General features: G+C 40.6%; 15 protein-coding genes, 2 long non-coding RNA genes and 12 other non-coding genes across 49 annotated transcripts in view; 11 read left to right on the top strand and 18 right to left on the bottom strand.

The window, feature by feature from the left end:
- The window catches only part of dpydb (dihydropyrimidine dehydrogenase b), a 16356-nt gene extending 15649 nt beyond the window's left edge, over window positions 1-707 (bottom strand). The window contains exon 1 of one of the 2 annotated variants that reach the window (XM_039816792.1): window positions 350-707. In XM_039816792.1, the coding sequence (XP_039672726.1) occupies window positions 350-379 (30 nt within the window). In that variant the 5' untranslated portion in view covers window positions 380-707. The remainder of the gene's footprint in view (window positions 1-349) is intronic. The other variant, XM_039816791.1, reaches the window with a different exon arrangement.
- A 1733-nt stretch (window positions 708-2440) lies between these two features.
- LOC120569003 lies at window positions 2441-10914 on the bottom strand. 2 transcript variants are annotated; one of them, XR_005640818.1, is made up of 4 exons: window positions 10778-10914; window positions 10400-10479; window positions 3144-3197; window positions 2441-2559 (listed from the first exon to the last, which is right to left on the bottom strand). It is a non-coding gene; the product is annotated as an uncharacterized LOC120569003 (long non-coding RNA). The 2 variants fall into 2 exon arrangements; XR_005640819.1 differs by lacking the exon at window positions 10778-10914 and adding an exon at window positions 10569-10673.
- A 1264-nt stretch (window positions 10915-12178) lies between these two features.
- On the bottom strand, window positions 12179-20316 carry odr4 (odr-4 GPCR localization factor homolog). 4 transcript variants are annotated; one of them, XM_039816786.1, is made up of 14 exons: window positions 20184-20316; window positions 19716-19819; window positions 19266-19382; window positions 18720-18812; window positions 17404-17510; window positions 17286-17322; window positions 16380-16523; window positions 16136-16231; window positions 15316-15363; window positions 14870-14989; window positions 14660-14774; window positions 13140-13343; window positions 12956-13009; window positions 12179-12297 (listed from the first exon to the last, which is right to left on the bottom strand). In XM_039816786.1, exons 2-14 carry the CDS (start codon window positions 19812-19814, stop codon window positions 12227-12229), a joined length of 1305 nt encoding a protein of 434 aa, XP_039672720.1. In that variant the 5' UTR covers window positions 19815-19819; window positions 20184-20316; the 3' UTR covers window positions 12179-12226. The 4 variants fall into 4 exon arrangements, with proteins under 4 accessions (XP_039672720.1, XP_039672721.1, XP_039672724.1 ...); XM_039816787.1 differs by having other exon boundaries at window positions 20144-20295; XM_039816790.1 differs by having other exon boundaries at window positions 20237-20283.
- Window positions 20317-20881: 565 nt separating this feature from the next.
- LOC120569001 (nucleoprotein TPR-like) lies at window positions 20882-52110 on the top strand. 3 transcript variants are annotated; one of them, XM_039816783.1, is made up of 55 exons: window positions 20882-21156; window positions 22001-22105; window positions 22356-22420; window positions 22871-22961; window positions 23666-23769; window positions 24298-24462; window positions 25439-25531; window positions 26031-26111; window positions 26238-26325; window positions 27306-27443; window positions 27831-27925; window positions 28214-28411; window positions 28556-28663; window positions 28829-29052; window positions 29812-29975; window positions 30077-30201; window positions 30337-30485; window positions 30590-30752; window positions 31975-32109; window positions 32505-32645; window positions 33606-33807; window positions 33936-34132; window positions 34285-34425; window positions 35002-35118; window positions 35325-35528; window positions 36353-36531; window positions 36697-36844; window positions 37075-37212; window positions 37571-37702; window positions 38018-38148; window positions 38665-38875; window positions 38981-39130; window positions 39467-39538; window positions 39767-39850; window positions 40075-40287; window positions 40798-40836; window positions 41406-41600; window positions 41822-41933; window positions 42069-42262; window positions 42919-42989; window positions 43269-43468; window positions 43920-44114; window positions 44506-44612; window positions 45183-45257; window positions 46301-46537; window positions 46628-46832; window positions 46925-47130; window positions 47500-47571; window positions 48632-48723; window positions 49351-49463; window positions 49580-49678; window positions 49942-50083; window positions 50350-50447; window positions 51329-51439; window positions 51708-52110. In XM_039816783.1, exons 1-55 carry the CDS (start codon window positions 21006-21008, stop codon window positions 51758-51760), a joined length of 7518 nt encoding a protein of 2505 aa, XP_039672717.1. In that variant the 5' UTR covers window positions 20882-21005; the 3' UTR covers window positions 51761-52110. The 3 variants fall into 3 exon arrangements, with proteins under 3 accessions (XP_039672717.1, XP_039672719.1, XP_039672718.1); XM_039816785.1 differs by having other exon boundaries at window positions 21006-21156; window positions 49972-50083; XM_039816784.1 differs by having other exon boundaries at window positions 21006-21156; window positions 49957-50083.
- A 606-nt stretch (window positions 52111-52716) lies between these two features.
- prg4a (proteoglycan 4a) lies at window positions 52717-59432 on the bottom strand. Its single transcript, XM_039816141.1, has 13 exons — window positions 59351-59432; window positions 58710-58826; window positions 57530-57643; window positions 57305-57364; window positions 56716-56778; window positions 55983-56204; window positions 55666-55767; window positions 55273-55359; window positions 54621-54760; window positions 54038-54197; window positions 53614-53697; window positions 53148-53273; window positions 52717-52926 (listed from the first exon to the last, which is right to left on the bottom strand). The coding sequence occupies exons 1-13, from the start codon at window positions 59430-59432 to the stop codon at window positions 52736-52738; spliced, it is 1548 nt and encodes a 515-aa protein (XP_039672075.1). The 3' UTR covers window positions 52717-52735.
- Window positions 59433-63537: 4105 nt separating this feature from the next.
- dusp12 (dual specificity phosphatase 12) lies at window positions 63538-70205 on the top strand. Its single transcript, XM_039816782.1, has 8 exons — window positions 63538-63755; window positions 65368-65632; window positions 66625-66738; window positions 67394-67512; window positions 67798-67885; window positions 68158-68249; window positions 69222-69301; window positions 69906-70205. The coding sequence occupies exons 2-8, from the start codon at window positions 65370-65372 to the stop codon at window positions 70041-70043; spliced, it is 894 nt and encodes a 297-aa protein (XP_039672716.1). The 5' UTR covers window positions 63538-63755; window positions 65368-65369; the 3' UTR covers window positions 70044-70205.
- An 8819-nt stretch (window positions 70206-79024) lies between these two features.
- Window positions 79025-81403, bottom strand: LOC120568741. Of its 2 annotated transcripts, XR_005640770.1 has the most exons (4): window positions 81119-81403; window positions 80584-80757; window positions 79757-79791; window positions 79025-79645 (listed from the first exon to the last, which is right to left on the bottom strand). It is a non-coding gene; the product is annotated as an uncharacterized LOC120568741 (long non-coding RNA). The 2 variants fall into 2 exon arrangements; XR_005640769.1 differs by lacking the exon at window positions 79025-79645 and having other exon boundaries at window positions 79676-79791.
- An 11757-nt stretch (window positions 81404-93160) lies between these two features.
- On the bottom strand, window positions 93161-103771 carry LOC120567618 (olfactomedin-like protein 2B). The gene is made up of 9 exons (XM_039814531.1): window positions 103042-103771; window positions 101764-102021; window positions 101457-101564; window positions 100512-100670; window positions 100157-100373; window positions 97720-98190; window positions 97446-97622; window positions 96988-97184; window positions 93161-94835 (listed from the first exon to the last, which is right to left on the bottom strand). Exons 1-9 carry the CDS (start codon window positions 103330-103332, stop codon window positions 94446-94448), a joined length of 2268 nt encoding a protein of 755 aa, XP_039670465.1. The 5' UTR covers window positions 103333-103771; the 3' UTR covers window positions 93161-94445.
- A 3654-nt stretch (window positions 103772-107425) lies between these two features.
- Window positions 107426-123063, top strand: LOC120568870 (protein Niban 1-like). 2 transcript variants are annotated; one of them, XM_039816611.1, is made up of 14 exons: window positions 107426-107622; window positions 111136-111266; window positions 111473-111610; window positions 111709-111826; window positions 112273-112434; window positions 115841-115956; window positions 116130-116234; window positions 117480-117642; window positions 117869-118050; window positions 118290-118436; window positions 118598-118708; window positions 119460-119567; window positions 119696-119807; window positions 120861-123063. In XM_039816611.1, exons 1-14 carry the CDS (start codon window positions 107568-107570, stop codon window positions 122240-122242), a joined length of 3030 nt encoding a protein of 1009 aa, XP_039672545.1. In that variant the 5' UTR covers window positions 107426-107567; the 3' UTR covers window positions 122243-123063. The 2 variants fall into 2 exon arrangements, with proteins under 2 accessions (XP_039672545.1, XP_039672544.1); XM_039816610.1 differs by having other exon boundaries at window positions 111709-111829.
- A 5344-nt stretch (window positions 123064-128407) lies between these two features.
- Window positions 128408-178132, bottom strand: LOC120568389 (kinesin-associated protein 3-like). Of its 4 annotated transcripts, none has more exons than XM_039815901.1 (21): window positions 177949-178131; window positions 176714-176783; window positions 143106-143237; window positions 141910-142067; window positions 140762-140823; window positions 140249-140390; window positions 139956-140055; window positions 139716-139840; window positions 139496-139594; window positions 138866-139044; window positions 138315-138477; window positions 136884-136984; window positions 136669-136777; window positions 136312-136424; window positions 135944-136109; window positions 134847-134972; window positions 134347-134445; window positions 133628-133713; window positions 132840-133002; window positions 130351-130435; window positions 128408-129254 (listed from the first exon to the last, which is right to left on the bottom strand). In XM_039815901.1, exons 2-21 carry the CDS (start codon window positions 176755-176757, stop codon window positions 129152-129154), a joined length of 2355 nt encoding a protein of 784 aa, XP_039671835.1. In that variant the 5' UTR covers window positions 176758-176783; window positions 177949-178131; the 3' UTR covers window positions 128408-129151. The 4 variants fall into 4 exon arrangements, with proteins under 4 accessions (XP_039671835.1, XP_039671834.1, XP_039671836.1 ...); XM_039815900.1 differs by having other exon boundaries at window positions 177953-178131; XM_039815902.1 differs by lacking the exons at window positions 176714-176783; window positions 177949-178131 and adding an exon at window positions 144537-144700 and having other exon boundaries at window positions 128409-129254.
- pdca (phosducin a) lies at window positions 146026-152934 on the bottom strand. Of its 3 annotated transcripts, XM_039815905.1 has the most exons (7): window positions 152787-152934; window positions 151365-151407; window positions 151088-151148; window positions 150427-150563; window positions 149867-150086; window positions 149569-149681; window positions 148669-148941 (listed from the first exon to the last, which is right to left on the bottom strand). In XM_039815905.1, the coding sequence occupies exons 3-7, from the start codon at window positions 151134-151136 to the stop codon at window positions 148729-148731; spliced, it is 732 nt and encodes a 243-aa protein (XP_039671839.1). In that variant the 5' UTR covers window positions 151137-151148; window positions 151365-151407; window positions 152787-152934; the 3' UTR covers window positions 148669-148728. The 3 variants fall into 3 exon arrangements, with proteins under 3 accessions (XP_039671840.1, XP_039671839.1, XP_039671838.1); XM_039815906.1 differs by lacking the exons at window positions 148669-148941; window positions 152787-152934 and adding an exon at window positions 146026-146563 and having other exon boundaries at window positions 151365-151391; XM_039815904.1 differs by lacking the exon at window positions 151365-151407 and having other exon boundaries at window positions 152787-152933.
- Window positions 153750-153823, top strand: trnan-guu. The gene has a single exon. It is a non-coding gene; the product is annotated as a tRNA-Asn (tRNA).
- Window positions 154817-154891, bottom strand: trnan-guu. Its single transcript has one exon. It is a non-coding gene; the product is annotated as a tRNA-Asn (tRNA).
- trnan-guu lies at window positions 156869-156942 on the top strand. Its single transcript has one exon. It is a non-coding gene; the product is annotated as a tRNA-Asn (tRNA).
- On the bottom strand, window positions 158514-158587 carry trnan-guu. The gene has a single exon. It is a non-coding gene; the product is annotated as a tRNA-Asn (tRNA).
- trnan-guu lies at window positions 166086-166159 on the bottom strand. The gene has a single exon. It is a non-coding gene; the product is annotated as a tRNA-Asn (tRNA).
- Window positions 169520-169594, bottom strand: trnan-guu. Its single transcript has one exon. It is a non-coding gene; the product is annotated as a tRNA-Asn (tRNA).
- Window positions 174495-174568, bottom strand: trnan-guu. Its single transcript has one exon. It is a non-coding gene; the product is annotated as a tRNA-Asn (tRNA).
- On the bottom strand, window positions 174828-174901 carry trnan-guu. Its single transcript has one exon. It is a non-coding gene; the product is annotated as a tRNA-Asn (tRNA).
- On the bottom strand, window positions 175106-175179 carry trnan-guu. Its single transcript has one exon. It is a non-coding gene; the product is annotated as a tRNA-Asn (tRNA).
- Window positions 175391-175463, top strand: trnak-cuu. Its single transcript has one exon. It is a non-coding gene; the product is annotated as a tRNA-Lys (tRNA).
- Window positions 176189-176261, bottom strand: trnav-aac. The gene has a single exon. It is a non-coding gene; the product is annotated as a tRNA-Val (tRNA).
- On the top strand, window positions 176368-176439 carry trnag-ucc. The gene has a single exon. It is a non-coding gene; the product is annotated as a tRNA-Gly (tRNA).
- A 946-nt stretch (window positions 178133-179078) lies between the features above and the next one.
- Window positions 179079-185802, top strand: rab36 (RAB36, member RAS oncogene family). 3 transcript variants are annotated; one of them, XM_039814727.1, is made up of 11 exons: window positions 179079-179172; window positions 179977-180060; window positions 181953-182044; window positions 182222-182296; window positions 182921-183022; window positions 183109-183173; window positions 183303-183354; window positions 184702-184783; window positions 184889-184979; window positions 185099-185212; window positions 185304-185802. In XM_039814727.1, the coding sequence occupies exons 2-11, from the start codon at window positions 179983-179985 to the stop codon at window positions 185363-185365; spliced, it is 813 nt and encodes a 270-aa protein (XP_039670661.1). In that variant the 5' UTR covers window positions 179079-179172; window positions 179977-179982; the 3' UTR covers window positions 185366-185802. The 3 variants fall into 3 exon arrangements, with proteins under 3 accessions (XP_039670661.1, XP_039670659.1, XP_039670660.1); XM_039814725.1 differs by lacking the exon at window positions 179079-179172 and adding an exon at window positions 179634-179791; XM_039814726.1 differs by lacking the exon at window positions 179079-179172 and having other exon boundaries at window positions 179634-180060.
- Window positions 185803-187218: 1416 nt separating this feature from the next.
- On the top strand, window positions 187219-218796 carry depdc5 (DEP domain containing 5, GATOR1 subcomplex subunit). Its single transcript, XM_039816140.1, has 44 exons — window positions 187219-187506; window positions 188027-188094; window positions 188184-188271; window positions 188367-188413; window positions 188945-189030; window positions 189119-189202; window positions 189293-189342; window positions 190712-190781; window positions 191563-191641; window positions 191759-191820; window positions 191907-191976; window positions 192060-192132; window positions 192628-192731; window positions 192840-192914; window positions 193492-193626; window positions 193743-193804; window positions 194324-194397; window positions 194494-194563; window positions 194680-194716; window positions 195094-195214; window positions 195341-195564; window positions 197128-197328; window positions 198307-198442; window positions 199005-199099; window positions 199632-199691; window positions 200715-200898; window positions 201899-202059; window positions 202951-203071; window positions 203398-203565; window positions 203805-204027; window positions 204701-204837; window positions 204929-204956; window positions 205024-205047; window positions 205271-205333; window positions 206070-206191; window positions 206426-206506; window positions 208553-208685; window positions 208880-208979; window positions 209141-209380; window positions 212299-212468; window positions 216660-216831; window positions 216926-216986; window positions 217988-218070; window positions 218187-218796. The coding sequence occupies exons 2-44, from the start codon at window positions 188037-188039 to the stop codon at window positions 218483-218485; spliced, it is 4731 nt and encodes a 1576-aa protein (XP_039672074.1). The 5' UTR covers window positions 187219-187506; window positions 188027-188036; the 3' UTR covers window positions 218486-218796.
- Window positions 218797-223061: 4265 nt separating this feature from the next.
- LOC120568881 (major facilitator superfamily domain-containing protein 12-like) lies at window positions 223062-235976 on the bottom strand. Its single transcript, XM_039816628.1, has 11 exons — window positions 235124-235976; window positions 234095-234214; window positions 232983-233193; window positions 232293-232422; window positions 230956-231189; window positions 229928-230020; window positions 229697-229789; window positions 227386-227556; window positions 226120-226214; window positions 225765-225895; window positions 223062-225255 (listed from the first exon to the last, which is right to left on the bottom strand). The coding sequence occupies exons 1-11, from the start codon at window positions 235269-235271 to the stop codon at window positions 225224-225226; spliced, it is 1458 nt and encodes a 485-aa protein (XP_039672562.1). The 5' UTR covers window positions 235272-235976; the 3' UTR covers window positions 223062-225223.
- A 3437-nt stretch (window positions 235977-239413) lies between these two features.
- Window positions 239414-259664, bottom strand: LOC120568415 (casein kinase I-like). Of its 2 annotated transcripts, XM_039815929.1 has the most exons (12): window positions 259533-259664; window positions 252837-253880; window positions 252475-252544; window positions 251311-251459; window positions 250978-251212; window positions 250514-250599; window positions 250300-250384; window positions 249971-250119; window positions 249348-249428; window positions 245753-245854; window positions 243826-243932; window positions 239414-240360 (listed from the first exon to the last, which is right to left on the bottom strand). In XM_039815929.1, exons 2-12 carry the CDS (start codon window positions 253098-253100, stop codon window positions 240306-240308), a joined length of 1383 nt encoding a protein of 460 aa, XP_039671863.1. In that variant the 5' UTR covers window positions 253101-253880; window positions 259533-259664; the 3' UTR covers window positions 239414-240305. The 2 variants fall into 2 exon arrangements, with proteins under 2 accessions (XP_039671863.1, XP_039671864.1); XM_039815930.1 differs by lacking the exon at window positions 259533-259664 and having other exon boundaries at window positions 249971-250116; window positions 252837-253049.
- Window positions 259665-269531: 9867 nt separating this feature from the next.
- On the top strand, window positions 269532-283701 carry mrpl37 (mitochondrial ribosomal protein L37). The gene is made up of 8 exons (XM_039816747.1): window positions 269532-270059; window positions 275389-275572; window positions 276840-276955; window positions 277541-277726; window positions 277857-278011; window positions 278342-278473; window positions 280584-280658; window positions 283338-283701. The coding sequence occupies exons 1-8, from the start codon at window positions 269669-269671 to the stop codon at window positions 283413-283415; spliced, it is 1317 nt and encodes a 438-aa protein (XP_039672681.1). The 5' UTR covers window positions 269532-269668; the 3' UTR covers window positions 283416-283701.
- Window positions 283702-284604: 903 nt separating this feature from the next.
- The window catches only part of LOC120569082 (acyl-coenzyme A thioesterase 11-like), a 27612-nt gene continuing 26807 nt past the window's right edge, over window positions 284605-285409 (top strand). For 2 of the 4 annotated variants that reach the window (XM_039816934.1, XM_039816933.1), the window contains exons 1-2: window positions 284788-284969; window positions 285379-285409. The exon at window positions 285379-285409 is cut by the window's right edge. The gene's annotated coding sequence lies outside the window, so the exon portion shown is untranslated. Of the gene's footprint in view, window positions 284621-284787; window positions 284970-285378 lie in introns of those variants that run through there. The other 2 variants (XM_039816937.1, XM_039816935.1) reach the window with 2 other exon arrangements.

Raw genomic sequence — 285409 nt, 5'->3', positions numbered from 1 at the left:
TTTTTTTTCCTACTTTCAATTGATTTATAGTGACTTTAAACTACTATGATATTTTTAAACAGATGTATACCACAGATTTATACTTAAATAATGTAATTAAATAAATGTTAACAAGAAAATGTGTAGGCCTACTTTTTCATTTGTATCCTTACATGTCTTAAAATGAGTTTGTACCATAATGTGTTAATTTATATTATCAAGATTATTGTCAGATGTTTTTTATTGTGACTTTGAGGTAGATTTCCCCTCCGCGCAAGGCTACTGGCCACCTGTAGATACACAGTATTTGAATGAACAGAGTAGCCCGAATAGAGAATCCTGTTCAAGAAACAGATACAACATAACTTACCTCAATGTCTGGAGGGTCTTTACTCAACATGATTCTGTCTGGTTTGGGAATGAAAGCTTCCGAAAGCTTTCTGAAGATCTTTTGGCTTTTGGATTAGAGGTCCGAAGCACTGTCCGGGACTGCTCCGCTCCCAAGTTCAACTGTCTGAGAGCTGACCGTCCTTATCAGGCCCACTGCTCTCACTGACCGTTACACAACAAACTGACTGTTTAAGCCCCCATATGTTGTCTTTTCTCCGACTACTCAGTCGATAAGGAAGCTTATGTCACTCTCTGTGGATCGAAGTTCAGCGCAGCACTGGACAGCGGACTTGTTTCTGGGTGTATTGCTCTTGAGCTCTGGTTAAATCAAACAGTAACTTCAGTAAACTGGCAGGTCCAAACTCCACCCTGCATTGCATAATTTTCATTTAACTCCTTCCTGCCTGTCTCAAGGACTCCAGTTTTCTCTTCCGGTTTCCATGCACACTGCTAGTAGGAAGAAATGAAATCAAGATAGGACAGTTAATAGTATAAGGTTGTTTTTTCTGCAGTCCAAACTTAGGAGAGGCACTGCAGGGACCGTGGTGGGTGGGGGTGAATATATGCTATTTGCATGGATGTTACTGTATTTTTTATATATATATATATATATATATATATATATACACACAAACACACAGAAAAATAAACACAAAAAATACCATGAGATCCAGATGGATATGTTGCAGGAATGGAGACAAATATCTCAGTGTTACCTCTCTCCATCATCTTTTTTTACTCGGTTCTTCATCCCTCTAATTGTCCCATCTCAGTTCTTCTTCCTCTCACTCTTTGCTTTCCCTCTCATCCTGATTTCTTTCTCCTGCCTCTCACTCTCCTCTTTCCGTTTTCTCCGACTCTTCCTCAGTCTTCAAGTCTGCAGCATGTTTCTGTTGTTGCTCAAGCTGGAGAGAAAGGCACCTTTGACCGTGTTGAAATGTAACTAAGTACATTTGTTCAAGTACTGTATGCTTAAGTACAGATTTAAGGTACTTGCACTTTACTTACCCTTTTCTTTTTATGCCACTTTCATACTCCACTACATTTCAGAAGGAAATACTGTACTTTTTACTCCACTACATTCATCTGACAGCTTTAGTTACTTTGCAAATTGAGATTTTTGCACACTAAATACACATAGTTTATAAAATAAAATATTTTGTTACAAAGGAAACTACCCAACAATATAGCAGCCTACAAGTCCAGCTGAAATGATGAGACCAACACAGAACTGTTTGGATCGTATCCAGTTTCTAAAATGGGAGGATTTTTCTGCATTGAGTACTTTTAATACTTTAAGTACATTTCCCTGATGATACTTACATACTTTTACTTAAAAAGTCAATGCAGGACTTTTACTTGTAACAGAGTATTTTTACAGTGTGGTATTAGTACTTTTACTTAAGTACAGAATTTTATTGTATGGGGACAGTTCCAAAAAAGATGTGACACGTTTTCCTCAGTGTTATTACAAAATGAGCATTTAGACCCAATATCCTGTTAGTGTGGCATTAGTACTTTTACTTAAGTACAGGAAATACTTCTTCCACCACTGCCCTTTGTCCCTTCTCTCTCACGTTCTACCAGCAGGCCCATCCAGCTGCACTGAAATACACTTTGTTTTATGTTGTAGGAGCTAATCAATTAATAAACATTAAGTGATATGTAGATCATGGCTAAAATATACCCATTATTACAGTCCAGATGGCTGTGTGAGTGTGCCCACCAACAGATGGATGTTAGAGATTAATTTAAATTTATTTGCTAATCAAATTATAATCATCAGACAGACACTGCAGTTTTAAGACTTAGGCCTAATATATATTCAGCCTGTTAAAGTCAACTTTTTAAAAAATACTAAAGAAGTAACAGTTACATGCAGAGTGCAGTCAAGTTTCTTGATTTGGAAATAAACCGACAAGGTGAATGACAAACACATCATAGATAGATAGATAGATAGATAGATAGATAGATAGATAGATAGATAGATAGATAGATACATACATACACACACATCCAAAATGTTAACTGCAATGCTGCAATTTCTAATTGAAATAATAGACACTTTGCGTAAATGTTATAAACAAACACTTTATTTTGGTGTGTGCATATGTGTGTATTAAACGTCACTGAGATAGAGCATTGAGGCAGCAGTGGCAAGTAGGGCGACAGCAGAAGCCATGGCAACACCTAAACAACACAGAGAAGAATTAGAATTAAATGTTCAACGCTAAACAAAAAGGCTGACTGGTCCTGACCATAGACAGTATATAAGGTCCTGACTAGATGATGTACAGTACAGTACAGCAATTATCTTCACAGTGCATGCTGGGAAGAGGGCGGTAAAAAACAACCACTTAATCTTCCTGAAACACATTTCACTAACTCCACAGTCTACGTACTGTAAAACAGTAATATGTCGTGACTACCACAAGTTAACACTGTAGTCAAGAGACCATTTTAAAGAGGTGGCAGAAGGCTGTGTCACACTTTTGCTTTTCTTAGCAGTTATAATGAGGTTTTATTTGTTTTTTATTTTTTTATTATCATTTTTAGGCCTTTATTTTCACAGGACAGATGAAGAAATGAAAGGGGAGAGAGAGGGGGAATGACATGTAGCAAATGGCCGCAGGTCGGAGTCAAACCTGCGACGCGTCGAGGGTTAGTATACCTCTATATATGTGCGCCTGCTCTAGAGCTAACCGGGCCACATAATGATGTTATGAGAATGTTTCTAAGCCTAACTGTAGGTAGTACAGTGCAACGTGTTTTACCAATATAGTTGTTTCTCTTGGGCTCCAGCGCTTCAACACTTTCCACAGCGGACACTGAAAACACACAATTCCATGAATTACAATAATACAATATCAGGTTAACCTGGGAAATCAGAGAACTCCTTTACATCGACTGGGATAACCTAGTTACAACCGACCTTTATATACAGCTGCTCAGGAAAGGCTCGGTACTTAGAGAGCACACTGATTTTATTTTCTACCAAGCCTATTTATTTATAAATTACATTTTGCTCAGCTGTTTTTTAGTTTCACTTTTAGCTTGACTTTGGATTTAATTATTTTTAGGTACGCATAGCTAAGGTGATGAAACATCTTTTCATGGCCAAAAACTAAGGTTTCCCTAGCAAAAACCTTTCTGTGCTTTATGGATTTGGGATGAAAGATATGTATAATGTATAATGCTCAGGAGTAAACAGTTTTAAAGGGGACATATCATGCTTATTTTCAGGTTGTATTTTGTTCACTTGTATTTTGTGTTTATACTAGATCATGTTTTAATGTAATGCAGGTAAAAGCCCAGTAGATACATTGTATTGATATTATTTTGCCAAAACCCTGGTTATTATTCTAGTATGCATTTAAACAATGATGTGATAAGAAAAAAAGAGAATGAAAACTGAAACTTCTATCACAATGTGCTCTAAATCAAAATATGTTTTTGTGAGTAAATCCTACTTTAAAACGTCATACGTTATTGTAAAGTCAGGTGATTTGCCCACAATTGAGATTCCAGTGCAGATCTTCCTATCAGTGTACGAATCCTACATCTTTACTGGGATTGGTTGGCCCGAAACCCACCTACCACTCTGACCTAAACCTTCAACTTAATCCATAGCCACACAAGCTTATGATTAATGGAGCAAACTTGTTAACTTGCGCACGCACGAGTGTGTGTACCTGTGACTCTCTCTCTCTCTCTCTCTCAATGAGAAATGCTGAAGTTGTAGAAAAAAAAAATGTAGGTCTATACAACAAATATATACAATATTTAAATTTTCAAAAGTGGTGAACCACAAAATAATTCTTTCTTGCGACATGTAGAAGGCATTAAGAAATTTGTGTCCGAGCCCGACAGTTAAAATCTCATTTTGTTCTCATACTAATGACACATACAATGACACACGTTTTTGTGGGGAAAGCCCGCTTTTATTAAGCAACTGTCAACTGTTGGAAATGTCAACAGCCCAATAGGTCAGCGCACGTTAAGCTGTTAAAATGTTCAAGGTTAACCTTTCCTGATTGCTTCACTTCCGACCGAGGTCAGAAAACCAGGGGAGAGTCGTTACCTCCAGGGCCGACGTTATAACAAGAAGAACGTCAGACTTATTCCACCAACTCTGCTCCGGTTGCATACAACCATGGACGTATTAAGAGAACATTACATCACGTCTGCTTCCTCTTTCTCTCTTCTGCCCACTTTTTACACACACACACACACACACACACACACACACACACACACACACACACACACACACACACACACACACACACACACACACACACACACACACACACACAACCATTTTACAACAAATGCCTTATCAGACTATGTCGGTGTGATGAGTATCTGAGCTGTGTACGTCTGTCTAACGTTCCTCTTCTAGAGAGAAATATCAGACAGTGGGTTAGAATAACACTCCTGTCTACACAATCCAGAGAATCAGCTGTAGTTAAATGTAGTTCTTTTGGGTTTTAGTATATTGTATTTACTTATATCGTATGACAGCAGGCTGTATTGGCTTTTTAACCTCTCTCAGCCCAGAGACAGTCAGGATCTGTATTTAGCAAGCCTCTCATAGTCCCTCCAAGAAATTAAGCTGACAGTTAAAGTTATATAAAATATTGAAATTCGGTCTGAGCAAGCACTCAGAACGAAAAGAGGAGTGTGTTAAACACACAGGGATGAGTCAGCGTTAAAGGTGCTGATGAAAGGATGAAATACAATCCAGGAGGGTTGTTTTGAGTAATAGATGCATGGGTTTGTCTATCACCAGACCTAAATGGCATCTGCAGATTTTTATACAGTTTTCAGCAGTGATCCAGAATGTTTTTTTATGTGTTTGTGTGTTAACATTCTGAGTTATTTATTTTTAATTTTTATTGATTTGTTTAAAATCTGTGGAAAATGTGCAGAGGTGTCGTCGGGATTTCGCAAATGCAGATTCCAACACAGCAGAATAGTTTACAATACTATGCTACAGGAATGAGACCCAGTTATCAGTCTGCAAATGGACGACGGCAGTACATTTTAAGGGACAATTATCATTAATCAGGGCTCAACATTAACTTTTTGAGGCACTTGTCCTTTGGACAAGAACATTTACGTTTCACTTGTCCATGAACAAAAGTCACTTTTCCGGGTAAAGATCTATCATTTTATAATTATTTTGTGTTTTGCTAATGCGGAATTCGAACAAACCGTTGAAAGCATCCAAACTCTATCAACATTAATAAAATTCAGTTGAAACAGTAGAAACAAACATGTCCCAACAATAGATTTCCCCTTCAACAAGAAAAAAGGATCTCCAGACTCATAATACAAAGTAATACGATTCACGCCGGTGTGCAGTGTATCACCAGAGGTAGTGGTCACTTGAATTTATACTAAAATAATTTTGTAGACATAACAATGGATTTTGCCACTAAATGTTGGGGTTTTCTTCTACAATTTCACTTTCTACCAGGCAGAGGCTGATCTACCAAGGGATCCTTAAAAAGGTGTAGCTACTTTACAGTTGATTATTACCTGATATTTAATCTGGCAAGTCGTGGAGCTGAGGTTTTTACAATAACTGACGGACAAACGAGCAGTGGAGTAGTAACGTTACGAGGAGAGCCGGCCGCTAAATGAGTCAAATTAACTTCATGCTTCATCCACACAAAGCACACTGCTATCGCCGCGAGTGACAGCTTTACTGTACGTACACACCGCCGCCGACTTGAGCTTCTAAAGATACCGGAAGTCATTCATTTTCAATGGAAGCTGGCTTCTCTCAAATCTGTTGGCGTCGCGTTTTGAGCGTCCAGAGCATCAATCCGAAAGTTCAACTTTGGTCAACTTTATGATAATGAGCTATGACGCGGTTCAGCGGCTAACGAGCGAGCTAACTGCTAACAGACACACTCGCGACCAACAAACAATACAAATTCTGTCCTTATATATGTAATTTATAAAAAGGTTTCTAGTGTCAGTGTGTTGGCCGTGCAGTGGCTGCTTGTGCTTTGTCTTCAATCGTGTGTTGAACGTGATCGAAGAACGTTGCCACGTCAGAGTGGCCAAAGCGTCAAACAGCTTCCCCGTTCTTTTTGACAAGCGTCATTGACAGGGCGGCCAGAGCTTCCTTGTCAGCTACCAAGTTGGTAGCGGTGTAAACGTTACAGTAACGTTAGCGATCCTAAGCTTCCCATCTTTGTTATTGTTATAAAAAATGTTATTTTAGATTTCAAAATCGGTAACAGACAGTAATTTGTAGTGACAGCACATAACATTAAGTAACATGGCATTTTATTTAGTTTTAACTTGTTAACTTGATATTATATCAATATCGTGATAGGAGACTAGATATCGGTCTTAGATTTTGGTTATTGTAATATTGCATAAGTGTTGTCTTTTCCTGGTTTTAAAGGCTGCATTACAGTAAAGTGATGTCATTTTCTGAACTTACCAGACTGTTGTAACCGTTCTATTATTTGCCTTTACCCTCTAAGTCATTATATCCACATTACTGATGATTATTCAAAGATCTTATTGTGTAAATATTTTGTGAAAGCACCAATAGTCAACACTACAATATCGTTGCGGTATTTGGTCAAAAATATCGTGATATTTGATTTTCTCCATATCGCCCAGCCCTAGTACATACTACTGGAAACTAGCTCTAGACACTCTGCATTGATTAATTTATTACCCATTCCATCATTTAATTTTGCGCTTAACGTCTTGCACAGTCGCAGAACGGATCGTGCACCGACAAGAGCGACTCTGGGAAACACGGCCAATGTCTTGAAGTGTCAAGGCAGAATCATATACAACCTGTGTGTTAATGGTCTGAAATAAGTGTGATCTGATAAGAGAAACTGATTGTTTCAGACAGAGGCTGATTAGAGCTCAATGTAAAATGTACAGTATAATAAAAATAAAGTTGTTTTGGAACATTGAAGCATATAAAATCTATTTTAGCAGACACCAAGAATAAATGAACAGTGGAAATGGCCATGCCATATCCTCTTTAAAGGCTTCAGATAAATGTGAAACAGACATTTTTTGACTGAAAATCATTTGACTGAAAATCACTAGAAATCTGAAACTTTTCTTGGATCAGGATATGAGGTTTCAATACAATTTAAACCTGTCTGATCTATTTCTGCTTTCATTGAGCTAACGTATGTTGGAAATTAGTGTTTATTGAACCTGCTCTCTGGACCAGGTTTCTTGTCCTCAATGTTGAACATATTTACAGTAAAAATAACCAACTGTAAATAATGTTCAATATATTGCATTACAAAATTGAACAACAGATACTATTTTATAAAATGCATCTACTATGCTCTCCTGTTACACATTTTTCAGACATGGACACTCCTGAAGCAGACGGACTCCTTCCTGTACATAAGTTTATAATATCCAGTGCGTAACCTTCGGGAGTTTCTAGGCCTATAGAGAAAGGTCATCATCATCAGATCAACATGCAAGGACAGAGAGACAAACAAAGAGAGGTTGGATGTGGGGTTTGTATGTTCAATTTGCACATGAAAGAAAAAAAAAAAAAAAAAAAAAATAAATCAGAATGGAAATGCTTGAAATATGAAAAAAAAACTTGAACTATCGCTAGAAAGTTATTACGGTGGGATTAGGTGGAAAAGTCAACATATTGATAAACGAAATACGCAACCTTTTGTAGTGGAAACACTTTTACATGCATCCCATGAGCAAGCAACACTGCACACTCAAGTTTTATGTGTAGGCCCAGTTGCTGAACCACTCTGCTTCAGCACCATCTCGGCTAAAGGGGCCCCCAGCAATATGGGAGCATCTAAGCCCCATTCTGTCTCATGTCAAGAATGCTTTTCCTGCTGTCACAGTGGTCCATTTCTTTAGCGGTGGACCTTGCACACAGTACCGCCAGAAGGGGAACTTTTACCTATTCACCTCCCTCCTCCACAAAAATGAATTCCAAGCTGGGACGTGGAATTTTTTTGAGGCCAGCCACGGGAAAGGGGCACCAGATGGGGTTGGAGGTGTTGTAAAGAGGTGTGCGGATCGCTTGGTGAGCCACGGACGCGACATCAAAAGTGCAATGGATCGGTTTGAGGCCTTGGTGCACACAGGCACCACTCTGAAACTGTTCTATGTAAGTGTAGTGTCCATTGACAGGGCAATGAAGGACATGCCACACGGCATCCCCCAAGTCCCATCCACTATGAGGATACACCAGGTGGTCACTACCTCTCCTGGGCAGATGGTGTACCGCGATGTGAGCTGCATGTGCACTGTAGACAAGATTCTACAGTGCACATGCTATAACACCAAGGCCTTCAGCTTTGCCACAACAAGCTCACCACCAACAACAGAAGAAATGTAATGGGGTCCAGAAGAGATAGAGAAGTGGTGTGTAAAAAAAATATGACGGAGACCTCTACCCAGGCATCATTACTGCCATTGATGAGGTTCAGGTACAAGTAAGATGCATGCACCGTGTAGGAGTGAACCGCTTCTTCTGGCCCACTAGAGGACATGATCTGGTACTTATTTGAGCACGTCTTTCAGTTCATTCCACCTCCTCAGCCTGTAACCAACCGTCACCATGAGATCCAAAAAGACATTTGGGCAAAGCTTGCGGAGTATAAAGATTAAAATGTGTGTGTGTCAACATAACATGTTTTTTTTTTTTTATGCATTTTTATGTAATACATTTATGGAATTCTAATTGTTCATGGTTATCATTAGTGTGTGTGTGTGTGTGTGTGTGTGTGTGTGTGTGTGTGTGTGTGTGTGTGTGTGTGTGTATATATATATATATATATATATATATATAAAAATAATGAAATTAATGTTAAATGAAATTTCAAAGAATTTTAAAGGAATTGTTAAATCATTTCTAAATTAAAGTTGTTATATTGAATTAAATTAAAATATATTTGGACTATATCAGTTATTAAATTAAAAGATGTTTCAACTATCAGTTGTTGGTCATATTTTAATAAATTAGGTTTCGTATTATATTATATTGGCTGAACATGACCATGTTAGTCTCATAACATTAACAATAAAATAATAATTTCAAATAGGAATACATTTTCCTCCATCAAGAAAATCCTGTCAAGTCAGTCCTGTCACGTCACAGTTAGTCCTGTCACACATCACATTATGATATAAAATTGACTATTCAAGAAATTATTCATGAATTAATCTCTTTAAATGTGTACACAAAGGCGGGGGTATATATCCACTATTGCATATTTGTAAAAATCTGGGATGTAAAGGAAGATTTTTTACAATCTTATGAGTAGCTAGCGGTTATTCTGTGCTTACCATCTATACAATTAACCAAGTCACTTGTATTTATTATAGGACTTACAAAACCATGCCAGATACAATCAGGGACATGTGATCAATAAGAAAATGCTATGTCTATCAAAGAAAGTCATTAGGAAACCTTTCTGACATTTAGAGATTTGTCTGTGACAGGGCCTGACATTATAGGGGGTGAAATGCTGTTAAAATGTTTTTTATTCAGGCATAAAAACATGCTGAGATGGCACGATATGTGTTTCTCATAGTTTAACATGTCCTTCATATGGCTTAATGTTCAGATAAAAAAAAAATGGCGTGGGCCCAAGCATTGCACATGTAGAAGGACGCATTATTATTATTCTTCAGGATTATCTCCAGTTCCAGAGAGGGATACTTGCACTCGACCCTGACTTCCCTGCCCAAGCGATCTTTGCATATGTCCTTTATCATCTTCAGTTCCTGTCAGCCAAAGGAAATGTTATCATAACATGTGGGAGTGTTGAGTTGATTTAAAGCCATTCCCCATATATGCTAAAAATACATTACGTATCTAGTTAGAGGCGATAGCTAATGTGGTTCATTCACAGTACGCCACATGAAAAAACAGAGCATTTAAAGCAGGTCGTTTTTGTTTGACATCAGCTAACATCAGCTAGCTAGAGCTCACAACATCGCTAGCTAGCTAATGTTACATATTTTACATATTCAACTTGCTTACGCGTGGTGCCGGGTGCTTCTTCATATGTGGCTGGCTGACATGTGAGCGTGACAGTAGCTGGGTCCTTCGGATTCTGTCACCTAACATCAAGCCAAAAATAAATAAAAAAATACTGTACATACATGTATGTTTGTGAAGGGAAATACAGATTTTGATAATGAACACCTACAAACGTTACACACTGGTGCTTTTTAATAGGCACTGGGAGCTCTGGGCATTAGCTGGCGGCACCAGTTCGCTAGGAGCTTCGGCGCGTTTTTTTTTCTATCGACAGTTAGCTAAGTTAACTAGCGGTCAAGATTAACGTAAAAATTGGCCGGAGTTCTCCTTTAAGAACACGCGGGTTTTTGTTCCTGAACAAATGTAAGCGACACTCACCTCCATCAGGTCTTTTGAATAGCAAGTTTCTTAACTAACTAGCTAGCTAGCTGCATTTTATATATATGTCAACAAATAACTTCTAATATATGTCAATGCATTTAGCACTCCCTCGCGTTTGAAAATGAATGCAACACTGTGACGACGCTGAATTTTTATATTTTTTTTCTCTTTCAATCCAACCTTTATTTAACAAATTCGAGACACCTGTTCCCGTTGCTCTGGATGGAGACCAGTGAAGGATATTAGAAGCACTTTTTTTTAAAAAAATGTTTATTTATACATACAGAACATTGCAGACACATACAACACAAAATACATAGAACAAATGACATACAACATTACATCAGATGTCCAGGGGTACAGCCACAGTCTAAGTGGACAACCTGTAGGCAGAGAAACAGAAAATGCAAAACCCCAGCTCACCCCCTCTCTAGCCTCCGCCATGCAGGTGTCCAGGTGTGTAAATAGACTGATTATTGTGAGACCAACCCCCATGACGTACTACGTTACGTAATAGGTGAAAACTATTTAAACCATAAACAAACATAATATACATGGCTCCTATAAGTACTTTTAGAAATACTTCTTCCACCACTGCCCTTTGTGCCTTCTCTCTCACGTTCTATCAGCAGGCCCATCCAGCTGCACTGAAATACACTTTGTTTTATGTTGTAGGAGCTAATCAACAATTAATAAACATTAAGTGATATGTAGATCATGGCTAAAATATACCCATTATTACAGTCCAGATGGCTGTGTGAGTGTGTACAGATAACTGTATGATACATAGTTTCTGAGACTATTTGGGTCAAGGAATTCATAAATGATGTCCATTTATTGATTTGACCTATTTTTGACCTTCAAATTCAAGATGGCCACCAATTTTTGGCTCTTTAAATGTCTTTTTTTAACACTTCTCAATGGCATAAAATATATCTTAAGTTGTCTTCTGCAGTAATTCAACAAAGCATATCTCACTCCCAATCAGTCAGCCCCACATCCAAGTGATGTGCGAACACGCTCTCTCTCTCTCTAATGTTTACCTTTCCACGGTTTCATGTCACTGGAAAATTCCTTGCTGCATTGAGACACTTTGTTTGAGGTATGTTCATATATACTCAACATTATTCACTAGTCCAAAGACAATTTTATCATTATGAATGTATGACAGCAAAGAGATAATTTTTTATGTGCAGAAGTCACGGTCACGGAACTGCTATAGATAACCCAACTAGTTAGGGATAAACTCATTTTAATTTATTTGCTAATTAAATTATAATCATCAATCAGACACCGCAGTTTTAATAAAGCTTAAAGTTGACTGGCTGAATATATCCAAAATGTTAATTGCAATACTGCAATGCTGCATTTTCTAACTGAAATAATAGACACTTTGCGTAAATGTTATAAACAAACACTTTATTTTGGTGTGTGCATATGTGTGTATTAAACGTCACTGAGATAGAGCATTGAGGCAGCAGTGGCAAGTAGGGCGACAGCAGAAGCCATGGCAACACCTAAACAACACAGAGAAGAATTAGGACAGTGCTCGCACAAACATGTACACACTCACACCATACCTCTATGGTTGTAATGTCAAGTTGTACATTCGTAACAAGGTTTAAAAGTCCAACGCTAAACAAAAAGGCTGACTGGTCCTGACCATAGACAGTATATAAGGTTCTGACTGGATGATGTACAGTACAGTACAGCAATTATCTTCACAGTGCATGCTGGGAAGAGGGCGGTAAAAAACAACCACTTAATCTTCCTGAAACATTTCACTAACTCCACAGTCTACGTACTGTAAAACAGTAATATGTCGTGACTACCACAAGTTAACACTGTAGTCAAGAGACCATTTTAAAGAGGTGGCAGAAGGCTGTGTCACACTTTTGCTTTTCTTTGCAGTTATAATGATGTCGTTTTATTTGTTTTTTTGGGGGGCATTTTTAGGCCTTTATTTTTGCAGGACAGATGAAGAAATGAAAGGGGAGAGAGAGGGGGAATGACATGTAGCAAATGACCGCAGGTCGGAGTCGAACCTGCGGCCACTGCGTCGAGGAGTATACCTCTATATATGTGCGCCTGCTCTAGAGCTAACCGGGCCACATAATGATGTTATGAGAATGTTTCTAAGCCTAACTGTAGGTAGTACAGTGCAACGTGTTTTACCAATATAGTTGTTTCTCTTGGGCTCCAGCGCTTCAACACTTTCCACAGCGGACACTGAAAACACACAATTCCATGAATTACAATAATACAATATCAGGTTAACCTGGGAAATCAGAGAAAACTGAAACTTCTATCCTACTTAAAAACATCATCATGAACCACATAATAGATACTCTTTCCCTACCTGCTGCAACATCTCTCTCTGTGATTTCAGCAGGCGTTTCCTGCCTGGTATCCAAGTCTTCCTCGGCTGCATCGATGTCCAGCATCTCCTTCAGCCGGTCAGTCACCTCGGACAGGCCCTCATCGCTGAACTGGTAGTCACACACACACACTGGCCCGCTCGCTTTTACTGGGCAGAAGATACGACGAGGGAGACAGAATTGCTCTGAAAGAAAGACAAAGAGACTCAGCTGAACAGTGAGAGGAGTGGTTGTGATGGCTTGAGACTATGTAGAAGTGGCAATGGACCTTTTTCACAGCAGACATTTTGACTTGTCATAGTAGGAAAAGCACAGCTGACATTGATAACATTAACGATGGCTCAATTCCATCAAGTGTCCCAGTAAGCTGTTTCAGTGAGTCAGCATGCACAATACCAGGGCCTCTCCTAAGTGGAATGCAGCCATCAGTAATGGGTTTGAATACACCTGTGCTTTTCCTACTATGACATGTCAACATGTCTGCTGTGAAAAAGGTCTATAACATGATAATGGCACTTACATTTTCTTCATTTACCAACAATCTCTTGAGTCAACAGCATGTTTGAGCTTCACAACTGCAGTTGGATACAGAGGGCATGGTCCATCATTTTCACTTAACTATCTTAACTTTCCCCATTAAGATGCTTGTTCATCTTTGTGCACTGTTCACCCAGCACTGTTACACCTGTTTTGAACTCTTGGTATACAGGAGTATTGTAAAGTCAAGTGATGATTTGCCCACAGTTGAGCTTCCATTGCAGATCTTCCTATCAGCAACATCCTTAATCGTAATCCTACATCTTTATCAGTCCTTCCAGAAAAATGCGGAGTTTTTTTGTGATTGTTGCGGGCAAAAATCCTTGATTATGCGGCGCGTTTTCTTAAAAAATGCGATGGAATATGCGGGATATTTATGCAATTTTATGCAATGAAATTGCAGGAACTTGCAAAAATTGCGGTTTGATGAAAAAGAGAAAAAAAAGTGATTCCCCCAACACCCTGCTTTTCGATGATGTTCACGTTGCGTAATTACGTCACTTCATAACGTTGCCATGGCAACAGGGGGAAATGGCTGCTCGTGTGAAGTAAACGCAACATTTTTTGACTTTGTTAAGATATATGTGACTTTTTTGCAACGAAAATGCGGGGATTATGATATCATGCAAGCACCACATATTTTGCGTGGAAATCTGCAATTTATGCGGCGAAAGTAAGGCGTATTTAAAAAAATGCGGCCCCCACCCCCCCGCATAAATATGCGGACTTTGGCTGATTATGCGTTGAATTATGCGATCGCATAATTGCGTTTTTCTGGAGGGACTGCTTTACTGGGATTGGTTGACCTGAAACCCACCTACCACTCTGACCTAAACCTTCAACTTAATCTATAGCCACACAAGCTTATGATTAATGGAGCAAACTTGTTAACTTACGCACGCGCGTCTGTGTGTGTGTGTGTGTGTGTGTGTGTGTGTGTGTGTGTGTGTGTGTGTGTGTGTACCTGTCTGTTGTTTTACTCTGCTGCTGCCCTTGCTCTCCTCTTCTGATGTCAGCAGCTCCTCCAGCAGCATCTGAACCCTTGTTGCCACCGTAGAAACCACGTCCCTCTTCAGCAGCTGTCCAAAATGAAGATTTCAAGACAAAATGATGGATTGTTGTTGCTTTTTTTTTGCAGTTTGATTTGACTTTGTCAACTGAATTACAGCATTACCTTCTCGGCCAGTTTGACCTTTGGTTTGTTGCTGTGTAGGTAAGCTCTGCTGTGGATCGCTCCTCTGACTGACACACTGCCTCCACACCGCTGGACCACATCTGTTAACCTCTGGTCATCCTAACACACAGGACATCACTGTCGTCTTTTATAAAACAGCTAGTACAACAGTCAACTTGATTAGTAGCTTCATTCCAGCCATGATCACTTCTTTTACCAAACCCTAATGCAGCATTAATATCATATATAATATAAAATGTGTATAAAGTATAGAATAAACAAGACAATTCATTTACAATGAGAAATGCTTAAGTTGTAGGAAAAATGTAGGTCTATACCACAAATATATACAATATTTAAATTATATAACATGTAACATGTAGTTGTTTAACCGTGTGTGTGTGTGTGTGTGTGTGTGTGTGTGTGAGTGTGTTTATGTCTCTTACCGGTGTGATGAGTATCTGAGCTGTGTACGTCTGTCTAACGTTCCTCTTCTAGAGAGAAATATCAGACAGTGGGTTAGAATAACACTCCTGTCTACACAATCCAGAGAATCAGCTGTAGTTAAATGTAGTTCTTTTGGGTTTTAGTATATTGTATTTACTTATATCGTATGACAGCAGGCTGTATTGGCTTTTTAACCTCTCTCAGCCCAGAGACAGTCAGGATCTGTATTTAGCAAGCCTCTCATAGTCCCTCCAAGAAATTTAGCTGACAGTTAAAGTTATATAAAATATTGAAATTCGGTCTGAGCAAGCACTCAGAACGAAAAGAGGAGTGTGTTAAACACACAGGGATGAGTCAGCGTTAAAGGTGCTGATGAAAGGATGAAATACAATCCAGGAGGGTTGTTTTGAGTAATAGATGCATGGGTTTGTCTATCACCAGACCCAAATGGCATCTGCAGATTTTTATACAGTTTTCAGCAGTGATCCAGAATGTTTTTTTATGTGTTTGTGTGTTAACATTCTGAGTTATTTCTTTTTTATTTTTATTGATTTGTTTAAAATCTGTGGAAACTGTGCAGAGGTGTCGTCGGGATTTCGCAAATGCAGATTCCAACACAGCAGAATAGTTTACAATACTATGCTACAGGAATGAGACCCAGTTATCAGTCTGCAAATGGACGACGGCAGTACATTTTACAGGACAATTACTGCCAAAATGACTTCCAGCAAGGGTCCAAAAATATTGTTTTGATAGCAACCTTTTTAAGGGAAATACAGATTTTATAGATTTATATAACCTTTATACAATTTATACAACCTGCCCGCCAGTGAGCTCTGTGTCCTCTGCCAGCTTTTTTCCATCGATCAGACATACTCCACTCTCCAGCTGGTGTGCCCACGCTTTTAGTTCCTCCTGAAACAGAGCTTGACCTGACAACAGTTCCACTGAAGTTCCTGAAACTTGTGTGTGTGTGTGTGTGTGTGTGTGTGTGTGTGTGTGTGTGTGTGTGTGTGTGTGTGTGTGTGTGTGTGTGTGTGTGTGTGTGTGTCACGTCTCTAACCTTGAGACTTGTATCCATGTTTTCTGTGCCGGTTCTGCTGTCTGGTAGTGGTACCAACATGTCCACATTTATACAACATGACACCATGCTCCAGGAGGAACACACACCTGACTGGTACTTCCAGTCCGCAGGCTTGGCCATGCTCTGGAACAGCCAATGACATTGATATGATTGATCACAACACAATGCCGCATGTTTAAATGTAAATATCATGTAATGTCTGAGATCATCTGACATGTATGGCTCTTCATTTAGTGAAGACAGCTTGAGTATAAGTCACAAGCTTAAAATAACCTGGATAGTTTTTCTAAAGGGGTTATGTGTTCATTAACTTCAAACATTTCAGCTTTCCTTTGCTATCATTAGATGTGTCTAATGTCAGTGACAAAACTCTTCAGCTTAAAGCTCTATTCGCACAGGACTAGTAATACCGGACCTCTAGTAATTTTTTATAATTGCCATCTGTGATCTTAATCATGTGTGAATCTGACATGTCAGTAATTTGTCAAGTACAAATTCTTCTGCAATTACCTACCATATTTCACCAAGCACAAATCTCATGTGATAATAATAGTTCAGTGGGAATCGGCATCTCTGTGATTAGAGTTCGTATTGGCTGCATCAGCGATTATAAATGAAAATTTTGACAGAACACTGACATCATATCCAGGGAATAATACAGACTTTGCTTTTCCCGTGCGAGTGCGCCACATAAAACACAGACTTTGGGGGTTTAATTTAGGCCCCCTGGTAATACAAGTCTTGTGTGAATAGGACTTTAGACAATACACATTTTAAGAAACAATGCATGCTCAAGTACTTTTTGAAGGCAATATGCAATGGATTAAGTGCAATGACGGTAGATGGAACATGTGGCTTTGTGATAAATTACAGGTGTTAACTAACCTTGGGATCTTTGACGTCAAAGGTTCTGCAGAAGGTTCTAATAAGTTGGGTTAAAGATTATCCACATACAGTATCTGGTAGTTAACTGATCCAATGAGGAGGCTGTGCAAAAGGATACTTTCTGGTTTTGGGGTTGACATGCAGTGTGACACAGTCTGTGACGTCATCGTCTGCAGGGTTCCACAGATGCTCCGAGGAGATCAGGTTCTCCACTGCAAAAACCAGCTAAACACAGACAGTACACACGATCAGAGGACTAGGACACACTCGCAGGTATATGCCAAAGCAAATGTGATGTGTAAATGTCCTTCCGGAGCTTCTTTGCCAGAGCATCACTTTACATAAAGCATTTTTTCTTATAACAGAAAGTGAATATTGGACTGCAAATGAATGCTAATGTTGCTCTGTGTCTGCTGGATGTGTAAGCAGGTAATGCTTTGCACAATAGTCTCTTCCTACCTCTCAGATAGATGTTTTTGAATTGCTGCTGGTAACTATGCACCTCATTTGAAACTCTGTATTGTGGTGTGCCCCAAGGTTCTGTCCTTGGTCCTGTTCTTTTCCGCTTAGTATGAGCTTGGGTCACTTTAAAGGTATCTCCAATCACTGCTTTGCAGGTGAAATTCAATTAAACTGTCATCTTGTTTAAGCCCCAAAAGCCACTTTTAAAAAAACTAAACTCTATAAAATAAAAATTGGAAGGCAGATTATTTCCTACAGCTTAATGCTGACAAAACAGAACTTTGTATTTCTGCCCCAGGCAGCTTTGTCCCTAAGATAATGGAAGGTATTGGTCCTTTTCCTTTTTAGTTAAATCTAACCCACAAAATCCAGGCGACACTCTGAAACAGGCACTGACTCTTGACCAATATGTTAAGTGTTTGATTAATTCCTGTTTTTTCAGCTAAGAGACATTGCTAAATTATGGTCCATTGTCTCTCAAATGGAGATTCACTCTTTTATTTCGTCCCATCTCTAATTTTGTAGCTCTCTCTTCACATATCTTAACATCCTATTCCCTGGATTGTTTAACAAGTGGCCCAAAATGCTGCTGCTTAATCTTTTGGCAAGTAGATCTATCAGTCCTCTGATCAGGGTTTGTTGTTCCTCGCTCCAGCTTTAAACTAAAGGAGGCGAGCTTTTAAGGTTGTGGTGCCAGCTATTTGGAACTCTTTCCCTTTGGACAATAGATCTGTGGACACCTTTAAAAAGCAGTTCAAGACCCATCTGTTTAGACTTTGTGTCATAGAAAAGTTCTGCTCTTAAAAAGGTGCTATATAATTAAACTTACTCACTATTCACAACAATTGTATAAGCAAGGGAAATCTTTTAACTGATTTCAATGTTTTTTTCCTGCCCCCTAGTGGCCAGACATGGATTCATGCAGCTTTAAGAGAGTGCACATCATCTACAGTGTGTTTCTATGAATCTCACCTGTCGGACTGTGGTAAGTGTGTCCTTGGAATCAGCATCAGTGATGATGAAGACTCCCAATACAGACAGGCCTCCGGGCAGCATCCGAGACACCTGTAAACAGATCAAACCAGTAGCAAATGTAACCTCTTAACAATTCACAACAGTTTAAAAGCATGCAGACACTGACAAAAACACCTTAACTTTTTCTGGCAATAGTTGTCTTGCTGCCACTTCAGCTGTTCAGCTTAGCGTTCTAACGCCAATGGACGTACCCTAAACTGTATGTTGTAAAATACATATATAGCTCCATGTATTTGATTCTAAAATTACAGTAAGTCATTACATAGAGCTAGATGGAGCTTTATATATTTTGGAACTAGGCCTACTTCAACCCAGTTAAAGTCTTATTAATTTTTTTATTCCTTATTATTAATTGACGGTATCAGCTCCCTGTATTAACAAAGCAAAAACAAAAAATGTCCCAGTGTGTTTTAAAAACCCTCCACACACTTAAATACTCAAGAGCACATGTATTAGGATAGAGCCTTGTCCCTCTTTACCTACCTGTCGAGCATGCTCAATCACCCACTCCTTGTCCGGAGAGTTTCCAGCCGCAGCAGCGGACTCCTCTTTTTGAGGCGTCCGAGTTGCTGTGACGACAAAATCCCTTTGTGTTGAGCTCTGAAATGTCATTAATATCGATTACTGTCTCATTACTCCATATACAGCAAATACTCCACATCACATCATGTCTTATGAGACACACACTCCAACACATCCAACAAAACCTTGACACTAATTGACATAGGTGATAGCTAGTTTACATCCTGAACAGAAATGTTACTACAGTCTGTGGTGTTGTCCTGTGTTACAGGTGAAGTAGCTACTTACTAGTAACATACGAACTTTTACAGCTGGACTGATGCTATACTCTGAGGCATAACACAACCAAACAACAGGACAGGATCACTGAGCAAAAGCTCAACAACAAAGAGATGTTTGTGTGTTCCTTACCTGTCCAATAAGCAGCCCTGTGATTGAACCTGCTTGTTGTTCACATAGTTTAGACAGATATCCCTCCACAGCATCTTCTACTATATAACTACGACCCATACTACCTAAGGAGAGTGTGGAAAGAGATATAGAGGGGATACCATATCAGTAGCCACTTTTTTCTTTACCAGAATTTCTGCAATGACAAAGTGCTGGAAAAGGGAAACGAGGAGGAACAAAACACAGAACAAGTAAAGACTTGACATAGCCTTGACGTTTAGCTTTATCTTCAAAAAAGCAACAAGTTATTAAACCACGTAAAACTTGAGTTTAATGTTGAGTCGCATGGTTAGGTCATGTATGCCCCTCTAACTTTAGCTAACCGATAGTCACTTACTACATTTAGCTACCGTTAGATGGTCAATGTTGCAATTAAAAAGAGTTCGTACAGCTTGAAAGTGCCTATCCAGGTGTGCTGGAGGAAAATACCTGACAGAAGCAAGACAGTGGGTAAAATATGAATCAGGAGGCAGGCTACTTGCTATTAATTTTGACAGCTGGCAGTGGTTCGTCAGCGCAGCAGAAAAACTCAATTTACCACTATGCTTTGTGCAGTGACGTATTTCCGTCGCACGTCTCTGTCGTAGAGATTTAAGGGAAGTCAAATGGTCAAGTTACACAACAAAAGACAAACAACTAACGGAACATTGTTATTTTTTCTTTGAAATAAAAGATGTTAAGTTTCAGACACTGTAACACATCACTTTGGTTTACTATGATGACGACGTTTACACTTTAAAGAACAGTTAACTTTAAAAGGCATTTAACTGAGAATAAAAGTATTGTAACGTTAGGAATAATGTATTTTGGTCTCTTATTTTAATTGTAGGCCTATATAATTGTTTATTCATCCCCTTCTACATAAACTTTTTTTATTTACACTATTTTTATTTATTTGAAGTCATATTATTGTTTCTCTGGATCAATATTTTGAGTCTGAAATGCTGTATATTTGAATGTTTTTTTCCAATAAAGTTGTGAAAAAAAGCAACAAATACAGCAATTTGAGTTCAGTCATTGCAAAACTATCATGGCAGCCTGGCTACGGTAACTTTAGCCTGTTTTCACTTAGCCGTCTGGTGTAATTGCTTTATTTTGAAAGTTTGGAGTGGATATCCTGCTTTTGAATGAGTGTGGCTTCACGCTTTCTTGGCTCTTAGTTCAGCGGGTTTGTGGACAGTGCAACTGTTTATTTTATCAGAGTTTAATGTGTATTTAAGGTTACTGGTATTTATAGGGGGATAGGTGGAGATGGCTGCCGTCCTGCTGCAGGTTCTGGAGCGGACGGAGTTAAATAAACTCCCGAAAGGCGCCCAGAACAAGCTCGAGAAGTTTGTAACGGAGCTGCAAAATGCTAACGAGGCGCTCAGGACGCAGCATGAGCGGTTCAAAGCAGACAGTGGTAGGTAACGTTAGCTACAGTAGAAAGTAGAAAGTAGTTGGTTGATTTGCATGTATAAAAAACTCTTGTCAAACTCCAGTATAACTTTAATATGAAGATATCTTCTGGTAAATTGGGTGCAAAAAAAATCAACGATGTGCGTCATCCACAATGCTTACAGCTGCCCGCTAACGTTAGCTACGATGTCACTTTAAGGCTAACGTTAACTTTGCCGGAAGGGGATTTGTGCCAACGGATCTAGACCGTGATAGTTTTTTTTGAATAAATTACTTTATGGTATGTTGAAGTAATACCGACTTTTAAAACAATTCCCCAATATTTGGTTGAGGTCTGTAATGTTCACATATTTGCTTTCAGAGGAAACATTGCATTACTATGAATTCCAGTGAAATTTGGCATGACATTTTAAGCTGAATTTACAATTATGCATTTTGTACTATTTCTTATTTAAGATAACGTGGTTTTAACTGAATCCATCCTACACTATAAATTACACCACGGTGTAACTCATTGTCAACTTGAGTGGGCTGATATGAAACATTACAATATAATAGTCATCAACGTTTAAAAACTCCAGCTTCCTGTATTTGATTTCTGAATATATATGACGTATTTCTAAATATTTATCTATATGTCCTGTGGACCACAACGAAGCCAGTTTACAAAGCTGAGTACCTACTGCTGATAACATCTGTTGCCATTTCAAACTGTAGTCTTTCAACAGACTGTAGCGGGTAGCGAAACATAGCTTAAAAGTACATATGTCTGTGTGGTGTAGGTATTATGTTGTATGATGTGCACTGAGTACTCATGTTTTCCTGTTTAATCTTCTCTGCCCCTACAGAACAGCAGTACTTTGACATTGACAAGAGACTGGCTGAAAGTCAGGAACAGATCCTGTCAGCCACCAGAGACCTGCAGACACTCAAGGAGGAAAATAAAAAACTCAGTGAGTTTTCACACGCTTACTGTTAACACACATGTTCTTTGGTTATTGAGGAAGCAGTGCTTTAAGTACACAGTTGCCACTTCTTAATAGACAACTCTCACACCAAAACTATCTAGATTGATAAATGGCATTACAGGTAAGAGGAAAAATATGTATTCTTGATTTTGGGTGAACTGTCCCTTTTTAAAGTGTGCTTCATATTTTTTTTATGGTTGTTTACATGATCGTCCGTGTCTAATTCTCTGTGCAGATGAAGAGCTGAGCACTCTGAAGGGAATAGAGGGAGAGACCTCTGAAGATAAACCAGCACAACAGGTTAGCATGCACCTCATGAATGTGTAATGTTAATGGTGTTCTGTTATTGTTTAGGTTGTAATGATACTTATGAAATACTCCACCCAAAAATGTTCATTATTTTTCTGTTGATGAAATTAGCCTTCAGTCACTTTCATGGTTTTTAAGTATGATTAGTGAAGAGTAAATTTATTTCACAAAATCCTCTGTATATTTGGCTGTTCCCGTCCTATATGTGTAAACAGACCTGAGCTGACCACAGAGATGTGGAATCATACGCGTAGCTCATAGATAATGACCATTTAAATCCAATAAAGTCTGTTTAACACTGTATTTGTTATTCACGTTATTCAAACAACCACCTAACATAACCCTAACCCTAACAACCACAATCTAAAGAATTCTACAAACTCTGGATAGTATCGTAGTTCAAATACTGTATGTAATCTGTTTTTGTGTGTGGGTCCACAGCAAACCAAAGCCAAGTATGAGATTGAGGCAGAGAAGAGAGAGCTGGCGAGGATGCTGGAGAAGAGAACACAGGAGGTGGAAAACCTCAGTGGTAAGATAACAACTTTACACACACACAGTCACACACAAACAGTCCAAAGACACAAATCTGGATACATTGTTTGTTAATGCTGCATGTTATGTTTCCATCAGCACATGTGCTTTTCTTTTTATAATCTTATAATTTTAATTTTATGTCCCAATATCACAAATATGCCTCAAAGGGCTTTACAATCTGTACAGCATACGACACCCTCTATCCTTAGACCCCCGATTCAGGCTTTAAGTCAGGGGTCACCAACCTTTTCTAAACTGAGAGCTACTTCATGGGTATTGAGTCATATGAAGGGCTAACTGTTTGATACACTCTTCTGAAATAACAAATGTGCTCAGTTTGCCTTTAGTTTTATATGATTATTAATGATTAATGATAGTTATATATGATTATTAATGATTAATGACGCTCATCTATGTGAAGACACTGATCACGTTAATGATTTCTCACAATAATTATCAACAATGACTTAACAAGGTGGGAAACAGATAATATCAATATTCAATTTTCATTTTTAGAACAGGCCTGAGGGCTACTCATGTGGTCCTTGGGGGCTACCTGGTGCCCGCGGGCACCGCGTTGGTGACCCCTGCTTTAAGTTCTTCGTGTGTGTGTGTGTGTGTGTGTGTGTGTGTGTGTGTGTGTGTGTGTGTGTGTGTGTGTGTGTGTGTGTGTGTGTGTGTGTGTGTGTGTGTGCCCAGAGGATGTGAAGCGTCTGAATGAAAAGCTGACAGAGACCAGCAAAGTGAAGATGGAGCTGCAGCTGAAACTGGATGATGTCCAATCATCTGAGGCTTCTGTACAGGTACGCACTGGATTTCATGGAAACCCTGACAGCTCAATGTTAAAACTTCTGTGGAAGTCCATTAAGCTGCAGTTTTTCCAATGACCACTAGAGGCTGGCTCCAGGAAAACTTGCTTTTAAAAGAAAACCCACACATTCTCTTACAAAATACGAAGTAAGTTATGTTTCCCACCAGAAATCACATTCTTAACAGCTAATGCTACTTCCTCCAATGTTTGTATGTATTTTGGTAAGTATACTGTTGCCTAATCCTTTGGTGTTCACTTACTAATGGGAAAACGTAACATATTTATGACTCCTGACCACCAAAATTAGTTGCATAAGCAGTCACAAAGACTCTCTGAATCTGTTTTATGTCTTTAACTAATCAATTTGTAACAAATTCTCAGCATCTTCTCAGTGTGATTTTTTATTTTTTATTTTATTTTTTATTTTTTTATTGGAACCATACATTTATAGATAAGGTGCCAAAGGCTCAGATTTGTAGTGCTTTTTTGTGATTGTCTTTCCTGGCTTTGTATGTTGTAGCACCGAGAGAAGCGAATGGAGCAGGAGAAAGAGTTACAGGAGAAGAAAATTGAGTGGTTAACTACACAACTGAAGACGAAAACTGAAGAACTGTTGAACACCAACAGAGAGAAAGGCAAAGAGATACTGGAACTACGGGGTGGTCTGAGGAACAGCAAGGAGCAGGTAACACACGAAATACACATACAAAAAAAAAATGCATGAACTGAGCAGATTGTGTAATATATATATACCAATGGTATCCCTATTGGCTGCTACCTCATATTACTAGTGACTGTTGAATTTTATACAGAGTTAACTGTGCCAGTATGTGTGCTGTTCTTCTCCATGTAAACGTAGCCTCCTGGCTGGAATGTGAGATACAGTTAGATGACAAGCTTGTATTTATTCTTTAGAGGTTTAAAATGTTTTTTTTGGTCTGTTGAGCCAGACCAGCTCCACTGCTTTATCTATCTATATTCCTAAATGTAAGGGATAAAACGTTTGCAAAAAGAAAACATGTTGGCAAGTCACAGGGACATAACCCTTTAACTCGAGGTGTGAATCTTCACTGATCTCCTGATTCGATTACGATTATCATGTCTTCAATTCGATATCACGATGCGTCAAATTCATTTTTCTATTAAAGCCATGTAGGATATTTAATTCATAGCTTTTCAAGCTTCAAAAACAAAACATTCTGCAGTGCTTTAATACTAAATAAATTGGATACATAAAACTAAAGCACTGAGCACATGGCACTTCCTGAATGTGCAAAATATATGTAAACAGAAAATGTTGTTAGGCCTACATGAAATTGTAAACCGAAATAATTGATTATGAGCCTGCCGATTATCGATGCAGCATCGTCCATGTCCACGATTCGATGCCTCGATTATTTGATTAATTTCAACACCTCTACCTTTTAACCTACCCACTAAAACCTTAACTGCCCTAAACAGAACTGTTATTTGTTACAGCCATTCTAGCAGGTGACAGGAAGCCTTGACCTACTGTACCTATTTCAACGTTTGCTACTGGTCTTTCTGCCCTGTGTTGTCAGGTTTCACCTAAATGTCTCATTTAAATTAAGGACATCATGAGGCAATGGCGTCCTATCCACAGTGCTAATGTCTTTTGAAATAACTTTTCTCTTCAACAGGTGACCAGGCTGGAAAGACAACTCACCTCTCTGAAGCAAACCAGTGAAAGTCAGAGTAAAAGAGCCGAAGACCTCAACAACAAACTGAAACAGGTAATCTAAACACAACAGTGTGGTCCTCAGCTAAGAAGTTTTAAGATTTATGTTATTTGCTCCTCATTCCGTTTGCATTCTGCGTGTCTGCATCTGTATAGGTTGGTTAAGGTCCTCACACCACAGTAAAGACCCCCAGGTCGTCAGAGCAGGGACTGTAGTCTGTCCTAGCAAAAACTGAAGTATGATCTTACAGTAGTCATAGACTTTGAAATAACCTTACTCCAAGCCTCAGAGACACTAATTTGCTGAAGATGTTTTTAATGCAGCACAACAGTGCAATAGATATTTACTTAGCATTTTTTGCTTTTAGTTTTTTTTTACTCAGTGAAACAAGAAGTAGAATATTTCACTTAATACGCACAGGAATAAAAATATTTGTCATGGAAAAAGGATTTGGTTAAAATTGTTAGCTAGCTAAGCTAACATTAAAAGACATGCAGGGGTGTATACATATGCAGTGTTATTCATTGTTTATATGGTCTGTATGTCTCTCCAGTCTAAAGATGAGCAGAGTTCCATGGAGGAGAAATACCGCAATGAGCTCAACGCTCATATCAAGTTGTCAACCCTCTACAAGGTAAGAATCACTGCAAGGCGCCTGGGATAAATATATTCTCTAAATAAAAAGGCATTAGCTCTACATTGTCCTGTCGTGCTATTCCCTGTGGATAGTCAGTATGTGATGTCTTTGTTCTCCCTGTAGGGGGCAGCGACAGACATGGATACAAAGAATCAAGAACTGAGCAGAGCATTGGAAGAGCTCAGCAAAATGGTTAAAGAAACTGGGGAAGGTATTGCAACAGTTTTTGAGTTGTCTTCCAGAAAAGTCTTGCCCACGTGCAAATTGTATGCTCGGGTAAATCCATGTGATAAATTGAATCACTGTTCTGTCCTGGGTACTCTTGTCAGCTTGACACAGAATTTCTAAATGGCATTTGTGTCGTGGAAGTTTCCTTTGCAGCAGGGGGGAAGTTTCAGAGTTTAGTAAATTGAAACAAATAAGACAGACTGAGACTAAACACCAAGTTGGGTTTTTGTATTTTATTAAAAAAGATATATTTGCAAATATAGGAGCAACATGATTTCACAAAAGGCCGCAGACCAGTGTGGAGTCAGTTTCTCAAATGAGTGAACAGAACACCAGGCTTATATACACCTTCAGAGTGACAGCACACACGCACTTGGCTTAGTATGACGCTACAATTTTGACAGGCAATCTGATACACATGAAGACAATCGGAGGAATACAAGAGACATCTTGGAGCCATTTCGCCTCCTCCTCCCTGTATGACTTTCACCCCCCAGTTACATCTTAACTGGCATGGGAAAACATGAGAGTTTTAGGGTGACCTTGTCCCTTTATCTGTTCAGACAAACAGCTCACATAATGTTCCAGACTGGACACCTCAGCAATTTAAGCAGAAACTGAGATAAACTGTCTTTCAATAATGTGAGAGAATTAAAGTAGAAATAAAACATAAAAATACAAGGAATTATGCTTAAATGTAATTTTTGCCATTACATTTGTTCACACTAATCATCTATGGAACTATTAGCGTGACAAAATGTGTCCCATCCTCACCATTGTTAGTGGTTTGGCTTACTGATAATTGTAATATTAAACCGTGTAGGTAAGAAAACACCAGACTCTGAATCAGGAAAATGCCACTTAGGGCCTTGTTTTTGTGTGTGTGTAAAGCGTTTATTTCCATCTAATAAGTATTAATGTTGCCCTGACCTGTGTGATTGATGTCACTGTCTGTCTTTGCAGCCAATAAGGCTCTAGAAAAGAAGGTGTCGGAGGGAGAAGAACTGAAGAAGCGGCTTGAGGCAGAGCTTGGAGAGAAGGTCAAGAAAATGGAGAAAGAGCTGGAAAACGCCACAATGAAGGCTGCTGGCAAACACTGCTGTAAGAGCACATTTCGTTTTGTTATATCTAACTTTCATATCGAGATGAATCTGTTTGTCGTGTGCAAAGAGCCATTTGCAGAGCATTAAGTGTGTGTGTACAAGTATGCCTGCACACACCTGAACACCTTTTATTTAAGCGTGTGGGGTTTGTGTGTTTGTTGTGTAAATACGGTTGTTTTATTACTATAATTATTATAACTAATTATATTCAATTTTTTTCCATTTCCTATAGTTTATGTATATTTTTTCTCCTATGTCTAATTAATGTGTATTTGTGTTATTCTGATGTGTGTACATTTTTCTTTTGAGCGGCTGTAGCACAGAAATTTCCCCAGTGTGGGATTAATAAAGTCTATCTTATCTTGTCTTATCTGTTCTGATCCAGGTGTGCCCTCTCTGAGTGAGGAGCAGTTGGACACCATGTGTCCATCAGCAGCTGCCATCGCTGCCATTGTCAAGCCCGGCATGAAGTTCTTTGATGTGAGTTTAATGGGACATACCAGGGCTGGATGAAATGGTTGAACTTATGCTATGCATAATAACCTATAAAGTAATCGCATTGATATTACTTGCAATGAACTATGTTCCACGGGTTTTCACTGTTAGACAACACACTTCACATATGTAAAACATCAACAAGTCATATTACCCAGCTGTGACTTTAAATCATCTGGCAGCACTCGCATCTACTTAAACATAAGACTTTAATATAATAACATCTATGTAATTTTTAGCAGTATTAATTCTTCCTCCTATGTCCTTGTGTAGCTTTATAATGCGTATGCAGAATGTCAGACACACCTTCAGCTTGAGAAGCAGGAGACCAGGAGAGTGAGCAGAGTTCTGGATGAGATTGTACAGGAGATAGAGTCCAAGGCTCCTGTCCTCAAGCGTCAGCGAGAGGAGTACGAGAGCATGCAGAGATCCATGGCCTCTCTGTGCAACAAGCTGGAACAGGCTCGAACGGTCTGGGAATCATTTCATGTGTCTTCCGTTTGTCCAAGTTTACATTCAAGTGTATTATTAAGTGCAGATTTGTTCACCTTTTTTTACTCCAGATAACATCTTCTGTTAAGTTTAATGTGTATTTTGTTTACTTTTTGTCATTAGGAGATCTACAGTTTACAGAAAGAGAAAGAAGAGGTCAAGCAGCGCTGTGATACCATGGAGAGAGACAAAATGAGGATAGAGAGACAGCTAGAGGATACATCTGCACAGGTATACACACACACACACACACACACACACACACACACACACACACACACACGGGATTGAGAAAAATATTTTATTCAGGTGATAACAATGATAAAAAGACAAAATAAAAGGAGATTTCTGCTGATTGGTGCTGATGCATTCATTATTTTTTTCTCTCTTGTCCAGGTGTGTTCTCTTCTGGTGGATCTGGAGGAAGCCAGAGGGAAGCAGGTGACCAAGGAAGACGGTAGCTCCGCCAACATTTCCAGCACCTCTGAGGTCATCAGTCCACGCCAGCTGTCCTTCCGCAGTGTGGAGGAGCTGCAGAGACAGAACCAAAGTCTGCTGAGCAGGCTGAGGCAGCTGGAGGAGGAAAAAGACAGACAGCAGAGCCAAGTGACATCAGCACGGTAATAAGTGCTAATCTATTAATGGTTTTTTTTTGCAGGTATCTCTGCTCATACAATAACTGACTCCACTAGTGGCAGATGCTTTTGCCCAAAACAACATACAAATGATGTAAAATCCAAGCCCCAGTAGATGTACTGTCTGTCCAAATTCCACCTAACTCAAGTGCCAGAAGAGTGTAGGTACATGAAGTAAGTGTTAAGTGCGTTATGGGTGGGGGGGGGACTGACAACCTCAGCCTGTCAGTCACTGAATAGGGCATAGTGAACACAGTGGTGCCTGCCTGTAACAGAGGAAGTCTAACGTTAACCCATACCGTGATAGTTTTCACCTCGCCGTTATATACGCGATATAGCCACTTTACCGGCATTGCCGTGACTCACTGTGACTTTAACAAAGTTGACGTTGTTTCGCTCCGTTGGCACCACAGCTCTGCGCGTGTGTCGGCCGTCGGAGCTCCACTCTCTATCAAGATGCAGAGACATCAGAAAAGCTCGCGCTTATGCGCTCTCGGGTACCGAAATTTGGCACCGTTTGATTTAAAGTGAATCCGTCCTCGGTATTACCGACGTGCCGATAGTTAAGGGGGCAGGCGTGTGTTGCTAAGGCGGCCCGCCTAAGCTGCAAAGTGCTGCGGGAAACCCTGGTATGGTTACTGTCAAAAATGAAAAATGAGATAATGCTTGTTATTAATGGATGACGCAGTGAAGCTATTTGAAACGTATTTTAAAAATGAGATCTGTCTCTCTGGTTCCCTTCAGTGTGTCAGAGTTGGAGGCTAGTGTGGAAAAGCTTGAGAAGGAGGTAGAGCAGCTGAAAGAGCAGGGGAACCAGCAGAAACAGCTGGCTGACTCCAACGCCAGACAGAGAGACATGTACAAGGTCTTGCTGACACAGAGCACCGGCTTCAGCCTGCCTACTCAAGGTGAAAATATTGAAAATAACACACATTGTCCCTTTATGGGGATTTTCTCTTCAACCATCTGTGCAGTGGTGTTTTATAGAAGGTGTCATGTGTGTCTGCAGGTTCGGATTCTTCATCCCACCCGGCACATGTTAGGCCTTCAGTCCCAGCTACTCGCTCTACTCCTCAGAGAGCTGCTGCTGCTGAGTCGGCACAGACTGCCCAGGCTAAAGCTGCTTTAAAACAGGTACGTACAAACATCTGCACACACTCGCACTTAAATCTGCATCTTACTCCATCTTCTGAAGTAGGATGGAAAAAAAGACCTTTAGAAATTCAGTAGCTGTTCTGACTTCATGTGTTTGTGTCTGTGCGTCCCCAGCTGAATGATGCCTTCACTCTATATAAGAAGGAGAAGGCAGAGAACGACAAGATGTCAAATGAGACAAACGACAGGCTACAGAAGCAGCTGACGGATCTTCGCTCCAGCCACGCCAAGCTGACCTCTCAGCTAGAGTTCAGCAGCAAGAGGTTTGCGAGGCTCAGCACAGCTGCTGCACCTGGCTCATATTTCAGTTGTTGGAGATTTATTTTATGCAGTGTGTGTTTGTTTTGTGTGTTTCTGTGTATGTCAGGTACGAGATGCTCCAGGACACCGTATCAGCCTACCGCAGAGAGATCTCTGCCCTGCAGGACAGGAACCAAAAAATGGCAGCAACGGCCCAACGACATGAGCACATCATTCACACAATGAGCCAGGACCTCCGACAGGCTAACGAAAAACTGGCCCTGGAAGAGGTGAAGTAGAAAAGAAGCTTAATTATCTTAAGGATAGAGGTGACGCTGGATAGATTTAAACTGCACTGTGAGACAGGATTACGCATTGATTATTCCTAGTAAATGTGCAAATACCAACAGTAATAGTATATAGGCCATTACACATGCATTAAGGCTTTGCTCTGCAAAGTTAAGAAATAAAAACAGTTGTGTGTTAATACAGTGAAGTGGTAATAAGCTTGACTCTGCGGTTGGCGTGACTTGATTGCGTCATCACTGTAAAGCTTGTTTTATGGTTCTGCGGAGGCTCCACGCAGAGCTTTCGCCGTAGCCTACGTAAGTGGCCTGATGTTTAGTTGTGTGTGTGTGTGTGTGTGTGTGTGTGTGTGTGTGTGTGTGTGTGTGTGTGTGTGTGTGTGTGTGTGTGTGTGTGTGTATGGGGTAGGGCTGCTCCCTCTTAGTCGATTAGTCGGTCGTTTTGGTCATAGTCAACTTAGATTTCTTTAATCGATTAGTCATGTTTTAGGCTTTTTTTCATGCTGAATGACTTATTTCCAAGAAATGTACGAGCACATCTCTGGTAAACACAAGAATTAAAGTGGTGCTTTTGCATGACTCTTTGCGGAGAAACTCAGATTTACAGATCTGTCGATTAAATCAACTAATCGATTAGTTGATAGAATTGAATGAGTGTTAGTCGACTAAGAATTTCTTCAATCGAGCACAGCCGCAGTGTGGTGAGTGGGTGATAGAGCGAGGGAGAAGTGAGAGAGTGACTGCGATTAGCTTCGGAGCGAGTAGCGACTCTAGAGTCACAGTGAGAGAAACAAAGTGTGGCAACACTTGTAGAATTCTCACTAGAAGTTAAACATTTCATCTTCTACATAATTACCAACTTGTTAAACACCAGGAGATGCAAACACGTTCTTGACTGAACCAAAAATAGGACATAAGAGCAGATCCCCATAAGAGCATGGCCAATCATCACTGCCCCGTGTTGTTTACATTTTTGCACTAATGGAGCCTGTAATATGTTTTGAGAATCTGTTTGGCATGTACATACCTCCTTTTAGTGAAAACCCACCACCCAAACTGATTAGATCTCCCTTGCCCTGTGAACAACCAGCCTGCAAAATATAATTCATATCCATTCATTACCGTTAAAAAAATTCTGCTCTGCTCTCTTTTCCGTCTACTTTTCCATTAATACCTAATTGGTTTATTTTCCTCTCTGTATCTGTAGGTGCGAGTGGAGAACTTGACTAAAGAGAGAGACATGTTGAGACAAGCAGAGAGTCGACTCAATCGAGAAAAGGAAGCCATGCTGGCTGAGCAACGTAACCAGAACCTGCTGCTCACCAATCTCAAGACTATACAGGTACCATATCATGCAACACTGTTTTTATTCTCAGTTGAACAATTGAAAACATCTCACTTCTTTTTCTCATTTCATGCATTAAGCCTTCCTTCATAGGAAGCAGTCCTGCTGTGATGCAATAACATTGTAGTAATACAATAAAATCTTCCTGTTTTCTGGCAGAAAGTGTCATTAAGCGGCTATTTTTCATCAAAACTAGATATTTGCTACCCAAATAAATAGTATCATGACTTGTTTTACCACAATTAAAGGTGAAATAGATTTCCTGCATCATCTTATTGCATCTACTTTGATTTACCTGCTTCTACAAGTTACCAAATATTTGGGTGAACCTTAAATTAATTTTTTTTCTCATGATTTCTCCTATTTTTGCATCCTCTCTCATAATGGCCTAGTTGACAATGGAGCGTACAGAGACGGAGACTCGCCAGCAGCTGAACAACAAGATAGAGCATCTGGAGGCAGAACTGTCTTCAATGAAGACCAGGCTGGACCAGGAAGTAGCACAGAGACATGCCCTTGGACGCACCATGGACGTATGTAGAATTATCAATCAATCAATCAATTTTTTTTTGTCACATGAAATTGTATGTGGTACAATTTCAGTGAAATGTTATCCAATCAGCTCCTTTTTAACTTGTGCATGATTCATCATGAAGCAGAATGAGGAGAAAAAGAGTCACCCGGTTTAATATACATTTAAAAGTGTCTTTGATGCTTTTACGTTGTAGAAAGTCATCTTTACAAATAGATGTTATTTTGTATGAAGGGTTTCCTTTGTACATGGAGAACCAAAATTGTACAATAGTTCAAGCAGACTTGAATAGAAAAGGTCAGAAAGAGACAAAGATCCCTCTGAGCAACAGTTGACTAAGAAGAGAATAAATCCGCAGTCATTGGTGAAAGAAACTGGAAACTTGGCATCAAATGTGTGCAGATTTAAATAGGAACCGGTTCCTGTTTCAGTGTCAAGTGCACAATAATGCAGCCTATAACAAGCTGGACTTAACAAGAGCAACATGTTGCTTTAGCAAAGCTTTTCTTCAAACCACACAATAGAAATAGAAGCTTGGTCTAGGTTTAGCAATGTTGGAATATCAGCTGAACATACTATTGACTGACAAATCGTAGTTTAAACATCTTTTATCTGACCACTGAGAAGCTTCCTGGGGGCCCAAAGAAAAGCAAACTAACTCAATATTTAGAGCTCAATTGCACCATTGTGCATGTGTACACTTTTCTGGACTGGAAAACAAATTCAACGAATCCAAGTTCCAACATGATTCTTCTCGCCTCACATCATGCAACACTGTGGGGACATCGACTAATTAGAAGTATAAATAATTTATTATTTTTATTTTGTGACTAAAACTATTTCAAATGTGAATAAAAAAAACTTCATGTCTGAATTATACGGCAATGTATACTCTTAAATAAGCGTTGTTGGACACAGCATGTAATCTTGTCTTATTACTTCTCTGTCACCTCCTCCACAGGCTCAGTTATTAGAAGCTAAAAAACAGCTGGAGACACAGAACACCTTGCAGCAGAAGACCAGGGAGTTGTTGCGCAGCTCTGAACAGCAGGTGGCAGCACTGAAAGCCCAGCTGGCTTCTGCTTCCTCTGAGGCTGTTACCACCCCCAGCAACACAGCCAACCCTGCTACCAGAGCTGGAGGCCTCAGGGCACCACTTAGAGGTAAACAGCAGCACTCTGTAATGAAGGGACAAGACCATTGTTGATGATTGAAGAGTCTGATAAGGGTCTAATACTATTACTGTCACTGAGTGTTAACAGCTCTTTTTTGTGTCTCTGTGTTCCCTCAGTACGCTCTCCAGGGCCTGCAGCCTCCCAGCAGCTCAGCCAATCGGAGCAGGAGCTTGCAGAGTTGAAAGGTCTTCTGCGTACTGCTGAGGAACAAAACAACGAACTAGCAGAGCAGCTCAAGAATGCCAATGCTACTGTAGAGCAGTACAGGGCTGTGGTACTGACTCTGGAAGACAGTCTGAAGAAAGAAAAGGAGGTATAGCTCTTTTATTTGTATTCCTGAGTAATTCAACAACGTTATCTGCTCTTGTCCCCCATCTTCAATGTCTTCTCATACATTTTACTCTCTTTACTACTCCATACCCATCTGTCCACACACATGTAAACTGACTCTCGTCCATTCTTTAGTCTCGCTCCCCTCTTGAGCTCCGGCTGAAGGAGTCCCAGGAGGTGCAGAAGCAGCTGGAGAAGAGGATTTTAGAGTTGGAGAAAATGAAGCAGCAGGAGAGAGAAGAGAGGAGAAAGGCTGTGGATGCAGTGGAAAAACAAGTAAGCCTGTGGCACACCGTTAATACAAGTGATAATAACAATGTATCAAATTAACTTAATGTGAGAGGGGTCGCTCGTAATGATTAACCTACAGAGAATTATCAATGAGTCTGCAGCTCCTCTAGACTTTACAGAGCTTTTTAGAGAGTTTCAGCTCGTTGTGAAGAAACTTTTTAATTGTTCAGGTGCTGCTGGAAATTCTGCCAGATGTCCCTTATTTCTGCCAGATGTCTGTCACCTTCCGCTTTCTTTGGGGTTTTTAAACTGCAGTGCGTTCATGAGGACTATGGTTAACTGCTCCTCAGTTCTCTGCAGGGTAAATCCAGACAGCTAGCTAGACTATCTGTCCAGTCTCAGTTTTCTGTTGCACGACTAAAACAACCTTTGAACGTACACATGTACCACCAAAACAAGTTCCTTCCCGAGGCTATTTTGCAGCGGCACTGTGACTCTGTCTAGCGCTTAGCGCCGCCCAAGACGATTGTGATTGGTTTGAAGAAATGCCAATAAACCAGAGCAGGTTTTTCTCAGATCCTGTGTATGTCTATAGTTATTTGACCCTGCTGTCTTGTCCAGATGTATGAGGTGCAGCGCAGTCTGAAGACCAGCCAGGCAGAGCAACAGGAGGCACTGGAGAGAGCTACCTCTGCTGTTACACTGGAGCAGAAGGCCATACAGGAAAGCCTGCTGCAGGTCCGTTAAAACAAACAAACACACACACACACACACACACACACAAACACACACACACACACACACACTCACTCATATGCTGGTTAATGTTCCCAGTCCCCACCAGTTAATACATGTATCTTGAATTCACCTACAGTCAGAACATTCATTTTAAAGTTGTATTTACTTGTGTAGGCTCAACGGTTTCCCATCTGTCTTCCTCTCAGACTAAGCTAGCTGGAGAAGCACAGGCTAAGTATGAGCGGGAGCTCATGCTTCATGCTGCTGATGTAGAGGCCCTGCAGGAGCTGAAGAAAAAAACCCAGCAAGATGCAGCACAGAAGAGGGAGTTGGAGGAGCAACTGAGCAAAATCTCGTCCCTCCTGCAGGAGAAGACTGCAGCTTTGAACACCGTGGAGAGACAGCTGAAGGTAGGGCGGCTAACCCAAGAGGGAGAAGAGGGAAGAAACTAGGCATTCTGTGGTCATTTTTTCACAGCTTTGAATAAGTGTTTATCAAGTATATCCAGAAAATGTCATCCTTAAACTTACAGTACAGGCCAAAAGTTTGGACACACTTTCTCATTCAATGCGTTTCCTTTTTATTTTCATGACTATTTACATTGTAGATTCTCGCTGAAGGCATCAAACTATGAATGAACACATATGGAATTATGTACTTATGTACTACAAAAAAGTGTGAAATAACTGAAAACATGTCTTATATTTTAGAATCTTCAAATAGCCACCCTTTGCTTTTTTTATTAATAAGGGAAAAACTTCCACTAATTAACCCTGAAAAAGCACACCTGTGAAGGTAAAACCATTTCAGGTGACTACCTCATGAAGCTCATTGAGAGAACACCAAGGGTTTGCAGCGCTATCAAAAAAAGCAAAGGGTGGCTACTTTGAAGAATCTAAAATATAAGAATCTAAGACACGTTTTCAGTTATTTCACATTTTTTTGGTAAGTACATAATTCCATATGTGTTCATTCATAATTTTGATGCCTTCAGTGAGAATCTACAATGTAAATAGTCATGAAAATAAAGGAAACCCATTGAATGAGAAGGTGTGTCCAAACTTTTGGCCTGTACTGTATTTCTATTAATGTAAATGTTTTGCCTGTTGCCTTTCCAAGATTCCAAAGTGTCTTAACGCCTCCTAAGAAAATACTTCTGTTGGAGAATGTTGTGTTTCTGATTGGTCATGAAAATGAGTGACTGATTGGTTATAACAGTTTTACTCTTCTTCAGGAGGATCTGTCTATTAAGAGTCGCCGCTGTGAGGAGCTGGGGAAGCAGAATGCTCTCCTGCATCAACAGATGGACGAAATGGCCACCAAGGGTCGTCTGCTGCAAAACCAGCCACAGCAGCTCGACCTGTCATTCAGTGAAGAGGGCAAAACCACTGAACAGATACTAGAAATACTCCGGTAATACAGCAACACCAAGGGTGGCTTAGTACTTTTAAGAGGGGCTTGAGGTTGTTAACATGGGGAACACTGAATTTTGTAGAAACCATTACAGTTTCCTTTTATCAACTTAATGTCTCAATGTGAACTCATTGGGATTAAGATTGGTATGTGTGTGCGTTGTAGGTTTGTGCGGAGTGAAAAGGAGATTGCTGTGGCTCGGTGTGACGCGTCTGATAGAGAAGCTCTTCGCTACAAACAGCGAGTGGAGCACCAAGACAGACAACTGAAGGAGCTAGAGGAAGCTCTGAACTCTGAGCGGGAGAAAATGCAGGTACAACATGAAGTGATGGAGTCATGTAAGACTGGTGTACCCTTAGTGGCTCTTATTGTGGCATTGCTGTCACTGTTGAGGAAAATAAAGTTGGAATCGAAAAAATCTAAAGTCAAATTGTGGATTTACAGTGTTACGCTTACAAGTTATTCATGCTAAAATAAGCAATAGTGGCACAAAAGAATACAGTTTCTTATAATCCGTGTGTCTGTTTGCCCTCCCTGGCCCAGGCTACAGCGAAGACTCTGGCCCAGCAGGAGGAACAGCTGAAGAAGATGGAAAATATCGGTGCTCTCCAAGAAACCAACAGGATGCTGAAAATGGACAGAGATAAACTGGAGCAAGAGTTGCAACAAGCTCAGGCTAAAGTAAGATACAAGTCATTGCATGTCATGTTTTGTCCTGACTCCTGTGTCTCCTTTCATTGTTCGCTGTGGCTAGTTTTAGGTTTTACTACGCTCAATGATATTTTGTGAGGGCATGTTTGAATCTCAAAACACAGTGCACTTTACCGCTCTAATAAAACCCTACTTTGAATGTAATTCTAGCATTGATGTTTGTTTTTATAGTAAAACTTCTCTCTGGAGCTGTGTTGTAAATACAAAAGACAGGTTGGACAAAAACATAAAATAGTGTCATTAGAAACTGAAGTTTCTCAGTAACCTTGCCTTGCATCTGAGAGCTATTGTCTTTTATACCCATGCTTAAAATCCCTCTCTCTATCAGGTTACAAAGCTCCAGTCAGACATCAGCCCACTACATCACTCTTTGTCTCAGCTGTCAGAGAGAAATGGCTCCCTGCAAGCCGATAAGAGGATACTGGAAGAAGACCTCAAACGCTGGAAGGCCAAAACACAGGTAGCGTGCGTGCGTGCGTGCGTGCGTGCCGCCTCGCCTCGTGCGTGCGTGCATGAACAAGAAGGGTGAAGAGTGTGTATACCTGCATTTATAGCATTTTGTCTCCCATTCCTACTGCAGATTGTTATATTTTCTTGTTTTATTGCACATTCTTATATAGTTTCCATGTGTTTTCATCATTATTTACTGATACATTCTAGGGTTTTGTCAATGAGTTGTTTTTAATACAGCTTAGTGTTCCATTTTGTCCGTTTTAACTTCAAATTTCTACAGTTAACTTATTAGTATAACTTAAACCTTACCATCTATCTGCAGCAACTGCTTAGCCAACAGAAAGATGGCGATGTTGAGGAGAGACAGAAACTCGCCACTGAGAAAGAAGCTCAGCAGAAACGCATCACACAGCTAGCTGAAGAGACAGCCAAGCTGAAGACTGAACTGGCAAGGTAACACACACACACACACACACACACACACACACACACACACACACACACACACACACACACACACACACACACCATCGATTTTGTATTAGTTAAATAGATGCCAATTTTAAACCAGCTCTGTGTCATCTTTATGTGAGCAGTGCGTTTAGATGAGCAGTGTTTGGCTTCCCTCTGTGGCGTCAGCGAACGGAGCTCGGATCTCAACAGACCTCCCCTGCTCTGCTCCTCTGAGAGCTACGTGCACTGGCGACACGGATGGAAGCTAAACACTGTTTATCTAAACACACTGTCCACACTGCCATGACACAGAGCTGGATTTAAATCAGCAAAATATCTGCTGCTGTTAATGATGGAATAATAGATAGCTTCTATTCAGGTCTCATTACTGTTACACGTGTCCTGTGTCTTGTTGCTAAAATGACCAGATCAGAACTTCTAGCAGCTATCATGCTCAGTGGCAGATTGATCAATGCATCCCTAGAAATACTGAAATTATTGTTATGTGTGCATCAGATCCAGTGCCAGCAGTAACTCCGCTCAGTCTCAGCTGCAAGCCTTCAGAGACTCCGTGGCCCGTCTGACGTCGGAGAGAGACACTCTGAAGAAAGACCTGGAAACAAAAAGCACAGACATTCTAGAGAAGAACAAGACCATCACCCAGGTCAAGAAGATTGGACGACGCTACAAGACCCAGTATGAGGAGCTCAAAGTCCAGCATGACAAGGTGGGACTGCGGTTGTGGAATCGGTTCACGTTAAAGTCTGCAGTAGACAGAACAAGTTTATTATGGGTGGACTGATGATGGCTGTGTGTTTTCTGTGTGTTCCAGCTGGTTGAGGAAACGGCTGCTAAAGCAGGAAGTGAGGCAGGTCCAAGCCAGGAGGTGCAGCAGGAGCTGACTAAAACCCAGGAGGAGCGCAATAAGGCCAGAGAGGAGCTAAACACACTGAAAGCTGAATTGCAGAAAAAACTGGAGGAGGTGAGCAGGAAGACATTTTAGGTCTTTATTAACCTAACATACAAATATAGAGCACCATGATTTTGTTTTTGGTTTACATGGAGTACACATAGTTGGACATGTTCAGTCTGTGGCTGCCCAGTTTAAGTGTTTCACTTTTCAGCCTCTGCTGCCGGGTTGCTGGACCAGCTGTCTGCACAAAGCCATTTTTAAAACTGAACACACATCATCATGATATTTCAAAAACAAGACCTATCAGTAGTCACAGAATGCATGTTGCTTTGTCTTGTCAGTACAGTAAAGACCCCTCTTACATTGATGAGATTTTTTTTTTTAAACAATGTTTCCCCCAACCAGGCCCAGAAGTCCCAGCAGGAGTTTGAGGAGCACAGGAAGGAAAACCAGCAGACCGTGGAAAAGTTGCAGGAGGTGCAAAACCAGCTGACACAGAAAATGAACCACAATAATATATACAAATGAAAATACGTTAATTGCTGTTAATTACTTTTGAGCTATTTTGGTGGTAATAACACCAATGTAGAATAGTAATGTAAGTTCGCTATACATGTAGACTAATTTAATAAGGAATATACATTAGAAAAGGCAGAAATCACAGACTCGATTGTCACCTCTTTGCACATATTTGTCCTGTCCCAGACCGAGACTCGACTGCAGCAGAATCAGAACCTGCTGACCCAGGCTCAGAAAGACCTTCAGCAAACCAAGACCCACAGCCAGCAGGTAAGAAGTACTGCCAAGAACACAGCAACACCTATCTACCTACCTACAGACATTTTTATTACTTCAGTCATTTTGTGATGACATCGCCTAAAAATATACAAACCTTTTGCTGAATTCATAGTTGACATTCTATTATATATCTATATCTATATAACCCCAGAACCAAAAGAAATTCACCTGAAAATAGACCCACAGAGCCTAACCTGCTCTTTTCTCATTTAAAGGTACAGAACCAATTAAAATCGGCTCAGTCTCAAGCGCAGGCTCGTCAGAACCAGATTCAGCAGATCCAGAGGGAGCTCCAGCAGGCTAAAGAATCCCTTCAGCAGAACCTCGCTAATCAGAAAGAGCTGCAACAGACCCAACAAAGCAGCCAACAGAGCCACAACCAGGAAGTCAGCAGCATCAAGACTGCTCTCAGCCAAGCAGAGAGCAAGGTGAGGAGGCTTCTTTCTCTTTACTCAGTAGATTTTTTTTTTTTTTTTTTTTTTTAAATACTTGCCTATATTTATAGTTATACTTACCTACTTACAATACATAATTACATTTAGATAGCATTCATAGTTATTTCTAATACAAAATACTCCAGACAGGCAGTACCCATTTTGGGGGAAAGAATCGTGCTGTAACGTATGGAGAGAAAAGACTCATAAGATCCATGAATATTCAATGTCAGTGAGGTAAATCATTAAATGATGCCAGTGACCGTTACTACTGATGGATAGCTAATGTAAACAAGCGATAAATGTGCATTTCTTCTGTGCACATTTAATAAGTGCTCGTTTAAGTCTTAATGCTTATACTGCGCACTCTGTGCGAGTAAAGACAAAAGTCATTTTCAGATTTCTTTTTTTCTCAAAAGGTTGCTGCTGTTGTATTAAAACCTGGGAATATTTTGTGCAATACTTAAACTAATAAGTAGTGGATCTGTGCTTACCTCCTGACAGGTGACTGAGCTTCAGAGCCAACTGGACAGCCTGCAGAAGGTTGGGAAAAGCTTTACAGTCAGTTTATTTAAACTAGAAGCAGCACTGCATGCACAAATGCTTACCGCCATCCTTCCTGGCTTTTCTATGAAAGTGTGAAAGCGATATCTCAGGAACCCCTGGAGGGAATTTCTTCAAATTTGTCACAAATGTCGACTTGGACTCAAAGATGACCTGATTAGATTTTGAAAGTCAAAGGTCAAGCTCACTGTGACCTCACCGAACACGTTTTTGGCTATAACTCAAGAATTCCTACGCTAACTAAGTCACACAAATGTCTAATAGGATAAAATGATGAAGTGATGACTTTTAATATCCAAAAGGTCAACTTTACTGTGACATCATTATATTCTGCAAAAATCCTTTTCTGGTCGTTATTAAACGCCATAACTCAGGAACAGAAGGGGAGACATTTGGTTGGTTGGCGGAGGCAAACAACCGCAAGGCGATAGTTCTAGTTTTTATTTTTACATCCGTCCTCTATAGTCAAATCAAATGCATCAAACTGTCTTTCTTTTTAAAAGTCTTCACTTACACAACATGTTTGCCTAATTGTTTCTCTTTGTTAGATAATTGGTGAGCGTGAAGCAGATATTAAGCGTCTGCAGGAGCAGCTTTCTGAAGCCAACCAGGCTAATGAAGCTAGCCGAGCCACACAGGCCAACCAGAGCCAGAGTTCCCCGTCCATCCAAGCCAGTGATGCTAACGTTGCTAGTGATGGTAACCAGGCCCTACAAGAGGAGCTGGCTAAGCTCAAACAAGAGGTACTTTCAAATCTGCTTTCCCAAAATAATGTTTAATCTAACTGTTGTCTGTCTTTCGTTCTGTATTGACACCCTTAACATTCTCACTAATTAACTCTGTCAACTGTGTCAAAATCCTTGGATAAGTCAATACTGTCAATGTTTTTTGCAGTTCAGTGCCTTAATAATGTCTTTCACCACTTTAAGATCAGCCGTTATAGTACTGTGTTGTTCCCCTGCAGCTGTCTGAGAGCAAGACCAGAGAGGAGCAGCTCAGACAGCAGATAGCTGAAAAAGAGGAAAAGACTAAGAAGGTCTTCATGGGGGCCAAGACCAAAATCAACCAACTAAACAGTAAGTTTCACAAGCACTTATGCACACAGATACTAAATTAAAGACATGCTGACAAAGTACAACTGAACAAAGAAGCTACTCTGTTACATTAGCTAAAGTGTAACTTGACTTTGTTACCTGCACCTTAACCTGTAGGTGCTAAAGAGAAGCTCACTCAGGAGATACAAGAAGTGAAACAGAGTAAGGAGGAACTGGAGGTGAGAATGAACGCCCTAAAGTCTCAGTATGAAGGACGGCTTCTTCGGCTGGACAGAGAGCTGAGAGAACTGAGAGAGACGCAAGCACAGTCCGACCCCAGAGAGGAACCACAGGACCAGAGTGGGGCTAAGGTACATGCATCACGCTGGCTGTGGACATGACTGACATGAAGGTCCACTCTTTGAGATCTCTTTATCTCACCAAAATAGACCAAATGTTTTTAGAAATTCTGTTTTGTTCTGTAATTATGTGTACGGTACGCCCTTTTTTTCTTCACTCTAAAAATGATGTAATTTGAATTGTACAACTAAGTATTAGGGCCACTAATAGCAGACCTGCTAATCTGGACACCTTTTGCGTAGCAGGAACTTATTTTGTCATCAAAGTATGCGTTGGTACAAGTTGTTACTTTTAGGTAAGAAGGTCTGTTTTTGTTGTTGTTGTTGTTTTTTTACACCAAAAAAGGGCCTTGGCATTAAAGACCGCCCACCCGCCAAATGCAGGTAGAATTTGTTGTGGCATGTAACACAGTGACTTTTACTAGCCACTTTGTTGAGTGAAACGCCGGAGTTGGAAGACCCTAACCGCAGCAGATTTGCTTTTTGCCCTAGAAAGCAACCTACCTTATTGAGACATAATGACTTGGCTTTTTTTTCTCCAAATATTATGACATTTTTTCTGTAAATATTACAACTTAATTCTCTACATCTAATAGCCATCTGTGTTACAATGTTTGAGTTTTTTCTGTCATCTAATTGCAATATTACCAACCTGTATCGTTACTTAGGTGGGTGATCAGACCAGATCTGCAGATCAGAGACAGATATCTTTGAAGAGTCCTGCCCAAGACAGGGGGAGGTAACTAATCAAGACATACACACATGCACAAACACCAGAAACAAAGTTAATAGTTGTAAATAGACTTTTTTTATTTACACTTGTTAAAAACTTTAATTTTTTCAGTCAGTGCATGTATTCAGAAAGTTCTAGCTTTACAGACATTGTTAAACAAATATTCAGAGCCAGATTAGAATGGATCTACTGTAAATTACAAAAGCTTAATGCTGTTTACAGTAATATAGAACAAACATTAAGTAACTGTTGGCAAAAAATAACTTTTAATGCTTTCTCCATCAGCTCCAGCCTGTCTGACCCTCCCACTGCCAACATCCGCCCCACCACAAGTACTCCATCTCCTAGCAACAAGCCAAGCCCCTCCCCTGGTAACAAGGCCACGCCCCGTGCCAGCATCCGACCAATGGTTACCCCGGCAACTGTCCCCATCCCAACACCTACTGCCACGGTCATGCCTACCACACAGACTGACAGCCAAGAGGGTGAGAGCAAGAGATGAAAAGAAATTTTAAATAAAAGTAGAATTTAGTAGTAGATAGTGTATATTTTTAATTTGCGTGTTTTGCTCTTGCCTTTGACATGTTGTTACAGAGCTGGCTTTAGCGAGGTAAAAATATGGCAGACAGCAAGGTGTGTGGTAACATTGGGTTTCAGTGGCCCCGCCCACTGAAACCCAATGTTTCGTCCTAAGGAATCCAAATTCAAACGGCGTGCTTACACACACGTTTACTGAAAGGTGGAGCAGGAAAAATAGAGGGTGGTTTTCTCAAACTTTGGGGGTCACACTGGGAACACATATTTATATTAAATAGACACGAAAAGGGGCTTCTTGCATAATATGCAATCTTTTAAAGTAGAATATAGTGTGTGTTGGGTTAGTTTTGGTTACGTTAGCTGATGTGTCACAATGTAATATAATGTTTCACTCTGCAGTGCTGATGAGTGCAGGAGCCTCTGTACACTCTACCAGCTCCAGTCTGGTGAACACGGCCACATCAATAACTCAGCCAACCAGCACTCAGGCCACCGCGTTTGTCCAGCCCACTCAGCAGCAGGCAGCCAATCAGGATGCAGGCCCCAGTGTGGAGGCGGAACGACCATCTACGTCCTCCTCTGTGGGTGGAACAGGTGAGCAGCACCTTGTCTGAAATCCCACGGGCATCCCTGCAACTTTACAGATAACCATAAAACACAGGAAAGAAACAAAAGACACTGTCGTTGGCCTGTGGCGTTTATTCCGCGCATTTAATAACCTCTCGAGTGAACACTGAAGGCTAGAGTGCTCATACCAAATTAAATGCACTTATTTAATTTTTTTACTTCTTTATACCTCCATCCACAATTTTTCCCCTGACTGGATATCAGCTGAACAATTTAATTGTGTTAACTGATATCGTTTTTGTGTGTGTGTGTGTGTGTGTGTGTGTGTGTGTGTGTGTGTGTGTGTGTGTGTGTGTGTGTGTGTGTGTGTGTGTGTGTGTGTGTGTGTGTGTGTGTGTGTGTGTGTGTGTGTGTGAAGGTTCAAAGCGAGGCAGAGAGGACGAGGAAGAGGAGAGCAGACCAGAGAGTTCACACACACCTCCAACCACAAAAAAACTACGACTTAAACCAACAATAGCACTACAGGTAAACGGAGATAGAAGTCAACCTAATGCAAAGCCTTTGGATTCTCTGTATATCCTTTCAGTGTTATACTCATACCTGCAAACTAGTCGCTTTTCGGCGAAAATCGCTGTTTTGAAGGGGAAAATGTCATCCACGTGAATCGTGTAGATCCGAAGAGTTTTTATTTTGGGGGGGGGGTGTACTAATATGGCACCGGTGCCTTAACGACCGTTCTCTACCGGACCAAATAGCAACACGGATTTCGGTGCCTTATTTAGGTGCCACTTAAATGCCTGCGCTTCTCTCTGATGCTCCGAAAACGGATGTTAGAGGGAACTGAAACATCGCCGCACAGGACGGTAGTTAACAAACACTTGACAGCAGGTAACGTTAGCCTACCGTTAGCTTTTTCAGCCCTTCTGAGTTTGCAGGTATGTATACTGCAATGTAATGCTTATAATGTGTTTCACACTGAAGACAGTTAATGTTGCTATTGGAAATTAGGTCCAAGTCCAGATTTCTAGCTTTGTGTTGTGGTCTTCTAAATGTATTAACTGTGTAGTTACAGCTGTGTAATCTGGTGTGTTTCAGATGGAAGGTGATGAGGAGATTGAAGGAGAGCTGAGGGATGAAGGAGAACGACAGGACTCACCAGATGACAGTCAGGTCGGTCACCATTGAAAGCATCTTCATTTGATGGCTAGGGTTGCATAGCATTGTTCAAAGAGACACTTATTGTATGAATTTAGTGTTTGACCAGTATGGACCCTTGATGGACCGTAGGGCTTTTCTTCTATTCATTAAGTACATTTTAAATAATATAACATTCCATGTTGTCATAAATGACTAAACAACACTAAACATCAGACTGGTCTGCCGCGTTTACGTGTTTGTGCTAAGCTAAAGGCTAACCACAGCACACCGGCTCTCCTGACTGTTTTCACAGCAAATGTCCGCTCGCTTGACAATAAACTGGACTACATGCACAATTTTCTTGATTTATTTATAGAAAAGATTTGAAATTCTTGGTTTTGTACCCACCTAGTTGTTACAATTGGTAAGTATGTATAACGTGTGTAAAACCAATAAGCCTTATTGTTTACTAGCTTGTTAAAGGTTAGTGTGTAAGATATATTTTATCAGTTTGCAATATTACATAATTACTCTGTATTATTTCTTACTTGTTATCTTGCAATCTACAACCTACAGTCAAATATTCTTGTTTACAAGCTTAACATGCACTGTATGGCTAAAAGTCTCGATGTGATAGCTGAACATGTAAATCCAAAACCATGGACCTGACCAAAAGCATGTAGACAGGAGAGTCTACTTACTTTTGTCAATATAGTGTCAAATCAAACATCTTAAGGTGATATGAAGCGTTAACAGTCTGAGTTAGGCAAATCAAGTGGATCTCTTCCAAAATGAGTCTTTTTTTATTACAAAATTGCTTACGGACATATGTACACCTGACTATTGTTTTTAAGACATACTTGAAAAATTGTGAACCTACCCTTTAAAGTATAATGAAAAGGTTGTTAGTTGTAGCCTAAGATGAGACACAAAGTAAGTTTAAAAGCTGTAAATCCTCTCCACTACCAGAGACAATACTGTATATTGTTTTTAGATTGGAATGTAATGATGATAGTTTGTAAGATCGCCTACAGTGGTTTAAAATACTTAATAATGGATTTATGTTTGGGCTGCAGGAGCTTCCAGAGGATTGTTACCCCACTTTAGCTGAAGATGACGAAGACATCGAGGAAGTGTCCCAGTCTGTCCCCTCCGATATGATGTCCTCTCAGGGCTCCGCTATTGTTCGGGACGTCATCGTGATCGACACGGACAGCGAGAGCCGTGAGAGCAAAGAGGGGGAGGAGAAGCAGGAGGACGAAGGTGAAGAGGAAGAGGAGGAGGAAGAAGACGAAGAAGAAGAAGAAGAGGGGGTGCTGTTCCGTTTATTATCGTGTCAAAAATGTTTTCAGCGTTGATTTGTTTTCTGTAGTAAGTAACCTAGCGTTCTTTATCTACCTCAGTATAAGGAAGAAGAAGAAGAGGATGATGAAGATGAGGATGATGCTGGTGACAGCGGGATAAGGGGAGGAGAGGAGAGTAACGAGGAGAGCAGGGAGGCAGAAGAGGGAGCAGGGGAGGATGAGCCATCCGAAGCCTCCAACGCTGAGGACAATGTGTGTGGAGCCTCTTCAGACTCGCAGCGTCCCTCTGAGCCGTCACACAGCAGTGAGCACCTTCCCTGGTCTCTGTAGTCTCCGACTCATCTCTTTGTTCCTCATTGTGAAACCATTTTAATGTGAGTTACTCTTTTCTTCCAGATGAAGGCAGCAGTAGCGCCACATCAGAGTCCGAGCCCCCCAGAGACCCTGTACACTTCCCCCCAACCTCCTCCCCCTCTGCACCCTCCCCCTCCTCCTCCTCCATTACACCCCGCCTGCCCCACCCACGTAGGCCCCCACACCCCCTCCCACCACGGCTCTACATCCAACCTCCAGCTCCGGAGCTGGGACCCCCACACACACAGGTACACACACAGGTACACCCACAGTTACACTCACTCGCTCATTTACTCACATCCTCAATCATTCACATACTCACTCACTGACTTAGCTTGATCAAATTAAACAAACATTTCTTCACGTTACAATTTGTTAGAGCTTTATCACACAACATACAAACAGGGTTTTGTCGAAAACTTCAAATAGTAGACTATTATCTTGCTCATCAGGAGCAAGTTGTTTGAAAGAAAAAGTGCATTTAACTTTGACATTTTAGCCATTTAGATGATATTTTTTTTTACAGGTTCAAAAAGAGTTTAGTCAAGATCACTGCTTTGAAAATGTCCTTTTCTTAAAGAATACTCTGACAGTGATGACCTGTGTTTGTTAATCAGAGACAGTCCTCTCAGCTGCGCAGACCATCAGTAGGACGCGGACCTCAACTAACCCCTGGAATAGGCAGTATGGTAAGAGATTGTGTGTGTGTGTGTGTGTGTGTGTGTGTGTGTGTGTGTGTGTGTGTGTGTGTGTGTGTGTGTGTGTGTGTGTGTGTGTGTGTGTGTGTGTGTGTGTGTGTGTGTGTGTGTGTGTGTGTGTGTGTGTGTGTACGAGTGTGTACTTGTGTGTGTGTGTGTAGTGTGTACTAGTGTGTTGAGGAGTAGGATTACATTTACTTTATATGTTGGAGTGTCAATGGTGTCAAAACAATTCCTATAGGGGTGTATAAGGGTGTTTTTAATCGTCCCTCTGAGACCACCGGCAATCTCGGCCGAGATTACTGTCTTTAAGAGGCTGCAGCAGGCTCCGTTTTGAAAGCGAGAGTGAAGTTACTGGTATCATGAAACTGATTTGGTATGAAAGTTGATAACCTAAAGATTCCATTGGTACCAACCATGTTATGCTAGCTTGTTTGGAAGGTGGCTAAATAACGCTCCAAAGTTAGGCAACATTTTGGCGAGGAACTGGCATGGCCATTTTTAAAGGGGTCCCTTGACCTCCAAGATATCTAAATAAAAATGGGTTTTATGGGTACCCACAAATCTTCCCCTTTTTATGCTAATCCCATGCAGTTTTCTCATGTATAAATGTTATTTTTCGCCTATTCTAAAATGGGGTGTGTGTGTGTGTGTGTGTGTGTGTGTGTGTGTGTGTGTGTGTGTGTGTGTGTGTGTGTGTGTGTGTGTGTGTGTGTGTGTGTGTGTGTGTGTGTGTGTGTGTGTGTGTGTGTGTGTGTGTGTGTGTGTGTGTGTGATGATGTTAGTCCCCATAGTAGCCATTTCATTGTAGTGAGAACATTTTTTGAAACTTGATCTCTGTTGCCTGTTTATTTTCTAATTTTTTTTTTTGATTTGAAATCTTGCAATATATTAAAATGTAACCCCTTTGTCATGATACGTATCGTATTGCCAGATTCTTGCCAATACACAGCCCTAATATCCAATATGTGTTATTGGTCTTAAAAGGGTCCTGCTGTGTGTACGAAGCATGTAAAGTAGATCTGCAGTGAGTGTGTTTTGTGTGTTGCAGCAACATTTCTTCGATGATGACGACCGAATGGTTCCCAGTACTCCCACTCTGGTAGTCCCACACCGCACTGATGGCTTTGCTGAAGCTATACAGTAAGATCTACACACAAAGACTGCAGTGTCAAATGCACATATATCTGTAATATTAATCGTCCATTTAATTTCTAGAATTTTAGTGAATAAGGAAAATATCGGGGGATTTTCCAAAAGTCTAGTCGAGTCCGTCATAGTCAGGTGCTGATGTAAGAAAAAAATAACTCTGTTCTGCACTGCATGTCAGACATCAGGCTGAAGTTATCTCATGGGGGAAACCCTGTGTGTTTCCCACTGCAAGAAAACACTATACATCATATTTTACAGTAAGAAGTCCTCAGAAAATCCCCCCGGTGATAGGAAGAAAGACAAAAATCAAGAATAAGCTTCTTGATTTAACCTTCTAGATGTAGAGTATTTGCACCACATGCTGTTTTTTTAAATCCACATTTTTACCCAGTTTTGTATGTTATATTAAAAAGATTTTGTTCAAACTGATAAATTATGAGCCCTAGATGTTCATCGGTTTGGATGATGATTAGAAAAGAAACTTAAACACTTTAAAGCCAACTCTAACAACAAATTTAAGCTTAGTTATGTGGAGTGTTTGGATGATCTTGGAAGAAAGCTCGATCATAACCTCAGTGGGAACTGTGACTCTCACATGTGTGTCGTTCATCTCCTCAGTTCTCCTCAGGTAGCAGGTCTGTCCACCAGGTTCAGGTTTGGGCCTCCAGAAGACCTGCTGCCTCAGACATCCGCCTCACACTCTGACCTGGGACAGCTTGCCTCTCAAGGAGGTACTACACACATACACAGTTACACCTGGACTGAGCTCAAACGTCTTACATTACGTGTTCATTTAGTTTTTTTAAACACTTAATCCTGTCTGCCTTTACTACTGTCGTGTGTGTAGGTCTGGGGATGTACGAGTCTCCTCTCTTCCTGGCTGCTCATGATGAAGACGGAGGAGGAAGGAGTGTCCCCACCACGCCTTTACAAGTGGCCGCACCAGGTGAGACACACTCTGTACATTATGAAAGTTCAACCAAGCGGCAATAGACTGTAGGCTTCATTCAGCCCTTCTCAGCTCCATCATTGCTCCCCTCTTTGCCTAATTTTGGATTAGCCAGGAGATGGGCAACCCCTGGCACTGAGAATGAAGCTCAAAGAGAGGCCGGAGCCGCCCACTTTGAGCTTCATTTTGGCTCTTTAGATACCTATATGTTTTATACAGCTCACTATAAAAGCTGCATCGTGGCTCTCTGTCTCTATTAGTGACGGTCTTCACAGAGTCTCTGCCCTCAGACAGTGGTGACAACATGGCATCCCAGTCGGTTCCCATGGTAACCACCTCCACCGGTATGGCTTCTGCTGCAGATGATGGAGATGAAGTCTTCATGGAGCAGGAAGGAGATGGGTAAGCAACTTTAAATAAGTCAAAGGGATTAAAACTGGAAAATGTCTTTCAGATAGCCAACTGGTCCTGCTGAAGCAACACGATTAGAGAAGCAGAGATATGTGACAAAGAGGTTTGAGTTCACTGGTTGGAACATTGTAGCTTGTGAAAGTAAATTTCTAATACAAGGTGTATTTTTACCTTTTTAATTGTAATCGGAATGTGCCAGACAATTATGGTGTATTGATGGAGTATTTGTGTTTGAGTACATTATTTGTGTTTCCCAGTCCTGGTATTGAATCCTCTATGGAGAGCCAGACAGACATGGAGTCAACAGGACAGCAGAGTGATGATGCATCACTGCCATCTACCAGCCAAGACCCTGGTAAAGTATTCCGTCTATGAACATAATTAAAAGCCAAATAGCATGATTTTTATTATGAACCCTAACCAACGTTTCCTGGCATGTAAACAACCTTGTTAGGCCACGTTGCCTTATTCACATTCTAACATGTTAGCTTCCACGTCAACACAACCTTTCACTTGTTTTAGTTGTCATGGACTTGATGTTTGAAATGATATAGGCCTGCAGAAAGTATACTGTGTATTGAACTAAGTTCACATCCCATACATGAATTGTAATGACTATGACAAGTTGTTGCAATAACACTGTTTTAAGGATTTAGGACAACTACATCAAATTCTATATATCAAATATTTATTTAATCTATAGGTAAAAACGTTGAAACCACAGTAAGTTGTACAGTGAGGGATGCCTGTCCTATTATAGCAAATATTTTCATATGGAGAAAGAAGTTTCAGGAGCTTTCTGATATGCTCCAACAAGCCTGCTGAATTCCTCGGCGTAGAACTACCGGCGGTCATATTTGTGTTTAGCTGAATCTCTTTGTCCTCTGTGATATGAATCAGAATACTTTATGGATCCCTTCAGGGAAATTGTTAAGTTGCAGTTGCTCACAGTCAAACTTAAGGCCAAAATAAGAGTAAGGAGAAAAAAAAAACTAGTCAATAAGTATAACAAGTGTATAAAATAACATAGCTTTTAATTTCTTGCACTTGAGCTAAGTAAAGTAAGATTAGTTTAAAAAGAGTATGTTTCTATACAATGGATTGTATAAATGTTATGACCTTTGTGAGTAGTTTGCTGTGTTCTTATGTATAGCATGACCTGATGTGATGAGCTTGTGCTCTGTCACTGAAAGTCTAATATGCAGCGTCACTGCTCATCTCTGGCTTTATTCATAGACACCAGCAGTGGTATTCATCGGCGCACAGTGAGCAGTCTGATCAGCAGCCTGTCAGGCAGAGGAACCAGAGGAGGGAGAGTCGAGTCCAGGACGTTACTCACCCGCAGAGGTAAGAAACCAAAACAGTCCTGGAGGACTGGACTTTCAGTGTGTCAGTAAAGATCTTTCAAGGCTCTTAAGACCCGCTTGACGATCACTAATATTGTACATTTACAGAATAAACTCCAGTCACTCAAAAGGGTAATGATGAAGCTGTTTATTGAAGTGCAATAAGCAGAGAGCAGCATTACATGGGAACACAAATGATGGGGATAGTATCAACAGTGATCATGTGGTTCATTAATTCTAAACTGCTTTCTCCTCACATTTGTTTTTAGGTACTTTCTCTCGTGGAAGGGGAGGAGCCATGGGCAGAGGGGGCATCGCCTAATGAAGATGTCACTAGTAGTAACTCAGTCAATTCATCCAATAAGGAAATGGAGAGACAATGCTTATTTCCAGGATTATTTTAAGACGTTCAGTATTCTCAAATCTTCTGTCCAGTCAAAATTCCATTAATCACACTATAACACAAGAGATATGACAGCTCTGTATGTGTGGGATCCTTTCTCACAGATTTGTACGGTCGCATTGTTTGTGAAATCCAGAGTTTTTAGTTTTGTGTTGTAATTTCTTTTTCACATGTATTCATGAGAGCTTTGTTCATTTTGTTTCTTTATTTTGCTTTTGTCTTTGGACTGTTAATGCGCTTCTGATAATAAAGTTGAATAATAAGTAGCAGCGATGTGTGTTTTTAATTTTTTTTTTATGGACTGATAGGGCATTGCCAATCAACGATGACTTATCACATTTAAGATGGCCGTCATAGAGATTGCATCCTCTGGTTTTAGCTTCTTAAATGTGAGGGTTTGCAGCTTTTCTTTGTTTTATATTCTTATACTTTAGGTTTTAGAATGTGGGAGATTTGGCTAATTTATTGACTAAAACGTATATTTTACAGAGATTGTTTGACTGAGTAAAAACTAATGATAATTACATCCCTAAACATAATCAAAACAGCTCATTTTGAGAATTCTTTACTGAATACATTACTACCCATCACACATCCATGGGAAATTAACATTTTCCAAAAGGTTTTTAGCGCAGTAGAAGTTCTCCCTTAAGGTCTCTTTAGCAGTTGGAATGTTTGAGGTTTTATAGATGGGTGGGGCTGTCAACATTTGTGATGGTATGTAGTTGAAAAAAAATATTTACGGGAATAAAAAATTGGGACATGAATTTAATTAAAAAAAAAAAAAGAATAGTACATTGTTACTTCTTGCTCAGTAGATATGTTTACTAAGTAGAACCTGTGCTGATACAGAAACTACCAGAGCAGGGCTTCTGTCTGCTTGTCAGGATGTTCCTAGGGACAGCGCAGCCAAACTCTGATGGAGTTGGCTGGGAGGGGAGGGTTAGCATTTTGAGCGGCCGTGTTGGCAGAGGTGGTTGCCACAGCAGCAGGGCTAAGGATGGGGAGGGGTGCAAAGGCTGCAGATGGGTCAGGTTTGGCCAGCACTGGCAGGTCACGTGAAATCTGGACCCTGAAGAAGAGCGCTGCAGAGAAGACAGAAGAGTGTAACAGCTCAGACACATTTAACCAGAGTAATCAAGCCACATACACAAGTCAGCATCTTCCAAAATGGGAAAGCCTCAGAAACGAAAGAAATTCAACATGGTAAACTACACTATACTTTTATCTCCGAGTTATACTAACAGCCTCCAATCATATTGCTTTCTAACAAGAATAAACAGAATGCAGGTAGGATGGTTCTTACGTCCAGCGAAGACGTAGTGCTCGTATGAGTCACTCCTCTGAGGGCTGGGCATGGACAGAGCAGAGGTGACTGGGGTGGGGAATCCCTTCAGAGACACTTTGATGTTGATCTCTCCACTTAGAAGAACTTATGGATGTGAGAAGTAAGAACAACAGCATTTAAAGTACATTTAAGTGCATGCTCGCTTTGATAGAATTTGATTCATATAATATAACCCAATAAACATATGGTTTTAAGAGATGATCTCAATACATATTGCAAAATAACTGTTTAGTTAATTATGGTAATACTCCATATAAGTGGTTGGTTAGTGGTGAGGACCTCACTGCTACGGTGGTGTCTTTTTTTGTGACAAATCCATGTCCCTATGCTGCAACTTTTGTTGGAATTTCCCTTTAACCAATTCCCTGGGCTTTTGAAGGAACAGTCCAACATTTTGGGGATAATATTTTGTTAGGGTACTGACCGGCCTGGTGAGCGAAACGTTTTGGTTTCTTGCTGCAGGACGGAGTGCTGCCTGGTGGGAAGGTGTACCTCTGCATGATGTCTCCTAAAGGACAAAACATGGAAAGCTACTGCTGATCATGTCTATAAAGTCAAGTAGCATTAAAAACACACTATGTATCTGCAAGCTTGTTTAGTTCATTTATATATCTACATAGAGCTCCTTATTTACCCTACACATACTGGGAGCTGACCAATATAACAAACAGCCACACTAACCCTCATGGGATTCAGCAACTTACTACTATACTAAAATAGGTAATAGGTAATAAAAAACTTGTACCTGGTAAAGGGTGCTTTAGGCAAGACAGTGAATCCCTCCCGGCTCTAGATTGGGCCTCTGTCTCTCTGTTTTATCAGTTAATATGTGTCTCTGAATTCCTCACCATTCTTAAAGAAGTAGACAGTCTCCGGTCTGTTCCTGGTGGCTGGTACTGCCAGTGCAGCACTAATGCTTCCTGTCAGACCAGGAAACTCAGAGGCCAGAGGTTTGGGGTAGCCCGGCTCCATCACCATGTTACTATCTAGACGCCAGTACTGGTCTCCCTAGTGCGGTGGACGAAGAGGGCAGATGGTGACCAAGAGGACAACTACTCACTGACTTTCTGAAGTGATCTTGTATAGCAAAGACATAGTGTTGAGTTGAGTTCATATTGCCACCTTACTGTAACACATCTTGGCTTCAACATATCTTATTCTGTATACTCAAACATAGACTTCTTTTCAATGATAGAGAATGATGTCCAATAGATTTCCCTGATAGTGGTTTTATAATAAGTGTAAGTTTAAAGCAACAGTAGACAGCAAAAAGTAACCATGTTCTGGTAGAAACCCCAAATAGTGTGAACCTGAATATGATATATTATTAATATTGGTTGTACTGGTGGTGGCAGTAGTAACACAGTAGCAGAAGTAGAAGTAAGACAGTGGTTGTAGCTGTGCTGACAGCAGCAGTAATAATATCTGTACCTTGATGATGTAGGTGTTTCCGAGGCAGTTGCAGCGTGTGAAGACAGTATCGATGGGAGAGGAGACACCCAGAGTGTCTGTGATACTCTGCGGATGACCAACTGAGCGACTGACAGGGTCCACTGACCAGAGCAGATCACCTGAAACACACACACACACACACACACACACACACACACACACACACAGATACAGCTTACACAGGACACTCTGAGACTTCACAGAATCACATTATCATAAACAGATCATACTAAGATCATACACATACAAAATATGTAAACACTATATTGACATAATTTACTTAGATATGTATTTGTTAATGGAAAATCCTCACACACTTTAATATATTGTCGCTGTCAGGTGAAATCCTTGTATGTCCAAAACCATTGTTATTCAGAAAAAGAAGCTAATTTGAGCTATTTACCTCAGACGAAATTGCCTGGTCCCTGTTTAAATATTTGTAAAACCCACAGACAGGCAGACGTAAAGGGTGACCAATAGTATTGAATTATGAAAAAACAAACTAAAATGATAAAATATGGAGATACGAGGTTTCTGCCTGACAGCGACGATATGTAGAAACAATACATTACGTTTTATCCATAAGGTCCACCGGACATGACAGTTTGCAACAACGCACACTAACACTGACCTTTAAATATCAGTATGGTCCCATTGCTGAGAGCTGTCAGTCCATTAATGGGAGAATCACTGCATAGGTTGACATCAGCAAGGAGTCCTACACACACACACACACACACACACACACACACATTTTAACAGTGTTGTTTTTTTATTTACAACTTTATAAATTATAAGAATTTTCAGTATTTGTTAATTAGTCAAACAAAAACAGAAACACGTTTCAAGAAAGGATCCTTCTGATCTATTGAAAACATTTGTTGTGATGTTGACATAAATATGTATTGTTCCATTTGTAATATTTGTATACTGTATGTACAGACAAAATAGACTGAAGTTGTACAACACACACACACACCCACACACACACACACACACATGCATACACACACACTTATCCTACCTGTCCCTGGTACCTCAGAGCCTCCTTCCACCACAGAGAGACCCAAAGCCTGGGCTACGTCCTGCAGGGTGCTGGGTCTGGAGCCTGCTGGGCCACTGAGACCTGGGAACAAAACCAAACATTTATTAGATTGTGTGGTTAAATGTAACAAATCAAATGAATACTTCTGTTTAACATTTCTAGGATACTAGAGTTATTTTTTTAAACGGTTAAACAAATTGTAATAATTTTTTTTTATAATTATTCAAAATTCATCACAATCAAATTTAACAACTGTTATAATCAAAATGAAATAACATAATCTCTGTATAATTAACCTTGACTTGGCGCAGATGGAGTGCCTCCCCCAGGGGACAGCACCAGGTGGACATTCACGTTACCATCGACAGCTCCAGGACCAGAGGGTCTGACAGGAGCACTGCTGCCCAGAGACGGAGCACTATATCTGGGCAGAGAGTAGCCAGCTGGCAAGTCTGGAACTCCACTATTAGAGGAAGGGATGGACAATGGCTGCAGACCGGCAGGGATGTCACTCACACCTACAGGAGAGAAAAAAGGAAAAGGAAGACAATGACTTTTGTTTTTTATGTGATTAGATGAAACTAAATTATCTTTTGAGAAAAAATGAAATTCTAAACCATGTCGTAGTGGATTGGTTGGTACAACAGGAGGGGCGGGGCCAGAGGAGCTGTCAGTCAGTGGTTTGTGGCCTGCACCTGGACAGTTAGGATAGGTTAGCTGTTTCCCCTGTATTTCCCAAAATGTCGAACTTTTACATTAGGTCTTAAAAAGTTAAAACTAGATTATTATTATATTGGGTAATGCAGTGCCCACCTTAGCTAAAATTATACTTTAGTGATGCAATTTCCCCAACAAAATGATTAAAAAACAATCCATATGCAGTAAGCAAGTAATCCATACTTCATTAGCATGCAGGGGTAGTAGTAAAAGCTTTTTGTATTTTTGTGTATTTAATGAATGCTGTTTGGACACAGTAAAGGTCTTTTTCTCATTTTGAATAAACAAGCTCAGCATTGGAATAACATCTACCTGTGTACCATTCCTCGCTTTCACTGTTCGACTTTCTCCAGCTCCTCTCTGATTTCTGTTTTCCTGAGGAGGAAAAAATAATAATGAACAAAAGAAACATAGCAGTGGACTGTGAGGACACACTTGATATCCAACATCAGTTTGGTATTCAAAAAAGGATCACAAGCTTAAAAATATATTGAAATTCTGAGGAGCCTTTTGTGTTGCCTCTCAGTATCTGCATTTGTGCATTTTAAAATATTTTGTTCACTTCTCTGGATTTATGGGCCCCCTCCTTTTTTCCTTGTGCCACTACTGACCCATTTGGGAAGCCAATTGCTTAACTCATTAAATACATATTTAAAAAAATCAGAAGGTTCATTCTGTCAATACAGATTCATTTTCCGTCTTCATCTCACTGATTATGAGCATTGGCAATATACATGAGCAATAATGGCCCTAATTGGCAGGTTAAAATACCTGTACGGATTTGTTTGGTTGCTTTATTTAATGGACAGTAGATCTGGTAAGTGAAAGCAAATAACAGCCAAAAAGCTACTGGCAATGAAAGGGAAGCTCTTTTAGTTAGTTTGGTATGATGGTTGCTAACCTGAAGCGGCAGCCCTCAGAGGCTGGACAGTTCTGGTGTTTGAACCTGACCCTCTGGCATCTGTGGACAGAGAGACAAGGTGGAAAACAGCACTTTTTATCTATTCAATAGCCAAGCTTCTTAAAGCTTTATTATGTCTTTAAAGTCCACTATAATTGTGTATGTGTATCTCACTCCCAGTGGGGCACTGTGTATAGTGCTGTGGTTGTGGTTGTTGGCCATTACCGCATTGTAGCTGGTAGTCTTGACAACAGGTGTTGTACTGGATGCACTGTGGATCACACTCGCACGTCCGACCACGCCTGAAGGTCTCACCACAACGCCCCTGACAGGACTGAGCTGAGAACAACAGACGGGCCAACAGAACGTCATCAACACAGCTGAGCACTTGTTTCAACCCAAGCTTTCTACTGGTCCAAACTGTCTGAAATTGAAAGCTGCATCAGTCCATTTTTTCCCACTAGGGGCAGAAGAACTCGATACAAACTGACAGACAGCTCTCTTGCCAAATGATCGCCTCATAAAGCAAACAGTTGCAGATACACAGCAACTTTAGCATTCATTTGGAGTTGGGTTTTTGCCACTTGACAAATTCCATCCAATTCTCTCTCCTTTCAAGGTTCATTATGGTCTCCACCAACAACTGAGAGGAACATCTGGAGCTTATAGTTAGAGGATCCACAATGTAGTCACTGACTTGGTCCGTCTGCCGTTTATGGCTGAGCAGATACAGAGAACAGTAGGTTTATTAGAGCTTGTTTGTTAAAACTAGCTGCCTGATTCTGCTGGAAACAGGGTAGCAGAGAGAAGTGAGCCTGAAACATACATTAAATGGGCTGTAAAACCAACACAACGAGCTAAGGGGCTGCAAAGTTAATAGAAACCAAAACAATTAGCTGAAAGAGACTAAAGAGCTCAATACAAATCTAAACAATAAGCTAAATAGGCTAAAAGTTATATAGAAGTCAAAGAAATGAGCTAAAAGAAGCTAAAGGGTTAATATAAATCAAATAATGAGCTAAAGAGGCTCCAAAGTCCAAAACAAGTTTAAAAGGGAATAGAAATCAAAACAATGAGGTAAAAGAGGCTAAAAATGAGTTCCACAGAGCTACAAAGTCAGCATGACAGTGTGACCACTTTCACATTTGAGACATTTGATTTGTTCATGATATTATAAAAATATTCAAGCAGCTCTAAGTCGAGAGCTGCAACATTTATTCACTATAAACTAAAAGTGAGACATATTATCTGCACTCATTGCCTGCATGTCTAATACCTTCTCTTTGGTCTGTTCTTCTTGTATCTTTGCTGTATCCTATTACTTTTTGATGTTACCATCTCATCATTTACACAGATGAATCAATAAAATGTGCTGTTATATATCTTAATCTGTTGAGTATCATACCAGCGATGCACGCAGCATGAAAGTCTGGGCAGCACTCATTATGTTGCTGGCAGCCGAAGTCACAGGTACACTGCTGGCCTCTGGTGAAAACCTCGCCACAGCGACCCACACAGCTGCCTGGAGAGAGACAGCATGTACTGGTGAAATTTTAGTAATACCTTTAATTTTCAATCATAAGGCATTGCAAGTATATTATATTGGAATCATAACTTTAAGAGATCCCAAAGTATTATGAACAAAATATTAAACATTAGATGTTACCATAGCATAGCTGCATTATAAGACATTTTAAGGCAAAGTAGGTGTGTTACCAGATAATATAAAAGCATAGGGATATTATAAGGTATTACATGTGCATTATAAGACATTTCAAGATATCAAAGTTGCATTAAAAGGATCAGAGTTTGATTGCAAGTCATTATACGTGCAGTGTAACACATTAGGGTATATCACAAGTTCATTAGGAGACATTATTACCAGATCCTATAAGGCATACCAGGGATATTATTACATTATTAAATAGGTTAGACATTCTAAGGTAATTACACTATAATGCATCAGAAAGGATTAAAATGGTAAATTAAAAAAACAACGTGCTATAGTGTAGATTTAGAAGAATAAATAAATGTGTCAGTCCATACCTGGTCCAGCAGCTGCAGTGTAGGTCACAGCAAGGCCAAGCAACAGAAGCCACGGTGACATTTTCATCATCATCATCATCATCTTTACCCAAGACTCTGTTGAGCTGAACAAAAAGTGTGATGTACAAAGAGAGAGACACACTGCCACAGTAATAGAGAGTGAGAGAATGAGTCTAGTGTCACCTCTCCTTGTCCTTTTATAAACCTGTCCGTCTGTTGTTCTTATGTATGGGACAAAGGCCCTGAGACAGGACACTTTTAATTAGCAGCACACACAAACACACACACACTCATACTACACCCACAGGCTAATTAAAAACTGCCGGGACGTATTTAAACTTCCTACACTGGCAATAAATAAACTCCTACACACAGTAACGCGTTTCAAAACCAGAGATGGAAAGTAACTTATTACAAATGACCCCAGTTACTTTTTACTTTGTGTTTTTGGTTGCACAAAAAACCTGTCTTCTTCTAGTATTTTGATATTTTTATTTTTTATATTCTAAGTTTTACAATATCAAATAATTTCTTGGTCTACTAGTCTTTTAAGTTACCATTTAATTAATCAAAAACATTATAGTACTTACGTACAATATTTCAGTGTTGTTTTAACCCGCTTGTGAGGTCTGTGGTTTCACCCACATGTGAAATTACTCCAACCTGCTGCCTTTGGGTCACATTTTCCCTGCCAGCCAACTTAAGGAATGAGGTGTTTGAGCCAGCCAACACTGATGTCATGTGGTTTTGACAATTATTCGGTGGAGTTTCGATTGTTTAGCTCACTCCATGGGTCATAAAAAGTGTCTACATGTGGGTGACTTTCACAAGGAGAGGATGAGGGGAAATAGAAAGGTCAATCTGGTGAGGCCTTTACTTCACTTTACTTTATTTTGATGTTGACAGACTGCTTACTATTGGCAATAACCATAAAAAATCAAGAAACCAGAGCATTTCAGACATAAAATAAGCTCTAACAATGCATAATGGAGGTGTTCATGTCTTAAATGATCCGATCATTGTTAGAGTTCAGTATGTATGCATAAAATATTATCTTGAAGCTTTCGCATGAAAAAAAAAGTGATAAAAAGTCATAGTATAATAGATCTAACAAAGTCTGAAAGAAAACGCAAACTCAACATAAAAAGGACCAGCCCGGACTGGATTTCGAACCATTGTTCACAGTATGCACTTCCTACTATCTAGTGTAGCTAGCCACCATGTCGCATAATACAGTACATTGAAAACAATCATAGCATAGTATGTAAAGAAAAAGCCATTAAAACATCATAGTAGTGGCCGGTTAACTCAGTTGCTAGAGCAGGCGCACATATAGCGGTTTATTCCGAGTCTGACCTGTTACGGTTTCCTGCATAACTTCCCCTTCTCTCGCCCCTTTCATATCTGAGCTGTCGTGACTATTAAAGGTGGAAATGCCCGCCCCCACAAAAAAAAGTCATAGTATAGTATGTTGAAAAAAGTGATAAAAAGTAATTGTATAGTAGGTCAAAGAAAGTCTTGAAGAACATGCAAACTCATGAACAGGACCAGCCCAGACTGGGTATCGAACTCAAGGAACAGTATGCACTGCCTACTAGTTGGTGTGGTTGCAAACATTGCTAATAACAATGCCACCAAAAAAAGCACATTGAAAACAGTCATAGCATAGTATGTAAAAAAAAAGCCATTTAAAAGTCATAGTATAGTATGCTGAAAAAAGTTATAAAAAAGTCACAGTATAGTATATCGAAAAAAAAGTCATGATATAGTTTGTCGAAAAAAGTCATAACAAAGTCACAGTATGTCAAAAATAGTCATAGTATAGTATGCTGAAAAAAAGTTATAAAAAAGTCATATAGTATTTAAAACAAATTATAAAAAAGTCATAGTATAGTATATCGAAAAAAGTCATAGTATAGTATGTCGAAATAAGTGATAAAAAAGTCATAGTAGAGTAGGTCAAACAAAGTCTAGAAGAACATGCAAACTCCACATAAGAAGGACCATCCTGAATGGGTATTGAACCCCAGGTCAGAGTATACATTGACTACAGACTGGTGCGGTTGCAAGCATTGCTAATCACACAGCCACCATGCCACCAAACAAAGTACATTGATAACAGTCATAGTATAGTATGTTGAAAAAACACATTAAAAAATCATAGTATAGTATGTTGAAAAAAGATTTTAAAAAAGGTCATAGTATAGTATGCTGAAAATGGTCATAGTATAATATGGCGAAAAAGTTATAAAAAAGTCATTGTATAGTATTTTGAAAAAAATTATGAAAAAGTCATAGTGAAGTATATAAAAAAAAAGTCATAGTATAATATGTCAAAGAAAGTTTTGAAGAACATGCAAACTCTACATGAACAGGACCAGCCCAGACTGGGTATCAAACCCGAGGCACAGTATGCACTGCCTACTGGCTGGTGTAGATGTAAACATTGCTAACCACACAGCCACAATGCCACCGTCAAAAGTACGTTGAAAACAGTCAAAGCATAGTATGTCGAACAAAAGCCATTAAAAAGTCATAGTATGGTATGCTGAAAAAGGTCATAGTATAGTATGTCGAAAAAAGTTATAAAAAAAGTCATAGTATAGTATGTCAAAAATAGTCATAGTATAGTATGTTGAAAAAAGTGAAAAAAAGACAGTATGTCAAAAGAAATTATAAAAGAGACAGTATATCGAAAAAAGTCATAGTATAGTATGTCAAAAATAGTCATAGTATAGTATGTTGAAAAAAGTGATAAAAAAGACAGTATGTCAAAAGAAATTATAAAAGAGACAGTATATCGAAAAAAAGTCATAGTATAGTATGTCAAAAAAGTGATACAAATGTCATAGTATAGCATGCTGAAAAAAGTCATACTATACGTATGTTGAAAAAAGTGATAAAAAAGTAATTGTATACTTGGTCGAAAAAATACAATGCAGCAGACCAACATATCAACACACCCACTCTGTTCCCATTCACACACCTGGCCTAACTGACTATATGCATCTGGCTCGGCTTGTTTCACATGCTTAATTTCTAGTCAATTATGTGTGATGGGCCGCCCTCTAATGAGCCCTCAGGCAGAGATGTGGTCACACTGAGGTATTGTGATTGGTCCCACGGTCAGATTAAAGCAGCTCATAAAACTTTATAAGCACCCCACATTGTGACCATGTACAGACTGTGGGATGAGCGCTGGCGGGCAGTTCAGAGCTCCAAACACATTCGCACATACTTACTTGGTGTTGAGAAACAGAAGGCCAGACAGACATTATGAAACATGTATTTAAAGTCCGTCTGGCAAACGAAACACAACTGAAAGAAGAATAGAGATTCATTCAACCTGAGCATGTGATTGTAAATTGTAAGTTAGTCAGGCAGTTCATTTGAGAAATGTGTCTGGTTCTCTCTGTAGCTGCGAGGGAAGCTGCCAGGTTCTTTGTAGATCTGCATTTACTTTATGTGATTTTGCTATTTTCTACATTTGACACTGGTAATGACTCCCCGCTGAGGCTGTGGGCTGCTGACCAGTGTCTGCTTGCATTACCTCATGCTCCTGGTATCTTCACTGTCACTGTCCTCACTTGTTCCTACTCATTATTTCAGCGTTAAAGCTGAAGCCAATTTCCCAGTTAAGTTTATTATCCTAGTGGGTAAAGAATGTTCTCTTCTTGTTTGTTCTCAGTGTGTGGTCACATGGACTGAATTCAGTATTCAGAGTATTCCTATCTCATTCCTTATGTTCAACAGTGATAGCTGGACCAGTTATAAAGCACTGTTTTATTGATAGGCCTAGTGTGGAAAAGTGAGGTAAAATCCTATTATTCCTGGATTCTTCGGATTAAGATGCATCTGAGTCACGCTTACTTACATCTAGCTAGATTGTACACTATGTTTTTCTCAAAAGTATGTGTATTGGCTCTTGTTTGTTTTGAGTAAACACTCTAAACATCCCTAAACATCCAGTGACACAACATTCGGTTAAAGGAAAAACTTCTAGCATAATGTTAGATACAAATAAGTAGGTGGTAGACTTAAAGGTGTAAATTCTGACCAGTCGTTTATACTGACAGTTTGAATTTTTTTTTTCTAAATAAAGTATGTGACCATAGACTGTAGGCTACATGTGACAAATCTGATAGGTTGCAGAACTTGGCGTTACATCGGAACTAAAGGGTCTTCCTGTATGTTTCCGCCCGGACAGTGTCAAAGACGAACCAAACACGCTCTGAGTGCACGTTATTCTCTTTTGTATTCAGCTCGTCTTTCTGTGGTGATGTTGTTGTTGTCGCTGGTTCTTTACTCAGTACACCACGTGTATGTTAAACGCGGCTAGCGACCCAAACAGCAGAGTTTCCCTGGAAGAGCTAAAGCTACTGAGAGGCTGAGCCCAGCTAACGAGGTGAGTTAACTTCCGCCTGTCAGAGAGATATCACGGGCAAAATGCACTCATGTCAATGTTTATTATTATTTTTTTTTTTAAATACATTTTTATTTGAGGACGAAGTCAACGCAGACTCCTTTAAAAAGTATTTGTGGCTTGCCTTTGTTATATCAGTTCTCTCGGCTTTATAGAGGATGCTTCATAGTGCATGTAGCCTAAAAAACACCTCATCATTTACACAAACAGCATGACGAACAGAAGTGAATCAGATGTGGTAGGACAAGTTGCCATAGACTTATACAGTCACCCATCCCATATTACAATTTAAAAAAACTAGTCTTTTTTTAAATAAAAATACCCATAAATAAGAAATACAAAATGAAAAGGAATACAAAAGGACTACAGGTAGAGTAGAGAATAGAGGGTAACACTTTACTTGAAGGTATCTACATAAGAGTGACATGACACTGTCATCAACGTGTCATAAACATTATAAACAAGTCATAAACGTTTATGACATAACGCTTCTTTTAGTAAGTGTCATTCGGTTTTTGTCATGACAAGTTAGGGTTAGGGTTAGGGTTAGGGTTCATGTGTCATGACAGTGTCATGTGTTCATAACAGTGTCATGTAGTCTCTTATGTAGATGCCTTACCTGGATACCTGGATGTCCTTTTACTACTCATCACTGTATTATGTATGAAAAACTTGGTCTTCCATCACCCTCAATAAGAAGACATCAGCATTGGTTGCTGTTTATTTACAAATGTATACATTGCAATTACCCTAGTTATCTTAAACAGCTTATGGTACCCTTCTCCTCTACCTATCACTTGAGACACTCTACACAACTTTTTTTTTTCCTGTCCCTGCTGTAAGTTTCTCAACAGCTAAGAAAGCCTTTAGCTTTAAAGCCCCCTCAGATTGGAATAATCTACCTGTAAATATTTGGTCCATTCTATCTCTCCACTTCTTTAAAAATGCCCTGTTCTCTTATTACAGTACCAACTGTACCTGTCCTTAATCCTCTACACCATTGTCTAATATTATGAGTAGTATCCAGTTTCATTCTTACTTTGCCACAAACTTGATTATGACTGACTGATTGTTTTTCTTCTTTTTTTTTCTTTTTTTTTTGTCTGTTTCTGTTTTGTTAACTGTTATGTCTAATTATGATTGTACTGTATATTCAATTATTGTTAAGGACCCCCTCGAAAACGAGATGGTGCATCTCAAGGGGTTACTCCTAATAAAGAAATTTCCATCACCTTCAAGTAAAGTGTAGAGTAATGCAGTATTTCATTCATAAGTGAAATCTAAAAACCACTGGAAATCTTTGCTATACTTTCAAATTGGCCTGCATTTTTACTTTTTGTATTTTCTATATGTCTTTTTATTTCCACATTTTTAAACTAAAGTATCTAACAAATGTAAAAAAATCATAAAAAACAAACCATACAAACCTTTAATTTCGATAAGAACACTTGAGGCTGGACCATCTCCTCTTTGGGTAGGAAGTTTAAGGTTCCTGATATGTGAGAAATTAGGTATCTTTTTTTAAATTGAATTACATTTTAATTCCTGCCTATGTAAGAAGACTTTAGGTTCAGCTCTGTGTCTGTCTTTGCAGTCATGCTACTGGTGGACCCTGGTCTGTACATCGGCACTGCGGCTGACCTCAATGACAGCCAGGCATTGACCGATGCAGTTGTCACTCACATCCTGTCTGTGGACTCTGTGGACCCCGCCCCCCTGGTTCCTGCAGGTGGGAACTTCCGCAGGAAGTGGATCAATGTTCTGGATGCGGTAACCTCTGACCTTCTGAGTCACATGGATGACTGCTTCCTGTTTATCCGCGAGGCTGTGGATGGAGGCAGGGCTGCACTTGTTCACTGGTAAGGAGCAGAGGTCAACCCCGTTATTATCTTTCACTTGTCACTCTATAGGGCTGCACAGAATATCGTTTTTTTATTGTCATCGTAATATCAACTGGCACAATAAACACATCGCAGAACGCTGCAACTTATTGCGATAGACACAAAACTGATTTTTTTTGTGTTAGTTGAAAGAAAATATTAGTAGAAAACTTCTCTTTAACTGTCACTTTTTTTTTTTAGTGGGGCCTTTTATGATCAATATAATGTTCAATTTGTCCATAAAAGAAAGTTGGAAATGATTTCCTTTTATTTGTTTTATATTCAACAAGCAATTTGTTGTATTGTTTAAGAATGCTGAAAGCAGCATAATGCAGGACTGAGTACATTTTAATATCCATTTATGTATCGCGAGTAATATCGTTATCGCCATATTCAACAAAATTATCGCATTTCGCATATTTTCCCTATCACTTTAGATGGTTTTCCATCCTGTGTTTTACCTAACTGATGTAGGGCTGCAACTAACGATTATTTTCACTGTCGATTAATCTGTTGATTATTTTCTCCATTAATTGTTTGGTCTATAAAATGTCCGAAAATTCTGAAAAATGCCGATCGGTGCTTCCCAAAGCCCAAAGATGAAGTCCTCAAATGTCCTGTTTTTTTTCCACAACTAGTTTTTAATATTCACATTCAAGAAACTGGAATTAAATCATTTTTACTTTTCTATTCTAAGAAATGATTCAAACGATTAATCGGTTATCAAAATAGGTGGCGATTAATTTAATAGTTGACAACTAATCGATGAATCTTTGCGGTTCTAAATTGATGTGTTGATCATTTGATTATTAGAGTTGTGACCAAGACATGTACTTAGCATGTGCAGTTACTGCAACTCATAACTTGTTATTTTCATTAACAACGAGTTTCAATATGTGTGTGTGTGTGTGTGTGTGTGTGTGTGTGTGTGTGTGTGTGTGTGTGTGTGTGTGTGTGTGTGTGTGTCTCAGCCAGGCCGGTCGGTACCGCAGTGCCACCATCATTACTGCTTATCTGATGAAGAGATACCAGCTGGGCTTCACTGAGGCTTACCACAGACTGAAGACTCTCAAACAGGATGTACAGTAAGTGTGTTTTTTTTTTTTTTTTTGTGTGTGTGTGTGTGTGTGTGTGTGTGAGACACAGGATGAAATGGCTTTGACTGCATTTTCCACACAGCAGACAAGGATCAGAGGCCACCTGATACTAGGAATTAGGAGCAGGGGTCCCATTGATCTCTAATGGACCGCTACAAGCTGTCTGAGAGCCCATCAGTGTATCCAAGGAAACACGACCCCACGCACACACATACAGAAGCACAGACACACTTGCACAAAACAAATAAGACAGACAAACTCACTTATAAATGCAAAAAATGTTACTGCTGGTATTAGGTTACACGGTCAAAATGCCCCAAGAATCAGTGATGAAAGCTTAATTACTGAGGGTGAGATATGAGAGTGTGTGTGTGTGTGTGTGCGTGTGTGTGCGTGTGTGTGCGTGTGTGTGTGTGTGTGTGTGTGTGTGTGTGTGTGTGTGTGTGTGTGTGTGTGTGTGTGTGTGTGTGTGTGTGTGTGTGCGCTTCTTGCATTTGTCTTTGGTTTACTGTCTGGCTAAAGTGACTGAAAGTCACTCTTTTTTGTAATTTGTGTGAACTGAAGAGTACGTTGTCAGAAAGGACCTTAGTAATTAGTAATTAGATGCAGGACTGATAATTGATAGCTGGTGGATGTCTTTCAGGGTCAACAGTGGTTTTGAGGAGCAGCTGAGTCTGTACGAGGCTCTGCAGTGTGAAGTGGACACCTCCAGTCCTCTGTACAAACAGTACAGACTGACCAAGATCACAGAGAAGTACCCTGGTAACCACACACACCCCCACACAAAATAGTTTAGTTTGATAAAAAAACAAAAACATGGCCATTAGTACAGATCAGTAGCCAACACACTCTTTTCTTACACAGATTCATTATTTGTGTATTGATTGAGATTGAGATTTGTGTGTGTGTGTGTGTGTGTGTGTGTGTGTGTGTGTGTGTGTGTGTGTGTGTGTGTGTGTGTGTGTGTGTGTGTGTGTGTGTGTCTGTGTGTGTGTGTGTGTGTGTGTGTGTGTGTGTGTGTGTGTGTGTGTGTGTGTGTGTGTGCAGAGTTGCAGCACGTTCCCAGGGAGCTGTTTGCTGCTGACCCTGCCCACTCCAGCTCCTCTGAAGTGTCCTATCGCTGCAGGAAGTGCAGGTGAAAGGTGGAAAAGTTTATACAGTGGCTGAAGAAGGAAAGTTTTATAATGATGCTGAGTTCATGTCCTGCGGGAAATGTCAAAGACCTCGAAGCAGCAAGCTTTATTGTCTTTTTTTTTCCTTCCTATTGCCGACAACAAGGAAACTTGAAAAGTGTGCATTTATTTCAGAATAAACTATTTTGTTGTCTCTATGGTTAAAGGAATAATTCAACATTTTAGGCAATACACATCCTGACCCCAGCTCCGTACTTCTCCTCCTCCTCTGCAGACGGACTCTGTTCCGTGGCTCCAGTATTCTCAGCCACCCAGTGGGAGAAGGAGCGCCAGCCTTTGGTCACAAGAAGTCCAGTAAACGCACCGGTAAGAACACAACCATAGCGTTCATCTCGCCCAGAGGATTTCAAACTGTGAGGCGCCCTCCAAACCATAGAGCGTGATTATACCCCAAATAGAAGTAAGGCAAAGAATAATAATAGTCCACAAATCCATAAATACAGTTTTTTTTATTGTTATAGAATAGTACTATAATATTACAAAACATTTAGTAGCTGTTCTGTAGCTTTCAGTCATATCACATGATCTTCATCAGCAGATGGAGTTTGCCTAGTTGTCATGGGAAATACAATAACATGACTCACGATGGACAGTTTAAAAATAATGATCCAAATGGATGCAGCAGAACCAGAGATGTGGGTTGCGTCGGACATTCCATACTAACAAAAAAATTGAAAAAGATCTGTATAAAAACAAGTTTCCTTTTTTTGCTTACATACAAAAAATAAAATTAAACAACAAATCAAAGCAAACCAAAACACAACAACCCCCCACAGTCAGTAATCAGAATTAAATACAAAAATACAGACACATATACAGCATCCAAATTCACCCTAACAGAGTACAAAATAGCACATGTTGCCAGGTTTAGGCCAGTCTAGTCTTAGTCAGGAATATGTGAGAAACTAGTATTCTCAAAATAGAGAAAAAATGGGCCCCATACTAACATGCTGTACGTGAATTGCATACTATTTCTGGTGAAATACTACAGTGTGCAAACACTGGACACTACGCCAGCATAAGTATCCCACAATGCAATGCAAACGGCCAGCAAGCAAGGCAGCTTTGTAACGTAAAAAATGCTTTAATTTTACATTTTTATACATAAAAGTTTGTGATTTTGTCACCTGCAACTGTTGGACTAGTGCCTTACCTTTTTCAGTAAGTTGAGCGTTATTTGGCAATCCTGCTAAAGCTGAGGGCGGCAGTTTTTTTTTTTTGACAACTGTTGCACAGGAACATATTGCAAGTAATGATATGAAATATGTTGTTATCCAGGAGACATCCAGTGTACATCTTACTTCATTGAACCAGTGCAGTGGATGGAACAAGCTTTACTTGGAGTTATGGATGGACAGGTAATGCATACACACACACAGATCAGGATATAGTGTTATTGAAAAACATACTTCCATGAATGTTCCCAGCCTCACTCATACCGATTTTAAGCAAGTTAACTTTTAAAGGTGACATATTAACAACTCAACTTTTCAGTGCTTGTGCACATACATTTGGGTATCTATTTCACATGCAGTCTCATTAGAATATACTGCCCCCCCTCCCCATCTGAGTATCTCCACCCACGGCTTGAGAACTACCTTTGCAAAGGTGCGCCATATTTTTCTCGCAGGCCAATCAGAGCAGACTGGGCTTTTGAGGAGGGGGGTTTAAAGAGACAGGCACTAAAACAGACAGGCATCTCAGGCTGAGGGTTAGCACAAGTATATTCAGACAGACAGTAGGGGGAAAATAATGTTATTTGAACTTTAAAGTATGTAATCATGTTCTAGTAGAAACCAAAAAAACAAACAAGTATGAGCTGATAAGTGAATGTTAGTCATGATCATCTTTCCATCACTGTAAAGGTCTTAAGTACACATTCTACTTAAAACACAATGATCTCTTTGTCTGCACTTATGGTACTTCTCTCCTCTCTTTTCGTGTGTGTGTGTGTGTGTGTAGCTGCTGTGTCCTAAGTGTAGCTCCAAGCTGGGCTCATTCAGCTGGTGTGGTGATCAGTGTTCGTGTGGCCGATGGGTCACTCCTGCCTTCCAGCTGCACCGCAACAGAGTGGACGAGATCCGACAACTCAACATATAAAACACACTCATACACTCATGTAAATGAATGCAGTCTCTACAGGCAGAAAAAGAGATGGCAGACAGCTCATCAACAGACAGTCAAGAAGAAATGTATGACTGATGACATTTTTTAAATGTAACACTCATCTTGCACCAGGTAATAAAGAAATGCATTACAGTACAGTGAGTGACCAGAAGACAAAAAAAGGAAAAAGATGACGGCAAGATTTGTGTGACCGTGTAATTCAAACCGGCTTGTACAGACTCTTACTCTAGTTGATAGAATTTCATATGACAAGTAAAAAAAGGCTCGCAACAAGGGCTGTTGCAAACTTCAACATTTTAGGTTTTCCAGAAATTGGTGTGGATCATTTATTTGATTATTCAGAATTTTCATTAATCAATTCCTTAAAGTGGCATTAATGAATATTTTTATAATAACGTGAAAACAATTTGACAATGTGAAAGGGGCTGCTCTTAGTGATAAGCCTACAGAGAATAATCACCTGAATCTGCAGCTCCTCTCGCCTTTACGGAGCTTTATAGCGAGTTTCAGCTCATTGTTTTTAATCTTTACTGTCTTGGTTCACTCTCACAGCTCTGTGTAGTTTTCTGGACGCACAAGGCAGCTTTTTTTCCAGAGAAAAGCTCTAAAAACCATCTATGTGAATTCTGTGTTCATTACTTGTTTCTGCTGCCCCCAAGTGGCCAAACAAAATCAGTTCTAGCAGGTTTAAAGCTTGGTGACGATCCAGTTAACTCAAGTGTAAAAAAAAAAGTGACATTTTTATACCACAGCTAATATTAGAGTACAAAGAGGATCCCCTTTACAGAATCTATTTTTTATTTTTTAAATAAAATAACAGATGACTGTTCTGTAATACACACAAATCATGTAAATAAATTATAAATAAAAACACATTCAAACATACAAGATGATACAGACATGAGTACAAAAATGTTTCCTGTACGTAATACATACAACACATTTTACACCACAGGAACAATCTCTAAAAAAATTCTACGTTGCATGTGCATATTAAGCCGAGTTATTGCACATGGAACAAAGGAGTTTTTACTCCTATTGCTCTTGAACCGGGGTGCTCTAATTAAATCAAATCTGGGACCTGAGGGGAGTTACGAACTCCGAGTGAAGGGGGTGGTCTGTGCAGTCTAATATAGAGCGGGCCTTGCGGAGTACTTGCTGGTCAAAGATAGCCATCAAGAGGGACTGTGGGAAACCTATCACCTTGCCAGCCACCTTTACAATATGGCTTAGGTGGTTTTTGTCCCTGATGTTCAGGTTACCGTACCGACCGTTCCCAGTATTTATACTGTTCAACAAACTCAACTCCAGTTCCTTTATTGAAAGTCTGAGATGGTGGGAGGGATGATTTCCTAAAATCGATGACCATATCCTTGGTTTTTGTGGCATTTAATTGGAGAATATATATATCAAAAGATAAGTCTGCTGCAATTTGTTCCTGGCATTCTTCAAATTAATCTGAGATTTTAAATGTGTCCAAGATCATTTGAGGGTGTGCAGATAATTGATGTCAAAGCAAAAATGTAAAATTTGAATGAGGATCCGTCCACGACCCTCTACTCCCTTTTTGCTTTAGAACATAATCGCTGTGAAACAATACGAAAAGATAGTTTTATTCCTCTGATTCACTGCTTTGTACTGTTCTCTCTCTGGCCACTGAAGAGGGGTCATCTTTGACCCTGTGTTAACAAACAGTGATACCTACTACATGTGCCTTTAAATGAGATCTGCTCATCATGGAGAAGGAGGCGGCACCCTCTGAAGTGCATCCTGTCAGTTGAAGTGAAAGATTACTGTTTTCAACCTTTGGAAATCATCCAAATAAATACTTTTTTAAATGTTACATCCTGTCAGCTCGGATTATTTCCTGTATAAACACTAGTGATGGTGAACTGAAGCTTTCTGAACCACTGAAGCTTTCAATCCAATTGGATCGAAAAAAAGGTTCAGTACTCCAAGCTTCAGAACTCTGAGAATATCCGGTGGTGAAGGTTAAGGATAGCATTGTGTCACAAACATGAAACAGTTATTAGATATGAATGTCTTGGAGTCGAAGATGAATACATTTTGAGTATGAATTCATATATAAATAATGACATAAATAACTAAGCCTATTTGGGACCTTGCATAAATAAATTTTTTATTGCCTTCTCCACAAAATAAAAAACAAAGTTAGGATTTTGGTTGTGAACAGACATGTTTATAAACAAATACATCAATTTGGGAGGGAAATGAATGAAGAACACATTGCACACACATTTCTGTGATTATATTGAGTACGTAGCCTAGAGAACATGAGGCCTGGACTACGAAGCAGGATTTGGCGTTAACGAGCTAACTTCAGGTTCAACCCAGGATTTTCTGTACTACGAAGGTGGATCAGTTGTTATCGGGTTCAATCGCCGTGGTAACTCATGCTGAACACCTAACCTGCTGTACACCGTAAACTGGTCGGAAGCGGAGGTTAATCGGAGATCAGAGATCAACCGGTGTTAATTTTTTTTTCCTTTCTTTTATTTTTTTTTTTTTTTAACTTAGCACCGCATACTGACCAATCAATACTTGATTGATAACGGCTTCACCGTTCTTAGAAGATCAGGCGGAGCTCGGTGCAGAGAGAGAGAGAGAGAGAGAGAGAGAGAGAGAGAGAGAGAGAGAGAGAGAGAGAGAGGGGTGCGCTCATACAAGTTAAAACATTTAGAGATCGACAACCCGTTAACATTCCCTGATTGGTATTTGTATGAAATATATATTTTAATGGGAGGGAATTAAATATCGGCTTCTTGAGCCGTGTGTCGCCAATGTGCATATCGGTTTGAATTATGTTTTTATATTTTTATTTGCTCTCACGATCGCTTCCCACTGCCAGGGTTGACACTGAAATTATGGGCTAAAGCAACGACACTTTATGGAAAGCACAAGTGTAATTATGGTCAGATATTGGTCCTGACTGATGAGGAAGTTATATTAATAAGCGTTGTGATTTAAACATCTACAGCGTCGGCTATTTTTATTTTTTATTTTTTTGCCAGCTTTCCTTCCTGTTTTAGGAAGCAGCGACTGTATTGCGTTATGCCTGTAAAACCGTGTCTGTGTTTTTCATATTTATGTAGAATTATAGTTTGCTCTTCTTATTTAAAATATGCTGCTCTGGTAGATGTTTGCGATTGGTCGTGGTGCGCAAACCTCGCCTCTTTTATGTGAACGCGCGCGCCGCTGGATTGGGAAACCCTGACTAGTTGATAACCAGCGTCGTAGTACAGGTTATGCGGGACCGTGGTTGTTAGGTTAGGTGAAGCCGGATAACTGAAAGAAATCCAGGACATGTTGATCTTGCTTCGTAGTACAGGCCTCTGGTCTCCTCAGCCAAATAGGTGAGATAGGCAGTGCAGAAGGCATACGCTATATGGGCAATCTAACTAAAGTCTACTGCCAGTGTGGTGTTTATAGAAATAGTTTGAGTCATTTGATTGGGGAAGTGCTTTGCCAGTGGCAAGAACATACTTTGGGACAGTGAAAGTGCTTGTGACAGTTAAACCGTGATGGTGCTTATGGACAATAACAGTCACGCCCGCCGATAGGGGGGGACAAACGGGTCTGTTGTCCCGGGCCCACAGTAGGGGGGGGCCCAGAACTGGGCCCTCATTAAATTATGGAAGAATTAAAAATCTTTTTTTTAAATAGGCCTATTTGTGGAAAAAAATATGTAGCATAATATTTGAATTACATAAAAGCGTTTTATTTGTTTTCTTCCTAATTGTCCTGGAAATGGTGGTCAAGAACCCCCCCACCCCCAACATAAAAATGGTTTGGCCACTGATCAAAATTTGATATTGTCACTTGATTTGAAGTTCATTATGCTCAAAATGTCCGGTCAGCACAAGTCCGGAGCTCGGAAAAGGAAAGAAAAGAGAAGAAGGAAATAGAGGCCTTAGAGATTTTCTAAACAAATATTTAAAAAAAGGTGGTGACGGTGAAGCTGGAACTGTCAACGTAGAGCAAGGTAAGAACCAGCGCAGCCAACGTTTACGAGTCATGTAACGTAACGTAACAGGCCAGCTCTAATGTTAACGTCCATTAGCTTGTATAAAAGCCTGACACAACACGTTAACTTTGACAGAAACAGTTGAGTTTGGTAGCTCCATCAGTAAGGATGAGACAGAGAGAGAGATCCAGCTGCAGTCAGGTGACAGAGAGAGTGATGCGGGAGGGGCCCGCTGCCCCGCAACGGAGGGACAGAGTCAGGCTACCCGTGAGAGAGAAGAGAGAGAGAGATAGAGAGAGTGATGCGGGGGGGCTCGCTGCCCTGTCGGAGAGTCTGAGCAGGATGGATTACACACTTAATTTCAGTGAGAGATGTGAGGAGAGGAAGAGCAAGGGAAAAGGAGAGATCTGGCCGCGAGGGGGGGGCCCATCTAAGATCTCGTCCCGGGCCCAGGCAAGACTGTCAGCTGGCCTGATAACAGTGCTCGTGGACAGGGGGATATTATTGTGGTTGGTGACAAGTGAATAGAAATGAAGTGTCATTTTTATTCAGAAATAGAACTTTTTCCACTGTTCCAGGGCTGAGCCTATTTCATTTTTCTTGCTGACCATTTCACCAGCTTTTGAAAAAACCCACTCACATGGCACAGAGGAGGCAGGTGTGCACAGAATGCACCTCTACAGTGGCATTTGGTACTTTCCACCTTCCTGAGGGGTAGGCTATTGCACAAAACCAGGATAAGTGATTAAGCCGGGATATTCAGGTTATCCTGGATGAATTTAGCTTTGACTTGGTTGCACAAAAGCAGGTTGAATTAAGCCCAGGGTTAAAAACAGCGCATAAAAACAGATACAGCAATAAAACCAACACATAAAACAAGCATATTAAAGCAATTAAAACGTGGAGTGACTAAGTAGATTTTTTTTAAATCCATACGTATTCAGTCGGTCCGCTATTGTCTGTCGGGCTTTTTTTCCGTTTGATAACAGCCGTATTTCCCTTTTTGCATATTATATGTTTCACCTCCTCGTAAATTTCCATTAGAAGCGGCTGCTCAGCGGGTGAAGCTGCACACGTCTTTTCCATTTCTGCATCAGTAAATCTGTGATCGATACCGTGGTCTATTTAAGAAATCCGTGAACGTGCACTTATCCCAACTATGTACACCTGGCTTGACATAGCTTCACCTACTTATCCTGGCTCGGCAAACGTGCAACCGATTGAGCCGCGATGAGCGGATCACACTAAGTCAAGCTGCGCTTTTTCACTTATCCTGGATTTCTTTATTCTACTTTTGTGCAATAGGCCCCTGGTCTCCGAAACATACAAAAACAAGCAAATCAAACATAGACCAGGGGCCTGTTTCACAAAAGCAGAATATATAAATCCAGGATAAGTGATAAAGCGAGGCTTGACCTAGTCTAATCTGTGCAGCCTGGCTTGGTGCGTTTCACGAAGGCCAAGCCAGGCTGAGGAGGAGCGACTAGGTTGAGCCAGGCTGAAGTAATTCAGATAGATGCGCGTCCACGGCTTTCCTCAAAAGACCGTGAGGTCGATCACAGATTTACTGATACCAAAATGGAGAATACGCATTGTTCATACTTTATACAGAGTGAGCAGCAGCTTCTTGTGGAAGTATGACGACGTGAAACACATTATTTGTTTAAAAAGAAAAGAAACACAGCCGCTGTAATGAAACAGCGAGAGAAAGCGAGGCAGACGATCACGGACCGACTGAATGCGTAATTGTAGCCTAAACATATACATTAACTGACCACGGCTCTGAATTGAAGCCGTCATAATCATTCCATTCAAGGATTAGGCTACTAATCATTTTCACAAATTAACAGTTGTACTCTTTGCCTTAAAAGTAAGCAGAAGATAATGTTACTCAGGAAATTTACAATGAAGATCAATTTTCTACAACGCTAGAATATGATGCGTAAATATCTCTTTCACTCTGTTCCTCCCTCTCTCTCATGGGCTAAAATATAAGTTTCCTAAGTCATATTAACTTCCACTGCTCGCTTTTAATGCAAAGTGTACAACTGTTCGTTTTTGCAAATGACAGTGACTCATTGAATGGTTTCAGTTAAGAGCAGTATTTCATAAATGTATATTTTTAGACTATCATTCAGTTGGTCCGCTATTATCTGCCACGCTTTTTCTCACGTTTCATTTTTTTTTTATTTTTTATAGAGGCAGAGTTTCCTTCTCTACATATTATATGCCTTGCTCCCTGTATATATGGACATAGAAAATAAAGACACTGAAGAAATTGGACTCTAAAATCTAGAAACTATGAAGATAATTAAGTGATAAATTCCATGCACACTTACATGAATGGAACAGAGTATATTAATCAGTTATTTCCCCCCAAATATAAGGTCAAAAACCATTGAGGTGTCCTCTCCCTGTTGTTACATTAATGTACTACTGCCTACATCACTAGATAGTTACTGGTCCAGTGAACTAAGACTATCATTTGGGAGGATTGTACAATTAGGATATGTTCTTAAATTGTACAATCCTCCCAAATTATATTCCCAGTTTACTGGACAACATAAATTGTGTGCTAAAAATGCCAAATACAATGCACATGGAAGTGGAACAAACATGATCCTTATTGTTAAAGAATTAAAAAAAATGTATCAACTAAAATATTTCAAGGTGCGTTGGTCAACTATAGAAATGTACAGCATTGTATGTATTGCTCTTAGTAACAGACTTCATTTAAAACACATTTGAAATGTTATCAGCCTTTTCTAATTATCTCAACAACTGCCATAATATATTCATCAAACTTCTAACAACAATATGAACAGCAGTCTTCATACAGCAATAAAACAGTAACAATGACTGTCACATGAATAATTATAAATAAAAAAATAATGGTCACAACTTGAAATAATAACAGTACTTAAAATAAACAGCAAAATGCACCTGTTGTATTTTAATCCAGGCTGATAATGACAATATGGTAAAACCACTGCTGGGTGATCAGAAAAGGCTCCAGGATTAAATAAATCCTGGCTGTTAGCCTGGTCAGGAGCAGGCTAGCTGTACAGAATAAATCTCCATGGTGATTTATGTGCCTCCGCTTTCGTGAAACCGAATCAAGGCTTAATTCATCCAGGATAACTGGGAAATCCCGTCTTAATCCCTTATCTTGGTTTTGTGAAACAGGCCCCAGTTCCTGAATAGTGACAAAAAAAACAACAACAATGCATTACAAAAATACAATATAAACATGACAATATTGACCATAGATTCATACCTGAGGATTCAGCAGGCTCTTGTGCTGCTGGGTCCAGTGGAGTGCTGCTGTCTCTTAAAAGAGGAGAACATTCTGCTGTGAGCCTTCTCACAGCATTTTGAGAATTCCCTGAATTGCAAAACCCCATTGTTTTGAATCGTGGATCCAGCAGAGTGGCCAGGGAGTGTTGACTGGCTGTCTCAGTGACTCAATCACTTAGTCACGAGCCGCGTGAGGTTGTTGTGGAGCTGCTTAGCCATCTCACCATTCACCTCCTGCTGTTTAGAATGGCATACCTCAGCATTTGCACAAGGGGAACAATTTTGGAGCTGAGAGCTCCGCCATTGCCTCTTTTAGGGGAGACAATGCTCCAAGGCATTCAGATATGCTTTGGTATTCAGCAGAGGTCAGAGCCGCCAAATCAGTGCACAGCGACACCACTGCAGCACCGATTGGTTCCCTCTGCTCATACAGCCTGGCCATCATGTCATATGCACTGTTCCAGTGCGTCTACACTTCCTGCACAAGCTCGTGATTAGGTATCCCCATCTGCTGCTGGATGCCGAGGAGCCGCTCTCTGGCGACGGTGCTCGTCCTGAAATAGGCCGCAATCCACATGCCATCAAGTTTGCGGCACCATCAGTCACAAGGCATCTCACCTTTCCCTGAATCCCCCATTCCCAAGACAGAAGTCTTTGTCGCAGCTATGTTGGCTGCCGTATGCCTCTATGGGAACTTCCCCACAGATAATAAAACAGTGGACAATTTGTCATCACCATCAATGAAATGTCAAGTGATGGCAAGATAAGCATCCATATGGATTGATGTCCACATGTCTGAGGTCAGACTCACAGCTGTAGCCTTCTGCAATTCTTTCTTGGCCTTCTGCTTTTCCTCCATAAACTTTGACTCCACCATGGCTTTCAGAGTTTGCCGTGATGGCAGAATATAGGATGGATCCGCCCCACACCCCCAACAAAAAAAAAAAACCCCCCCTGAAAAGAGGGGGGGGGGGTAAAAATGAAAAGGGCTTCATCAATCCAGAAGGGCCACCCCGGGCGGGGCCCCCCTCCCCTTCCTTTCTGGTGGGGGGGGGCCCTTTTTCGCCCCAATTACCAAGTCCTTTCTCAATCCGTCCTTTCTATTTCCTACAACACAACAAATGTATATTAATACATGATGCAGTATGACATTTAATTAATAAATGCATGCATGTAGGCCTACTGAAATGTGAACCACACTAACTGTTAAGACAGAAGTATATTGAGACACTACTGAGTTCACACTTAAAAAGGAACGGAGTCAGAAGAAAAATTCACCCCGACTGTTGGATTCAGCTTGTTCAGAGGCAGTGGCACGATCATGCTTGGCACAGAAGTGCCTCAACATGGATGAGGTATTGTTATTATAGGCCAGCTTCTACTCACAAATCAAACACTGGACCTACAAAAGAATTAACAATAAGTAGCCCAAGTGAGGTTTTCTAATGAAAGGATGTGCTTTTCTCATTTTTTGGCCATAGTCTGTGATCACTTTTAAAAAAATAAATAAAAAGATATCCCGTCCAGTGGCGGAATATGAGAACATTAGATGATACATGATAGATGCAAACACACAACAAATGTTGTGAATAGGCTACACCAAGCCTACATCCCAAATGGTAGAATAAATTAGCCCTTGGCGATGTGAATATTAAGAAGTTCATATTGCCTATAGTCAAACAATTTCATTATGAAGATATAGCTTAGGTTGTAGCTAATATAAATCTAGACTTTTCCGCATTATGGAGAGCCGCATAGCCTAATGCACACCGGCATATCCCATATAAGCAATAAGATAACATAGGCTATTGCCAACCTTTTGGGCGAAATCAAATTAAAGTGTTCCCACATCTCTGAACGACCTCTCTTTCCAACAGGTTCCATGTTGTGAAGCTCCATTCCAAAATCGGTTCATGTCTTCGATACATGCCTCGAAGCAGGGGGTTCACGGGTAACATCACTAATTAACACCCATCTTAGTTTTTGGGAGTGAAAGCAGCTTCAAATCTGGACTCTGAAGAACTGGATGGTCTGAAACTACAGATTAATCCAGAAATAGAGGATTTCTCTTCTTCTCTGGTGTTTGCAGGATTGAAATGTGTTGCATTTTGCTGCTACACATTGTAACAAAGAACGTGAGAATCTTTATTTTGGTAACCATTTTATTTTTTTGTTCCCTTTAGATTTGATAGAGTCTGATTTTCCCTAGCGCCTCCCGCAGGAAAAAGTCAGATCCTACCCACATTCTTAGCTTTTTACCAATAGTTAATTCTTTTTTGGACTAAACAGGAATCTGATGGGAGAGAACAAGACACAACACCGCTGCAGTTATTAATCTATTATCACTTTGATGATGACATGGTTGATTTTCACACATAAAAATTGAAAACACACTTCCTCAGACCTGGTCTCAGCCATCGGACTCCAGCAGGCTCCACCCTGAAAGGAGGAGTGGGGGGTCAGAGCAGCACATCCTCTTTCAACATGGAAATTACTTTCATACTGTACACACAGGTCACTTAGTATCTACAGATGGACTTATATGTCCTGCTTTAGCACTTATTATCAATTAGCTGATGTTCTTTTAAGGGGGAAGGTTCTTAGTTAGTATAAGTATGATTCATTATTATCACTTCTTATTTTTCTGCATGTCAGTGAAAGGGTCGATGTCATGCTGTGAACTGCCAGTTCTGTATTATTGAAATACAGACAAAGAAAAATGCATTTGAGCCATGTAATTTGGGTACATTCAACTTCAGAAAAACTATTAGATTAATGTGACATAATCATGTTCGACATACCAGATATACATTGGGTCAATGCAGTGTAAAAATGTCCCCCTTTTATAAAAATTACTTTCGATCAACATAATAAAGTTAAATTTGACTTACTGATGTGGAAGTTTGCCACACATGATTAAAATACATTCAACTATTGAGTTATTTTGGTTTATCAGGGTCATATGAACCAAGGTGACTGTGACCGAGAACAACTGGCTGTATGGGTTTTACTCTGGGTCACTTTAACATGTTTTCACTCAGTTTTGGATCTTAAAACTCCTGCAAAACTACTACTAAACTAATAATAAAATGTGTTCATGGAAAGTTCTTCACAGAATCTAAAAACTGACTGAACTCAACTTGTTCAAAAATAAAAACATCCCAGAGTTTATCCATTCATTAAAATAAAAATTCAAATCTTCATCACTTGATCAGGTTGATGAATCCTTACCTTAAAATTCCCTGAGTACAGTGTGGACTCTCCAGTCCCACAGACAGCAGATCCACTCCTGAATCCTGCAGGTTGTTGTTACTCAGTTCTCAACTCCCAGTCCTCTGGTCTGAGAGAACTGGACCTGAGGGCAGAGCTTCACAGCTTCTCTCTGAAAGGTTACAGCCACTCATTCTAAAGAGAAGATAATGAACCAGAAGACACATTACATTTGTGTTCAAATGGGACGGAGTAGGTACAGCGTGGCTGTCAACAAAGCTGAATAGAGTGTGGCCTATGCTACACGTTTTTTAACGTGAGCCTAATATTTTCTGAAGTGGTACGTGGTGTAAAAAGTTTGAGAAACACTGAGCTGTACCATTATAACACCGAACGTGTAGGCTAAACAGCAGCAGCAGTATAAGAGCAGAAATGATTAGCCAGCAGACAATTAGCTAGTAGGCTATCTACATCAGCCAGCCTCGCACACGTACTTAAGAGTGTTAAGAACCAAGCATTCAATACAAATATATCAGGATAAGCAGCAATTGCTTACTTAGTTAAAGTGAAGAGTTGTAACGTTAGCTAGCATCCACAGCCCCATCAGGTAAACGTCCCATTCCGGCCCGACAGGTTGCAACAAACGGCCGACAGAGAGTCACTGACTGGCGGCGGTGGCAACAAGGGGTTCCAGACATGATTCATTCCTCCATTAAATCGTCAAACTGATAATAAGTTATAGACCTTTTCCACGGCAGACATGTTGACATGTCATAGTAGGAAAAGCACAAGTGTATTCAACCCATTAATGATGGCTGCATTCCACTTAGGAGAGGCCCTGGTATTGGGCATTCTGACTCACTGAAACAGCTTACTGGGACACTTGATGGAATTGAGCCATCGTTAATGTTATCAATTTCAGCTGTGCTTTTCCTACTATGACAAAATGTCTGCTGTGGAAAAGGTCCATTAACTTGTTCATGAAATGCTGCACCTACAACAACGCCTGCGGTAGCATGACGTTAACTGGCAAAACAGGTACGGGGCACGAGTAGTTTAAATTACCTGCGTGATTCTAAAAGGTGCGTTTGATTTAAAATGCGGGGAGTACCGCACGGTGTCACCGGTTACCATGTGAGAGTTTAACAGCCAATTTACGATGTCTGCATGACTTAACTGGCTGGTGGTTTCACTTCATCTTTGAAGATGAGGGTTACAACTTATGATAATTATTTTCTTAATTAGTCTATTAGTTGTTTTTTTTAAGCTTGTAGATATGAAGAAATAGCCTGTAGGCTATATAAGTTCATGTAAAATACAAAATGTCCACAGTGTAAAGTGACATCTTCTATTTTCTTGCAGTAAATCCCCACATTTGAGAAAATTTGCTTGAAAAATGACCAACATAATCATCAACATAATTGCTAATTCATTTTCTAGTGATGATTATGAGACAATTTGGCACTTTGGGAAAACTAATTGGGAACCCTGTCATAATCAATAAAGTTTTGGTCTCTATAGCTAGTCCTAATGTCCCACTTTCATGAAAATTGTAAGGGGCTTTGTCACCTTACTTCCTGCTATGCTCCTGTCATAATTAGTGTGATCATATATCAGTGAGTCCAGACCTCAGTGCCAAGAGATGTAAGCCTTAAAGGTCCCATGGCATGAAAATGTCACTTTATGAGGTTTTTTAACATTAATATGCATTCCCCCAGCCTGCCTACGGTCCCCCAGTGGCTAGAAATGGTGATAGGTGTAAAACGAGCCCTGGGTATCCTGCTCTGCCTTTGAGAAAATGAAAGCTCAGATGGGCCGATCTGGAATCTTCTCCTTATGAGGTCATAAGGAGCAAGGTTACCTCTCCTTTCTCTGCTTTTTCTGCCTAGAGAATTTGGCCCACCCATGAGAGAGAGGCATCATGGCTTTCAAATGAGCAAAGTGGCAGTTGGTCAAGGCCACACCCCCACCCTCTACCTTGCCCTCCCCTCCCCCTGCACCCTACTCTCTCCTCCTCAATAGCTACAGACACAGAAATGGCACATCCTAAGGAAAGCTCATTGTGGGACTGGCCATAGTGGCTGTAATTCTGCACCAAGGCTGAATTTCGGGAAAGCGACTTCAGATACAGTATTAGGGGACCACTAAGGTCTATATAAAAGCATCCAAAGAGCACCATGTCATGGGACCTTTTAAAGTACAGTATGTGGATTGTTACAGTGAGTGGTATTAAGTGAGGTTGTTCCACCAACCCTGGACTGTAATTCAGCTCTCCTGTCCAACAGACGCCTGGAAAACTGGAGCACACACACTGGAAATTTGGTGCCGCGAGGAGGAGGAGTGAAAACAGTGACCACCAACAAAAAGAGAGGGTTATGTAAAAAAGGTGGGAAAAGGGTTTAAATAAGGTAAAGTGAAAACGTGTGAAAATGACAAGAAAAGAAAAAAGAGACTGTGGATGTGGTCTTACTTTTCCGTGATCTCATAAGCACTGGAATTAGGAATCAATCAAAGGGGACTTCCCACGCTGTGCATGTGAGAGACATGAGACCACAACTGAGATATATGTGCAGCAGTTATCCAGAATACTGTCATGCTAGATCCTGCAGTGCCTGCCCTTTTCCAAACAGTATCCAATGATGGCTTCTCAGATGGTTCTGTGTAACAAACCATCTGGCGCGTCAGGTTACTAGAAGGAGTCTTCGGCCATTTACAAACCCAGGAAAGAATCTTAATTGAGGGCGATATAAACGCACTGCAGCTCTAAAAGAAACAGACCCCAAACTCAAACCTATGGACCTAACAGCATCCTAAATGAGATGCGAACAAACTGTTCGATTTAGTACTCAGAGTTGGCTATTTCCCAGATATGGAGTGAAGGACTGATGAGCCCTATATTTAAAAGTGGGAAAAAGACAGACCCCCAAAATTACCATGGAATCTGTATAAATGCATGCCTGGGAAAAGAATTTCTTTTGTAGTATACTAAATTTACAAACCATAGACTTCATTATGGACCAAAATTTATTAAAGGTTCTACGTGCAACTCTTAACAAGTATTAATCATTTTATTTCCGATGTGCGATGACTTTTTCAGCTGCTTATAACAGCCTGTGGACTGATTTCTATGTAAAGGATTTGGGACAGATTTTCTGGGAAAATCCAAAGAAAGCGATGTTATGTGCGGCCCTGAGCCCATTGCCTATCTTAGAGCTGGGCAATATATTGATATTATATATTGATATCGAGATATGAGACTAGATATTGTCTTAGATTTTGGATATCGTAATATCATAATTTGGCATAAGTGTTGTCTTTTCCTGGTTTAAAAGGCTGCATTACAGTAAAGTGATGTCATTTTCTGAACTTACCAGACTGTTGTAACTGTTGTATTATTTGCCTTTACCCACTTAGTCATTATATCCACATTACTGATGATTATTTATCTAAAATCTTATTGTGTAAATATTTTGTGAAAGCAGTCAACACTACAATATCGTTGCGGTATCGATATCAAAGTATTTGGTAAAAAATATCGTGATATTTGATTTTCTCCATATCACCCAGCCCTAGCCTATCTTCAGCTCTGGCTCAGGTTCAGCCAGCATGGGAACACTTTTGGGGGGGAGTTAGCATACGCTTCTTTAAACACTATGTTCAACTGTCCATAAAAGCATCATCCTCCTTTCTCCTAGGATGATTTTGTTTAACTTTTTGGCAGGATTAAAAAAATAAATAAAAACATCCTTGCTTAAGTGCTCTAAATAAGACACAAGACATCTTTTTTAATTAAGTAATTGTGTTTGCAGCTACTGATCTGGTGAGCAGGGACATGTTGGTGGAGTCCCAGGACAGCCAGTGCTCTCACTTTAATGCTTCGGAAGGTCTGTAGTGGTGTCTGCTGATAAAGTTGACATTGAGTGATGGCAGTAATAAAAGAAAGTACAGAAATGTAGCAGAGTGTGAAAAAAAAAAAAAAAAAAAATATATTTTTTTTTTTTTTTTTGTTTTGTTTTTGTTGTTTTTAATATTTTTTTTTTTTTTTTTTTTTTTTTTTTTTTTTTTTTTTGTGTGGAAAACTTAAAGAAAAAAAAAAAAAAAAAATTTTTTTTTTTAAAGATGGCTATGAAACTATTAGTTCACATTTGTTGATGATGGTTAGTAGCATTACACACAAAGCACAGCTTTACATCTTTAAAAGAAAAGTTGCAAAATATGTGTATTAATTTTCTTTCTGAGAGTTACATGAGACGATTATTAATAAGACATTAATCCCATATCTGTGCAAATACGGAGTTAAGCCAGGAGCCGATTAGCTCTCTGTTGAGTGATTTATATTAGATCTGTCTGTTTACATTTCTTAATTTAGAAATTTACATGTGTGCAGTTCATCAAGTGGCCATTTGATGCTGGCTCCAAAAGGGAGTGAAACCCCATCCTTATGTTAAAATAACCCTTTTTTTTTTGTACCAGCCTGGTACAAAAAAAAAACAGCTCAGGTCTCTATAGCTAAGTTCACCCTTCATGACTTACTGTCATAAGGGTGTGTTGTGTGACCCATCTATCACCCCAACCTGCCTTGGTCTTTAGTACTACTCCCTACCACTGTCGCTCTCCATACTACGTCAAGCAACAAGAAATGCATAAACTCTTGTAAGAAAGTGAGCTATATATTAGAGAAGTGCACAGTGGTTTGCAGAATAATGCTTTTCATTTGATGATTGTGTAAAAACAACTGAGAAAAAAAAGGTTTAATGCTGCATTGGGCTGATATAAATCTTTTAATGTCTGATTACTTTAACCACTTTCCTGCACATTTGTGTCACAGTTAGCCTGCTTCTGCACAGTGAGCTTTAAAATAGACTTGACTTAACAATCATCGTTAGGTACACTTCTACATACTGAGCAAGTTATTGTTCTCATTTTCTTGCACAAAGATGCAAGAGAGTTTAGGAAGGAGGGGACGTGGCTGCCTTTGGAGAAAATTAGATCAGATTAATACAGCAGATGTGTCCTGCTGCAGTCTGGACTAGTTAGTAGCATTCTAAGTAAGCAGAGATTTCATGTGGATGTCTGACACTCTAGCTTTGCTTACTGCCTACACCAGACACTTTCATTAACCTGCTTCCTGTAACCTTATCCAATGAAGAGTTACGGGAACGACAGCAGGAGAGCAAAGGAGTGACACGATGAAGGATGTGAGTCACATTCAAACCCCTGACCCTGTGACTCTGCGGTTTTTGTGTCTGGCCTCATGGGAGAACCACTTTAAAAGCACTCAGGAAAGATCTGCTGCTCTGATTGAACTCACAGGAAAAGTGATTTTAACTACTTGCTGTTACGGTCATTATTCAAAAGAATGTAAAAGGTTTTTGGCAGTAAACTGTGGGAGTCTGTCAAAAGTGCAATATTTGTTGATTCATGCAAGAACTCTTTTGCAACTTTCAGAATGAGCTATTTGTGTATTTCTCATTCTTATTACATCCTCAAGCACTGGATGCAAACAAAATGATTTTCCATTGAGATTGATTTCAGTGTGACTCAACATCATCCAATTCTTCAGTTTAATATCTCTATAAGCTACCTGAGCTGCTTGTCATTTTGTGTTACGTCCATAATTTTGTATGGACCAAAACAATGACAAATTTCTGTAAGTACTACAGTTCTGTTTATCTCTACTGTCTGTCTGTGACGCTCAGAGTAACAAACCAGATGTTGAAATCTCATGTCTGGGAGACACATTAGCTCTCTCTCCTGTCTCCTTCTCCTCCTCCTCATCTCTGCTTCTCCATTTCCCTTTGCCCTCTTATTATTTTCCACCACTCTCCTCCTCTCTTTACCTCTGCTTGCTTTCTTTTCATCACTCACCTCTCCTCTGCTTTCTAATGTTTCCTCTCTACAAGCATTGGAGGTCTGGCTGGAAGCTAAAGCAAAGTCTCTGAATTTCATAACATGTGCAACCAAAATATTTAAACCTTAAAACCTTAAAACCTTTTGAACTCTTCATTTTCCACCTAAATGTTTCACTAGGAGACCATGCTTCATCCATGAAAAAACTAAAGCATCACAACCAGCAATCAGCACTTTGTTGAAGCTACATCATGCACCAGGTTTTGATAAGGAAGAAGAATGCGTGGAATAAAATAAGCCAATATCTCTAGTTCTAGTTCTGTTACCATGGTTTGGATCCTTTTCTGTTGTGAGCCTGACAGTGTTATAGGAGTGTGGTACTAAATAAGCAGAGTACTCTTTTAACTTGACTTGAAGAATTGTGAACCTGTCCTTCACATGACCATCGTATGGGATGGATGGCAGCGATGGGAGAGGATCCCATGTTAAGGACTTGTGAGTGCGCATGTCATCAAGGTTGTATTGTTAAAGAGTTTGTTGTGTGACGATTGAAATACCGTGCATTGACAATCAACACAATAACCATAAAATATGGGTTTAATTACATTAAACAATGGTCTTAGGAAGATGTGAGGCGGCCATTTTGGTTACCTTATTTACCTTATTTAAGTGCCAAGAAAGATACATTGGAGCTTTTAGAAAACTCTGAGTATAGCAGTCATAAATAAATATAAATAGGAGACTGGCCTATTTTTATGCTTGTAGAGGGGATACTCACTACTTACGTGCTGCTCTCATGCCTGGTGTAGCCAGTTTCATTGATTTCAGGGAAGCGTAGTGTTGCAGCATCCACTGCGCGAACGCTCCGCATCCTTTACCTGTTCAGTGTAACCTGCTGTTATGATATCAGTTTAGTGTTTTTTGAGTAGTTAGCTAAAAGGGCTGATGCTGACACGAGACATGAGGGTTGGGGGGGTTTTTGTGTGATGCTGATAACCCAGATTTGCAGGTGTGTAAGAGATTGATTGAGGAAATGGTTTCCACGAAGAGCCTCAAGCGGACGGCTGCTAACCAGACATTTCTAGACGGAGAACACTACTGAAGACAAAGATGCTGAAAGACTTTTTAACACAACACAGTCTTTTGCAAATACACCTTTTAAAACCTGAACAACATCAACAAGGAAGAGTGGGACTGGTCCAGCGAAGACGCCAACGGAGCCCATGGGACAGAGTGGACCCGAAGCTACAGCGTGGTCACCGAAGCAGCAGCCATCTTCAGACGCTAAACCATGCAGTGTCTGGGTGAGTCAGTTTAACACAGCACAACCCCCTCTAGAGGTAGGAAAGACATACAATTATCCAGGCATTCTCACGTTAGACGCAACACGTAGGGAAAAGGAGAGAGGGGGATTAACGTTGCAAGAGTGTGTCTTTGTTATACGAGCCCTGGTTAGCTTAGCTTTGCAACACCTGCCCATAACTTTGATATGACAGTAACGCTGCATGAACAGAATTGTATTGTTGTAGCTGTTGGGTAGTTTAATCTATAACAATGCATCATGTTGTATCTATTAATCACATTTTTTATTGGAAATATGGACACAAAATTGTGCGTAAAGCTGCTGTAGGTAGAAAGCAAAGAAAAATGCCAGAAAGTGAAGTACAGTGAGACCTCTCCCTGCAGCTGGTGTTTTCTTTGTTCCAGTCATAGTGTAGGTCAAGATTAGTTCAGAAAAAAAACTTCCACTTCCTGTCTCTCTACCCTAAGTACTGCATCATCTAGCCTGCCACAGTCAAACAAATAGCAGGATCTCCCAAAAATGTTTAACATATTCATATGTACGACCTACTTCCTCTTAATGTGCATATGGGACGTCTTCCCCCCGTGGGTTCAAGGAAAATCTGCATCCCACATGCTGTTCAGAAGGATGTGTCCTGCAGTCAATGTTGCAGGATGTCTCTGCTGTTATGAGCCAGGTTATGTAATTTACAAGATGATGATAAGAGCCTTGGATTGGTTTTGCACGCTCCAAATGGCATCATGTTTGACCACTACAGAAAATCACCCATCTGCACCAGCCCACAACTCCAAAAGTCTGCAGCGAGGCTCAAAAATCAGGACACACGTCACATTACAGGTTCTAGCTGCTCTTCACTGGTTGCATGTCAACTTTAGAAACGTTTTAGGTTTGATCATGAGGCTTAACACTTAATCAGAGCAGGGACAGTTGACCAACTGTTTAAATGAAGAAAATCATATGGATTTATCTCTGAGGAGTGCAATGATCCTGGATCAATATCTGATTCATGAATTGTCTTGTCTGTATGCAAAAGTGCAGCATAAAAGGAGCATCTTGGAGTGGTGTAACAACATTTTAAAAGGGCATTTCTGTAATAGTAGCATGAGAAAAATAATAATTAGACTGGTTCTTTTGTTTAACCTTTTAAATCAGAAACTTTTATAACTAATCAGCTCTGACGTAAATAAAGCATCCAAGCTGTTCAAATTAAAAATGAAAATAAATCAGAGGAACTTGCCCATCATCCAGTGTGCAGCAATGGAGATCCCTTCCTGCTTCCTACGCAGGAAAGGTTGATCACAGCCTACTAAAGACCTTCTGGCAAGGACCTACTGCAGGCTCTGGTAATATTCCTCTGAATCCATGAATATATATATTCAAGCATATTTTGTTAAAAGCTGCCATGTTTTCTGTAGAATTAGTTTACTTGTTATTCCATAGTTTTCTTGTCATCAACAAATCCAATGTGCAGACTGAAACAAACAATGATGTATCTACTAACATCAATGTGGGTCGAAGCCTGATAAATCTCCTTCCTCTGTAGAGCTCCATTGTTGTAGCTCCAAAAAAACTGTAAAACCACATCAATGAGTCACACTGTTTCAATGGATGACATGTTCCTTCATTACCATGAACACACAAACTGTAGTTTATTTTGACTCAACCCCACATAATGCCCGAAATACTCACTAGAGCACCAAATGTGGATTAATCCGCTGCTGAAAAAAGTCCCTGACAGATGCATTATTTGTTCCTGTATGAGTAACGTTTACTGAAATTACAGTGCCCAGTGAAATTACTGAGCGTTTGTTAACTACTTCTCAGTTTATTCCAGACTTTCCTCTCACCGCTCAATCTATTCCTTTCGGTTTCCTCTTTGCCCCCTCCTATTCCCTCCTTCTCTCCTGGGTTGACAGTGTGGAAAGTTAATAAATCTAATGTGGTTGAAAAATGGAATTTTAAAGTAGGAACGATAGACTGAGAGCAACAGACAGGGCAGGGAAGTCAGAACGTATTGAAAGATTTACACATTGTTGGTTTTGGTCTTTTCATGAGATTTGTTGACAATAAGAAGAATATATAGAACTACAATAGCCTTGTCCTTTACTGTAACACATCAGCTTGGCAGGAGAGTACATGCTTCACTTTCAGTTGCTGCGACCAACCGGGAATCCAAAACATAGTCATGTCCTATCACAGAACATCACCTTTATCATTTTTGCTTTTCATCAACTTTGATGATGCTGAACTTTACGAACATGTTTACGTAACATGTTCAGTTGATCTCTTTGTTGACCATAAAAGCCCCACAAGCTTCCTCTGGTCACTTTAAATTCTGAGTTGCATAACCTTGTTTGTACTTCATTCCTCTTCCTTTCTTCTGCCTCTGACATTTAGCCTCTAGTCTACAAGCATGTGTTGTAAATCAGACATTCTCCTTTGTCGACCTGGACAGATAGCACTGTGTTTTATGGAGTGTGTGCGTGTGTGTGTGTGTGTGTGTGTGTGTGTGTGTGTGGTCTTCATGCTTTCAGACATTTAGACCAAGTGGTTATACATAACACACACATTCAGCTTGGAGAGACTGTTTGAGTATGCAGTTGATGTGAATGGGCGCCTTTCTTCTGTATCCTGCTAGGTGGTCACTTACCACATCTACACACACACACACACACACACACACACACACACACACACACACACACACACACACACACACACACACACACACACACACACACACACAACACACCACATAAACATGAAGGTTATATAACTTTTGATGTCATCTCCAGAGGATCCAATCAGCTTTACTGGAACCTTTCGCACTAAGTCATGCATTTTGTTTTTTATGTTGTTCATATATTTTGTATATTTTAGTCTAATAATATCCTACTTCTTTGAACTGGGTTGTATTATTTGCAGCTGCTGCAAAAACACAGTGCAGGTTAGATTGTACCATTACAGTAAGATAAGGAGCCAGGAATTATTTTGCAAGTAAAATTTCCCTTGAAAGTTTGTGAACATGCCAGGTTGAGTTCTCTGGAGAGTCCATTAGCAACCACGTGTCAGACGCTGCCAGACTGGAGCAGAGGGCTTATAAACTATCTATTAACTCTCTATGTGTTCACCTGCTTTGAAAATGTGTTATTGTTATAAATGTGTTGATAATTTTAGTGCATACTCATTCTGTTTTGAGTGGATATGGGCTGATCCGATCCAGAGAGAGCTGGGCTGGGCCTAACAAACCATACTGGAATGGAAAAGTCTCTCTGTGATAAAGTCTTATCAAAAACCATGAGTACATGATTTTATAGGAACCTATATGAGACTCTCTAACATGTAGAGGGTCTCTATGTCCTGAGCATTCCCAGTCGGAGGTTCACCAGCATCTGGCTGGGGCTTGTTTTCCATCCTGGGATCCTTCCAGTGGCTCCACATGCTTCCAGGAAAACTAAATCAACCCAAGAACTAATGTCCACAGCAGGATGGACATGCACAGGACAGATTTAGGAGAAAGGAAGAAAAAAAGGGGAAAAGACTAGAGCTTGTTCACCTTAATCTTTTTGAAATATTTTATTATAAATTAACAAAACAAACAGGTAAAGCAGTTAAAATCAACCTTGTCTTGGGATTTTCTTCAACAAGCAAAGCAGTGTGGAGCATGTGCTAGTTTGAAAATGGTTTTAGATGAATGAACTTCAATGGCAGATGAAGCACCAACTGTACCAGGGTTAGAGCTTCCTTTCCTGCTCCCACCTGTAATAAAACCTTATGATAAGAACATTACTGGACAGGAGTTTAGGTTAATATGCAACACGCTAAGCACACATACCAACAAAAAAAAAAAAACATACATTATAGACTTTGACCATATAAAAAAAGGCTGCTGCTTCATTACATACTGAAAATAAAGGCATTACACTGTTAGATGCAAGACTTACAGTTTGAAATATCTGTATCTTAACTCATTATCAGAGTCAGTTTTTACACTCTGGAATTAAACATATATTAGACAGTCTTTAGTCATTAGATAGTCTGAATTTAGTCACATTGCAGTCTGCATGGAGTGCTGCTCGGGTGTGTGGGGAGTGTCCCTCTGGTGCTCTTTAGTTTGGGGATCCTATTAGTTTTAAAAGGTTGAAGGAAACTGAGGCACTCAAGAGAGTAAAGTTTAAAAGGCTTTAATATCTTCTTGGCTAAATCATTAAAATATGCGCGTTTCAGCCATTAAGGCTTTCATCAGGGCAAGTAAAAATTGGTCTCTTATAGCTCATTGGCAAATGATCACATGGTCAATATGCGAAGGTAAAAAGTCACATGATTGGTAAAGTCTGGTTTTACCTGACAATCTGTTTCTGACTTGGCACTATTACAGTAGCTTATTGAACATAGGTTATGGAAAGCTGTTGATTTTTTTGGTGGCATAAGCCTTTATGGCACATGTCGTGAATACATGATTAATGAATTAACTTAACACAACAGCAAAATGAGTTCAGAGTTCTTTCATGGCGGTCTTAAAGGGACTGTACTCGACGTTCAGCACGTTAATATAACAGTAAACAACTATTTTCTATGTAAAGATATAGTGGAGTAATGGTGACCTGAGCAGAGAATGAAGTCACACTCCCTCATATTTTATGGTTATTGTGTTGATTGTCAATGCACGGTATTTCAATCGTCACACAACAAACTCTTTAACAATACAACCTTGATGACATGCGTGTTGTAATCCGAGATTTCGTATCTGTACGTGCATGTTAGTGCACGTGGCTGTGTTATTTCATGTATTGGGGAATTGTCGTGCGGAGGCAATCCCAGCCCGCTGTTTTTTTTTCCAGTATTTCGGGTACAGCCCCTTGAAAGGGAAACTCCACACTTAACTGTTGCACTGCCATAAAGTTAGATGATTCACAAGAGACAGATTTAAAATATTGTCAAAATTGATGGAGAAGAGTCCAAGATATTTGAACTTTTAGTCCCCAAAACACTGGATACTACAAATCCCACAATGCAATCAATGACATCTTTTCACCCGACCTGTCCTAGCGGCAACCCGACCCAGCATAGAAGTTATAAACAAGCTAGTTAGTGGAGTTAAGATTTTTTCAACTAAACAAAAAGGTAAACAAATCAACACAGGCTCATACCCTGTAGTCTTAAAGCTGCAGCTGAGAACTAAGAACTCCTATAAGCACTAGGGCTGTGCTCGATTGAAGAAATTCTTAGTCGACTAACACTCATTCAATTGTATCGACTAATCGATTAGTTGATTTAATCGACAGATCTGTAAATCTGAGTTTCTCCGCAAAGAGTCATGCAAAAGCACCACTTTAATTCTTGTGTTTACCAGAGATGTGTGTTGGAAATAAGTCATTCAGCATGAAAAAAGCATAAAACATGACTAATCGACTAAAGAAATCTAAGTTGACTAAGACCAAAACGACCGATTAGTCGACTTATCGACTAAGAGGGAGCAGCCCTAATAAGCACTGAACTTATGGAAGGTCATAACAGAAATCAAAGGCTTCAGTGAGCATTGTGTTTTTCTATGTGAACTTAAAGTGTGTACAGACTGTATGGAGAACGCTCCTCCACAGTGATCATCATTTATGAAAAATAAACATGATGTGAGAAAGTTTGTTTTTTCCCAAAAACTGAATTGCTGGAACCGCATGTTCTTGAAGAATGGGATTAACAGGATAATTATTAGCATTTTTAGAACCATTAGCAGGCTGGTCTCATGAGCCATTTGTACATATAGTTATGAAAAGTAATGCACTGTAATTCGTATTTATACCATGATCTGCAGGAAGGACCTACAGCAGGCCATTTTAGTAGCCCCCACGCGTCGGATGATTCATGCCTCCTCCGTCGTCCATTAATTCCTGACAATGGACACCTTGTCAAGCATTAACTTTTACGTATTCCACATATTTTATGCACCACATTGGCTGCTGCTGTGTAAGAATGCTGTTGACCACGTAGGGAGGAGGTCAGGGTGGATGGGTGGGTCGTAAAACACAGTGCTTTGAAGCCAGGTAGCAGAGTTCGCTTCCTGGCGAAAACAAAAGACTTCCACCGAGGAAACGCCTGATCGTTCCTCCGGAGTATTTAAATCCAAACCACGATCTTTTTCCTAAACTTTTTTGGTGCCTAAACTAAATGTCGCTCACTTTTTGTATGCTAAACTCAACCGCCACGGTCCCTGAAAGGACAGTCATCTCTCAGAGCCCTGTAGCCATCGCGATATGACCAGCAGGTGGCCGCCTAATTTCGTAGGATATCATACAAATTGATGTGCATACATTTTCGTACAATATCGTACGAAACCGTTCATGAGAATGAATGCGTTGGCCACAGTGATTTCTAAATCACAATCTGAATATGCAGATGGACAGGTATACATAGTTTTTAATTCAGAGGAATCTTTGGAAAGAAATATGTGAATACATGTATTTATATTCTTTCACATAACCCTTTTTTTTGTTTTCTCTTAAATGTGAATATGTTGCTGCTTGTTACTGACTTTTGTGTGTGTGACAAAGCAGCAGCTGAGGTCAACACATTCAGTTAGACTGATCCACAGTCATTCAGATACAAAACATTGATAAAATATCTGTTCAGTTATTATCTTATTTCTTCTGTCCTCAGCTTAGTTTGGACCTCTTGCTGGAGATGCTAAATTGCTGTTCAATCTTCCAACTACTGTATGTGTGCGTTCATTGTTCTAATAAGCGAAGACGACATCATACGTCATCTGATGTCCATTGTCCCATGCGTACAGTTTCTTTACTAGTGGGCAGTAAGCCAGCTGAGAGGTGTGTGCGTGCATGTTCGTGAACGCCAGACTCGGCACAGTGTGTGTGAGCGTATGTGTGTCAAAGGCGTACGTCACATTAGCGTAGCGATCCTCCATACTGTTCACTGCATAAAGCACGCCGCAAACCAGGAAGCTGTTTCCGTAGCGACCGCGGCGAAGACCTGTGCGGAAGGTCTGTATTGGCTGCAGATCTCGGGGGCGCAGGTGGATGAGCAGGATTACTTCCTGGTGGAAACCCTCTGTGTCCAGAGCAGGGTAGAGCAGCCACAGGCCAGACTCATCAACAGCAAACTCCACCTGGAAAATAAAACATGCTGTAATTTACAGAGGACCAACTATTGAAGAGTAAATATGTAAAAGAATAGCCTTTACGGCTATAATCAGTACTTTTAGATTAACAATGGATCATGTAACTACTTGTATGTGTTAGGTAGAGATGAACCAATAAATAAAGTAATTATCCCCTGACTTTCTCAGGCATGTGATTGGCAAAGGACAACAAAGCAGGAAAATATACAGAGTGCAGAGCATGACATGGCAGAGCATTCGGTTATATTTTTTATTTAAGTTTTTTTTTTTTTTATATATCTATATAGCAATGTATGGATATGGTATACGACTTTAGAATTTAATTGCTGTAGTAAAAAAAACTTGAAAATCATCACAGATGTTCTTGAGGACCTGTTGTACAAGAATATTGGGGTTTGCTGAACCCCCAATTTTTTTTAAATCTGCCTTTTGAAGAAATGAATGGGGTATTGATATGATTTTAGCATATAATCAGTAAAAATGCTGCATTGAAGGAACAAGAAAGTAATGACAGATGTATGTATTTCAACATGGGAAATTAAGAAAGAAAACTTAGAAATGTTCCCGTTTTAAACAACCTTCACAGCCAGCCGTGTATTGAGTAGATTTCAGGGTTTATGTAGCACCTGAATGCACCATGATGTTCCTGTCAGCTCCCACACAATCGATTTTAAAGTGTAGATGTTTCTGAAGTGTAGACCGCGGCTCTAAAAACGGTGGACAGAAATACGATTCGCCCAAAAGAAAACAAGGTAAACAAGGCGCCCCTCAAAACCTGTTCATACTTTTTTCCCTCACTGCACAACTGTGTTGTTAGCTGGCGGCTAACTGCTTGTTACCGGGAAGTACAAGCACAGCACGGCAAAACACAAACATGCACGCTCTCTTCGTCTTGTAAAATAACATTACACCAAAGGCGCAACATACTGCTTCGTGGCAAGTGGTCTGTTCTGGTCTGATTATACTTGGTTCATATATATATATATATATATATGTGTGTGTGTCTGTGCGTGTGTAAGTGTGTGTGTTAGTGTGTGTGTTCCCATACATATACACTACCGGTCAAAAGTTTGGGGTCACTTTGAAATTTCCATTCAACTCCATTATAGACAGAATACCAGCTGAGATCAGTTGTATTGTTTTTTTTAATCAGGGCAGCAGTTTTCAGATTACATTATGTGCTTACATAATCATAATAAGGGTTCTCGTTGTAGAAAGAAGTGGCTGATCTTTAATGCAAAATCTACATTGCCCATTATCAGCAACCATTCATCCAATGTTCCAAAGGCTTTATTCTGTTTACTAATCTGATATCATTTTAAAAGGCTTACTGAGAAAACATCGGAGAACCCTTTTAAAATGATGTAAGCCCATAATCTAATCTGAAAACTGCTGCCCTGGTTAAAAAAAAACAATGCAACTGATCTCAGCTGGTATTCTGTCTGAGTGGAATGGAAATGTCTAAGTGACCCCAAACTTTTGACCGGTAGTGTGCGTATATATATATATATATATATATATAATATTTTTTCATTCTTCAGCATAGGCCATTTCGGTAGGCATTAAATATATGACAATAGAATGAAACATAACTGTGTTTAACTTTTTTTTTACTGCACTTTGTAGTCCAACATGGTCCAAAATAACTGTGTTAAACTTTTTTTTACTGCACTTTGTAGTCCAACATGGCGGAGGCGCAGCTCTGCTGCTGTGCACTGGTGTGTTAGCTTTCACTTCATATCAATGTAAGTTATTTGTCCAAACTGCAACTCTGTACTTAACGCACAAACATGAGATAGGCATTGATCTTCTCATCTCACTCTCTGAAACAAAACAAATGAATGCAATTCCCAGAATATTGAACAACTCCTTTGATGTTTGTTTTTTCCCCACTTTTATCTGGGTAAGGTAACAGTAAAATACAGACATATTTCAGTTATAATATGAATTGAAATGAACAGGGAACAAAACTACAGCAGTTGTTCTTCTCCTTGCTATTTTACCTTTTGAACTCTAGTGATTTGTAGTGTTTTTGTTCCCCGGACTGACCCATTATGACCCTTTAAAGTGTCCCGAGAGTGTATATTCCACGAGTAAATCATCATGCAGTGTTTCTTGTCCAGTATACCATGGGTCTTACTTCAGTTTGTGTCCTGTGAACTTGCTCCTCCAGTATAGCATCATGTAGTGTGGTCCAGGCAGCTACATATCTGTGTCTCAGGTCATATCTGATGACGTCCCTGCTGAAGGCACGGTTGTAGTAGAACGCTCCATTAAACACGACGTGGCCTGTTCCAGTGAAACTGTAGGGCAGCTTGTATGAATTACTTGCCTGACCTGAGTAGGAAGAGCACACAGAAAACATATGCAGCTGGTCACAATCCACAACATGACCCTTAGTATCTATAGAAAATATTTGTTTTATATTTTACTGGCTCTGTGCACTTAATAAGCAGTACAATGACTTTGACCTCAGGCTAAATGGCTTGGCATGGTGGGAAATACTGTATATTATGGCTTCATTACCTTCTACACACAGACACACACAGACACACACACACATACATACACACATACACAAAGAAACGACTCCTATACCTGATTTGAAGGTGTCCATGTCTCGGAACTCTAGGAGGTTGTTGCCATAGTGACCATTAGTAAGGTAGATGACGTTGCCATGGCCACGAGCATCTCTCATCCAGGCTCCGTCACTAAGGCCGTAAGAGTTCTGCTGAACCGGTTCAGAGATACTGGCTAATGTGTCCTTACACACTGCTGCAAGAAGGTGACACTGTGAGTCAAGACTCTAAAATGCAATTTTTTCATTTCATCATTTTAATGATAAAACTCCCAAAATATGTCTTATATCTACCAGGCTTTTTTGTGGTCTTTGGTTGGTCAGCGGGGTTCTCCGTCCAGCTGAGTCGACTTTTGGGTCCTGGCCGAGACTCTGCTGTGGGAGACGCATCGGTGGGTGGACTTCTATTGGTATCTGAGAGCGAGGTGGTGTCCTGATTGGCGTGCCGGGTAGGCTGTATAGTAGCTGTATTTTGTTGGGAAGTAGTTGTCAGTTTGGTTGTTGTTGATTTTGTCGTTAATTTAGTCGTTGGTTTGATGGTGGTGGGAACTGGTTTTGTTGGAGTTGTGGTTTGTTGGGTGGTAGTTGGGGGAGCTGTTGGTTGCTGGGTGGGCGCTGGCCTGCTCAGTCTCCTTGATGGGTCCTGGAAGTCTAGTTGGGTGCTACGAGTGGTTGAAGGTCCTGGACGCTTGGTGGGGAAGGTCCTGGTAGGTGGGAGCGGGTTAGAGATCAGTAAGTCCACCGATGCATTTGTAGTTAGAGTTGCTGTAAAAGAAGTAAAATGAAGAAGAAAAGACAGTTTTATGCTGAATAAAATGTCTTCGAACAGTTCTCTCTGCCTGCTGTAGTTGTCAGATTTGAACCGAACATTATTAAGGCTTTTTGGGTTACACTTTACTTTAACTTTTCTACATAAGACTGACATGACACTGTCATGAACGTGTCATAAAACATTATAAACAAGTCATAAACGTTTATGACATAACTCTTTTTTAGTAAGTGTAATTCGGTTTTGTCATGACACATGGTTAAGGTTAGGGTTAGGGTCAGGGGTCATGTGTCATGACTGTGTCATGTGAGTGTCATGTATTCATGACAGTGTCATGTCACTCTTATGTAGAAAACTTAAAGTAAAGTGTTACACTTTTTTGTTAATTTATGTATTTTGTTTTGTTTTTACAGTGAACTGTATTTTTCAGAAGATGGTATTAACCCTTGTGTTGTCTCTTTCCTTCGACCATGAACTTGTTGTCCATCCAGGTCAAAAGTGAAATTGAATTTTTGCTGCTTTTTTTAAGCATTTTTGGCTCATTTTTTATGCTTTGGACACTTTTTAAAACGTTTTTGTCACTTTTTTCAACGTTTTATTTTAAATTCATGTTCAATAAACCTAACTTAAATGATATTATACCTAAGTTTTGAGTTAAAAAGGCAGAAATTATGAAATATTTTTGACTAATAGTTAGGATAAAAGGATCACCGACTGGTTTATGTCAAAGTTTAGTCAGAATACTGTTTTAAAACCATTTAAACGTGTTTTTCAAATGTCATAAAAATTGAATAAAAGTAATCATTAATTTTACCTGCAAAGATTGTTACATGGGTTCCATACAACGTACATCCATGCATCCATGTTATATTTGGCCATTTTGGTTAAAAGAAAACCATATTTCTGATATAAAAAAGCTTCTGATATTGAAAACGGGTCAAATTTGACCTGAGGACAACACAAGGGTTAATAAATGAGATTGCCAAGTATGGAATGCCATTTTATTCAATATTAAATAAATAAATAAATATGCCTATGAAATACATTCTAAAATAAATAAATGAGGCTATAACTATATAAATAAATGTACATATAAATGAGTCTATATAGGTAAATAAATAAATACAATTTTACTTTAAAACATTTTTTCAAATGGCTACTTATATTTATTTTCAGGGGACTTTTATTTTATAGTGCCACACTTATTATTTCCCTCTCTTTTTAAACCACGGGGGCTTACCCACACGGTATCACACTGAACACAGGGAGCCGAGGAGAGACGGGTGAAGTACAGATATCGTTGTCTGTACTGTTAACAGGCTCGTGCTGAAGGATTTAGTGTTTGAAATAAGTGCTGTGCAATGGATCTAATGTATGCCAATGAGAAGAGTAGTTCATGTGGATTTTGTAGTAACTGTATTCTGAAGTTCCTCTAAATAGCCCAATTTAAATAAACCTTAAAGAAAAGGAACTTTAAAGTCTTACATTTGAGAATTGAATTTGGTGTGTATCTTCATGAAATCTGGACAGAGCCTCTGTGGGGGTTTGCTCATGTTCATAGTATATACACTCACACATTGGCACTTTTTGCACTTTTATGACTTGTGTCCTATTTTGTCTTTGTAAGAATGTTCTGTCTGTCTGTAACTTTGTGTCGTATTGCTGTTGTGTCTAGACCAGGTCTCGCTTAAGAATGAGAACCCAGTTTTTCAATGAGAATACCTGTATAAGCAAAGGTTGAATAAAAATAAAATTGAAAACCTTGACAGTCAATAAGATCAGCAATTGGCACAACACTACAGTGAAATATGATGTATCATCGATTAATGAATGTGTACATTTTTAAAAATAATCATCAGGAGCAAACTGTGTCTGGAAAAAAACATCCATCCTGACAGGTTAGGATACGAATACATAATGTGACATAAAAGCATTACAGTAATAAGGGTATGTTAGACTTACTATGTTTTCCTTTCCCTTCCTCGTCCTCCTCTTTGTAGCTCTCCTCTGCCTTGTAGAAGGTCACACCCCTGATGACCATGCTGTTCTTGTCTTTGATTGGCTGCTTTGGCTCTGTCTGGTCTTTGATTGGCTTTTGAGTTCCTGTCTTATTCCTGGTTGGTGGTTGTTGTTCCAGACCATCATGCTGTTCGTTCTTCAGCGGACCTTCAGGATTTTTCTGCGACAGAACAAGCACATTTCTGTATACTTTAGAAAGAATTTTCAGTTGTAAATATTTTGTTTTGAAAACAGATAATACGTGGGAGTCTGTCTTTGCTTCTGACATGTAACACGCAGATTTCCAGACAGGTAATACCTGTTTGTTGCCGTAGGCAGCTGCTCCACTTTTCTGTCCTGCACGCTCCAAATCATTCACTTTCTTTTTTTTCTGTTGAGCCTTCTTCTCTTTCTCTTTTGCTCTTTCCTTCACACGTTCTTTCTCTCTTGCTTTCTCAGTAAAATTACGGGCAAAAGCCTGTAGTGCACACACATGATGACAGTACATTAACAGTCCATCCTAAGCAGGATTCACCATGGCATACTCAATGGCAAACTAAAGAAAATACCAGAGTGGTGACCTTTCAAATCAGTTAGTTGTCTGTACATACATGGGTAATACCTGCTAAGAGCTAATTCAGCATCATTTTAATGATGTTAGCTGCCAAAATGTAAACAAATATAGGCTAAAAAAACGGGGTGCAGTTCTTTCGATTTTGTCATGGAAAATATGCTCTTGATAAGACACTAGTAGACACACGGCAGATATACATTTTTGTGTTTGAAAACACATATTGTAAAACACCACAGTAGTTGCCCAGGCTTCTCTAAAGTACATTGATTTACTACATAATTTCAAGAAATGTCATATTGTCATATTAATCTATGAAAGAAGCAACTTCAGCTACAAATATTTTGCTGAAACGTCATTGAGAATGTAGTTTTATTGTATGGGAATGCAATTTTTTAGTAGACAGGTCTGGCTGGCTGCAACCATACTAATTATAGCTATTAGATTTTTTTTTTTATCCTGAAAATGAAAATGAATGGTATGCAAGTGATTAAAGCTACAGTCTTTGGCTAAAGAAAGCCTGAAAACCTCTGTTCACTATGTACCACCCTGTGGCATTCTTCCTTGTGGAAAGCAGATTTTTTTCTGGGAGTTTGGAGTTACATTCGCTCCATGCAAAACATTATATATAAAACTATATATATAAAATGGATAGCAGATTAGTGTCCTGTGCATGTAGGTTTGTGTGCTCACCTTCTCCACGTTGTCCACCCTGGTCAGCAGCTTGGTGGTGACAGAGTGGAGCTTTAACAAGTCCATTCCATACAGAGAGCCCTCCAACAAGTCAATAATAGTCGCCAGCTAAACGGGCAAAATCACGGAGATGAATGACCCAGAAAGATGAAAGGAGGACAGAGAAGGCCAAAAACTTTGATTAGGCCTATGGGAATCATATTTACCTAAACATCAGACTCTTCATTATTCAAGAAAGAATTTGCCCTCAATAGCCAATAGGAAAAAAACGACAAAAGCGACATTGTGTGTGTGAGTGTGTTTCTACCTTAATGTCATCTTTGCTGGCGTCTTGTAGTTTTTTAAACCTGTACTCTCCTTCACAGGGGTTGACGGCTGAAGCCGGAGCCATGCACACACACTTCCTGCAGTCTGTTCCTTTGGTAACTGTCTCCACTGTGTAAAAATCCCGGGATGGTGATGCCAGGTCGCTGCAGTCAGAGCGTTTGATTGGTCGAACAATACAGCGACACACACAGTCAGACCCTGACGACACAGTCTTTACTTTGTCGTAATCGCCCAGCAACTGAAAGAGAGGAAGAGTTTGTTTTTTTCTTTCTAAGTATCTTTTTCAACTTACACAGGCTGCTCAGACGAAAGGACACTTTGAAGAAAAAGAAAATACACTTTAACCTTTTACTCAACTTTAAAATGAATGTATATTTAATCATTGGTATATATTAAGCAGCAATACTTGAATGAAATTTAAAAAAAAAAAGAGTTGAGCATGGGTGATGATTTGCAGCTGCAGCAGTGGTGAGCTGCCTGAGAAGAAGATGGCTTCAGGCGTTTACAAACAGGCACTTTTTGGTTTGGACCACTTACAGTATGGAGGATATTACATAACCAACCACACCATTGATGCAAACTGTTGCCGTGGAGCACACACACAGGCCTGGGTCTGCCGGGACAAGGGCGGGGGGGGGGGTGTTTTTTTTTTTTTTTTTAAAAAAAAAAAAAATTAAAATTTTTTTAAAAAAAAAACCGGTGTGTTAAAAAACCATTTTTTTTTTTTTTTTTTTAAAAAAAAAATTTTTTTTTTTTATTAAAAAAAAAAAAAAAAGTCCAAAACAACAAGTGCTTTGAATTCTCATGTGGTTTTCACATGATGAATTGGATGGAAAATGTTCCTGAGTTCACCAAGTAACCACTGAGATGTGATCTGACCATGGATCTGACACACAAGGCTGTTGGCAAATGAGATCAAACGAAGTCACGTGGAGAGAGGAAAATTAAACTGGTTTTGGGTTGAAGTTCTGGCAATTCAGTAGTTCCCACCATTACCAGGATTATAATTTTGATTTTTAGCCAGGACGGGCCACACAAAACTTCACTTTACTTCACTTCAATAACTTTTTTAAACTAATAGGCCTAAGTAAATTGGATAATGCCGAATGAAAGGATGCCTACTTTTAATAAAATACGTAAAAATCTTTCTTCTACTATGCTAGTTTTGAACGTTTGATGTGTGCAATTTGCCATTAAAACTACAAGTCTGTGTATGCAGTTTGGCGATGAAGGAAATATGGGCGCACATTACACTGACCTGGCTAATGATATTCTCTTGGTTATCCAGCTCATCTTCCAGAGGCTCAGCGGTGGGCTGCTGAGCTCTCCCCTCCGCTCCCTCAACAGGAGCGTCTCTCCCGGGGGAATGCTGCTCCCCTCCCCGCAGACTGCTCTCCACTTCGGTCCCGGAGGGAGCATCCTTGTCCGGGGTGGCCAGCTCTGCTGCTTCGGTCGACAGCATCTTCTGAAGCGAGGGGTCATCGCTTTTATCCGCCTCAAGACCCCTTACAGCACAGCATAAAATCAGCAGTGAGAATCCGCGCCACATTTCTCCACACAAGCAGCAGACAATAAAACAGGCGGCTCTCTGTGAAGAAACAGCCTCAGGTAATTATCAGGTAGTTGTTGCCAAAAAAATGGCTGAGCAGGTCCAGTCTGACAGCGCTGAAAGAACAGACGAACCACGTATCCAACAGTCCACTGGTTTCTAAGTTAAGCTTCAAAACCACGGTCCACAGGTCTTCTAACGCGTTTTACATCTCCAGCGCAATGAATGAACGTATTGGTTCAAATGTTGCCTGATATACAACTTAACAATAGACACACTTCAGTTCTTGTCGATGAAGGCTGTATTTAAAAAGGGACGAAAGGAAAATGTTCACGTATAAAATGCCAGAGACAAAGGAGCTCTATTCGGTTACATGCGACGTGTCGCCGGTGACAGAACTCCACACCGACCCGGTCCAAACCAAGACTGGCTGGGCTAGAGCCTGAGAGAGAGAGGGAGAGGGAGAGAGAGAGAGAGAGAGGGAGAGGAAGAGGGAGAGAGAGAGAGACAGAGAGAGAGAGAGACATAATGGTAAAAACCTCTTCAATCTTACTATCCAGCCATAGGACAGCCAACAATCCCTTGAAGTAAGGCAAGGCAGCTTTATAATATAGCACATTTCAGCAACAAGGCAATTCAAAGTGCTTTACATATTACATAACATAACATACATAACAGAGCAGTTAAAACATTTTTTTTTTTAAATCGTTAAAGAGAATAGTTAGAATGAGAGAATAAAAACAGCTAAAGTAGAGTAAGACAGGTATGAAATACAAGACTAAAAGTGAACATTTACTTTAAAAAATGGCAGCATCGAACAGAAAAGTCTCCAGCCTTCATGTAAAAGGACTGAGAGTTGCAGTGGGCCTGCAGTTTTCTGGGAGTTTGTTCCAGACACTGTAGCCGATGTGGTGCATCAAAACTGAACGCTGCTTTTCCATGTTTAGTTCAGACTCTGGGGACAGAAAGCAGACCTGACCCAGATGACATAGTAGACATCTAGTACAAGTTGCAAATGTAACTCATAATAACTACAAACATCTCAAAAATAACTACAAAGAAGAGTCTACACATCCTCAAAGAAAAAGAAAACAAACTAACATGAAATATCAACGGGGTGGCGGACAACAGTTTGAGGACAATAACAGATGTCCGAGCCACGTTTAAGTCCAAAGTCTGGACCCATAGTTTCTCTATAGTTCTGTCATTTTAATTTACTGACTGAAAAACTTGTGCTGCAGAACTGTGCTGTTTTCTAACAGTTTGGAGTTGCAGTGAATACAGAGAAAACCTGCAATTAACCTTTTCAACAAGCATTTTGTATTCATACTTAGACCGATATCGTGATGTATCATTATAGGATTGTCTAGCAATATATTGATTAACGCAGAATGGCTGTATTGTGATATCATCGGTAGCGTTAGCCATGTATCACGTATCGTATCGTGAGCCTGTAATCCTGTGATTCATGAACACATAATGACACAAAACAGCATAAAAACAGCCAGACAGACATTAGCAGTACGGTTACTTTTATAATCACTTTTCTAATTTGGGAACATAACTCTGATAGAATCTGTGATGTTCGAGTAACAGTGTTGCATAGAGCTAAAACATATTGTAATATGTTCCCGTGTTAACCAGCAGATGGCCCTAAAAGGGAGGTTGTGAAGAAGACATGCTTTCATTCATTCCACAAGGGTAAAATACATTGTTAAATTTTACCCTTGTGTATGACGTTGTAGTTGGTGAGATGGGAGGACTATACCCACTAATCGTCAAAATCATCATAAAACTACTACTCCAAGTTCAAAAGAGAGCATATCAATTATAGAGTGTGGTCTAGACCTACTCTATCTGTAAAGTGTCTTGAGATAACTGTTGTTATGAATTGATACTATAAATAAAATTGAATTGAATTGAGTAAATTTCATTATCACCTAGAAGAAAGTGACCCGGACACAATCCATAACAAAGCCGTCATCCACAGAGATACCGTAGAGAGATGTCCCCTCAGCCAGCTGGATCTGGGACTCAGAGCCCCCAGACACACACCCCATCAGACTAAACCAAAGTATAAGAAAACTAAAAGAAAATCACTTGACACATTGTAGAGAATCAAACAAAAACCAGAGCAAATTGCAATGCTATCTGACCCTAGACAGAGAATGCCCTGTGGCAGAATGCCTGAGCACTTTGAATGATCCCAAACTAAAGCAATCCTTGACTCTGTACATGCGCAGTGAGCACAGCCTCGCCATCGAGAGAGGCGGCCACAGGCAGACCTGGCTTCACCCACTGCACACAACATCAGCTGGAAACAGAGCTGCTTTTTTTTTCCATTACAAACACCCAAAAAGATTTACTACATAACTGATAACAAAAAAACGTACATACAGTACCTGCTGAGTGAAATACAGCAACGTGCAAACACAGCAGCAAGATTTGTGATCTGTTGCGACAAGAAAAGGACATCCAATGGAATAATACCACCATGAAAACTGTGAATCATCTTTGGATTCCTGCACTGACCGTTTGCCCTGTGCTGACCTCCGTACACAGACACACTGTACATACATATGGAAATACCTCGAAAATGTTGCAGTGTTTACACAGTTCTAACTTATTTCTATGTATATGTTTTAACTGCATTGTCCACACTTTTCTAGTTTCACCTTAAGTTATCTTTGCTTATAGGCTTAAATGTATATCAATTCAACTTTACCTTTTTTCATTCATGTGTTCGCTTACAATGTTGCAATGTTGCACAGCTCTGTTTACACTTTATTCTAGTAGATCTTTACTTATTGTATGTACATTTTTGTTTTTATTTCATACTTGCTTTGGCAATGTAAATGTCTGTTTCCCTTTTACTTTGAATTAAATTAAGATGACTGCTGTGACAAATTTCAACTCACGTTTTAACCATAACAGTACTGCCCAGCTCACTAATGCTGCATTCATGTGCTCCTCGGATGGTCCTGTTTCCTGAGTTGACTGTCTGGGAAGTCATTCTTCTGACTTCGGTGTGTTCATGAGCTTTAGTCGCAATGTGGAAACAACATGGAAGCTACAAAGAAAATGTGTTGTGTTTTATTTCTCAGAGCATTAAAACAACACGTTGATAGCAGTTTCCAGTAGGCTATTTATTTGCAGTTTGAAGCTTTATATTAGTGATTTTCTCTTGTTGACTTGTTGCTGCACCATTACATTCCCTAAAAACACTCAAATATTGTATTACCTGACTTCTTATCAGGTTCATGTTAATACATAACATTTCTAACTAATCTAGGTCACTCTACGTGGACAGAAATGGTTACAAGCTAATACCATATTACAAATGACGTGAGAAAAACATTTATATGCAAAACGTGAATTAATAAAAAGTTTTACCTTAACCAAATGTGACGGTCTTCTATGTGAACTTTACACTTTGTTGTGTACGTGGATCTGCATCTGGGGAAACCAGTATGAAGTAAGTATTTAAGTAAGGTATTTTGACAGCATGAACAGAGACATAAACACAACACACAGCAGGCTAAGTTGGAATAGCATCAGAAGCAGCTCAAAACAAACTAGGTTTAGCATTCAGCTCTGAACCTGAAACTAATGGCTCACTCAATGTCAAATAAATAAACAGCATTAGCTCCTTAATAAGATGATAACAACAATACAACAGAATTAAAACATGTTGTGGTGGGCTTTAATACATTTTGGCTAATAATATCTCTACACTGTTCAACAGGTGACTTATCACAGCATTTATCAAAAGTTCTACTGTGGATTACCCATCAATGGATACTTTTAGGGCTGAGCTGCAATGTGACAGTAAAGCCAGCTGTCCCAATTCATGCATGAATTTAACAGAAACCTATTTACACCATGGATGTATAAAGAGATTTACACCGTTACACCAACATTTACCTTCGTCCGCCAAGTTTCTATGACGTCAACTCGGCAAGTCGAGTACAGATATGTTCGCCGACTTTACGAGTTGTTCCGACTTCAGACATGAATTCCCCCAGCCTGGAACTCATTTGTCCGATTATTTCAACACCACGTGAATGCAGCGTGATTTACAGAGAACCGAGGAAATGAGCTGAGCAAAAACGTCTTGACACATCAGAGCAGCTCATTTTAGTTGACATGCATTTCGTATCCTGTGAATACTGTGTATACATATTCAGATAACTGAATTAAGCTTTTCATTTGATAAGAAGGGAAACAGATACAGTATGGGAGCATCTTCTTCTGGCTTGTTGGATGAGGCTAAAATCAGCAACATCAAAGGTAAAACTAAGAGATGCTACTACTTCTTTTTCTTCTTTTCACCAGGCATTTCTATTGTGTAGTCTGCAGTTTTGGACACTTGTTGTTTAGAATTCTTTATGGGGACTTTGATAGCCCAGTTTTCCGTAGAGAGTAAATAAAAGAGAAATAACAGAAGCAGAAGTGACCTGGGTAGGAGTGATGGTGACACTTGTAATCATAGCAGAAGTAATAGTAGCAACTGGAGCAGTAGTAGACTATAGTAGTATCCGTAGTAGTAGTAGTAGTAGTAGTAGTAGTTGTTGTTGTTGTTATATTAGCAGCAGTAGTAGGTATACTGTAGTTATTGCAAAAGTAGTAGCTGCAGTGCAGTAGTGGTTAATATGTTAATTGGTGCAGTTTAGGCTGGTTTACCCTCCACTGTCACTGTGTTTTTGCTTTAGATGTGAGGGCCAAGTTCCAACAGGAGTTTATTCCAATAAATGCTCATTTAGCTGTAGTTAGTGTAGTTAGTGGTGTTGTGTCGGACTGCATTGTACTGCAAGGTGTTTTCTACATGCACGATGGGGGCACAACATGACAATTTATGTTGGTATTTATTAGATAGCTTTCAGCAAAGAAGTAGACAGGAAACATGGGGGTGGGTGTGACATGCCACAAAGGTCCCCGGAATTAAAGTGGGGACATTGTGCTTATATTGTAGACCTACTGACATTAACCACCAGGACAGTTAGCGTCACTTCCACCCCCATTAAATGATGTCATGTTATTAGTAAGAATGCGTTTTTTTTTTCAGTCAAGTCACAAAATTATAATTTCAACTTCATATTAACGTTTGACTTGAAAACAAAAATAACGAATGATGAAGCAAAATTTGCTTTGTGAGTTGCTTCGCTCATTTCTGTACGTGCATTCCCATACATGTTATCATCACAGTCACATCCTGTCACTTATCTCCTACAATGTAATTACAGCCATTTCCAACCATTACATTGTTGGTGTGTGTGTGTGTGTGTATGTGTGTAAGATGAAAGCCTACAGACTCTAGAGTCACCCAAACAACGTATGATAATGGCCATACACTGTAAACAAATGATAAACAACAGATTATGACAGATCCACATTCAAACCCATCCAGAGCCTGCAGAGAGAAAGGAAGTACATTAATCCACTTCTTCTTACAGATCGATACATATTTGACATTTGACAAACTTGCAAAAACCACACAACTTTAAATGTGTCATTAAGCATGCATTTTAATGTCCCCAAATATATCTTTAAATATGTGTTATAATATTGCTGGTGTGAATACAGATAATGAGAGTTTTTACAATTCAGACCCACAGCTGTGTGTGTGTGTGTGTTACCTCCTCTCCTATGCTACACCACAACTGAAAACACGACATTGACAAATTATTATCATATAAAGCTGTTATATTATTTATTTATTATTTATATTATTTACCTATTTACACATCCAGCTGACATGAATAAACATTAGCATTAATTCTGATGAATAAATACGGTGGCCCTGAGAGGCCACAGGACGCAACAATAAGACAACACATGCAACTAAGCCACAGCACGCACTAATAATACAACACATGCAAATAAACCACAGCACGCACTAATAAGACAACACATGCAACTAAACCACAGCACGCACTAATAAGACAACACATGCAAATAAACCACAGCACGCACTAATAAGACAACACATGCAACTAAACCACAGCACGCACTAATAAGACAACACATGCAAATAAACCACAGCACGCACTAATAAGACAACACATGCAACTAAACCACAGCACGCACTAATAAGACAACACATGCAAATAAACCACAGCACGCAACAATAAGACAACACATGCAAATAAACCACAGCACGCACTAATAAGACAACACATGCAAATAAACCACAGCACGCACTAATAAGACAACACATGCAAATAAACCACAGCACGCACTAATAAGACAACACAAGCAAATAAACCACAGCACGCAACAATAAGACAACACATGCAACTAAACCACAGCACGCACTAATAAGACAACACATGCAAATAAACCACAGCACGCAACAATAAGACAACACATGCAAATAAACCACAGCACCTAATAAGACAACACATGCAAATAAACCACAGCGCACAACAATAAGACAACACATGCAAATAAACCACAGCACGCACTAATAAGACAACACATGCAACTAAACCACAGCACGCACTAATAAGACAACACATGCAACTAAACCACAGCACGCACTAATAAGACAACACCTGCAAATAAACCACAGCACGCGCAACTAATAAGACAACACATGCAAATAAACCACAGCACGCACTAATAAGACAACACATGCAAATAAACCACAGCACGCACTAATAAGACAACACATGCAACTAAACCACAGCACGCAACAATAAGACAAAACCTGCAACTAAACCACACGCCGCGAACAATAAGACAAAACCTGCAACTAAACCACAGCACGCACTAATAAGACAACACCTGCAAATAAACCACAGCACGCACTAATAAGACAACACATGCAAATAAACCACAGCACGCACTAATAAGACAACACATGCAACTAAACCACAACACGCACTAATAAGACAACACATGCAAATAAACCACAGCACGCACTAATAAGACAACACAAGCAACTAAACCACAGCACGCACTAATAAGACAACACATGCAACTAAACCACAACACGCACTAATAAGACAACACATGCAACTAAACCACAGCACGCACTAATAAGACAACACATGCAAATAAACCACAGCACGCACTAATAAGACAACACAAGCAACTAAACCACAGCACGCACTAATAAGACAACACATGCAAATAAACCACAGCACGCACTAATAAGACAACACCTGCAACTGTGGTTTAGTTGCATGTGTTGTCTTATTAGTGCGTGCTGTGGCCTCTCAGGGCCACCGTAAATTTAAGTCCAATATTCACTCTCCTTTTAACTCTGGTTTGGTCTCCACCAACTCCTGAGAAAATGATCCGTCTCTCTAGCTGCTAAATGCTCCACTATGTTCACTAGCCTGTAGCTAACTTTGTCTGTGGTTTAGTGCTGAGCATATCGTACAGTTTATCAAAGCAAGAATCAAGGTTGATGAGAGGGGTTAAAGTAAACCCAAACAGTAAAGTTGCGGACCATAAAATCAAAACAGAGAGCTGAAAGAGGCTAAAAATACTCTGTGGAAAGGGAACTGCAAAGTATGCTGATAATTCTTTGTGGGGTCATCAGTAAGAGTGTCCAGTTTCACGTTATGCAGTTATTAAATCCATTGTTAAAATTTAAATATTGATTTGTGCAGCTTTGATGTACACATGTCCCCCCCCTTATAACTACCACCTATGGTTACTATGTACCAATGGTTTCTTGCAATAAATGAATAAGCTGATCATTACATTTTGAGATGGAAGAAATGAAGGAGGGCAAATAAAGCTAAATACAGTATGACATTATCTGTTTAAATGTGTGTCCGTCTTTGTGTCCAGGACTTGTTGACAGTGCGTTCCAGAGCTTCAGTGTGTTTTACCGTCAGCAGTACTCTGCAGCCTACACCGGACATATACACCAGGAGGTGGAGCCTAAGAAAGAGGGGAGGGGCCTATTGCTCACACCCGGGGTAGGAGCTGCACCTGTCAATCTGTCCAACAGCACTCAACAATCATCAATCAACTAACACTGGCTAACTGTAACTTCATGTTCATGCTGGATGCAGCTGGAAAATCTGTGCTAACGTTTTAAGAAGTTAAAGTTTAATCTGTGTGTGTGTGTGTGTGTGTGTGTGTGTGTGTGTGTGTGTGTGTGTGTGTGTGTGTGTGTGTGCAGCCTCAGTATGCTCGGGAGGAAGTGCTGTACCAAGGGAGTGTAAAGTTCTCCTGCTGGGATGATCAGGGAAAGAAATGCAGAGAGAGATACGCGGTCCTAAAAGGAGTCTACAAAGTGGAGATACATGAAAACATGGAGGTGACACCGGCACTTACACACTTTTACAAACAAAAAATGACATTCAGAATATAAATGATATGTAATCAAACATTCTTGTCTGTGTTTCCACCTTGTAGACTTTCAATCGTGGATGTTCAGCGAAGTTGGTCCTCCAGCCAGCGGGGGGCAGTGTGTTCACCACAGAGGAGGAGTCCAGAGCTCACCTGGAGCAGACCTGTGCTGGAATACTCAATGGCAGTATTAACATATTCCTATATAACAATATACTTGCAGTATTTAATAATAGATTGATTTGCTGTGTTAACCACAAAGACTATAAAAAAAAATAGTGGACATAGCAGCCATGACGTGCAATGGCGCTGTGCTAAGCTAAACGCTAAAGAGGGAAAGTTGACGATTACCAGAGGGTAAACTAGCGATTGAGGCCATAAACTCATTACGAAAATGTTTACTGAGGTAATAAATCAAGTGAGAATTTCTCAGACTTCTATATTATATATATACACATTATATTTTTTTAAAGCATGTCTAAGAGTCAAGAGTTGCTGTCACCGGTTGACACAAGCCTCAGCTGCTTTCATTTTGTTGAGCATGGTCCATGCTACTCATTCATGGTTCAGAGAGTATAGAGTCAAGCCCACATCTGTAACACTATTGTCTATGTCCATGTGTGTGTTTAGGAGCGAAGGAGGATTCTTCTTCGCTGGTATCATCTCCAGATGTGCCTGCTGTATATCTGCACCAGCCTTATATGGGCCACACCTGCTTCCTGTTCCAACAGGAAGAGGAACGAGATAATTTCCTGTCTGCCCTCAAGACCTGCATAAGACACGGCAACCTTGGTAAAACATACACTCACATTTCCTCATTTTTACATTTATTACTGTACCTATGTTTGAAAGAGACAACATGAAATTACTTCAAAACAGCGGACATCCTTTGGAAGTTGCAAAATCTTTTGGAGAAGTAATAGACAAGAATGCCCCACATTGCAAGACCTAGCTGAAAATGAGGAATTACTCACATCTGGAAAAAAAACAATCCTTATAGCATCTCTGCTGCTCTAAAGGAAGCATTCAAGCATTTTCAGAACAAGGGTGATATGAGAATAATGAAAGTAATCTCATGTCTGTGTATGAAAGAGAGACTATGCAACTTTTCAAAGAAAAATTAATACAAATTCCTAAAATTTGGATTCATTAAGAATAAAATGTATCCTTGCTTAATTAAATACTCCCAGAGGTTTGACTGTTAAGTCAGCGAACAGCTGGTGAAAATAGTTAAGCATTTGGTGGCATATATCCCTCTCTCAAATTGGTGGAGACCAAAGCAGAGCGAGAAGGAGAGTGAATATTTCACTAGACTAAGCATGGTGGCCAGTCACATGACTGAATGAGTGCTTATGTTGCTTCAGGTCCGCTGGATGTGTAAACAGGCAGTGTTTGCTAACACATGAACCACTTTAAGAGGTGATAACATGTCAAATGCATGTGATGTTCAGCTTGGAGTTCAAGTGAACATAAAAACTGGTAAATGCAGCTTTAAAGAAGCTTGTAACAGTAGTTAGAGATGATGCATGCAATTTGGAGGAATACTGAGGGGTATCCTTGGAAACTAAAGTTGAAAGATTTAAGTGCAAAAAGCTGGATATCAGAGTAAGCAGCGTATTTACTGATGCTACATGGGGAGAGCAGTATTTTTTTTCTGAATAATTTAATGTGTTTAAAGAAATCATATATGTTAAAACTTGAAATAAAACATTTAAATTGCTAAATAAAATGTTGTGGGGTAGTGCTGGACAGCATTGCCCCATAATGCAAGATGGAGCTGAAAATAAGGAATTACTCACATCTGGAAGAAAAACCAAGCTAGACCCCAATAGAGGAAGCTGCAAACAACCAATAAGTCATTATTTCCTGGTAAAATGTGTTATTTGAAATTGGCTAACAATGTACAACACTACATGCTTTAAATTATATCCTGTTATATCCTGTTAAAAAAAAAAGTTCCCATACAGTATTGTTAACTGCTGTCATAACTGCCATCCAACCACTGTGGTGGTGTGAGGCTTCAATGATTCAAATTGGCTTTAACACTTTAACACATCTGTAATGTGAGATGAGATTAAAAAACATATTTAAACCTGCTGTAGCACAGTGCACTTGCTGGTTGGCTCTTTTTCATGTGTCACTCATGTGGTGGCAGTTGCCCTGGCGACAGATACAAATACTAATACTGTTGACTTCCTTTGTGTGGTTAGCAAGGATACAACGCAAAAATAACTCCTTTACTTTAAGTCATAAGGTTTCGAAAAAACCCAGCATGACATATCTGCACCGCTACCACGATATCGTCAGCAGCAACAGGAAACAACACACAGCTGGCCAGCAGTCACTGTTTGACTTTAGATACTTACAGGAGCTACAATACAAAACAGAGTTGGTCTTATTAATCCCCAAGTAATATGTTTTTACTCTTTTCTTCAAATAACAGTCTCACTTTACTCTTATTACTTTTGTGGAACTTCAATTCTTTGATTTAATAAACTGGAGATGGCTTCCTCTGGGGGTCAAAAATAACTTCAAACGAAACCAGTGTTCACTAGCCTTTCTGTTTTATTTCACCAGATAAAATTAAAAGTAATTTGGGGAACTTCGACAAAAATGTAGCTTCTCTTTTATCTATCCAAGATCAGCCAAGTTAGTTATTTGGCAATCTTTTTTTTTTTTCTTTTTTTTTTCTTTTTTTAAATGGGTCAAACTAATAAATAGCTTTCAGTGCTAAAAGTTGGATATCAGAGTTAGCAGCTTATTTACTGTTGCTACATGAGGAGTGCAGTAATTTTGCAGTACTGAACAATCAATGTGTTTATTAATAACAATCTATAAATTGCAGGAACGTGTGTCTGTGTGTGTGTGTGTGTGTGTGTGTGTGTGTGTGTTATGCGCATATCTCTCGAACCGTTAGTCTGATGGATTTCAAACCTGACAGGTGTCTTGCTACAGGCACGAGTAAGTGCAGTGCAAAGTTTGACATTGTTTGGATTAGAAATGCAAAAGATATTGTTAAATATATATCGGTAAAAGAAGCACACATTGGCTTTTGCCGCTCTAGCCGCTGGCCACTCCCCCTCTCACCCTGCATACTGACTGAGCACTGAATCGTGACTCACTCGGATCTTTCACCCGACTCTTTAAATTAGTCTATGAGTCGCTCAATGTTGCACCTTAAAACGCAAAATAAAATGTTTTAATTGTAAAGGAAATTATGTCACCATATTGGCGGATTGTGTCGGTGTGTGTGTGTGCGTGTGTGTGTGTGTGTGTGTGCGTGCGTGCATGCATGCTTGTGTGGGATTTAACCCCCACTTTTAGGGTTAATTCCGATGGAGGCAAGCATACTAATTAGGAACTGCTAGTGATGACATCTTAGTTTACAGTCAACTAAATCACAATGTTGTACTTTAAAGTGGTGTACACTTTAACCAGGAGCACATCACACGTCAGTGTCAGTGCCTCCACGTAAAATGATTGGGGAAATGATTTCATGCTGCCTGCCTCAGGTGCACTAGTGTGATTCATACAGATTAATTTATATAGATGGTTTCGATGATGAAGGGAAGTATGCTCAGCATTAGCGGAGCTTTCTGTTCCTCAAACATCAATTTAAAAAATAATGTGCAAAAAAAAGTTCTAAATGTGGAACAAGACCACAAATGACCAATAATGATCGGCTACAACAAACAAAAAACTGAACATAAGAATGTTGAAAATGAGTGATGTGAAACCTAACACCGCTAAACACAGCAACACTAGAAGTAATAACTTTACATTCTGACCAGTAGAAATCATAGCAGTGAGAGCATATACGCATGATGTGAAGAGTAGCAGTGTTGCAAACTAGCACATCCAAGACATGAGATAGAGAGCGTACTTACCTATCAGCAGCGGCAGTAGCTCAGTCTGTGGGGACTTGTACTTAAAGTAAAATAAAGTTTAACTTGTTTTTAATCATTTTTGGACAACGATGGAGCTCTATGCCACAGAGGAGCATAGACATATCAGGCTTTGATACACACACACACACACACACACACACACACACACACACACACACACACACACACACACACACACACACACACACACACACACACACACACACACACACACACAGTACTTGTTAGAGAAAAAGGATGAACATCATTTCAACCAAAGTCCTCAGAAACTAATTAAGTCCTCCCTGCAGACCCCTGGTGTGATCCATCCTATGAGAGCCAGGCGTACGTCCGAGCCCTCCGACTCTACCGACAGGACAAAGGATGCTATGAATCCTGGGAAAAGCTGCTGGGCACTGAGGAACAAGTCAGCACACACACACACACACACACACACACACACACACACACACACACACACACACACACACACACACACACACACACACACACACACACACACACACACACACACACACACACAGTCTGTTCATGGTTGTTCGTATACTTTCTTATTAAAGTGTGTGTTTGCGTTTGTAGGTGCTGGCGTCCCAGGTGATGGAGGAAGTGTTGTCATGGTTACAGAGTCAGCTGCAGTCCAGAGTGAAGGGCAAGAAGACAGAAAGGATACGACAGTGGTTGGCAGTGAGTTAAACTAACACACCAACATAACGCAGCTTGAGAGGGATGTTGTTCAGCTCAGATGGTGTGTGAGGAGAACGCTAAATGTATCCATCATCAGCCCTGGCGCTAAAAAACACTCTAATATTAACAAACTCTGTGCTTAGCTTTAGCCTCAGTTTTGTGTTTTATGCGTTAAAAATCTGCGGAAAATCTGCAGAGGTGTTTTCGGAATTGTGCAGCCACAGACCAAACTTAAATAGACAAATATTTTTCTCAGAATTTGGTGGGGACCAAACCAGAGCTGAAAGGGAATTGAATAATTCATCAGGTCGACACATGCACAACTTCAAATGAATGCTAATGTTGCTCTGTATCGGCTAGCTGTTTTAATAGCACACTGAGCAGTGTTTTTTTTAGGATTTTTTTTTTTTGCAATGGGGGCAGGTCCCCCTCCCCCAAACGGAACTGACACTTCACTGCAACACAAACAAATATATTTATTCACCTCTATTCACACACACAATGAGGCATATTTTCAGAACTGTATTTTTTGAGTTACTATATAGGCCAACTTTGATCTTGACATATAGGCTAAGCATTCTGTATCAAATAATAATAAACCCACTATTAATTACATTATCTTAATGCAGTGGAACTACTTCAGCATGTAAATTATGCACCTAAAATACAAACATTCTCCAACACGCACTCTAAATATGCAGCCCTATTTCTGATACCGTGGGGGGCAGAAATGTTGCCGTGGGGGGGCTGCCACGGTCAAATCAACATAGAGGAAACACTGCACTGTTTATATAAAACAACTGTTTTATATCTATGGTTTACGAACACATTCATTGAAAATATATCAGTGTGATGTTTACAGTAGCTGTTCTGCTGCCCCCAAGTGGCCACAAAAAGCAATAACTGCTTTCACTGCAATGCAGCTGTAACTTTTACAGTATTAAGACATTTTTTGATTTTTTACTCCAACTTCTGATTATAATCTTATCATACTGACTTCTTTTGAGAATGCTGCATCACATGTTTAGATGTTCACAATTTAGATATTAATCTCAGTACGCAATTTTTTTTATATGCAACTTTAAACACTACTATCTGTTACCCTGTATTAAATTTACTGTGAACACAAGTGTGACCAATTTTGCACACAGTTTGCAACTCAGTGTTTTATGGTTTTTTTATTATTATTATTATTATTGTTTTTATTATGTGTTTGTTTATATATGTACTGTATGTATTCTGTAGACAATGCAGGCAACCTACACTTTGGTGCTGGTACAACTCACTGCAAGCCTGGAGGCTCTGAGGGAGGAGTGTCGTCAGACAGCATCAGCCAATCAGGCACTAATCAGATCCAACCTGGACCAGATCATGTCTTCTCACTGCTTCCTGGAGGAAAAAGTCAAAGGTACTGCATGTTGATGGTTAATCCCTACAGTTCGAACACACCTAGAAATAATTAATTAATATGAATGTTTTTGCAGGGGAAACGCTGTGCTGTTAAACCAATATCTGGGGCTACAATCTGAGTTTCCTGTCTGATAGAGAGTCCTCCAGTAACTTTAGATAAAGTCACTGTTAAACATGTGTCCCTTTAGTGGATGTTTATGTGTGTGTGTGTGTGTGTGTTCCAGTGTGCCTATGTGAAGAAGCAGAGAAAGTGTGCAGTGAGTCTGTAGCACCCTACATCTCCTCCATCCTTGAAGCGCTTACAGAAAACATAAGTGCAGGGATTCATGGGATGCAACACACACTGCACACACAGATGGACTCAGCCTTCACACACACAATTGGAGGAACGGAGGAGACAAAGATGGTGAGAGAGACCTTTGTGTCGTCTTACGGAGCCATTTAATTCAAAACTCTGCCCAATCTGTAAACCACCAAACCTGATAGATGGTGTGCAGTTTGGGCAGGGTTTTGATTTAAATGGCTATTTTTGCTAACTTTTCCTCCCAAAAGCAAACTCTTTGTCAGTTTTTTTTGTATTGTATTTTGTATTGTGATTATTATTTGATTTAAGCTCATGATAGTGGTTTTGTGTGTGTTTTCCAGGCCTTGTCCACTCTGCGTTCCATCAGTCTGGATCAGTGCTACAGGCAGGTGGAGAACCTGGCAGGGCAACTTGAAGACTTAAAACAGCGGTTCGGATTGAGCAGCACTCAGAGACTGGTTCACTCTGCACACATGGAGATGGAGAAGGTATGGAGCAGTGTTGGAGGTTCAGTCATGGCCTTCAGCTGGCACAGTGCAACATTCAATACAGACGTGACATGTTCAAGGACCCTAAGCACAATAGAAAAAGCTGAAAGAGAGTTTGTGTCGCAGAGAAACAGACAGTGTTTGTCATTTGTGTCTTCCAGCTGTTGAACAGTGCTGTGTACACCTTAGAGCTGTTCCTCCAGTCATCAGCCAGACTGCAGCCTTCTCAAATTCCTGTCAAGATGGAAAGAGCCAAAGAAAGAGTCCTGAAGGTAAAATAAATGACAACATACAATATCAAATAATAAAGTTACAGTATGTGGCAAGAAATGCTTTTTACGCATAATAAATCCACTTTGTATGACCTCAACATGCCATGCACCAAAGTCAGTTTTTGATTCAATTGAATTTGGAATGTTTTTTTTGTGTATGTGAGCTTCATAATCATTTACTGCATATAGATAATTGTTAAGAATCAATGATCAGTAAATGATGTCAGGCTTAATGGCGATATGGCACACTGATTAACAAGAACATCTTAAAATGGCACTCCATATTAAAAAGGTTGCCGACCCCTGTGCTAGAGTAATGATTTTTTAATATTTGCAAAAGATAATTTCATGCGTTAACACATCATATTTCAGGTAGCAAAATAGCCTCAATTTGGGCGCCTGGGTAGCTCACCTGGTGGAGCGTGCGCCCATGTATGGAGGCTCAGTCCTCAACGCAGCAGCCGCGGGTTTGATTCCGAACTGCGGCCCTTTGCTGCATGTCGTTCCCCCTCTCTGTCCCCTTTCATGTCTAGAGCTGTCCTGTCTAATAAAGGCCTAAAAAATGCCACAAAAATAATCTTAATTGTAACAATATTCAGAGAAAATAACTGCTCCAATGACACACTCTGTAGGTGAACAAGGCTGTGCATATTTTCACAAAGCAGTCCCATACCTCTTGCTTTCTATACTACTATTGGTTGACATTTTCTTTTGTTTGTGTGTGTGTGTGTGTGTGTGTGTGTGTGAGCAGCAGCTGGACTATGACAGCAGAGTTGTCCAGAGGAGGCTCTACCAGGAAGCTCTCCTGGAGATCACTCTGCCTGCTCTCACCAGGAAGATGGACAACAAGTGGAAAAGTGTAGGTCAAATAACACACGACTGAAGTCTGTCCCACTCGGTCTCTTACACATGACGCTCTACACATTCAGACATACTCTCATTTCCGTACTTTAACTCTACAACGTATTACGTGTGTTTTCTGTCCAGGAGCTGCAGCAGTTCGAGCAGTACATTTTCTCAGACTACAGCAGTTTTATCCTGGTTCATAATATCTATGATGATGTACTGAGAAACATCCTCAGTAAGGAGATAGAGACAGGTAAACACACACTCACAGCGTACACATTTGCCGTATTATCTCTTCACTACAGTGTGTTTATGTTATTCTTTCTATATCGCGATGTTCTTTGTTTCTGTGAGGTCGTTTCATTACTGGTCAAGGAGTAACAACGTGTGAATGTTAATCCTAATCCTTAGTAGCCAGGCTGTTCACACGCAGATCAGCCAAGAAAATATTAGACGTGGAACACTTAAAGCTTTAGTGCGTAACTTTTGGATATTAATGAACGTCCGTTACGTTCAAGCCATTGCCAAATGAGTTGCTACAAAGATGATTAAGACGATCAGCTCCACACAACTCTCTCTGTGTTTCTCAGTATGGCTGTGTTCAGAAGATTGTGTCGTCCGGTGACTTTCAGTCATGTTGTCATTCATTTATGCTGTCATTACTTAGACTTCCTCATGGGGGAGGCAGAAACTACGCACTATAGCTTTAAAGGAAGAGAAACACGAGCCTGTGTGAGTCTCAGGAGCAAACAGGTTAAAGGCCCCATATTGTAAAAAGTGAGATATTGTGTCTCTTTTGATAATAGCAGGTTAGGGTTAGGCTCTATCTCCTGGATCAGGGCTGTAGCCAAGGATTTAGAAATACTGAGGTCAGCAGCGCCAAACTAATTTGTTTTCTAGCCACTAAAAAAAAAGTCGGTACAATTTTCCTTTTACCTATTTGTAATATAAACTATACAACAAATATGTTCTCTGTGAACTCCATCAATAATCTAGATGGTGTTCAATGAATTCCCTAAATTCCAGGAATATAATCCTAGCAAATCCCTTTATTTAAGTCTATATTATTTACATTAACAAACTGTGACACAATCAGGCTTAAAAAAAACGTTTTTGTGTGTAATTGTAGAATGCTAACTCCCAAAGTCATTAAAAGCCACAAATTCCCTGAAAGTACTTGACTGTGGTAGCCGCAGCCCTGTCCTGTAGCTCCATTTATTTTAACTTACTCAGAAAAAGAACATCTGCTGAATAATAATGTTTAATAATGTTAAAATGGGATATACCTGTCTTCCCCTATCCTCAGTTGTCCAGGATGTAGCCAGCAGGAAGAGTAACAGTCTGTTATTGGACACGGCAGATATGGCCATTAGTCAGTACAGCCTGCTGGGGCAGACACCACCTCGCACTGCACCAGGCAGCCCAGCCGTTGGCACTCGAGACTCCTCTTCAGCAGCAGCGCCACCCGGTGAAGGCAAAGAACCTGGTCCTGTGGTGGAGGACGGAGACAGTCCCACGGTCCCAGCTGAGGTTTCCCCTCAGAGTGACCCAGATCTTAACGCTGATGACACCAGTAGCACTCAGCGCTGTGACCAGAACACAGTGCTTCTCTCTCCTGCGATCGTTGTGACGCGAGACTTCTCTGCAACCGAGGAGGCTTCTTGCGTTGAGGAAACGCGCGAAGAAGCCCAGCTTGGAACTGACACACCATCGACGACAGAGTCAGCTGCGGCCGAATCTTCCAACTCAGCCACAGCTGACTCTGACGCAGCGGTCACACATCAAGTTGGTACACCCGATGCACTTGCTAACACAGATTCCACCAATCCCATCCCAGACTCTCCTGACCTTTCAGTGTCCACTCTGTCCTCACCACAGTCCACAGATGTTCCAGCCGAATGCGCTCAAAGTGATCAATCTGCGATGCCGGAAAGGTCCGCTACACCTGACCTCTCAAGCGCAGAAAGAGGAACCGAAGACACGACCTCCGTCCAGCATCCCGGCCCCCCATCGTCACACCCGCCTTGTACAGGAAACAAAATCAGCCTTGGGTCGCTAAGCGAGGCCATTGGTTGCAACTCCGCGGCACTTTCTGTAACGCAGACGATGGCACAGCACGGCCTTGACAGAGCGGTCTACTTGACAGGAGAAATAAAGGACAACTGGGAGATGGAGAGGGTAAAAGAGGAGAAAAATAAAGAGGCAGCGGAGGAGAAAGAGATAGATAAGATATGTGAGAGCATCAAAGACGGGAAGGAAGAGATACAGGCAAGAGAAGGGAAAGAAGAGGCGGTAGAGGAGGTGAGAGATGAAGGTGTAGCCCAATCAGAAGGTGAGCCCGTTGGCGAAGCTGGCCAATCCTCTGAATCGCCAGTAGAGAGCGCCACTGCCTTAACCACAGAGCAGAGAGCGAGCGAAGAGAGGGTGGATGGAGAGAAAGATAGTGAGCTTGAGACTGAGAAAAGTCAAGGTGAGGAGGAAGAAGAGGAGAAAGCAGATCAAGCTGAGATAGAAGGAAAGAAAGAAAAAGAGGAGGTTCTCCAAAGCCCTCAGCCAATGGGATCGCAGCCAGAGAGTACTGCTGAGCTGCCATTGGACAGTGTGGCTATTATCAGAGATCTTGTGGTTGAGATTACTGAAGTGGAGACAGTAATCATCCCCTGTTCCGACAGCAGCCATACACCCTGACAGCCACGTTACCACGACAACTGACTGCTGGATCTCCCGCCCAGATCTACTTCCCTAACAGCTACTTCAGTTTCTTATTAAATAGTGCAAAGAATAGAGGTGAAAGAAGAGGGGGAGTGAGAAAGTCCAGACAGGAGGTTACAGTATTATTTTTGTGTCACATTTATACTTTTATATTTTGAAAAATACAAAAACTTAGTTTTTATTTTTACTTTAGGACGGCTGCAACTAACCATGATTTTTGATTGTAGATTATTTCTGTCCATTTTTTTCCGATTAATCGATTTACTTGTTTGGGCTTAGAAAAGTTTCTCCCACTGACCATTACGCAAGCAATAATTTATTTAGAAAAATACGTTTCGATCTTAGACCTTCATCATCCTACTCACCTGCCCGACAAAAGAGGTGTGCAAAAAAGCTTTCCTACGTTGCACTGAGTTGTTTGGTCTATAAAATGTCAGCAAAATGGTAAAAAATGTCATTCAGTGTTTCCCAAAACCTAAGACGACATCGAATCAAATGTTTTGTTTTGTCCACAACTCAAAGATATTCAGTTTACTCTCAAAGAGTGAAGAAACTAAACAAATGTTCACATTTAAGATGCTGGAATTAGATAATCTTTCCTCCTATTTTTAAAATAAAAAATACTTTTTGATTAATTGATTATCAAAATAGTTTTCAGCGATTCATTTCAATTTTTCTTGACAAATGCTACAACTGCTTTTGACTTCTGCTGTTTACATTTGCCGTTTTATTTTCTGCACTGCACGGAAATGGATAAAACGACCCAATAAAGAACTTGTCAGCGTTATGATGTTAAAGTTGCATTCACTGATTTGTTGGCTATCTGGCCAACACTGACCTATTTAACCATTATAAAGTTGTTGGTTTGTTGTCATGGATTGGCTGTTACCAAACAGTTCCTGAACACTAACAGTGCTGTGGTAGCCTGGGAAAACCCTGACGAACTTCCGGCAAATTTGAGATTTGCTCTGCAAGTCACTCTGGCAAAGAGCCCATTCAAGCCCATTTCCAATTTTTCCAAATCGAGGCACCAATGACAACCGTCATTACACAATGACGATAGCGCAGCGACGGCGAGCAGCTTTTTGTTTACATTCAACATGACGGCCACTGAAGCGCAGCGACCCGTTGATGCAACTGAGAGTGGGTCTGGGGTCAACCAGGCTAGTGCTATGGGGGTAATGTTTTTATGAGCGGGTCCTAGTTTTGTTGATCTTGTGCTGGTGCGCACAGGCAATGCAATACAATTCTTGCTATTCCACCAATCAACAGTTAGAAGAAAGAGAAAACAAAAGCAGAAGAATGCAAGCTAGTAAACATTAAACATTGCAGATTTCAATATACATCAAATCAACTTTGTCAATGTTTTATGGGCAATATGCTTTACTTTGTAATTTATTGACATTTGAATCTTGGACTTTGTCTTATAATCATTGTCTTTAATGATGTACATTTTGGGGGGATTCTGTGGTACTTATTAGATACTATTTAGTCTCATCTGCTGCCTGTAGATTTTATTTTTTTATTATTGGTCATGTGGCTCAGTTTTGTTTTTTTAGTTGTTTTTTTTATTTTATATTCCTTAATGTCAGACATCCAATACCAGTGTCCATCCTGATAAAGTTAGTGGACTGTGAAAACACCAGCGATGATGTCCAGGACTTTTTCCTTCTATCTGTGATAAAGGCTGATAAATATACCACAATTTTGTCACTAGACCAAACCAAATTACTTTAAAGCAGCCAACAGACCTAAAAGGTAGATATGCATTTGGTGCTAAACACAAAACAGTGTTTTTACCCATTATGTCCAGGATGTAACAGAAGGATTTTAAAACAACCTGAAATGTGGGGTTTACGTTTTATTAAAGAACCTGAGGATGAAAGACATGGAGAGGGATGGAGAGTATCTATATTCCAGTACTTGCTTGTGGTTACAGGTTTGGGTTAAGTAGCAATAAAATCAATAATTATAAAAACACAATATACATAGATTAACAATAAATTACAATACAAAACAAAATATAACCAAGCATCAACATTTTACTATATGTGCAAATATGCCTATAAGTAACACATGTAGCTAATTGTCAGTGTTCTACAAATACAGTATGTGTGACCCTCCTTTTCAGTTATTGTTTAGTCAATGGCAAAATATACTTTGTAAAAGTGTATACTGCTTTGATTCCCATTTATACATTCACACTGATCTGTTGTCGAGCAGTAAGTGCCATGCTTAAGGGTACATCAACTGTTAACGTAACCAAGCTAGCTAATTTAGGGGAGAAAAAAATAAATAGATTTTACTTGTCAGTAAGTGTACTGATGAAACATGAACTCATATAAATAATGTTGACTTAAGTTGACATAACACAAACATTCACCCTCCCATAGCCCAAAGTCTTGGGAGAACCCAAAAGCATTATGAGCAATGATGTAGTGTCTTAATATTTGGAGAGTAAATGTACGAGATGACATTCATTATGTCAGAACAGGTTCTGCAGAATAACCTCACTGCTCTTCTCTAATCTGCACGCACAAATGAAAGCTGTATCCCAACTGGTTAAATGTCCAAATATGTAGTGAATATTAAATAGAGTTAGTGGATATGATTCAACATGTAGGAAGGCTAAACCTGCATACTATTAATATGTAGTATGAAGAATTTAGATGGCTTCTCGCTATTTAAACAGCCATGAGAGAACTAGATATAGAATATATATATATATATATATATATATATATATATATATATATATATATATATATATATATATATATATATATATATATATGTATTTATTTATTTTTATTTATTCAGCAAGAATGGAACACAAGTTATTCTGGCTGATTAGACCTCAGCTCAGAGCGAAGGTGGGCCAGAGCTTTGATGGGAATTGATTAGGCCACAAATGTTCATCTCCCAATAAGAATGATGAAGGTGTCATTTGTCCTGCCCTAACAGGTGCAACAAAGCTAGCAGGAGACACACAAAGTTCTCAATCAATCAGTCTATATTAGTGCTGTCAGTTAAACGCGTCATTAACGGTGTTAACGCAAACCCATTTTAACGGTGTAAATTTTTTAGCGCGAAATTAACGTTCTTTTTGGCCTAGCAAACTTTGTAGTTTTTTTCACATGCTGTTGCAACAACGAGTAACGTTAGAAAAACTACAACACCACACCGGATCTAGCTAGATCGGAAACAAAACAACCGGCACGCTGCACACATTTGTTTGGGCTTTCGAACCGGCCAAAGAGTACTAGGCTAACGTGACGTTTTGAGTGGATGGCGAAATGGAAATGGATGCCAATGAGATTCTGAATGGAAAGTTTACTTTTAAAAAGTTGCCAAATGGTTCCATTGACAAGACCAAAGTGATCTGTGTGTTTGTCGTGGTGAACTGAGCGATCATCGCAGCACATCCAGTCTGAAATACCACTTGATGGCCGAGCACACAGCTGATGCCAATTCTCCGCCCCCCTCGTCAAAGCCAGGCGACCATAGCACAAAGCAAGCCGATCCACTTTTCCATGTTGATAAGAGCATTAAAATGAGAAAAAAAATAATGGGACAAAAAGAAATCTAGGGACATTTAGAATAGATAAAAATGTGCGATTAATTGCGAGTTAACTATGACATTAATGCGATTAATCGCGATTAAATATTTTAATCGTTTGACAGCACTAGTCTATACACAGCCACACATTCCTGGGAAGAGGTCTAATCAGTCTGATTTACTGAAAGAAAAACCTGTGTGGGTGTTCAGAGCTTTTAAAGCCAGTTCATTTCAGGAAGATTTCACACACTCAGTGACCAGAAAAATAGAGACCGAGTGCTGTGTCGGACCATTTCTGGCCCTGTTGCTAGCTGCTACATGTGCTGGCAGTGACTTCCTGCAGTTAAAGCTGACATGGTGAGTGGATGTCTTCTTTTAATGGACACTGCATTCAGGTTCACCCTATTGTTGTTTAAGGGGACTGATTTGGTATAAGGGGTGTATAGTGACATACTGTATATCTAGCTGAAAGAGAGGGCCCACTTCTTCTGCAGTGACAGGGTTTCTACTTTTCCCTTCGCTGAGTAAATGTAACACTGTTATAGTTGGACATCAGTAACATATACAGCACACTGAGTCGTGGCCACAGAAATGACCAGAGCCATAAGCTGGCACAAGACATCAGCATTTTAAGCTACCACTTAGAGCAAACATTTCTTTGGCCACTTTCACACTGGGTTTGCTTTTTTGAATATTCAGCTTGAATTTGACTGTCCCCCTTTGTCCTAAGCCTGCTGCTCCGACGGGTTTTCCAATCTGTGGTCATGCTTTTCTCACCAAAGAGCAGCTGTGGACCACTGTTGCCTGGAAACAAGGTTGATGCCCGTTTTGACATGCATGGCAGAAATGGAGAATAATGGCAGAGAGAAGTAACCATGACCGAGGGGGAGCCCGACCACCTGTGTGGGCTGCAAAGAAGCGAGAAAACAAGCACCTTTTGTTTTTTTCCACTACACTAAAAATGTCATTAATGATGTCATGAAGACATCCACATGCATGTATTTCCTGCCCGTGGTAACAAAGATGGTTTAAAGGGGAGTCCCCTGATTTTTGCACATCAAACTGTTTCCAGTTGTTGAGAGGAGTACTACTGCAGATGTGAAAGATGTTGTTTAAAGAGCCCTTTGTGTCTTTAGAGTGAGTAAGGGATTTGTGTAACATCTGAATAATGCCAGAGTGATTTCATTGAGTCAGCGTAGGTTGGGCTGAAGACATGTTTGCCAGTGTTAAAGCACCCTAAGTTATAAATATCACTAACAACAATGTGCCCATTTTACAGTGAGATGGACAAGAAAGCTATGTACATTGTAGTGCAGTTAACAAAATGACTGTGTAACTTTTACTCATACTGAAACTGGTGGATGTCAAACTGTTTTTTTTTCCCCCCAGTGGATCTGAAGAGGCAACAAATGTTCATTATTACATAGGAAAACATGCAAAAACGTATCAACTAGGGCTGTCAAAATTAACGCGTTAATATTTGCGTTAATTTTTTAATATTTAACTCGTTAAAAAAAATTAACGAAATTAACGCAGCTGTGTTTGTTTACTTCATGTGGCGGCTGAGAAACGTAATACGTCTCCATAAGAGCAGGCGGCGCTACTCTAGGAGGGATTTACCTGATTAAAGTAGGCCTACGGGCCAGTCAAGAGTTTAAACATGGACCAGTAAGATCCCAAAAGAGAAAAAAGATGATGTGTTAGAATCCAGAAATGAATGAGCACGGGCTATAAACGGGACCGAGTACTAGTTCCGACATGTTGTCTCATCAGGAGAGATGCGCCACCGGTAAGCTGCAGTTTCGCTACATAGAGCTGCGGTTTAAGTTTGATTTGTCTGTTGCTCTACTGCTGTGCTGCCGATATGTACGTGCGCGATTTGTTTGCTTGATAACTGTTACGTTGGTCACGCTGATAAAACCTTATTTGCAGTCTGATGTTTAACGCTGTCGACTCGATAGTATCCGTGACTATATTCCAGTAAATGTTTGAAATTGGTGCGTCTCACTGTCACACAAGCTACTTCCTGGTTGCGGTGCTGGAAGGGAAATGTAGTCAATCGCTTTACATTGGTAATGGATTGCTGTGCACAGCGTCGCTATCTAAAACTACACTCAATGTTTTCACTTTAGGCCAACATACACCTTTGTGGTTTTGGGTTACTGGTTTCATGTGTAACATTGATAGTGATATTGATGTGCATTTCTGTGTTTAGATATATGTGCTTTGCTTAGTCATTCAGATTAAACACTATGTATATTATAATATTTATGATATTAAGTACTGCCTAGATTGTAATTTATATTATATAGATTATAATTTAAATCATTGTAATTTAAATCTTTGATTGTAATTTAAATCTTTGATTGTAATTTAAACAAAAATCTGCTCTCAAGTCGGACAGTTTCTAGCCGTTTCAGCAGCGTTCAGCAGGACTAAATAAGCCAAATTGTTGCTGCTGTTGTTCTGAAAGATATTAAACATTCTGAACTTAGCAGAACCTTTCCTTGTTTGTTTTCTCTTCATATTTGCAAAGTTAAGTGATTTAGCATTTAAATATCCATTACTACAAGCTTCTCAATTTTAAAAACGCGATTAATCGCGATTAACTACAGCAAATTGTGCGATTAATTAGTTAATTTTTTTTAATCGATTGACAGCCCTAGTATCAACATATATTAGAAATGTTAAGCCTGTTCACATTCTTTAAATTATTTGCTGACCCACTGGCAACTCACTATAAGAAGACTGTAGCCAGTGGATAAGGAAGACAACTACTTATCGGTCTAACATAATGGTGAATGAATAAAATGGGTAATGAAAGGTGACTGCATGGAACTGAAGTTTATTTAATAACTAGTTCAATCTGCAGTGGTAGCGTTTCAGTCCTCATTAGTATTTTGTATTTCAGCCTTTTTGATCAATGTCTTATGCTCTTTTAGGCCGCAGGAACTTTCCGCAGGGACCAGGAACCTTCTGAGAAACTCGTTGCGTTTAGCCCGCAGGGACCAGGGATTAAATGAAGTTCCAGGGACATTATTTTACCCCCCAAAAAAGTCCCTGACTGGAGGGTAGTGCTTTCTGAAAGTATAGGAACTTTCGAGGTGGGGTTTGCAGGGATGACCGTCCCTGGTTGGTCAAACACACACACAACGCTGCGGCTTCAACTCACCAACCGCTTCATTAATAAATCAAGGAAGTATTGATTTAGGGCAATTTTAGGATGAGGGCAGAACATTTCTCAGTGAAAATTAAATCTATCTGGACATGCAGGAGGTGGATGGGGGAATGGATCTAAGATGACAGGACGTCCTGTGTGTGTGTGTCTATGAGTACTGGTAGAAGGGTTGCTCATCAGGTCTGAAGCCATAGGCAGTAGCTGGTCGTCCAGGGGATGAGCTGGTCTGGTCAAAGACATCGTTGCCATCTCTGGAAAACAGAGAGATTACTTTCATCACGCAGGAACCCAACCAGAGACTGATCAGACAGCGGAAGAGTTTCTTTGCATTGTGGTGAAACAGCTTGAGGCCTCAGGATGGCCTGAATGAGTCTGCTAGCAGGAGAGGAGGGATAACAATGTATATGTAATTAAATACAAATAAATAAATAAATAGAAGTTAAAACTGGCCAAATTCATGTGACACTTTCTTTAGTTAAAATTACATCTTCCTCTGGTGTCTGGTTGTGTGTGTGTGTGTGTGTGTTTTGTTTTAAAATGTTTGCATTACTAGATAATCAATGTCTGCTATTTACAACTGACAGATAATCTCATTGACCATATTCTCTTCTGAATTGTTTGTTTGTGGGGGAAGAAAATGGCATAGTACTTCCTGCTGTTGTTCCTAATTGCTGGCAGTGTTGGGAAAGTTCACTTTCTACATGAACTAGTTCAAAGGTCAGTTCACAAATTTTAAAATTAACTAGTTCAGTTCATAGTTCATACTTCAACATTTTGAACTAAGTTCACAGTTCCAAAAATGAACCAGTTCATAGTTCTTTTTTTCCATATGTTGCTTCAGTTCAATGTGCCGTTTCAGGTTTGCTGCGGATGTGACTGAAGTGCGGATTTTCTTTTTGAAAGCCAGCGGGCAAAGTTTGCCCAGAAATGTACGATTTTTGCTTTTTGTTTTGATGAGTCATGCGGCGGTGCGACACTGGTGGCTGGTGTTGCCAGACTGGGTGTTTTTTCCACTACATATGAAGGCCTGTTTACGGTGCGTTTTAGCCGTGGTTTTCGCCTAGAAGGCTCTATAGAAATCTGGCACCCTATTGAACGAAGTTAAACTGAGAGAGCGTGCCGTTCACAGACACCAGAATGAACGAGTTCACGGTAACGTTCATCAGGCAGTAATACAGTACGTTCAGTTCACGTTCGCTCAAAAATATGAACGAGTTCAGGCACAACACTGATTGCTGGTACAGTTTAAGCTGGTAACACTGGACAAATTATTTGTTACTTTGATTTTTTTTCTCTCAGCCAAACCAGTTTCGACCAGCTGTATGTTTCTGGCGTTTGTTGACTCACCCTGTATGGAGCAAGTCTCCATTTTGAGGCTGTAGGTCATTGAAGAAATCTGGGCTGACTGAACCGTCTGCAGGAGTTATTCCATCTAAAAGACACATCAGGATAAAATGCACACACACAAGACATAAGCTTCTTCACGAGCTCTTTGGTGTTGCAGATCTGCAGTCTTTTCTAAATGTTACTACAGCAGCTGTAACTGTAAGTAATACAGTAGTTTTCACAACATATATATACATTTACACATCTATGTTTTATGTTTTTGTCTTTGTGAAGCACATTGGTGCAAAACGTGTTTGCTTTTTTAAGTGCTATATCCAGGGCTTGACATTAACTTTTTGTCCTTCGGACAAGTACATTTACATTTCACTTGTCCATGCACAAAAGTCACTTGTCCGGGTAAAGAGTCATCATTTTATAAAAAAAAATTGTTTTGCTAATGCAGAATTCGAACAAACCGTTGAAAGCATCCAAACACTATCAGCATTAATACAATTCAGTTGAAACAGTAGAAACAAAAGTGCCCCAACAATAGATTTCCCATTCAACAAGAAAAAAGGATCTCCAGACTCCAGAATACAAAGTAATATGTTGCACGCCGGTGTGCAGAAGTCAATATATTGAGATTCTAAGTCAGTATTTTAAAGTTTATCATTACTTTCAGATTCCCAGTCAATATTCTAAGTTACTAAGTCAATATATTGAGATACTAAGTCGAAACTTTGAGATGTTGAGTCAATTTATTAAGATTGTAAGTCAATATTTTAAATGTTCTCATTGGTTTGAGATTCTTAGTCAATATTCTGAGTTACTAAATCTGTATATAGAGATACTAAGTCAATATTTTGGGATAAGTCAATATATTGAGATACTAAGTCAATATTTTAAGATAAGTCAATATATTGAGATAGTCAATATATTGAGATTCTAAAGCAATATTTTACATTTTCTCATTACTTTGAGATTCTTAGTTTATATTCTGAGATACTAAGTCAATATTTTTACCAGACGTAGTGGTGACTTAAACTTGAACTTATACTATATCTAAAATAATTTTGTAGACATAACAATGGATTTTGCCACTTAATGTTGGTGTTAACTATTTTTTTTTTATACAATTTCACTAATTTCTACCCAGCAGAGGCTGATTTAGAGATCCTTTAAAAGCTGTAGCTACTTTACAGTTGATTATTACCTGATATTTAATCAGCATGTTATTTATTTATTTGTTTCAAAAAGGAGCACAAAAAAACGACATTATAGAACGGCAAAAACGACCACTGGATTGGAAAAGGGTATTTTACAACAGCTTTGAATGCAGCACGAGTATGGTGAGGCCAATTTCAAGTGAACGCAACATCTGTGTTTTCGACAACAGCAGCTACAACGTCATACGTTCCTCTCCAGTGAAATACAGACAGACACACTTTTACACCGTTTAGCTGTCAGCATTTTAACCGTGTTTACTCCAATGGTTTACTCTAGCTGCTAGTTATCCGTAGGTTAACGTTACTTGCTGCCAAGTGTAATGTTAACTAGCGTGACATGCGGCGATGTTTAGGTTCCCTCGTCCGTTTTCGGAGCATCAGAGAGAAGCGCTGGCATTTCAGTGGCACCGAAATTTGCGTTGCAATTCGGTCCGGTAGATAACGGTCATTAAGGCACCGGTGCCGTATTAGCATCGGGTCTCTCGTTTTCTGTCAACGATGTGGCGAGGAGGTAACGTTAAGGCGGAGTTAGCAAGCTAACATTAGCTAACTAACACCGGCAGGTTCGCCGTGCTTTCATGCTGCATCGCTTACAGAGAACGAGCTGAACAGCGGGCTAGGTCTAACGTTAGCGGCCCGCTGACCACTACCGCTGGGTCCGCTGCCCCGGATTGCGGGGGGAAAAATGTATCGTTTCAAATCGGTAACATAGACGTAATGAGTGGCACATAACGTGAACTTACATGGCATTTTATTTTGTTTGAGTTTTAACTTGTCCAGTGGGACAAGTAAATTTCTCTTCCACTTGCCCTACAAAAAATCCACTTGTCCCGGACAAGCGGACAAGCCTTAATGTCGAGCCCTGCTATATCAATAAAATAAACTTAAACTTAGTTTCCCCCATCACTCAATGAGTACTGCACTGCACTACTGTACATCATCTCAACATTATAGCTTCAATTCAGAGTCAATCCACACCGACACCAACAGCTTCAGTGTTTCTATTACATTAATTAATCAATCAATCAATTAATTAATTAATCAATCAATACATAAACAGACGCTCCTATAGAACTTTGTGCTGCTGACATGTCACGTCTGGTGTGAATTTTCAAATACATCATGCTGAAAAATTAATTTATTAAAACCAGCGCAAAGATCTGTTGGTACCATGACTTTAAATGATCGTGGTAAACTTGATAATTCAGAATACAAGATGAAATGACCAGCATGGTTATTCTACATGGATGGACCAGTGCTTGGCGTGTGTGTGTGTGTGTGTACCTGCGCTATAGAAGAGATCAGTCCTGTCGTTGTCGTTATCGTTATCGTAGAGATATGGTTCAGACTCATCAGCTTGGCGACTCTCGACCATCTCCAGCCACTGGTTGTTATGGAAACGGAACTTCTCTGACTGAATTTTCCTCCCCCACTCTTCATCGTACTCCTGGAAGATGAAGAAAAGTGTAAATAAATTAGAGAACAACCTACAGACAAAGACAGGAAGCAGTGTTTCTAGTTGTTATTAAAAAAAATTAACTCTCTCTGATGTGTAACTTTTGTTACTTAAAGGCACAATGAGTAGTAGGGTTTTCCTAAAAACAATGTATAGACCTGTACAAAAATAATCCCTCTCAATCATCACTTGACCAAAAGTGTGTGGCGGTGTCTGTATGTGCAGAGACCCTTCCCTATGCCTGTATCTTCTCATTTTCTTTTCATTTTGCTGCGTTCAGGACGTTTCTGGACGTTTCTCTGCCCCTCGCCGGCCTCTGCCTCCAGTTGCCACTCCTCAGCCTCTTCTCTTCCAGGGCTCTGTTCGGCCCTGGCTCACTAATCGCTGTCGCCCTAAGCTCGGGAAGCTCCTGTCTGGACACAAATACTATGCCCATTAGTTGGCTAGACTGAAGATCGCTAAACTCGCTGGCTAGTGTCGTTGTGCCGGAAAGGATGGGGCCAACTTTGAATGTTGTGCTTACAAACCACAACAGGCAAATCCTACTCATTCTGCCCTTAAAGTTGCTACCTCGTACCTGCTACCCAGCAGCAATGTGTGTGTGTGTTTCACTTACAGCAATAATATCGAGGGTGTTGTCACACACTTTTCTGATCTCGGCATTCTTGTCATGCATCAGATCTATGAGGTAGGCTGGAGCCTCTACAGAGAAGGTTAAAGAAAGAAATTCTTCCGAGGGTGGTGGTGTATGATTTTACAGCGTGAAACCTGTCTCGCCTCAACTTCAGCAAGATTCTCATCGATTCTGGCGCCCGGATAGCTCAGTTGGTAGAGCGTGCGCCCATATATAGAGGTTTACTCCACGACGCAGCGGGCCCGGGTTCGACTTCGACCTGCGGCCCTTTGCTGCGTGTCATTCCCCTTCTCTCTCCCCTTTCATTTCTTCAGCTGTCCGGTCAATAAAGGCTTAACAATGCCCAAAAAATAACCTTAAAAAAAAAAGAAAAAAGATTCTCATTCAAATTTAAAAAGGGGCTGTACTCGAAATACAGGAAAAAAACAGCGGGCTCCACATGGCTCTCACACACAGTCGTTTTTTTTACGGCCACATGAACTAACATGTACGTGAGGCCAGACTGGCTATCAAAACAAAGAACAGAGAAGCTCAGATTATAAAACACACAGAGGGAGTGTGACGCTATTCTCTGCTGAGGACGCCATCATTCCACTATATCTTACGTAGCAAATATTTGTTTACTGCTATATTCATGTTCTGAATGTCGAGTGCAGTCCCTTTAAGTACGAAGTAGACAGATAGCTCTGTGGGAAGGATACGGGTGTCTTTGATGATGACGTCTCGTGTAGCTTGGTGAAACACCATCTGGTAGAAGACGTAGACGATCTGACACACAAACTCATCATCCTCCTGTTGGGCTACATTCAACAAACAGAAGAACATATGGTAGTATGATATCTCTTAGCAGGTCTGACATTTCATATTGCCTGTGAGCACTATACTACTATACATTTATTTTGGTTTTTAATATATATAGTTATAAATGAGCAGCCTTTTCTATTACCTTAAGGTCATTGGGTTATTGTATTGAGTACATCTGTACCTTAAGACCTTTACACAAGACACACACACACTGACATCTGGAAATTCAAAATATCAAAAAAGGTGTGAAAACCTTTATCACTCACTGTTCATGAGTCTAAAACATGACATCTTGATCTAAACCACAGGTGTGCCTGTGTGTGTGTGTGTGTGTGTGTGTGTGTGTGTGTGTGTGTGTGTGTGTGTGTGTGTGTGTGTGTGTCCGTCCGTGTGTTACCATTCAGTAGCTCGATGAGGGCAGGAATAATGCCAGATTTAGCCAACATGGCGGCACAGGCGTCATCCATGGAAACTGTTCCAATCATTATCACCACCTCCAGGATGAGGTCATCCTCTGCTGAGCCTGAGACACACAAACCATGAAAGAAATGAACCTCACAAGGTGAAACATTATTAAATGTGTGATCAAAACTGTTGTAGTAGAAAATTCGCTGCAGTGAAAAACAGCATCCCAAGTGATGAATGGAGGCTTTAAAAAGAACACACAGAGCAGGAGAACTGAACACACTGAACAAAATCTAGTAGTTTTGGTGGCCATTTACTAGAGCCTGACTGATGTTGGATTTTTAAGGTTGAAACTGATATTTGAGGTTAATAAAAACCCAATAATGAAATGTCAGAGGATATATGTTTATACACACACTTTAATATGAGTTATAATGATACGAGTATTTGGAATCCTTAAGAGTTGTGAGAATGAGAGTGAGATATTTCTGAGGTAGGATATACACTATAATATTAAACTTATTAAACAGATTATAGCAATATGATAACAGTACATTCAGAATTTAACTTTTTTTTAAATAACTATGAATACAAACAAATAAAACAAACTTGAAAGAAATTGTAATTATATAAGTACACTAAAGCCAATTAAAGATACATCGCTGCCATTTGTTGTTGTTGTTCTTTGCATACAGTATATGCTACATACATGTATATGCCATTGCAAACATATCTTTACTAAATGTGTGGCTATACCATAGATAAAGTATATAAGATATAAAGATGGATGACGGGTCTCCACTTCCTCCCATTGTACAACAGTGAAGCCAAAATATTCTGGATACGGGCGCTGCCATCTTGTAATTTTTGAGCCAAAGTCTGCAGTAGTGATCGAACGGTGGAGCCGACCAATCACAAGTCAATCACAGCTGTCAATCATGACGTTTCATTCCGTTTTAATTAAATCAAATAAAAAAAAAACGTATATAACTATACCAGTTGGGCTATAAAACTGGTACACATTATAATTAAGCGATATTCTGAAGTTCATACATTTGCCTTATGTGTATTCTCTAAATTAATCAGTACCTGGTTTAAGTCTGTCTTTTAGGTAGGGTACCAGGTTGTACTCCTTCAGCACCAACTCCCAGTCCAGGTCAGGGATGGTGAGGTTGGCCAGCGTGCCCAGACACTCCAGAACCCACTCCTCCTCTTCCTCTGCACGGATCTCTGCTGCCAGGTCACCGACGTAGTCCTGACAGAGACAGAAGAAATCATTCACATAATTTAAATTAGCTCTTCGCTAGCAAGCGGTACTTGGTTATGCTTTGTTGAATCTGCCAGTTTGTGCACCTGATTTTGTTTTGTTCTATTCACAAAGAAACAATTTTTTTACGAAAAACACCTGGTTTTATGTTTTTTGGGAGCGTTTTTTTTATTGTGTGTTAATAACTCACTATGAACACTGATTTGGTTGGTCCGTCATGTTGTGAGATGTTTCTGATCATCTTCATCAGAAGGCAGTCTTTCATCTTCAGAGCTCTCTTCATGAGCATCTTCAACCCGTTTCCTACAGACAGAGAGACACAAAGAGACTCTTGCACGGTGAAACAGAAGTATTGTTTTTCCAATAATCACAGATCACTAAAATAGGGTTGCATACAGAACTCAAGACTCAACTCAATAGTACAACACCACGGCTGACAGACAATGGAAGATCTACTTGTGGAAAAAGTGTCAGTAGTCTGGAGGAATTTATAGAGTCAGTGAGCCATTATCTGGACATACATAAAATGCAACTCAGATAAATTTACCTTCACACATGAGTTGTGCATTCCTCTTGTTTGCAGCCAGGTTGATGCAGATGGAGATGAGCTCAGCTTCGGTTTCCTCCTCACCGTGCTCATACAGCATTTGCATTAGCTAGACAGACACAAAGAGACATACAACTTGTGTTGTCAATGTTGAACAATGTTGAATTATATTCCTCAAATTTCTTTAGAGTGATTTTCAGTGGACGTTATCGTACCTGAGGTATGCAGTCAGTGTAAACAAACATGCCCTTAAAGCGGTCGTCGATGCTGATGTGATACAGGATACGCATGGCTACCTGACGGTTGTTCTCATCACCTGCAGGACGACAAACATCAGATCAAGATATTTAGACTCCTCAAATACTGACCACAAATGGCAATTGGAATTGAAAAATAAATCACTACCATCTAACAATATTATGGGAATCAACACCTCGCTAGCATGCAGATGTTAAGCAGTATAATGTTTACACCATGTTCACCATCTTACAGGTCTTTTAACTATCTTTTTTTTTAAGATTATTTTTTGGGGCATTTTCGGCCTTTATTTTTGACAGGACAGATGAAGACATGAAAGGGGGGAATGACATGCAGCAAAGGGCCGCAGGTCGGAGTCAAACCCGGCCCGCTGCGACGAGGAGTAAACCTCTATATATGGGCGCCTGCTCCACCAACTGAGCTATCTGGGCGCCCCACATCTTTTAACTATCTTGCGAGTATTGGACACGTGGCTGGCAAATGTTGATCTGATAATGCCACCTAATCAAAATTCAATTAATTAAAACAATTAAGCCGGTGGGAACTTGAATGTCTGCACCAAATTAACTGGCAACTAACCATCTATCTATCTAACAGTTGTTACTCAAAATCCCAAAAGTCATCCTCATGGGGGCGCTGGAGGAAAGGTCAGAGGATCTCCAAAGTCAGTAGTATTCATCCTCTGAGCACCACGGACATACAGTATGTAGGGCTGGGCGATATATCGATATTATATCGATATCGTGATATGAGACTAGATATCGTCTTAGATTTTGGAAATCGTAATATCGTAATATGGCTTAAGTGTTGTCTTTTCCTGGTTTTAAAGGCTGCATTACAGTAAAGTGATGTCATTTTCTGAACTTACCAGACTGTTCTAGCTCTTCTATTATTTTTACCTTTACCCACTTAGTCATTATATCTACATTACTGAACATTATTTATCTTAAATCTCATTGTGAAGATATTTTGTTAAAGCACCAATTGTCAACCCTATAATATCGCTACAATATCGACATTGAGGTATTAGGACAAGAATATCGCCATATCTGATTTTCTCCATATCGCCCAGCCCTAACAGTATGTACCACATTTCACAGCAAAATAATCAGGATTCATCCTCTGGGGACCATGAATGTCTGTACAAAAATGTCATGGCCATCCTTGAAGTAGTTTAAAAGATATTTCGGTCTGGACCAAAACGGTGTACAGACTGACCGGCACTTCTATTCATAGAGCAGCAAGCTTGGCTCTAAACTCAACATTATGGTCTCCGTAGAGGTAGTTATAAATCACATGGCTATGGTACTGTGGATAAAGCACAATGTACTGTACATGCAATATAGACAGGATATATTATATGCCACTATGTTAGTGTGCACTGTTACCCAGCAAGGCAGTCAATTTAGGTAACAGTCCAACTTCCACCATCTTGGCTCGGAGTCCAGAGTCAAAGGAGAGGTTGAGCAGCAGACGCAGAGTCAGGTTCAGCAGGTCTTCGTGGTCACAGGGAACAAGACGCGCCAATCGTTCCACAGTATCCACCTCAGCCTGCGAATCACAAACAAAGGTTTTAATGAACTGCAGTTTTTGGCACTTCGCGTTGGCTTCATTTTTCAGCTCCGGAGGTTGCCGCTTGACACACATACATAAAATGATATTTTAGGTTCTTCCTCTGTCCCTGCTCGCACCATTCGTCTAACAGGGTACTTTCTTACAGTAAGTACATCTCTCACTCGCCATGTCATTCTTTTTTTTTAAAGATTATTTTTTGGGCTTTTCCACCTTTAATTTTTGATAGGACAGCTAGGTGAGAAAGGGGGAAAGACATGCAGGAAGTCGTCACAGATCGGATTCGAACCCTGGACCTCTGCGTCAAGGTATAAACCTCGCAGTACATGTGCGCCTGCTCTACCATTGATCCAAACCGGCCACTCACCATGTCATTCTTGTTCTCCAGGAAGATGGACAGTTTTTTGAGGAATGAAACCACCAGGACCAGCAGCTCCTCGTCATCCCGTTCAAGAACTTTGACGAGCAGCCCGACAATGTTTTTATTCCTCATCTTCAGCTCCGTCCTAGTGTCCTCAGCAAGGTTCAACAGGAGGTAAAGAGACACTGAGAGACAGTTAAAGGGATAGAAAGACAGGAAGATATAAGAAACAGGAGAGATAATATAAGCAACTTCTCATTTCTGGTAGCATTCTTTGGTTACAATTAAAAAGAATACAAAGCCAAGAAATATTCAATTATACTTTTCATTCAAAAAAGAGAAAGAGAAACATTACTAATGCTGCTTTCACACTGGTGGAGATAATGTGGTTATGATTAAGCACTACTCTACAAAAAGGTGTAAATATGGGTGAGAAAGTCATAATGTATTACTACTGAAATACAAGTTGCTGGGATGTGACAAGGAATGCACTTTTTCTAATTTTAATTTTGCATCAACACTGCATTTACATCACAGAAAACAAAAATAGCAGCTCTGGTGTTATCGCTACTTATGACAAAAAAAATTAAAAAAATTTAAAAAAAAAGTGATTTGAGAGTTGAAAGGCCAGTCCACCTCTGAGCAGCTGTTCCTGTTTGGACAGAAGGCCATGGTATTTTCTCACAGCTTTGTCCTGGTCTCTTCTTAGGGAGCCATTCTCTGGTGCCGACTCACGTACACAAATTGAGTGTTAAGGAACACAAAGTAAGTCCGGTAAACTATACAGGAGGAGGGTAGACAGCTAATAACGGTCAGCCCAAATGTTATAAGCAAATGACAGCAGATAAAAGGATATAAGCCTTGTTTTTCTTGCGTAGCTCCTCACGCCACACATCATGTCTCTTCAGCTCATGCTCCACCACGCTCATACACAACGCACCTATTTTATAATGACTCACCACTCCGTGAAACTGGGCGAAACTGGAGGAGAGGAGAAGAGACGCACTACGTAAAAAGGATGGAGTAGAACAGTAGGACATGCTTAAGGAATGTGTGTGTGCCACTGTGCCAGTGTGTGTGGGTGTGTGTGTGTTACCTGGAGAAGCAGAAGAAGATGTAAATGATGATGGTAGCAAGCTCGACACTCTGTTTCCAGTCCTCCCTCAATACTCTGGCCAGAGCACCTAAGGCTGCCTCTACACAGACACACACACACACACACACAGACACACACAGACACGCACGGAGAGAAGACATCACAAACACTCCCTTTGATTGGCTTAATCAGGGCAAAATGTATCATATCTTTAGCTATTAAGTAAAATAATCATGTAAATGTAGGTATGAGCTACTTTGCTAAACATTGGTATAAGCAGAATTAAACTATACCATTGTGTAGCAGCTCCTCCAGGTTATCAGGGTTGCGGGCGAGCTGCAGAATGAGAGCAGAGCCTCTGATCTTCTCTGGGATGCCTTCATAGAGCAGCTCAATATACTCATCCACTCTGGTTATACTGGCTTCCTCATTTAACTACACAGGCAAAAAAAATAAAAAATAACACAGACACACACTGCTATTTACTAATCACAAGACATGAAACTATTTCAGTTAGCAATAAACATGAGATTTGAAGCTTTTAGGTTTAAGTCTTTCACCAGCCATATTGTTAATTAGATTAAATAGACATAAATACATGAAAAGTCATAGATAATTGCATGATAGAGAGGCCTTAAATTTGGTGTTGGTCTCAGGTTAGAGAGCTGAAGAACAGTCATGAAAAATACAGAGCACAATTTGGAGAATGCTGTCTGAGAACTGAGATCAAACTGAAATGGCTGTGAGGGAACAAGATACACGAACAAACAGAAGGAAGAGTCAGTCAGTGGTTTATAAGTTGCTACCTCCATTCCTTCAAAGGGAGTCAGGTCCCTAGGTTTCGCAGTTCTTTTCTCTTTCTTCTCCACTGGTGACACAAAAACACAAACAGCCAACGTTAAAAACACTACAGTATGTCCTTCAAAATGTGAAAGTCTGCTTAAAAGGTCCAATGTGTGGGAATTTCTTCCACCTAGCGTTGAGATCATATATCGCAATCAACTCTCTCACGCCACGCAGTTCAACGTACGTATTACAGCCGCGATAGCCTTCATGCTTTTTTCTGATGATGCCGGTCTCTTGCTCTTTTCAATCTCCTTTTTCTTTTATTTGGGTGAAGAAGAAGACTCCTGTTCCTGAAATTTGGATTTTGAATACGTGTGGTCCTTCATGTTTCCTTCTTTATTAGCAGCACCTGTGAGTTTATCGGGTGACGGCGAAAACGCGAAAGGCGGAGCAGTATGTCCTGTATGTCCCTTACCTGCTAACGTATTTCAGGATGGCGCATGAATATGGAGCGTCTACCCCAGCTCATGCAAACGCAAATGTAAAATTTCAAGCCAATAGGAATACTTGGAATTGACGGTGGTGGTAAATATTCATGAAAAGGACAAGTTTGTGAACTGGCAACACAAATTTTGGGAATGAACAACTAAAAACGTTACACACTGGACCTTTAATTCTTTGGACGGTTTATAATTTTATTATATACTGTATATCTACGCATGAATCTTCTCATCATGTATTCAACCCTATGTAACAGGATCTACATGCCTAATCAATGTACCGGTAAACACAGATTTAACACTCCTCAGCTCTGCCATCCCGCTGTGTCTTTACATGTTTAATGTTTCTGAAATGTCTGCAGCCTGCTGAATCTCTCAAAATTAGCTTTACATTGGAATGTCTGTGTTGACCAATGTTTATTTACAATGTTTTGTAGACCATTAAAAAATAGCACTCAATGAGGCATCAGCTAATAGGAATTCCAATGCAGATAAAAAAGGTTTATTAAGCCTACAAGTAAAGCTTTATGTGTACAAGATTGACAGTCTGGCCTAAGTATAGTGCCAGACTAGATGCGTGAAATAAATGGAAGTTGGTGATTACATTTTGATGGTGAAAATTAGGATGAAAACAACAGCAAGGGTGTAAAAACAATGACATGACTGACTTTTGCCCTCCACGGGGGATGATTTCCTGTTCTGCAAGTAGTAGAGGAGCTGCTCCACCTGGGGCAAACGGGAAGAAGGGATGAGTTTACACTCCTCCACCACTTTCCTGGCCAAAGCTCCCACATCTGTACTAGGAGAAAGACTTTTCACTCGGATACTGGAGGGAGAAAGAGAGGACAAAGAGAAGGGTGACTGACAGAGGCTGGTTGACTTCATCCATTTTCACAGATTTAAAAACGGGTTTATAAGAATGCAGGCTTGAGTAAATGAATTTTTAACTTAACTTGCATACGTGCAACATAATTTAAGACCATTGCAAAGACTGAAAAACAGCTGAAAAACTAGCATGTTCAGTGTTTCCTCTATGTTGATTTGACCGTGGCGGCCCCCCACGGCAACATTTCTGCCCCCCACGGTATCAGAAATAGGGCTGCATTGTTAGAGTGCATGTCGGAGAATGTTTGTATTTTAGGTGCATTATTTACATGCTGAAGTAGTTCCAATGCATTAAGATAATGTAATTAATAGTGGGTTTATTGTCATTTGCTACAGAATGCTCAGCCTATATGTCAAGATCAAAGTTGGCCTATATAGTAACTCAAAAAATACAGTTCAGACCTGCCCCCACTGCTAAAAAAAAAAAAATCCTAAAGGAAACACTGCATGTTACTGATTAAACACATCTGAAATCAGTTTTAAGGTTTCTGGTTTTTCAAATGCAAATTGTACTATTACTTTGTTCAGTGTTTATCTAAGGATGGGCATGCGGTGTAATGAAACTCGTAAATACTCAGTGAAAAACAAGACCTCTTCCAACAGAATTTCAGGCTTTCTTAGAGATTTGAAGAACCAGCTGATGCCATAATTGTGAAGTCAGTTTGCATAACACTGGTCCATACCATTTTAGCATACCAAACAAATGATAATAGGGCTAGCTTACTCCTATCCAGATGGGTAAAAGTAACACAATGGTCATTTCAAGGAACAGCCTAAATAAACTTAATCTAATTCTATACAAATAAATGAGAAGAGGTAGAGAACAATTGAAATCTGGAGGGGATGGTTAGAAGGTAAACAATACCAAGATAAAAATGAACTGTAAAAGGTCATCATTTCATTTCAATTTAAGTAGAGAAAGAAGACGCAATGGAAAAATAGCCAGAGAGGCAATGGGAAAGAATAAGAGTCCACTCACATTTTTTGTCCCTCCTTTCGTTCGCCCAGCACATGACCTCCACCCTCTCCCAGTATAGACGCTTCCACCTCATAGTGGACCACAAGGGCCTTCTCTGTGGGATGGACATCTAAACTGCCAGCAGTCACTTTGCTTTGGGTGAGAATGAACAGACAGTTAAGAAAACAATAACTCAGACATCTTTGTTCCACAACACTGTTAAAGTCCAGTGAATATTTCTAAATACATATTAAATGACCCTTGCATTTAAGTTTCGAATCAATGTATTCCACAATAAATGAGTAAGGTAAAGTCAATGTCTCTCTCAAGAACATTACCTACTTCAGCCATCAAATTTCTCTCCATTTCCACATTTCAAACATATCACAGCTGATACGTTTATATCAAAGTACCGGTTTCACTGAATTTTGATTACTTATGTAGCAAATAAGAATAAAGATACCCAAGAGAAATTGATATACCGGTATATAAAGTTACTGTTTGGTTGATGACAGTAACATTACAACACGTTGACTTGTCGTTAACATTTAACCATCCACCCAAACAATAACGTTATAAGGAGACACGCCCAGACAGCGACATACAGCGATGGGTTAACGGGCTAACGCGTTTCCATAAAGGGCTAGAAAGATTAGCTAAACTCACAGTGTCAACTAACACGGTAAACCAATTCAACATTAGACAGCTGATTTGCTAGTCAGTGTCTCGGTCATCGTTTCACAATAGCGTCTAGCTATGTTAGCATAGACATCCCAGCACCCTTTATTTATTGAGGGAATGCAATGCCAAACCCCGTTTAACATTATGTCGATCGAATGGAAATGTGTTTACCAGCGAAACTATAGGTATTTTGAAAAAAAATGAAATACATGTTCATTTGTCATGTTCTTGTGGTGGATTCGGCACTGTGGGAATTCACCACTCTATACAGGCTGGCTCCTTGTACTGATTTACACAGATAAGCTAGCTACTTGATTACTATGAGTTAGCGCTATCTCCCACGAAGTGAGCCCGGTTGTAAAATGCGAGATTTAACAACAGTTCTTGTTTTATCTGTGGATTACACATATGCCGAATTTATTGGTGGGTCATAATGGTTTACAAAAATGTATAAGACATCTTACACTTGGTAGTCGCTTCGACAGGTGAGCAAGAAAACATGAAATTGCCCGACGTTTGACCAGTATTGGTGTGAGCTCTCCATGCCACACGCATCAAGGCTAACAAGATACAGTGGGTTTTCAATAACATCTGACATAAGTTAGGTGCTTGTTAAACGTCTATAGTTACTACTGACGCAGTATGCTCTCATTTGTAATTATATTAACGTAAAAGAGGCATTGTAGTAAGGTTACGTTAGCTAGCTAACATTGCTTTTCCCCAAAAAACAATATTTAACGTTAAAATCGTGTTAGCTTTCTAACGTCTTACCGTTTAAGGTAGCGCGCGTCATCCTGCATCTTCTTCAGATTTAATGTTTCAGATTTAAAATTAACTCAATAGCTCGATTACATTTAATTGATCCCCAAAATCACGACCATATAAATCCTTTTGCTGATGGCTAGCACCACTGTCAAACGGCAGAGTGGACTACAAACATGGGGTTCTTTTTCCTATAGGTTGTGATTTATTTTTTCCTAAGTCGAGACTCTCAGGCAGCATTTATTATTGAGCTGTGTACAAATACTGCCTCAGTTAAAAAGATTGGCATTAGATAGAACCCAAAATCTTGACCATGGTTTACCCATAGGGTTTACCATAACACTTGATCATCTACAAATTCAACACCATTTGGAGGTTCAGAGGCAGCAGTTGCCTGAAAGGCTAAACTCGGGGGGAATTTGCTCCTAAATGGTGAGAACGTACGCAATAAAATAAACTGGTACCAAAGATATTCTAGCTATACCAAACTAAACCGTATCTGCTAGTACTAATGAATGGGGAAAAAAAATCTATATTTATCTTTACTATTATGATCGTCCAAATGACGTTTTCTGTTTTCATTAACTCATTCCACATGCACAATCAGTAATGGACCTGTTTTATTGCCCTAGGATAGAATTTAGAGGGCTTTTATTATTTATAATACAAAAAAGAGGACTTGTCTTGGAAATTGGCTTTGGCTATAAATACTGCTATTGTAGCTATCAGCTTTATCTGGTCGTTTCCCCTACAATTACTAAAATCAATGTCTTAGTTTTGCTTAATGGAAATAAGGGCACACCTGATGACCATGTTGTCTTCATTTATTCTTACAGATTTGAGTCATGTCACTCTAATTCAGAATTTCAGTGGGCTTTAGCCACATTCACATCATATAGTTTGAAAGGTGGTGATTTGATTGTGATTGCCAGCAGGCCCGCCATTAGGAATTATGGACAGGGGGACAATTCTTTTCCCTCCCAAATCGGGCCCCTCACTCCACACCCAATTCAGCACCAAAACCTTTGCATTCATCTGTACCCTTTGACTCTAATGATTGCCAGTATTAAGTGTAATTTAACGAGAATAGTTACATATTAGTAAAATAGTGCCATTTACCAAATAAGAATACAGTTAGGGAGTTAGCTTAATTCATTGTTTTGCTGACTTGACATGCCATAAGGTTGTTTTGCATCAGGCACTTTTAAATTATAAGAAAGATGCACGATGGCTAGAACTAAGAAAATGTTGTCCGTGGTAATATTAATAATAATAAAGTTGGCCTGGTAGATACACTCTCCTTCATCATGATTACATTTTGCCCCACAAACACCATATACTATCGTGGTAAGTAAATATATTGCCTCATAGAAATACTGCCAGAATTGACCTGCTGAAGGACTATATTGAAATAGTGACTATGATCATAAGATACAGATATGGATACAGATGTGTTTTTTGCAGTCCAATGTACAATGTTACACAGACAGACACGGGGTGCTTTGGTAAAGTCATCTTTTATTGGAGAGCTATGATATGACTGCAAAGCAGTATTTAGGCACAGACTATCTCACACCATGTCCTTTACATCAAACTGCTTCTAAATACAATCAGCATTTAGTGTGTGCTGGTTGATTTTTACTATTGTGTAGCTAAATGTTTTCTTAACTCATGACTGCAACACTGTCCCCACTGTTTTCCTCCACTTCTTTCTTCATCTCTCTTTTTTTTGCCCCTTTACTGGTATACCCCCTTTTCCCTTTTCCTCGTTCTCTGCTTTTATCCACTGCAGCTTATCTTTTTCTCCCCTTCTCTCAAAGATCATCCTTTTCTCTTTCTTTCCCCTACTATTCCACGTCCTCTCCCTCTTCTTCATCATCGGCACATGCCGTGAACCCCTTCTCAGGTAACAGGCCATATTCATTGAGAAACCCCTCCACATCTGTCGCGAAGAAGTCTTCATTGAAGTGTTTGGTAACGGCCAGGAAATTACCAAGTAACTCGCCAGCTTTGTACACCAGCAGGGCAGGAAGAACCTGGAAGAATATTAATGGGAATCAAAATGTACCTGTAGGCTGTATGGAGTTTGATCATTTAATACTGACAGTGACACTGGCTTTAATATAGTCAGTTCTACCCATCTTATAACAATAATATTAAAAACAATTCAGTTAATTATTCAAGTATTGGTCTTTCTAGTGCCACATGTACACCACATGGACAATTGCTGTTCATGGGAGGGGTTTATCAGTCAATTATCCTCTCATAACCTCAAAGTTCTTGATAGCAGTGTGACTAAAATCTCTAAAACTATCACTCCTAGAAATTATGCTGCAAACCAAATGTCCCAATGGGGATTATTGTAATTCAATCAATTCTAGTCTAGTCTTCTTTTTGAAAAAGAATATTTTTCTTTGGGCATTTTAGCCTTTGATAGAAAGGGCAGCTGTAGACAGGAAAGGGGGAGAGAGAAAGGGGGAAGACATACAGCAAATGGCCGCAGGTTGGACCCAAACCCTGAGGCGCCCGTGCTTGAGGACTGAGCCTCTGCATATGGGGCGCCACAACAAGGTGAGCTACCCAGGCGCCCGATTCTAGTCTAGTCTATGAATAATAATATTACCATCATCATTTTCATTGCCGTTTTTGTTTTTAAAGTTTACCAACCTCAGGGGTGAAGCGCCAGCAGCGCCTGTGCCCACAGCATCAATACGACAAAATTTAATGCTGGGGTACTCCAGCCAGACAGTCCAGACATGAGTTCAACTGGTCACAGCCTGACAAAGGACAAATAATACAAATGCATAACTTTGAGCAAACAGCACCGTAGTGAACCATCCCGTGGCAATACATAGACATTTCTGGAGTATATGTAGAATGTTAGTACTAATGAATGGGGAAAAAAATTTTATATTTATCTTTACTATTATGATCGTCCAAATGACGTTTTCTGTTTTCATTAACTCATTCCACATGCACAATCAGTAATGGACCTGTTTTATTGCCCTAGGATAGAATTTAGAGGGCTTTTATTATTTATAATACAAAAAAGAGGACTTGTCTTGGAAATTGGCTTTGGCTATAAATACTGCTATTGTAGCTATCAGCTTTATCTGGTCGTTTCCCCTACAATTACTAAAATCAATGTCTTAGTTTTGCTTAATGGAAATAAGGGCACACCTGATGACCATGTTGTCTTCATTTATTCTTACAGATTTGAGTCATGTCACTCTAATTCAGAATTTCAGTGGGCTTTAGCCACATTCACATCATATAGTTTGAAAGGTGGTGATTTGATTGTGATTGCCAGCAGGCCCGCCATTAGGAATTATGGACAGGGGGACAATTCTTTTTCCTCCCAAATCGGGCCCCTCATCCACACCCACTTCAGCACCAAAACCTTTGCATTCATCTGTACCCTTTGACCCCCAATGATTGCCAGTATTAAGTGTAATTTACACGAGAATAGTTACATATTAGTAAAATAGTGCCATTTACCAAATAAGAATACAGTTAGGGTTAAGTTAGCTTAATTCATTGTTTTGCTGACTTGACATGCCATAAGGTTTGTTTGCATCAGGCACTTTTAAATTATAAGAAAGATGCACGATGGCTAGAACTAAGAAAATGTTGTCCGTGGTAATATTAATAATAATAAAGTTGGCCTGGTAGATACACTCTCCTTCATCATGATTACATTTTGCCCCACAAACACCATATACTATCGTGGTAAGTAAATATATTGCCTCATAGAAATACTGCCAGAATTGACCTGCTGAAGGACTATATTGAAATAGTGACTATGATCATAAGATACAGATATGGATACAGATGTGTTTTTTGCAGTCCAATGTACAATGTTACACAGACAGACACGGGGTGCTTTGGTAAAGTCATCTTTTATTGGAGAGCTATGATATGACTGCAAAGCAGTATTTAGGCACAGACTATCTCACACCATGTCCTTTACATCAAACTGCTTCTAAATACAATCAGCATTTAGTGTGTGCTGGTTGATTTTTACTATTGTGTAGCTAAATGTTTTCTTAACTCATGACTGCAACACTGTCCCCACTTGTTTTCCCTCCACTTCTTTCTATCTCTCTCTTTTTTGCCCCTTTACTGGTATACCCCCTTTCCCTTTTCCTCGTTCTTCGCTTTTATCCACTGCAGCTTATCTTTTCTCCCCTTCTCTCAAAGATCATCCTTTTCTCTTTCTTTTCCCTACTATTCCACGTCCCTCCTCTTCTTCATCATCGGCACATGCCGTGAACTCCTTCTCAGGTAACAGGCCATATTCATTGAGAAACCCCTCCACATCTGTCGCGAAGAATTTCTCATTGAAGTGTTTGGTAACGGCCAGGAAATTACCAAGTAACTCGCCAGCTTTGTACACCAGCAGGGCAGGAAGAACCTGGAAGAATATTAATGGGAATCAAAATGTACCTGTAGGCTGTATGGAGTTTGATCATTTAATACTGACAGTGACACTGGCTTTAATATAGTCAGTTCTACCCATCTTATAACAATAATATTAAAAACAATTCAGTTAATTATTCAAGTATTGGTCTTTCTAGTGCCACATGTACACCACATGGACAATTGCTGTTCATGGGAGGGGTTTATCAGTCAATTATCCTCTCATAACCTCAAAGTTCTTGATAGCAGTGTGACTAAAATCTCTAAAACTATCACTCCTAGAAATTATGCTGCAACCAAATGTCCCAATGGGGATTATTGTAATTCAATCAATTCTAGTCTAGTCTTCTTTTTTTGAAAGATATTTCTTTGGGCATTTTAGCCTTTGATAGAAAGGGCAGCTGTAGACAGGAAAGGGGGAGAGAGAAAGGGGGAAGACATACAGCAAATGGCCGCAGGTTGGACCCAAACCCTGAGCCGCTGCGTTGAGGACTGAGCCTCTGCATATGGGCGCCCGCGCTACAAGGTGAGCTACCCAGGCGCCCGATTCTAGTCTAGTCTATGAATAATAATATTACCATCATCATTTTCATTGCCGTTTTTGTTTTTAAAGTTTACCAACCTCAGGGGTGAAGCGCTCAGCAGCGCCTGTGCCCACAGCATCAATACGACAAAATTTAATGCTGGGGTACTCCGAAGCCAGACAGTCCAGACATGAGTTCAACTGGTCACAGCCTGACAAAGGACAAATAATACAAATGCATAACTTTGAGCAAACAGCACCGTAGTGAACCATCCCGTGGCAATACATAGACATTTCTGGAGTATATGTAGAATGTTAGTTGATCAATGAGAATATACTGTAGTTATAAAATGAGCCAATCAGCTAAGACTTAAACACACAATGAAAAAAGAACCACCTTTGACACCGTGCTGGTAGATGTGCACCACCACTTGGGTCAATCGATGTTCCTTCTCTATGACTTCCAGGAAGGCTTCTCCAGTCTCAAGCTCGTAGACTTCTTGAAATGTAGGACCAAAGCTCAGGCGCTCGTGCATTTCCTGCATACACTGTTTTCTGTAGCGTTTCAGGCAATGTTCATCTTCTTCATGGATCATTTCATACTCCCGAACACTCATCTAGAGGTAAGAAAATATATGTTACTGCTTCACTTCTTTTTGTTACATATAAAAGTATTCTTTTGGAAGATGTTTTTGTCCAAAGCGACATACAAATGAGGTACAATCCAAGTCACAGTAAAATGTTTTGTGTACAGCATGATTTTCTTTGTGTCTGTCTTCCTGAAAGTGGATGGATGCCCAAGTCTGTGATTTTGATTCTCTTTCTCTGTACAAATTTTTTTTTTTTGTTGGCACACATCTGTGCAATTGTGGTTGAGTCTATGGTCATCCTCTAACTATAAAATCTGTCAATAGTATGATTTCCTGTGTGTGAGGTTCGGGGAGTGTCTCAATCCACCTTTCTGTGGAATCTCTCCTTGTCATCTTCTCCTGGATTGGACATTTGTCTGAGCAGCTCTCTCTTGCTTTGAGGGACAGTCTGATCCACACTGTCCAATTTAAACCTTCGCCAGTCATTAATTACACCTTTTGGACCTGCAGATACACAGAAATGCCCACAAAATACTTTACATTACTTTATTCTGGAACTTAAAATACTATACTAAAATATAACGTAGAGTTGAAACTGCATTAAAGTCAGTAACACCATCAAGTGCACATGAATCGATAACTTCATAAAGACCTTTTATAGATACATTCATCACAACATTCATTGGTTTTGAGCCAGAATGGTACATCTGTTGTGACGCATACAATAGCATGCATACAATCGGGACACATTACTTCTTTATTACATTGCGCCTTGAACTTCCACCCTCTTGCTGATATACAGTATGTTGCGCAAAGGATTGTTGGGTCAGAACAGCCTGAGAAGCATGCTGGCTTGCATAAAAAGTCAATGTAAAAATCTGACCATGTGCAGTAGGATATATATATATATATATATATATATGTGTTTGTACAGTACTGCATTTGACATACTAGGTATTGGGTATCTTTTTTGGGCAAATTAAATAGTATGATAGTATAGGTATTGGAACATATGGTATGTCTCTGACCTGTGTGATTGGCAGGCAACTCCTCTTCTTCCTGGGTAGAGCCAGACATCTTGCTAGCGGTCTGCAACACAGAGAACACAAACTAAATGTGTAAGAGTAGGTGAGGTGATGTGTCTTTTGAAAGCCATGTTACAAGTCCACCTTAACTACAACTCATTCAGCCTCCTTTTTCTTATGCTAAACAGCTATTTTGTAGTTTATTTCTTATTGATGTTAAATGTTGTTTGTGTATGTATGCACCATTCACCAAGGCAAATTCCACGTAGGTGTAACTTACTGTGGCAACTAACCCTTTTCTGATTTTTTTCCCTTCTGATTTTCTGAATGCCCGGTTGAAATGAAACAGAAAACAGAATTATCATGTATTTCCTAATTTATGACCGTGCTGCTTCTTTGGTAAATCGTTGGCTTAGTGTGTGGGAGTTCACCACTTTATGTGTAGCCTACAGTTGTGCGTTTGATTTTGGATCATTTATATTTCGCTGGTATCACACTATCAAAGTTGAGCTGGACTTAGAACATATACTGTTGTTTACCTCCGATGTATCAGATGTTGATAATGTTCCCCTTCACTTCATTGTGAAATTGATACAGAACTATCTTTTTATAATTTTACACGACGTTGTCTACATATTGCCAACGGACAAGAACACCCAGGAATGCACCTGCATTGTTCATTGAGCATTGTTTTGGGGTAAAAAGAACACTGTCTCAGTCTGGACGCAAGGCCAAAATAGTGAGGAAATGATTATTTCTAATTCAGCCATTTTAGTGTGAACATAGCCATGACAGCCAACACTTTGACACATCCAAACCTAACTATCTGCAACATTCTGCATGTGCATGGATCCATGCAGTTGGACACATTGTTATCACAACCACTTACGGTGAGACAAGCTGAAGTGTACTTATCAGATTATGCTGAGATTAACAGGTCTGACTATACACATGCCTAGGACAGCTTATTTTGTACGTGCGATGTTTATTAAGTTTTCATTCACAAACAAGTTTTATTGTTCATTGCTGTGATCCTGAAAGTTTAAGATGAACTTCTTGTGACAGACTTTTTTTACTCACATTAAATAGTTTTTGTGCTAATACAGCTGAGCTGTCAATAACAAGAGGCTAATTAACACTACGTCAGTCATAAAACCGATAATGCCCTTTAGTCTAAGGCAGCTAATTCCTTCATGTTATCAAGGCAATACCTTTCTTGCATGGTTGGTTTTAATAAACTGAATTGCAGTTGCAAGTGGACTTTAACCCTCAATGGTTTTAAACATGGCACAACTTGATTTTAAAAGTAAACACACTTTATACTACATGCATATGCATAAACAAATGATTTGACTAAAGCAATGGTTATGTTAGCGTATGCAAATGGATGTAAGCATATATATTACTGCTACTATAATGCTGCTAAGGAAAAAGTACACACTTCTGGGCAATCAGACAATGATGGCATACTGCAACAATAAATATAAACAGAAAATATCTTAATGTGAATTTGTTGCAAGCAAGGTGACCATGACTTCTAAACTGTGACGTGTATAAAATAATATCAATCTCTAACACAAGCATTTTAGTGTATAGAAACTATACCTGTAGCAGAACTCAGAATATGATATAGTACTAGACATCCTAACCCTGTTGTACAAATATCTGCAAGGTGCCTGACTAAAAGGCCATAAATTCTTACCTTTGGGTCTTGAGAGAGAACTGGTGTGTGTCAAGTTTCTTACAGCCTATTCGTTTTTTTCAATCTTTGTCTTATTGTTGTATCTATGTTCTGAGTAGTGTGTCCACATCTAGAGGACTGACAGGAGAGAGGGGGTGGGGAGAGAGATGAGGGAATAAGCTTCATCTTCACCATCATCATCACTGTCACTGTAATATGATGTTGTCTAATATGATTATGTTTAATACCAGACTCAGTGTTACAGACTAACGACAGCAAAGTAGACACAATATACTTTTTTAACTTCAAATTAAAGTATAAATAATTAGTGAAATAATCATTTAGTTGCCCAACCTGACATCATTACTTCGCGTAAACATACACGCCACTTTCTGTACGCATTTTCAGCTATCCATGTGTATGTCTACGCCGTATACAGACGGGTTGCAGACTGATCTCAATAAGTGGCGTATGTATGACGAAAGGATGGTGGTTCGAGCCCACCCAGGGACGAGTGGTTTTGGGCAGCATGGTGGCCCAATGGTTACCACTGTGGCCTCACAGCAAGAAGGTTCTGGTTCCAATCCAGGTCGTTCCGGGCCTTTCTGTGTGGAGTTTGTATCTTGCTATTTTTTTTTAAAATACTTCTTTAAAAATAAACGGATTAGTGCCATATCGGTGGAACTGACTGGAGAACTTGCGGTACATGAAACCAGAGCACTCGAGAATCAAAAGGAGAATTAATCCGACGACAGCATTTGAACCAGATCCTTCCTGCTGTGACCAGGCAATTATTGTTTCAATGTTGTCGCATTCAGTCCTTGGTGGAACTTCACTATCCTTTCGGTTAACGCTTAATTGCGCCATTGCGAGACTACAAAAACCTCATCAGCGTGTTCATTTTTTTTTTTAATACAGCAGTTGCCAGAGTAGGACAGTGAAAATTGAAAACAAAAAAATTATACACACTGAGGAGTTATTGTAGTCTCTGTGGCGCAATTGGTTAGCGCGTTCGGCTGTTAACCGAAAGGATGGTGGTTCGAGCCCACCCAGGGACGAGTGCTTTTGGGCAGCATGGTGGCCCAATGGTTACCACTGTGGCCTCACAGCAAGAAGGTTCTGGTTCCAATCCAGGTCGTTCAAGGCCTTTCTGTGCGGAGTTTGTATCTTCTCCCCATGTTTACGTGGGTTTCCTCCGGGTGCTCTGGTTTCATGTACTAGGTTCTCCAGTCAGTTCCCCTGATCAAGGCACTGGCTCAGATCTTCTATTCTCCCTGAAGCAAGTATTTTTTTTTAAACAGCAACTTTTTGCAATTTTTACTGTCTTGTTGTTTTTTTTTTTTTAAACAGCAGCTGACACCAGCATAGTTTTTTGCATATTTCCCTCAAATCCAACATTTATTAATCAGTCCCGCCAAGATTTTGCGGCCTTTGTTTGAGTTAGGTGCATGAAAAACACCTAACTCAAACATCCTTTCGGTTAACAGCCGAACGCGCTAACCAATTGCGCCACAGAGACTACAATAACTCCTCAGTGTGTATAATTTTTTTTTTTTGCAATTTTCACTGTCCTACTCTGGCAACTGCTGTATTTAAAAAAAAAAAAAAACGCTGATAGGTTGTTGTAGTCTCTGTGGCGCAATTGGTTAGCGCGTTTGGCTGTTAACCGAAAGGATTTTTGCAATTTTTACTGTCTTGTTGTTGTTTTTCTTTTTTTTCAAACAGCAGCTGACACCAGCATCATTTTTTGCATATTTCCCTCAAATCCAACATGTATTAATCAGTCCCGCCAAGACTTTGCGGCCTTTGTTTGTGTTAGGTGTGGTTTAAAATGCCTGATTTTGCGGCAGCTTTAGTTAAAAAACAACAAAAAAAAAACGATGTCTTTTGCATTTGTGTTTCGATGAAATTGCGAGAGACAGCAAAACTTGGAAAAAAGTTGCTATTTAAAAAAAATACTTCTGGAAAACAACACCTGGATTGAAACAAGAACCTTCTTGCTGTGAGGACACAGTGGTAACCATTGGGCCACCATGCTGCCCAAAACCACTCGTCCCTGGGTGGGCTCGCACCACCATCCTTTCTGGTTAACAGCCAAATGCGCTAACCAATTGCGCCACAGAGACTACAATAAGTTGTCAGTGTGTTCAATTTTGTTTTTGTGCAATTTTCACTGTGTTACTCTGTCTGTCACTACCCAAAGTGAGTAGAGTGCAGATTTGAGTTGCGCATGCGTCACTTTGCGACGAGTGCAGATGTGAGTTGCGTAGGGTGACCATATTTTGATTTCCAAAAAAGAGGACACTTGGCCCGGCCTCGAGACAAAAATTCAGACAGGCTTAATTAATGGTTAATGAACATGCTTTATTATGCCTCGATGGTGCAAAATTAACTTCTGTAATAAAATAAAATCTGTAACAACCTGTAACAAAATAATATCTCTCTTTTAAAATAAATAAATAATATGAAATAATGTTCTAAATATGACCTCTTCTGTGTTAGAAAATCCAGCTACAACAAAATATGTCTTAATACCTTTTCAATGTAATAAGATAAATAGCAAAGACACTAAAACATATATGCCAGCTTTGCACATGGTGCACTCCGCCTCCCACTAGTCCAGTCCCTACCGGGACGGTACGTGGGACATTTTTATTTTTTTTTGCAGTTCAACTGTTAAGCTGCACTAAGTCTTGTTTTATGGTTGTTATGGTTGCTCCACGCAGAGCTTTCGCCGTAGCCTGATGTTAATACTTGTGCGCTGGTGTGTGTGTCGAGCCGGCATGTCTGTGTGTGTGGGGAGTGGGTGATAGAGCGAGGAAGAATTAAGGGAGAGTGACGGCGAGCGAGTACGACTCTAGAGTCATAGTGAGAGAAACAAAGTGTCTCCTCTGTGTTTTCTGACCACGGTGGGAAATCTTTAGCAGACAACGCTTCGGCATTTTGTGTGCAATGCTGCTCCGCTGTCTGCTCTGGTCCCTGTGTATGTGCGCGTCGCAGAGCCGCCCACAAAGCAGCCGCTCGGGAATTACGTCACACAACAAAGTACCGTAGTACACTGTGCAAAGCGCCAGTCAATTTAAGTACACGCTTAATAGGCCCATGAAAAACAGTGAAAACCGGACATTTTCATGAATTTATAAAACCCCCCCGGACGCCCCGGACAGTAGGTAAAAAGTGGACATGTCCGGGCAAAAGAGGACGTTTGGTCACCCTAGAGTTGCGCATGCGTCACTTTGCGACAAGTAACCTACAAGATGCTAATGGCGGTTTGAGCTAACGTTAGCAATCAAGTAGCCTACTAGATGCTAACGGCGGTTTGAGCTAACGTTAGCAATCAAGTAGCCTACTAGATGCTAATGCCGTTTTTAGCTAACGTTAGCAATCAAACAATCATAGATAGCTAAAACATTTTTGAAATGACTGCTAGCTACAAGTTAGCAAACAAACACAACATTGGCTGTCACTTGAATGGCGTTTTGAGCTAACGTTAGCAATCTAACAATCATAGATAGCTAAAACGTTTTTGAAATGACTGCTAGCTACAAGTTAGCAATCAGACACAACAAAGGCTGTCACTTGAATGGCGTTTTGAGCTAACGTTAGCAACCAAATAATCATAGATAGCTAAAACGTTTTCGAAATGATTTCCATCTTCTGTTATTGTATGTAAAGAGAAAAGTTTATTATTTTACAGATTTCACAAATTTCAGTAAGACACGTTATGCCGTAAACAGTTTAAATCTGAGCATGCGCAACTCACATTTGCGCTCGACCAGAGCCGGTCTGACTCGGCTAACATCGGGTATGACACGTTATGCCGTAAACCTTTTAAATCTGAGCATGCGCTACTCAAATCTGCACTCTTCTCACTTTGGGTAGTGACACTGTCAACTGCTGTATAAAAAAAAAAAAAATGAACACGCTGATAGGTTGTGTTCACTAACTCTGTAGTCTCTGTGGCGCTAACCAATTGCGCCACAGAGACTACAATAACTCCTCAGTGCGTATAATTTTTTTTTTGTCGCAATTTTCACTGTCTTACTCTGTCAACTGCTGTATTAAAAAAAAAGAAAAAATGAACACGCTGATAGGTTGTTGTAGTCTCTGTGGCGCAATTGGTTAGCGCGTTCGGCTGTTAACCGAAAGGATGGTGGTTCAAGCCCACCCAGGGACGAGTGGTTTTGGGCAGCATGGTGGCCCAATGGTTACCACTGTGGCCTCACAGCAGGAAGGATCTGGTTCCAATCCAGGTTGTTCCGGGCCTTTCTGTGTGGAGTTTAGATCTTGCTATTTTTTTTTAAATACTTCTTTAAAAATAAACGGACCCTTGCTTCAGGGAGAACAGAAGATCTGAGCCAGTGCCTTGATCAAGGGAACTGACTGACTGACTTTAAAGGGGTGATAGAATGCAAAACTAATTTACCCTGTCATAGTTGAATAACGACAGTTCGGTGGGTAAATAGGACATACATAGAACCTCAAAATCCCATTGACACCCCTTTACTATAAAAATCTCATATTTTGAAACTGCCGCTGAAAACAGGCAAATCTTAACAAAGCTGGAAGTTGACGTAAGCATCTCAAGACCTGTACCTTTGTCACGCCCATGGGTGTATTAAGAGAACGGTCACGCCCCAACATTTACATAGGCTACTGTTAGAGTATACTAAATGACGTGTTCTTAGATTTCTGGGGACGAAGGAGAGGCTAGGTTCGGATTGAAAGTTAAGCAAGAGGTTTAATAAAACAACACGGTGAAAACGACAGTCAAAACACAATTAAACATAAAACATAAAACACTACCAGCATCAGACTGCAAACATGCTTCCCCTGTCGGGACACAAGTTAGCAGCCATGCGACATGACAAACAATACACTGTAAACAGCGGACTACAGAACCTTGTGCCCTTGTCGGGACCCAGCTTGTAGTGTCGAATCTTTCCCCTGCTCAGAATTATATTATACAATTATAATTGTGGGTGCCTCCCTGAATGGAAACTGTCCCAGGTTAACGACACACCTCTGATTTCAGGTTTACTCCAGATCACAGACAAAGGTCGTTTCACATGGAAGTGTTGATTATATTCGAGTTTACAGAGTTTGCATTTCCTTTGTTCTAATCACGTCTGGGGATGGCTCCCCTAAAAGAGACAAAAGTTACCTTTCCTGTGGGGACAATGAGTCTCCTACATTATGCTAAATAACAGCCATGACCTAATCAATTCTTTAGAAGCTACAGACGGTGTGAGCCAGACCAATGCTAATCAGTGTAGTTATTTGATTAGATCTAGCAAGTACATTGTGTTTAAACTTTTTAACTTCAACACTACACAACTGACCTGAGATCAGGTAGTCTTCTGAATCTAGGTCAGGCAGATCTCCGCTATTCCATTACAAAATATACTTCTGAAACTTTTTTATGCGAGAAATCAACAAGACAACAACAACAACAACAAGACAGTAAAAATTGCAAAAAGTTGCTATTTTAAAAAAAATACTTCTTTAAAAATAAACGGACACTTGCTTCAGGGAGAATAAAAGTTCTGAGCCAGTGCCTTGATCAAGGGAACTGACTGGAGAACCTAGTACATGAAACCAGAGCACCCGGAGGAAACCCACGCAAACATGGGGAGAAGATACAAACTCCGCACAGAAAGGCCCGGAACGACCTGGATTGGAACCAGAACCTTCCTGCTGTGAGGCCACAGTGGTAACCATTGGGCCACCATGCTGCCCAAAACTACTCGTCCCTGGGTGGGCTCGAACCACCATCCTTTCGGTTAACAGCCGAACGCGCTAACCAATTGCGCCACAGAGACTAGTACAAGCTGCTGCCGTGTTCATTTTTTTTATTTTTATTTTTTTTAATACAGCAGTTGCCAGAGTAAGACTGAAAATTGCAACAAAACAATTATACACACTGAGACGTTATTGTAGTCTCTGTGGCGCTACCTGGCTCAAGATCGTCTGTTCCAAACAGCTAATCACGTTCGTTCATTTCCAATGTGAGATTCCCCCACGTCCAATCACATAGCGGGGTGACATTGGACGTAGCAAATCATAACGCTTCTTTCCAATGTAGATTGAATGCCGTAATCACGTACATGACGGCTCGCGTCCCGTCCCCAGCGTGCCTAGTAACGGTTTGCCGTCAACGCACTGAAGCTGTCAGCGAGCGATAGGATATCATTCAATTTAATGGCAAGTTACCATTTAAATATGTGTTTCCTTCTTAAATAGGCACATATACAGTTTATTTCAATCCTTCACACGAAGTTATCTGATCATTTTGCTACGTGTTACATTATGTTATATGGCCGTAGCGTCATCAATAACAACAATCGCCAATGCTAACTGTAGCTAGCGCTATCAAATATGGGTCGTTCGTGTCTCATGTGAAATGTAAACAAACTAACGTTAAGGTTACTATCGATAAATGTAACATTAATAGGCTCAATATTAATATGAGTAGAAAAAGCCATGTTACTACTACTATGATATAACTGTTCTTAGCTAACCACCTGCACCTGGGTATATTGCAAGCTGTAGGTTAACTACTATATTATGGCTAGTTTGCTACATATAATACCTTCAATATTACTATGAATAGAAAATCATATGTAACTAACTTACTATGACATAGCCTAGTCTTTGCTAATCATCTAGGTAGATTGCTACCCATTTAAAAAGTCTGATCATACACCCAACATTAGCTACATTACTGTAACTTAAATTGATTTGATAATGCAGCTTTCATGCTGTCATATTAGGTGTGTGTTTGTGCTGCAGTGTCACAGTGTATTGTCCAGAGAATGCTCATTGTATATTGTTGTCCATATTCATGTTGCCTTTAGATGAGCAATAAGCCTAAAAGCCACAAGTCCATGGGGGAAGGAGAGTGGATGGCAAGGCTGAGGGCATATGCAAGCTCAGGGGTTTGGCCTTCTGGAGGCAACAGACCAGCCCCTAAGCAGCGGAAGTGGCATGACCTCTATCAGAAGGTAAAATATAGCATTATATAATGATCACTTGAAAAATATACCATGCGATAGTAAGACTGTATACCCCAGGCTAAACAGGTTTCTGATTGTTTCAGATTGAGAAATGCCCCATGCAGGCCCGTGGACAGACCACTCTGTTTGGTGGGTCAGTGGCCTGTAATTGTGGATTTCACGGTGCTAAGGTGATCTGTTTTAAAATGATGTCATTATGATTAATCTTACATCTCATGTCTGCTGCAATGCTGTAGTTGTTACATCAAAATGCTGTTGATTTAGCAGCCCACCACTCAGCCTCCTGCCGCAGCCTTGCAGTCTGCAGCTCTGGTCTCGACCCCTGGTGCAACGGCTGCTGTGCCACCATCTTTCTGGCGCCCCCCTCCAAGTTTGTCAATGGTGAAAATTATATTAAATAACTCATATTTAATTAATAGTGCTTTTGTATTGTTAACATTATCAAATTAATATTGTTTGTCTTTTCAGTTCACTAAATCACGCTTTGGTGGGTCACAGTCTGCCACACTAAAGCCTAATTTAGTGGCTAGGAGGAGCCCCAGCCCCTCTTCCTCCCCTGTGAGGACTCCCAGCCCCTCTCCATCCTCTGTGAGGACCCCCAGCCCCTCTCCATCCTCTGGGAGGACCCCGAGCCATGCCCCGTCTTCTGGGAGGACCCCCAGCCCCTCTCCATCCTCTGTGAGGACCCCGAGCCATGCCCCGTCTTCTGGGAGGACCCCCAGCCCCTCTCCATCCTCTGTGAGGACTCCGAGCCATGCTGTGAACACCAGCATGGCAGAAGCCTGTGTAAGTACAGCATTGTCTGTTCATTGGCCTGCCTGTTGTGTAAGTTATGCTTAGTGTAGCCTTTATTTATTCCATACATTAATAATTTGTTGTTGTCTTCTAAACAGGATGAACCTGGAGGAGTTCAGCTGGACAGTGCTGGGGGGCGTGTTGGGCTGTTCTGGTTGCCAGCAGAGATGCGGAAAAACATACCCATCCAAGACCAGAGGTGGATTTCTAACGCCATTTTCCACTCTGGCAAACTGCGACAAGATTTGAAGCTGTGGTACGAACCGCTGTCCCAGCTCTCATATATCACCAGACACCAACACCAGATCGCTTTTTTACCCATCGGCTGATGGTGTGGATGCCCTACCACCTGTGGAAGGTGAGGGTAAACTGCCCTGAGTGTGGGAAGCAGCTGACGGGCTACGGTGTCCACAAGAGAGCTCGGAAGGTCCTGGACATTGACAGGTATTACCTGATGGTGACAGAGACACTCAGGTGCACTGTGTGCTCTCTGAACTACCTGTCTACCTCTCAGACTGTCCGCAACCAGCTTGACCTGCCGCACCAGAACATGTTCCGGCTGATCCTGACCCGCAAGTGAGTAAAACAGTTTTGAAAAAATGTGTCGCGTGTAATACAGCAACTGTCGCGTCGCATCGCCGGCTGTGTGTGATAGCTTTTACACGACTATAATGACCCTTCTATTAATGTGTAACTAATCACAGCTACATTTCAGGTATGCCTGTGACATCCGTGTCATTCGCCTGCTGCGTGACCGGACTCTGGGCAACAGTCCAGCACGTCTGATAAAGCAGCTTAAGGAAAACCATGGGGAGGAATGGCTGAACAGGTTGGCACACTATTTTGGAGAGTGTGCTGACTTTGTTGATCGGCCAAGCCTCTTCCCAGTGGTGTGCCAGGAGCCCCCTGAGCCCATTGATGTGCCCACCAGTCGCTGGCTGCTGTCCGTTTATGGCAGGGACATCCTCTCCCGATTGGACCATATCAAGGCCAGCATCACCTCCACATTTGGCTCCATCTTAAAGATGGACTCAACCAAAACATGTAATAAATTATCTGTGTAATAGATATCCATGTGCTTAAAATATGCCATAATACACATTAATGCTATTGTCAATCATAATATCACATTGGTACGTAATTTAAATGTGTACAGTGTAATTAACATATATACACTTGCTGCTGTAAATTACAGATTTTTTTAACATCACTATTGTCAAATTACAGATCACAAAGAAGCTGGCTGGTCACGCCAAGGGGACTGGTCTCTGGGTCACCTCCATTGGGAACGAGGTTGGCCAGATCGTGACCAGTGTGGTGACAGTGCAGGAGGGGCCAGGATTGGACAGGATGGTGGCAGGGGTGATGGAGCGGTACCGCCAGGCAGCTATAGCCGCCCCGTGCTGCTGTATGTGGACTGTGGCTGCTGCATCAGTGAGGGGTCCAGCAAGCTGCAAACCAGGTTTGGGGAGTGGCCAGACCTTCACATACGGCTGGACATCTGGCACTTGCGAGGCTGGCCGTCCGGATGTACCACTGACGGCATCCCCTCTACCCCACCTTCATGGGCTGTCTCTCTGCCTGCATATTTGAGTGGGACGCAGGGGACCTCTCTGCTGTTGCGGGGGGGAAGCAAAGAGGAGCAGCTCAGGCAGGAGGGTGTGCGCCGTGACGCGTGATCCGCCGGTGGATGCCAGGATCACTAAGAATGAGCTGAGCCAGTACGGTACCGCGCGACGAAGGAGGACCAGGACGGGGCCCCCACCATCAGCCTCATTGGGCGCTGCTGCAGGAACTGGGAGGGGCAAACGGGAGAGACCCTGCAGGGTTGCGGGGTGCCACTGCTGGACCAGGTGCGCATTGAACACATCTGGCGTGTGCAGCGGCACGCCGTCAAGTGCATCCAGGACCTGCTTGGTGTGCATCTCTATACAGAGACAGGCACCATCAAGAAGGGGGGTGTTGTCCTAACCAGGTATCGCTGTGCCAGAGGGTCCACATCTCTGGAATCTTTTCATTGCCACCTGAAAAGTTTCATTCCAGGTTGGTGTCTCCCTTATGTATGATAAACACTCAGTATACTCTTCAGTATACTCTTTTATGAAAGCATTCATTAGATTGTAAAGCTACACCTTTTTAATGGACTATTAATATTTTATTGTTTTCTCAGGCACCAGTGCAAATGCACTGAATTTTCAGCTGTACCTCCTGGAAGGCCTGAACAGGTGGAACCAGGACCGGGGGACTGTGGCGGTGACCAGCAGGCCATCATCTCTGCTCACCTACTCCGGGGATGTGACCCAGTGTGTCAACAGCAGCAGCTTGAAGGTGTTTGGCCGGGCATTTGTGCCAAACTTCAGGCCACCCTCCAAATACACCGGTATGCTAATGTAATGATAACTGTCTACCTAGTATTTTTGGTTCGTTGGCTTTTGAGTGTTTAAACTGAAATTCAGTGAGACTTTTCATTCCCAGTGGCAAAAGCAAACTATGTACTTAACATGATACATGCCATTAACTTATTAATTATGTGTGCATGCTTGTTTATCTGTTCTTTTTCATAGGAGAGCTGCTTGGTGTTGACTATCGGTTAAGTCAGACTGGGCAGCCCTTACAGGTCAGCCCTGACTCAGAGGAGACGGAGGACATGCTGGAGGATGTGGACGGGGGCGAGGAAGAGGATGAGGGCTTCGAGGAAGACCAACCACCTGACCTCACGGTGTCAGGTCTCCTTGATGATCTTAGCGTCTCAACACAGCCTATCTGCTCCTCCCTGACTGCCTCCTCCATGCCTTCTGCCTCCTCCCTGGCTGCTCCCATCCAGCCTGCTGCCTCTTCACTGGCTGCTCCCATCCAGCCTTCTGCCTCCTCACTGGCTGCTCCCATCCAGCCTGCCGCCTCCTCCCTGCCTGCTGCCTCTACCCTGGCTGCGGAAGCATCTTGGGTATGTAAAAGCATATTTATTTGCTAATAAATAACATCACTGTAACTTTGTTTTGTCCCAGCTTCACTGATCTCAAAATTCTCATCACTGTTTTTAACAGGCTGTGGATGAGTCCGGTGTGCCAGGCATGGACAGAGTGGACAGCTTGGCAGAATATCTAGTGGAGCTGCGCAACAAGCCCTCACTAGTCCTCTCCAACCAGCAGGTCAGGGACTTTTATTGTCTTGTTTATTTCTCCTCTGTTCTCTGTCACACATGTCCACACTTGAATGTTTTTGTTTAATGTGCTGTTCACTCTATGTTGTCTTTCTCAGGTGAGCGATATTGTCATTCTGTGGCAGAACCTGCTAGACTTTGACAAGCAGCGAATTGTCTTTTCTGCCAGACACCAGACCAGGCTGGTTACAGGGAGGTTTAGGACTCAAAAGAACAGGCAGGAGTTCACTCCAGGGGTGGAGAGTGTAAAGCGGCATGCACTTACCACCACTGCCCCGCTTGCCCAATGTCCAAATTGCTGCCGCCTGGTGGAAAGCATCTTCATCCGGCTCTGTGCCATCCACCGCAGTCCCAAGAAGAGATCCAGATGGGACCTTATCCTGGAGGACTATAGGCGAATCAGGCAGCGCATTCTGGCCAATGGGGACGTTATGCAGCAGACCACCATGCAGCTGGTGGACGTGAGCCATACCACCCTGGTGAAGTGGCACAATAAGAGGGTGAAGAGGCAGGACATCGCAGTGGTGAAGCAGGGACTGGACCTGCCAAGCCGCCTGTCTGTGGCAGCTGACCCTCTCCTCAGTGCAAATATGCACCCCCTATCTGCACCCCCCCAACCCGGCCCAGCTCACCAGTACCTCCTGCCCAGCAGTACCGTGGGCCAAGCGCAGGTTAAGAGGAAGGCCGTATATGCATTTGCGACACCTGTGTCTGTGAGACCACGCACTCAGCGGCAGCTATTCCCTGCTGCGCCTCCCTAGCTTCCACCTCCCACGTCAGCTCCACAGCTGGTGATGCTGGCTCCAATGAGTACACAGGTGCCTGTCCTGATGGCTGCCCCACAGGCCCGGGGTTTCAGCCTAATATCAGCTCCTCCTGCTCCAGTCTGAAAACTGACCCGCAAAGTATTGCAGAACACGTGCAAGAAATGCGGGCAGTTCAGGACAGCTGAGACAGGACACAGCCAGTACAAAGGGACTGTGTACTGCCCTTCAGTTGAGACTGTCCCCAAAGAACAGTGGCTGGAGAACATTAAAAAAAAATGATAACATTTATAATAATTTTATAATATCCCTGTTCATGATATATTTATAATACTTTTAATATTGTTACCCCACAATAAAAGTTTGGTTAAATAAAAAAAACATGCTTCACTGTTTTTTGTGTTATGATTAGTTTCTGCTAATTACAGCGCTGGGTATATACTGTAGGCAAATGTGAAAAAAGCTGCTGTAAGGATGCTTTAAAAAAATAATGGCATGATTTTACTTTTAATTTTTAGATGTAAAACCAAATTTATATTTATTGTGACCTATATTTGGATAAAAACAACAACTATTTGCTTTAAATAGCTGCATAGTTTATTTAAGGTATTTGACAAGTAGGCTTCTTCATTACATTGAAATTAATGTCATTAATTTGTCAATGTATTCTATATAAACATGCACTCACAAATATTATCACTAGATTATATTATATCAGTAAATAATGGATAATACATCAAAACGAAGCCTTTATGTAAGATGTAGGGAAGAACTTCACAAGAATGATTTATTTGCATTTATAATTTATTGTATTTATACCCCAGCCCAGCTTTATAACTGAGGGATACCCCCAATTCTGGGATTGATTTCCAAATAAGGCAATAAACTGTTTTTAACCTGGATAACAGGACTAAAATAAAGAAACTGGCAGCATGGTGGCCCAATGGTTACCACTGTGTCCTCCATTGACATATATATAATGGACCAATAGACCCCGTAAATAGACAAGAGAAACAAAATGCGTGCAGAATGCAGATGGATTAAACCATTTGCCGCATTAGCAAGGGGTGATTGAGACCTTAGCTAGTCTTTTTTGTATACAAAATGTAGTCAGTCGATCAACCAAGTTATTCAGCCAATACACTAACTTTACATTTGATCTGATATGCATTATGAAATAAAAATATCCAGGTAAAATAAAATATATTCCAGACTTTTCAAGGGCCCTCTCTCCCCTCGGGCCCTGGTAATCAGTATTGGGTTTACCCCCAGTCCAACGCCCCCGGTGTCTGTGCCGCTGCTCATCTCTATTTTTACAGCGAGAGTGGACACTAAGCGACGCACAGCTCTGCTTCAGAGCTCCGTGTGTTTGAGTCTGACCCGTAGACTGGAAACGTTGTGTAATGAAAGGTTGGCATCAAGGATGATCATGTTTAATAAACACGTTTTATTTCGCTTGTTGTTCTAATTCTATTATTAATGGGAAGTAAACCTAAGGGCGACACGGCGCCCTCAACACATTTGACGCCCTAGGCAATCGCCGGCCCTGGGTAACCATTGGGCCACCATGCTGCCCAAAAGCACTCGTCCCTGGGTGGGCTCGAACCACCATCCTTTCGGTTAACAGCCGAACGCGCTAACCAATTGCGCCACAGAGACTACAACAACTTGTCAGTGTGTTAATTTTTTTTTTTTAAAACAGCAGCTGACACCAGCATAGCTTTTTGCAAATTTCTCTCAAATCCAACATGTATTAATCAGTCCCGCCAAGATTTAGCAGCCTTTTTTTGAGTTGTACTAGGTAAATAAAAATAAACGGACACTTGCTTCAGGGAGAATAGAAGATCTGAGCCAGTGCCTTGATCAAGGGAACTAAGTGGAGAATCTAGTACATGAAACCAGAGCACCCGGAGGAAACCCTCGCAAACATGGGGAGAAGATACAAACTCCACACAGAAAGGCCCGGAACAACCTGGATTGGAACCAAACCTTCTTGCTGTGAGGACACAGTGGTAACTGTCACTGCCCGATGTGAGTCGAGTGCCGATGTGAGATGTGCATGCGTCACTTTGCGACAAGTAGCCTCCAAGATACTAACGGCTTTTTGAGCTAACGCACAGTCTATGAGCTAACGTTAGCAATCAAGCAATCATAGATAGCTACAACATTTTTGAAATGATTGCTAGCTACAAGTTAGCAATCAAACACAACAAAGGCTGTCACTTGAATGGCGTTTTGAGCTAACGTTAGCAATCTAACAATCATAGATAGCTAAAACGTTTATTATTTTATGGATCTCACAAATTTCAGTAAGACACGTTAAGCCATAAACCATTTAAATCTGAGCATGCCCGACTCACATCTGCACTCGACTAGAGCCGGTCTCATAGTGTCTATGGCCACAGCCACATGTACCAAAACGATCTTTTTTTTACCCGTCTTCCCTGGATTCGTTTCAAGAATAGTTGCGTCCAAACGAATCCATTTGTAAATAACTCAACACGCTACTTCATATTCCAGGCCTATTGGTGGCGCTGTTTCTGCTACAGAAATTCACCAAAAAACGGAGAAGAAGAGCATTGTCACTTCCACTTCCCATCATAACATGACTAGATTATAACGTTCTCCTAATACATCCATGGACTATAATAACTTTCACCACTGCTCATTTTATAAAGGCCGCCGCAAGAAAACTTGTATTTGTTTACATTGTATAATGTGCTGTTGGATTGCTTTTTATTTTGCAATTCTGTCTGCCAGTGGACATGATTGCAGCGCGCTAGCTAGCAGAGCTAACGTTAGCTCTGCTAGCTAACATCGGCAGTCAAACAAACATCAATGATCCATGAATGATGTCTTTTTGATAATCTATGGTTTTCTGGTGGTAGCCTTTCTACAATAAACCGTGGTAACATTTACTATAAAGGCCTGTTCACACCGGGACGAAGTTCGCGCGCGATATTCGCCCACGTTTAACGCCTCGGGGGCGCTCGAACACAAAACGGTCTTGCCGAGCACACATACGTAACGGCGAAGAATATATACGCCAAGTAGCGTCTACACCTACACTACCGGGAAGAAATAAGACGAGGAAGATGCAAGGCAAGATGAATGTAGAGCTGCTGGTCTCGTTGGTGTCGGAACATAAAGCACTTTATGACAAACACACAGCGACTACAAAAATCTTGACAAAAGAGAACTGCTATGGAGTGGTATTGCAGAGCAAATGGGCTTTGATGGTGAGTTTCATTTCACTTAATTGTCTTTCATGTACATAGGCTCGTAACTTTTTCCCACAAACGTTTGATCGCCATCGTTTGTGTGCTGTAGTGGAGGAGTTAAAACAGAAATGGAAAAGCCTGCGAGATACATATACAAGAAAAAGCGCCATCTAATGTCAGGGAATGAATTTGCATGTTCACTCGGCTCATCGTCAGCGAAAATTGCTTGGGTGTGAACACAACAAAACGCGTTGAAAAACGCTGGCGAATAACGCGCGCCGATACTCGTCCCGGTGCGTACGGGCTTTAATCCGTTCAAGGAGTTGATAAGCAGACAGATTAGCTAGCTAGTTGATAAATTGTCTACTTCCACTTTATAAACAACCATAGCAGCTAACGTTAGCTACGTCGCAGCTGTAGCGGCCAGCTACTTTAGCGATGTTTAATGTCGGCTACATAATGTTAGCAATATATCTTGTGTAGAATCCATAGACCGGCAGGGCAGAGGTAAGTATTTAGATGAAGTGAGCTGGTTTGACCATGGAGATGGGATATGCTCACTTAGCTTCACCGCAGTCGTGTGTGGCCATGCACTAGCACTAGTGCGGTAAGAGGTCGAGGGCTGTGGCGATGACATCATTGATATGGGGTCGTATTCGTATGCAAAATAAGCACAGGCTAATTATTGTTAACCAACATGCTAGTTAACATTAGTAATTAAACCTAAACAGCTAATGTAAGTCGAAACTGCCTGCGAGCTTCTCCTGAACTATACAGTAATTCCTCTACTGTGCGACAGTAAGTCTCGTGGTTATGACACAATCGTTAGCCTATTTTTACAAAAACGTCTGCTACGGAGCCATAACGTGAGGTACAAGGTAATGGAGCCTTTTATACATTGTCGTGTTTCTTTAGAACTAAACAACGGACAAATAGAGTCTTTAAACGCTTCAGATGTAAAGTTATTCGCAGTCAAGTGACGTAAAAAAAAGAAATGGCGGTCAGTGGAATGCTAACAGGAGGTGATACCTTTGTAGCAACAAAATGGCGCCATCGGAGGTTCGAGTTCTGAAGCGAAGCTTACCCCCTTGGTGTCCTCACAGCAAGAAGGTTCTGGTTCCAATCCAGGTTGTTCCGGGCCTTTCTGTGCGGAGTTTGTATCTTCTCCCCATGTTTGCGTGGGTTTCCTCCGGGTGCTCTGGTTTCATGTACTAGGTTCTCCACTTAGTTCCCTTGATCAAGGCACTGGCTCAAATCTTCTATTCTCCCTGAAGCAAGTGTCCGTTTATTTTTAAAGAAGTATTTTTTTTTAAATAGCAACTTTTAGAAATTTTTACTGTCTTGTTGTTGTTTTTCGTTTTTTGCATATTTCCCTCAAATCCAACATTTATTAATCAGTCCCGCCAAGACTTTTCAGCCTTTCTTTGAGTTAGGTGCAGCTTAAAATGCCTGATTTTGCGGCAGCTTTTGTTAAAAAACAAAAAACAATGTCTTTTGTATTTTTGTTTCGATGAAATTGCGAGAGACAGTAAAAATTGCAAAAAGTTGCTATCTTAAAAATATACTTCTTTAAAAATAAACTGACACTTGCTTCAGGGAAAATAAAAATCTGAACCAGTGCCTTATCAAGGAGGGAACTAATTTGAACTTAGTAATGAAAGCGGCACCGGAGGAAAGCCACGCAAACATGGGGAGAAGATACAAACTCCACAGAAAAGGCCGGACCTAGTTGGAACCAGACTTCTGGATGTGAGGCCACAGTGGTAACCATTGGGCCACCATGCTGCCCAAAACCACTCGTCCCTGGGTGGGCTCGAAACCACCATCCTTTCGGTTAACAGCCGAACGCGCTAACCAATTGCGCCACAGAGACTACAACTACCTATCAGCGTGTTCATTTTTTCTTTTTTTTTTTGAATACAGCAGTTGACACCAGCATTGTTTTTTTTTTTTTTTTACATTTATTAACATGTATTAATCAGCCCGTCCAAGATTTTGGGGCGTTTTTTCAAATGGTTGTTGCGGCTTAAAATGACTGATTTTGTGGCAGCTTTTGTAAAAAACTAATTTATAAAATTGCGATTTCTTTTGTATTTTGGTTGCGATGAAATTGCGAGAGACAGTAAAAATTGCGCCACAATTTTCCAATTGCGCCACAGAGACATTATCTTATCAGTGTCCAATGTTTTTTTCTTTTTTCAAACAGCAGCTGACACCAGCATTGTTTTTGCAAATTTCTGATTTAGTTTTTTTGACAGGCTTAAGTGTTCATGACAAGATATGACCACGATACATCTGGTGATGACTGATCGTTGTTTAGATACATGTTTATTAACATGTATTAATCAGCCCGTCCAAGATTTTGGGGCGTTTTTTCAAATGGTTGTTGCGGCTTAAAATGACTGATTTTGTGGCAGCTTTTCTAAAAAACAAATTTATAAAATTGCGCCTTTTGTATTTTTGTTGCGATGAAATTGCGAGAGACAGTAAAAATTGCGGACACTTGTTTCAGGGAGAACAGAAGATCTGAGCCAGTGCCTTGATCAAGGGAACTGACTGACTGACTTTAAAGGGGTGATAGAATGCAAAACTAATTTTACCCTGTCATAGTTGAATAACGACAGTTCGGTGGGTAAATAGGACATACATAGAACCTCAAAATCCCATTGACACCCCTTTACTATAAAAATCTCATATTTTGAAACTGCCGCTGAAAACGGGCGAATCCCAACAAAGCTGGAAGTTGACGTAAGCATCTCAAGACCTGAACCTTTGTCACGCCCATGGGTGTATTAAGAGAACAGTCACGCCCCAAAATTTACATAGGCTACACAACTGACCTGAGATCAGGTAGTCTTCTGAATCTAGCTAGGTCAGGCAGATCTCTGCTATTCCATTACAAAATATACTTCTGAAACTTTTTTATGCGAGAAATCAACTATGTAAAGCTCAAATCTGGGCCAAACTGTGAGCTCGATTGAGCTCGGCCGGCAGCCGCTACCAAACGCCGCTGCCCTGACAGAGCTCCAGGGCCTGCAGCTCGCTGTTCTCCCTCCCCTCTTCCTGCTACGGGCCGGTCGGTGAGTGACTGAGAGCGCGGTCAGCGAGCTTGTTACACCCGCAATCTCTTACCGCAGGTTCCAGTTAATCTTATAATGGGTATGTGTGTTGAGTTATTTAAACAAACAATCGGGGAAATACACACCTCTTGTCCGCGAGTCTCATTGATAGAGCCGCGGTGAGCTGAAGTCCATCAATGAGAGCTAGCTAGCCTCTTCCTAACGAGACCTCTGACATTCACAAAAATGCATTCAATTGAAATCCGAAATTGGACAAGTGTTAGGTAAGCTTTGTAAGACCTTGGGGAACGTGTAATATTCATGACGTGACGAAATTCAAACTTTAAATATACTATAGTTATGCCGAAAGTGTAGCTAGCTAGCTGCAATCATTTCCCATTGTATTCAATGGGACACATAGCTAGCTTGCTGCTCCTCCTAACAAGACCCTGAGTTCATATAAATACCTTAAATTCAAATCGGACACAACGGTTAGCTTTGTAAGACCTTGGGGTAGCTCTGATATAAGTGCCGTGACGAAATTCAAACTGTAAATATATTATAGTTATGCCGAAAGTGTAGCTAGCTAGCTAGCTGCAATCGTTTCCCATTGTATTGAATGGGACATATAGCTAGCTAGCTGCTCATCCTAACAAGACGCCTGGCGTTCAGAAAAATGCCTTAAATTCAAATCGGACACAACGGTTAGCTTTATAAGACATTGGGGTAGATGTTATATAAGTGGCATGACGAAATTCAAACTGTAAATATACTATAGTAATGCCGAAAGTGTAGCTAGCTAGCTGCAATCGTTTCCCATTGTATTGAATGGAACAAAAAGCTAGCTAGCTGCTCGTCCTCTATGGATCAAAGATCTCATGCTATTCCTCAGTGTTGAGAAGGTTAAATTGGACATGAGGGGTTCGCCTGATAAATAGAAGATATCTGGGGCCCCATAATACATTATCTGGATCACTTAAAATCTCTACCTCTTACTTAGATCACCTAGACTCAGACATTTTGTACTTATTACCTTCTCCTAATCTTTTTTTTTTGTTGTAAAACTGTAGTTCTTTAGCATGGTATAACGAAGGTTTTAAACATGTTGTAGTTCTATAATAATATGGACACTGGGTCAAATAATAATGTGGAAACGGTTGATATATTGTAAACATTGTGTGTGGACCTCTTAACTCTGCTTGACGGATTAGTAATTTTAATGTTTATTCATTTCTTACTTGTTTCAGGACCTACATTTGGGGCAGGGTGGGGAAGAGGGAATAATTTGGCTAAATTATATTTCAGTTTGTGTTTGTACCTTGTTGTAATCATTTGTACTTGTACTGGAGTATTTCCATGTTTCGGTACTTTCTCCTATGCTAAGAGCAGGGAAGTACTGTAGTTTTTACAGAACTAGCTAGCTAGCTAAAGTATTTGGGCAGGCATAGTTACTGGTCAACAAATCAAGATATACACATATAAACACATTTAAAGAAATTTTTAGAGAACTTACCCAAATGAAAATGCTGAGAACACACTCTCATCGACTGGGAGATGCGGTCGAAAGTAATGTCCTTTCTTCTAACTGCAGCCACCCAAGAAATCCGACCATCCTTTCGGTTAACAGCCGAACGCGCTAACCAATTGCGCCACAGAGACTACGATAACTTCTCAGTGTGTTCAATTTTTTTTTTTTTTTGACACCAGCATAAACTAAACAAAAAATAAACGTACACTTGCTTCAGGGAGAATAAAAGATCTGAGCCAGTGCCTTGATCAAGGGAACTAAGTGGAGAACCTATACATGAAACCAGAGCACCCGGAGGAAACCCACGCAAACATGGGGAGACGATACAAACTCCGCACAGAAAGGCCCGGAACTCCGCACAGAAAGGCCCGGAACGACCGGAACGATAATTCCCAATTGCATGCTTGTTTGTTTTCCTCGTCTCTCTCTACCAAAGAGACTGGAGGACCACTCTCGGGTCCTTAGCGTAACGAGGAGTGAACCCTCTTGTCAGTCGCAAAATGGTCGCAAATAGTGCATAAGGCCATCCTCAACCTTACAGTAAGCTACTTGTATGACACTCCATCTGACATGATTTCTGTTCAGCAATCATCGATTGTTGTTATGCACCGGGCTAACGTTTGCAGGTTTTGATTTGCGGGTAGTTAACGTTACAGTTATTGTGATGGCTATGTTCACTGCATATTCCACAAATGAACGTGCCATAACGGACATGCAATACTAACATTACATTATCACACAAAGTACTCTCACTTAGCTAGCCTGCGAATTCCTAGCTAGAAGTTACTAGCGTAAACAAATAGGCGCTAACCGGCGCTAACGTGTACAGTAGGCTACTTCAGTTGGCTTACTTGAAACTTACTTCATGTGACTCGAGAGCGCAGGCTCGCCCATTGTGAAAAGCTGCACGTCTTTTTTGCACTTTACAGGACGCAACTCGTAGGGTTTGTCCCTGTTTAATCCATAATTTGTATTTTTCATCTTCCAGCCAACGTTCATTGAAACGACAACCTGCCGACAGCGATATTACGAATCCCACTATGGCCACGCCAAGACCCGCCCTTCAATACCATTTATTGGCCAGGTGTCTATGATGCTTACGCAAGGTAGTCAATCGATAGTCTAAAATTTCCCTCTAATCCAACATGTATTAATCAGCCTCGCCAAGATTTTGCGGCCTTTTTTGAGTTAATTGCGGCTTAAAATGCACGATTTTGCGGCAGCTTCTGTAAAAAAATAAATAAATAAAAATTGTCTTTTGTATTTTTGGTTCGATGAAATTGCGAGAGACAGTAAAAATTGCAAAAAGTTGATATTTAAAAAAAAATACTTCTTTAAAAATAAAAGGACACTTGTTTCAGGGGGAATGAAACTACTCTGTACTGAGTGTTCCTAGTAACCTTACTAAAAAGACTTAAATGCAAATGCTGATATACTAGGAAAATAGCTGGTGGATTTAAGGTGAATGAATGAATTCAATTTGAACATATCTGTCAGTGGCTGGTTGATCTTTACATTTAAAAAAGTTTATTTCCCATCATGGCCTGGGACACACCTTCATACGGTTTGATAAAGTACATAAGTTACTGCTAATGAATCCCCAACATTTCCGGATTTTGCTGCTTCATAATAAAAAAATTCAACTATCAAAATAACTGAGGACTTTTATTGTGAAGAACTTATAGGAAATGACCACGCATATTTCCGTCAACTCCAGACTGTTGTCCAGTAGTTTTCGGCGCTAGTCCGTGACACCATGTAGCTGAGCTTAGGTACAGACGAAACGAAAATTATCGGTTAAAAAAAGTGTGGCAACATATCCACGGCGTTAAGAGGCCCATCGCGGAGTCAGCAGTAGCTATGACTGTACAAACTGTTGAGGGCGAAGTAAAGAAAAAGAGAAGGTACTTTTGGAACGAGATACAAACCTGGATCCGTTAGCCCCTGCGCTAAGCTATTCAGCTGATAACGCTAACTCGTCCAATGTTCGATCCAGGTGAAAAAAGCTTCTATAGAGTACAATCTATATAATAGTCCATGGCTACAATTAGAGGGTGACTCCCGTGGGTCACGTGATTCCCGCGGGAGTACCGCGGTAGGGGAGTCAATTTTACTGTCGTTAACGTGTTCTGATTGGACAGTGATTGGTCAAAATGGGCAAGGCATTTAGCAGGTACAAAACCACTCGTCCCTGGGTGGGCTCGAACCACCATCCTTTCGGTTAACAGCCGAACGCGCTAACCAATTGCGCCACAGAGACTACGATAACTTGTCAGTGTGTTCAATTTTTTTTTTTGACACCAGCATAAACTAAACAAGAAATAAACGTACACTTGCTTCAGGGAGAATAAAAGATCTGAGCCAGTGCCTTGATCAAGGGAACTAAGTGGAGAACCTAGTACATGACACCAGAGCACCCGGAGGAAACCCACGCAAACATGGGGAGACGATACAAACTCCGCACAGAAAGGCCCGGAACGACCTGGATTGGAACCAGAACAATGCTGCCCAAAACCACTCGTCCCTGGGTGGGCTCGAACCACCATCCTTTCGGTTAACAGCCGAACGCGCTAACCAATTGCGCCACAGAGACTACAATAACCTTTCAGCAACTATTCAGTGAGTTAGGTATTTGTTGTGAAAGAAATACAGTTACAATTTCAAGCATTTTATCCAAAATTCAAGCACTTTTCAAACTTTGAAAACACATCAAAATTCAAGCATTTTCAAGGATTTCCAGTACCCGTACAAATTAGTAAATTTTCATACAGCATTCGACAAAAATACATAAAGCATCCGTCCCTGGGTGGGCTCGAACCACCAACCTTTCGGTTAACAGCCGAACGCGCTAACCAATTGCGCCACAGAGACAGTTACGCCTACTACATCATAAGACGATTATGTATGTTGGGCTCAGGCCTTAGAACCTCGAGAGAGAGAAAAAGACTACACTAAAAGTGATATGTAATATTTCTGCATTAACATGTCAATAAACGTCTATACCTCTTAAAAGAACATGACACTAAAACAGGAGTATTTTTAGGACAAGTACAAAAAAAAACATTTTTTCATAGGAAATACAGCCCGGCTAGCTCAGTCGGTAGAGCATGAGACTCTTAATCTCAGGGTCGTGGGTTCGAGCCCCACGTTGGGCGTTAACTTTTTCTTTTTGGACTGTGTAAGATTTCCACAGATGCTGCTAAGAGAAAGCACAACTCCGTCCTGATTAATCTGTGATTTTCTTTCAATACTCTAAGGCTAAGCACGCATTATATAACTTATATATATTAAACACTTAACTGGCAATGCTCTAACAAGGTGTGATTTAGAGGCATGCTAATCCAAGTGTCCACAACAAGAGCAGGAACCATCCCCCCACACTGTTGAGAACCATCAAATGGCCAACAACCAGAATGTGTATCAGTGCCGGTTAGTTAAGCCCTCGTTCACACCCCTCACCCGCTCTGACACGGACATTACACAACCAACTGCTTACCCCCCTACTGGCCCCTCCCACCTGCATTCAGGATCTGTGTGTATGTATGTGTGTCAGCTATTTCAGAGACAGAGGAAATGGCTGGTGTAGTCTCAACAACCTGGAGCTGAATTTAGATTCCTTGTATGTGTGTCCTGAAGCTGATTCTGGTGTGTGTGGCTGTCATAGACAACTATTACCATCAGGAAGAAGGTTCAGAGTGCCTCTGGCTAAAAAGTCATTATACAACAAATCCTTCATTCCCAATGCAATATATATACAAAACTCATGCTACTGACACACACTCTGCCTTCAATCAAAAGAAAATGTTCTAACATGGTAACATATTACACAATAAAGCTTTTTGAATCTTGAACAGTCACACTCCTACAAAAGTGAACTGTCTGTTTCCGCCCGGTTTCGAACCGGGGACCTTTCGCGTGTTAGGCGAACGTGATAACCACTACACTACGGAAACGCTGACTTGCGCACCTTCTATCGAGTATTTAAATGGAATGAGGTGTACTAACACGTTCAACGGCGCCTTACATCATAAAAGGGATTACACAACACCTCTGAAGCAAGCGTTGGTGGTATAGTGGTTAGCATAGCTGCCTTCCAAGCAGTTGACCCGGGTTCGATTCCCGGCCAACGCATCGTTTTAACTCTCTGTTCACCGATTGAAATAAACCTCACATTTTAATAAGTCAATTTAATTAAGTTAAGCGGGAGGCAAAAATCATGATTGCTATTAATATTACATGAAGTGGACTACCCTGTCCCCTACTTTTGTGTCCTTAAGTATAAAAAAAAAAAAAACGGTTAGGCAGAATAACAGCGCAATATTCCCGCCTTGAACACTACTAAATGTTAATGTAGCACAAAAAAGGTATTATTATCATTCAACTTGACCTCATAAGGAGTACTCACACTTTAGATGCTTGCTTTTGGATGGAGTACTTTTGGAACTTCATCACTCGCTGGGTTCAGACAAAATATGCTATATTGGGAATATACACATTCATGTTAGTGTCCAGTGTCAAACAAACATTCATTCACAATCATTCACATATGGAACTCTTACTTTTCATTAGCAATTTTCATAAATGTACTGTGCACCCATCTGCGTGAGAACAGAATATCACATATAACATAAAATCATAATATAATATCTTCTGCACAAGACCTATGTTGCAGGAAACACAGCAATAACACCTAACTCTTTAATAATGACAACAAACAAACCTGATTATTTATGAAGTGACAGTATGCATTTAGTAGCTAGTAACATGCGCCGATAGATATACAAGCATAATTGAAGCAATGCTTTAAATACAACACAATTGGTAACGTTCATGCACCAGCATTTTTGTAATATTGTTCCAATTTAAATAACATTGTTCTAAAATTCAAGATCCAACCACAGTCCGACTCAATCATTCACCGGCTGTGAAGCCTCTTTGAAGCTCCATTAGGCTAATTAAAGACGTCTGGCTAATTAACGGTAACGGTAACGTAACCCAATACATGTTTACATGAAGATGACATCGCTGTTTTTTTTTGTTAAACTCCAAGTTCATAAATGTTTCTCTTTACAGGTCCAAATAAACTCTACATTAACCCGTTTTAGCTAAATTAAAGTTTAAAATTATTATTTTTTTATCCGAAATCATGCTTAATTAACCAGTTTAATTCACCCTAACCTTACAAGTCAAGGGCGCAGGTGGTCTCCGGACAATAACAAATTGGACAGATTTATAATTTTGGAATAATTCTCTTGAGACGGCTTTGCCCGATGAGTTTCACTAATTTAGATGACTTTACTAGCTAAATTGGTCAAGCTTCTTAACATTATGTTAAAGATATTGAAAGACATCGTCTGTTAGCTAGCGTTAGCATGGTTATATTCACCCCTTGTGAAGGGCACAGGTGGTCTCCATACAAAATCATAATTAATTGGTCGGAATAAAAAAAAATTGGAAGAACACTCTTGAGAGAATATTTTAGATAATTTCCCTAAGTCAAGCTTCTTAACATTATGGCAAAGCTATTGAAACACATCCTGCGTTTTCTAACGTTAGCATGTCGCATTAAGCTAGCTGAGGTTAGCTATTTAGAACGTGGTCACGCTAAGCTAACGTTAGCGTAAAGTAAGGTTATCTTACCAACCTGTGTTCTCTTCATTCCCAAACTCGGTAGACGTCCCAAACTCAAATAAACTGGCAAAACATGTTTCTAAACAGAGATTATTGCTAAATAATACTAAAATGTAAAGCCAGTTTAGACAAAGTAGCTAAGCTTCAGTTGACCTTGTCGACACACACCTCGCGTTAGCTCATTATTGCGCTACTCGCCGCTCCCAGCATCCTCTCCTCTGCTTGAGGTGCGTTCAGGTACAGGCGGTGTTTGGAATTTAGTTAAATAGGTGTATTACAACATCTTTATAAAGTCTATTGTTATAACCAAGTATTAATTGAATCAGTAGGCATACTGTCGTTCATCAGTTTTTTCCCACTAAACTGAAGGTCAGGTATAAATTCTTCTTCTTCTGTTTGATATGCTAATGTTACCCACCTACTGGTCAGATAAATGTTCATTTCACACTGATGGCATTGACATCTCAATCACTGACATCATTACACAATTTAAAAGTATGCATGATATAATAAATAAACTACATGTTGTTGTCAAAGTCATTTAAAGATGTTGGGAAACTGTTTGAAATTAGAAAAGCACAAATAAATAGATACTATAGTGGTAAGAATTTGGATGTGGAAATATCGTGAAGGTTAAAAGACAGATTGTAAACTCAAAACAGAGTACACAAAAGAAAAAATAATTAAAACTGTAATTAAGGATTTTTTTTTATCTGGATCACTTAACTGTGATTTTTCATTCATTATATACAGTTTAGAGTGCGAAAATATTTATTGAGACTGAAACGAAGCTGATTCAATTAGCAACAGTGGTTGGCGGCGTTTTTGCAGAATAAAATGCCCAAGCCTTTAAAAATAGTGGATGCACAGGACAGTTTTAATCCACATATATACATAAGGATGCCCAAACACTATGCTGTAGGACTCTAGGACAGTTGGCAGGAGAGAAGAGTTTGAAATAAATGTTGTCAAATAATTAATGTATAGAGAACGGGTTAATCCTGCTTTTGATGTTAGTGTATGTCTGGATGTTATATTACAGTGACAATAATAAGATTTTTCGGTCCCTGACCCTGTATAGGCCCATAGGCCCCACTTCATCACGTGACACAGGCACCACGTTATGGTTGACATGGAAACGAGCTCCTCATCAAACAAATGTCCGGGCTTGCAACTGCAGCAAGCGAGACGCGCAAAGTAACCGAGGAGATTTTTGCCGTAATTTAATCTGTGGTGAGTACAAGCCATTCACAGTCTTCATGATTTGAACCACGGTGTATAACAGAGCGCCATTTTGAGAAGAAAAAAAGCCGACACCTGTGAAATAACAGGTAGCTAGTGCAGTTGGTTTTGGTATCTGTCTGTCGCCGCCTGTCTGTCACGGTAAGCTAAACAAAATGTGACTTCCGTTCAGGACCTTCAAACTAAAACCGTAAATCGTTGCTTAGAGTGTAATGCAGTTGTTGGGATAGGACCTTGTTTTAAACAGTCTGTGGATAGGACAGGGGGGGAGGAAATACAAAAACACAGAATATCAATACAAAACACAGCATAATTGGTAATACAGACTACTGCACGTATAGGGTGAGAAACCATCGCTGAGAACATGCTCTCAACATTTTTATCTGACATTTGTTTTGAAGACTACGTCACATTACTTCCGGCTTTGTACTTGGTTACTTTACAATGCAGAAGCCGCACTAGCATCTTCTTAAACTACAGCCTGAAAAAATAGCTGCGTTTGTCTGTAACCCTGTTATGGATGTTGTTACTGATGAACACTAGCAACCACCTTTTATTTGATTGTCTGCCACACACACACACACACACACACATTGTACTTTATGTAGATGTACGTAATGAAGCTAAATGAGACTCAGAATTTGGGACCTGCGTGGCTCTCTAATCTAAATGCTGTAGTTAGTTCAGAGAACAAATTACCTTTGTAAAAATGCACAAACAAATTGAATGAGTGCTTGATGTAATGTTATTTATATAGGCCTAAGGCTAACTTCTGTGTTACACACTCCCTCGCAGGTCGCCATGCAGGATAACAGGAATAGGATGATTCCGTTCCCTCCACCCATCAGCAGAGACAGAGTCATCTGGGAATTCCCAAAGGTAGGTCCCGTTTTTTTCTATACATGTATTTTTTGTCCAATATACTGTGGTGATAATGGTCTGCTCCAGTACAATACAGGTCAAAGAAAACCCTTGTCTTTTACTGTGAGATTACTATGGTTAAAATGGTAGGAGCGGCATTCTAGAAGATGTTCATTTTATTGGATATGTGTGACTTATAACTGACTTTCTCAGATGGTGAAATCAGTGTCAGACCACAGCACTTAGGGTAATTCCCCTGTTGCAGTCAGCTCCCCAACCCCAGACTCAGTCAACATATGCTTCTGCCCTCGAAAGCCTCTCCAAATATTACATTAAGCACTTTATTTGGACAGGAATCTACAATGTTTAATTACTTCTTCTAATGGGGTCAACTCACAACTGTCAATCCCAAACCTTTGTGTTTCTATTCAATTCTATATAACACATGCCAGTAACAGAATAGTTGGAAATATCTTAAATTGTGTTAAGATGAAATGTCTCACATGGACGCACAATCTTCGATGCTCCACATGTTTACATTATTTATTTTATTACATTATATAAAATTAGTCGTAAAGTTGCCAAGTGGTAGTAAATGTACAGTGTAGGTGTTAGTTTGTCTATGAACAAATGCTGCAGCTCATCAAGACCAAGGAAAGTTCTGGTGTCTTGCTTCTGAACTGCTGCGTACAGTTAAGGGGGCATCAACGTCCCGGCCACGGCCACTTGAAGCTAAGGCAGGAACGGTTAACTTCCAGTATACAACTAGGCTTTGAGTTAGAGAGCGGTAGAGCTATTAGTCAGTGTGAACTTTAGTTTGCGTGATTTGTTAAAATACTGTTATTGACAGGAGATCAGTAAGATTCATTTTTATTTTTCAATAAAAATAAAAATACAGATAAGGAAGGTTAGATTATTGTCCCATATCGTTCAGCCCTAGTTTGACTCCTATACAACAAAAAAAACTTTACTTACTAATGACTTTGGTGATCCCTGACTTTTCATCTAGTGCCATCAAAATGTTCTTTTCCTGTGATATCTCAACATCCACCAATATCTACCTGATGCATTGGCACGAAATACAGACATTCGTGGTTTCCAGACAATGCATGCTATGCATGTAAACTTTGGTGATCCTCTTACTTTACCTCATGTGCCACCATTAGGTTGACATTTGTGGTTTTGATTGAATGTCTTAACAATAAATGGATTGTCATGAAATTTGGTACAAACATCTGTGTCCCACTCAAGATGAATTTTAAAGGTGCTCTAAGTGATGTGACGCGTATTTTAGGCTACAACATTTTTCCGCTAGCTGCCTGTCCCCTGAACACACTGTAAAAAAACGCGGTCTCTGAAGACAGCTCAGGCTCCACAAACGGCAACAAAAACAAACCGCGCCAACCTGCACCACAAACCATAACAAAGAGTGTTCCAGCCAATAACAGACAGGAAGGAGCTGGTTGAGCCATCACTGCAGCAGCGTTAGCACGTAGGCTACTTCCACAATGCGTATTCTTGACTCAACCAGCTCCTTCTTGTCGGTTATTGGCTGGAACACTGTTTGTTATGTTTGGTGGTGCAGGTTGGTGCAGTTTATTTTTGTTGCCGTTTGTGGAGCCTGGGCTGTCTTCAGAGACCGCTGGTTTTTACAGTGTGTTCAGGGCACAGGCAGCTAGCAGATAGTGAGGAGATGTTTGCTGTATGTGACAAAAAATGTTGTAGCCTAAAAAACGCGTCACATCAGTTAGAGCACCTTTAATAACTTTGGTGATCCCTTCACTTTTCATCATTTAGCTCAACGCCTAGAGCCTCTAGCATGGCTGTGGACTTAGTCTTATTGTTATAACATGTATTCATTGGCTTTGTGCAGAATTAATGTCAGTAATATATGGTCCTGTTCTTTTCAGTGGTACACGCCTAATGCCTCTCTGCAGCTGAAGAAAGACTGGGACATTCAGGCTAAAGCAGCCTGTAAAGATGGAGCCGACAGGCATCAGCCGTGAGTCTCCCGCTTTTGGTTAATGCATCATTCGTAGCTTTGCTTGAACATCACATGAAAAGCCTTTACACCACCGTGTGTGTATGTGTCCAAGACAAATTTCCTTCGGGACAATAAAGTCAATCTTTTCTTTTCTTACATCTCACTGATGTTAAAAATCTGTTGTCTTCTTTGAAGGTGGGACCGACAGAAAATGTCAAAAGTGGTGGTTGTTGGAGACCTTAATGTGGGGAAGACCTGCCTCATTAATAGGTACTTTATCAACAATTAGCCAGTTAAGACATAACCTGCATAACTGAGATGACAATATCAAAATCAGATCTGTATTACTGTACCGCAGAAAGTGGACGAGTTCTTCAGATCAGTGTTTCCCAACCTTTTTGGCAAGTGTAAAGCTGTGATCCTTCATCACAAGTTGCATATGTCTGTGGGTAGTGGCCCGTTCAATTGAAGAGTAATTTGTCCTTCTCAGATTGTTTATTTGAATACTTTTTAGGGGCCTATAGATGTAAATATTATCCAGTTATTTAGAAGCAAAGAGAAAAGACCAGAAAGATACTGTATATCACTAATGATGTGCCTCAGAAATGTTTTTTTCTGCTTCAATGTCCTGCTATTCGTCTCACAAACAATCAGATTTATCTTGTGACTTTATTGGAGGGTCTCGACAAGATTGGAAAGGCTGGATACCCTTGCTATATAGCATTTATATAGACATTTTAGAGCATTTCTCTTGCCCGTATTAAACACAGTTATCTGTTGGAACTGGCTGATGGTACCGATAAGAAGCTAAAAGCTGTTTTAGTTAGTCTGAGTTCTGACCACCATGGACAAAAAGAAAAAAACAAAAACTTGATGTGTTTATGCTGTTTTCAGGTTTTGTAAAGATGTATTTGAAAGAGACTACAAGGCCACCATAGGTGTAGACTTTGAGATTGAGAGGTTTGAGATATCTGGAGTACCTTTCTCCCTTCAGATGTGAGTAGTTTGATTTTAAGTTATTCTACATATATGTACTTTCTGTTTTCGCCATTCATGCTTACATTTTATTAATTTTTTTATAGTTGGGATACTGCTGGCCAGGAAAAATTCAAATGCATCGCTTCTGCATACTACAGGGGTGCTCAGGGTAAGGCGTTATTGTAATAACTAACTCTTAAAAAAAAAATGTTTGTGGGTCTGATGCTAGGTGAGACCCGTTTACATTTTTAGCTGGTGTTAAATAATAATACTGAAACTTCTTGTCCATCTTTTCCAGTCATAATCACTGTCTTTGACATGGCAGACATTAAGTCTCTAGAGCATACACGGTAGGTCTGATTATAACATTATCATTGGGCTTATTCTACAGTTGTGGACAATAATAACAATAATGCACTGTGTTTGGGAATGGAATATTTAATTAATCTAGCAGTGTGGGATCCTCCCCTATAGTCCAATATTACAAGACCAGACTACGTCTAGAACATCACATTTACAGTTTTCTTATCAATATTTATATATTACCCACACATCTGAGCTGATCTTTTCTGGAGGCTGATGTGGGGCAATTTCATTTAACGGAAGGCTAATGTAACCATACCTGAACTCTGACCCGGACAAGTCAGGGAAAGACAGCAGATGGATGGATAGAATCAGTGTCTTAGTTTTGACAGCAGCTATAGTAAATCTTTTTATATTAACAATTGGATCACACGTCTACTTTAAATTTGAAAGGGGTTGCTCATGAACAATCTGAGAATTATCACTCAACTCTACAGTTCCTTTTAGCTGTACAGAGCTTTATAGCTTCTTTCGCACATTGTCGATGCTTTACTGTTTTGGTTCACTCTCACTGCTGTCATTAGCCATAGCAGGCAGCAAATTTTTTGGCAAACAAGCTCTGATTGACCCACTGTACACTACCTGCCTAGCACTAAACAGCAGACAGACACAGTTGGAGACTAGCAGGTGAACATAGTGGAGCATTTAGCAGCTAAAGAGCCAGATATATTTCTAAGGGTTTGCTGGGGACCAAAATCAGAGTTATAGGAGAGTGAATATTGGCCTTACACTCATTAAGTGGACAGAAACATGATTCCAAATGAACGCTGGTTGTTGCACCACCTGTTGCATGACTTCTGTGTCACAAAATAATCTGAACTCAAAGGTCCAATTACTACCTTTTTAACGGCATCTCACAATGACACTTAAGCCAGCGAATGGTGCCATCACATGCTGTAATGTAGCAATGTCGCTACATAGAGTGAAGATGACACAAAAAGATCTGGTGAAGATGTATCACCATGCCAAGTCTAGGTGTAATATCTTGTATAGGTCAGACGTTTTTAGCCTGATAATCAGACTGAATAGGCATTTTATTTTACCTTCATTCATATTTGAATCACTGAACAAATAGGAGACGTGGGTGATGATTCAGAGATCTGGAACCAGGCTAAAAGTCTCATCAGATAGCCAAGAGATATTTGAGCAGTTGGTGTTGATCACTCGCCGCAACCATTGATATCGCTGTATTTGTGATTTTAAAAACTGAATCAGCGACCAATCTTCAAAGAAATGAAGAAATATATTTACATCCATCCAACATCCATCTAAAATCCACTGCAAGAGCATGTTGTACTGTAAGATAATGTAAGAACTTTATTTTGTTTCCGTAGGCAATGGTTAGAGGAGGCCATGAGCGAAAATGAGCCTGACTCCTGTTTTATCTTCTTGGTTGGCACTAAGAGTGACCTGCTGGTGAATATATTTTTTTATATATATATATATATATATATATATATATATATTGCAGATTTTCGCAAACACAATTTTCTTACAGTACCCAACTGTCTTGTTCTTAAGCCCTTAGAAGAAAGACAGAGGACAGAAAAAGATGCCATCCAGATGGCAACAGAAATGCATGCAGAGTTTTGGGCTGTTTCAGCTAAAACGGGTAAAACCAAGAGCTCACACTTGTCAGTGCTAGATGGTACATAATGACAACATGAATACAATGACTCTGGGCAACGCAGACAGCCACTGTAAGAAACTGTTCATTTGTCTAACTTTCAGGGGAGAACGTGCAGGCGTTTTTCTTCAGAGTGGCAGCTTTGGCCTTCGAGAAGTGCGTACTGAAGGACATGGAGAATGGGGTCCCTGCTAGTATCGGACGTGGAAATAGCATCAGTAAGTAATGACTCTACTCCTAACAAGCAGAGATGTTGATAATGGAAGCCTTGAGGGTATACAAGCCTACCCTCAATGTTTGTCTTGACAGAATCTGATCGTGTCAACCTGGATGAGGCCGCGCCCCAAGACACGAAGAGAAGCTGCTGCTGATGAAAAGAGGAACTCTCAAAGTGAGCCGTTTAGCAGAGCGGAACCAGACAGATGCTCTATTCTGAGCTTCAGCTGCAGAAACGAAAGTGACTGACCATGTTCCACTGGTCTGAAATGTGCCTTAGGACATGTTCCATTAGGTTCCTTAAGTTATCAAAACTGCCATGTATTCTGACGTTTGAAAAAGGTTCAACCAGTATGTGCTTCTGAAAGCCAATTGTTATTGGCTTGAAGCTGACAATAATGGACTCTTTTTGCTGATACTATATTTTATGAATTTGACCTTTTTTATGGGATAGTTGTCAGTATTTTTTTCTCAATATCATTTAGACCATGGGAAACCCAAGATAAAATACTATACTATGGCAGTCTCCTTAAAGGTCCCATGGCATGAAAATTTCACTTTATGAGGTTTTTTAACATTAACATGCGTCCCCCCAGCCTGCCTATGGTCCCCCAGTGGCTAGAAATGGTAATAGGTGTAAACCGAGCCCTGGGTATCCTGCTCTGCCTTTGAGAAAATGAAAGCTCAGATGGGCCGATCTGGAATCTTCTCCTTATGAGGTCATAAGGAGCAAGGTTACCTCCCCTTTCTCTGCTTTGCCCGCCCAGAGAATTTGGCCCACCCATGAGAGAGAGAGTGACATCATGGCTTTCAAATGAGCAAAGTGGCAGTTGGTCAAGGCCACCCCCCACCCTCCACCTTGCCCCCCCCCCTCTCTCCTCCTCAATAGCATTTAAAGCTACAGACACAGAAATGGTACATCCTAAGGAAAGCTCATTGTGGGACTGGCTCTAGTGGCTGTAAATCTGCACCAAGGCTGAATTTCGGGAAAGAGACTTCAGATACAGTATTAGGGGACCACTAAGGCCTATTTAAAAGCATCCAAAATGCAGCATGTCATAGGACCTTTAAAATCTGTTATGGTCTGATTAAGGTCTTCTTCTTGGTCAATCCTGCAATATTTGTAAAATACAAACTCTATTATGTGCATCATTTCAGAGCTGGATAGTAATAGACTTATTTGGGACAGGCCAATATTGTCCCTAGTAAAACCCTTACATGGATGCTTTAGATTTTCTTTGCTACTGTAGTAGGTTTTTTTTTTTTTCAGTATTGTTGTGAAATATGTCTCACCCATTACTGTGGGTGATTAAGGTTTAATAAAAGTTTATTCGTTGGAATTTGGGAGCAAGGAAACCAAACCATTATGTTTCCTTTAAAAAAAAAGTATGTAATGGTTATAACATTATAATGTAATTTCTTAAAGTAATATCTTGACTCATTGAATCAAAAGCTGACGATAGTAAGCAGCTGTGCATTTATGAAACCAGTATTGTTGTCAAAGCCTATTATGTTTAATAAAGTGGTTTGTTAGCTGTCTGCATTGTTCTGTCATGATGATATTCACTATTATGAAGTATGGCTATGCAAGATTCACAAGCAAATGTATCCCTTAATGATTAGGACTTTCTTACCTACTGAAAAACACTGAATGTGTACAGTAGAGGCTTGCCTTGATGCGGTGGTCCTGGTTAAAGATTAATTAAATATACACTTCCTACTCACATCCTAGTTTTTATTTAAATTTTTTTACTGCACATCATAGTATGTTCTTGCTTTTCAATCGAAATATGACGAGGGTTGACAAGTACATGTACATACAATTAAAAATAAATGTGTGTGTGTGTAATGTGGCAGAATTCGCAGGTATACTGGAAAGAAACATGCGTTACAGTCTTCCAAAAAAAAAGCGAAGATGGTAATAAGCGGAGTGAGCCCTCTTTCTTTTCCAAGATAGTCTCTGACCGCCGCGGCGCGAACCAATCACATCACACATTTCCATGTTTTGGAGGAAGTAGCTACAACTAGTGTGAGCTAACGTCAGATTAGTTAGCTAGTAAACTGCTTTCTATTTCCATCTCAAAACGGTGTCTCTAACGTATTTCAACTGTATGTAATGGATGTATTTTCATTACATTAGTTACTGTAACGTTGGGGCTAGTGTTTGTTGACTTAGCTAGTTCAGTAGCTGTAAAAGTGCCTCTGATTAAACGCGCACGCTAGGCTAGCATGTGTCAACATTCCCAGGGCAGTTTGAGCTGCTAGGAGTCTGAGTTGTTGAGGAGGGACTGCTCAGGTACTTCTCTATTTATTAAATGTGTTTACTTGTTCTAACCGATCTACTTTAATGTGTTATTGTGTACTTCAATACGACAATAAGTTATCCTAATACATGTATACCTTTTAAATGTGTGGTAGGTCTGTGTGATAGAGAGAACGTGCATTACCTAAGGCAACGTCAAAGGTTAACGTAGCTACTCCTTTCAAAAAGGCTGGCTGGCAGCTCATCATGGGTCAACAGCTAACTTTAGTAGCCCAAATCAGTTTCAACCACTTTACTTCAGCCAATTAAAACGCAGATTTCGGATTAGTTTGCCTAAAGCTCACCATAGACTTCCAACTACACAACTGTGTAGAAGACTATAATAAAATGATATTACATGAATAAGTGTATCGCGGCGTTACAATGGTTAATCTAGTAATTGAGTTTAGAAATGGCAAGCCAATCGAATCACCAGAACACGTACCAAAGCTCACTTGTTAGTTTGCCTGCAACTTTGAGAAATCACAAATGAACTAATGATTTTGATCCACAGCTGGTTCAGTATGAAGACCAATAAGTCATACAAGCTTGTGCTGCACAAGAAAGGCTTTGGTGGTAGCGGTAAGGAAGAACTTGCAACTCATGCAGTCAAAGTTAATGTTTCTTTTATGAAAGATTGTTTTTTTCAAATTAACTTTTTCTTTGAGCAGATGATGAGTTGGTTGTCAACCCAAAAGTTTTCCCTCAAGTCAGTCTAAGGGATATAATCGAGATCGCACACCCCACAGATGAATACAGGTGAGCTTGCATAATGAGAGGATTGCTGTTGTGATACCACTTACATACAGTATTACATATACACTACTGAGCCGATAATCTCTTTTGAAATTCAGTCCTCTCCTGCTGCAAGTGAAGAGCCTGAAAGAGGACCTTCAGAAAGGTGAATGAATTATGATTGAACGCTGTATGCATCTTTGCTATATTTCAAGAATTCAATTAGGCAAGATCAAATTATTTAATATTATTATTTTATAATAAGAATAATAAGAATAAAAGAGTATATAGTTGAAATGATAAGTTCATTAATCACATCGATTTGCAGAAAATAAAGCTTTTTTTTTTTCAAGCGGAAATGCCAAACAATCTAGTTCCTGGTTTTAAATGTGAGGACTTGCTGTTTTTCTTTGTCTTTTGTGATAATTAGCTAAATATTATGGCTTTTAAAGTGTTGGTTGGACAAAACAAGCAATCTTAAGATCTCATCTTGGGCTTTAGGAAACTCTCATGGCCATTTTTTTCATGATTTTATCTCATTTTATTGAGGGATTGAGAAAATAATTAGCAGATTAGTCAACAATGAAAATGCTCGTTAGTGCTTCTCTTATAATATACAGCATAAATCAATTGCAAATGTTTGTGATGGTTGCCTTGCCTGTTCATTACCCATGATGGATAGTTTGTTCTTATCTAGAGACGATCAGTGTGGACCAGACTGTAGCCCAAGCCTTTAAGCTGCGTGCTTACCAGGATGTCATTGTTAACATTGTCGACCCGAAGGTATGTTCACTGTGACCCTTCTGTGTCTCCACCATTTGTCAGTTGAACAGAATCTCTCGTGGTTTTTATTTTTATTTTTTCCTTGCAGGATGTTACACTGGACCTGGTGGAGCTGACGTTCAAGGACCAGTACATCGGCAGAGGAGACATGTGGAGACTAAAGAAGAGTCTGGTGAGACATGTGAAAGTTAAAGTGTCTGGGTAAAATGTGCAATAGCACAGTTATGTGAAGATTAAACTGTTACACAATCTTTTTTTCCAGGTGAGCACATGTGCTTATGTGACGCAGAAAGTGGAGTTTGCAGGAATCAGGTACTATGCATTCATTTCATTCTGAACACTCCATTTGCAGAAATGCATTTATAGTGAGTTGATTGTGAAATAAATCAACATGTGTGTACACTTTTCTATGGTTGAGCAGCACCGAAAGCAGCAAACATACTGTACATTATGTGTAAAGGGTATCCCTCTGAGGACAAAACACACCGCCGACTCCAGGCGATGTTTAACAACAGTCCTATTCAAAAACCGATATAACAAAATTTCATTTTAGACATTTATTTACTATTTTAATTAATATATTATGCTATTTTTTTGAACCCAATACTTTTGTAAACTCATTTCAAGCACCATAACAATTGAGTTTAGGTTTGTTTTCACAAAAGATTTGAGAAATTTCAAAAAGCGAACATCAACTTTTCAGCTTTAAGGCCACATTATCTCTTTACACATTGCTCTGGAACAAATTTGGGCCTCACTATACAGAAAGCTGAGTTTGTTCTGAACATTTTGATATGAAACACAAGGGCAGGGTTTCCACAGTGTCTTAAAAAGTCAAAAAAAAAGTCTAAAACTTTAAAATCTAACTTTTAGGTCTTAAAAAGTATTGTGTTCTAGGTCTTAAATAGTTTTTAACAGGTCTTAATTTCCCTACCTCTAATGCTCATTAAAATATCCCCCAGCGCTTTACAATTAGGGATGCACGATTCAGAAAATGTCACGATTCGATTCGATATTGATTTTTAGGCTCAAGATTCGATACAAATCAATTTTTGATTAAAAAACAATTGAAAAAAAAAAACGATTCACAGTATGTAAATGTGGTTACTTTTCCCATGTGATTGCAGGAAACATACAATATATATATATATTTTTAAATAAAATAATATGAATACATTTTTGGAATGCTATGAATCGATTTTGAATCGGTAGAGCTTGAATCGCGATTCGAATGTGAAAATTTTGCACACCCCTATTTACAATGTTCTTTTTTAATTCTGTGGTGTTGTAGTTCTTTCTGTCTTTAGTCTAGTTATAATTTGCTGTATTACGACTACAAATTAGACCAACATGCAACTTATATCGCAGCCAATCTAGACACCAGTCCTATAATACCAATGAGAAAATTGGGTAATTGTTTCAGACAGTGTTTCCGGACTCTGACATCTGACTTTTTTTGTTGCGATATAGGTCTTAAATTTCATTCATAATGCTCTTAAATATGACTTGGTGAAACCTGCAGAAACCCTGATGGGTATCAGGTTATGTGCAAATATGCTTAAAATGTGAATTTAAAAACGAAATGTTACAATGCACGTAGACGCCAGAGGGTTAAGAAAAAAGCAAAAGAACCAGTTATGCAATGGTGATGATGACTGAAATGATTGTGAACATTCTCCAGAGCCCAGGCCAGTGAACTCTGGGTGAAGGGAGAGAAAGTGACCTGTGGTTACATCAGTGAAGACACCAGGGTAAGAGCAGATGCACCCACAAGTACAACAATGAAGTAGTTGAAGTATTCACAATCTATGAGTTTGATCTTTTTCATGTAGACCGTAAAAGTGGATCTAAGTGTTAGTCAGTTCACTACAGAAGTGTTCTGTCACTTAGTGTGGAAGACTTGAAAGTAGTCTGGGATTGCTGGAATGCCACATTGAAATTTAAAATTAGTTTCTGTTAAGCAAGTTTTGACTCACCACACCGATTAGGGCTGGGACGATAGGCTTTTGTCCCGATTCGATTCTTTCACTATACACAAGTGACTATTAGGTTTCTATTGCGGTTTTCATGCATTGCAAAGTATTGGATTCGATAGTATTGAGACATTTCTAAAACACTAATTGTTTTCTAAAAAGAATGCGCATCACATGTCAGTCAGTCTGACATTTCAAGTACATAACATGGATTTTCTGCATTTTCTGTTTTCGCTCTGTTTTGCTGTAAACGGATATGATGTAGTCGCAGCCGGCAGTACCATATAAACCAAAAATATTTAGGTGAATCATTGGTAAAATAAAAAATAATATTGATTCTGGGGGAAAGAATCGGTTTTAAAACTCGTCGCAAAAAACAATCGCCTCAAAAAGCCCAATATTTGGCCGAAGCCGAATCCTGGATTCGGTGCATCCCTGACAACAAGCATGTGGACCTGACTCCCTTTTGACTTTTAAAGCTTGCTATTAAATAGTCATTTATTTATTTATGTTATTCATCATTCATTTCTCTAAAATGTCTTGTGACCTTGTGACACAGGTGGTCTTCAGATCCACATCTGCAATGGTGTACATCTTTATCCAGATGAGTTGTGAGATGTGGGACTTTGACATCTTTGGTTAGTTGGACCTCTCTGATTTGTTACTCACTCTGTGTCAGGTTTAATTTGTTTGTTTTTCAGTGGCATAGAGGCTCTCTTGGGGGAGAATATCTTATTTGAATGTTTTGCTCTCAGGGGATCTCTACTTTGAGAAAGCTGTAAATTGTTTCCTGTCTGACCTTTTCGCCAAGTGGAAGGTTTGTGATTTATTTTTTTCGTTTGCCTTCATTGTAACATTGTCTTTCAAATAAGAAACCAAATCAGTGTTTTAATGCTGAAACAGGAGAAGAACTGCAGTCATGAGGTGACAGTTGTGCTTTTCTCACGTACATTGTACAGTGCCAAAACTATTGGTGAGTCTGTTTTTTTATGTTCTCACAGTGAGTTTGATGCATATTAATGCATTCATCATTAATACAAATATCATTTTCCTTAGATGAATTTCCTGAGATTCTGAGAGGGTCCATCAGACAGGATCCAGAGGGACGTTTTTATGAAGACTTCTACAGGTAACCATAGTTACTGTACATTAGGGCTGGGTATCATTCAAAAAATGTCGATAGCGCGACTTCGATACCGGTTCCTGAACAAAACTTTTTATAATACAAATTTTTATGAAATCCGTTTTAAAGGTCCCATCACATGCTGCTTTTTGGATGCTTTTATATAGGCCTTAGTGGTCCCCTAATACTGTATCTGAAGTCTCTTTTATATAGGCCTTAGTGGTCCCCTAATACTGTATCTGAAGTCTCTTTTATATAGGCCTTAGTGGTCCCCTAATACTGTATCTGAAGTCTCTTTTATATAGGCCTTAGTGGTCCCCTAATACTGTATCTGAAGTCTCTTTTATATAGGCCTTAGTGGTCCCCTAATACTGTATCTGAAGTCTCTTTTATATAGTGTACATACTGTAGCTTTTCATTTCATGCCTTACTTCAAGTTCATCTAAATTAGCGACTGGATGACAGAGGTCTTTTGACGGCGCTTAACTATTTTGTGATCAGGGTCGTGGCTCAGAACGAGAGACGGGATGAGTGGACATCCTTACTGGTCACGATCAAGAAGCTCTTCATTCAGTATCCCGTCCTGGTGCGGCTGAAAGAAGCAGGTAGTGAATCAGTCAAGTGTTTTGGCTGACTAACAGATCTTTGGATCTGGTGCCTTTTGTAAACAAAATCCTGCATTGTGTTTATTTTTTTTTTACTTTTCTTGCCAGATGGTTTTCCTGCTGGTTACAACTCCACTGCTGCACAAGGAAACTACCTGGAGGCCATTAACCTTTCATTCAATGGTAAGAAGTCTAATACAAAAACAGAACTGCTTTCAGAAAAAGAATAATTTATTTAGCCTACCTAAGAGCAGGTCTTTACCAAAAGACTTTGGAAGATATGTGCTTGTGGAATTATGACCATGTTGTAGGAGCCACATAGCGTATATTGTTTATGGTCTCATTTATATTATTTATTCATTATTATATCGTGCACTTATATTGTAGGTGGTGGGCGTTTTCATCGCGGTTTGAGCGGAAGTGATAACATATTTGTTTGCTTCACCTGTTCACCTGGGTTTTTTGGGCTTTGACAGAGAGGGGGTAGTAACTACAAAGTAACTTTACATTTGGTGACTGCAGTACTAGTTGTATTTTACGTGTGGAGGAATAAATCATTGCAATACAATCTCGAGCATGTCACAGTGTGTTTATGCATCTCTGTGTTTAGTCCCTTGCGGCAGCACTTTGTTGGAGTGCTTACAGCCGCAACACATGTCTATTAACATCCAAAGTCAATTACACATAAGTGAGTGTCTTTCACAGGTTACTAACCCGAAAAGACAAGACGAAAAGCTGACAATCGCCGTGTCTCCCACAGTGTTTGACAAGCACTACATAAACCGAAACTTCGACCGCACCGGCCAGATGTCAGTGGTCATCACACCCGGGATGGGAGTGTTTGAAGTCGACCGTCTGCTCATGATTCTCACCAAGCAGCGGATGATCGACAACGGTGAGTGTGACGATACAAACACACTTCAAACACACGGGACTTCAAACTGAAATGTATTTGTTAACAGAGAACTAAAAGTTCATTATGTTGGTGACCCATACTTTTCCCCTCTTCAGGTATTGGTGTAGACTTGGTGTGTATGGGGGAGCAGCCATTGCACGCAGTTCCGTTATTCAAGGTAACACATTCAGAGTGTAAGTCTTTATACATATACATGTTGGCAGTGTTCTCCCCAGGTTTTTTGGAAGACGTAGGTGCACGTATGTTGCGGGGGGGTTTAGGGGCCCTCCTTCAAGAAAATGTGACATTTTTTTAATAACCAAAAATTCAATTTCACATTAATTTGGACCTTTATTATTACCATATGTGTGTCTAAAACATTGGAAAAGCTAGATCAGATAAATAAATAAATAAATAAATACATATCACTCAAAAAGCTTAAAGACAACATTTGCCACAGGAGTCCACTGGGGACCAACTACAGTCATTAGATCTGTGAAAAGTCATTTATTTAGTTGTGATGCTCACATTGATTTTACAAGGGAATTTCCCCAGTGTGGGATTAATAAAGTCTATCTTATCTTATCTTACATTTATTCGGCTTAAGTGATGCCCAAAACAGCTTGGGTGCTGCTCCTATAAGCCTTATAATGTTAGGGGAAACCCTGTTGGTTTCTGATGGTCATTCTCTCTGTAGCTGCACAACAGGACGACACCCGGAGACTCTCGCGTGGGCGACGACTACAACCTTCCTCACTGGATCAACCACAGGTAAAACAACATGACTGATAAATAAAGATACATTTAAATTCTATGCAGATCGATTGATGTATTTCCTGCTTGCATCTTTTTCTTCCACGCCTGCAGCTTCTACACCTCCAAAAGTCAGAACTCTTGTAGCTCCTTTACACCTCGAATCAAGCTGGCCGGTCACAAGGTGCATACACTTTTCTTTTTATTTTGTTGCAGCAGCACTGTTATTTGACTTAAATTAATTGAAAATAAGTTTTTGTGTGTTTTGACATCTCATTTAAAAAATGACCTGTCTTCTAGCTCCATGCTGAGAAATTCAAGAGCAGCAAGGACCACAGTAAGTTGTGACCCTTTATCTCTCTGAGCTATTTTTTTTATTCTTGAAGCATGAATTAGATGACGACTTTATTTGTATTAGGCATGCTAGGGATGGAAGTGTCAGCCTTTCAGTCTGTCTGTCGGTCTTTTCACTCCTTTGGTCCAGACTGAAACATCTCAGAATCTACTGGATCGAATTACATTTTGCACAGACATTCATGGTCGCCATAGTATGAATCCCATTGACTTTGGTGATCCCCTGACTTGTTCATGAGCTTGACATTTTTGGATTTTAGTGAAATGGCTTTGCAACTTTTGTAAGGATTACCATGAAATATGGTACAGATATTCATGGAGGCCAGAGGATGAACCCTAATGATCCTCATCCTCTTCCAGCTCTCTGTGCTCCAAAGGACTCTGAAAACAGCCTGCCCATTCAGGTGGACTACGACGCCTATGATGCTCAGGTGTTCAGACTGCCTGGGCCTTCACGCATTCAGAGGAGCACCACCTTCAGGTATCTTTCTGCTTGCACAACAAACTAAAACTACGCTCCATCAAACACAGAGGGCAGAGTTATCCTTCCTTGTGAACCATATGGACCTTTAGCTCCGTTGAACAGTAGTGACTGTGTGTCTTTCAGGATGGGTCGAGACAAAGATACGAGTGGGAGAAAGAGCTGGGGCTCGGTGGACATCAGTGCAGGCATAGGCGCGTCCCCGCCTGTTCGCTCTGGAGGTCCGGAGGAACAGCGTAGCCTGGCCTCTGATGACAGTCTGGGCACTGTGTCCAACATGCTGCTTATACCCCGCATGCCTCCAGCACAGTATGAAGTCAGCAGCTCCCTGGGATACACCAGCACCAGAGGTAACTCCTCCAGATCTTAAGGGAAAAAGCTTACGGTACAAGCAGGGTTACCACGGGGTTTAAAAAGTCTAAAATTTCAAAATCAAAATTTAAAGCCTTAAAAAGTCTAGTCTAAAATTTGGGCGCCTGGGTAGCTCACCTGTTAGAGCGCGCGCCCATATACAGAGGCTCAGTCCACAACGCAGCGGCCTTGGGATCGACTCCGTCCTGCGGCCCTTTGCTGCATGTCATCCCCTCGTCTCTCCCCTTTCATGTCTAAAGCTGTCCTTTAAAAATAAAGGCCTAAAATGCCCCAAAATAAATCTTTAAAAAGTCAAACATTTCCTAAAATATTGTGTTCTAGGTCTTAAATAATTTTAAACCGGTCTTAATTTCCTACATCCATGTACGATACCTCTAATGCTCATTGACATGCTCTTGCAGCGCTGTTTTTTTTGTATTTTTTATTCCGTGGTGTTGTAGTTCTTTCTTGAGCTATTCAAAATATAATTTGCTGTATTACGATTACAAATGAGACCAACATGCAACTTAGATCGCAGCTAATCAGCTTTCGTGTTATTATTGCGAGACTCTTTCGGATTGTACCACAGGCATAAAACAGATTTGAAGTGCAAGTTAAGCGATACTTGGCTTGAAAACCCGTTTCAGACGATGTTTCAGGACTCTGACATCTGACTTTTTTTTGGTATGATGTCGTGATATAGGTCTGAAATTTTATTCATAATAGTCTTAAAAAGGTCTTAAAGGTCCCATGACATGGTGCTCTTTGGATGCTTTTATATAGACCTTAGTGGTCCCCTAATACTGTATCTGAAGTCTCTTTTATATAGACCTTAGTGGTCCCCTAATACTGTATCTGAAGTCTCTTTTATATAGACCTTAGTGGTCCCCTAATACTGTATCTGAAGTCTCTTTTATATAGACCTTAGTGGTCCCCTAATACTTATCTGATTTTTTTCTTTTTTTTTTTTTTCTAATACTGTATCTGAAGTCTCTTTTCCGAAATTCAGCCTTGGTGCAGAATTACAGCCACTAGAGCCAGTCCCACAATGAGCTTTCCTTAGGATGTGCCATTTCTGTGCCTGTAGCTATTGAGGAGGAGAGAGGGGGGGCAAGGTGGAGGGTGGGGGTGTGGCCTTGACCAACTGCCACTTTGCTCGTTTGAAAGCCATCATGTCTCTCTCTCTCATGGGCGGGCCAAATTCTCTGGGCGGGCAAAGCAGAGAAAGGAGAGGTAATCTTGCTCCTTATGACCTCATAAGGAGAAGATTCCAGATCGGCCCATCTGAGCTTTCATTTTCTCAAAGGCAGAGCAGGATACCCAGGGCTCGGTTTACACCTATCACCATTTCTAGCCACTGGGGGACCATAGGCAGGCTGGGGGAACGCATATTAATGTTAAAAAACCTCATAAAGTGAAATTTTCATGCCATGGGACCTTTTTATAAAAGTCTTAAATTTGACTTTGGTAAAACCTTGACAAGGGATGTGATAAAGTATGCTCCATCTCTTCCTTGTCTCCATCCCATTCTTGTTGTGTTGTTTTGTTTTTCCGTTGTTCAGAGTTGTTGGAGAAGCTGATGGACCCGCTGCGGGACTCCAGTGCCCCGGGCAGGTTCACGGTGGGAAGTGCTGAGTCCACCCTGCACATCCGTCCAGGAGGTTACACCCCTCAGAGAGCACTCATAAACCCCTTCACCCCATCCAGGATGCCCATGAAGCTCACCTCCAACCGGCGCCGCTGGATGCACACCTTCCCCGTTGGTGAGGGGACACGCAGCCTTGTGAAAACACACGCACGCAGTCAGCAGTTTATTGGACCTTTAGGTTAAGGTGTGAGTTGATAATCCTGTATGTATGATCATTCTGGGGGATATAGTTTGTGGTCTTGAACTAAATTGCGTTATACAGAGAGGTGGTATTTACCATTTACCATCATTACTATAAATGGGGTGATAAAATAATAGAGACACCCGTCAATGTAACACCGTACAGTTCAGGAGCACCACAAACTGCAGCCTCCAAAACGATACTACATGTCAATCAACACCTCCGTCAAACAGTTTCAACAACACCCCCAAAACATTATGGTGATCTAGTAAGTCGAATCTATTGCAGGACAGTGAATTAGTTTTAGCTAGATGTACCATATAAACTGGTAAATTAGTTTATATTACATAGAAGTGGGTAATGGATCAATGGAATATACAGTAATGTTGTGATTTATGATTCAATGTTGTCTGTGATTTCGTCATTTAAATGTTGAAGTATATATCTGAGTGATATTCATTTATACAAATTATTCTGGATTTTTGTTCCAAAAGCACCATTAGTGATCCCCAAAATCACTTATACCACGATGTTAGAGTTATTGAATATCACAGTACTAATGTGTGAGTGTTCGATCTATAAACAATGTCTCAATTAAATAAAAAAATTACTATTTCACTATTGTGGAATAGAATAATGTGCTGTATACTGGGATAGAATATATAATCCTTATTGCCAACATTTATGGGTACCACATGTGAGTAGATTATAGTTTAACAGAGCATTTAGCTTCATACATTTGTATATTTATAAGGAGGAGAATTAATATGTTGTAAAATATCTGCTATGTCATGCATTATGCTAGTGATTTATGGAATTTGCATAATTGATTATTTTCCCCCTGCTAGTGGCAGGGTCGAAGGAGGGCATATGTCCAAGCATCAGACTGAATGTGCACTGGTTGTTCTTCAGGTCCTTCTGGAGAGGCGATCCAGATCCATCACCAGACCAGACAGAACATGGCGGAACTGCAGGGCAGCCAGCAGAGAGACCCCGCCCACACCTCCGCTGAGCTGCTGGAGCTGGCCTATCACGAAGCCACTGGAAGGTAAGACACGCCTACCACGAGAAACAAAAGTTTCCTTTGTAAAGAAATTAAGCTTAAAGGTGCAGTAGGTAAGCCTTATAAAACTAACTTTCTGTCATATTTGCTGAAACTGACTCTATGTTTGAATAGAACTACATGAAGCAGGTCATTTAAAAAAAATCTCTCTTGACGTCTAACTGTGTGTCAATCATTGCTCATGCACACGCATTCATTCTCCCTTGTGGGGGGAGGGGCTTAGGAGACCTTTTTGGGCTTCAGCAGAAAGGGGGAAGGGACTGAGAAGTTGTTGATGTTCAAATCTTTTGGCTAAGTCATGGATCTTTGCAGTCCTACCTACAGCACCTTTAAGGCTTTCTGATCGCGATGTCGATTTCGGCTCCTAGTGATCACAAAAACAATGTAATCGAGGAAAAAGGTTAATTTGCACATAGTAGTAAACTCTTATTTTGTCGATATTGACCAAAGTAATTGTGATTATGATTTTTTTTTTTTCCATAATCTAGCAGCCCTACTTCAAGCACAGACAGTGAGATGAATGCTTGTTATTTATCTGTTCTTGAAGGCGAACAGCCTCTAGGCATGCAGGAGAGAACAGCCTTTACATTGTTGGAGGGATGGAAGAGTGTACTGGAAGTCAAGGGAGCAACAACACCAGTGGTGATATGCCTACTCATAAACTGTGTTCTCCTGACACATAGTGTTTAAATCCTGATTTATACTTAATATATAGTATATATTATGTAGCTTTACTTCATTTGTAGTGACAAAATAAGCACACCAGACTTTTGGCACATTAAGGTCAATGCAATGATTCATCAAGTAATTGATAGAAATAAAAGAATTGCCAACTATCCTTACAAAAGATCAATCGTATAAGTCATTTTTTAAGCAAAAATGCCATAAATGTGCAGGTTCCAGCACCTCAAATGTGAAGATTTGCTGCTTTTCTTTGTCATATATGATAGTAAATGAAATATCTTTGGGTTAAGGACTGTTGCACGGACCTAACAAGACATTTTAACATATAACGTGGGACTCAGGGAAACTTTGATATTCATTTTTAGTTACTTTTTTTAAAATTGCATAGATTAACTGAGAACGTAATCGTCAGAACAATCAACAACGAAAATGATAGTTTGCTATTTAGCTTTGCTGCTCTTTCTTTGTTGTAATTGTGATCTCTGTACAGGAACTCTAACCAACCGCAGCTCCACATTTGAAGACGTTTCCCTAAGTGGTGCCGATCCAAGTGAGTCCATCTTGCCCCTAAGAAAACAAAAAACATGCCAATTCATAAATCGCAAACAGTGTCATGGAGCCATACTCCAGGATCAGGTTGATATCCCTAATCACCAAAACTGATATTTGTAATAAACCTTCAGAGGTGTCTTTAACCCATGAGGGCTTATTCAGCTTTGGCAGGCAGGTTTCTCTGGGCATCTGTCTCTGGGCGTCACAGGTATAAACGACTCTTACAGGTCATATGGCTTAGGGTGTTACCCCTCCTCCTCCCTCTGTATCCTCACTTTCTCTGTCTGACTCTGTTCTTGCTCTTTCTCTGGGCCTTCTGATTATCTTAATTCTTCTTATTAAACATTACCAGGTTAAAATTCTCTAATTAATAAGCCCTCCCATTAATTTTCCTTCACCATGACCTGTTTGCATTCAACAAGCCTTGTGTGTACATCTCACTCCTGCATGGTGGTATGCATAGTCTATTTCTCTTGATGGATTGTTCAATTGGTGCTTCTGTCAAACAAATCTCTCTCGCACACACACTATGTAAAGAGTTGGCTGACCATCTGTATGTTTGCATGACGTGATTTCTCTGCTTAAATTCACTCACAGTCACTATACAGTTCACACCATTGCCGAGCTCAGGACACATTTTTTCGCTTTCCTGTGAGTGGTGCCAATCCCAGACTGTCGCAGGGCCACAATCTGCATGTTTGATCACTGCACAAGAACTACAGGCCCCGCAGGAATCACCAGCAGGGGCGACGAGGCCAGTAAAAGTAACACGTTGTGTTTTTTTCTTCCCCTCTCTTCTACTTTCTTTTCTTTTCTTTTTTGGTATGTATCTTCACTTTCACTCTTTCTTTTCCTCTCTTCATGTCTTCATCCTCCACTGTGCTCCCCCTTCCTCTTTATATGCATCCCCGCCCCCCACACACATGTACCTCTCCACTGTGGGTACATGCATTGTCTCTGCTGTGGGGATTTTTTGTTTGTGTGTATGTGTGTGTGTGTACGTGTGTGGGTGCTCCTGAAGCCCTGCTGCTGTCTGCACCCCCGACAGTGCCCAGCTTCTGCTGCACAGTGGGGGTGGACTGGAAGTCTCTGACCACACCGGCCTGCCTGCCCCTCACCACCGACTACTTCCCCGACCGCCAGGCGCTACAGAACGACTACACCGAAGGCTGCTACGACCTGCTGCCGCACAGTGACCTGGAGAGGTAGACAACATCCTGTCTTTAGAGTAGACCTGTCTATTGCCAGTCTCGCTTTGCCAGACCTTTCTCCACAGCGCTGCGGAGGAGGGTCTGGCGAGTTCACACAGCATTGCGGGATGGGAGAAAAACGTGCTCTGTTTTATTGGCATTTCTTTAAACCTATCACAATCGTCATGGGTGGCGCTTAGCACTGGGCAGAGTCACGGTGCCTCTGCAAAATAGCCTCGGGAAGGAACTTGTTTTGGTGGAACAAGTGTACGTTCAAAGGTTGTTTTAGTCGTGCAACAGAAAACTCAGATTGGACAGATAGTCTAGCTAGCTGTCTGGATTTACCCTGCAGAGATCTGAGGAGCAGTTAACCATAGTCCTCACAAATCCACCGCAGTTTAAAATTCCAACACAAAGAAAGCGGAAGCTAACAGACATCCTACATCTATCACTTTCAGGTTAGTAACGAGGTCCCTGGGCATCACTGAACAGCTATCTGGCCGAAAAGAGTGAAATCCGTGAAAAGTTCCGGCAGCAACGGAGCAATCCCGGTAGTGGAACGTCGTGGATCTAGACTAGTCTATTGCCAATCACTTTGTGCTTGTAACTGGCTAAGACTCAACAGCTATTCACTAATTCAGATGCCTAAGGATGTAATTTCCACTGGGAATCTGGGAGACATGTCCACCTCACTTTTCAAAAATCTCTTTCATCCCCCTCACTTTTTATAGTTGATTTTTCCTATTGAAATTAATCTGGGGCGCCTGGGCAGCTCACCTGGTAGAGCGCGTGCCCATATACAGAGGTTTACTCCTCGACGCAGCGGCTGCAGGTACGAGTCCGACCTGTGGCCCTTTGCTGCATGTCATTCCCCCCCTCTTTCCCTTTCATGTCTTCAGCTGTCCTATTAAAATAAAGGCCTAAAATGTTTTGTTTTTTTCGCAGGGTACTAAAATCAGTCAAGCACAGCGACAGACTGTGTTCATCTGTTTTCATGGTTCTGTCTCTTTCTCAGGCGCGAAGATGAAGCTCCAGTGATGAGTGCGTCTCAGGTGTTTGAGGAGTTTATCTGTCAGAGGTTGATGCAGGGCTACCAGATCATCGTCCAGCCCAATAACAGGAAACCTCAGCCCGCTGTGGCCACACCGCTTGGCAGCAGTCCTCTTTACTCCAGAGGTAAGTTAATGTTTCATGTCATTTGTTTTGTTTCTGTATTCATTTCAAATCTTTGACATTTTCAGATTGCCCACTGTGTTCTCACATCAAAATGTAATCGTACATTATTTCTTAGATTTAGTTTGTGATTATTACGTATGACTTCTTGTATGAAGTTTAAGTATGCATTTCTTGTTGTAGTCCCTGATTCTCAAACTGCGTCATGCCGTACTTCTTTCCCACAATGCCTTGCAGAAGCTCCATTAAGCTGTTGCATTTTAGCTGTGGGATGTATGTGTCTAAAGTAAAGTTAGATTGATAGTGGATATTCACTGTGAAATTGCTTTTCCACCTTTACTAACAGACGAAATTACACAAACAACTTGAATATGAATTTGTGATAACTCGCAGAGAAACAACAGTCTACAACCTCTGGTTCAGTATTTGAGAAAATGTGTCTCTGAATCTTTTAAAAGAAATGTTGTCAACAGTCCCATGGTAGTCTGATTTACCAGATGTAGACTGTGGGTATAAGCCTGCCATTGGCTGTGTAATTCACGCTGCATTCTGCTTCCTTTCCACTATCTGCACGTTACCGTTTTTTGAGATCTCCGTAGCTACGGGACCTCCGAGCTAGCAACCTACACGCTGAAAAATGGCAACTCTGTGATGAAGATTTGGATTGTGCAATAAGGAAGGCCTGCTTGGTTCTTTCAGTGAATGGTTGTAAAGATATACAAAGAATATAAAAATAATACTAACAAGCCACAGCATTTTTTCCCCCTGTAGCAGAATGATTATGAGTGCAGCCAGACCTTTCTCCAGCGCTAACAGCGTCATGGAGAATGGTCTGGCTATGCGAGGCTAGACCCATGGTGACTGTATGTGTGCTCTTTCTTCTTGGCTTTTCAGGTTTGGTCTCTCTGCGTCGAGCAGAGGAGGAGGAGACAGTTTATTGGCTCAGTATGGGCCGGACCTTCCATAAAGTTTGCCTCAAAGACAAGATAATCACTGTCACTCGCTACCTGCCCAAGTGAGTATGTCTGGCTCGACCTTACACAGGAAGAGCTATTTCTGCATTTTTGCCGTGTTGATCCTCCCAAAGACAATTTGAATCAAACCGATTAATCGATTATCAAAATAGTTGGCTATTCATTTAGTAGTTGACAACAAATCAATGAATCGATTGAGCTGTGCATCTCTAGCCCTCATCTCTCTTCCCTCGTTTCCTGTCAGCTCTCTACTGTCATTATCTAATACAAAGGGAAAAAATGCCAAAAGCAATACTGACAAGGAAAAGGAATTCCTACTTTATAATAAACAATATCGGGCTAAAGGATGGCTGTCCTGGTTTTTTAGGTACCCGTGCGAGTCAGCACAGATCCAGTACAGCTACAGCCTGTGTCCTCCACATTCTGATGCTCAGTTTGTGTCCTGCTGGGTGGAGTTTGGCCATGAGAGACTGGAGGAATACAAGTGGAACTACCTGGACCAGTACATCTGCTCTGCTGGCTCAGAGGACTTCAGGTACACACAAATACTCAAACAGAGCCTAAACGTATATATTAATGTTTTGTTTATGGTCAAATCAACGCCAAATATGTAATATTTGTATGTAGATTTATACGTAATCTACTGTTTACTGAGTTAACACTGTCAAAATAGGCTTTGTTATAATTAGTTTTTTTTGTATTACATTTATAAAATGAAACTACAATGGATTAAGTATCATTATCAGATGCTCTGCCTTTATTCTGCCTCCATAGTTTGATAGACTCTCTGAAGTTCTGGAGGACTCGCTTCCTCCTGCTGCCCGCCGGAGGAGCTAGGCGGGTGGCAGACGGGGAGGGGCACTGGGATGTTTATGGGGAGGGAGCAGGTGCGGGGATGGGGGGCAGCGGGGACTGGGTCCTGCTGGATGGCTTCATCCGCTTCCTGGAGGGTCTCAACCGTATCCGGCGTCGCCACCGCTCCGATAGGATCATCAGAGTGAGGCTCTCCTAGTTTACGTCACGTTTGTACATAAAAACACCTTTACAGTTGTTGTTCCCTCCCACTTTGCTGTTGAAATTTACATGTAAACGCTTTATTTCAGGCTGCATACATTCTATTCTAATATATGAACCTGAGACTTGTGCTTTAGTATCAGAATTGACTTTTATTTGTCATTGTAAGTACATATAACAAAATTAAAAGTGCTACTTTATGGTGCAAACATAAAAACACACATTTAACAAAGAACATAGTAAGTTGATCAACTAAAAAATTAGGAGGATTTGTTGCTGTTCTTTATCTTATGTGATAGTAATTAGAATAGAATTGTGATTTCTTTCACTTTGTTTATGAAAAAATAATAATCCCATATCATAATTTTTGTTTATGTGTCACTGCTGCATCCTGAAAGCAGATTACTGTTGCAGTTGCCAATCACACATAAGCTGTGCAAATAAATACTCCAAAAGATCTTGCACTGTGTTGAGAACCATTGGCTTACAGTCATTAAACTGAGCATTTTTCTGGGACAATAATAACTTAATTTGTAAGGGGGAGCTGTCTAGCCACTGACCATGGGGCAAACAACATCTCTCTTAACGTTTGTATTTGCTGTATCTTTAGGTGCTGTAATGGACACGTGTTTCTTTCACTCTGTTTTTTCACATAGCAGAAGGGCACACCACTGAAAGGACTGCAGGTTACCAGTCCTCTCCCTCAGTATCCTACCGAGCCTGTGGTGCCCCCACAAGGCAAGAAAGGCACATCAGCTTTATCAGCCTTACTGGAGATGGAGCAAAACCAGAAGTGAGTGTCTCCTTGGCCTGCAGACCAACATGTTGTTTGCATTGGAGCCATGAATCTCACTTTCAACTGCATTCGTTCTGCTTCCTCTCAGGACTCTGGAGGAGCAGCAGCAGCGAGGGGCAGAAAAAACACAAAAAACCCCCCCCCCCCCCCCCCACCCCCCCCCCACCCGCACCCCCCCCCCCCCCTTATGTAGACAGTCCCCGCAAGGTGAGCATCTATACTATGTGTGTATGGAGCGTTAAGCTTTAGCTGACACATCTAAATAATTTGAATCCACAACAAATGGTTCTTCTTTGCTGGTGCTTTGGTGTGGGGCTTTTGCTTCTCTCTCTCCTCCCATCTGCTTTTCCCCCCCATGCTCTGTTCTGTTCCGGTTGCTGGGCTTTGGGTGTTTGATCCTGGGGTTGATGTTCTTCCTGTGTGCTCACAGGACGCTGCCTTTATTTTGGATTTTATACGTAGCCCTCGCTCCTCCTACATCTATCACTTTCAGGTTAGTAACGAGGTCCCTGGGCATCACTGAAGCTCTGTGTGTGTGTCTGTGTGTCTGTGTGTGTGTGTGTGTGTGTGTGTGTGTGTGTGTCCACATGTGCCATAGCTCCTCTAACTCACTCTGTATTACTGCATGAGCATGGTGTGCAGAAACACTCTATGTGGGAGTCAGCTGATGTTTGACTTGCAGTGCCTCATCATATTCCAGTTTTCCCTTTTATTCTGTTTGTACGTTGTGCCCAGTAGTGTAGTGCCTGATGGTAGGTAGTGACACTGTCAACTCTCACACCGGGATCTCATTTAATCCATAGTACCTCTGTGAGGATTCAAGCTGTTCAGTCAGTTCCCCCACAGCTGAAATATTTAGACAAAAAACGTAGTATTTTATAAACTACTTTTAAAGTCTTTTGTGTGCAAAAATCTTAATTTTGTAAAGAAACTGAAGCTGTCAGAAAAATGTAGTGGAGTAAAAAGTACAATATTTCCCTCTGAAATGTAGTGGAGTAGAAGTAGAAAGTGGAATGGAAAGAAAAGACTCAAGTAAAGTACAAGTACCTCAAATCTGTACTTAAGTATAGTACTTGAGTAAATGTACTTAGTTACCTTCCACCACTGAATAGAACCGTCTGCATGGCTGAATACCACTCGATGCAAGTGAGAAAATGTGCTTTTTGGCGAAACCTTCTCAAAATATTAAAAGAATCGGCAAATTTAGTGAAATATTTGTAACTGTGTAGTTGCCTGCTGAAGCCAGCGAGGCTGCTGATAAAGGAGTCCAGCCAGCACTGACGGCTGGAGCAGCAGCAGCAGCACAGCCAGCAGGAGAGACTGCAGCCAGCAGCAGCACCTCAGACACCAGGTAACCTTTTACTCTGTGTACTGCAGGGATACACATCCAGCACATAGAAATGATTCTAAGAGAATTATAGTAGTTTAATACTTTAGGCAGGTGCTCCATAGCATAGCTAAATAGAATCATAGCTATTTTAATTGTATGACATATATGTTTTACTCAATTAAGATTGACCAGTGAATATGCTGAAACTTTAAGGATAATCTGCCTGAACAGTAACCTGAATTGATGTGTTCACAGTGGGCAGTCTGCAGCGGGAGCCCTTTCTCTGTCCTCTTCCTCAACCCTCTTGGAGATCCTGGAGGCCATCAAACATCCCACGTAAGATTTGTTGCTCCTGCCAAGGAGGTTATGTTTTCGGTTTGGTCTGTCTGTCTGTCTGTCTGTCTGTCTGTCTGTCTGTCTGTCTGTCTGTCTGTCTGTCTGTCTGTCAGCTGGATTACGGAAAAACTACTGGCCCGGTTTTCTTAAAACTTGGTAGGAGGGTGTAGCGTGGGCCAGGGACAAACCCAGTCAATTCTGGAGCACATACAACTCACAGGGCAGATACACAATTATTTTTCAATTTTGTTAACATTGTGAGATGGGCCGTTTGTGCTGCATTCATGTGGTGTCGCAATAATCGGAAAGATTTGTTCCCATATTTCATGGCTCACCTGATCCGTTTTCTAATTGCTCTATGTTGTCACGCAAATTCTGGAAACAGCTGTCAATGTGTTGTTTAAATGCTCTGAGCAATAAAATGCAACACATCTTCTTTGTAGCGTCCATGTTGTTTCCACATTACCTACGACTTAGAGCTCATCAACAAACCAAAGTTGGAAATACAACTTTCCAACTCCGGAAATGGGACCATCTGAGGAGCAAGTGAATGCACCATTGGCCTTGGCGGACGTCTGTGCTCTCTGGGTGCCATTCTAGTTGTTGTGTCTTTTTGGGTCTTGACATGCTGGCGGTCAGTTGTCTCATGCAGAGTTACAGTGGGCTCCCCACTTTGTGAGGTGGAGTGGGGAGAATCACCTACAGCTGAACGTGGCAAAGGCAAAAGAGATGGTGGTGGATTGTAGCAGGAAAAAGTCCCAGCCCTCTCCAGTTCATATTGGGGGGGTCAGATGTGGAAATTGTCACAACATACAAGTACCTAGGTGTACAACTGGACAATAAACTGGCGTGGTCCACAAACACTGAGGCTGTATACCAGAAGGGCATGAGCCGGCTTTACTTTTTGAGGAGGCTCGGGCCATTTAATGTGTGTAACAGGATGCTCCAGATGTTTTATCAGTCTGTGGTTCAAAGCACCATCTCCTTTGCTGTGGTGTGTTGGGGTGCCGGCATCAAAGTAAGGGATGCAAACGGACTGAACCAACTCATTAAAAAGGCTGAGCCTGTGGTTGGCGCTAAGCTTGCTTCTGTGGAGGAGGTGTTCAGACACAGAATGCAGGTAAAACTGCGGGCAGTTATGGATCGTGACCCTCACCCCCTCCACAAAACACTAGATGAACTCAAGAGCACTTTCAGCAGCAGAGTCATTCAACCCCGCTGCTCAAAGGAACGCTACAGGAAATCATTCCTGCCTGCTGCCATTAAACTCTAGAACTCATCTGCCCTATGAGATGACTGCTATTAGTCTCTATTACCTCAACAGCACAGATTAATTAGTTGTATTTGTATCCCTCCTTTTTTAAGTTTGATTCCTTCTTCTCTCACTTGTGATTGGCTTGCCTGATCCAACAACTGCATGCTGGTGGTTGCCATGACAACATGCCGCTGTAGAGCTGCACGCGTATAATGTGTACAAACAAGTTAATATATTTGCCTTATGTCCTCACTGCACCTTATTTGTTATGCAGTCCCACTGTAGTTGTATTTGTATACGTCCTTTTTAAATGCATTTGTATTGTATTGTGACTGTATTGTATTTTAATGTATTGTACTGTATTAATAGTAGTGTTTTATGTTGTTACTGTATTTAAGTACCTGGCTGCGAAGATATTCCCCGTAGGGATAAATAAAGTTCTATCTATCTATCTATCTATCTATCTATCTATCTATCTATCTATCTATCTATCTATCTATCTATCAGAAAAACATCTACACATCCTCTCAGATATCAATCAATCAAATTATTTTCGATTACTGATTTAAAAAGCTGTATAGAAAACCATTTACCCCATCAAAATTTTTCATGTGGCTACCATCACCAATTCATTTTATATTTATAAATATGAATAATTCGATATATAACCTACTTTTGGTTTTGTTTTGTTCTGAATAAAAGAGGACAACAGGCTCTTGGGTATGGTTTTACAAGATTAATTCTTTTATATTTCATTTAGTTGTTTGTGTCTGTGCTTTCTGGTACAACAGGACAGGTGTACAGCTGCTGCCGGAGCAGAAAGGTCTGCCGCTCAACTGCTTTATTAGCGCTGAGGTCGTTCATTGGCTGGTCAACAATGTGGACGGCGTGGCCACGCAAGGCATGGCTGTGGATATCATGCAGGTGAGAGTTGTATGTCTCAACTTTCCTTTAAGTTGATGGAAAATGTAAAAGGAGGAGTTCATAACGGTTCAAAGGATTTATTACAACTTGGGTCTTATGCTTATGTATAACAACATTGTACTCTCTCAGTTAATTAACACTGAATGTAAACATAACGTGTTTGTTTACTGTTTTTGTCTTTTTGGTTCGTGTAGAAAATGCTGGATGAAGGTGTGGTGACCCACGCTTCTGGAGATGCCATGCGCACCTTCGTCTACGGATTCTACTTCTACAGGATAGTAGACGAGAAGGATGGTGAATGGATTTAAAATGCACTCAGACGCCATATAGCTTTTATCTCATCAGACAGCACATGCTCGTACTTGTATATATCTACAATTAAATTCAGGTCATTGGTAGAATATAAAATCCAGTGGGTGTTGTCATGACATTCTTGGCTGTCCGGTCCTCTGCAGGCCCGACCTCCCAGCTTCCCGCCGCAGCGGCTGGAGGCTGGTCTACTGCAGCGCTGGAGGACTTTGCTCTGTTCCAGAGGAAGTGGTTCGAGGTGGCCTTTGTGCTGGAGGAGCGGCGACCCTGCGACCTCCCGGCCTTCCTCCTGCCCTGGCTGCCCAGCCGGCCGGCCTCCTACGCAAGTAGGCACAGCTCCTTCAGCCGCAGCTTTGGAGGACGCAGCCAGGCCGCCGCACTGCTAGGTACACCCAGCCCACACTGCAGGGGAGCCCCCAGTCTGCTCCCTCATCCAGTCTGATGCAGATCATACGCAGGTCTCTACCTCAGAGAGACGCCTGGGTCCAGTAGTTACATGTCACACAGGGCAGAGAGGGTGCATTTGATTAAGTGCTCTTGGTCAGGTGGTGTCATAGAAACTAAACATAGAAACTGAAATTCCAAACTGGCTGTTTTCCTGTTTCTGCTGCTGATTTATATACAGTATGCATACATTTTGTCAGAACAGTTTGCCCTGCCCAATATCCACACCTCACATGACCCAGAAAGGTACTAAGCACCTTCAAGTGAGCCCTCGTGCTTTCATACAACCTCCATCCACATCTACCTAAAGCTCTTTGTTTTTTGGTTGCGCGTGTTAAGTAGTCTAAATGCAAAATTACTGGATTCAGTTACATTTTAAAAAGGCTAAACGCTGTCTCAGGTTTTCTTTTTATCATATGCTGACCACATTAGCCTTCACACTTGTATACATTCATTCAAAGTAAAGGTAAAATGGCTATGACAAAATTAGCCAGTTAATAAAAATTTTGATTTTAGCAGATGATTAAATGACGTAGAAAGGGAGCAAGCCATGGAACATAGACTTATAGTTTATTTTTGTGGTAGGGATCAGAAAATAAATTTGGCCATTGGATGACAGTCGGGCTGTTTTTGTGACAAACTTTTCACTTCTATGATGCAGAATAAACTGTACAATGTTTGATTGTAATTTTGTATGTATTTAGATGTTGCAGCCACAGAGCAGTCAGCTCAGAGATGATTGGACAAGGTTAGGAGGAAGATTAAGAGGGTTTAATGATTGCGGTGGGCCACTCTGTTGTTTAACTCCCAGGCTAAAAGTGAGAATGTGAGGCCCACTGTGCCCCCGATTCACTGTAGGTTTTCTCGTAACACAGTTCAGATAATGCTTTCATTAATATGAATTGTTGAGAAAAACTGATTTAAAAAAATGCAGTAAGTTAAAAAAAAAAAATATAAAATACAATGTTCTCAGTCCAAAGACAGGGAAAATTGTGTTTTACAAAGACAATTTTCTATTTAGATATTCCAAATAAACACCAATAACTTCCCAGATGAAAAAGAATATATAAACCAAACAATAATGAGCACTACACGTACATAACCACCACATACCCACTCACCATTCTAACTTACATTACAATAAATTCACCGTTTTCCAACTCACACAGTGGGGTTCTTTCCATCACCACAGAACCACGTCCATGTAACATTTCATGACATCCCATTCATCACCGTCCATCAGCATCATCTCACTGTTGTGTGACAGAGATGCTGGACTCAGCCCTCCTGATGGGGGACTGTAGATCTGCATTGAACATCTCCAGCGTGTAGTGCATGTTTAGCTGTAGTTCTATCTGTCCACAGTGGCTCTGGCTCTGTGTCATGTGGCCACATCACTGATTGATGTCATCAAATTTTTTCCCACCTTCACCATTCAATCAGAGCATGCTGTGTGGTTAGTGTGGAGCAGTACTAGTGTAGGTGGTGTGGTGTTTTGAGTGCATGCTGTGGCTGTGGTTTCAGTAGTGCTGTGGTGTGCAATGTCCTCACCTGTCGCTCTCCTCCTGGCCTTTTTCAACATAAAGCACTATCACAACACAGCAAGTGGTGACAGTGTTTCTGCTGGGCTCCATTCTTGCTACATGCGACCGCTCAAAGCTTTATTTTTCAACTTTGACCTCAGCCTATTTGAGCATTGAGCATTTGAGAATGCTTGCATCTTTTAAAGCAACAACTTTGCAAGATTAATGCTTTTCGCAGTTTGCTATCTGACACCCCGGGCTGGTTTCCTGGAATAGGCTTTAAGGGTGTTTTTGGTATTCTTTCCTCGTGAACCCATGCATTGGTGTTAAAGTGACTTATGTAATCAGAAATCTTTAAAAACTGGTCCAGTAGTGAGCGAGAAACGCTGTAACTGTCAGCCGCGAACTGGGCTGTAATGTATTCATTTAGGGCAAGAATGCACTGTGTATGCGGTCACCAACAGGCTCAGATTATTATTCTAAGTGTCTAACAACAGAGATAGACCTTTTTGTTAAAGAGTAAAATCCTTTTTGTTTAACCAGAAACGGCTCAGAAATCACTATCACCAAACTCACCAGACTCCATTTAAATAAACATTGCTTTTAGCGTGTATAGAGCCAGCATATATTCACATGTAAATGGGTGAATTAAGGGTTTATTTTAACCAAACTAGAGTGGTGATTGTTGGAACAGTGGAAAGACGAACCAAGAGGTTTGTTTCTGTCGACTGTGAATGAAGTGTGTTTTACAATGATAAAATTATTGTTTATTTAAGAGTTAGAGTGTGGTGGGTTTGGCGATGGCAAATTCTGGGCTTAGATCTTAGCCTTAGGATTTAGAATAACATTCTCCGCATGCCAGCGGCAAAACAATTGAGTGCGCAATTGCCCAGTAACATTACATTGCAGCTTGTTTCGCCGCTGCCGACTGCAGCGATCTTGCTTAATACTGGAACAATTTCAGAAATTGTTGTTACCATCAGTCACTTCGACACAAAACCATGGAAAATGGGGATCCAGGTTGAAAAATACCGACTGTGAAGCTAAAAATCCTTCATTAGACACTGACTGCATTCATAAGCTTATTTGTTCTAACGGCTCTTTATTCTACCAGGAAACCTCTCTTTGAACTGGGATAATGCAGACATTAATGCTGTTTAAACTTCATGTGGGACTGATCACAGTTTAGTCTCAATCCATGCTCACCACCTGCTCTCACTCCTCCTCCTGCCTGCCCATCATGCCATCCATCTCCCCTTCTTTTGCTTCCCGTGCCTCCTGTCTCTCTCTCCCTCCCTCCCTCCCTCCCTCTGTCTGTCTGTCTGTCTGTCCCCCAGCTGCTACAGTCCCGGAGCAGAAGACGGTCACTCTGGATGTGGACGTTAACAACCGCAGTGACCGAACTGAATGGTGCAGCTGTTACTACCACGGAAACTTCTCCCTCAACGCTGCCTTTGAGATCAAGTTGCACTGGATGGCTGTCACTGCTGCAGTGCTCTTTGAGATGGTAACTACATGTCTATTATTATTTATTTATTTTTTGCTTAATTGTCAATGGGTCACCACTTCACATGTCAACAGTAGGACTGGGTATCGCCAATGATTCCATTCAGATTCACAACGTTCGATAACATTTCCGATTGTAATCAATATCAATTACGTTAGGGAGATTTTAGCTACCATACCAATTTAGCTTGGATATAAAAGAGATTCTCAGAGAACTTATGCTGATTGTACAAGCAAAAAGCAACCCTCAAATGTTTTTTATAATGCACCAAGTTGATATTTACATTAAGAATTGACCCCCAGACTTCTGGTTTGGCGATGTAGGTGTGAGACGCAGAGCAGGGGGGCTCCCGATTAACTCTCTTAATTACCTAAATAACTGATGACTTTCCACCAAGATTTCATCGAAGTGTAGGAGTTGGAGCTCCTGGTCTTTCCTTGTGCCCTATTGTAACCCCCCTAGTCCCACTTTGTCAAAAAAAAAATTATTATAAATAGTATCTTGTGGCCACGAGATAATTCTTCTTCATATTTTATAGCCTATATTTATACTTTTTACATGTGTATATATGTCACAAAGTGGAGCCAGGTAGCCAGAGTTTTCTTATGCTGAAAAATAGTGTGGTGTTTTGGGTGTTTTTATTTTGTATATAGTGTGGTGTTTTGGTTTGCCTGTAGCGTCCCTAACGTTTCTTTTTCGCTCTCTATCCGCTCCTCTTTCCTCCTTGTGTCTCAGCCATTCATTATCAAAATGCGCTCCCAGTGTCTGATGAGATCTGCCTCAGGTGCGCTGGGAGGAGTCTTCAGCTCTGTGCCAGGCAAACCAAAACACCACACTATATACAAAATAAAACACCCAAAACACCACACTATATACAAAATAAGAAAACTCTGGCTGCCTGGCACCACTTTGTGACATACATACATGTAAAAAGTGTAAATATAGGCTATAAAATATGAAGAAGAATTAGAAAGGACTATGCTATGCAGCCTACAAGATTTACATTACTGTATTAACAGAATTGTGATGAACAGTACTAGTAAATAAATAGAAGCAGAACTGCAGCAAACTATATTGCACACTGAATATTAAAACAGAGAATATTGCACAGAATGTGAAGTATTGCACTACACTACAGGGTCCAGTTTAATAACACAGGCTCCATGTGTCAGACACTTTACTATCTTGAGGCCACAAGATAGTATTTTGAGGCCATGAGATAGTATTTTGAGGCCACGAGATAGTATCTTGAGGCCTCAAGAGGCCACAAGATACTATCTTGAGGCGACGAGATAGTCATAATTAATTTTTTTGACAAAGTGGGACCAGGGGGGCTCCGTAGGTCTCAGTTTAAACAAACTTTCAATTTGAGAGATTTCTCTATTTATGGTCCCATATGTAATAATCACACCTTTCTCCAAGACAAATTAGATCATGTATTTGCCCATTGGCAAAGAACAGGCCTCTATAAATTCAGTGACCTTTACATAGACGGCACTTTTTCCGATTTCAATGCCCTTTCCGCCAAATTTAAGTTACAGCGCTCCAGTCTTTTCCGCCATTTCCAGGTTCGTCACTTTGTGCAATCCATTAGCCCATCCTTTCCCATTCTACCTCCAAGAACGGGACTGGATATCATTTATCAAATTCCTGTGCTCATTAAGGGTCTTACCTCACGGATATATAATACTATCATGTCTCTTAGTGAATTATCACTTAATAAGATCCGAGCAGTAGTACTTTTTACTTAACAGGACTAACATTATATAAACCTATTTAACATTAAGAGAGCGTTTTTAGGATTTTATTAATCAATATCAGATCACACAAACAAAGATCAATTTTAATCTTAGAATCGATTATTTTAACACAGCTCTAGTCAAGAGACACAAAATCAAAAAAGATTGCAGGACCTACACAAATCAGATACTCAGATTCTTCCCATTAAAAGTTCTTTCAAAAGAGGAAAGGAAGAAAAAACTAGTTTGGGTTTGATTCTGAGGATTTAACTGACTCATTAGGCCTTAAAATAGTATTCCACTAATTTAGCATTGCAGTCCTATAACATTTCTGGACATCCGTCTTTTTTATCCGATGCATTTTTCTTACTTTTTAAAACCTTTCACCTACATTACCCACAATGCAACTCAAACGGCGACTGAATGAAGCCTCTAGCCCCAAGCGGAGATGAGGGGCAGGCTACAGAGTTCAGTTGACCTCACTTCTTTCTAACTCCACATCCCCAATTTCTTTATTTTCATTTTCAAACTTGTAGTTTTCAGCCCCAACCGACGCTGACTCAAGTGACATCACTTGAGGACATATGTCAGATTTGTCTCTGAAGACACAAAAGTTTTTATACAACTTTTTCACGTGCAGAAGTGCTCCCTAACACCTGTAAACTCACTTTAGTTATGTCTGTTAGTATGTGTGGAATCGGTGGAGTTCCCCTCCTTGTGGAGCACTGCCACTATCTAACGTGCAGGTCCCTTAACTGATTAACCAAATCATTTCAAACACACACCCAGTGCTCTCATTTGCAACACAACGACACAGGAAACGGAGGCTTTTTAAATCAAAGAAAAACATTGGAACTATTTTGGCTGTGTGCCAGCCAGTGAAACCGAAAGTTTTGAGGAAATGAAAATGGATTCTAGTATTCAAGTGTCAGCAAGAATCAAAGAAGCAACTTAAGTAGAAATGTTTGAAGATCACAAAAAGAAAATGATCCCAAACACTGTAAAATCAACCTATAAAACTAATAGAAGCCCAAATTCTTTATCTTTTCCAGTTGCTTTAACAGCATCTTGACTTGAAAATAATTAGAATCTGTGGTTACATCTGAAACTGCAGTACATACAAGATACAGGGTGTAAAGATAAAGATAAAATGGAGGATTTTGACATTTGGTGAACAGAATGAGGAAGAGCGCTGTGTGGCTGCTTTCAAAACTTTAAAATGTGTATGAGGAAGGCACAGATCGTGGGCGGCACGCTGGCTCAGTGCTTAGCATTTCTGCCTCACAGCAAGTTGGCACTGCAGAGTTCCACCCCCCGTCCGGGCAGGGCCTTTCTGTGTGGAGTTTGCATGTTCTCCCCGTGTTTGAGTGGGTGTCCTCCGGGTTCTCCCGTGTCCTCCCACCAAAGAGACATGCATGCTGGGTAACTAGGACTACAGTTGAAAATCTGCCATCTGGCTAACACGGGCACATTTACAGAAATGTTGATTCATGTGCATTGTCCTAATCAAATAAATCAATCAAATTCCCTCAGAGCATCTTTCCTTGATTCCCTAAAAATCAATCTACAGAGAGGACAGGTTTAACACTGACCTGAACCAGCCAGATTAATAACTACATCTAGGAGGTTCTGTCATATCACTCCAATTTCAGCCCATTTAATTTAGAATACATTTTAAAATTGTATTAATTACATACAAGGCCATCCTTGTTCTGGCTCCTGATTATATTTAATAACTGTTAACCCCTTATAGCCCAGCCAAGCCCCTACGATCAGCTGTTCAAAACCTTTTTAGCTGTTCCACCAACCAGGCTGAAAACTAAGGGTGACTGTGTATTTTTGGTTACGGGCCCTCGGCTTTGGAACGGCCTTCTGTCGCTTAAAACTCACTTTTACAAGATGGCCTACACTTAACCTTGTTTTCTTTTCCATTATTGCATCACTGCACATTTCCTCTTTATACTACTATTTTATGGTGTTTTATCTGAACTGTCATTACATATTTAAATTATGCTTGATTAGTATCATCATTTTAGTATTTTGTTAGATGCATTTCCATACATTTGTTCTTTTATTGACATCCTATCTTGCACTTTAACTGTTTTATGTATGGTCTCAGTGCTGCGTGAAATATGTGCTCTCACGTTCTAATTATTAAAAATATATTTTGTGAATCTTTTAATCTTAAAATGCACTTTGTGCTTAATGCTTCAAAAGTGCTATATACATAAAATTATTATCTTGAGAAAGCCTGGGGGAAGAGTAAAAAAGCTTTTTACCAAGATGATTTAAAGATCTTTAAATGCATGTTCTATTGTTTAATTTTTATTTAGTTTTCTGTTATCCATGTATTTCTCCACATGATTTGTATATGCGAGACCAGAAGACACCTGTTAAATAGTGGCATCTTGTGATTCCATAGGCCATTTTCTAACCAGTTATTATCTGTCAGGTTCAAATGTGGCACCGGAAAGCCGCGTCCTGCGGCTTCCTGTTGGTCCCCGTGCTGGAGGTTCCTTTTGCCCTGACGTCTTACCTGTACGGAGATCCACTGAGAGCGCAGCTCTTCATCCCTCTGAACATCCACTGTCTGCTGAAGAACAGCAGCGACAACCTGTTCGAAGGTAGAGAAGCCGTCTGACGGACTGCTGTGTTCATGTGTGGGGATGTGTACCGTAGCTCATTCACAACATCTGACCGTTTGAATTCATCCAACAGGTTTTGAACCGGAGACGTACTGGGACAGGATGCAGCTCTTTCAGGAGGCCATACTGTACAGGTGGTTGTTGTTTTATGTCATGTTATCATTTCTATGTTTGTGCCTCAACCCCAAGGACACAATGGGATGTTGTGAGACTTCAGATACAGTATTAGGGGACCACTAAGGTCTATATAAAAGAGACTTCAGATACAGTATTAGGGGACCACTAAGGCCTATATAAAAGAGACTTCAGATACAGTATTAGGGGACCACTAAGGCCTATATAAAAGAGACTTCAGATACAGTATTAGGGGACCACTAAGGTCTGTATAAAAGAGACTTCAGATACAGTATTAGGGGACCACTAAGGTCTATATAAAGAGAGACTTCAGATACAGTATTAGGGGACCACTAAGGTCTATATAAAAGAGAGACTTCAGATGCAGTATTAGGGGACCACTAAGGTCTATATAAGAGACTTCAGATACAGTATTAGGGGACCACTAAGGTTTATATAAAAGAGACTTCAGATACAGTATTAGGGGACCACTAAGGTCTATATAAGAGACTTCAGATACAGTATTAGGGGACCCCCTAAAGGTCTATATAAAAGAGACTTCAGATACAGTATTAGGGGACCACTAAGGTCTATATAAAAGAGACTTTAGATACAGTATTAGGGGACCACTAAGGTCTATATAAAAGAGACTTTAGATACAGTATTAGGGGACCACTAAGGTCTATATAAGAGACTTCAGATACAGTATTAGGGGACCACTAAGGTCTATATAAAAGAGACTTCAGATACAGTATTAGGGGACCACTAAGGTCTATATAAGAGACTTCAGATACAGTATTAGGGGACCACTAAGGTCTATATAAAAGAGACTTCAGATACAGTATTAGGGGACCACTAAGGTCTATATAAAAGCATCCAAAGAGCACCATGTCATGGGACCTTTTAAATGTAGGAATAATGTACAGTGAACTACAAAGTTCTGTGTCCTGACCCAATATTGTGTCTGAATGTCTTAGTTACATTGTGCAAACGTGTGTAAATGTTGTGCTCTTTCTACCAGATTTGGCTTCGTGCACGACAAGTTTTCTGCTTCTGCTTTTAATTTCCCGTCTGACAACAAGCCCCAGTACATCCACGTAACAGGTTGGTCACATCACAACATAAAAAAAACAAAAAACACACACAAACGTCTGCTGCTTCCCTGGGATCCGACAAGCTTCATTCTGCTTCTCTTTTTTTTCTTCTTCTTCTTCTGTCAGGCACCGTGTTCCTGCAGCTGCCGTACTCCAAGAGGAAGTACTCGAGCGGGCAGCAGCGCAGACGCAGGAACTCCACCACCTCCAACAGCCAGGGGCCGTTTGGCGGCGAGGAGCGGGTCGGTTACTACTGGGCCTACAACACCATGCTGACCAAGGCCTGGAGGACGGGCGTGCTGGGCGACGAGAGGCTCGCCGACCGCCTGCTCAGAGACTTCACAGACTTCTGCGCCAACAAGGACAACCGACTGCTCCACCTGTGGGACAGCTGCCAGGAGAAGATGAACGCCAGCGCTCCCTGACAGGAAGCCGCAGGACAACGGAACGTAGATCACGAAAACTTTATTTATCAAAGCAAAAATGTTCAGACTCCGAGTCTGTGCTGCTCCGACTGAGCCCCGATACCAATCAACCACTGGTCCCTTTGGATGTTTACAGCCGGGGCTGGGCGATAATTCAAAGTGATCACTTATCGTCTTTCAATGGGAATCATATCGTGTAGAGATGCACCGATTACCACTTTCTAGGCCGATTCCGATTTCATTTTTTCTAACCACTTTACAGCACACACAAATATTTATTTTCTATCTTTTCTTTAATAGAATATTTTGCACAGAACAGATAATGGATCACTATAAAATAGAACTATATAAATGACTCCTGGTGTGGGACATTCACACACATCTAAAGTGCAACGTTAGAACCATTTCCTTCTTTTCACATCCAATATCCAACTAAAAAAATGTGATTTGGGTTTTTGGTGTCGTCCCTCCACGCCCTACTTTTTCCTTGCAGGTGTTGCATATTGCAAACTTGTTATCTTCTGCACACGCGCTGAAGAATTTCCAAACAGCTGACATGTTGCAGGTTAATTCACGAGGTTAAAACGCGGGTACGCGCGACACAGAAAGGTTGCGAGAAAGGAAAACGAGACTGTGCTGTCGCGTCTGTGTGCGTTCGTCCTTGAGAACTGTAACTCGTATAACTTATGTTGTCAGTTAATTGTAGCGTTGACCGGCATGAAATCGGCAGACTGACCTGCCGGTCGCCGGTCATGGCCGAGCACGGAAAAACCGGCCAATTCCGGTCACCGGCCGGTCTATCGGTGCATCTCTAATATCATGATGAAATCACATATCAAGATATCGTGATATACAATTACGTTGTCTAAGTTGATAATAACAAGCACATACTAACTCCATTTTCTCAGAAAATCTTGAACATTACGAGGGAATATCATTTGAAGAATTGCAGATTTGTTTTAACGTCACACTACTTTTGTGCATACATGTAAACATAGTCAGTGTATAGCTGGACATTTTTTTAGTTTTTTCTCTCTCTACAATTTCACTTGAAACTGTTTACCACATTATTGAGGATTATTTATTTCTAAAATCTCATTGTTAAAAATATTTTGTGAAAGCACCAATTGTCAGCCCTTCAATATCGTCGCGATATCGATATCGATGTATTTGGTCAGGAATATCGTGATATCTGATTATCTCCATATCGCCCAGCCCTATTTACAGTATTAAGTGCTTGTCTCTCTTGGCATTTTAAATATCAAATTCTTCTGTGCAGGTGCGTTGGAAGATAGCATTCATTTGGAAACAAAGGAACAAATCCCACACTCTGCTCTTTCTATAGCATCGCCGTTTATTTACAAAAAAACCCCATTTCATTCCCTCCGGACCTTCATCGAGAGTCTCTTGATCGCCAGAGCAGAGTGCGGGATTTGTTCACTTTGTTTCCAAATATCAAGTCATGCCTTAAGAGCAGAGATTCTGCTCAAATGATGTGTTCTGTTAATTCTTTGTTTATTGACACATTATAAATAATAAGACACTTATTCGTTTTCATTTTTGTATTCTTTGACGAGTCAAACGAGGAACTCTGCGTGCCGGTTGAGCACCAGACCGTTTTAGTTTTCAACTGGTTTTCACGTCACATCCACCTGACACCACTTCCTGTTATTATTCAGCCAGTAGAGTCACAAGCAGTGTTATTTTGGGGACATGACAGATCTGTAGCTGACGCATTGGGTTTGGATAAAGCAGATCTGAGTAGATTGTTGAAAGTCTCCCGTTTGTTTTTCCAAGCGTCACTGGCGATGTTCCAGCTGCGTGTAACCACAGGCAGGGTGTGTCCGTTCATCTGTCGCCCTCTGACCCTGAACGCCGCGCTCTAATGTCCCCACTGGGAACAATCTCACCGCATGACCAGTTTAACAAACGTTCTGGAGCTTTTAATGACATCCTCTTCCTCGACAGAACTAGTTTGCCCAGTTGTTATGCAAATATTTGGAACTCTTAGGTCGGTTTCCGTGTTTGACCTTCACTATGGACATTTTTTGGCGTTTTCATTTTTCGAGCATTTTGGCTGTGTTAATGCGTATGACATTGTTTGGCGTGGTTGTGAGTTTTTAAATTGTTTAATTTTGGAAGTTCAACCTCAGTTCCTTCAGTCTATATCCACGACGTTACACTTCCGGTATTGCTCCGTTGCTGCCGGAAATTCCCCAGGATGTCCCTCTTTTTGGCCAGATGTCCGTTACCTTCTGCTTTCTTCGGTTGGCGTTCTAACCTCTGGTGGATTTGTGAGGACTATGGTTAACTGCTCCTCAGATCTCTGCAGGGTAAATCCAGACAGCTAGCTAGACTATCTGTCCAATCTGAGATTTCTGTTGCACGACTAAAACAACCTTTGAATGTACACACGTTCCACCAAAACAAGTTCCTTCCAGAGGCTATTTTGCAGCTTAGCGCCGCCCATGATGATTGTGATTGGTTTAAAGAAATGCCAATAAACCAGAGCACGTTTTTCACCCATCAAGGAATGCTGTGGGGACTAGCCAGACCTTCCTCCGCAGCGCTGTGGAGGAAAGTCTGGCAAAGCGAGTCTCCCCCCCCCCAAAAAAAAGGGGCATTTGTAAACACATTCAAAGGGTTAAAATTCTGAAAATGAATATTTGGTAGTTAGGATCAGGACAGATTTTGGTTAAGAGATTAAACTCAAGGAAAATTGAAAATGTTAATATTTAATTTTATGGCAGTTTTTGACAGACATTTTTGTCCTCCGTTTTCACAATGAGGCAAAAGGTTGAAAATATTTAGGTTTGTTAATACAGGTTCATTCTTCTCACTATGTGGTTATATACAGTACTGTGCTTCACTTTGTTTTCTAAAAAGCAGAGTAAATGACTAACAATTCAGAATTCAAGTCAAACACAGACACATTTCTAGTTGCACCTGATGAAACTTGTTTAATGAGTGTCTCTTTATAAAACAACACAAACAGAATCATAGTCAAGTCACGGAAACAGAGACATAAAAAGGAAGTAAAAACATAACGTTATCATAGGGATGAGAGATTAGGTTACAGAGAGCTTTTGGTCAAACATGACAAACACTCTGCTCTGATAATGAACCAGTTTAATTCCCGTATGTTGTTCACATAGATGAATACACATAGCATTGATTCCTTTAAAGTGTTTTTTTTATATATCAAATACAATTCCGCTATTCAAGTTTCTTTTGATTATAAAAAAACCCTTTATATCCATATTCCATTTGATCTGAGATTATAATATATATGTAAATGTACAAAGACAAATGATTGAAATATATCTTATATAGCTGTGAAAAAAAACACCAAAGAGAGTTTATCTAAACCACAACAACGAGGCACAAACACAAGTTATCCCAGAATGCCTACTGTATCCCGGTACAGGTTTTACCCAGAATCCCAGCAGCAGATTAAAGGTGCTCTAAGCGACGTCACACATTTTTTTAGGCTACAAACTTTTTTTGTCACATACAGCAAACATCTCCTCACTATCCGCTAGCTGCCTGTCCCCTGAACGCACTGTTAAAAAAAAAAAAAAACGCGGTCTCTGTAGACAGCTCAGGCTCCACAAACAAAAACAAACCGTGCCAACCTGCACCACCAAACATAACAAACAGTGTTCCAGCGTTCCAGCCAATAACAGACAAGAAGGATTTGGGGGGGGTTAGTGCGCAAAAGCACGGAAGGGAGGGAGAGGGGATGGGGTGAGGAGGAGGGAGGGGCGAGCATAGTCCTGTTTTGTTCAAAAATACTTTGAACGTCAACAAGAAGTAACGTCACATCGCTTAGAGCACCTTTAAGTTTTCACTTCAGCTCATCTGAATGGGACTTCACTGGGCCAAGAGCGGCGCAGTGAACGCCTCCCAATCAGCTGAGAAAAGCTGGACGTGCCCGATTCCCGGGTGGCTTTTGCTACATTCAAGACAAGTTCTCATAACTTCGTTGTTTAAAGGAACACGCCGACTTATTGGGAATTTAAGCATTATTCAGACGTCAGAGTTAGACAAGTCCAAATACGCTGCGCGTGTTAAAGCTGTTGCGATCGCCTTGCGCAGAGTCAGCTCATCACAGATCCTGCAGGTGAATGGTTCCAGTAATCCTACTGCTCCCAATAAGTGATTAATATGCTAACATATTCTATTTACATGTTGTGATTTAGAATAGCGGCAGGTACAACGTAACAGCGATAGCGAAGCCGTCTTTAACCGTAAACAAACTGGGAACTATATTCTCAGGCGGAAGGAATATAGTACTTGGGCGGAGGATATGCCTCGCAAGCGCCTGTCTGAGAATATAGTTCCGGTTTGTTGTGTTTAAGAAGGGTTGGTCTCATGTTACGTTGTTTTTGTACACGCTGTGACTCTACAAATCACAACATGTAAATAGGAACATGTTGGCGTTATTTTGTCACTTTTGTCACAATTGGGAGCAGTAGGCTAGTTGGAACCAGTTACCTGCAGGATCTGTGCTAGGCTAAGCTAATGCTGGAGCCGTCAGACAGCGTTACAACACGCACAGAGATGAGAAGGGTATGTATGGACTTGTCTAACTCTGGGGGTTACGGTGAATAAGATAAAGTCCCAATAAGTCGGTGTGTTTCTTTAAGAGTCGTCTGTGCGTTGTAACGAGGCTTGATTCTCCCCATCACGACCGTCTGGATTTCAGCGTCAGTTTCCGTGCGTCCGTCGACAGTCGGTGTGTAAATGTAGTGGTTCATCAGTGTGAGGAAATATAGTGTGATGACCCTTTAATGCAGTGTTTTAGAGCTGCAAAGATGAATCTATTATTTGTCAACTATTAAAGTAATCGCCAACTATTTTGATAATCGATTAATCGTTTGAGTAACTTTTTTTATGAGAAAAAGCTAAATTCTCTTGATTCCAGCTCCTTAAATGGGAATATGTTCTAGTTTCTTCTCTCCTCTGACACTAAACTGAGTATGGACTGAGTTGTGGACAAAAGAAGACATTTGAGGACGTGGTCTAGAGCTTTGGGAAACAGACATTTAACAGACCAAACATTTAATCGAGAAAAAATAATTGACACATTAAACGACTGTGAAAACAATCGTTAGCTGTTAGTAGCCCTAAAGCATTCCACTTAGAAACTCGGGAATGATTTTTGGAATGCAGTTGTCGGTCACATTGGCATAACTAAGTACTGACGAGGCATCAGCTGATAGGACGCTGACTTTACAATGGTCCCTGCTTCTTCTTTGGTGTTCCTGAGCTTGGTCACTTGAATGCACACCACATCCATACTGTATCTGGCCTCTCTTCATCGTACTTTTTTTTTCTTTTTGTCTCTGATGTGCGTTAGTGAAGCAGCAGGACAGCAGTTCCCTTTTGAAGTGATCCAGTCCAGCCGGCGGCTGCGCTCAGATATCGGCGGTGAACGTGTCGATGTGTTCCCAGTCTTTCCTCTCATGCTCTGTTCTGTCTAACAACAGACATGTAATGAAATAAGCTGCAACTAAAGACTACTTATGACCTGGAACCTGTTTTCTCATCGTTTTCCAACAAAATCCAACCTAAAAAAAAAGCACCCAAAGCTTATTCCTGCTCACGGCTCCGTGGTGAAGCAGTCGACCACTTTTGGTCACAACCATAGAAATAAAATGGATAGAAAGGCCATTGAACTGTTGGCCGTGGTCATTTGATTGGTACGCGACAGAATGGCGATTGTTGTTAGTTGTCATGGTGACAATACGCGTTAAAGCTATAGTGTGTAGTTTCTGTCGCCCCCGCCCACGAGGAATTCTAAGTAATGACAACAGCGCTGTCGGCGCGTCCACACGACACAAGCCTTCCGTGATCGGCGCACCACCATTTCTATGGTCACAACCCTGCAGTGTATAAGGAATCTATACAATCAATGCTGATGCAGCTTCATGTGCGGAGACCCACTGTATCTGCGGCCCTATATAGATGTTAGCTGTATAATAACTATTTTGTGTGTGGGTTCTACGGACATAAAATTAGGATTATAGTATAAATATGTGATTTAAAAAAAAAAAAAAAAGTGTACGAATGTGTTCAGTAATGCAACAGAAAAGCTTTCGCTGGCCAGTAGTAGCGGCTTCGTAATCACCAGCTCATTCATCAGCTGCTGGGCCGCCCGCCGATTAGCAACGTCCAATCATTTTCAAGCAGGTGTACAGCGTGGTCGTTCTAATTCTCGCTGTCTCTGCTGATAAATGGGTCTGGGCAGAACGCAAAGGGAATTTTAGAGGCAGTGCGATCGCATATTAGGACAATGGAAGGATGCGATTTGGCGCATATTAGCCAGGGGCGGCACGAACCGACTCAAAGACGCATCCGCAACAGCTGAAAATATTTAAACAGCCTCCGAAACAAACCCTGTGCTTTCAACTGTGGTAGATATTTGGCTCTAACAGGTGTTTGAAAGTGGGTAAAAATCCATTAAAAAAAGCTAAGCTAAAGCTAATTACCAGGTCCTGGGATGAAAGTAAGTTTTGGAACATGATGAGAAAACTGGAAAAAAAATTGGTGTCCCTGTTCGCCCCTGTTACTTTATCAGAAGTGATGAATGTGCCACAGTGACTGCACCAGTCGAGCAGACAGCCAGGAATTCCCCTGGAGCTTTCTGCCTGAACAACTAGACATGAATCTTCAAAACAAAAGTGAAAGCTCTTCTTGTCCTTCTGGATCTCAGTTGTTGTAGGGAAGGGGCGGTCAGTTGACTCTGGCTGCATCCATAGAGATAACTGAGAAAAAAACACACACACACATACACACACACACACACACACACACGAAAGAGCAGTAGTTAAGCTGTGAACCAGAACTAAGCAGTACATAGAGGAACAGCTATGAGGAGCAAAGCAAATGCAGATCAATCGATTAGTTGTCAACTATTAAATTAATTGGAAACTATTTTGATAATCGATTACTTGTTTGAGTCATTGTCATTTTTTAAAACAAAAAAGTAAAAATTATCTGATTCCAGCTTCATAAATGTGAATATTTTCTAGTTCCTTGACTCCTCTGTGACAGTAAACTGAATATATTTGAGTTGTGGACAAAACAAGACATTTCAGGACGTCGTCTAGGGCTTTGGACAACACTCATCGACATTTTCTGACATTTTCTCGACCAAACAACTAATCGATTAACCGAGGAAACAATAAACACATTAATCGACAATGAAAATAATTGTTAGTTGCAGCCCTTATATGCATACTAGACAATACATCGGCATAGTTGTCTGACTCACGTGGTCTGATCTTGATTGGCCAGATGAGGATGGAGCAGAGCGCCAAAGCCGCGACGACTGCCACGCCTCCCGTCACTATGACCATGATGTAATGGTAGAACCACACACAGGCCGGACAGCACAACACAGTACTGGGAGAGACAACACAGTCTGTTAGAGCACGTCACAGTCAGAAACTAATGCATTTTGATCAGACTGTGTGTGTGTGTGTGTGTGTGTGTGTGTGTGTGTGTGTGTGTGTGTGTGTGTGTGTGTGTGTGTGTGTGTGTGTGTGTGTGTGTGTGTGTGTGTGTGTGTGTGTGTGTGTGTGTGTGTGTGTGTGTGTGTGTGTGTGTGTGTTGTGTGTTGTACTAACTGGCAAGGATGCAGAGCCTGGATGGCCATCACAGCTAACCCATTAGCCACTTTATCAGTGAAACTCATGGCTCCATACACAAATGCTCCACTTTGCTGCAGAGAGAGAGAGAGAGAGACAGAGTGAGATGGAGATAAAGATAGTGGATTCAAAGATTCAAAAAGCTTTATTGTCAAATATGTTGCCATGTTAGAAAATGTTCTTTCGATTGAAGGCAGAGTGTGTGTGATGTGTCAGTAGCATGAGTTTTGGATATGTATTGCATTGGGAACGAAGGATTTGTTGTATAATGACTTTTTAGCCAGAGGCACTCTGAACCTTCTTCCTGATGGTAATACCTCATAGCTATGGTGGAGGGGGCGGGGGGGGCTAGCCTGGTCCTACCAGACTCTGGTACTCTAGCCTGGTCCTACCAGACTCTGGTACTCTAGCCTGGTCCTACCTACCAGACTCTGGTCCATTTCATTTGTACAGAGAGTCTGGCCACTCTCCATTGACAAATGTTAACTTCCTTGAAGGCGGGTTCTCTCATAGTCAGTATGTTCCTTTTTCCGACATTTTTGTACGCTTTCTGTCGCATTTTTGTTGACATGAAGCCCTACAAAAGTCATCAAAAGAGTTCCTTAGCCATCGTAGAATTTAGCTAATCAAGCAAAACAATGATTTTTGTTCTCAGCCTGAATATGAAAACTCTCTCTCTGCTTCTGGGGGAATTTTGGAGTCTCAGAGTCGGCAAATCTGCCACATTCTGCTTTGAATGTCATATAATTGCAGTTTTAAATAACACTTTCCTGTTTTTTGGTTTGGCGCACAACTAGGGGGGCCAAAATTTATTGTGAACCCAAGTTGATATACGGGCCGGATCTAAATCTGCAAAGGGCTGGATTTGGCCCCCCGGGGCCTTGAGTTTGACACATGTGCTTTAAGCCTTCTGAGGAGACCCATGCGCTGTTGGGCCTTTTTGTAAATTGTGTCAACATGCAGGGTGAGGGTGTGACGGTGGTCTATCACAGTACCAAGGTACTTGAAACTTTCAACCTGTTCCACGACTGGCCCTTCCAGTCTCGATGGTGTGGAGAGAGGATGAGGAGTATCAGGGATGATGTGAAAGGACACCACTCCTATCACACACACACACACACACACACACACACACACACACACACACACACACACACACACACACACACACACAAACAAAAAAAAAAAACACACACACACACACACACACACACACACACACACACACACACACACACACTTTACCGTCTGATCGCCGATGAGCTCCGCGGTCATGGAGAGCGATATGACCAGGATGGTGGCTGACCCCGCCCCCAGCAGCGCAGCGGCCCCGTACACCCGCTGACCCATCTGGCCATCCAACAGCACCCAGTAGGAGAAGGCCATAATCAGCAGCAGGCCCACGAAGTAGGTGAGCTGGACCAATGGGAAGAGAGAGAGAGACAGTCAGTGGTGGAAGGTAACTAAGCACATTTACTCAAGTACTGTACTTAAGTACAAATGTTGAGGTACTTGTACTGTACTTGAGTCTCTTCTTCTCATACCACTTTCTACTTCTACTCCACTACATTCATACGACAGCTTTAGTTACTAAGAATTAACTAACAATTAAGATTTTGCACACAAAACACATGTAGTTTATATAGACTATGTTTTATTATAAATTAAACTACTCAACAATATAGCGGCCTACAAGTCCAGCTGAAATGATGAGACCAACACCGAACAGTTTGGATCGTTTCCAGTTTCTAAAATCTGAGGATTTTTCTGCATTGATCACTTTTAATACTTTAAGTACATTTCCCTGATGATACTTACACACTTTTACTTAAAGGTCCCCTGGCATAAATATTTCACTTTATGAGGTTTTTTAACATTAATATGAGTTCCCCCAGCCTGCCTATGGTCCCCCAGTGGCTAGAAATGGTGATAGGTGTAAACCGAGCCCTGGCCTTTAAAAATAAAAATCTGCCTGCCTCTATGTGGAATTTAACATAGGGGTATGTATACTTATGCACCCTGTATTTTAATGAAGAACATTTATTTATTTACGATACATTATTCATTCACGAAGAAAATTGGTGTCCTTAAAGGTTGCATTTTTCCTAATTTTTTTTAATTAAGGCATTAAGATCAATTTCCAAAAGATGATTTTTTTTTATTCCTCTTTTTAGTCAACTTTAGCATGGGATCCTAAACTTATGAGCAGCACTGTATATACGATACGATACAACTTTATTGTCAGCCAAAGGCTGAAATTCTTTGTACATCCCTGGGTAGCTCGTTCAAAAACATCCAAACATACATAAGATTAATACCACCAACAAACATACATGAGACATTACCACAAATGACAAACTCCAAAAAGGAAACAAAGAAAACATATGTAACAACAGTACATGACATAAACATACACACGGACAGAGTCTTGGAGATGTATATCCCTGCAATAAATATTGCACTGGGTTTAATGTAGCTGGTTTAACAATAGGATAGATTGATGTATGAAGGAGTTTTTAAGTCTAATACGATTAAAAGAATGAACTCTAAAGCATCTGTTTGAAGGCAGAAGCTGATATTCACTGTGCAAGACATGTAAAGGGTCATTTGAAATATTTCTGGCTAGTCTAAGCATACTATTATTGTGAGCCTCCTGAAAGGAGTACACTGCAGGTAGTCCTGTAATCTTTGCGCAAATTTTAATCTGATTAAATAGCTTTGTTTTATTTTTTAACTGAGAGGCTACTTCACCAAGCAGTACTACAGTAAAGCATCATACTCTGAATTACTGATGTAAAAAACAGAGAGATGATTTGACTGCTAGTCCAAAAGATCTCAATCTACGAAGAAAATAAACCCGCTGTTGTATTTTTTTGCAGATGAAATCTATATGAGAGGTCCATGAGAGATTGTCGTCTATCATGACACCCAAATATTTATAGACCGAGACTTGACTAATTTCTGAATTATGAATCTTCACTAGGGGCAGTTGACAGTTATGAGTTATTCCAAAAATGATTTCCTCTGTCTTCACAGTGTTAATGATAAGAGCATTGTTATCATACCACTTAACTAACCAATCCACATTGTCCTGATACAGTGTAGGGTCATCACCTTTGTTCAATAAGGTCAGGAGAGTTGAGTCATCTGAATACTTTAACAGAGACTGATTTGGTAAGGTAGCAGTGCAATCTTACAATTACAGTATTGTTATTAATATATTACCATTGCACTGAACTGCCTTGCACTATAGTTCTATTTAAATCTTAAATCTCAGACTATACTGATATTGCACATTCCTTCCCTCTCTTCAATGGTTATTGTATATTTCTTGTAATTTTGTAAATTCTATTGTATTATTATACTGTATACTTAACAGTATTTTTTTTTTTTATATTTCTTACTGTCCTTTCTGTTTTTATTCTTTATATGTTAAGTGAGCGTTGTACTTTGAGAGCAAAGATTAACCGGAGTCAAATTCCTTGTTTGATTACGCATACCTGGCCAACAGAGCTGATTCTGATTCTGATATGGGCAGGAGTGAGGTTTTACTTACACATTTCCCAATGTGTTTACTGACAGGCTTCATGATGAAGGAGGACAGGAAGCCACTCAGGTACATCACTAATGGGATGGTTGCGATGAACTTCTGTTGGAGGGAGAGAAAGAATGAAATGAACAAACTGCTGAGGCCAGACTGTAGCTAAGATAGATCACACCACTCGCGCCGTGGTCACCACGAACTGATCACACTTCCATAATGTGAAAAAGAATGATTGTGGTTTACCTTGGGCAGCTCCAGAGTGTTGATGAGATACATTGAGATGTAGGTCTGAGACAGATTGACTATTAGCCTGGTAGACATGTAAAGTAAGGCCACCTACAGAGACACACAGCAAAACGCATCTATCAGGCAGGTATGCTGCAGGCAGCGAAAAACATGCAACAAAAGACAACACGTGGCGACTGTCAAGCTGTTGAAATAAGACCTGCTGATTACAGAGAAAGCTTCTTCTGTCCCAATCTGCCGGTCCAAACACAAACCAAAAAAAAAATGTTTCTTCCCGATTCCGATACCTGAACTTGCGTATCGGCTGATACCGAGTACCGATCTAATACCAGTGTTAAAAAAAGAAATATTTTATATACAGTACAAGCCAAAAGTTTGGACACACCTTCTCATTCAATGTGTTTCTTTATTTTCATGACTATTTACAATGTAGATTCTCACTGAAGGCATCAAAACTATGATGAACACATATGGACTTAACAAAAAAGTGTGAAATAACTGAAAACATGTCTTACATTTTAGATTCCTCAAAGTAGCCACCCTTTGCTTTTTTGATAACTCTGCAAACCCTTGGTGTTCTCTCAATGAGCTTCATGAGGTAGTCACCTGAAATGGTTTTCACTTCACAGGTGTGCTTTGTCAGGGTTCATTAGTGGAAGTTTTTCCCTTATTAATAAAAAAGCAAAGGGTGGCTACTTTGAAGAATCTAAAATATAAGACATGTTTTCAGTTATTTCAAACTTTTTTGTTAAGTACATAATTCCACATGTGTTCATTCATAGTTTTGATGCCTTCAGTGAGAATCTACAATGTAAATAGTCACGAAAATACAAAATAAACGCATTTGAATGAGAAGGTGTGTCCAAACTTTTGGCCTGTACTGTATAGACTAACGTAATCGCCGATACCGATACCAGCATTTTAGGCAGTATCGAAGGCTTTCTTTTTCCGATGCTGGGAAGGGTATCGGAACAACTGTAATACTAAGATATTCAGATCTGGTTTTACGGGTACAATCTTCCCACCTGGTAAAAAGAAGGCTGCTGCAGCCAACATCTCCACTGCAGAAGATGCGTGGAGGTCCTCGGGCGGGGAAGCAGGGGCTTCCGCTCCCCCTCTCCCTCCTCCTCCTCCCCTATCCTCTTCCTCCCCTCCTCTCCTCCGGCCTCCCCTCCTGTTTCACGCCTCCTCTCTGTGATTCCCAGGTGGAAGAAGACGGAGAAGAGAGCGCCGATGGCCAGCACAATAAACGCCAGATTCTGTAATCAAAACACAAAAACAGCACACATGTCCAGGTTTATTAGAAACTGGTTGGTAAATGAGGTTTTAGAAAACATACAAAAACGCTCTTGTACAGTGAAAATCAAATAAGCAAACAAAAACCAACACATGACGACAACATTATCTTTGAGGGTGTTTGATGCAAAAGTGGCTCATAAAAAAAACAAGGTGCCATTTAACATTCATTTGTTTTTCATTTGATTTCAGTTTCAGTTTCCAGAGTGGGTTTGCTTGTTTCAGTTTAGTTTCCATATTGTTTGGAAAGGTTTCCTTTTCATCAGTTTGAGTTTTTTCTCATATGGGGTATTTGTCAGGGGCAAGATTTAAGAAGTTCACAATCAGCTGGTTGAAAAGAAGCAAACTTTAGTACTGTCCACCAATGTCCTCTCATCCCTGTCAAAGGCACAGACAGAAGAAATGGACCAGCAGCAGAGAGTCGACGCTGAGCAAATGGAGTTTGGACTTTTGCTGAAAATAGTCATGCATTGAGAGACTTTTGCTGCTGTGTGATGACTGCAGGTGCATTTTACAAAGTTGTTGTGGGCTACCTGTTTGCCAAAGAGAACATTATTCTCTGTGACATCACATGTGGGTGATATATTTGGTACGACTCAGTAGCAGACACTGTCTTAATCACATTAAAACTAGAAGTAGATGAAAATGAACAGCAAGTTGAAAGAGGCAAAACTCAGCTTACATGAAAAGGTGTTTCGAAGGGGTCTAATGTGTGGGCCACCGCCAACGACAAGTCACAAAAAAATTGCCTTGTGTTTACAATAAGAAGTGGTTGGAGCAACCACAAACGCACGCGCAATTTTATGCCATTACGTGAACCAAAATTGCCACTGTGCCGCCTGATCTGCGCCTCTCCTCCCATCTCAAGACAAACGTGTTGTTTCAGAGCCAGGGGACGACAAAATCAGGCACAAAACTTGCATTCAGCAGCTTGCGCTACTGCTGACTTTGCGGCGGTGGGGAATTAGGGTCCACCGTGAATGTGTAGTGGTCATTTTCAGTAGCCCCACCCACTCTGAACACGGTGACGTGTCATGTGTCAGCTGATTAAGACGTTTATTCTCACCCTGAAGACGGGGATATCTGCTGGTCCAAGCCCGTCACTGAGTGGGTCGTCGTCCCCTCCGGCCTGGAAGTGGAACAGCAGGTAAGCCACAGCATACACTGTGATGTTGGCTACCACGGTGAACGCATACCTACACACGCACACGCACACGCACACACACACACACACACACACAGAGAGAGAGAGAGAGAAAACACAGTGTATTCAGGATCTGTAGATGCTGTGTGTACTGTTGGGTGCAATCTATTAGGGCTGCCCTGAATACCATTTTTTTGTGCTTCGAAGCGTCAGTACTAATCAACAGTGAATATTCAAAGCTTCGGTGATGGCGACCATTGGGGGGGGGGTGGGGGGAGATTGTTCGTTTATAGATCCCGACATTTATGACCCCACTTGAAGGCAACTCCATTTCACGGAGAAAGAGAGAAAGAAAAGAGACGTAGCGACTGTGCTCTGTTGTTGCAGGAAACAGTCAGCTGTAACACAAACTCTTGTGTTTGGCGTTTTAAAACTTTCTCGTGGCAGCGATAGAGGCAGTGATGCTTCCTGTTTACTGTACGGGACTCTCACACCGCCACAGGATGGACTGACAAGTCTGCTCACCGGCTACATAATTCGAATATCTATATCTATCTATCTAATATTTAAATACTCAGATCTAGCCCTACGGTCTGTGTGTTTTAAACGTACCTGTATGCAGTGAGTTCTACTTTGGCGTGCTCACAGGTGACCAGCTCTGGAATGAGAGACAGGTGGGAGATCTGGGTGGCGGCCCAGCCGAACTGAAAGACGATGATGAACGGGATGAAGTAGGTCAGACTGGCCCACTGAGGGGTGAGGGGGCCACAGCCCAGACACTGGTTGAAGATGAAGGCAAAGGATAGCACCACGCTCAGTGTTCCTGGAAAACACACACACACACACACACACACACACACACACACACACACACACACACACACACACACACACACACACACACACACACACACACACACACACACACACCTTTAGAACGTAACCTTCTTTCTCAAACAATCAGAAAATAAAGTTGTAGCCCCCTGATTGACAGCTTTGTTCGCTCCTTGTCTTCATTTAGGTTGTAGCTCGCTCAACCACCACTGTGCTCTCGCTTTCTCAACTTTGAACGCTGTGTGATGACAAAAAGTAAGCTATACCTTTACCTTTTTAGTAAAAAAAATAAAAAAAAATAAGGTATTTTATGGTTATAGCTGGTGTATCCATTGCATATGCCAAGGTGTACTTTCATGCTTCTCGGTCTGTTTTTTCATCTGTTATAGTATCCTTGTTATGAAGCGCTGTCTGTTCTTGTCACTGTGCGTGTGCCACACAAGGATACCTCAAGTCATTCCACTGTGACCTTTCCAGTTAACCTCAGGATCACTTTGTATGAGCTGTCGTTACAGAGCCTTTTAAAACACGATCTGACCTGACCTGACCTGACCTCATTAAAATAGATGCTCAGTGTTTAGTATGAGAGCATAGTTCAAACAGCAGAATCATTAAAAAAGTTACACAAATACCTATTGTAAGAGCATGTCCATAAGAGCTGACATAAGAGAAACAAGGAGCAGCTTAAGGACTGGACAACAGGAATGCTTTCTTCCAGATTTATCTTTACTGGGTACTAGCACAATGTAAAACATTCAGTGAGTACTTTGGAGTACAAATTCTCTGAATTTACACGTTTCTGTTGAAGAGTAAATCATTTCTGAATCTTGCGGGGCAGTAAAGTGACACCAGAGTGTCTGTCTGTCTGACCGTCTGTCTGTCTGACTTACCAACTAAATGCCATGTCTTCCTCTTGCCGTAGTTGCCACAGCCAGGGGTTCGGTCAGACTCGTAGCCAATGAGAGGCGTACAGATACCATCGGCTATCTGGCCAACCAACAGCAACACACCTACGCCACAGGTAGACATTCAAGATTCAGTAATAATCAATAATAATCAATGTGCTACAACAGACAGAGAAGAAAGATGCACGACAAGGGTAGACATTCACTTTATGAATTCCGTATAAATATCCATATAAAAGGAAAGGAAATGTCTAAATAAAAATGCAAATACACAACAATAATTTAAAAAACACCACACCAGTGTAAACTGAATTGTATCACCACAGTTTAGAGCTGCAACTAACAATTCATTTCATTGTTGATTAATCTGTTGATTATTTTCTCGATTAATCGATTAGTTTTTTGGTCTATAAAATGTCAGAAAATGGTGACAAATGTCAATCTGTGTTTTTTTTTAAGCCCAAGATGACATCGTCAAATGTCTGGTGTTGTCCACCACTCAAAGATAATTAGTTTACGGTCATAGACGGGTAAAGAAACTAGAGAATATTCTCATTTAAAAAGCTGGAATCAGAAAATTATTCAAACTGATTAATCGATTATCAACATACATATATATATATATATATATATTTATTTATTTAAAAAATAAAAAAAAATTGTAAAATTGTTAATTCTTGTACACTATTTTTTATATTCTTATCGTCATCTCTGTTTTTCTTCTTAATATGTTAAGTGTTTGTACTTTGAGAGCAAAGATCACCGGAGTCAAATTCCTTGTTTGTGTACGCAAAACTTGCCAATAAAGCCGATTCTGATTCTGATTAATAGTTGACAACCAATCGATTAATCTTTGCAGCAATATAGTTTAATCAATATGCCCCTGGTGCAGTATCTATGAAAAATTGCATTAGGCTTCACAGAGATATATTACAGGGTTATTGTATAGGACTGCATGCAGTGCGAGATGTGTATAACGTGACAGACAGACAGACAGACAGACAGACAGCCTACCTGCATTCGTGTTTTGGAATCCCAGTACTGAGTGGTAGAACACCAGTAGGTATGTGAACCACATGGAGGCACACAGGTCGTTCAGAAAGTGTCCCACCGCATAGCTCAGCTTCTTGAGGACCGGCAGAGACATCTCTGTGTCCGACATTATGGCTCGTGGGAGAATAAAACACTTTAAACGAAAATCTAAACACGCGCCTTCATCAGGTACACCGTGCAGGGGCTAAAATAAGTCCAATAAACTTGCTAAAGTTAGACGAACTTTTTAGACTCTGGGAACGGTTGAACGGGGCTGATCGACGAAAGACGATTGTTCGGTCCCCTGTTTCCACACGTTACTTGCCTTACATACACTTATCATCATGTTAGTCCGTTCAGCAAGATGACCTAAAAGATATTCCCTTTCATCTCGGTGTGATCAGGTGACAGTGGAGAGCTGTGTGGCAAAGCCAGGATCAGGAGCATCAGGGGACAAACGAAAACCGAAAGAGCCGGAGACCCAAACGCCGCATTTCTCGCCTAACATCACATATCAACGCCGAAACAACGTCCGCTGAGAGAAAAGAATTCGCGTATGAGAGAGGTTGTATCTCAGCTTAACTTAAGTAACGTTACGTAGGCTACGTTGCTATAAAAAAAAACCAACCAAAATTCAATTGAAAGTGACCGAAATTAGACAGAAACCTTTCGAGTGCCTGTTCTTTGTAAATTTCGCCCAACGGCAGCGGCGTGTAACGTTAACGTTGAATCCACCTCGGTACAGAAAGCACCGAGCCGTACCGACGCACCGTTCACCTTCAGCTACCTGGCTTCAAACATATACGGCTTTAAAAATGCAAACACATGTAAACAAAAACGCAGACCTGCAATGATGATGTAAGCAGAAAAAGCAAGAGGAATTGACCAATAGGAAACCCTTCTTGCTCCTCTCAGCCAATAGCAAAAGCCCCGCGGGTTCAACTTCCTCACGTGACGGCACACTGACAGTCAAAGATCGTGTATGTAACAGAGCGAAAAAAAAGGTTTGAGTGACATCCCCGAATCACTTTCGCCGTTGCAGACATATTACATAAAGGTGTCACATCTATAAATCACTGTCGATTTGGCCACTATAAGACGATATTAGAAAAAGAATGTGCTGTGCTATCATTTTACATATTTGACATTACTCAAATCTGTGTCAAAATTGTGTAGAGCAGAGCAGAATTTAGCGCCCACACACAGTTTCAGTTCCCTTACATCACTGCCTTGCGAGGGGGAGGGGGCATGAGTAATTTTCGCAGGAAAAGTGAAGTTATTAGCAGCCTGCCTCACACGGTTACAGCTGAGATATTGACAGGGTATATGTTTCAGCACTGGAAATAAGTAAAGTGGTTTAAAGTATCTTTTAATAAGGGGAATATACATAACTGACTGACAAAAACAAGGACAAGCAGGACTGGACAACAGGGCTGCTTTCTTCCACATTAACCTTTAACCCTGCACGTTTGGGCTGCAGGGTACGGTATACGTGCAGTTTAGTGTCCCAAATTCCCCGTAACTTAACCCCATTAGTACAGGTCCTATCCCCCGACCAACCGGCTACCCTTAACCACTCGAGGTCAAATGCCTAGGCCGGGTCTTGGCGTGGCCATAGCGGATTTGGGGACAGTAAACTGCACTTACAACAAAAACTTGTCATAAAAATATGACAGCAGTGTGTGTGTGTGTGTGTGTCAGGGCCGGCCCTAGACTTTTGGGGGCCCTAAGCAGGATTTGGTTTGGGGGACTCTCCACATTGTAACATGTTGCCACTGCACTTGGCACTAAACCAACTTGTGTATTGTAAATATTAGTTTAAGCACTCATCATGTACAAATAAGCATTTAAAGACCTATGTGAGACCTATTAGCAGCAACGCTATCTTTAAATAGACCGGCTCTGTTATGAGCTCTATTGTGGGACATTTCAAGCGCTCTTGGGGGGCCCTCTGGTAGCCACGGGACCCTAAGCAGACGCTTAGTTCGTTTATGGGTCAGCCGGCTCTGGTGTGTGTGTGTGTGTGTGTGTGTGTGTGTGTGTGCGTGCATGCGTGTGGATGTGTGCGTGCGTGTCTGTCTGTCTGACTTACCAACTAAATATATGTCTCCATTAGTAGTTGCCGTAGTTGTCACAGAGGTTCGGTCAGACTCGTAGCAAAAAAAGATAAAATAAAAGTGTACCCATAAAACTGTGTAACCTGTGCATCACTTGTGGCCTCCGTTGTGGTCGACTAACTCTTCCGTGCTCGTTCATCACTCTCTCACTTGGTTAGTGACATTATTTTGTCCTGCCAGAAAAACAAACAAAGATTATAGAAAGAAACTCTTTCCTTCTGCTTTACCCTCCTTGGATTGGTTGCCCACTGATATGCATATTATATTATTATATATGAGTTTTTCAAAGTATTAATACTGTTAGGTTTTTAAAAAGTTAAAACCATGCTTATGTTTTGAAAACAATGTACTTTTGGTTTTAGGTAGCCTGCATCTAAGATCTAATCAATTAACTACACTTAATTAGCATTTGTGTGGCTCACACCTTCTCAAGCTTCTAAAGAATCATCAGCTCATATCTGTCATTTAGCATACTGAGACTCATTGTCCCCACAGGAAAGGTAACTGTTGTCTCTGCTTTTTGGGGAGCCACTCCCTGCTGGGCCAGACTTGATTAGGACAAAGGAAATGCATATCTCTGTACATTTGAATAGAATCGGCACTACCATGATAAACGACCTTTGTCTGTGACCTGGAGTAAACTTGAAATCAGGAGTGTCCTTAACCTGGGACAGTTTCCATTCAAGGAAACATCCACAATTCCAAAGGAATATAATTCTGAAACAGAGGTGATTTCGGGGCTGCGAACTGTGACCCCACTAGGGAAGCAGGTTCTGCAGTCCGCTGTTTACAGTGTATTGTTTTGTCGTGTCACGAGACTGGTTCTCATGTGACTCCATCAGGGAGAAACATGGAGCCATGTCCACTGCTGGCAGTGTTTTATGTTGTATTGTTGTTGACTTGTCATTTCATCTTTCGGTTTTATTAAACCTTTTGCTTAACTTTCAATTGGACCCAAGCCTTCCTTCTCCCTCCTCAGAAATCAAACAATCGTGTCTTTTAATGTATCTTAACAATACCTGGACCAAAGTATAAAGTGAGATTACCAGGACTGGATTTGGGAAGCTCTACCTCTGAAGATAAGGCCGGCATCACCAGCACCTTCCTCAACATCTCATCATAAAGGACTATGGAACGTGTGTACATTTTTTTCATACTTAAATGTAGAATATGCAGTATTTTACTAAATATGTGTGCGCCATCATGGCAAAATATGGTCTTTGGAACACATAGCCTACTGTAGTATATGCAGTATATGTCTGCAGACAGATTCTGTCACTGCGATAGCGTCGCAACCGTGCAAGATGCAGTCACAAAACCTTTCAGGTGTGTAGTTGAGAACAAAATGAAGGCCGAGTTCGAAGATGGGTGTAGTCTGGCAATGTGGCACCTTCCCTCGGAGATGTTTGCGTGTTATTTTGTGATTTATAACGTAGCCGCCGTGAAACAATCAGAAAATGCAAGACCCCCTGCAGTGGGCGATACCTATTACATATTATACTTTTAACAAAACCTTATTTACATTTGCAAATCTTATAAAACATACATTAATAGATATTTCTTATATTTACGCTCCATAAAAGGACACTTTTACAAATAGCCTGCTTATTTGCAGCTTGTGTTGTTTTCAGCCTCGACAGCTGCAGGGCTGTAGCGACGGCAGTGTCAGTCAGCTGGCCCAGAATACGACATATTGACTGACAACCGCTGGCTGTATTGTTATGTGCCATCATCAGGTCAAAATCTTCATTTTTCCAAAATGTTGGTTTACCAAATACCTGGGAAACTATGACAGCAACAACTATTAACATGCTACAGTAAGATGGTAAACATACACATTATCTGCATAACATCAGCATGTTAACATTCTTATAAGCAAAACATTCCTCAAACACTGAAAAAGATATTGTTCATGATTCCCTTAAATAAAGATCAGCTTTAATTTTGTTTGGTTGTTTTTTAATGGAGTTATCTGACTTTCCATCCTTCAACCCAGAGAGAAAGAGAAAAACAAAACAAAAAAAACCCGGAAAATTAAAAATACAAGTTATTAAAAAAAAAAAAAAAAATACATTTTTGAGGAACACTCCAAGCTACAAAACACAAACTTTTTGAACTCAAAAAGACAGAAAAAAAAAAAAAATTGTAGATGGTCTTTTTTTTTTTGTTACAAATTAAAACAGGAAAAAGCATAGTCTTCACATAAACATCTTTTTTAACTTTTGATTCTGGTGGATGTGAGGTTTTCCTCTGAGGGTGAGTGTGTCTGAGAAGTACACCGAGCCCAATCCGTTGCAGGAAATAGACCAAGCCGGTTGCGCTGTACTTCCTTTGACCCTAGGGAATAAAAACTTTATAGACTATGTGCGAGAGCTGCATCTGTTTGTCCATGAAGTGTCTTTATGATGAGCTCCAGAAAGTGTGCAGCGTGTTTGTACATATGTGTGTGTGTGTGTGTGTGTGTGTGTGTGTGTGTGTGTATGTTCTGTGTGCATGTGTGGTCCAACAGTCTCATTGCTTCCCGTCCTTTTGTTGTCCTCTCTTCTGTATCTCCTCAGAAATACACTTCTCTGTCCTCTGAACCAGTCAGTAAGGAAGAAAAAAAAATAAAAACACAAAAGAGAACTAGCCAGTCTGACAGTAAAAAGTCAGCTTGTCTTTTACCGTCTATCGACTGTTTGCGGCCACGGTTTAGCAGTCTGTGTTGATCCAGTTTCAGTTCAGTTTGTGACCATAAATACATGAAGACTTCACCGTTGGCACAGCTAGTCCACGATTAAAGCCGCGAGGTGGAACAGCAAACACGTTACTGTCTGTCGGGTCATTCCAGAGCGGTAGAAACCAGCAGATCAGCTTAGCAAACATATCCTGCTGCCCAGTGGCCCAGCCAGTCCAGCCGACCCAAGGTAAACTACGGGACCTCGGACAGCAGAGGAGGAGGGTCACAGGGGGACTGAGGGAGGAATAAAGGGAGGGCTATATGAAGAGGGCTAGAGAAGGAGAGAGAGAGAAAACACAGAGACCAGGGTTTCTCTCTTGTCTCGTTTTCATTTGTGTCTCTGGAGCGCTTTCCTCTTCCTCCTCTTGAAGAAACAGCAGCACCTGCAACACACAAACCATCATCAACAGACTTCAAATGCAGCTTTTTCTCTTTCAAATATTCTTTCATTTATTATGATTTATTAAGCTTTAAAGTGCTCCTATTATGCTTTTTGGCTTTTTGCCTTTCCTTTATCGTGTTATGTATCTTTTTTTGTGCATGTTATAGGTTTACAAAGTGAAAAAGCCCAAAGTCCCCCCCAAAGGGACTTACCATCTCCAACAGAAAACCCTGTTCACCAACTGCTCCAAACAGCTCTATTGTAGTCCAGCCTTTACTTCAGAGACAAACGTGCGTCACTTTGTAACACACGTTATAATGCTCGCCTAGCTGCTAGCTTGGCACGCTCTCATACTCTGCTTCTGACTGGCTAGTAGTCCTTAACTAGCTACTGCACATGTGCGACTCCCAACAAAGATGGAACAGAAGTGAGATGTCTCACTCTGTAGCTAAAACAAAGAGCTCAACACACAGGGTGAAAAGAGGAGCTGCAGCAATGTGCAGTACAACAAAAATATGGTGATTTTTGAAAAACAAACCATGTAAACCTATTCTGGTACAACCTCTAAATACAATTATGAACCTGAAAATGAGCATAATATGAGCACTTTAAGTAACAATGAACTGCGAGTTATTTCATTTGGGTTTTTTCTGTGGTCACTTTCTGGTTTGGATATGGATAGGATAGGTTATCCCATCCACCGATCACATTCAGCAATACTTTTATGAAATGTAGGTTATAATCTATCTATAAATTGCAGGAACTGGGGCAGGGACTCTTTTCCTGCTCTTGTATTAAGTTGCTGTGAGCTGTCAGAACATAACGTAATCTCTTAGATTATTCCTTCACAGCGCTGTGCAATGTGAGAAAATCTCAGAGCTGAACCGGGCAGACACATCAGTTTTCATCAGACTCACCCTGGGTCGGTTCGTTAAGTCTACTGCTAACTTACAACACTAATAACATTACCGTCGCCAAAATACCCCGCGAATCAATTCCCCTACTTCACCGTTAACCGTCAAGCCACTGAACCTGTATGGAAATGAACACGTCCTCTGCTGAAGTGTTCAATTTGTTAACGGTCATACGACACAACACCGTCTCTCTCTCGCTGCGCACGCACGCACGGTTTTTTCCCCAGATCTCATAAAACCACACCCATACATCTGATGAGGCAGATTAGCAAGGCAAGGCAGCTTTATTTGTATAGCACATTTCAGCAACAGGGCAATTCAAAGTGCTTTAAATAAAACATTAAAGAGCAGTTAAAAACAATTTAAAACAATTTAAAAACATTAGTAAACAAATTAAAAACATTAAAAGACAAGAATAAAATTGATAGTGCAGTATAAGAATAAAAGTTACAGTGCAGTATAAGAAATTAAAGTTAATAGATTATTTAAAGAAAAGCAACATCAAAAAGATAGGTCTTTAGCTTAGATTTAAAAGAACAGAGTTGCAGCGGACCTACAGTTTTCTGGGAGTTTGTTCCAAATATGTGGAGCATAGGATGTTGTATTCCAAAGTCCAAATTGAATTGTTGCAACAAATATTTTATGTTACGAAAATGACTTTTTTTTTAGTATTTTGTATTTTGTCCTTCTCTGACCCTATTAGGAGGGCTGGTAGATTAAATATTAGTAGAGGAGTGGATGTGCATGAATGGATTTTAGGAGCCATATACATGGCGTTAGGAAGGAATAAGGATTATGTCACCTATAACAATATACTAAGTGATTTGAGTTCTTTGTCTTTTTGTTCAAACTTTTGTGTAAATGAATACAATGTAGAAGATTATACAATTCTCTTCTATGTAAAAACTGATTTAAATCTCAAGTAGTATTCCAGGAATGCCACTACCTAGGAATGTCACAAGGAGGACACAACATTGGTTTTGTCTGCTTATTTACAAGTAATCTAAAATGGCCATGGATCACCTGACATGACTAAGCAGAAAATGATGACTGTCAGCATCTTGTTGGTGCAAAGGTATGTTTCCTGAAGCACTGCTTTTTAGAGTAAAATCTTTACAGTTAGAAAAATGACTAAACCACAGAAGTCTTGGTGACCATCAAAGGAGCAGTGTTAATTTAGGCAGCCATTTTAGATGTAGTCTTTAGACAAAAATGCTTATAAGTTTTAGTCACGTTAGTCATTTGTATTCTTCATAGTTTTAGTCGATGACAACTCAAAACACTTTGGTCCCGTTTTAGTCGATGAAAAGTCATTACAGTGAAGTTAACTCTAAGTCAAAAATGTTTTCTCTCTAAATTTTGTCAGCTATTTATTCCTGTGTCAAATGTCCTATATCGAACATTTCAGTTAATGTAGTCTCGCCAAACACTCAACTGTCCTGCTGTTATTACAGACGTGTGAACTACTACAGAGTTGCCTCGTTAATGGACTTATGGCGGTGCGCTGCTGCAGAATGAGTTGCTGATGTATGAAACTGCCAATCAGAATAATGTACTTATTAATCGAAGGTGCTAGAGAGCAGGTCCAGATCGTTCTAGCCCACATTAAGCATTTTATTAACCACCCGAACTCGACCGAGGACTATAGCCTACTCAAGTGCCTTTCACAGCGTGGTGGAGATAGGGTTGGCAATGTGAGACACCGAGGGCTGACACGGACAGTCGGTGTGTGTGTTTGAGAGAGAGAGAGAGAGAGAGGGAGAAAATTATATTTGATATGGTTAATTTTTCTTGTATTCCTTAAAAGTAGCTTTACAGCAGTTTTCCTTGGATTAGGGTGGCACCTAAATCGTGGTTGCAGCTGTCGCCGTGGTCCTGCTCCGCGCCCTGCTTTGCCCTGCTACACCCTGACACGCTCTGCAGTGCCCTGCTACGCCCTACTACGTCCTGCTACGCCCTGCAGTGCCCTGCCACGCCCTACTACGTCCTGCTACGCCCTGCTACGCCCTACTACGTCCTGATACGCCCTGCAGGGCCCTGCTACACCCTATTACGTCCTGTTACGCTCTGCAGTGCCCTGCTACGCTCTGCAGTGCCCTGCTACACCCTACTACGTCCTGATACGCTCTGCAGTGCCCTGCTACACCCTACTACGTCCTGATACGCTCTGCAGTGCCCTGCTACACCCTACTACGTCCTGATACGCTCTGCAGTGCCCTGCCACGCCCTACTACGTCCTGCTACGCCCTGCAGTGCCCTGCTAAATGCTTGCTTTTGGGGGAATTACTGGAATTGTTGGGTCTCTGTAAATTATAGTGTAGTCTAGACCTACTCTATCTGTAAATTGTCTTGAGATAACTCGTTATGATTTGATACTATAAATTTGATTTGATTTAATTTGTAGTGTGTTATGCACAATGTTAGGCCTAAACTGCACCCCTGAGTTATCACTGACAAACTTAATTGTATGTCCGGCACCTAATATCACCTTAAGTCAGGCATTCATTACGTTACAACCCATATATTCTACTTTAACTTGTGTGTGTCCTTACTTGGTATCATCAGCCACTTCCACCTCTGCATTGGCTGTGATTGGTGCGTTGGAGTGTCCTGCAGTGGGGTCGTCTGTATTCAGCTCCCCATTGGTTGAACTCATCACCTGGAGGTGAGAAATAGAAGACAGGGATGAGTACAGGTGTGGCAACGTCCAACCTTGTTGGGACAAAATTAAAAAGACTTGCATCACGTCGACACTAAGGCAGATAAATCTGAAAACGCTGGTTATGTGTGAAAACAACATGCTTCCACACTTTTTCAACATTGACACACCAAAACAATAGAAAAGCAGATAAAAGCCAGCTCTTCTTCCTTTCACTTGGCACAAATGTGCCTTATAGAAAAACAGCAGCGTGACAAACAGATCCCAGTTTCTCAGTGTCTTAGCTAGTTAAAATCCCATCTGTGTCCTGCTCTCAAAAGGACAAGATTGTTTTCAAATGTAACCAGCTTAATGTGGACGTGGTCTTTATAGTTAAGAGCTGTGACCTCCAGGGAAGCTTCACACCTCCAGAGATACAGGCATTGCCAACATTCAGTTTGCTGCCATGCAAAACAACGGCACCTCTGCTTAATGATGAGGTACAGTTTAAAGGACGCATTATGTCAACAACCTTGCATTACTACTACCTGCACAATACTACCTCACAATGCTCCGATGTTCTGGCATATGATGAGCCTCATTGTAGGTGGTGGTGACGCATTAAAGGTCAAATCAGATATCTGTGTGTACGTGTGTCACACACTTATCTATTTTAAACATAGTTGTGTTTTGTGTTTTTTGTCTATTTTCCCCCCACACTTCTTCTTTTTGTATTCATGTTTCATTTCCCTGTCGACTGCATTCATATGAAACGGTGCCTTACAGTTCAAATGAACTTAGAATACTAAGAAAAATAAAACACATTCACACACTGCTACCAAATGATATTCCTCTGCAGCTGGAGAGTTTCCAAAATAAAGGTGGCATGTTTAATGTGGCTGGAGGTGCTCTCCATACTCGGACCTCACCTGTCGTGGTTGGTAATGGAAATACATTTGCTGGACACAAACAATGATGAGGGACCATATATGAAGCATGATGCTACTTATGGCAAAGTAAGCCTTCCCTACAAGGGCAACAGCTGTGTGATTTTGCCTAGTGTATGACAGCTAACACAATGAACCTACTAGTGCCTCAGAATGCTTTAAATCTTAATATGTTTGATGTGGATTATGTCACAATAAACATCAACTTTGTAGCACCACATTTATCTCTGCACTGTAGTTTGATCACATGCCAAGTCGCTACATGTTGCTCTAGTGACCACTAGTTGAAAACCACACAATTAAATAAGAGCAATGCCGGGTCTTGAACTACATTTGGAGACCTGGGTCTAGTGTGCATGGCGCAACCCTGTATTTACCAGAATCAAAAAATGTTTTACCACCAAAGTCTTATGTGTTGCACACAGAGTTTATATATAAAATGGGTATTAAAAACTCATATCCAACTCTTATCTCAACAATAACAACCAACTTAACTTAGCTAATTTTCTATTGTTTATTCTAGTAGTTGCTACAAACACAGTATGAAACCCAGCCTCTTACAAAAAGCAGCCTACAGCATCTACACTTTCTGTCAACAGAGAAACCAGGCCACAACCTTCTGTCTCCTTGCAGAAAGTCTTCATTACTTTAATGTGGAAAAGTGGGTTGTAGAAACAAATGTCTAACATTGCCTTAAATATGCTGTGCAAACCTAACATGGATACATTACGGTTTTAATTTAGAATTTCTATCACAATAGTCCCTTGTGAGGGAGTTATTGAGGAAACAGACTTGAGGTCAGCCCTGCTGCAGAGACGGAAAGGGCCATGCAGGCAGACAAACAAGTAGGCAGACAGACAAGAAGCCAGCAGAGCTAACCCTTCCTCTCAGTACCTGGACGGACCCGCCCAGCCTATCAGCAGTGAGGTGGGAGCCCAGCAGCTCTCGATTGGTCACTGGAGTGGGCTGCGACTCACTGCCTTTCCCCTCTGGAGACTAGAGGAGACAGGAAGCCGATCGCAGGAGTAACGGGAAGGGGGGGCAGGAGGGAGGAGGAGGGGGAAGGGGAAGGGGAAGAGGCAGTGGTGGAGGTGGAGAAGGGAAAAGATGAAGAGGCAGTTTAGATGGAAGAGGATGGTCGCATGGAAAGAGGAAGAGACAGGGTGGAAAAGAGAGAGAGAAGAGGAGGAAAAGCAGGGAGGCGAGGGAGAAATGGGAAGATGAGCAGATGGAAAAGAGGAGTGGCGGGGTGAGGAGCAGTAAGGTGAGAAGAGGAAAGAATGAGGAAAGAGAAAAGAAATAGTGAGTTCAGTCAGTATTTGGTGGAGGAGCAACAGGAGGGTGAGCACTCAAGTGTGCAATACATTGAGAGTGCACAGGAGACCCCTCCCCCCGTGCAAAAGGGGAAGGAGGTGGTCTATTTTCTGTGTTGCCTCAATCTCACCTGCCTCAAAACCGGTTTCTTTTGGGATTAAGATCCAAATAGGCCCGCAGTGCGACCTAACTACTGGCGCCTTTAAATCTGGATTTATGTGCATTTGTGTTTGTGAATGTAAAAAAAAGTGTAATCAGTACAAACCGCTCACCGTAAAATATGATAAGACAAGATATTGATTGGGAAACGCCCTGTTTTACAGAGGTATTTATGTTGCCTAGCAGGGGGCATCGTCTACAGTAACATACAGTAAGTGTGCAGAAAATACCACAGATGGCAGCCCTGCTCCGCAAAATGGACAGTGATACGCATAAGTGGCTTTTCTTATTATACAGTAAATCCCCGTTCTCAGAGGTGGGTAAATGTCTACAATGTGCTCAGTGACGATTCAGATACTGTGAAAATGGAATCCACTATAACTGCTGTGGATCCAGTCTGACTACAGCTACCATGCTCCCCGAAGAAGCAAACAAACCTTTTACAGCTACCTGTTGACCCTAAAAGGGGCAACCAACACTCAGGGACGAATTCACAAAAGGATTGTGTAGCATTTGCAGCCACTAAACCTGCACAGAAAAGACAAAAAGAAGCCGTGTAACTCTCACAGCACCCGCAAAGGTTGCGCCCCTAAGGTTGCTACCAATCAAAAAGCGTCTTGGTGCTCCTGTGCTATTTGCATGTATTTAAATTACATAATATTATGCAGACATTTGGTGCAAAATTGGCCCCTTTCTATACAAATAATCCTTGTGGCAAAAACATTCCAATTCACAAAGAGCAGTGCTAAAAGCCTCACACAGTTACAGTGAAATCATTAGCATCTTCTTAGCAGAGTTGGTGGTAATGAAACGCATCTACTGTATAAGTCCTCCACTGAAGCGGTGTGTCTTTAGACACTCATATGACTGAATGAGGGACTTGATAGTTGCTGTGGCGTAGGCTTGTGCCATTTGAATGATGATGCCATCTATGTCCTGGGGCTGGCCGTACAACGCATGCTTTATACATTTAAGTCAACTTTAGGGTTATCTAAGGTCAGAGGATGAATTAGTTCTGATGATCTACGAGGTCCTGTCAGTATAGGGTCACCTGTTGAAGATGAGGATTGAGAAGAGTCCATTCAACTGTTCAGATGGGAGAAGATACGGTGTACACGGTCCCATGGTGCAAAGTTCAGAGGCCACTGGGCCTAAGGGCCTAATGTAGTGATGGAGAAACTCTAAAAATGTATGAAGTGGCCTGGACAAAGTCACCGAGAACAAAAAATGTAGAGGCTGATGAACACTCTAACTTCCTAAAGGACGCTTAGTGATTTAGTGACCCTTTTAAAGACTCAATTTGTGAATTCCAATCAAAGATATGATTTACTTGATTCTACCTGGACTACACAGTGGTCCACAATTATTAATACATTTTATTGCTGTGTTTGTGTTAGCGCAATAGCTTTTGTGAATCAGACCTTGAAAGAGATAGCGGTTCATCATCTGCAATTCATCAGCAGCCGCAAGCCAGTCTTTGTGAATTCGCCACTCAGTGTGTTCAAGCTTTTCTGTTGATCAGTGTAAAAACACGTCTACCTTCCACTGTGACTCTAGTAAAACACGAAAATGTCCAACCAATACTTTACATACTGTATAATATAACTTTACCATTACCTATCGAGGTGGTACAAAAAACATGAAACCTAACAATGAGGACTTTGTTCTAGTCTGTTAACATTTGGGGCCCTATCTTGCACTCAGCACAATTGCCTTTGTACACCGACGCATGTATCATTCCTATTTCGCACCCAATGCACAGCGGACTTCTCCCTCCACAGACGCACATCGGTAAATTAGGGAATGTATTTGCGCTCCCGGGGGCGGTTCAGCGAAAAGAGGAGGCGTGTTCCGGCGCAAACGTTCCCCGGTGCTATTTTGCAGTTTCAGTGGCGCGTTATTCAGATGCTATTTTAGGGGCACATGCTTGGCCATAATGTAGCGTGCGCACAACTCGCATACACTTCTCTCATCTACAGCAGTTCACATTTTTGAAAACCATACATAATTACAAAGAAAAATATTACTGAAAATGTGCTTCAGGAGTTTGGATCGATCAGGAGGCACTTTACAGTACAGTCCTCAAAAAGTCGCAGCATTCTTTGTGGCTTGTTGTGTTTTACAACATTTCCGTGAATCATGGATGTGTTGATGACATAAATGAGGAAATATTAGAGGACTTAAGGAGACGTGATGTTGAACTCCGGCGGGATCTGGTCCGGGAGTAATGCGCGATGTGCTCCTGGTGGAGCGGGTGGACGGAGATGGAGTGGGGGGAGGAGGAAGGGGCACAACAGGTGCAGGTGGTGCGTTTGGAGGCCCACGCTCCATGGCTGCAGCAATCCTCTCCAGACTTGAGGAGATGCGCCCGAGAGGCCGCAGTAACATCGCCACCCGGCCAAGACGGGCATTTATTACTTTGCCGCATCCCGGACCGGACTCCGCTGGCGTGCGCCAGGCAAATCCGCCGTCATAATAGCAATCCGCCACGGAACAATACGCCTGCTCTTAAAGGGAATGTGAGATGACGCTCTGATTGGTTATTTTCACGTTACGCCCAAACCACACCTAGCTACTTCAGACCAACCCATTTTAGATTTGCGTCGGGCGCAAGACTCAGTTATCCCGCCGGTATCATAGCAACAGCGGCCGAGATCCGCCCACAAAGCTACTTGCGTTTTGCGTTTCACACTTGCGTTTCAGATCGTTAAAATAGGGCCCTTGGTGTTAAAACCCTCAATTTGGATAGCTCTAGCACTACTTTCTGCTTTCTTTAGTGGTGATTCTTTTGTGTTGATTGACAAAGAAAGCTGACAAGTTAATAACCCTGTGACACAGCCAACCAGCTTTTTAAAGAGTGGATTTGTAGCTCATGTAAAGTGAAAAAAAGGATGAACTTTTACTAGACTGGCAAATACATAGTTTTTAAGCTGGTATTGACAGTTTGGCAGTTCTTTGGTAACTCTACTAAAATCTTATGAATGAGATTATATATTTGCTGAGAATGAGTGTGTACCTGGTTTTTGGTCTGGGGTGCTTTCTCTCGGTTGCTCGCTGGAAGTGGAGTCTCACTGGCCACTGGACCAATAGGAGTGGGCTAAACACACATGGGATCAGAGTAAGGAAATACACATTGGCTTACATGACATTTCTTTATGTGGACTTTATATCCTATTACTGATCTTATGGGTAACACTGTTGGGAGGTACACTAGAAGTCCTGTACAATCAGCCATTATGTCAATAAAAACGAATTACATTAAATGGAGAGGTGTGAGAGTGATACCGCTGAATGTTGCAGCATTATGTACCACTCAAAATTCCAAACCTCATCGCTGAACTGAAAGCTCACATTATTTGTACTTGATACTTGACATTGATTTCTGCTGACCTACTCAAAGGGAGTCTATTCAGATTACAGTTTACAAAGAAGCTTAAACAGGGAGGATGATGTGTCTACTCCTCCCTCCTTTATCAGTTCCTGGTTACGCAGTAGATCAGTCATATGATTATCTATCACTGTTGAACTGACCTCACAGCATTAACCCTGCCCTAAACTAAGCACTAAGTTCAGCAGTGTGTGTGTGTGTGTGTGTTGTGTGTTGTGTGTGCGCAGGAGAAAACACCCCTCCACACTAACCAGTGGCTTTCCAGTCCAGTCATACTGGTAGTCAAAGATGTATCCGTTTCTGTCAAAGAGGTCCGTAAAGAGTTTCCTCAGATAGTCGTAATCAGGCTTCTCGAAGAAGTCCAGCCGACGCACGTACCGCAGGTAGGTGGCCATCTCTTCTGTTACATACACACAGGCGCACATACACACATACACAGGCACCCAACCCACAAATGCAAAGATTCATACACACAGACACACACGAGATTTGATCAACATATGCTAACCTGATCATATAAAGTATGTCACAGCTGCACAGAAACACATATCTTTTTTTGTAGAGGTGTATGTATACGAACCTGGAAAGTTTTCACAGAGGACCTCTATTGGTGTGTCTCTCTTTGTGTCTCCTATCTTCTGATAACGTTCTTTCAGAGTGTCAGCCTAATGAAGACAGGGACATGGAGGAATATATTAATAGGAGGTCAAGGATGGATGCAAGGCCGCTGAAGACAGAGTTGATGAAAGGAAAAAAACACGATTGGACTGATGGCTGGTCGACTGCCTCCTCACCTTGAGTCCCTGCCAGGGTAGGCTGCCTCGCAGGAAGTACATGAACATGTGGCCTAGAGCTTCCAGGTCATCCCGCCTGCTTTGCTCTGAAACACAGAACAACAAAGGCTTAAATCGCTCCTATTCACAACAGATGCAAGTTAACCAGCCTAAGTATGCGTTGATGCCTTGAGAAGCGAATCACTTGTGTCCCAAAGAAAACGAATAAGGGCGAACTTCGCGACACACTACATACAGTACTTCAGGAGGTCGCCGCTGCTGCTGACGCAAACAAAGCTAAAGTTAGCTCAATGGACAAGCTAACGTTACTGTGGCTCAGCAAAACAGCAACGATTGAAGTTACAACAACTGAAAATATTTGGCATTTCAAAGATGAGTCAACGAGGCATGATATAAGTCAGGATAAAATCAAATTAAACAACAAAGCACCGCATCATACAAAGTAGCATGAGGGAGCAGCTTACCTTTCCCCAGATGTGTGTTGATGCTCATATATCTAGCAGTCCCAGTCAGACTCTTGTGTTCTCTGTATGGGATGTGTTTCTTGGTCTCTGGGTCTATGTATTCTTTCGCTAGGCCAAAGTCTATGATGTGGATGGTGTGTTGCCGTTTGGAGCCGGGTCGGCCCACCAAGAAGTTCTCAGGCTTCACGTCTCGATAGATCAGGCTTCTGGTGTGGACAAACTCCATACGGGTTATCTAAGGTAAAGGACAGACCAAAAAAGGCAGAGCTAAGTAAGCTAGTGTTTTAGAGATAAAACATTTTTTTTAATTTTTAATTTTTAGGTTTGTCTTACCAGTTGTATGGCTATCATGAGTACAGTCTTTAGAGAGAAAGTTCGGTCACAGAGGTCAAACAGATCTTCTAAGCTGGGTCCCAGCAGCTCCAGAACCATAGCATTGTATTTACCACACGGTCCAAAGTAAAACACCTGTGGTACGCCCTCTGGATGAACAGATAAAGATAGGGCAGTCAGAACAGGAGTTGGACACAGGTACATTTATGTATAAACACCAGACATTGATTAGTGATACTGGTGCGACGAGGTGCCTGCCCAGAGCCCAAAGGAAAGGCAATCGCCACCCCAGCAACAGCCTGTTCACCCTGCTGCCGGCTGGCAAGCAATACCAATTATTTTTCGACAAAGGCAAAAACCACCTCAAGCGGGCATAAAAAAATTTCTGCACAATTGAGGAAGTTTTTTCGAATTGTGCCGTTTCCATTCAGCTTTTCCAATGCGATACTTTAAAATATGCATCAAAATAGTTTAATGGAAACAATACTATAGACTGTATAAAACATGGACGTACTCTCCGTGACGTCACCCACAGGTATCTGAAGAGCCATTGTGAAGCTCAGTGTGGGCGGCTCCGGCCTTAGCCATCTTGGCAGTGCCTGACTCCGCCTTCTCCCGGCTAATCCAAAAATGGGCAAAAAGGTGGCGAGCGGGTGGGGCTGAGGCGGGCCGAATTGAGCCTATAGTCTATACTGGTCTTCTGTGCATCACCTGAAGTGCCACATCCTTAATAACTTTAAGCCTGAATATAATTTAACTTGAGGAACTGCAGTTTTTAGCACGTCCGCCTTGGCTTCAGTTTTCAGCCCCGTAGGTTGCCGCTTGTTCTGAAACTGAAAGTGTGAAGATATGTCTGGAAACACATGGCTGCCTACACCCTTCCCAGGTCAAAGGTAGAGTTCACAGTGACAAGAACAGCAGTGCATAAGAAAAAAATGGGCATTCCAAATTGGGCAAAAATAGGGAACAATCTGCAGAAAATTAAGAGAATATGGCATTTCTCTTTGAGAAATTTTGCTAACAAACATCACTTAAAAGTCTTATTTGCTAGTTGGCATTATTGTTTATGCTACACACAGCTAGCTTCATTATAAAGATTGGTTACACGCAAACTCAACTGATTCTTTTAGTAGAAAACCTGATGAAAGAGACGGTGGTTCTCACCTGAACTTCCCAGCTGTTTGTAGAAGCGATATTCTAGGTGGAGCTGTGGCGCCCGCGACTTGATAGGCTCCTACAAAGAACGATTATGTCTGAGTTAGAATAATTATTTGTTACAAAGTAGAAGTAGTAAAATTCATAAAATACAATTAATTACACCAATTTCTCTGACAACACTGCCATATTCGGGCAATCAAACCCACATTTTGTTATGTTCCAGGTATATATTAGCTTAAGTACAATGTGAATAAGCTTTCAGTCGCTTTCAAGTGTAAATTATTTTATTCTGAAAAATTGATTAGTATCATACACAATATTAGCGTGCTGCCACTTATACTATATAAATATATAGATTTTTTTTTTACCAGTTTGATAGCCACGTATTCATTGGTGTACAGGTTCTTTCCAAGTCGTAGCTCTCCGAAGTTCCCGCAGCCGATCTTCTTACCGACCCGGAAGTTTGGTCCGACCATCAGAACCCCGGAGTTGGAGCTGGCACCCCGGCCACCGTGCCCAGATCGACTCCCTGTCTTCCCAGGCATTCTCTTCCCCTCCTCTGTCTCCCCCTTCCCTCCACCTCCCCCACCACCTCCCCCTCCCCCTCCTACTCCTCGCTTGTCAAAGTCCATCAGTTTGTGGTAGCCTGGCCTCTCCACGGTTAAGCCGATTCCATGCAACCAAAACAACTACCAAAACAACTGCCTATCGGCTGGACTGTCAGACGTTAGGGTGGTCTACGCTGGGCCAAAATGTGAATTAAACTGGGCTTGGGGGTTTGAATATAAAGAGGGCAGGGACTGAGCTGTGGTAACGTAAGCTGAGTTGGGACAGATGCGAGATGAATTCAGAGGAAATAAGTGACTATCATAAAGGACTAGAGCTTAGTTAGGCAGAGCGAAACAGTGCTTAGTCCTACAAAAAAGGTGATGAGGGCTGATGAGAGTGAAAGAAAGCAAAAGCTGATGACTGTTGGGTGGGGTGGATAGATGACTAAATGAAAGAGAAATGAAAAGATGACAGGGTAAGGGGGCACCACTACCAACTAGTTTATACCCCCTTGTAGGGGCCAGAGATGGTGATGGAGGGGAAGAGGATAATGGCCTGATCAGTCACCATATGTGGTTAGCCATATGCTAACATGCTAAATGAAACCGGACAGCTATGCTAGCTTCAGGCTCAGACATACCAGTCCACCATGACAACAGCCTGGTGTCAGCAGCACAACACCCATGCACCCAACTCCAGTGCAGACGTAGACAGCATGTGAGCCTATAAATGCTGGACCTCTGTACTTGTCCACTGTCACACAGAGGCTGATAATCTGCCACACAACTGCTTGGTCCTATACCAGCTGAAGCTTTGGCCCCTGGGTGTGAGGAATGCCGTGTGCCAACGTTTTAACGTACCACCTGCAAGACATATAAATATATATATAAAAAAAAAAGATTAGATTCAAATGATTTCATAATAGCTGACCCATATTTCAATATTGAATGTATAGCACAGGCATTTCAGACAACACACTGCCATCATTGCTGGGCTTACTGAAGCTTTTCATCTTAAATGTAAAATGACAAATTCCTTCTTTAGCCTACAAACTGCTAATGTCCTTTTTAAAAATAATACCATAACAAATGATTTTAGAGGAAAATATGACCTAGATATTCTGGTGTTGTACAGCACCCCTGGGAGAAGAATTACATTTTACTTGAGGAAAGATCTTTTAATAGATTCAAACATATGCATTATAACAGTATTGTTTATTAAAAATTATAAACCTTATTTATACAGCACCTTTTAAACTGCTTTAAGAAGAGATTTAAAAGATGTTACTGATTCTGCAAGCCTCGGATTTTCACATTAGTATCACATTTTACCGTAAAGTGCTTAAATTATGTAGGAACAGCTATGTCTACATCAGATCATGTGTAGCAAGTGGCAACCACAATAATACGCAAATAAATTGCAGAAATGCCAAAACCTAATTAGCAATTGAAGGATATTGGGTGGTTCGGAGAGCAGGGCAACAAGTTGTCACTCAGTAAACCGATTCCTTGATTTTGAAAATTTAACCAAATCTTTTTTTTTTTTTAATTCATTAACATTTTGAAAGTTCAAATCTTTTTATTTTAAAATCGATAGAAACCAACTGAAAGCATTTGGCCTTCTAACAGAAAACCAGGCCATATCTTCCTCCAGGAGCACAGGGCATGTTCTCTGGTGTTTCTGATTTCCTCTACTAATAATAACTCATCCTGGCTTCTCCCGTTCCTTTCTTCTCTCCTCTCAGTTTCCTCTGCAATCTATTTTCCTTTAACATCTATCCCTTCTCCTCCACTCAAGACCTTCCTTTCCCTTCCTGCTCTCCATGCTATAACAAGCTGCTAAATGGCAATGCATGCGTTTATATATATATATATATATATATATATATATATATATATATATATATATATATATATATATATATATATAATTTATTTATTCATTAGGATCCAGCTATGCAGGTAGAAGATGAAGCATAAGTTGAACACAACTGCCCCTTATTAAAAAGTAATCAAACTTTGTTGTTGGCCACTGAGCGATCTCTATTGGCTTCTAAAAAAACATATCTTATGACTCAACAAGTCAGGTATATTACTTCAGTAACATACACATGCGTGCAGGTCCCTTCAAGTCCAGACTAATGTTAGAAGTCCCTCTAGTGGACAGAAAGTGTAACAACAGCCACATACTTGTAGTGGCATTGACAAAGCATACGCCTGAGTAGTGTAGTACATATTATTTAACAGGCTGCAATTGAGCATTAAATATATTTGAATATTAAAAAAACTATCAAATGGAATTTGAATGGTATTATAGAAGAAGATTGACAGCTCTGGTGGGGGGTGTTAGGATAAAGGGAATTTCCACACCATCAAATAGTTACTCTGCATCAGTAATATGGCTGTATTGAACGGTATTAAATAAATGGTGTCGATAAAAAAGTAAAATAAAAAAATTATCACAAAAAAAGTCCACCAAAAATGTGAGATAACATTTTTAATGGGTCCTGTTCTGGGTCCTCTCAATTAACTTTAGAGGAGATTACTGCAACACGTGGTAGAGAGTGCAGATTATCACATCTATTTATTTAACTTTAACATATAGTATTTATTTTTTTTTTTGAGGGCAATAAATGAATTACAATGTATTATTGCGTTTCAGACAATCTGTCCTAAATTGAACTGATACACATTTTGCAGCAAATATCATCTAAGTTAAACAGTTATATAGTCACTCTCCTCTTCTTTCACAAAACATACAGTCAATGGGAATTTGTATATTCTTTTTATGGAGGTATTGGTCTAACCAATGTCACAGACTTCCTGCCACACTAACGTATGCAGGTTCTCTCTGGCATCGTCTGTGTTTTACTCCGGAGAACCCTCAATCAACTTCAGAATAATAGTTCACTGCCAAAGGGGCTCATGACCACTTCTTTACTCATGATAATAACACCGAGGACACCGAGAGAAGGAGGAGGGCATGTCTGAGATAGTGGACAATGCTAAGTATGTCAACTCGACGCATCTCCTCTGATGTGATTAACAGCTCCTGTGAGGAAGGGCAACATGTGAACTCCAAACATCAGCTTAAGGACCCAATTCTTATACGTGGGCTTTTATTGTTTACTACATAAAACATCTCTATTTTAGTCAATTCATCTTTTTTACTTTCACCTCGAAAAAAGGGCACTTCAAATTATAACATAAAAGTCATAATGTACCACTGGTTTTATTACAAACACCTACTGCAGTCTAGTCAGATATTGATGTTATGATTTCATCAAAGTCAGTTCAGTTGCTGAATGCATGTAAAAATAAATAAAATAGGGTGATGCTGATACCATTCTATGAACACAGTGATTCAATTGAATCCTTTGCCTGAGAACTTGAATGTGTTGTTTATGTGGGAGCCGTGCTCAGCTAAGTTTAACTAATGAGGGAATTAGGTTGCTCGAAATTTAGTAAACAGGTTTGTAAGACTTGCGGAAATCAGATTCAGTAATAACATTTAACAGCGTTTTGCTCTGACTGAAGTTAGACCTATGCCTGTAATTACACCCGCTGTAGCAGTTGTTGTTTTTTCTCCCCTCACACAGAGACTCGCACGTCAGATTGAGCAACTCACAGCAAAAAAGCTATGCTACTGTATAGGCCATATATGAGAGGGTTAGGACTGCACAAAGTGAGAGGCAACATTACTCCCACACACTATCTTTGGCCTCAGCTAAAAGAAGAGCTTGCAACTCTTGCATGAATACAATCTAAAAGACGGAGGCCTTGACTCAGACATTAGTTTGAGCTGGTTGTCTTTGGTAAAAATGTACTTGCTTTACCAAAGCTGATCATTAAGCAATTTGCTTCTTGTGCCTGACGTCTTTCAACAACTCACAAGAAACAAGTTTCCCTTTCTCTGCTATAACCTCCTTTTATCAAACCATGTAGTTTATTGGGAAATACTGAATTAGGGCTGGGCGATATGGAGAAAATCAAATATCACGATATTATTGACCAAATACTTTGATATCGATACCGCAACGATATTGTAGTGTTGACTATTGGTGCTTTCACAAAATATTTACACAATGAGATTTTTGATAAATAATCATCAGTAATGTGGATATAATGACTAAGTGGGTAAAGGCAAATAATAGAACAGTTACAACAGTATGGTAAGTTCAGAAAATGACATAACTTTACTGTAATGCAGCCTTTAAAACCAGGAAAAGACAACACTTATGCGATATTACGATATCTAAAATCTAAGACGATATCTAGTCTCATATCACGATAGATATAATATCGATATATTGCCCAGCTCTATACTGAATGTTCTTAAATAGCTTGGTATCAAAACTAATTTCTTTTTAGGTAGGTAGGTACACATACAATAACATCACAAATCCTTTAAACTTCTTAGACCCCAGTAATTCATCCCTTTCTTCATAACAAGTGATTATGTCTTAACATATGCTTTCAGGGTATCTGTACACACAAAGTATGTAAATGTAAGGCCTTTAATGACTTTTAGAAATCCTTAAACGCCCTAACTTTACCAACAACTATAAATACATACATATATACTCTGGTAAGTGGTATACTGGCAAATATACTTCTATAAAATATGTAAAGCAGTATAGGTGTTGACTGACAATAATATTTGTTAGGCACTGAAATCAAGACAGCAATTTTGGAATCCAATACTGTGTCATTGTCAGCAATGTTTTGCACCCCCTCTTGTCTGACAACACCAAGCTGAGCAGTGGAAGTTAAGTGGTTTACTAAACCCACTAACCTGCATGCAGCTTCACACCCAATAGTATCCACTACGCAGCATGCCACAGGCTACAATCCTGACCTCAATTACTAGGCAACTGGGACAACAGATTTGACAGTTTCTCCACAAAAAGAAAAATCTGACGCACAGAAACTGTTTCTTAGATATGCCAATTTAGACCGCCTGGAGCCTCTGCCATCAGCACCTAATACACCATTTGCTTGGTGTAGGAGTTGTGTTTTTATAGATAACAAAAGAGAGTTTAATACAAAAGTAATCTACTGATGAATCAAACACATCAATAAATGCTAATGGGGAATACATTCGCAGGGGTTGATATATGCGCTAAGAGGTTTCTACATGCACTGTATTTACGATTAGCCTTAATTTTAGCTATACTTTTTATGCTTTGTTTATATAAAGTTAATTAAATCCATAAAATCAAAATCACTAAATCATAATGTACTGATTAAACATTCATTTGTACAATTCCTGAGAGATTACCTAAAGAAAATAGCCCTTGGCTCCACATTGGTTATTAACATTGCTGACCCAAATCAAAGAACTGTCTTTATTTTCAATACATTTCAATGTATGACCATTCACAATTTACTCTATTTTCTTTACTCCAACTGTGACTTAATTACTACTTTATTGTTGTCAGTCCACTGTGTCCTACATTAATTGTGGTTCGGTATGGAATTACAACATTTAAAATAGATATCCCCATTGAAGGGTTTCCATTTGACTATCAATGGCACCTTACAGTATAACTAGCTAACTAATGAGTGCATGTAGTACTGGTGGCCTCTGTTCATTTCAAGATATCCTCAGCAGGCATTACAAAGTTCTTGATTACATTTTAAGGGAAATACAACAAATCTAGCTGTAACGTTACCAACATGGCCTTGTCCCCACCACCCACACTCCAATGATGAACTAAGCTGCACCACCTCTTACTCGTCTATTTAATGGTTTTAGGTACAGTTTCCTTAACAGCAACCCCGAGAGACTCTAAAACACCGCTTTGTTCAAGTTCGTCTCAAGCTGTCACCATGTCGAAATTTTGAACAGAAAGCCATTAATGTTTGACCAAAGGAGATAGAGTTTGCTAACGTTAATGGAGCTAACGTTAGCTGATACGACTGCAGCAGACTTATACATTAGGGGAGCAGCGACTTTTCAATCTGCTGACTATTCGCCTGCAATCGCCACCATACGTTAGCTGGTAGCCTATTTGGGGAAATATAATAATGGTGTTATTGCACGTCAAACTATCAGTCGAGATAGCTAGGTAACGCAGGAAGTTAGGTTTAGGCCACAGTAGTTTGTGTGTGTTTGGCCTCGGTGTAGCTTGACAACGGTAGTTTCATTGAAACAAATTTGAAATAGCTAAGTAAAGAGAAGGAAGGAACAAACGACACGAAGTAACGTTAATGTCAGAGAATACCACAACGACTATTAGTAACGACCAGCAGTGGATACGGTAAGTTAGCTAGCTTTTGCACCGTATTAAGAACTCGCTACCCAGCTAGCTAGCGTTTACTAACGTTAGCCTCTGTGGTCGTAACAAGACGTAGCCGGATAGAAGCTAACGTTGGCTAACATGTTAGCTAGCCAATGTTAGCTAGCCAATGTTAGCTAACGCTGCATTTCTGCTCATACAGAGTCATTCATAAAGATAGCTAGCTAATTTAACAAACTCATTTCTGCAAAGTTCAAAAAAAGAAATGACGTACCTAAACAGGTTTTCTTTCTGTCGCTATCTAGCTTTGAATAAATTGTTCTTATTTTGTTCGTCTCGTTTTCCTGCCCATCTCTTTCTGTGGATGTTTGGCTAACCAGCTGAAAAGCCTCGCCAGTGACCATAACGCAATTTGCGTAGATTGAGATAATTACGGCGTAGGAAACGAAAGGGGCGAGCGTAAACTGATTTGAAGAATACCGACATAAAAATCTGTGTGCGTGAATGTGAGTCTGTGTGAGTGTACGTGAGAGAGGGTCACGCACACTTTGATTTGTGGAGAAAAGTTGTTTTTACTTTCACCAGCACTTGCTGAAATAACTATATGAGTGTGTGTTGCCTATGTTTTTAAGACTTTGTGTGTTTCTAAATATCTGTATCCAATCTGGACAGCAGTATTGTTGTATCGGCTCTGTACTCCAGCACATTTAATTTGTGTGAAAAAATGCAATATTTCATCATAGGTACCTAGTATTTGGTTCTGAAACATTTACACAGTTGAAGTCTGTCAGCCACAAACATCAAGCAGATGGAAATCCTCCCTGCTGATGCTCTTCCAGGCCTGTACTGCATACTTCTGTTCTCAGTTTGGTCTTCAGCAAGTATTTTCACAGCATGTCAACATGATTGTTTGTACAGGTACTTTGATTAAATGCATCTTTTCTTATAGTCCAGTCATTTTAAGCCAAAAATGGGGGTCAACCTAGGACAAATTGCAACAGAAGCAAACTCAACTGATTTTGTATCCTCAATATGTCCCGAGAAAGGAAAAAAAAGCCCAGAAGAATCCCATTAGGGGAAAGTTTCGAAAAAGACCCAAATATAGCCTATTCATTCTTTTTCTCACGTGAATAGGGTAACAATTTTAACCGTTAGATATCACCATGAAAATTACTGAGTTGAACACTTACATTAAGACAAAGAAAAAAAAATATTATTATAAATTAATTAATTATTATAAAATTAAGTGTTTTTGAAATTTTTTGATATCATGAGCAAACGGTGCATAATAATGTATGCGCTAATTTGCATACATACCACAACATATCTCAACATTGGATATAGCCAGGTGAAAATGTCTTGTAGAATCTTGTTGACATCTTACAGTAGAAGACTATCGAGGCAAACAAATGTCACCATAAGGGGCAGAGATCCAGTCATTTATTCAAGGTCCACTCAACTGTCAATCAACTGTTACTAAGCTGTCACTCAGGTAAGAAAGATTTCCTTTTGTTTCTCCTGCATGGATTATTCAACCTACATTAATAAAACATACCTGGTGATCAACTACAATGTATTGGGAACATCTGGATGTGTTCTGAGCTGTGGTACGACTATTATTGCTGAGCTGCACAAACTCAATGCAGATGGCCTGTGAGTGACGAGAATGAAGATGAGATTCTGGGTAGATGGGTAGCCTAAATGGGTTCCATTCAGACCTTAACATGAAGTCGTTTACTGTTATAAGTCAACAAGATTCAACAAGACATTTTCACCTGGCTATACCCAATGTTTAGATCTGTTGTGGTATTTATGCAAATTAGCACATAAGTAATTAGATTATGCAAAGTTTGCCCATGTTAAAGGATTACGCCACCGTTTGTTGAAATAGTGCTTATCACGGTCTCCCCTGGCTGTAGATAGGTGGGCCAACGCATTTTTTGTCTCAGTGCAAGTAATTAGGTTGTTTTTTTGTCTTTTGTTGGCTCACTTTTACTCACAACATGCTAACCGGCAACATAGGATTCCATTCACTACGCTAAGCTAACTAGCGGCAGCGCTGCTGGTGTTGCACCGGACTAAAACAATGCATGCACAGAAAATGCGTTGGCCCACCTATCTACAGCTAGGGGAGACCACAATAAGCCCTATTTCAACAAACGGTGGCGTATCCCTTTAACAAACATTTTCAAAAAACTGTATTGATGTAAGTAATCAACTCAGTAATTTTCATGGTGATATCTAAAGGTTAAAATTGTTACCCTATTCATGTGAGAAAAAGAATGAATAGGCGTATGAATAGGCTATATTTGGGTCTTTTTCGAAACTTTCCCCTAATGGGATTCCTCTGGGCTGTTTTTTTCCTTACTCGGGACATATTGAGGAAACAAAATCAGTTGAGTTTGCTTCTGTTGCAATTTGTCCTACCTTTTTTCATAAAATGACTGAACTATTAGGAATTTGCACCACAAAAATACAATATCAACTAAAGCATGTCCTGCGTTATCCTTGTCTTGTAGCCCTGTCTTATAGAGGGGCACTGTGTCAAAATCTACCCTAGTTTTAAGACTTTAGTTTATATTGTGCTCGCGTGGTGCATATTCTTAAATAAAGTCATGTTTAATCAATTAAACCTGGAGCCATTTCATGTTCCAGCAAAGGAGGGGTTGATTCTGCCACCTCTTATTAAGGAATGGGTGGGCAATAGGTGTACAGCAACAAAAACGATATCTGGTGGCCCCCTAAAAAAGTTAATCCGGCCATGTTGTGTGAACAGTAAGTGAACTTAAACTTAAATTTTTTTTAATGTGGCAGTTTATGGACTGCATTTTTTCTGCACTTTAAATCAAAAGCTAAATGAGCGACATTATAGTTGGGCTAGGTGGTGTCATGTAGCTCATTCGACCTGTTTTGAACGTATCATTTGCTACTTTAATGTTATTGATGTAAATCTTTGACTAGAACCTTCATGACAAAAGATAATGAAATGCATTATTCATTTTACCTTGTTAGACCGAGTCCTGTTATAAAGCGTCATTTGTCTTTTTGATTGGATGGATAACAACAAAAGGCTTCCTGTTATTGTACTAACATCAGCATAATGTTCTTTCTTGTGTGCTTTCTACTATCTACTTTTCAACACGGCAGCACCTGTGGGGATTTTTATTTTTTGCCAATAACGTCCACATATGTAGGGTGATGACGGTGATGATATGGTCAGCGTTATCAGCAGAAACCTTTTCTGGTATGGTTATCGCAGCCTTCATCGGCTCCAAAATGCAGCGATGTACATCCTGTCTGGGACTGAGGTCAGCAGCTTCTGACAGTAAGAAGGGCTGTCAGTACTTACTTAGACATGTCTGTATGAAATAGAAGACATCCTCAGTCAGACAGTAACGGGCAGGTGACAGACACACAGAAAGGATGATAAAAGAATCCGAAATGTTGTTTCTGGTGATGAGTTTGCTGTACTGGAGTCAAGCTGAAGGTGAGGGTTAACGTCATTGTAGATACATGTTTTTGTTGTAGTATTATTATCAGTGGAAGTATTACTTATTATTATGAATCCACTATTTTGTATTTGATTTAGTAATGAATACAGTTATGACACAGTTAGGCTACATTAATTAAAAAAAAGATTGTCTGTTATTTCTTGTTTGCTGTTGGTGGTCACCTTATTATTTGCTGTATAAACACAGTAACCGTAAACAGTGAATGCATAAAAATGAGAAAGTCACTAATAAATGCATTATGTAAAAAAGCTGATTCATGAATATAGTATATGTGTGCAAGAGAACTCCCTAAATGCATGAATAGCTGTTTTATATAGTCTATGCTGCATACACACACTGTGAAAAATGCATTTCACATGCAGTATATTTCAGAATATACAAATATGCATCATTTTTGTGTATGCATGTACAGTATGACTTTCATTTTGAGTAGACTTATTCTATTTTAGATCTGTTTAAACATGTATTCTTAAATGTTTAATGAACCCAAAATATATTTTCTACTTATGCATGCATTATTTCAACATGTCATGCAAACACTCTTCCTAAGTGTCCAAACTGGCATCACTCAATCCTACTAACCTAAAAATGTGAGTTCCAATCTATTTTAAGCAAGTGAGACCACAGTAAACAAAAAAAATCTAAATTGTTTAGAAACTCAAGAGATTTGTTGTGTGGCTTATATATCTTTTTAATAAAGGAAATATATCGTTTAATGTCTGCCTTCTTTCATTTTTGTAGGTGGGTGCAGAGGTGCTATTGTGAGTATTTCTGGAGATAGGGAGCTTTCAGCTGGAGAGGGCTTCAATCTGACCTGTGAGTTCAAATGTTTAGCTCATCATGTTGCACAGCTGCAGTGGAGGAACAGCTCACAAGAGGTAGTTACAACTTCTCAAAGGTTTTCTGACATTTATAATTTATTACAGCATGTAATAAATTCCTCCTTCATATGTACACTGAAACTAGGGCTGCTCGATTGAGGAAATAATTATGATCACGATTATTTTGGTCAATGTTGAAATCACGATTATTATACATGATTATTTCATTGACTTTTGGAAAGATGTTACAATTATTGAACTAAAAACAAACAGTGAAAACACCTTGAACTGTAAAATATCCCTTACTACTTTTCCTGTTTGAACTTTTATTTATTTTCATTCAGAACACAAGACAAAATAAGAGTTTACTCGCAAAACGTAATGTGCAAAATAATAGTTTTTCTCGATTGCTCTGTTTTTGTGATCGTTGGGAGCCAAAATCATAATCGCGATTAAAATTTGATCAGTTGCACAGCCCTAACTGAAACTGAGTGTACTCTTGATTATGCAACAAAGGCAGGCTTAAGCCACTGGGAATACATTTTTTTAATGTATTTTTAAGATGTTTTTAACAGTTACAAAATTTAGAAGTTTTCATATTTAAAATCTTCAGTTAGCTTTTAGCACTAACATAATGTGGGGCCCTATGAAATCTGTCCTATAGATTTTTTTTTTTTTCAATTCTGAATTTCATGATTCCATCCATGATATTGTTATTATCACAGAAATGATTGGGCTCTACATTAATGCTGGCATCAGTCGGTGACAATGACACAAGAAAATGACACTTGCCACCCGGCTAAACAACTTACTTACCCTAACTAACCCTCAAGTTTTAAATGTTAAAGGTCTCTTTTATATAGACCTTAGTGGTCCCCTAATACTGTATCTGAAGTCTCTTTTATATAGGCCTTAGTGGTCCCCTAATACTGTATCTGAAGTCTCTTTTATATAGACCTTAGTGGTCCCCTAATACTGTATCTGAAGTCTCTTTTATATAGACCTTAGTGGTCCCCTAATACTGTATCTGAAGTCTCTTTTATATAGACCTTAGTGGTCCCCTAATACTGTATCTGAAGTCTCTTTTATATAGACCTTAGTGGTCCCCTAATACTGTATCTGAAGTCTCTTTTATATAGACCTTAGTGGTCCCCTAATACTGTATCTGAAGTCTCTTTTATATAGACCTTAGTGGTCCCCTAATACTGTATCTGAAGTCTCTTTTATATAGACCTTAGTGGTCCCCTAATACTGTATCTGAAGTCTCTTTCCTGAAATTCAGCCTTGGTGCAGAATTACAGCCACTAGAGCCAGTCCCACGATGAGCTTTCCTCAGGATGTGCCATTTCTGTGTCTGTAGCTATTGAGGAGGAGAGAGGGGGGGGGGAAGGTGGAGAGTGGGGGTGTGGCCAAATTCTCTGGGTGGGCAAAGCAGAGAAAGGGGAGGTAACCTTGCTCCTTATGACCTCATAAGGAGAAGATTCCAGATCGGCTCATCTGAGCTTTCATTTTCTCAAAGGCAGAGCAGGATACCCAGGGCTCGGTTTACACCTATCACCATTTCTAGCCACTGGGGGACCATAGGCAGGCTGGGGGGACGCATATTAATGTTAAAAAACCTCATAAAGTCAAAGGGCCAAAGAGTACTATGGTCACAGTAATAACTGTTTTCGTCTCGTAGGGGAGGGTGTCTCTTGTCAATATTACCTCCATCCTCCCCAATGTGACCCTGGTCCTGAGCGTGAGCTCTTCTACAAAGACAGACACTGGTTATTACTCCTGCAGGACCCAGCCGCCCGACACAATCAGCCCCGAGGTCTGGATTCAGATAGCAGGTAAGATGCTGATGACCTTTCGAATGGTCATTACGGAGTAAATGGTGATTGTGCAGGGTTTATCATCATTTTGATACAATGCCATTTAAACAAATTGATTAATTTAAGTAACTGGCAACAGTACTGTTTACTACGTGTGATGTCTGGTGATTCATTAATATGAAATAAAAAGACATGACAAAATGATTTTACCATTAACCAACAATTTATTAAATTATTGAAGAAATTGTTAAAACTTATCTTATTATTGTATAATAATAATCATAAGAGTTTTACTGGATATAACTTGTATAACTAGCCTACATACATTTTAATTTCAAAAAGCCCTGTTTTTAAAAGTCATAATGGCATACTATTTTTTTTTTACATTTCTTTTATGTTATTATTTTTTTAAACAACTTCATTAAGAATGTAAATGGTACAAAGCCAGACATTCACATAACGTCAAAAAAGACAGATGACCTATGGGCTGAAATATGTGCCACCAGAAACTGAATTTGAACCATTTATATTTGAATTTGAATTGCTAAACTTGAATTATTGCATTGAAAAACTGAATTTGAATCATATAATTCGACCGGACAAGTGGAAAAAAAAAACTTAACATTGAACCCTGAAGGGACATCTTTAAAATCAGTCGCAGTGGGCTTTAGCTGCCGCTGTTAACACTGTCCCTTCACTTCAACCAAAGTAACTCACAACCATGTCTAGCTATTTATCAAGCTAGGTAGGTAGCATGAGCAGCCCTGTTAAGTTTAAAGGGTACATTAGCTTCTCTGTGTCTGTGTAATGTGTTTATTTACAGCGGCAGGCTCTAGTTGGTTGAATTAGAATGACATTGACATTGTTTTTGCTCTAGCTTACAGGTGCTCAATGGCTAAATCTGGTAGCAGTTGTGTTCTAATGAGCTGAGTTTTAACAACTTCTGAAGTTATTTCACAAATTATTGCTTCATTTATGTACTTTACACAATTTATTCGAATGACTACTATTACTTATTCATTTGTTTAACGTTGAACACTTTGCGGCTCTACAATGAATAAATAACCGTCCACTCTCCAGATAACCTGACCACGCCCAACCTGACCACATCCAGCACCCCGCGGTGTGACAGCAGCGAACAGCCCAGCAGTGTGGCAGGTAAATGTCATGCAACTTCTCAGAAGGAGTATGGATTCTCTGAACTGTGAGCAATGGCAAACTAGCATATCTGTACAGGTAAATCTAATATTATATTCCATATCTCAAGCACAAGAAAATATTGACGCATCCATTTATCAATTTCTTATGCTGCTTCCTGTTCAGGGTCTGGAGCAGCAAAACACATAATGACTCGAAAATTAGATTATTTTTTGGGCATTTTCAGCCTTTATTTTGATAGGACAGCAGAAGACATGAAAGGGGAGAGAGAGAGGGGGAATGACATGCAGCAAAGGGCCGCAGGTCGGAGTTGAACCCGGGCCCGCTGCGTTGAGGAGTAAACCTCTATATATGGGCACCCGCTCTACCGACTGAGCTATCCGGGCGCCTCAAAAATTAGATTTAAAAGAGGATATAAGTTTGTCTGCCTCAGATCCTCAGACAAAGTGGCCTGGACAGCAGAGGTCATGTCATCTTAAGTGACAAGTTGAGATTTTGGAACCATGAGTAGGGCCTCGGATCTCAATCAACGCTCATAGGGAGTTAGCAGATTACACATATAAGCAGGAGCCTGATCATTAGAAACGAGCAGTCAAATGGAGGAAAACCATTAATTCCAAAACGTATGAGGTCTAAGGTATCCTTAGGCAGTCTCATGCCTGCTTGGACCAGAAAAATGTCCAGAATTGGTGTCAGAGGCTGAGTTTACAGGCCTGCATCGGCGGCAAGTAGGGTAGATCTGTGTAGACAACGATTCCCGATTGAGATTTTTGCAATACATTTTTCATAAAATAAATCGATTGTGTGGAGACATTTTTCTAAAATCTTAGATAGAAATGGCAGGTTACAGATGGGTCTATAATGACTTATGACTTCAGAGGTGGCGACAGTGGAATGAAAGGAGACAGAGCAGTTAATAATGACCAAAATACCCAGACCCACTGTCTGAAATATGGCTTTTAGAAACCATGAATGCAGTCTGAAGGGCAGGTGGATTGATTTTGAAAGTGCAACAGTTCGATCCACAGAGAACAGTGTCTGCAAGAAAATGTTGGAAATCGCACAAATTGAAGTTCCTTCCTGCTGTGTTGTCTGATATTGTGGTCAAACCACTGCTGCATATCCCTCGCACTGTCTTCTCAGTGCACCTTTAAACTAAGGCAGGAAATGTGTAGTAATATTTGTCCTTTGTCCTTAAAATCATTAGTGTCTGTTATACTGTATATATGCAGACATCAATTCAAAATGTAGGCCTGTGTCAAGTCTTTAATGGCATAGTTTTGGGTCACCATCCACAGCTGACATATGAATTCATGTTGAGTGACATGCTGTAGCGCTACTGGATGGGAACCAGGACTCAGGATGGATTAATAATCAGACTGGATTCATTATTCCTACCTGGTGTGACTTTTCTCTTTACAGTAATAATGTCTTTTTAAAATATGTCTGTCAAGCTCATTTTTACCATGTCTTTTCTTTCCCTCAAACTCAGCCCCTTCTCATCTCTCTGTATGTTCCTGCAGCTTTGCTTCCAAGAGCTTTTATGTAACCATAAACCCAATCTGCATCCGTCTGTGTCCATGTAGGTCTGCAGGGTCAGCTATGGTATTGGATTCTGCTGGGAAAAACTGCCGTCCTCCTCCTCAGCTTGGCCTATCTGGCTGTAAAATGCAAGAGAGGATGAGATGAGAAGAGAAGGATCCAGATCGCTCTCTCCACAACAATGCTTTGTTTCTACCATTCACTTTTCTGCATTCAAGCGTTTTAATATCAGTGAAGCCATTCCAGGATTCATCTGTTCTGAATGCTACAAATTATGTTGATTTTCTTGCTTCTTTGGAGACATTTTTAGACGTTAATTTTATTGCTTGATTTGTGTTACATCAAATAAATCTTGCATGTAAATGGTCTTTATTTCACTCCTTATGTTGTGTTATTTTTGGTATAAATAAACTCTGTAACTTTGTGGTGGTGTCACGTGAACGTTGACCAATAACACTGAAAATACAATTGAAATTGAATTGTTTTTATATGTTGTTGCATACATTTTTCAATTAAAATTATATTTATAGTTTCAATCATAACACAAGTTCTCAGGACACTTTACACAAAGAGTAAGTCTTGACCACATTTTACAGAGACCCAACAATTCCCCCAAGAGCAATTGCACTTAGTGTAGGGTGAGAGAGTGAGACACACAAAGAAAGGGGGGGTTCAACAGGGGTCTGGGGCCCCTAGGGGGGTCCTCAGAGTTACTGCAGGGGGTGCCACCAAATTATTGTTAATATTTTGAAAGTTTGTCATTACAGAAAAATACTTCGCACATCTATAACTTGTGACAGGTGCATCGGAAGGGGGATAGTAAGTCAAAAGTTGCAAAGAAACTCCTGCACACGTCTGACTTGCAAAAAAATAAATGTAATAGTAGGCAACTTCGGTACTAGACCATCATCAGGCAACATGAATGATGGGAGTTTCTTTGCAACTTTTGAAAATTTTTTCAAAAATGAAATTGTCTAACAAATTATTAGCAAATATAAACCAGCCTATTTGTGAAAAAAAAACATTGATGATATGGCTTGCTGGCCTATAAGTAGGTACATCCACAGATACAGTTCATACTACGGATTCACTCTGCCACATGTATATTTAACATTAAAACTTGATTTATAAAATCATACCAGCGATTATTTTAATAGCTTAGTTTTCTATGCACTAAAAGGGTAGGCCTATGTATAAGGCTTTAGGCTGCCCTACACGCTATTGTTGGCCCAGTTTAATATGCAACTTAATTTTATACAGTAGCCTACGTAGTAGGGGGTCCCTGCTCCGTCTTTGTCGGACAATTAAGGGGTCCTTGGATTAAAAAACGTTGAAGACCCCTGATTTAATCCATTAGTCCCACTCCGAAGCAGAGGGGGGCGGTAATGCAACTCACGCTGTTTGCCAACCGCCGTTGTAACTCAAAAAGACGAGGAAGAAGAAGAAGATCCAATGTGGCGGCGCCCTACAGCAGCATTTACTGACAGGCAATGACTTAGGTCACGTAGCAGCTTAAATCTTGGAAACTCTATAAGAAGTAGGCTACGTTGATATAGTAATATGCTTCCAGAAACTGCCCAGTGTTTAAAAACGGCGGCTCCGTTGTTTTCTCAAACCGTTTTCTTGAAGGATTTGAGACGGTTGTCCACACATGGAGGAGCCGGGGCCAGCCACCTTCAGGCCCGGAGGCACTTCGGTGTCAGCCGCTGTCTGACAGCCAAGGTTCCCCCTGAGCGCAAACCCAGGGAGAGAGTGGAGATCCCCGGGCTGGAGATGGTCACCTACGGGGAGAGGATGCACTATGTGCCGGGGCTGTCTAAGCCCGTTCACCCGCAGTGGGAGAGGGACTACAAGGACCCGAGGCATTACAGGGCTCCCCCGGCTCACGAGATGCCGCTGTGCAAAGAAAAACCGTGCTATGTGTACAACCAGAGGACCAGCGCACTGGAAGGTATCATGGCACAGCATTATTAACGTTAAACTTACAAGCACTTCCTCGTAGTTGTTGTTGTTGTTGTTGTTGTTGTTGTTTTTTTTCTTTCTTTTCCAGCAGTTCGCATTAGGCGAATGCAATTGCATAGGGCGTAGATTTAGTTTCAACATTGGGGGGGGGGTCTGGGGGTTAATTGTACCCCATAACATTTTGGGCATCAATCACTTTATTTCGTGCATCCTCCAGAATGGGTAAGAGTTTCTTCCCTCAAGCAGTCAGACTGTTGAACAACATAACATGATGCACATGTTTCACACTGAACTGAAATGCACTTTTTCCTCTGCTGCTAAATTCTATAATTCTCTATATTCTACCTCCACCTCACTGTGAACCTAACTCGTAACAGTCAGTGTTACAAGTCTACTTATGCCCTGTCTTTTGTTGTCTGTCCTGTCCCTTGTCTGTCTTAAAGGTCCCATGGCATGAAAATGTATATATTTATGAGTTTTTTTTTAACATTAACATGTGTCCCCCCAGCCTGCCTATGGTCCCCCAGTGGCTAGAAATGGTGATATGTGTAAACCGAGCCCTGGGTATCCTGCTCTGCCTTTTGAGAAAATGAAAGCTCAGATGGGCCGACCTGGAATCTTCTCCTTATGAGGTCATAAGGAGCAAGGTTACCTCCCCCTTTTTCGCTTGCCCACCCAGAGAATTTGGCCCACCCATGAGAGAGAAGAGAGACATCATGGCTTTCAAATGTGCAAAGTGGCAGTTGGTCAAGAGCCCCCCACCCCCTCCACCTTGCCCCCCCTCTCTCCTCCTCAATACCTACAGACACAGAAATGGCACATCCTAAGGAAAGCTCATTGTGCAGGGTTTCCGCGGTCATTAAAAAGCATGAAAAAGCATGAAATGAGATTTGCTGATACCTGCAGAAACCCTGTTGTGGGACTGGTTCTAGTGGCTGTAATTCTGCACCAAGGCTGAATTTCGGAAAAAGACTTCAGATACAGTATTAGGGGACCACTAAGGTCTATATAAAAGAGACTTCAGATACAGTATTAGGGGACCACTAAGGCCTATATAAAAGAGACTTCAGATACAGTATTAGGGGACCACTAACGTCTATATAAAAGAGACTTCAGATACAGTATTAGGGGACCACTAAGGTCTATATAAAAGAGACTTCAGATACAGTATTAGGGGACCACTAAGGTCTATATAAAAGAGACTTCAGATACAGTATTAGGGGACCACTAAGGTCTATATAAAAGAGACTTCAGATACAGTATTAGGGGACCACTAAGGTCTATATAAAAGAGACTTCAGATACAGTATTAGGGGACCACTAAGGTCTATATAAAAGAGACTTCAGATACAGTATTAGGGGACCACTAAGGTCTATATAAAAGAGACTTCAGATACAGTATTAGGGGACCACTAAGGTCTATATAAAAGAGACTTCAGACACAGTATTAGGGGACCACTAAGGTCTATATAAAAGAGACTTCAGATACAGTATTAGGGGACCAATAAGGTCTATATAAAAGAGACTTCAGATACAGTATTAGGGGACCAATAAGGTCTATATAAAAGAGACTTCAGATACAGTATTAGGGGACCACTAAGATCTATATAAATGAGACTTCAGATACAGTATTAGGGGACCACTAAGGCCTATATAAAAGAGACTTCAGATACAGTATTAGGGACCACTAAGGTCTATATAAAAGAGACTTCAGATACAGTATTAGGGGACCACTAAGGCCTATATAAAAGAGACTTCAGATACAGTATTAGGGGACCACTAAGGTCTATATAAAAGAGACTTCAGATACAGTATTAGGGGACCACTAAGGTCTATATAAAAGAGACTTCAGATACAGTATTAGGGACCACTAAGGTCTATATAAAAGAGACTTCAGATACAGTATTAGGGGACCACTAAGGCCTATATAAAAGAGACTTCAGATACAGTATTAGGGGACCACTAAGGTCTATATAAAAGAGACTTCAGATACAGTATTAGGGGACCACTAAGGCCTATATAAAAGAGACTTCAGATACAGTATTAGGGGACCAATAAGGCCTATATAAAAGAGACTTCAGATACAGTATTAGGGGACCACTAAGGCCTATATAAAAGAGACTTCAGATACAGTATTAGGGGACCACTAAGGTCTATATAAAAGCATCCAAAGAGCACCATGTCATGAGATCTTTAAAAACATCCTATCTTTAAAAAGACAAACAGATAATAGAATTATTTCCAATTTAGTTTGTTTTATTTCACTAATTTTTCTGTCGTGTCAGGAAAACCGGAGCACCCGGAGTAACCCTACACTTATTTAGTTGAACCTGCAAGTCTTTGAAGTGTGGCAGGAAACCGGATCACCCGGAGTATGGTGATTGTGAGGCTGCAGTCCCAATCACTGAGCTGCCATGTCTCCTCAGAGGAGGAGGGAGAGAGGGGGGATGGGAGATAGATGGGAGAAAGAAGATGATGCCCGGTTCACACGAGACTTCAGCCCTGACTTCAGAGGAGTAAAGTCTGGCGGTAGAGGGTAGTAGGTGGGGAAAGGGCTGGGGGAATAGGAGTGAAGATAAGGAGTGGGGGGAGGAAAGAAAGGATGTTACTTCTCTCTCCTCTCCCTCCTCTTGTGCTTTTTTTCTGCCTCCTTTTCTTTTTTGAGTCTTTTCAATTCCTCCTTCTCTCTCTTCTCCTTTTCCTCTTTCTCTTTCTTCTCTCTCTTTGCTTCCTCCTTCCTCCTTTTCTTGTCTCTTTTCTCCATCTCCTCTTGTTCCTTCTTCTGTCTTTTCAATTCCTCTTTCTCCGCCTTCTTTTCCTGTCTCCTCAGCTTCGCCTTCTCCTTGTCCGTTTTCAGGGCCAGCTCCTGGAGGCTGAGCTGTAGAGCCTGGAGTTCTGCGTTGTGCCGCGTGAGGAGCTCTATTTCTTCCTCCTTTCGAGCCACCTCGATGTGCCACCTGTCCTCCATCTCTCTGCTCTCTCTTTCCAGCTCCTGCGCTCTCTCGGAGATCACCTCCTTGGCAGCCGTCTCGCGCCTCACCTGATCTCCCAGAGACGCCAGTTGTGTTTGCCACTCTGCCTCGCTCTGGATGGTCTCTCTTTCAATCTTTTCTAGCTTGGCCACACACTCCAGCGTCTCCGTTTCAAGCGCCTTCTTTTCCGCGAGTACCTTGTCAATCAGGTCGTCCTTTGCCAGAACGACCCGGCTCAACTCGCCGTCAAAGGCCTCTTGCGCTGTTCTGAGCTCCACGACTACCTGCTCCAAATCCTTGTTCTTCAGTTTTAGACCCTTCATCTCCACCAGCCAGGCCTGTTTCATTCTCGCATTCTCCTCTTTAATGGATCGACTGAACCGGTTGAATTGGGAACTCCAGTGGCCTTTGACTGACTCCGTGAAATTTTTTTCTTTACTCAAACTCTCCTTAAGAAGGCGGATCTCTGCATCTTTTTCTCGCTCCTTGAGTTTCCCGTCCTTCTGTAGGTTTTTCCTCATGGCTCTTTCTGACTGTAGAGCCTTCAAGATTTTCCCTTTCTCCTCCACCAGGCCAGCATTCACTGCGGCCAGCTCTTCGTTTAGTTTTTGGACCTCCAGAAGGGCTTTTCTGGGGTCCTCGAGCTGTGCGCTGGGAGTTTCGGGGACCATTGTCGCCATGATAGCCGCCAAAAAATATTTTTGAAGATATTTTAAAGATATTTCTTGCGGTACTGGAGTACTTCGTAGTATTAATGCTGTATTGCAGTTTAGTACAAACGTGTTTAAGTTTTGAGCTCTGTTCCAACAAAGATGTGTCTCTTAATGGAGGGCAGGTTTCAAGTAACTGAACAGGTTGGGTCTCTCAGTAAGATGTGTGTTCTGTGATCAAAGCCATAGAACGTCATGGCAGAATGTGTGATGTCACACGCTTGTGACATCACACATTCTGAACCTTCTATAGAAGGTCATTAAAGAATGTGTGATGTCACACATTCTAAACCTTCCGTGACATATTGGCTTTGAACACATACCTGGCAATGCATCTTACGGAGACACAACCTCAGACACGTGTTCCATCGTCTACATCGCGATGTGCGCGTGCGCGACAGTCACATCGCAGGACGTTGCGACGTTGACGCTAAAACTTTTTTGCTGCTTGATTAAAAAAAGTAAACTTTCACCGTTCTCCTTTTACATGATCGTTAGCGGCCGAGCCTTCCCCTTGTTTAAGACAGGTAGCCATGTGGGCAGCGTGTGTATGTGACGTAATGTTAGTCCGACGGGTGAGGCTCTCCGTGTGTAGTAAAGTAGCGTAAGCAGAAGCTGCCGCTGACCCAGTGATGCACACACTTTTCCATGGGTAGTGAAGCTGCAGTGGTCAGTGTGTTATGTGTTCTGCAAAGACGAACTTGTCATCCTCACCCGAGTAACGCAACGACGTCTCCCGGCCATTTTTCACCGCATAAAGCTGCTACCAGCAAGGCTAAAGCTAATCTAGTTAGTTAGCCTAAAGAAACAATGGAAACAAGGCGTCTGCAACAGCAGTCTGTGTCTGATATAACATCATTGACACTGATTTAAGTGTTCTTGGATGCACCGTGTGTTGCTAGTCCCTCTCCAAAATCACTTCAGAAGAGTCAAAAAAGTCGTTTTTAATTTTTTGTGTAGGTGCACTCACGAGAATTATTTATTTCCAAATAGAGCTATTTATGTCATCTTGTAAAAATTATTTTTTTTTTTTTTCTTCATAACGCAATATATATATATTGAATGAAAATTTTTTTTTTCCCAATATCGTGCGCCTACATCTTGGTGAATTTTTATGCATTAATTTATGGTGCAAATGTCTTTTTATTTAGGTAAAGGAAATAATTATCCTGCATTGTTCAAACCTTTCTGCACATTCAAAACATCACACGTGTTTCAGGATGTATTTCTTTTATTTTTTTCAGGAATCATGTACATCTCAGCAACAAATCTGTTAGAGAATAAGACCTTGTTAAATCCCCCAAAGTTTAAATCTACATAAATATTTATTTATTTTTCAAGCTCCTGTTGTGTTCTTTAATGTAGCACAAGTACATTACATTAAGGAACAAACTGTGGGCTGCAAGAAGTAAGTGAAAGTACATGAGCTTTAAATAAGCCAAACTACAAAGAGCCAAATGAAAGTGCAGCTGTATTGGTTTATTTTTTTTAAGTAGTTTTAAGTAGACACAGTTTTTGATTGGGTACATGTTTTGAGCCCCCTGTTATTTTTACGTCTTCTTTTTACCTCTACTCTTAAAAGGTATACTTTTTCATAACCTTATGACACTTCAGATCATCTTCTCTCTCTGTCTCAGGTGTGCGTCAGGCTCTGTGGTTGACCAAAACCAAATTGATCTGTGGTCTTCCGCCTCAGCTCCTCTCATTGGCAGAGAGTCCTGCCAATCAGATACCAGATCAGGATGAACGTGTGCAGAACGCCATCAAACATGCCCGCTTCTGGGACACGACAGAGGAAAGACCGGGCAAAGAGAAATACAGGTAGTGTGTCACAACATTGTTTGTTTCTTTCTTTCTTTCTTGACCTACTTACACATATAAAATATTAAAAATATACAATATATTGTTTGCAAGGGAATGTAAAGGAGCATTGCCTAAAACCCTCCAGGGGGACATGATCAGCAGAATGAGCTGTGTGCCCCACCACAGTAACAGAGGCAAAGTGTAGCATAGGGTTATGACACCAACAAGCATCAGGTATCAATAGAACTGGAATTTGAAAAACAAAGTAATTAGCCTAGTAAAGACTGTTTATGAATAATGTATTTCAGTTAAACACAAAATGAGGCCACTGTAAATAATCCCTTTTCAGAGGAAAAGACGTGAGGTTAGAACCCAGTTATCAAAAAAAAAGGTTGGATGCATGAAACTTTTTTTTTTGTTCTTTTTGTCCATAACTGGTCCATTTTATGTTAAGTCATTGGGCAGGTGGGGATAGGTCGGGGTTAAAACACAGCACCCGGGATAGGCGCTACGAAGGGCACGGGCACAGGGGAATTCTTAAAACCTCCTTTTAAAAAAACAGGTTAGGTTATTTAAAAAGCCATAAAAGGGACACAGTTATTAAAAGTCGGTTAAAAGAACCACTGGACAGGACGGTCAGCGGCAGTATAAAACTTTAAATAAAAGGTCACCTCCACACATACCCTGGTCTTTCTCCTGGAAAGATCAAATAAACTGCTCTCGAGCTCGTTCATGCTTCCGGTTTCCGCTTTGTCGCGTATCGCTGAAAAAAATAGAGTGGCCCTCTGGTCGCGCACTCAAAATCCTGGCGCACCAGCGAGATCTACGTCATTTCGATGTGAGATTGGCACGCGCGAGCGAGCTCGGATACAGCGACTGTAAAACGGCCCTTAGGGTTTGAAAGAGATTGAACTTTGTGTGCGGGAATGCAACACCCAAAGTAGCATTGCAGCAAGGTTTGTATCTTTGCTTTCTCCATAGGAAAACTATGGCTCACGCCAGCACAAAGCCATTTTGCTACTAATCAAAGAGCATTTGTTAGTTGTTCAGAGTCACCCGAAGTCCTATATCTTTTTGTATTTACTAACCTTTGTAAATGAGCCATTGTGATTACCTCTGCTGATGATGAAGTGACTTCTGTGTTAGATCCCGAGGTCTAAATGTGTCATACCCTCTGCCAGCTGGGTTGACTCACTAAATGCACATGGTACTTTTACAGTCCTTGTTTGGGAAATAAATAACTTTCCTCACTCCTGCTGTTTGTGTGTATGTGCTCCTTTCCCAGCAACACTCTGCTCTTGAACCTGCTCCATCTGTGTGCAACTCTACAGCCCAGCCACCCAGCGATTGGAAGGAGGATCCTTGCTGAGAAATACTCATTGGCAGCCACATGGAAAAGAGGTAATACACTCTCTTGGATTACATTGTGTAACACATACCCTGTTTAGTTTTTGACCACTACTAGTGATGTAGAGCAATGTTTTTAGTAGTGAGTCCCCGTTAAGTTTATATCATTGGCATGCTAGCGGGCATGCAGGTGGCCCAATACACATTCCTGCTGATGATTACATGCTATTCCACTGATCAACAGTTGACAGCAATACGCAGCAATGTGCCAACCAAGGCAACAAAGAAGAAGACTGCGAAATAGTATATATAAACAATGCAAGATTTAAAACATTTCACAAGAGATTGAAGATTTATTACAGGAAAGGTGAAAACATTGTCTGGTTGCGCTAGAGGAAAAGTCAGAGGATAACCAAAGTCATCGAGATCCATTCTCTGGGGACTATCGATGTCTTTACAAACTTTTATGGCTATCCATCAATTCAGGTGTTACGATATTTCAGCCTGGAACAAAGTGGTGGACCGACAATAAATGAGTCGTTAAAATTGGTTCGAGCTGCCTCAAATAATGATAATGAATGTGAACATACTGAATGCATTCTAATGGACTCCCGTTTTCATTCTACGTTTGGATACCAGGTGAGGACCTGTTCCAGATTCGAGGTCAGAATGGTTTACTGCAAAACTGCATGGATCCTCTCCCAGAGGTTTCCGGGAAACAGGAAGTGGGCGACACAGCAGATCACGTCCTGGAAACCTTCTATCCCGTCTCCCCCACCATCGACCTGCAGAAAGTAAACGTGTACAAGGAGGTGAACTGCTCAGGTGAGAAGACCCCCAGTCCTCCTCCGTGTCACAGAACTCCTGGTCTAATAGTAGTGCCAGTATACAAGGGAGCGTCCGATTGTCCAGTGCTCAGGCCTAATTAAATCACATCTCCATGTTATCCAATCAGGTTTCAGGGGTGACTACCCTTATCCCCATGCCCACACACTTTACTTTCTGGAGGGAGCTGATCCTCGCTGTAAGCTCCGGCCAGAACAGTTCAGAGCCAAGATGTTCATGTTCACCTTTGGAAACGCTCTGGTCCGTGCACACAACCTGTATGGGGTAAGGATTTACAGCGTGTCATTAAACACATACTGTGAACATGTGAACATACTGTATTACCAGTTGCTGATCCACATTCTCCTGTCTCCCTCTTTGTCTGTGTGTGTGTGTGTGTGTGTCTGTGTGTGTGTGTGTGTGTGTGTGTGTGTGTGTGTGTGTCTGTGTCTGTGTGTGTGTGTGGTGTCTGTGTGTGTCTGTGTGTGGTGTGTGTGTGTGTGTGTCTGTCTGTGTCTGTGTGTGTCTGTCTGTGTGTGTCGTGTGTGTGTGTGTGTGTGTGTGTGTGTGTGTGTGTGTGTGTGTGGTGTGTGTGTGTGTGTGTGTGTGTGTCAGCCCCAGCCTCAGCGTGTACTAGATCGTCCTGTAACAGTTCAGGCAGTAGGGACCAACGGCAGAATTTTCCAGTTTATGGTTTTCCAGCTCAACACCACAGATCTCTCCGGAGACGACGGCATCAAGAACCAGGTGCTTCATTTTATTTACATTTTTTTAAATCAACAGCTGTATGGGTTGTTTTGTGAGAAAGTCCAAGTCGCCAACCGTAGCGTAGCTTTGAAGGGACATCTTTGCGAGGACATTTGCTTCTGCATAGGTAGAGTAGACAAACAATACAAAACCGTACAGAACAGCCAGCAGTAAATACCACGAAACTCATGTTTGGTTTAATGCCACAGCTGAAAAGGCAGCTACAAACGTGAGTTATAATAAGATCAACAACTATAAGCAGTATGTGTGAGCAAAACTGAAAATGTGCTTTAGCACATCAACAAACTAAACAAATACTTTTTATTTTTTTTATTTAGCAATTACAGTACAGGCCAAAAGTTTGGACACACCTTCTCATTCAATGCGTTTTCTTTAGTTTCGTTGTAGCACTTGATGGTTTTTGCGACTGCACTTGGGGAGACATTCAAAGTTTTTTTTGCAATTTTCCGGACTGACTGACCTTCATTTGTTAAAGTAATGATGGCCACTCGTTTCTCTTTACTTAGCTGATTGGTTCTTGCCATAATATGAATTCTAACAGTTGTCCAATAGGGCTGTCGGCTGTGTATCAATCTGACTTCTGCACAACACAACCCCATTAATAAGGGAAAAAATTCCACAAATTAACTCTGACAAGGCACACCTGTGAAGTGAAAACCATTTCAGGTGACTACCTCATGAAGCTCATTGAGAGAACACCAAGGGTTTGCAGCGCTATCATATAAGCAAAGGGTGGCTACTTTGAGGAATCTAAAATATAAGACATGTTTTCAGTTATTTCACACTTTTTTGATAAGTACATAATTCCATATGTGTTCATTCATAGTTTTGATGCATTCAGTGAGAATCTACAATGTAAATAGTCATGAAAATAAAAAGGAAACACATTGAATGAGAAGGTGTGTCCAAACTTTTGGCCTGTACTGTATAAGATGTCATTCCATTTTTAAAGGGATATTGCACCCATGGGTTCTTGAAAGCTAGCTCTGAGAAGTTTGTAGCTTGGTCCTCTGTGAAATACAGCGGCCGTAGACAAAATCCATTGACTGTAAATATTAATGGATAACGCATCCGGTTCGGTGAAGTGCTGCAAATGCGGAAGTGCCTTAAACCTGCGTTCTATCTGAATTCCAACAGAGGGCGACACGTGCGGTTGCAAAAGGAGGTTTCTGTAGAAATCTATGAGAAAGTGACCCACTTATTACCTCAGTAAACATCTTCATAATGAGTTTGTGGTCTCAATCGCTAGTTTAAAGTCTTTTGCAACACAGAATGATGTTCATTTTATGAATTACGGTCTCATTGATTTTAAAATCGGCAATAAAGCAGGGGGTGTTTTAGGGCGTGGCTACGATGTGATTTCCAGTGAAAGTGTGTAACGTAACGTGGCCCCTACCTCTCGTCTAAAATCGTCACATCCGCAACCAGGACGGCTGCGCCAGTAACGGCAAACTCAACGACTCATAGCAGATCTCCACAAACCAATGGGGGACGTCACACATGCTCTGTCCATTAATATTAACAGTCTTTGACAAAATCTGTTTGAGAAGTTTCTATGGAAGTTTGGTTTCTTTGGTTGGGACTCTGGGACTCCATTGGAAGTGATTGCAACTGCTGTGAATTGAAGATAACTACAGGTGCTGCCCTCATAAGAACAAGCTACAACCTTTTTAGAGCCACCTTTAAGTTTCCTTTAAGGGTGTTCATGATTCAATCAAGAGTTTTTCAGTGGAGTAATATCTTCAACAACAATGGCTCCCTCTCATATTTAAATAGTATGTAAGTAAGGTTTCAAAGAGGTCAGGACTTTATGAGGATATTGGGACTGTATTTTTGCACCACACTACTGGTTAATGCTTTTATTCAGGACTGGATAATATGATGTAAATACATATGCAAAGAAACTTGTCCTCAGAGTGTTCATCGTTATTTTTGATCAAATAATGTGCTGCTGTGTAGAAATACCACTTTATCATTTTTCCAACTGAATCAGAAATAAATGTCAAAGTAAAAACAAAAAAGATGAATAACTTTGCTGCTTCTTAGTTCATTTTCGGCTGTCTTTTGAAATGTTGTCTGCTACGTGCAGGTGTGGCTGGATGAAGACGTTGAGCTCTACGACTTTGCAAAAGTCCGACCTCTCATCAAGAAGAAGCAAGTGAAGGTATGATCACAATCAACTTTTGTCTGTTGGGAACCGCCACTCACCAACAACCTTATGGTTTGTGTCCACTGTGGCGTTTTTTTGAAGACCCCGCTTCCCAGCATTGCACGCCAGTGGCCTTGCTTCACTGACCACTGACAAGCAAAGAAAACAGGCTACACCTGATTGGACGATCGCTGTCTGCTCCCGGGAATTCAAAACGGACCATAAAGTGGCGGCTCATTTTGGAAAACGTTCTCTTATTTTACGAAAATAGTTCACCGCAATGTGTTTCTGAAAACATTTATTTGCGACAAATAGGCTATGTAGTTTCTGAATATGTCTTTGTTTCAGATCGACAAAGGTCAGTTTAAAAGATTTTCGTGAGTTTTTGAAAGGCCGCAAGTCGTGCTGCCCGCCCTTCATTTGCATAAAGTAGCCTGGAGTGCTCTTATGCAAATGAGGAGCAGGTCTAACGGGTGTTCACTTCTCTCTTCATTCGTGTCCAGTTAATAATGTCGCCTTTAACCCTCTGATTGCCGCTGATGGTAGTCTCTGCGTTGTGTTGTGTGATGGTTGGAGACTAACGGCTGACAGTTGGACCCCAACGGAAGAACCACAGACAACGGCGATGTCGTTGATCGCTTATGGCTAACGCCGCCGGGATCTGAGGGATAAAAGCCCAGTCTCAGTAAAACTACTCAATATAAAGTAAAGTAATAATCAAAGGAAACTTACAATAAGGATTTCTGTGGCAAAGCTCAACAACTATTAAAAATAACTATGAAACAACTACTAACTGCCAACTGATCAACGGTACAGGATCAAATAGGCTACTTGTAACGTTACAAATTAATGTACAATTCACACAACTATACTATTTACAAAGATGGATATTTACACATAGATAATTACTCTGGACGAACTGTCTCATTAAAACTATACATTAAAATGTACAGGTTTCATCACCTTTATATTACAGTACACAATCACCCGAGGCATACAAGCCAAACTCAAACTGTTTTTAATGTAACATGCAAGAGGCATATGTTACACAGGAAAGTCGACGCCCCCGCTTCTCGAAATTCACCGCAATGCTACCAGAATGCATTGCGAGGCTGCTCACATAGACAATGAATGGGAAGCGGGGAAATGACACTTGGCAGTGGACGCCTACCATTTGTGTGACTTAAGGCCCGGACACACAGAGCCGACGGCCAAACGTCGGCAGAAAAGTCAGGCGGACTGACCGGTCTCCCCGAGTTGGTCAAAAAAAGTGCCTCGGAGCACACCAAAGCGACGAGACGTAACACGTCTCCATAACAGCAGGCGGCGCTAATCTGTATTGTCGCCCAAAAATGAAAACCGGCAGCTGATTGGACGAACGCGTCACGTGGGTTTGGTTTCTCCAGAAATTCAAAGCCAGACTGTCGTGGCGGCTCGTTCAGAATACGATCTCATATCGTACTAAAATAGTTCACCGAAACCTGTTTCTGAAAACATTTTAAGCGAAAAATAGGCCGTTGCTGAATCTGTCTTCATTTCAGATCGACAAAGAGACTTTAGTCACGCTCATTCCGCTCGCCATTTCCGGGTTAGCACTCCACCAATCAGATGGGTCGTTTGAGTCTGACTGCCGGCAGTGCCCGCCCTGCCGATTTTATACATGTCAAATCGGCCAAAATGAACGCCGACAGCCCCCCAGACTGACGACTGCACGGAACACTCTGAACAGACTCGAGTCACTGACCTCGCCAGACTGTCCGACGGCCGATTATCGGCTCTGTGTCCGGGCCTTTACAGCCACGTCCTGTAACCAATACTGCCGCCTCCTCAGCAAATCAGAACCTTGACTCTTATTTAAATCACTGTGGTCAGGGGAGTGTCTGCATTTATGACACAAGGAGACAAGAAATCAAATATTATTAGTCTTTTAGTGGGTAATGTAATCTGTCAACATCTTGTAAGAACAGGAAGTGAAGAGAGGAAGCTCGGCAGGGCCAAACCTCTATCTCCATAGATGCAGTGAATGTGTATGTACTGATAACTTGTGACAGGACTACAGAGGAAATGAATGGAAAGAGCAGCAGATTGTGGAAGAAAAAGTTCTCAAGTCCATTTCAGTGGCTAGTTCAGATGAGTTTTATTCACTGTGCAGTGGAGAAAGAAGCTCACGAGAAGCTGTCGGATTCTCTCTGACCAGAATGAGTTTTCTGGTCAGGGTTTTATACAAAGTTACAGGAAGCAGACAGAATATCAAAAGCTGAGAAGGCATTCACTAACAAAACTATCTGAGTAAATTTGCATAGACTCCATGCAAATCTACTCAGATGGTTTTGTTTATCTATGCCATAGAACCAATACGTCTGCTCAAACTATTGGAAAAAAACGGTCCTCTGTTTAAACGAGGAGTGAGCGCCGCTGGAGTTGGCTCCGGCTCTTAAACAAAAGGTCTGCGTCAAAGTGACCAAAGTAAAATGCTTTGTTTCAACACTAGGCTAGACAAAATGCAGACAGACCTCATTAATTCGGGCACTATAAGTTTGTTGAACAGAGAAATAATAGGAACCTAATCAGTGAGCAGGAAAGAGGATATCAGGATAAAATGAGACTAAAACTGTAAGGTTATTCTTTTCTTTTTTTTTTTTCTAAAGAGTAAAGATGAGTCATGCTGATTGGTTGCTGTGTGTCTCCCTGCAGGTACCAGCTGGTCTGGCAGGATACAAGCCTGAAACATTCAGAAAGTTCTTGGCCCTGTACCTACACGGGGCTGTGTAGGTCTGTGTGTGTCTGTGTGTGTGTGTGTGTTTGTGTGTGTATGTATGTGTGTGTTTGTGTGTGTATGTGTGTGTGTGTATGTGTGTGTGTGTGGGGGGGATCTAAACCAATATCTTACCACAAAATCCTCCTTTCCTTTAGTCCTGACATTCATCACACCGTATTGTCTGGATAATTTGGATGGACTGAAACTACAAAACCCATTTCAACACACTGACTCCATGCCTCTGTTTGTTCTTGTAACTGTGAGACCTCACTCAATAAAAAAAGTTGTTCCAAAAATGTACTTTACTTGTACTTTAGTTTTTATGCCTTACTAGTGTACATTTAAAATAAACCAGGGCTCACATCCTTATCAGTTTTTCAAGTTCTCACATATTACACCACTGCCACTAAGGTCTATATAAAAGCATCTAAAGAGCACCATGTCATGGGCCCTTTAAATGTATTTTGTATGCATTTAATTGCATACATTCAGGGCTTGAAAATAACCTTTTTGCTCACCAGCCACTGTGGCATTTTTCACTAGCCACTATTTTGTGGGAAATTATGTTTTTATACTCTGCCTATAAACAGCTTACCCTACCCCTAATCTTACTCCTCATGCCTAGCCTAACCAATCCAGGTTAACAGCAGGGCTTCCCATTTTTTGAGTTTTGAAACTGCCTTTATCATCTGGCAAGATGCAATGTTGTCAAAATTATGTTATTGGGAACACAGTTTTTGCTGGTACCCACCCATATATATATATATATATATATATATTAGTGTTAATATCAAGTTAAAACTCACTGGCACTTCTGGCCTCAGAAATAATAAAGCATCAACAGATTAATAACGTCTTGGGTTTCTGTTTGCTTTGGTGTTTCGTTTTTTATTTTATTTTTTATTAATATTTTTGACAGACAGTACAACCTATGTCACCATCACAACTAACACGACATCTATATCATCCACAGTCACGTTTTACGAATACAGAAAGAAAAAAAGAAAAAAGAAAAAACATCATGTGCCTTACATTACAATACATTATTCTACTAGTCAAACACTTGCTTTGGTGTTTCTAATATTTTTCAAAGAAGGCGAACAAAATAAGCAGCCGACAAGACAGGGAGTGGAAACATAGACAGTATATAAGAGTGGAAAGGAGGGCGGGGCCCTGGTGAGAGAGATTCCGATGTGTTGTCACACAGACAATAAGCCAGGTATGGTAACACTAGTTAGTGGATTTGTAAATTGTCATCCCTTAAATCCTAGGCTATAAATTCGTGAATTGTGGGCAAGGTTGAATTTGCACAGGCTAGTAAATGTACTGTTTTTTGGATCATGTCTATATTTCTAAACTGAGTGAACCAAACTCTAATGCACTTGGAGTTCAAATGATCTTTTCGCACCACCCAAACGAACAGGACTATCCGACCAAACTGCTGAGGTGTGAGAAAAACCTAACAGTCTACGCCAAAACACACCTCAACCGACCTTAGATAGATAGAGAGATAGAGAAAGAGAGAGTTACCTGAAAAAACATACAGCACACAAAGAAGCTGCTATAAGGTAAATCAAAACATATTCTGAGTAGTCCCTGCATTTTTGTCGTATTTTGAGTTGTGTCAAGTTACCCAACGATACACACAACACACCGGAAACCAGCCGCTTTAGGAACATCTCGTGTAAATTCTGTGTTGTTTTCTAGTATTGCTATACAGGTCAATGTGTGTGTAATTCTTTTGTAGTGCATTCATTTGTGAGTGACTGTATAACTGTTACTTGAATTTCAGTTAACATTAGACTAAAGTTTTGATAACCCAAGAATATATCCCAGCTGAATCATTATTATTACTTGTAATAGTTACTTTCTCTGGGTCACAAACGTGCATGCCAGTCAAGTAATTACCAGCTAAACAAACACTGCAAGCATATGAAAATGTATCGTTTTAGTTAATAAGGTTTTTTATTTTCAAAGGTATTACCGGAACACGCTTTGATAGCGTATG

The sequence above is a fragment of the Perca fluviatilis genome, chromosome 11 (assembly GCF_010015445.1).
Source record: "Perca fluviatilis chromosome 11, GENO_Pfluv_1.0, whole genome shotgun sequence".
In the NCBI taxonomy this organism is placed as follows: domain Eukaryota; kingdom Metazoa; phylum Chordata; class Actinopteri; order Perciformes; family Percidae; genus Perca; species Perca fluviatilis.
Note: the sequence above shows the minus strand (reverse complement) of the source record. Positions and strands in the feature narration are given on the sequence as shown.

What these genes read in the sequence shown, in the direction of transcription:
- LOC120568870 (XM_039816610.1), top strand. Translation starts at nt 107,568, where the DNA reads ATGGGAGCATCTTCTTCTGGCTTGTTGGATGAGGCTAAAATCAGCAAC. An exon ending in CATAAGACACGGCAACCTTG is followed by an intron (nt 112,435 to 115,840) that starts GTAAAACATACA and finishes TCCTCCCTGCAG; the next exon opens with ACCCCTGGTGTGATCCATCC. An exon ending in CCAAAGAAAGAGTCCTGAAG is followed by an intron (nt 118,709 to 119,459) that starts GTAAAATAAATG and finishes GTGTGTGAGCAG; the next exon opens with CAGCTGGACTATGACAGCAG.
- LOC120568415 (XM_039815929.1), bottom strand. Translation starts at nt 253,100, where the DNA reads ATGGACTTTGACAAGCGAGGAGTAGGAGGGGGAGGGGGAGGTGGTGGG. An exon ending in AATACGTGGCTATCAAACTG is followed by an intron (nt 252,545 to 252,836) that starts GTAAAAAAAAAA and finishes CGTTCTTTGTAG; the next exon opens with GAGCCTATCAAGTCGCGGGC. An exon ending in CCTCTGTGAAAACTTTCCAG is followed by an intron (nt 250,120 to 250,299) that starts GTTCGTATACAT and finishes TGTATGTAACAG; the next exon opens with AAGAGATGGCCACCTACCTG.
- LOC120567618 (XM_039814531.1), bottom strand. Translation starts at nt 103,332, where the DNA reads ATGTGGCGCGGATTCTCACTGCTGATTTTATGCTGTGCTGTAAGGGGT. An exon ending in CCAGCAAAGATGACATTAAG is followed by an intron (nt 101,565 to 101,763) that starts GTAGAAACACAC and finishes TTGCCCGTTTAG; the next exon opens with CTGGCGACTATTATTGACTT. An exon ending in TTCACAGGACACAAACTGAA is followed by an intron (nt 94,836 to 96,987) that starts GTAAGACCCATG and finishes TTTATTTTCCAG; the next exon opens with GTGGAGTTTGCTGTTGATGA.
- prg4a (XM_039816141.1), bottom strand. Translation starts at nt 59,432, where the DNA reads ATGATGATGATGATGATGAAAATGTCACCGTGGCTTCTGTTGCTTGGC. An exon ending in TGTCTACTTCTTTAAGAATG is followed by an intron (nt 53,698 to 54,037) that starts GTGAGGAATTCA and finishes TTTGTCCTTTAG; the next exon opens with GAGACATCATGCAGAGGTAC. An exon ending in GCACTACGTCTTCGCTGGAC is followed by an intron (nt 52,927 to 53,147) that starts GTAAGAACCATC and finishes TCTTCTCTGCAG; the next exon opens with CGCTCTTCTTCAGGGTCCAG.
- LOC120569001 (XM_039816783.1), top strand. Translation starts at nt 21,006, where the DNA reads ATGGCTGCCGTCCTGCTGCAGGTTCTGGAGCGGACGGAGTTAAATAAA. An exon ending in TGAGGAACAGCAAGGAGCAG is followed by an intron (nt 24,463 to 25,438) that starts GTAACACACGAA and finishes TCTCTTCAACAG; the next exon opens with GTGACCAGGCTGGAAAGACA. An exon ending in TCAACAACAAACTGAAACAG is followed by an intron (nt 25,532 to 26,030) that starts GTAATCTAAACA and finishes ATGTCTCTCCAG; the next exon opens with TCTAAAGATGAGCAGAGTTC.
- LOC120568389 (XM_039815901.1), bottom strand. Translation starts at nt 176,757, where the DNA reads ATGAAGTTCCAAAAGTACTCCATCCAAAAGCAAGCATCTAAAGT. An exon ending in ATCTTCTTCTGCTTCTCCAG is followed by an intron (nt 139,841 to 139,955) that starts GTAACACACACA and finishes CCTCTCCTCCAG; the next exon opens with TTTCGCCCAGTTTCACGGAG. An exon ending in ACACTGACTGCATACCTCAG is followed by an intron (nt 136,778 to 136,883) that starts GTACGATAACGT and finishes GTGTCTGTCTAG; the next exon opens with CTAATGCAAATGCTGTATGA.
- pdca (XM_039815905.1), bottom strand. Translation starts at nt 151,136, where the DNA reads ATGTCTGGCTCTACCCAGGAAGAAGAGGAGTTGCCTGCCAATCACACA. An exon ending in CTACCAGCACGGTGTCAAAG is followed by an intron (nt 149,682 to 149,866) that starts GTGGTTCTTTTT and finishes GTCCTTTGTCAG; the next exon opens with GCTGTGACCAGTTGAACTCA. An exon ending in CTGAGCGCTTCACCCCTGAG is followed by an intron (nt 148,942 to 149,568) that starts GTTGGTAAACTT and finishes ATATTCTTCCAG; the next exon opens with GTTCTTCCTGCCCTGCTGGT.
- mrpl37 (XM_039816747.1), top strand. Translation starts at nt 269,669, where the DNA reads ATGCTTCCAGAAACTGCCCAGTGTTTAAAAACGGCGGCTCCGTTGTTT. An exon ending in GAGGACCAGCGCACTGGAAG is followed by an intron (nt 270,060 to 275,388) that starts GTATCATGGCAC and finishes TCTCTGTCTCAG; the next exon opens with GTGTGCGTCAGGCTCTGTGG. An exon ending in CCGGGCAAAGAGAAATACAG is followed by an intron (nt 275,573 to 276,839) that starts GTAGTGTGTCAC and finishes CTCCTTTCCCAG; the next exon opens with CAACACTCTGCTCTTGAACC.
- rab36 (XM_039814725.1), top strand. Translation starts at nt 179,702, where the DNA reads ATGTTGTTACTGATGAACACTAGCAACCACCTTTTATTTGATTGTCTG. An exon ending in GGAGCCGACAGGCATCAGCC is followed by an intron (nt 182,045 to 182,221) that starts GTGAGTCTCCCG and finishes TCTTCTTTGAAG; the next exon opens with GTGGGACCGACAGAAAATGT. An exon ending in AAGTCTCTAGAGCATACACG is followed by an intron (nt 183,355 to 184,701) that starts GTAGGTCTGATT and finishes TTGTTTCCGTAG; the next exon opens with GCAATGGTTAGAGGAGGCCA.
- depdc5 (XM_039816140.1), top strand. Translation starts at nt 188,037, where the DNA reads ATGAAGACCAATAAGTCATACAAGCTTGTGCTGCACAAGAAAGGCTTT. An exon ending in CATTAACCTTTCATTCAATG is followed by an intron (nt 192,915 to 193,491) that starts GTAAGAAGTCTA and finishes TGTCTCCCACAG; the next exon opens with TGTTTGACAAGCACTACATA. An exon ending in CCAGTACATCCACGTAACAG is followed by an intron (nt 218,071 to 218,186) that starts GTTGGTCACATC and finishes TTCTTCTGTCAG; the next exon opens with GCACCGTGTTCCTGCAGCTG.
- LOC120568881 (XM_039816628.1), bottom strand. Translation starts at nt 235,271, where the DNA reads ATGTCGGACACAGAGATGTCTCTGCCGGTCCTCAAGAAGCTGAGCTAT. An exon ending in CAGGCTCTGCATCCTTGCCA is followed by an intron (nt 225,896 to 226,119) that starts GTTAGTACAACA and finishes TGTCTCTCCCAG; the next exon opens with TACTGTGTTGTGCTGTCCGG. An exon ending in GCCAATCAAGATCAGACCAC is followed by an intron (nt 225,256 to 225,764) that starts GTGAGTCAGACA and finishes TTTTTTTCTCAG; the next exon opens with TTATCTCTATGGATGCAGCC.
- dusp12 (XM_039816782.1), top strand. Translation starts at nt 65,370, where the DNA reads ATGCTACTGGTGGACCCTGGTCTGTACATCGGCACTGCGGCTGACCTC. An exon ending in AGGGCTGCACTTGTTCACTG is followed by an intron (nt 65,633 to 66,624) that starts GTAAGGAGCAGA and finishes TGTGTGTCTCAG; the next exon opens with CCAGGCCGGTCGGTACCGCA. An exon ending in TTGGAGTTATGGATGGACAG is followed by an intron (nt 69,302 to 69,905) that starts GTAATGCATACA and finishes GTGTGTGTGTAG; the next exon opens with CTGCTGTGTCCTAAGTGTAG.
- odr4 (XM_039816786.1), bottom strand. Translation starts at nt 19,814, where the DNA reads ATGGGTCGTAGTTATATAGTAGAAGATGCTGTGGAGGGATATCTGTCT. An exon ending in TTGACGTCAAAGATCCCAAG is followed by an intron (nt 16,524 to 17,285) that starts GTTAGTTAACAC and finishes TGGCTGTTCCAG; the next exon opens with AGCATGGCCAAGCCTGCGGA. An exon ending in CTCAGATACTCATCACACCG is followed by an intron (nt 14,990 to 15,315) that starts GTAAGAGACATA and finishes CCTGTGTGTTAG; the next exon opens with GATGACCAGAGGTTAACAGA.